Source organism: Pezoporus occidentalis, unplaced genomic scaffold (assembly GCF_034315485.1).
Source record: "Pezoporus occidentalis ecotype Australia unplaced genomic scaffold, CSIRO_AGI_Poc_V1 ctg4, whole genome shotgun sequence".
NCBI lineage: Eukaryota > Metazoa > Chordata > Aves > Psittaciformes > Psittacidae > Pezoporus > Pezoporus occidentalis.
This window is the reverse complement of record NW_026915724.1, coordinates 3,549,187-3,837,544: the sequence shown is the minus strand read 5'-3', so window position 1 is coordinate 3,837,544 and position 288,358 is coordinate 3,549,187. Positions and strand designations below refer to the sequence as shown.

The following is a 288,358-nucleotide window of genomic DNA, read 5'->3' as shown; positions in this document are numbered from 1 at the left end:
GACGCAGTGCTTTGCATTTGTCCTTGTTTTAGAAAATGGAACATGCATAAGTGCATTCCTCTCCATCATGCTTTAAAACTCAGTTTGTAGTCATTGAATATTACTTGAGTAATGCAATCCAAATACTACTGTAGTCTTCAAGTACTTATAGCTGTGACTTGCCTCAGCCACAAAGTATTGCAGGGAAAAACAACAAAAACAGGCTCTAGAGAGTTGAGCTTTCTGCAATTAATGTTGTGCATGTAGGATGAAAAATGTATCCCCTAGGATAATGTTTTTACAGTGGAGCATTCATTTTAGCACCCAAAAGCTATAAATATTAAATGCGCATCCACATTTATTGCAAATGTTACTGTGCATGTATTTGGACAGCTATATACTTCGCTATGCCTGAATGAGATATAAAATACCTTATTTGCCTGAGTAAGCACCACTAAAATTCCTGCCACATATTCAGGCACTGGATCTTAGTGAATGCTTCCAAGTCATGGTCAGCAGCTTCAGAGCTTAGATCCCTTTGCAGACTCAGCATTCAAAGAAACAGAAAGGAGAGAGTCTTTGCCAGATAAGAGGAGAACCATTTTGTTATTACTCTGCACAGATGGGAAATTTTGTAACTTACTTTGTATAAAACCACAATCTGAATAAGCCTGTGTAAGGTTCGGCAGGTGGATACATCAAACCAGCCTTTGAGATGTGTCCTTACAAAAGTGATTGATGACTTGCAGCCAGCTGAAGTGGTTGTGATGGTTTTCCTGCCACCTCTCCAGTGTACCATAAGGTGTTAAACACTGCAGAACATAAATTCTATTAAAAATCATTTGCTTTTTTTCATTCTTGGTTAGCTTTTACCTTTCCTTTAAGGCAGTATGTAGAATAAAATCTTAGCAGGATTGAAATCAAGTAGGCATTTTCACTGTGCATTTTCACTACAAGAATGTAGCTGAAGCACTTTAAAACTGACTTGTCTTTTCCAAGATAGCCATCTGGACTCTTCTGTTCTCAGTAGTGGGAACAGAGGTACTTAAGCTGCAGGGTATTCCAGTAGGTAAGATATCTATCTTGGAGACCTACTCTGCTTGTTTCAGTTTTCCGTTTTGGAGACAAATTCTGCGGCTACATATAGACTTCTAAAAGTCCTTTATTCACACTTAACATAATTTTATGGACTTTAACCTTGAAATATATATGTGAGAGTAAGGTACTAATTTTTTAAATAGGATAACTTTTAAACAGATATGAAATGTGATTTTTCAATCTACAATAAAATCATAGTTGTTCAATAGGGAGGCAAGTGAAGGTCTACTAACTACTATTTATTTTACTTCTTAATCTCATTGCTCAGTTTCAGCCATCAGAAAGATCAGGAAAAGAACTACTAAAATAGGGGATGGGGTATGTGTGTGTTAGAATTTTGTTTGGATCAGATATTGCTCTGAATCTGAGGAGGTTGCTTTACCAGCTAGTGGAAAGGATTAGTATTGGGCACACAAAACTGTTAACAATGGCTAAAAATTGACTGTAAAAAGTTGAAATATCATCAGTTTTGCATGCACAAATTGAACTCGTAAAAAAACAAATATTTTTTTACCTCCTTCTGTATTTGAAGTTGTTCACACAGCTGTTTTATTATACAAAATAATTTTCTGTGAAGTTGGAAACTTCTTGCGCTTCTCCCATTTTGTTTTTTAAACTCATAATTCTTATGATAGTGGAGATCCAAGGCAAGTACAAGCAGGGATCAGGCCCAGAACTTTTTCTCTAGAATCATCAGAACTTTACAAAATTTATTCTGTTGGGACTTCTCAACAACAGCAGCAACAATAATAAGTACTAGTACTAATAACAGTGATTTGGTTAATTTTTGTTAACCTTTATTTTTTTTTAGCATGAACTCAGAAACACAGTCTGCATAACTCTGCAGCTCTGCCTCTTGATTATCAGCAGAAAGTAGACTTCATAGAGAACCAAAGCCCTAAAAATCCTGGGAACTCAGCAGGAGGTAGGTTTGTACTTCGTTTCAGTGGCTACTTTTGATCTCATAATGTGACTGTGGTGAGTGTTTAAAGATTAGAAAAAGAGAATTTAAAAATGTTAAGCAGGATGCTTGACTGTATTTCACAATGCAAACTTCTTCAGGCACTGGAGAACTCCAGCTGACTTACTGTAGCTGGAAGGCCATGGAAAGCTTTAAAATGGCTGTGCAACAACCATGGTGATCTGTGTAGAACAGAGCAAAATATGTGACCATATATCACATAAGTACTCTGCTAGAGTCACAAAACTTTTGCAGGACTAGATGTATGAAACAGCTAGTGACTAAAGCAATCAAGTAAACCTGTTTTATTCAGTCTGGGCATAAAAGACAGTAATTCCAAGCCATTGGCTTTCATATTTAATGTTTTCAGAACTGAAAACTCATGAGGGAAATAAACTGTGGGAAATCAAAAGAAGAAAATAAGTTTGCATATTTCAAACACCTTTGCCCCATCCTTCCCCATGACTGTCTTGGCTTGCTCAGCACTGAGCCATCCCAGTGCTGTTCAAGCACTGGTACATCACATCCTTAGCCTGGCTGACAGCATGTGATGGTGCTGGACAACAATGCAAAGTGCCTGTGTGATTAGGGCCTGCCAGGGTGCTGAGGGCAGACCTGTGATGTATGCACCAATTCAAGGCGCAGGATTCCCAGATGGGAGTGCAGCAGTGAAGCAGTGCTCCACAGATGGGATAAGTACCTTCATTATTCACACTCTGGACAGCATAAGTGCCTCTATTATTCATGTGTGGGTCTATTCTATATTGAGGAAAATACGTATCTTTATTGTTTACTCAGTCACAGTGCAGCACTTTATCAAGTTTAATGTTACTGAATTAAGTATGCAAGCACATGGCCTTTTTAACCTTATTTAAGTTGCTCCTATAAGGCTGGTAGGTGATCTCAGGACTGAAAATAGAGTGACCTGTTATAACACCAAGGCACATGCTATGCTAGTGAAGGATTTATTTCATTTAGTAGGGGATGAATTAGATATAATCAGACATAATTACTCTTGATCATAACAAAATGACAATACTATCCCATACATTTGATACTTTTCTAAAGATGTTACCAGCAGGCCAAAATGGAAGAACTACAAATTAAACTAACACCATTTGAATTTAAAATATAGTACAAAAGCAAGATACAAAGATTTTGAAATATTGCAAGAGATGAGGGGTGTTGATTTTGTTAAATAATATTGTGTCATGGGTGTTGCACAATCTGTGTATTTTACTGTTATAAGGCACTGATGAAAGATTTTATAACAGCCCAAGTATATCACCTTTACTTTGATACATGTCAAAAGAAAGTAATCTGTATTAAAACTCTGAAATACACCACTGAAGCTGTTTATATCATTTTTCATGTACAACTCAAATTCTGAGAAGATAGAAGCTAAATAAAAAGTCCCTTTGCAGCTGTCCACATCGTGTTTCATACCAGTGGGGACACCAAGATTAAGTAGCACTCACAACACAGCTTGGTTAGACATAGCCTTCAAAAAGTTACAATTATCATTCACCAAGCCAGAAAAAAGTGAGGTGAAGAAAAGCAGGAGATTAGCAAAGCAATTGAGGGTCTGGTCTCCTGCAGAATAGCACACAAATCAAGCTGTTCACAGACAAATTAGCCAGCTGGCACTGGGGAGATGTTAACTCATATACAAGAGATGGCACTTTTAAATAAATACTACCAAATTTCTGGGGGCACAGAGATATGTCTTCCTTTTATTACATTTAACCCAAAATTTCTAGGAGCCTTTTTGAAAGCCCTTAAAGTTGAAAAGCTTCTTGAGGAATTACTTCACAGTGCAACTCTTATCTATTTTGGCATGGGCAAATCCCACTCATTGCTGCTACCCTGATGATGGTCAAGAGCTGTGGAAATGACTGGCTATCTTCTCCTTTTACTTTGAAAATGGAGCAGGAAATCTACCTGAAACGGCTGATGTATCTGCTAGAATGATAGAGTGGTAGCAGCTTAAACAGCTCCTTTTCTGCTATGAACAGCTTTGTTCGGACTGGTTGTGTGCAGAAAAGATGCATATCATATTTTTCAATTCTAGCTTCAGTCGGTGGAAAGAGTCATAGCTGGGTGGTATGTGGAATTCCTCTAAATTTATCACAGGCAGCATATATTGACTGAATACATGGACAGCCTCTGGAGAGGAGGAAATGAGGAGGCTTAGAGTTCAGTGGATTTATTATTGTCAGAGCAATCCCAGGCACAGCTACAGGTTGTGCAGAGAAGAGATTCAGAGCAGCCCTGCGGAGAAGGACTTGGGGGTGTTGGTTGATGAGAAAATGAGCCAGCTTCAGTGTGCACTTGTAGCCCAGAAAGCCAACTGTATCCTGGGCTGCATCAAAAGGAGCATGACCAGCAGGTCGAAGGAGGTGATCCTGCCCCTCTACTCTGCTCTTGCGAGACCTCACCTGGAGTATTGTGTGCAGTTCTGGTGTCCTCGACATAAAAAGGACATGGAACTGTTGCAACAAGTCCAGAGGAGGGCCACGAGGATGATCAGGGCACTGGAGCACCTCCTCTATGAAGACAGGCTGAGAAAGTTGGGGCTGTTCAGCCTGGAGAAGAGAAGGCTGTGTGGAGACCTCATAGCAACCTTGCAGTATCTGAAGGGGGCCTATAGGGATGCTGGGGAGGGACTCTTCATTAGGGACTGTAGTGACAGGACAAGGGGTAACGGGTTAAAACTTAAACAGGGAAAGTTTAGATTGGATATAAGGAAGAATTTCTTTGCTATAAGGGTGGTGAGGCACTGGAATAGGTTGCCCAGTGAGGTTGTGAATGCTCCATCCCTGGTGGTGTTCAAGGCCAGGTTGGACTAAGCCTTGGGTGATATGGTTTAGTGTGAGGTGTCCCTGCCCATGGCAGGGGGCTTGGAACTAGATGATCTTAAGGTCCTTTCCAACCCAAACTATTCTATGATTCTATTTTGCAGCAAACAAACAACTGTTTAGGCCAATACTTAAGAGGCAAAGCAGAAAAGTTATGATCTGAGCCTCTGGTGTTCTGTATAGCCTATGTCCCTATTTTGCTGTCTTGAGACTTTGCCTCAGTACCCTGCCTCCACAATGTGATAATACTCCCTATCCTTCTCTTAAGCCCTCTTAAACACTCTGATACCTTTAGATGGAAAAGAGGCAATGTGGGAGCGCTTTCCTATAATACGAATGCCAATTTCTTGCTAACTTAACATTTGTCTCAGATACCCCTGGACTTTTAAACCTGTCAAAGTCCCCTAGACCAGGCAAAGATTTATGGGAAAGTCTAACAGGCCATGTGAGAACGTTCCCATTGCTGAATTTCAATTTAATAAGTCAACTTCATTGCTTATCCTGTTATTTGTGTACACTGTCAGGCACAATGCATAAATCAGACCTTGATATCACTGTGTTAGGAACAATTTTTAACACAGAGGTGCTGGAATTACCCACAGACCTGAAAAAAAAATCTTTCCTAAGCTCCCCCTTTAGTCTGTATTAGGGTTACATTTGGTGCTGTTCCTGCCAGCAGACAAGCCTGGGTGATCTTGCTGCTGGTCCTTCTGCTGATTGGTATTGATTACTTCTCTCACCTAAACATGAAGAAAAGTCTGCATTTCCTTATTGAAATCACAGGGCCAGATGCTGAGAATACAAGCATCTTCTGCTACCCCTGCAGTAGTAATAAACATTCAAAATAAGCTATAGCACCGACCTGTTTCAACACATTTAAAGAGATGACCAGATAACCACCCATGACACATTTAAGGGAATGTTCAAACTGGTGGCAAATGGAGAATTACTATCTGCAGAGAGCAGGCAGTGCCAGCACTCATCTGGAAAAGCGCTGCAGCTCTACTCAGGAATATAAAGCAGAAGTGCTGAAAGGCAGCTTGACTTTGTCTAGAAATCTGTCATGCAGTAAATTAGTAACTGACCTGACCAAAACATGTCCTCTGGTGATATTTTGGATCACTTAGTTTACAGGCAGAATTTTTCTTTTTACCCACCCCTAACGATGTCTTGCATAGAGAGATGCAAATTAAGGGATCCTAATAAAATAGAGTATGCATTTCCTGCAGTGTTTCATCCTCTGGGAGGAAAGGAAACTAAGAATTAAGTGAATTGCTAGCTAACTGAAAATGCTAGTTATATTTCAACAATAAAACAGTTATATGGAAAGCTATAAAATTTAGGTATTGAATTCACCCTATACTTTTACAGTTGGAAGCGTATAAATTTCTTCTACTGGGAAATATTCATTATGGCTGATCTTCCTCAGCAAAGCTGAAAGAGGGTAATAAATGCAAGGGAAGAGAAAAATGAAGCCTAAAATTTGAGCTTGCTCAAGTCACTTGTTTTGTACTGCTTTTCAACAACCAAGTTAACTTAATTTTCAAGCTTGTAGCTTGCATCTTAACTTCACCTTAGGAACAGCTGAGGCCGACGTCTATGTTGCTGCTGTAGGTATTAGGAATTTTGCTACCTTGTTTTGCCACTCTGAGCAGTTAATTGGAGCCATTTCTTCTTCATGCACATTTCTAAGCAGAATCTCACAGTGTTCCAAAGTCGACCTTCCTTGTGTTGCCTGCATTGTTAACTACCCTGGCGGGACCTTACTGTTTCTTTTCACAGTTATGGCAGCTCCCTCTTCTTTCATCTGCGCACACATAAGTTGATCTCATTTTATACAACTTCCCTGGACATTTTAGCTTCCTCAAATCCTTGTCTTCAGTCATCCCCATAGGCAGATAGCTCAATTGAAAATTTTAACTGTCTTGTTTTCACAGCTTTTGCCTTCCTAATTACCTGAATGAATCACATCCTTCATTTTTAATGCAGCCTTCAACCTTTCTTTTCTTCTTTTTTTTTTCACAAGCTTCAAAGCCTCACCATATCTTTGCCAACTAGCTTTCTTTGTATAGATCACCTCTCTAACTTGTGACCTGATACCTTCAAGAAAGCAAGGTTTTGTGTCTAGTGTCATGGTTTAAGCCCTGAACCCAGTTAGTCTGGGCAGTATGGCTTTGGACAATGTTGAATTTATTATATACATGTGTGCTAACACAGGCTTATTACTGCTAGTCTTCTCTATGCTCCCTGCTTTCCCTACTTTCATTATGTTTATTTGTTACATCTTCATTGAAATAGTTGTACGGTATCAGTAGCTGGGGGTATCTGTGCTGTGGCAGTACTAACAGCAGGTAGCAAAATTATTCTGGATCCTGACTGGGGTATGTAGTTGCAGTGCAATAGAGATAAGAAAGTTCTAACTATTTTTCAGTGCTTGAACACTGAGAAAGATTAGGTTCAGCTCATTAAGGATGGCTACCTTCCCAAGTTACATGTTGACATGTTACTTTCCAAATCCAGGCACAGTATTTGCTTTTCACCTCCTTTTCAGCAGAACATTTCTACCTCTACTCATACATATATGATCATTTGTGGTGTAGTACCTAGCCTAATTTGACACATGGATAGATAGGCAACTGGATAAACACGTGGGAGAGAAAGTTTCGTCATAAATACCATGACTTATATTTTGAGAGCACATTTAAATAGAAGATCAATTACTTATATACTATTGTCCCTTTGTAAGCTAGTATCATTGGCACAGGCGTCTCTCAACTGGTTTGATGTGAATCTAAAATTCATTCCTTGATTCTAGCTCATCATTATCCTTGAGTTTCAAGGAGTTTTTTATCTTGCTACTCACTTGTTACATTTTACACATAGCTGCTCTGTGGACTTGGAATTTTTTGTTATGTTCCAGCAAAGTAGAAACTTTTAATTCAGGCCAGGTTATGGTTTGACTGATAGCTGATCATTGCAGCAACCAGAGCAACTAAATGCAAATATCCTAAAATTCAAGGAAGTGGCCTTGCAGTACTGTTGTCCTCTGAATAACATGTCAGTACAGTGAGGTATATCTAATGTATCTATAACCAACAGTTCCATCAAAGGGGCCTGATTTTGGCTCATAACATGAATTTTCCATTTTAAATTCTGGGTGAAATTCTGACTCTTCTTGCCAGAAGCATAATTTTGAACACCTTTACTTATTGTTAAATGCCCACAGGGAGATCTGTCAAAACAAAGTAGCCAGAATGGTATGTTAGTTGGCTGGTGCCAGCCTCTCTTTCCAGCGATCTCTTTTAACCCTAATAAAGATCAAAATTGTACCTGCTGGGTTAATGTATGTGTGCTTATAAAATTTACTTTTAACACAAGGACAATGAAATTGGAAGTGAGCCCATTAATAATTGCTATATAATAAGTTTGCACCAGCTGGTCTAAGTAGAAATGAGGCTTTTTGTAGAATTAGTAATGATGAGCAGCAGCTAGATATGCTTGTAAGGAAGCAGAACTTGGAGCGTGAGCAGAGAGGTGTCTCTAAACTGTTTCAACAGAATGGGACTAGAAATGGATATTGGATAAGGAAGTCAGAAGGATACCCTACTTATACAGTTTACCAGATGTGCTGGTTTTGGCTGGGGTAGAGTTAATTTTCTTCATAGTAGCTGGTCTGGGGCTAGGTTTTGGATCTGTGCTGAAACCAGTGTTGATAACACAGGGATATTTTAGTTACTGCTGAGTAGTGCTTACACGAAGCGAAGGCCTTTTCTGCTCCTCACACCATACCACCAGCAGGTAGGCTGGTGATGCACAAGGAGCTGAGAGTGGACGTGGCTGGGACAGCTGAACCTAACTGACCAAAGGAATATTCCATACTATATGGTGTCATGCTCAGCATGTAAAATTTATTTTACTGATTAAACTGCTGGAAAAAATTCTCCAGAATTTTAATTTTTAGGAGTGGAGGTACCAGTTCGCATTGGCAGGCAGCTGGGAGAAGTTGGCAGCATTTGATGTTTTACTTTTAACTAGTGCTGTAAAATAAAACTGTATAATTCTGTATTTCTTCCAACTCAATTTATGGCTATATTAGTCCCTTTGTTATTTCTTTTGTTAATTCTTTGTTCTTTCTAGCAAATAATGTCTTGACTGTAAAATAACGCACTTCACACTGGAAAACTACCGCTAGAAGGGACTGATTTTCTACTGAATGTGTATATTGTGCCACATTTCTAAATAAAGAAGAGACACTACTTGAGTATAAAAGTCAGAAGGAGATGTTTCTGGGGTTTGTGTCTTGCAATGAAAATGAAGGCATCAGTCTTTTCCCCATTTTACTTGCTAGCACTATATATGGGGCAGAAAGGATGCAGTAAGCAGCATTCTTATTCACTCCACAGGTTGTCAGTCGGAAGAATTCCACTGGGTATTAAAAACTTGAATGTGAATATACAGGGTTGTGCAACTATAAATTGAGGTGATTTTGATGTGTCAATAAAATAATAATGGCAAACACTAAAATCCTTTGGCTGTGAGTCAAGTGTGATGTCAGAGTTTCAAGGAATGACACAGTCTATTTTTCTTGCCTATTTATTGCATAAACCCCTGAGGCTGCAGTTACCAGCTGTTACTGATGTCTGAGGTACTCAGACAGTAACAGATAGACGTAAAAAATATCAGTATTTCTGCCTTTCACTTGTGAACTTTTTATTCAGGAGTTAGTGCTGCGCTAAAAAACGTGCATGTTTATGAGGCCCATTAGTACCATGAAAAGTTGATAAAAAAGTTTTGCTAAATTTCACATAGTCCAAAACAACACTTTAAGTAAACGCATGTAAAAGAGCCCCATGATTAGAGCTTTCTTATTTTTTTCTCTCTTATTTTATCAAAGAAATTATGACTTCAGACAGTTATTGCAAAGTTTACAAAATTTTTTTCTTGGGGGAGGTGTCATTTGCTTTTTTAATACAGTAATTTCTTAAAGCCCTTTAAACAGCCTTACTCTTTGTGCTAACCCATAGTTTGTGAAATGATCTGGATTGAGGCACTAAACTTTCAGTGTGTCATTTCTGTATCTAGATCCTCAATCCCTCCATCTTAATCTAATTCCAACAAACTAAGAAGTTTTAGTTCTTCTCAACAGCCAATTTGTTCTTCAGTTTTCAAAGGTGCAAATCTTCCCATTAGAGTAATGTCTAACGGAGACACTCTAGCAGAGTGTAGGTCTGCTTGAAGAGGGTGAGAGGTTAAGCACCAAGTTAATGTGATGACATGCAAGCAACAAATAACTGAAGTGTGGGTTGTTACAAGTCTGTTGACCTGCAAGGTGTTTTGAGAGTTGCATTTCTTCCTGATGACAGGTAGCAATGGTTCCAATGAGCTGGAGGCCTGCATGCTGTTAAATTAATAGCTCACACCAATTAGATATATCTGTAGACAACATGAACAATAAGAGGTTATTAAAGATAAGTGTGGCTGACAAACAAGTCTGCACCAGAAATTGTTTACGTGAGTGGTCAGGTCATCAGATCTGCTCACCACACCTTTCTTCTGTCAACAGCTTTACCAATTGCTGTGGCATTGATTCTTCTATTCTGCATGATCCTCTGCTCAGAGACTATAACAATTAAACTGTTATAGCCTTCTCAGAAGTTATTTTAAATTAGATGGATCTTAAGATCTAGGGCATTTTATTTGGTATTATCCATAGGTTCTACATGACCTTAATGAAGCTTTAAGGGAATAAACAATCTGAATTCACACATCTGAATAAAGTCCTTTAGTGCCAGTTCACTTATCAGGACTTGTCCAGCAGTCAAGTGTCTTACCCTAGCATTAATTTAGAAAGTGGTTAATTAGGAGGTCTAAATGGAACGTGAATTGGTGTACTAAGTTTTGTCAATTTATTTTGCAATATCTATAAAAAGGTAGTTGGAATACTGCATGCCTGTCTCTCTCAGACAAAGCTCAGTAGAAATGTTGAAGAGGTGTTATTAGATATTATTCCATGTACTTATCTTCACTGCTTTGTTCAGCATTGGAGTCCCTTGTGTTCCAATTGGTTGAGTCTTGGTTTTGGTTTCTCACAGCCATATAATTGACTTTTTGAATTCCAAAATAAAACTTTTATTTGTATGTTGTCTTTCAAAGTCAGAAGAATGGCTGCATACAGATGTGCAAGCGCCATGAGCAATACAGGCCCATCAGTTTTGCTCCCTTTACTGTTAACAGATAGGATTTACTGCTTTCTTTAGGGAGAGACCTTGCTTTTCTCACTTTCTAGGATTTGGTTGGGATGGATTTTAACGTGTTGCCTATTCACAGAAAGGCAAATGAATGTGACATATCTTTTTTTATAGTCCTGAGTAATCAGAAGATTACACTGCTAAGTAACAGCACTTCAAGTCATTACGAAATCTTTGGCTAACCAGGTAGCCTTCTTCAACTCCTACCTTCTCCTTCCACCCCAGCTCCTTCAAGCTGCCTTTGCTGTCATCTCTTGCTCAGACCATGGGCAGGGACAAGCAGTTCTTCTTGCCAGGTGGCAACAGGAACAGCCTGCTTCCATCTGGAAAGCTGGGAATACTGTGGGTTTAGCATTTAATCATACCCGAACCCTCCTGAAGAGTGCATCTGCCTCCAACCTGAAACAGGGAAAGGCAGCCTTTCTAAGTGCATCATTATCTTGGAAAGGTAAGTGCATCATCATCTTGGAAAGGCCACTCAAATGGAGGAGAAAGTGGAGAGACACAAACATTCCATGTTACTGGGTGTCACTGCTACCTCGCTCGTTCGCTGGCTTGCTTCTTGACGACCAGCTGATTGCTGCTGATTGATAGCCAGCTGAACGTGAGCCACCAGTGTGCCCAGGCAGCCAAGAAGGCCAATGGCACCCTGGCCTGTGTCAGAGACAGTGTGGCCAGCAGGGCCAGGGAAGTGATTGTCCCCCTGTACTTGGCCTTGGTGAGGCCACACCTTGAACCTCAAATACTGTGTTCAGCTTTGGGCCATTCACTACAACAGAGACATGGAGGTGCTGGAGGGGGTCCAGAAAAGGGCAAAAATGCTGGTGAAGGGTGTGGAGAACAAGTCTTATGAGGAGTAGCTGAGGGAGCTGGGGTTGTTTAGTCTGAAGAAGAGGAGACTAAGGGGGGACTTTATTTCCCTTTACAGCTATCTGAAAGGAGGTAGTAAAGTGAGGTTTGTTTCTTATCCCAGGTAACAAGTGATAGGACAGTTGTTACATTGACCTGAAGCTGCACCAGTGGAGGTTTAGATAGATATTAAAGAAAATTTCTTCATCTAGAGGGTGATCAGGCATTGGAACAGGCTGCTCAGGGAAGTGGTGGTATCACCATCCCTGGAAGTGTTCAAAAAGCCCTTAGTGACATGGTTTAATGGTAGACTTGGCAGTCCTGATGTAACAATTGGTCTTTTCCAACCTAGTTGATTTTATGATTCCTTTGTTCCTTCTTTCTTTTCTTTCTTTTCTCTTTTTAATTCTCTTCTTCTTTTCCTTCTTTACTCCTTTCTGCCTGCCTTTATTTTTTTCTCTCTCTCTTTTGAAAACGACATCTGCAGATTGAAACATTCCTAGCTTGAAAAATGCTAATGAAAAATTGACCAATTATCAAACCTGGAAAATGTTTGCTTTTCTTTTAGATCTTTTTAAAATAGAATTTAATTTTTTTTGGCACCTCTAAAATGTGCTATTTATTCTATAATTCTATGGCACATGGTTTATTGCAATTTATATGGTTATATTGAAATTACATGAACTGGGGCACCTAAGGGGATGTTTATATTTCAGGAAAAAAATGGGCTGGATTGAAATGCAGTATGAATCATAAGAGAAGTTTAGAAGCACATGAAGATAAATGCATCCCTAGTGACTCAACAGAAAACATCTGGTAGGTAAGATGCTGTATAAATAAATACCTGAAAGGACCTTAGTTTTAACAAATATCAGTAAAGCATGAAAATGTACTCTAGAAAAATGGAGAAATGTATATTATTTTATTAATTTAGAATGGATAGAATGTATTAGGTATTTGTCTGATCATGCTGGGAGATTCATGGAGCTGACAGAACAGCTAACTGAGATGAAGTCACTCCAGAAACTCAAGGTCAACTCTGTAGAGAGAAATACTGGTGCAGTGCAGCTGCATGGTACACATCAAAAGTTTAGGTACATGGTGTGGCAGCCACACCAACAACTGGAATCCTTCTCTGGGAATCTCCTCTCAGGGTACAGTTTCAGAGTAGGCATAGAAGTAGTTGAAGGCAAAGAGGCTGTTCTGAAAGTGTGGTGGAACCTTCCCTTCCCACCTTGGGTCTACCTGATTCCTGGCCTCCACTCTTTGGTCCTGTCAGCTCTAGTTTCCAATTGGCAGATGGAAGCACTCAGGGCCATGCTGGAAGGGGGCACTTGCTCAACTCCCTGGATCCTTTCTAAGCCTGTTTATTTGAAGAAAGGTCAACTCCTGAGCTAGCAGATTTTAACCTGATAACAGTTTGCAAGATTGTTCACTGAAAACCAGTTGCAGACAATAAATTCAAACCCATATTTCCTTATAAAATATCTTATCTCCTTAGTTGGGGGTTATTTTCTTTATCTTTCGCTATACAGAAAGAAACATAAGATTCACATAGCCTGAAAAGAGAGAAAATTTTGATTTTTGATTTGGCACTTGACTGATGGTGTGAAGACTTTAGTTCTGATCCCCACCTCAGGGATTTCTTAATATTTATTTTGCAACAAACAACCATTGAATAAAATGCACAAACATTTCATGGAGCAGAAATAAGAGCCACAAGCAGCATCTATTCTAGGAAATTAGATGTGACCAGAGCCATTCGCTGTCACAGAGGCCAAATGGCACAATAATGGCCCATATTCATACTACTAAATGGTTGTACCCTCCAAAACAGGGTAGCCACATCCAAACTGCCTTGTGGGAATTGTTCCTGGCTCACATAACTCCCAAACCATGTCCAGCATCTGTTTGGAGGGGAGCAAATAGCAAATTGGCTGGTGCTAAAACCATCCCAGGGAGTGCTCTGACAGTGCAACAGTTTAGACACTCCAGCACTAGTGCCTGGGAATGCTCCTTGGTACAGGTCAGTTTACTTGCACATGCAGAACTGAAAATTCTTGCACAGGAGGGTTTCACTAGGACAAGAATGCTGTGGTCCTCTGGGACTTGTTTTCAACTCACAAAGAGAAAATGGCTTCCACACCGCACACCCACCGTGGCAGTCTCCAGCCAAATGTACTCTCTTGAATGAGACCTGTACATCTGAACTACTTTGTGCTGAGGAAGCCACACTTCCACTGGTGCCATTGCCTACTCTTATGACTGGTTTTACTTTTATGGTTTTTTTTTTTAATGCACATGAACCTTATCTTGATAATTGCACAATGAAAACCCTGCTCTCTACTTTTACCTGCACTTTCTTAGCAGCACAGACTGCTTTAATCTGCTGATGCTGTGGTTTCAACCTCCTTGGCATCCTACTCTGAGTCCCACTGGGAGATGCATGCTGCCCCTCCTTTCATGCCTGAACTGGTCCTCATATAAGTGACTATGTGATCTCAATCTGGAAATCGATCCAGCCAAATCTTAAAGACTGTTCAAGTTTTCAGCCAGATAATTTTGCAGAACCGGCTTGCTGCTAGTGTTCATGCGAACGAAGAGGTAGGAATAAACACTTGTAGGCAGCTGTTAATTATACAAGACGTAAACTCTAATGGAACAGTTGCATTAGGTAGGCAAGAGGAAGAACACCATATCAAGATTTCAAGGGAGAAAGAAACCCAGCTGCTTTGCCCTCCAGGATGAAAATTGCTGAAGCACACACTGAAGCAAAAGCAGAGGCAGTTAAGAATCTTTATGTCAAAACCTCTTCTTCCTACAGCCTTTAGGCACACCAGAGGTTATTAATTAATTTCAGCATAATTTCAGTATGATACTTTAGGCATATAACTGTTGCCTGCTACCAGTTTCAGGTGTCTGCCTTTTTTGAATTTGGGCCTAAATTCTTCATAAGGAAGTCCAGTTCCAAAGCATCCCTTCAAGAAAGTTCTTCCCACACCAGCTATTGCAAATTATGTAGTATATTTTATAGTAAGTTATATAAGCATTGCTTTTCGGTATAAGCAAAACATGATATTTTAGTTGATATGAAGTCTTAATTTCTTTTATTCTTCTTGTAAATGTACCTGATGTGCAGTTGGACTTAAGCTCTGTGTTTGGTCATCAGGAAAAAGAGAAAAAGACATGGTCTATTGTGTGATTTACTGAGTTGAATACATAAGCAGCAGGTTTCTTATGCAAATATTAAAAGAGAAATAAAGCATATAATACTTGCAGATTTAAGGAATTGAAGCCTGTGTTTGGTGTGTCCTAGGTTTACTAGCCATCTAGTTTATTTGTATAGCATGTTCAGGTTTAGTAATCTGAAAAGATATTCCAAATCTTTTTACCTACAGAGTCAGAAAGACTTCTGTTTATTGCACAAAATGAAAAAAAAAAATCCTCCATTTTTTTGATCTTTATCAAAATAAGCTCTATAATTCACAATGTTGGTACATAAACATTTTTCAAGCAGGGAGGGAGGGAACACACACATGAGTATTCTGCACAAACATACTGTGAGTATGCTTTTCTGTCAACATTAATCCTCTAATCACATGAAACTCTCCTTCATGTGAATCCAAAAGAACTATACCTGAGCAGATATTACCATTTTCTTTTCCATGAATAGCTGAGCTATTATTTAAAAAAAAAAAAAAGAAAAGAAAAAATTCTGGCTGTATTCATGGCTGCTCTGTATTTTCTTTGTGTCAAAATTCAGACAAATGCTCTTTATTGTCCAGCAAGTTGGCAGAAACACTGAATATTGGAGGAAAATACCATGTGACCTACAATTCCAAAGCGAATACTACCACTCAATCAGGGCCAATCCAAAGCCTATTTGAAGTCAGTGGGAGATTTTCCATCAACTTCAATAGGTTTTGGATGAAGTCCATACTGCATACTGGCAACAAACAGCTCATTCACAAACTACAGACCACTGCTTGTTTGCTGAAATTTTGCAATGAATAATTTTGAATAATGAAGAAAAAAATCCTCAGGATTGTAAGCAGCTCATGAGCAATTTGAGCACATGAAGGGGCAGAGAATTCTCTGAAAACAGTTGCTGTGTATTAGTAAGCTTCCTTTGATATAACAGAAGTACAGCAGTGAACTACTTGATGGTTGATATTTAAATTCAATGAGTATCTGTCAGGTGATATGAAACATTGGGGTTTATGTTTTGGTTCACTTATTTTTCAGTGCTACCTTACATGTATTTCAAATGGAGCTTTAGAACAAGATTGGGAAAATTTCTAAACTCTTACAACTAGCAACTATTTAGTGCCAGTTTTTCCTAGCACCACCATCACCAGCACAACTCACTAAACCACTTCTGGTCTTTTGCATCTTCCTTCTGTTTCTGTTTCATTAAATTGTTCTGACCCTGCAATCTTGTAAGTACATTGTTTAGTCATTACATAATTGCATCAGACTGACTGAAATCAGTAGAATGTCATAGATTCCTGGTATATAAAAGGCTGGAAGAGCACCTCTTAAGTCTTCTGACCAAACCATCAGCTCTAAACAGTGATAGCTTATTCCAGTTTGCTGACAGTCATGTCTGGTTCAGCCTTCAATATCTCCAAGGCTGGAAATTCCACCATCTCTCTGGGCATCTTGGGAACCCTGTTGTAATCATGGGGTACTCTCATGGTTTAAATTTTCTTTCCCTGATACTGATTCAGGATTTTTATTGCAGCATCTTGTGCCTGTGACCTTTTGTCCTATCACTGGGTATCTAGAGGAAGTGTACGGCTCTGTTTTTTTCTACAAATGCCTATTAGGTTACTGAAGACCCGGAAGACCTTAGCCTTCTCTTTTTAAGACTCTCCCTGTATGCTGTATTCTGCAGGTGCCTAACTATCTGGTGGCCTTCCACTGGACACGCTCCAGTCTTGTGTCAAGAGCTCAGAACTGGACACAGCACTGCAAATGTAGTCTCTCAGCTGCTGAACGGAGAAGGAAAACAATCTTCTGGTAATGCTTATACTGTTATGGAACCTCAGGAGGTTCCTGTCAGGCTGTCAAGATTCTTCATATCTCTCCACCTAAAACAAGGCATCAAAATGCAGCCAAGTAAAGCAAATGGCATATTTTCTGCTGATGAAGACCATATGGGATCCATTTATTGCTGGTTACATGGTTAGAGTCTGCCAGAAAATTATACCTGTTTTCTGTCTAGATTTTTGTTTTTGATTGCCAGGTTACCAGGTCTTCACCAGTAAAAATTTGGCAATAATATAGCAATGAAGTCCTGTAATGTCTAGAGAAGCTTAGTGAATACTGATGTATCTACTGACACAGTGTGCCAAGAGTAATTGCATCTCCAAATAACCTTCTTGTTACCTGTAAGGCCAGCTCAGAAATCTTTGCCTGACTTTGACCACGTAGGTATTTTCTGTCCATTCCACAACTGAAGATTACAAAGCCAAAAGGTGACATTTTCTTCTGAGCTGACTATTTCTCCACAATATCCAAAGCGCTGTGATTGGAAACCTAGACTTTTCTCTAAAGTGTATATTATATAGCAATTAAGAAGATGGAGGTTCTTCTGTGCGGAAAAATATAATTTGAGGTACTCTTGAGGTGGCAAATCTCGGTTCCCACTTGTAATAACATTGTTTACTTCAGAGTTGATGAAAAAGAGAATTATTCTGCTTGCTTTAGGTAGACACAACTGTTACCTAGTGGTGATTGTAGTAAATTTTGATCACACTCATGAAAAATGTAAAGAAACTGGGGGCTACAATTCACAGAGAATGAAAGTTTGTATTTTGTCTGAACAGCTTTTTGCCACTTGCTTTCTGCATACATTATTTCTTGGACAAATGGTTTTCTTAAAAATGTAGTGCCTTTCCTCTTCATTTAAAGCCAGAGGTTATACCTAGTGTTTCTCCCTACATAAAGTTATTTATCTAAAAGTTTGTTATGTATCTCATAATTCTACCTAATTCCCATAAGGTCTTCTGTACCACAGTGAGCTGAATAGTGCACAAGAATTGTTATTGTGGACAGTTTTAATGCCTGATTTCATAGGAGATCTCATATATGTATATATATGTTTCATATTCCATCACTTTTCCTTGGGATGGGCTAGGCAATCACGACTAAACAGAGGTGAGCACATTTAAGCCCATCAGTGGTGAATGTCTCACTTGCTATTTCATTTGCGTTCTGTTCATTGCTGCCTTTTGGATATGGCTTGGCTTTTATTTGGACAAGATCTGAACAAATTGTGGTGGTATCTCAAACATAATAATAGCAACAACAAAAGAAGTGCGACAGGTCCCAGTGAAGTAGTTCAGAGAGTTTGTGTTAGGTTCCTAAACAGCATGCATCTTCTCAAGGAAAAATGAATTATCTTCAAAGAACAATTCACAACACTGGAAAGGATTTGATTACTCATTAACAAGCTACCTCAAGCGAGCTTGCATGAAGTGCCTTTATGAACATGTGAACACAGTTAAACTCCTTTGTCATTAAATCTTGCAAATCATACGATTCCATCGAGTCACTGTCTGGGACAGAGCCCCACTCTTGGTAGGCTGGCATTTGGTTAAGTCTCCAAAACACAGTTGAGAGAGGTGGTGAAAAAAACAGGCTTTTGCACACGGTTTGTCTAATAGCTTAAGTGGTGGGAGCATTTAAAAGGAAAACATGAAAGGTATACTTGTCTCAGTACCTGGAAGTTGAGGAATGTGGATGAGATTCCCCCAGGAATGAAGCTGCCTCTTTGGATTACAGGGGACCTCAGCTGGGAAAGAGGCACATTCTTGTTCAATATAGTAAAAAGAAACAACAAACCACACGCTGCTCTTGTTGATCTTGAATTCGAAAATTTAAACCAGGAGACCTTTCTGGAAGTGTTCAATGCCACGTTGGATGGGGCTTTGAGCAACCTGGTGTACTGAAATGCGTCCCTGCCTATGGTCGGGGGGTTGGAAATCTCCAAGGTCCCTTCCAACCCAAACCATTCTATGGTTGTATGATTCTATGACAAAAGCAAAGTGTTTACTGACATTTTTTCTTATTGGGGTTACTTTTTCCAGATATTTTTTTTGTGACACTGTAGCCTACATCCCGCCTAAGTGACCATGTAGCTTCTGAGGATAGCACTTTGCCTTTGCATGAGTATAGAAGATAGAAAGATTACTGTTTTTCTTTTTTGTTTTGGGTATTTTTTATATCTTCATGTGTTAAGAATATGATTCTAACTTCTCCACAGTATGATGTTTGTGATTTGGCTCTCCATCTTGGTGTCTGTCATCATATATAAGCAGGGATTATGTGGCTATAAAGTGGCATTTGATCCTAGATCTTCAGAATAGAAGATCTTCATGCCAAATCTCTCCTCAGTTCTTGCCCTATTATTCAAAGAGCTTTGCTACTCCATTGCCAACTTGTCTTTTACTATAATGAGATGTGATTGAAGCGAGTTATTATTCCTTTTCTCTTATTTTCTACTACACTGTCAAGTACTACCAATGAAAGAGAGAATGTCAGGAGATGCTGACTACCCAAGCTAAATTCAGACCTTTTAGCAATAATAAGGCTGTTACATGAAATATTAGATCACTTCCTGTTACACTAGGCAGCAGCTTTTTCCAGAAAAAAAAAACATTTATATTCCCAGCATAAAGAAGTGCTCACAACATTTTCACTGAGTCTCACAGTATTGCAAATACAGCACTAGACTGACAGATGAGTCTGCGAAATAGCACCTGGCCACCTACCTTAACTCATAAACTAGCAAACTGCAAGCATTAAAAATGCCATCGCCTTGCTCTCCTGGCTTGGGCTGTGAAAACTCTAATTATGTGGGAGCCAGACCAGGTTGGATGATGATGTCATTTTGTAGAAAAGGGGACCGTAGTAGGATACTTCTTCCAGTTCTCTTTACAGCCATTCTAGTGCAGATTTACATGTAAAATGAGTGCTCCATAATTAATAGAGTACTGTAGGTCAGGCTATCTTGGACCATAAGGGAATATGGTGTATTAGGCATGTAGACATGCCAAAGCTGTCTTTCAATCTGCTTAAAGAAGAAAACCTGAAAATCTTATGACATATGAGACCAGCTGAATAGGAGATTGCAGTCATTTGTTTATGTTATACTTATGTCTCTTCTAGAATAAAAGTCTGTTTTTTATCAAGGCAAAGGAGTTGCTTCAGTGAAAGCACCGGGAAAGAATGCACTTTGTTTAGTATAGTTGTGCTGCTGTTTTATCTCTTTCACACTTTTCTGTATTGTGACATCTGCTTTTTAGGTATCTCCTCTACAGTACATAATACAGCCACCTACTGCAATGCCTTCTAAGGTAATTCTGAGGTAATTTCAGCATCTTTTTGAGAGTTATGGGAAGTTCTGAGATATATTAGTATCCATAGTTTCTGGAAAACTTTTTTAATTTCCTTGAGAACGTGCATAATTTTCCTTCATGGAAAAAAAAATCCTATTCTTTTTTCCAAAGTGAATGCCAGCTGGAGACACTGCTCTCATTTCTTCCACTACTACATGGGCTTTGCTAAAACTTGAAAACCACTGTTTAATATTTGGGGATCTATACAGTAAAAAAAATCACTGGCAAAAGTTATCATGACCAGCTGCTTTCTTGTGCAGATAAAATCTAAACAAAGGTAGTGTTAACTGAAAGAATGTTTGACTTGTTGAACTACTAATATCTTTCATTTTGCCTGAGAGAAGGGAACCATAGAGCTGTAAGACCCCTGTCAGGTGTTTTTTTTTAATTATGTGCACATGCAGAACCCTGGTAGGTTACAAAATTCTCTCATTTTTGTGCCCAGGTTCTCTTAATACAGGAGGACTTCATGTCTCAGCTATAAACAGCTTTTTAACTCAGAGCTCATGGAAGCACATGAAATGAGCAAGATCTGTCCATGGTCCTCACAGTTTGCTCTTTCTGAGGAAGGTTTAACTTGCAACGCCAACATGCTCTTGAAAAGCATTCTCTGGTTTTAGCTCTGAAATCAAATGTTCTCTATCAGATGATAAGAAGTAATACCATTACTTACATTCCAGTGAGGTCTACAAAGGGAATTTCTGCAATACTTTCACATCAATGAGGAGATGAATGTAAAACAGTATACCATCCACTGGAAATGAGTGCAGTAACGCTGAGATGGTGTATGTATGGCTTTCATCAGGATAGTCCTACTATCATACCTTCAGCATGAAAGCTTGCTGAAGAGCTTCCATCCTCACTGTAGTGCTGTGGTTGACTAAGAAATGTTATGGAAGGAAAGAAAGGAATTCTTATTTTGGGGACAAATGGCAGAATATAAAAGACACCAATATATAAAACATGGCTATTATGTGGCTACAGGAAATGTAATCCTTGTTCTGCCATGATTCTAAGCAAGTGAAAATGAGTGAACAATGAAAATGGGTGAAAATGAGTGGACAATGCCTAGTGCTAACGCTACAATGAAAATTATGTTTGCTTTAAAGTTATTAATGCAATTCAGTTTTGATTGTATCACAAGGTCTGTGGTGGCTGTTAGAGACTAGCCAAAATTTCCACAGACATGATTTTTAAGAATTTACTTGAGTTAGAAATGAATATATAGCTAGACAAAGAGGGTAAAGTTACCCACTATGTGCTGCTGGAAGATATACCAGGCTTGATACAGAATATACAATGAAGACCCAAAACTATGGGTTGAACTGAATATATATGAAATCTTATGTGTTATGGTATAACTCAGCCGCTAGTTAGGAGGATTTAGGAAAAATAATTCTTATAGGCAAGTTACTTCATAACTTAGTTGCAGAAATTAAGTAGATATGCATGTAGACCTTCACTAATCTCCCCAGGCTTGTTCATTCTATTTAGCCACCTTCAAGTTTCTTCAGGAAATCCTTGTATTAGAGGGACTATCATCATAATATAGTTCTATGTATTTGAAAACGGATATTTAAAATTATTCCTTTTAGTGGAAAGATACATCAGATTTGGCCTTTTTGTTATGTAGCTTCATATGTCTTTATTTGATTTTATCTTCAAAGACATCAGTGTGGATGTTTTCTGAAATAAATAAATATATTGTGCACTTCTATTTTGTACTTAAGATATATGAAGAATATAGAGGAAATATAAGTACATATAGAACATACAAGGATGGATACTGCAGAATAGTCCAGTGCTTCCATAATTCTTTCTCCAATCCAAATGCCTGTTGCTCTCTGTCCCTGTTTCTGACCTGTGTATGATTGTCAGTAATCTGAATTGTTCTGTTCCACCAATTTCTGTCAGTGCTTCTCCACAAAGTTATGAAGTGTCATAACTTTGTTTATAACTTGTTGGTTTGCATTTAATGGCCCTCCAGAAAATTTACTTATATAAGTACTACTTTAGGCTACCTTAGATTTTGGCTGGGCATGCTTGGATGATGACTGGCTTAAACAAAAAAAAAACCCTCAAACAATTAATTAGACATTCTTTCAGTGTTCCGAAGACACAGGCAAGGAAAGAATAAGAAACTATTAAAAAAGGAAGAATCAAGCCTTTATTTATAGGCATCATTTTTTTTAGGCATTTGGTGCCACACCACCCCAGCCAACAGTTCCAGTGCTGACAATGCATCTCCTGACTGTTTACGCTCTTCTGAAGTGTTTTTGAAAACTGCCTCTGAAGTATGTCATTTACTAACTTTACTAATTTGTTTTTATGGTACAGCTGCTTGCTGAGTTTACTCCTGCACCAGTAAGTGAGAACAATGCTGTAGTCTGATACATTCTGTGCAGAAAGGAAAAAATTATATTGACAATCTTGTTGAATTGAACTGGAACAAAAAACTATTGACATTCCCAAGTGATCCAAAGGATTAGCTAGTGGGAAAACAGTTCACAGAAATTATAAATAAGACAAAGGCTTTAGTTCAGCTTATAGGCTATAATACTTTTATTTCCACTTCTAAAAGAAGCTTCTATAAGGAATTAACCTTTGTATTGACATTTTTCAGTCCACAAATAGGTTTTAGATTACACTTAAACGAGGCTTCCATGCTGACTCTGGAAGTTAACTAGTGAATGAGCAATTCAGCAGAAATTCATAAACATGAATGTTAGTAGTTCCTGGTATCATTTTCTTGGTAGAAAAGCCTCAACGCTTACAGTTTCTCCAGGAGATTTTTTCTATAATTGACCTTTAAAGTCATGACAGGGGAACAAAGCATTGGCTGACATTTAAGGTGAAATAGGAGGATTTCCTCATATTTTATTACTAAGTTTGTTTTTCCTCTATTGCAGACTATGGGAGGAATAATTTATGTCTGTTTTTAATCAGCCAGTATCACATGGAAAATTACTAAGGGTGCCATCTCACTGGATATGGAAACTGTTTCTTTTTGAAAAGAAAAAACCCATAATACTTCATACTTTTCATACAGGCACTCAGAGCATGGTATGAGAGCAGTGACCAACTCTTTTTTTTTCCGTAGCCTGTTTGAGAATGAAAGAAGAATTTGTGGCTCAGTTTGGTGCCTTCCAGTTGTATTTGCTCATTTTCTTTTGGGAAATGGTCTGCTTTAGAATTATGGAAGGATTCCCAGATTAGGCAGTCTTGTCCAAAGGAGGAAGGAAAAGCTGGAAGTAAAAATTGTTGTGACAAGTGTGGCAGACAGTATGAACATGTAGTTCCGAGACTCAGATCACAGGTAAAACTACTCCTTTGTGTAGCAGCATTAACAGTATGTCCTATCAAAATTTCATTTATAGGACTCTCAGTCATAAGACCAACTCATGAATTATTTCCTATAAATCCAGTTCTCAGTGTCCCAGCTGTCAGTGAACATAGGCTGGAAACAAATCACCTAAACAGTCCTTGTGGAATGAATTGATGAATAAAAGCATGCGACAATAAAAATGGTAGTCTAAACATCTCAGCAAAAGAGCAAGATTTAAGAGTACAGTTAGTTGATGGTTGCTTACACAAAAAGCAATAAATCAGAGACTATAAATAACAGAACAGTTACTGGCTTTGTAATAACGTCCTGTAGCACAATTTCAGAGGGAGTGGTTTACTATTATTACCTCTAATGACCAGAGTCTGTATAAAGAACAAAAACTGAAAAGCACACTATACCTGTAAATTTAATGAAGCACATTCGTCTACAAGCACACACACACACAAATGTAAATAGCCATTTTAAGTATAGTAAAACAAGGAAGTCCCAAGACAGAAGAGTGAATCCAAAGCTGAAGTCAGACAAACTCAAGTAAATTACAACTCCCTTTTGTGCTTTTCTCACAGATAACATATGCTGCCATGTGAACTTAGAGCTAACTCTAATTCACACACAGAAGCTCATTTATTTCTTTCTGGAGGTTACCATTTAGATTTCATCCCTGGAGTTGGCCTCTATGTGTGCATGCATGTGTAGTAAGGTTTCGCCTTTTCTGGTCCTCAGAGGAAGTTGGATATTGCAGATCCTATTGCAGATTCTTCACACTTAGCCTCAAGCTGTAAGAGCTAATATTCTCCTCTCCAGAAGCTTCTGCTTTGTAATGTCCAGAAATGACCACAGCTTTACCAGCAGGTTTGATGTCACTTCCAAAATCAAGATTTTCTTTTTGCAAAGAATTTAGTATCTGCCTGGATCTGTGGCCAAGAAAATGAGTCATATTATACCTTCGAGTTGGTTTCAGTTCAGAAGTTCACCTAATGGCTTGTAAGATGTCTCAATTTCTTTTTTTATTGAACATACAAGGCCCCCAGTATTTGTTTATGTGTTAAAGTGATACTGCCTACTGATGACCCTGTGACTGAAATGCTCCCATGTCTTGTACACCAGGACAGTTGTCCAAGTAGGGCTTGCTTAGCATTAAAACAGAATCCTATCAAACAAGGAAATAGGTGGTGTAAAATATAGTTTTGTGCCTTGCCCTCTGTATTTAAGGCACGACATAAACAGATAGTTAAATACACCTTATGTGGCAACTCTGAATATATTTACCAGTGTGCTTTATTGAGAGAATGCATGTTTATACTGTGTGCATGTGATCCCCGGAATGGCAAAGTTGTTTCCTCTTTACAGAAATCAGATCTCTGACAACTTACCAGAGACACCCACCTCTCCTTTCTCTGTGCACACACGTTCTATAATATGGTACAATTCAATGGTACAAACATTTCTGTTTGTTTTATAGAACCAGTGGCAGAACAGAATCTGAATTGTTTTCCTTCTGAAATTAGAAAATGAAAAAGAAATTTGTTTTGTTACTTTAAGCTGCTCCTTAAGTGCCAAGAAGGTTACAACAGATGCCTGAACATTTATAAGAAGGTGCTGCATTATAAGTAGGTACATTCCTGACTTAGAGCAGATTAACATAAACACCAGCAGCTTATCACTGCATTATTCTATTGTCTAATAATTTTTAATTATTTTCAACTGACAAACAGTATAGGGAGAATGAGAGACAGATGGCAACATTTCAGTTTAGTTAAGAGAAGATTTCCCATAACCATTAATTTAAATATTTCATTTAATGTAAGGAAATTATTAATTGTTCTCTAAGTAATGAGCTTTGACATTAATCACTTCTTAAAATCTGTCTTTGATTTTCCAAGAAATTATGTTAATGCTTTGGGTAACATAAAACAATAATTATTTTTTCCTTTATTTCCATCATACAGAATCATGATTCAGGCATTTATGATCTTTTTATTTTTAACTTGATTTTAAAGCTGTCACACTATGTAACTTGTACAAAGAAATAACTAATGTTGCAGAACTTCACAGAAAGCTGACATATTTTGTTACAATTTAATCTTTTTGATAAGACAATTGTTCCATTAACTTTGAAGGCATCTTGAAATGGTGCCTGCATAGTACCTGCTGCTAAATTTGGTTGTGAATAATAGGAACCCTGTAAGTGTTCTACTTCCAGGACCAGAATATTTCTTCTGTTTCTTTTCCAGGCTGGGGGTAGCTTTTCCTCTTCCCTACCTTCAGGAACCTCAACACTTCTTGAGAAGAGGCTGTATGAAGTGAGAGTAATGAGGAAAGAGGGGGGAAAGGGAAGGTTTTGCCTGCTCTTGCACCTTCCCTCCTGCCCTGAATATATTACACTTTCGCACATGCTGCATCCCTTTCTGAGACTAAGACTCATCTATATTTTAATTTTAAAATACAGATAGTTGGGAAGCTACATCACAAGGCTGAGGGGGCACCCTCACGTTCTTGAGATCAGCGAGAATTTTATGGCTTTGAGCAAGACTGGCTAGTTTTCAGAGTGAGTTTCTGCTTTCCTAGAAGCCCAGGTTTTGACAAGGGCAAATCTTTAAACACTTTTAGCAACAAAAAGAAATCTGCAGATTTAGATGCGAATGTAACTTTAAACCAATTTGTCAGTGTTTGAGACAATGTGTAGCTCTGAGAGGTCAGTTTGCAGAAAAGCCATGAGAAGAAATCGGACAACCTTGCTGTCTTACCCCCTCCCTGATCCAGCACCCAGGAAATTCTTACAGACTGTGAGATCCTAACTATATATTCTTATCCTTGCTGGAGAACATACTCAGAAGTTGAGTGGAGAGGAATCATTACTGGTTATTTCTTTTTGGGAGTATCTGTACTAGTCAGGACCAAGAAATTAACATCTGATGGTATTTTGTTACTTTCTTTTGGTGGGATATGTGTCTGTGTGTGAAGTACCCCTTGTGCATTTTCACTTAAGCACCATGCTTCAAGAGCATTCTCCACCTTAAAACTCATCCTAGTGTTTGATTTATTTTAAGAACAAAACCACTCTATGACAATGTGGGTGGTTGGGTGTCATAATCCTGTCATGCACTTGGGTGCCCAGACTGCAAAGAATCTATTAATTTTCAAGCAGGCAGGAGAATTTCTTTACCTGAATGGAAAGCAGGCTCCCTACTTGGCTCTGGAAGATGCCACCCAAGTAGGCTGAGAGGAAAAGGCCAGTAAGCGTTTCCTTTTAACTCAAAATTGCCTCTTGACAAAACATTTGATTTTCAGTTGTATTGTATTGTTGTGGTGTTTCTGTTCCAGAATATGGAATACTGTGCTGTTATTAAAAACATGTTAGCAGAACCCAGCAGTTGATGGCACAGAGGAAGCATTAAGTGGAGCGGCTATTGAAATGTAATCTGAAAGTCAAAATGTGCTACAGAAAGTAGGCGTGTTTGAGTATGTGATCCTAGGCAGTCTGCTGGGCTGCTAGACAGTTTGGGGAACAAGAAATGCTGGGTAAGTTGATGTGAGACAGGCTTTGACTGCTACTAAATGAGTTGATCCAGATGAGTGAAAATCCATTTTGCTGATAAGATTTAACATGTGTGACAACAGTATGGCGAACTTGCTGGAAAAAAGCCAGCAAGGATATCTTACAGTATCAGCGTACAAAGTCTTTTTCTTCAAAGCCAAGAAAAAGTTGCCTACATATTCCACCAGGACTATATCTTGTCTGGGCTTTGACTGTGAGAAATCCAAGTGATTGAAGTTGAAAAAGTATTTTTTAGCATTTCCCCTTCAATAGAAAAGGAAAGCCAAAAGCTGTGTAGGTGAACAGATCTCTGCTGGGTGGATAGGGGGGCTGGTATTCCTTATGGTCTTGAAGGAAACATTGCTAAGTGTCAATTATCATTTAGATATTCCTTTTCCTTTTTCTTTTTTTTTACTCCCTTAATTCTGAGGAGCAAGAGTAGCTCCCAAAAGTCATAGGCCAGGTAGTTTTTACAGGTTGTGGTCTTCTCTTTTGATGGTCAATTCAAGTCAGATAGAGTGAGCGGTTTTCCCAGCTTTCTAGCGGATACAAATCTCAAAGGTTTACTGTTTGTATTTTATTTACAAAGAAAGATTAGAGCTGTTTAAACTGACTGGCACTTCAGTGAGAAATGGATGCAACGAATTAACTGACCTGGTTACACAGATTTATCCAAATTGAAGGAGTTTTAACAATACACTTGAATTCTGTAGCATGACAGTGAGTTATACACTCATTGTAAATGAGCAGTTACTTGCAGCTTCAGCACCGTGCTTCTTTGTGTCCATTGGCATTGCTACTTTTCCTGACTGAAGACAGACAGATCCTGCAGTAAATATCTGTCATAGCTGATTCTTTTCTATTCCTTTCTTATTATGCCCCAAAAATACTTTTGCAAAGATCGGTGCCTATTTCACAGAGCAGTGACTTTACTATGAGTGGGGACACCTATAGTCTACAATCTAGGATCATAGTACTTAAGTTTAATTAGTTCTGTAATAAATATTCCCTGTTAACAAAATAATATTTCTCTAAATTTCTAAACAGTCATACAACTTTTCTTGTATTTTGCCGTTTGTTTGAAGCTAAAATGATATCCCTTGTGTCATTTTAAGAAGCATTTGGAATTCTTAAATATTCTCAAACAAATCCAAGATGGAGCATGATGGAATGTTATTAAAAAGTAAGTTTTCATTCCCCTGCTGAGGCAAGCCTATTCACTTCTGAATACTCCTCATGGACGTGGAGCAGCATGGAATGCGACAGGCAAACCTGAAGCAACACCAAACACAGCCTTCATGATAAATGTGGAATTGCAAACCACTGGAATATAGTGCCAAACTGTGGTTTATGTTGCATTGTGACAGAACACTGTGAGGCAGGCTAATATTGCCAAGCATTAGCAACAGTCAATTCCTATGTGAGGAATTAAAAGTTACGTTGAGAAATTGTTCACATCTGCTCAACATTCTCTATATTAATATGCCATTTTGTCTTTCAGATATAGTATAGCAGTATTTTTACTTAAAAGTTCATCTAATTTTTCAACAAATGAATTGTGTGTTGTCTCCTGTGTTATTAGACATGGACAGATAAAATTTAAAATGGCCATTCATTTTGACCAATCTTACAACATTTTTACCTTTTTTGACTGCTAATGCATAATTTAAATGCCAAGAAATTAGTGGATGCTAGCTATTTTTTAATGAGTGGGAACAAGTATTAGAAGTAGAGGTGATTCTTCACTTACATGATCATGAAAGGCAGAAGCAACAAACCTACAGTTTTTATAGATGATTGCAACTTGACCACTCAATTTTAAATTAAATATGTCTTATCAGTTCAGAGAATAAAGTATGAAAATATACTAACTGAATAACTGAAATAGTTACAATTAAGGTAATTGTAAGATGGGAAGAATGATTCCTGAGAAAAGTAACTCTGAAGTAGGTTAGGTATTACCATGAGTGTAGCCAGTTATACGGCACAGTGGTAAGGAAAATTTAGAGGAACCTTGGAGTTAAAGTTTGCAAAGATCTCTTTCCATTTAGGAATGCCTAATGAGTAAAGGGGAAGGGGAAGAAGACAGACAGGGGATAGGCCTCAAAAGCTGCAAAGGATCAAGGGAGATAGGGAGAAAGAAAGGAAGCAAGCAGACAAAAAATCTTTGAGAGACATTTGAGAAAACGCATTAGAGGGTAGATGAGTGGGGCACAACAGTAAACATCTGGGTACAATGCTGCATTGCAGACAACTGACAACATGGAATTAAGCATAGTGCAGAGAGTGACTTGAAAAGTAGCAGCAAATGTGAAACTTCAATAAATTAAGAGGGGATAATCTATGATTCTCATCCTGAAGGAGTCTATTGCAGTACGGCAAATAGTTCTGAGGGTCATGAAAGGAGATAGGCTAAAAAATCAGCCTGAAACACCCATAGAGAATAAAGAGATAAAGCCAAGTAAATTATAGGAAGCCATTTCCGACATTTACTTTGCTTAACAAAAGATACTTCTGTTAACGTACTGAATGCATTTCCTACACTAAACAGTAATATGAGTCTCCTGAGTCCTGTGGCTGTTTTGACAGGCTAAAATGTTTGTTTTAAAATTACTATTATTTACTTTAAATGGCAGCGTATTCTGGCTTTTTCTTTAGATGGCTTGAACATCTTCAGTCTGAGGTATGTACAATCTTCATCATCATGTTTAGTGTCTACTGGTTTTGCAGATGGATCTTTTTGAGTTGTTTCATGAATCCCTGCAGCAGTGATTATAAGGAAGATCATATCTCCAATAAAATGACCTTTATTACATAAAAAAGTTTAACATTTAAAATTCTCTATTGCAAGAAACACTATGTGGTGGAATGTATTTCTAAGTGGTGAAATATTATTCACAGTTGCAGCTTATATATCCCAAATTGCACTAGCTTAATTTTTAATTCCTGTAGTTAATGTTACTAAAGCGGTTAAAAAGACAACGGTTGTGGCACTCCTAATTAGTATCACTAATATTGTTTTTGCTGTAGAATAAACACTTTAGAAAAAAATATGCTTTTGTGCAAACAGGTCCCATTCCGCTGTTCTCTTTATTATAAAATTACTTTATGTTTGCTTAGACCAGAGCTTCATTTGGTCCATTGATATAAATGTTTTTCAAAGTGAAATGCACAGGAACCAGAAAAACTAAACAAGGATGCCACAAGTATGGCAACCCCCACTGGGTGTGTTCGTATCCCGAATGATATCATGGTAGTGAGTAAATAATAAGCACCTAGTTAACTGATACAAACTAACTGACACAGCATGAGAGCAGCATATTATATAGCATGAAGCCAATTGAATGATGTAATAAAGGATCAAGTTTGCATAAAGAATACTGACTCTGCTATTGAGATATTTGCAACATTGCCAAACTCTAATGCTCAGAATGACTGTTTTGAATTTGACTTAATCATAATCTCTTTTTTAAGAAACACACACTGTATTTCTAAAAATATTTTTGTTTTTAAGGTTGGGGATTTTTTTGAGGTTTTGTGTTTAGTTAGAACAAGCCTCACTTTGAAGTTTTTCTGTGTAATCATTACAGACTGAAAACTTCATTAAAAATAAAAAGTTTTTTCTAGAACCTGAAGACTATCAGAAAAAGGACTTCAGTTAACAGTGAGACATTAATGAAATGCGCCACAAAAACTTGAAAACTTGCAGCACAGCTTGTGTGAGACGTTGTTTTCCATATAAGCATTCTACTTTTTAATGTTTGGCAATACCAGCATCAAGGCTGGTGGTATAAGCCCTGCAAGCAAGGATGTGTTGTGTCAAAAGAAAATGATTAAGCTCTGAATACATCTGAGAGTAAAATTAGTCTGGGCAACGGAAGTCAATGGAATCTTATTCATGGTTCACAGCTTGATTGGACAATCAAGATAGTAATGCAGTATGATACACTGTTACACCTGGGATTAGCTATATTTTCCTTTTATTTTACTGTCTGTTCAAATTAAACCTCTGCAACCTAACTTTTTCATGTCACTTACTCGAGTCAAGCCCAGACAGAAAGAACTTAGTCTAACTGACATGTATGCTTTTAGCACATACTGAAATAAAAACTAGACAGTCAGCATGTATATTACTGATTTACAAGCTCTTCTGCTCTGACCCATACTAGATCGCATGCAAAACTCTGTTAAATTAGTCTGGGTAATGAAATATTTAGAAATCACATTACAGAAGTTGCCAAGAGGGTGGGATGTACACAACATTTAGTTGTCGTTTTCAGTAAATTTCCATTTTGTCATAGTGCCCACAATTCTACTAGGGCTCTGAGTGTAATGTAACCACAAGAAAACCCACAGAGGCATGAAGTGAGTTTTTTGTTTAGTTTTGGTTTGTTTGTTTGTTTGTTGTTTTGTGTGTGTGTGTGTGTGTTCAGGTCTTTTTTTATGTGAATATTTGAAAAGCATGCTGAGTTCATTATATGTTTCAGTAAACATGTTTCAGACTAAGAAGGAAAACCTGAAAATACCTGACCATTTTATTGTTAAATAGCATAACCTGAGAGGGCACTGGCAGCAATGAACAAGAGGTTTTGACAATGGAGCAGAACAAGGAAAGCCCAAGAATAATGCATGCTTTTATCATCAGCTCTATTACCCACTCGCCACAAGGTCCAAAAGCATCAGTGACTGCGTACTTGACCACCTTTCGCTTCAGTAGGGAGTTACTGCCAGGCAGAATCTACCTCATCCAGCTAAAAGCCAGAGAAGTGCGAACTTGCATGATTTCTCTAGGATTCCTTCATTCTAAGGCGTTTCAAGCAGCTCTTCAGGTTGCGAGTACCGAATTGCAGGCTTTTACTACTGTAAGGAAGAGGGTCATTTAATTGTCAATACAGTTATAAGTTCTTCTGTGTCATGGCTTCTAGAAAGATGAACAACAAAGGGTAATGATCTACTGCAGTTTCATATTATTCACATGTAAACAAGGAAAAAAAGAAGATGGAGTTCAATCAGAGGTGGTTTTTTTAGTGGAACACAGAGGCAACTCTTCCTTCTCTCTTCTCTAGATGACAAGTGCTACAAGGGCAGGATGCCTGAAGGCACACTTCTGGAGGGTATATGTCTTCATCTAGTGAGGAAAGATGCTAGCCACTGAAACTGTGATCAAGGGAGAAGATTCTGAGATAGCAACATTTTAATACTGTATCAGTGATTTTAACTGAAGAAGTCTTTAGGGCAGGCTATTCAAGAGGAGCCAGAAAATTCAGTCCTGTAACAGCTTAATAGACTGGTAACAACTTCAGAAAACTTTTTATTTATTTCCTTGTCCTTGGTGGTCTTGAGAGTAGAAGCACACTGAGAAATGGTATCTCCAATGCTGTTGTAACTGGTTGAAGGAGAAATAACACATTTTACAGGACAGCCAGTGCGGCTCACAAGAGTACATTTGTGTTTAAAAATATCGCCAGCCAGAGAATGCTGCTTGCACTGGTAAGAAAACACTGAAAAACAGAATACAACCTGGATTTCAATTCTGAATGTTGGGGTTTATTTTTTTAAGGAAAAGAAAGGATTCTTTCTGCTTCATCATCTGCATAGTCAAAATCTGGGATTTATTAAGGCATTAAATATGAACTGGGTTTTTTTTTGTTCCATGCTTTTTTTCCTACTATTTCCATTACTCTTCAGAATAAAAGGCATCCTAATGTTTCTCAAAAATTAAAAATTATAAATTATAGAGTGTCTTTATGGAATAAGGAGATTAATATTTAGCATAGGGAGGGAAAGCAGCTAATATAGTACTTATTAACTGCATGTGTATCTATAAAAAACAACAAAAGTACTCTAAATAAACTACAAAAATATTTAATTGGCCTGTTTGCTAAAGTTCTATGTTTAAGAACCACACATTAAGAGCCAGATTTTATTTCTGCAAGAGCTGGTCCAGTTCTTTTGATTAGTTGCTGAGATATTTTAGAAACTATCAGATATATTTATCCTCATTTGCTTGGCTGACTCTCAAGGAGAGGATCAAGAAAGGAAATGGAGAACACCAGTGATAAACTATTCCCAGGAACATTCTGAAGCTGGCAAACTCTCAAAATCACATTTTACTGAGATTCAGATGAACTGCATATTATGTACAATCTTTAGAAAATGAGCTAGATTAATGCACTCTGTACTGCGGTCCCTGAGTTTAAGATGAAATGTGCATGGAATCTGCTAGGCTTTCTGTTTTTTTATTTGCTGGTACGCAGTCATAACTTAAGATGGCTCCACACAAATTTGTGAAATTATAAGCTGTACTTCTTCTGGAAGTATGAAGAGCAAACTGAATCACCTGAGCGTGCTTGGCTTGTTGAAATGGGTTGTCTCGATGTCTACCTGCACAATTCTGCTTTTTCTATTTATTGGTAACTTGTACTATTATGAAAGAGCTATTATCACTTTTATTGCACCTATATATGTAAATTTTCTTTCAAGAATGTCTTACTAAAGTTGTTTTAGTAAATTGCTTGCAGCTGAGTATCCTGAAAGTTTTTCTCTATACACCCAAAAGCAAGTCCCCTATTTCAGAAAAATTCCCTTTTCACCTTACCTCCAAAGAAATGTTCTTAGGTGTGCTTAATTCATAGCTTGCTGCCAGATGCCTACGAAGTGGGTAGAAATGTAAGGCTAGGGTGAAATTCTTGTTACATAACAGATACTATAGTTTCAACTACAGCTATAATTAGTGACAACAGAATTTCATCTACAAGAAAATAATAGGAAAAAAGTTTGTATAAGTAGAAAAGCGTCTGGTTTATCTACATCACAACAAAGTTATTTTAATCACTAAGAAAATCTGCAGTATACTCTCTAACACAGTCAACGTGAAAAGAGAGAGATACAAAACAACTATGTTGTGGAAATAACAGGCACTGTTGTTGAACTGGCCAATATTTGCTTCAAGTGTGGCTCCACCACTGTCAAAATCCTAAGAAAAAGGGAGGATCACGAAGTTTGAAACTAGTGTCATCCAAATGCTGTATTTCAATATGAGATCCTCTTAAAGGATCTGGTATGCTAGATGATATGTTGCAATTAATTTTCAATTAAGTATAGTTCGTATATAAATGATCTTTTTAGTTGATACAGCAAGTTATTTAATGCAAGCTAAAATTATAAAACAGAAAAGCCGCAAATTACCATGAACTGGTAATTCAAACTTTCTATGCTACTATTCAGCAAAGAGAGGGCTTTAAATAAAATACTTTATTAAGACAGGCACATTTCATTGCTGTGCTGTTGGAATGGAAATGATTACGTTTGACAAAATAATCGCCCTCACCGGTTTTACTTTTCTGAAAATTTCATACTGCTCTTGAAAAGTACACAGAAGCTAAAGCAGAGGCATTACAATAAGTTGTTACTGTAATGCTATGTTCTTTAGGAGGTTACAGGTGTGAATATATGAGAGAACAACTGCAGAATAGATGAGCATGATATATACAGGCAGAGGAGCACAATATATACAGGCGGATAGAAAGGAGATATATTTTTTCCAAACTAGCTCTCCACATAAAGAAAGACCAGAAGACTGGTCACTCATGAGGGAGATAACAGTGCATTCAGGTTTGTGAGATTCCTGTTGATTTTGTTTATGAAAAACCAAACCAAACCAAACCAGGACAAACCCCAGATCAAACTAAAACCAAACCAAACTAAAACCAAACCAAACCACCCACCCCCACCCCCCACCCCCAAAACAACAACAAAAAAACGTGCAAACTGTTGAATTTTTAAGTGGATTAGAATAATAAAAAGCCATGAAATGCCTCTTTTTTGGTGTGTGGAAACTGAGTTTCTATGTTTCTCTACTGTGGGATCCTCACGAAGACTCAAAATAGTCTGTGCATGTCTGGCTTCAGGTTTTTGCCAGCATGCACCGTGTCTCCAACCCCTCTTAAACCTATCAGAAGCTTGAATGCTTATCTCATACTGGGCTCTCTGAAGTCAAACTATGTCTCTGTTTCCATCTGGGATTTCACCAGGAAGTGCTTGAAGTACCAAGCTGTAGGGTAATACTCATGAGACTTGCAGACCTGAGAAATTCAGATAAGCTTGTACAAGCTTTGAATCTCCAAAGCTTTTGAAGTTTGCTTGTCACAAAGTGTAACTCCACTGCTGTCTGCCGACAACACTGAAACATGAATGGAAACAGATCTCTGTTTTGAAAAGTTCCTGTGGGTGGCTTAAGGACAAATGAATAAATACAACTATATATGGAATAACAATGTTTTTCAGAGAAGCACTCTGTCTCTTTGCAAACTTGAGTATTTCCTTGCATCCATGACGACAACAAAAGCTCGTAAAATGAGCTTATTTCCTGCTCACCCCTGTATTTTCACTGTGGTTAATCTGATGCTGTGCTCTGTTCTTTAAACATTCATTTCTCTATTTACACAGGCAAGCTGTTGTTGTTTATCATTTTCCCATTAAGCTGGTCAAGGGTGTATATTTAAGGGAAAATCCAACAGCAGACGGAAGTTGCTGCAGTAGAAAGAAGAATGAATAACTGAAAGACACTGACAAAGGCTCAGTGTGGAGCAGAGAATGCACCCAGCTCGTAAGCTTACTCCAACTTTTCTGAAGTCTATCAGCTCTGCCTCCATAGAGCACCGCAGGACCTGCTGTCCAGAGTTAGACTACCACCCTGTTTGGTGTAAGCAATACTTAGCAACAACTAAAAACATCATTGTGTTATCAGCATCATTCTCAGGCTAAAGTTGAAAACACAGCCCTGCACCAGCTATTAAAAAGGAGAAAAATGGCTGCTACAGCTGAACCCAGGACAAATTGACAGGTAGCAGATAATGTGGGAAAGTATACAAGGACCAGGAAAGCTTAGGATGGTACTTCCTTCAAAACTTCCTAGATTCTAAGAGTTGTTGAAAAAAATCCTAGATGTTACAGAGACATGCTTAAAGCTCCTATAGACTTTCTTCTCAAATTGTGGGTTCAAAAATCAGTTTCTAGGAGATCAAATCATATGGCAATTTATTCTGCAAAGTCTGAATTGTCTACAATTATACATCATCTACAGCTACATATTTTCTAGGGGAAAAATAGTTGTCAATCTTCTCTTTAGAAGTTTTTTTATTTAAAAATTTTGTTTTCTTCCATTTGTGTTATGAGAAACACTGAGCAATCACGATCTGTTTTCATGAATGTCACCCTTTTACTGACAGAAACTGAAGAAAAGGCTTTGGTTAGGTCTAAATAACAACCTTCCAATACCTAAGAGAAGGTCGGCAAGAAGAAGGAGCCAGGCTTTTTAAAAAGGAAGGGCAAAAGACAGTGGACATATGCTGAAACAAGAAATTGTCAAATGGGATTTAAAGAAAAGCTTTTATACCATCAGGACAGTGAAAGGCTGACCAGAGAGGCTGTGCAGCTTCCATCTCTGGAGGTTTTTCAAGATCCAGCTGGATGAACCTCAGATGTCACCCTATTTGAATAGGTGGTTGGACTAAAGATGTACTGAGGTCTACTCCAAACTGAATTTTCCTATGATCTTATACCATACCCCCTGCTAGTTTTTTACTTTTACAAACTGAAACTTGTACAGAAACCATTAGCTAACTTTGATCATTTTAGTTGCACTTCTACATTTTACTGTGTCCCTGTCGATGCAGGCAACCAAAACTGCACATGCCTTTCAGGAGAGTGTGACTGAACATTAATGAAGTGCATGGAGATGTTTACTGCTATGTTCCTCAGTCATTCTCTAGTATTTTTGTTCTAGTCTGTTTGTCTTTTTGACTGGACCTCACTACGGAGTAGATATTTTCAGGGGATTATATACAATAACTGATAGCTTTGGTTAGATGAAGATGAGTCAAGGGATCACAGCGAATTCAGAACCCATAATTATGTACATATGATTCAATTTGTTTTTTCTCATGTGCATTTCTTTGTATGTATTGACCCTGGTTTTCACCTATCATTTAATATCTAATATTGTTAACTTGTCTTGCAGTACTCTCAGTCAGGACAGTTTTGAACTCATCTGCATTTTTTGCATCATATAAAAGCTTCATTACAGAATGAACAATGCAAGTTATATATTCATTTCATATTACATATTTTTCTTTTTTCAAGGTGCCTTAAAATCTATTAGAAAATGAAAACTCACCAGCTAGCATGAGGATCAAAAGAGAATGAAGATACAAACTTCTGTTACTAGTGTCCATCCTTCTTTTAAATGCTTTTTTAGTTGTTATGGTTGTAGACGTAAATTGCTAGACCTAGGGCAAATTTCTTTTTATTCTAGTTGCACATGGCTTCCATTTCTGTTGGATGACTGTTGTACTAGCTTCCTTTGCTCTAGTGTTTAACCTTGATACTGGTTTTTTGTTCATTTCAAGGTTATTTAGCTTGATAGAATGTTTCTTCAAAGCCTCTATTGTCATATGTCCCCATACCTTTTGGCTCTTCCTAATAAATTTCCACAAATAAAGTTTTTAATGTAGTTGAATAATTGCATATTACATATATATCAGGATGAACTCAAGAACTGCTTCTCCTTTTGTGTATTCTCTAATTAGTCGTTCATAGAAGAAATCATTTATAGCATATAAAATCATGCCTTTTGTGTGAGGTTTTGATGACATCTCCTTAACTCACCCAGCAGACTGAATTCTTCCTTTAGCTCTCACAGTCTCTCCACTTCTTTGGCTATGTGGATGTATATGTAATTGTACATAATTATTACAGAACCTGTGATGGGTTGTGAAGGGAAGGGTTGCAAGATTTAAGCTACTGGGGAAAACTGTCTGCTTTTCTAATGGAAGATTTGATCTTGTCAGGAACGCTTGCATTATTTTTATTCCTCATGCTCCCATCCTGATGCCCTATTAATGTGGCATTTCTTCATTAAAGGCTTATGTTTAAGACTAGTAATGTAATACAGCAAACAATCTGTAAACACTTTATTTCTGCATTATCATTGCTTTTATTGTTTTAACAAGCGTGGGTTGACATTTGGGTTTGTTTTTGTCCTGACTGAAGCTCTGAAACCATTCAGCTCTTTCAGAGCCCAGAATGTTGACACCAGAATGTAAGCCCCAAAGCTAGAAGGCTTCAAGAGAAAAACACTAATCAGTAGGGAAAGGGAAAATGACTTCTTAAGTTTCATTTACATAAATTACAGCTTTGCTCAGAGAAGTTTTTTCCAGTGTTTTTAGTTATGTTTTTTGGAATGTGTTTGTATTCTGGCTGTGGAAACACAATGTCATTACTGAGAAGGCAGGTACAGATGTTCATGGAAAGGGAAAAAAAATTGCAAGAGAGATCCTCAGGCACTTTTGCATTCATAGTACTAAAATGTGAAAAGTAACTACCACATTGTCTTGGCCTGTGAAAGCTGTCCAGATGAGAAGATGAAAAGAATGACCATAGCCAGATGGAGCTAAATGTCTTTCATTCCAAACCACAAAAAAAAATATCCACCTACCAAGGAAAGTTTCTTCAAGCTGAGGCCTTGAATGAGTCTTGCAAAATGACGTGAATTTTGTGAGATCGAGTCTGCAAAGCTGTGGAGTGCTGCAGTAGCCTGCACCTATGGACTTGGTATTACATGTTTGATTGCTTTTATAAATTGTCTTTCCAAGCATTTTTATGGAGACCTTGCTGAAAAAGAATAATCCAGTAAGAGACTAGTGAAAGGGGAAGGCCATCTGGTTCCTGTTAGTGACTGAGGCCACCTCTGTGCTGAACTCTGAAGGGGTTAAGGCAATAGAAGAAACTCAAGACTTTCAGATTTTGGTATACACTGTTACCAAAACCAAAGGAAAGCAGCTAGTGAAACTTGCAACAGTTGGCTGCACTGGACATTAATTCAGTACCGGACAAGCATTTTCATATTGTTTGGAAAGAGACTTAATGGACATTTTTGTCTGTGTGACAAAAGGGACTTTGCCTAGGAGTGATTTTTACCCCAACATTTGGCCCTGGGCTGGGATGGAAGTGGTTTAGGGTACTGACTGAAAGGGTTAGAGAGGGAAGATTACCGTTGTAGATGGCAACAGAGGAAAATAACTGGGAAGTAAGCAAGTAATAGAAAATGAAAAATATTTTATATTTAAAGAACAGAAAACATGAAAATATTAAAATATTCCTATGCTAGAAATGAAAAAGATGTATTTTGTTTTGAAAGGGAGAAGACCCTTGTCAGAACCACCTGCATGAGTTTAGCTGATTCTGAAAGAGAAACTGTCTGTTTTCTATACTGCCAGCTACCTTTTCAAAATAAACTTATCGTTAATAACAGTTTGAAAGGCAGAGATGGAAGGTTACCATGAAACAGCTATTGCACATCTGGTAACCACAGGTCATGAGGTAACACCAGTCATCCAAGTGTGCTGGCACTGATGCTATAAAGACTGTCAGCAGTACTCTCTACATTTACCTCTATGCTCTTCTGTTAGGGTCTGTCTTGCCCACACTGTACTCTTCTGAACTAGATTCACTTGCTGCATGTGTTGTGTAAGGGCATGTGCGTGCCTAACAATTGCAGTCTAACACCTGGGGTTTTATTAGATTTGACTTTTTCATTTATATAGAAAGGTAATTATAACAGGATAAATTTTATTGCTATTTTCATTTTCATGTCTTTTCCTTCTCCAAATCTAGTGAGGTTGTATAGGTGGTTCTGTGAGCCTGTCAATGACCATATCAGTGTAAGCATTTTGATTAAGTCTAGTCCATTTTACCCAAGTCTCTCTATCAGACACTTCTGTCTTCTGTGCTCTTTTGGGAAGTCAAACAATTGGTATAGTTCCTACAATAAACATCTGGGACTAGATCTCACTTTGAAGTTAATGGCATGATGCCCATTGTTTGCTGAGAGCAAACTTAAGCAAGCTTACTTTATGCAGAATAACACAATTTAATATTTTTAGTTTTGCACTGGCAGATGTTTTGATTGCTAACATTCCATGTTCTTCATAACAGATAACATTCTAATTACAGGACAATTAAAAAGTATCTGGATAAATTTCAGTAATGTTGGAATATGGGGGATAGTGGGTTAGACAGCTAATTTGTCAGCTGCAGTGTATTCAGCAGTTTATAATAGGTCTGCTTACAGACACTTGACCTCATGTGCAGAGTAAACATCAGGCTACATTTAATGTAGGAGTCAGGCAGAAAGAAATCCAGCATGCTGGAAGTGTATAACGTAGATATCTAAGGCTAACCATATTTGACTAGGATCTTGTGCTTTTATATGCTTCCATGCTGTAAAGAAGTGCTTGTAGACAGTATCTGCTGCTGAATTGTTCTCTTAAATGTAACTATAACTGCTTTACAAAAAGATCAAGCTCTGCTAAAAGATATGTGGAGTATCTTTCTTTTTGCCACATAAAGCTCTAACCTGGCTCTAACCTGGTACACACAGTTCTCTCCATGATGTGTGAGACCTTGGCTGTCCCCTAGTAAGTCCCTGAGCCAACAGCAGTTGCTGCTGATGCTGGACACCCAGACCTGCTCCCTGTCACCCTCTCTTTCTAACATGATGAATGTAGAACTGATGCCTGCATAATGGCTTATCTTCAAAGTGGGGATGTCTCTCCTCCCACACCACCCTAGTGCATTGTTTATAGCCTGATTGTTTATAGTCTTGTGGTTAAAGCGTTTCCTGGGAGATGAGGGTTTTCTTGCCTGCATGACAGAAGAATATTGCACTCAGCTTCCTAATTGCCACTCCTTTATTGTGTGAAAAAGGGAGGGGGAGAAGAAATCCCCACGGAATCTTTGAGAAATACAGGCACAACTACAGAGGTCCTGAGTGTTCTTCCTGGACAGCTTTCAGGGGACCATGGCAGAGGCACTGGGGGAACACACTTCCGCAGCTGAGTCCTTTATGATACCATAGTGGTGTCTCTCGCACTAAACTTTTCAAGTCACAGTGTGGTGTTTATGAAGTTGATTGATCGGTAGATGAGGTAGTACTTGATTAAATAGGTTTAAGATGTAGTTTTCACTCTTGATACTCAATTCCCAGTATTTCAGATGCTTTTTTTCTTTTCTTTTCTTTTTCTTTTTTTTTAAAATCTAGCTCCTAGTACTAATTGTCATCTGTAGCAGGGAATGTTTGAAAGGGAAATGAATGTGTTGAAATGAGGACTGGTTTGGATGTTTCAGCTTCTTTGTGTTTTGCTTGTATACTCCTGAGATTCTATTAGAATTACTTTTCCCAAGAGAGAAAGATTTTGGGCCTCTTGCTGAGCTGATGTTGCAATAAACCATTTTCTTCTGTCCTGGTAACCAACATGTAATGGCAGGTCGAGGAGACTGGTAGAGCTGAACAGTTTTACATTCCACCCTCTTTTTCTGAAGCTGGAAACTGCTGGTGTAGAGCTTTGTTCATCATCTAATTTGGAGAACTGCAAAAAGGCAAATTCCACACAGACCCAGGCTTTCCAGACCTCCTTTATAATATGTGATTTCTTCTATTGTGCTTTAAAACCCTACGTCCTGTATAAAAAGCACACAAGAGATAATTTTTTCCATATTTTACTTTTTTGGATCCTATCTTTTTTTTTCCCAGGCTGCAGCTGTGAGAACGTAAGCATTCACAATGCCACAGCAGGAGAGAGACAGATCACTCCAGCATTCCTATTTTAATATTTAAAATGTATCATCCCTATACATCCACCTTACAATTTTTACCCCATCAGTATATTAGAATTCAACTGTGCTAGGAGACATGAAATAAAGAGGGCTTCTGTAATTAATAATAATTTCAATATGCCTTTCAGGCCTCCCACAACTTCAGTGAACAGTTTCTTAATAGTGATTATTCACTGTTGTTCTTGGGTTTTAAATCTCTTTTGATATAAACACTTTTCTGAAAGACAGAAAATCCCATGTATATTCTTTCTTTGAGACATTGCATTGAAGTAGAACCTCAGTGCTCTTCTGGCATCAAGATTTTTGGTCCTAGAGAGAAGTACATGTCAGGAAGTATTGGTCCATGGTATTTTAATGCTTATTATCGTTTGCTTATTTAAGAAGCTAAGATAATTGAGTGTATGAAATAAACTGGGACTGGGTGGAGTAAGCAGGAACATCTGCATGTCTCATTTTATGACTCCCCTAGCAGTCATCTACAGTGCTGTATAGTTCCAGAAAGTCTCTCAAGCATATAGATGGTGGCGTTCCAACAAACTGGAACCTCTGGCTACAGCTGATGTTTCAGCAGGTCATTTTATGTGCAGCTGCCTTCATCTGTTGCTGGCTTTAGGGAAGAATATCAAGTGTCTGTAGATTTTGTATGCTGGAGGAGGGACAGAATCCCTACTGCTAAAAAAACTGAAGCCAAAAAATAACAAAAGAAAAAAAAAAAAGAATAAAAATACAGAAAGCAAAAAATAAGAGAGGAGGAATACCAAGAGAAGATGGGTACTGTGCAGATGCGAAGAAGTTTTAGAAAAGGTTATCAGTGATGCCTTTTAAGTACATGGTAGGATTCATTGCTTGGAATTTGATTGACATTAGCAGGATGATCTTCTAGAACTCAGTCACTGTGATACAATGTACTACCGTTAAGGATGGATTTAAATGATTATACAATCCCAGTAAATATTGCGAATTCTTACAGATAAATCCATAGTGATATTGTTGATAAGCAAAACAGAAAGAAGTATTTAAAACAAAATTGTGCTGTCACCTCTCCTCAGAATTATGAACATTTATTGTAATAGTTAACTTCACCTCGATTTCTTCTTTGTGTGTGTAATTTCAGTTTATATGCTATGAAAATACATTACCTCATAAGAAGGAACAGCTTGCAAGTTCCAGCAGCCACAATAGCAGTTGTCAATTTGCTAACTTTATGGTTATTTTTTTGATAGCTGTGTCTGATCAGATAGCAAGTCTCTGACTGCACAATCCTATTTTATTTGTAAAACACAACATGATATTAAAGGTGTTAGAGGGTTTGCGATTTAAGCTGTATATCAGTATCGTCTAGCTGCATTTCCTCTACTGCTGTTCTCACCCTGCTCCTTTTGCCACCTTGGCTCAGTCCAGTGAATGGTACTTCCCCTGTCCATTGTCACTCTGTTTCATTATTCTCTCAGATCCAAATTAAGTGAATAATATTAAATTCTGAACAAAATTTTTTAGAAGTACTATTGCTAATTCATAAATGAAGGCTGAACTAGTTGATTTTAAATGAAGACCTTTGGAGTTTCACCAATAAAAAAGAACATACGGCTTTAACTGATTTGTTGGGCAAGATGATATGTATGTTCCATTGCATCTTTACTGGCAATCAATCAGCTTAATTCCTCCATTCAGCATTTTGAGCATAAAAGGAGAGAAAAGAGAACATTCGTATTTTTACTTACAGTCAGGCTGACACACAGCTGTGAAGCTGCATGGGCCATTCAAGCAAAACACCTTTTACTCAGAAACGTTGAATGCTGATAAGCATCAGAAATTCTTCGAAGAAAAAGGAATCCCTACAGCAACAAGCCCTAAAGCCAGACTTAAGACTTGCAAAGAGATGTAGATTTAGAAACTGATATAATTGTGTGTTTTAGGGGTGGGGATGGTCATGAGGTAAATCTTTCTTTTTCCTATTCCCAGTAGCACTCCTAAGCAGTAGACTGAGATTTCTCCTCACTGTTAAAAGCATCATCACAATTAGAAATCATGCTGTATTAGTAAAGTCACCACAACTGTGAAGATCTGAGGAAATAAATCTGCTTGACCCACTCTTTTAGTTGTGAGGCAAGTTTTTCTAAGATGGAATATTGCATGTTAGCCTAGCTGGGAAAAAACAAACAAACAAACAAAAAACCTAAAAAAAAAAAAAGTAAAAAAGAGGTTTACTTACTCCACATAAATTTTGCTTTATAATTATTATCATCTTCTGCAAGTGGAACTTCCTTGCTAGAAAGAATAAGGTTTCTTAACTTGCTAGAGAAAAAGGAATTTATAATGGCCAAGATTCACTCAAGGTGTTGGTCTTATTGCTCATAATAAACATCTCTGAATTCAGAATATGAATTTGAAGTTCATAATTCATAAGGAAAAAGCATGAACTTCTGCATAGCACAGAGGTACTCTCCTAGTTTGTCCCTGAGGTACCAGGGTTTGTCACCCATGTTTCTTTCTGTTTTCAACGGTACTACAGTGTGTACCTGGACATTAGTTCCAGAGGCTGCTTCTTACTTTCTGTTTATGTTACTTTCCAGCAAAACTGATTGGGGAATAAGATGCTTGAATTGTTCTAAAAATCTGAACCTAAGCTGAAGGCACTAGCTGCAACCTCAGATCTAAATCAGATCACTTTGTCTCAATGGGTGACAGCTGTATCCATTAACTTTATGAAAGGTTTCCTAGAGACAACATGAAGCTACAACATAAATCATGCATTTGCTCTGCAATGCTATGGTTCAAAGTGCAAACGAATAGCTTGGAGTGTGGATTTTTTGCAGTTTGTAGCAACCTTTTTAATCACTACCTCTTGCTTTGGACTAGGCAAGCTGCCTTAGAAGGCTCAGTTATTGGTCTCTTTCATTTCACAGTTAATTTCACACTGATACCACTTGATAGCTACAAAGAGCTATTCCAGCAGCTGGGTAGAGCTAGAATACTGTGGTAGTTCAGCCAGACTTTAGAAAGGGGAAATTCACAGCAAGCGATTTAAACTAAATCTGCCCCATGCACTCACCTACACTTATGAAACTTTTTAGGTCTGAGAAAGCACACATCACTTTCCCAAAATTAGGTACTCGGTTCCTAGACGTAGTTGAAAAAGATCTTGCATCATCATCTTACTATCAATAAATCTTATTACTGGCCACAATAACTCCAACCTTTAAGCAAGTTCAGTTTTCAGTTGCCCCATGACACCCACTTCCTTAGGAAGCAATGTTCTTCTCAGGGTTATCTCCCTCTCCTTCACCAGGTCCTCCTCTATAGAACTATTCTGATTCTATGATTCTTATCTGACAACTGAGAGGAAAAGCTAGAGAAACTACTACATAGAGTACTATTTTAAGCATGTAATACTGAACCAAGGAGAGCATGGAACAATGTTGTCCTTTTCTTCATTCAAACAATAGACAAAGACTGAAGCAATGGGTTTGTATTTGTAGCTCATGGTCCTTCAGCCTGTACTGTGAGTACATCTATGTATGTGCAACTTTTGAAATGCAGTTGAGACTAAGGCATCTTTAACAACTACTACAGTGGCTGCTGTGCTTTCTCTCCAGACTCCTTGTGTTCCGACAATAGATGAAAAGTGCGCTCCATATCTGTATATTTATCACTAAGAGATATTAGTAGGCATTTGTACACCTGGCCCATGTCAAACAGAGGAGTACCTCAAGAAACTGATTTTTCTGTAAGTTGTCTTCAGGACATTAGTGTTTGTTCCAGTTACATTCTTCTCAGCGGGAAAGTAAAGCACTTTAAAAAACATACTGACCAAATTAGTCACACATAAAAGGACTTTGGAAAAAGAAGAAAGGCACTTATAATTATGAATCAAAGGGGTCCACCAACTTCAGAGCAAAGCAAAACTGGAGAAAAAGCCAAGATAAGAAGGGCTCCGTGTTGTGGAGAAATTGAACCCAGCAAAAGGACACAAAGGATCCTAACCCATGTATTGCTCAAAAGTGGTCAGGAAAGGATAACGAGATAAGGATGCAAGTGTTTCTTATTTTGCCTATGCTGGTTAATATCTTACTATGCTTGAAGAATATTTTACTGGTTTGAAGAAAATTCTGCCTGCTTATCATGCTAGAAAGTGTAAAAATCTATCTGTATGCCCTGACTACATGCCTCTTGAAAAGTGAACTTTAAATTAAAGTACCAACAAGATAAGAGCTACGAAAAGAATAAGCTTAAATTGGTGGGCAGCTTCAACACAGAATTCTAGAATAAAAATCTTCACTCCAAAAAAAAATCTATGTCCAGGAGCAGTCCCAGGATTACCAGAAAAAAAAAAAAAGTGATATAATGCAGTTTCTGATATTTAAAAAAAGCCTGTCAAATGACTACCCAAAGGATCTTAACTAATCTGCGGTACACAGGAATCACAATGATATTATAGATTTTGTTGATTAGTTGTGTGCCTGTGTCCTGGGCTCAGCAGCTGCAGTCTTTTTTTCTCATTCTTGGTAGCTGGTGCAGTATTGTGTTTTGACTTTCGGCCTGGGAACAGCGCTGATAACAATGATGTTTTGGTTTGGCCAAGGACTTTGTGAGCCTCATGCTCTGCCAGGGAGGAGGGGAAGCCGGGAGGAAGCAGAGACAGGACACCTGACCCAAACTGACCAAAGAGGTATTCCATACCACAGCACGTCATGCCCAGGATGTAACTGGGAGTGAGCCGGAAGGGCTGCGAGACTGCAGGGTTGGAGGAGGTATGGGTCAGAGCTTGGTTGGGCTGGGGGGGGTGAGTTATCAGTTGGCTGGTGCTGAGGTGTTGTATTCTCTTCCCTTGTTATTTCCTTTATCATTATTATTATTGGTGGTAGCAGTAGTGATCTGTGTTATACCTTAGTTACTAAACTGTTCTTATCTCAACCTGTGGGAGTTGCATTCTTTTGATTCTCCTCTCCGTCCCTCCGGGAGCAGGGAGAGGGAAAGAAGGGGGAGAGTGAGAGAACAAGTTGCCTGGCTGGGTTTAAACCACGACAGCATGGTGACTGATTTTCACTATCCTGTGAAAATTCTGAAATGCATAGTGATTGGTGGACTTCCAGAAAGATATATATAAAATAATAAAAAGCTTGAAGTGTCATAGTACAAGGAATTGTTTTGCTGTTCTTTGTTTTATTTTGGTGCCTATTATTTTGTCTTTGCCCTTCTTCCTCAGTGACAAGCTTTTAATTAGTTAATTGATCTTCCTTAGCTATTTGCCTGAAAAACTTTCCAGTGGATGACATCCTGGAAAAAACTCTGAAGGTCCCTGAACTACGTTTAGTTCTGTTCTAGTTATTTTTCTCATATGCATCTTTCTTTGTGTGTCTTTCACTTTGCACTGCAACTATTCCAACTCAGATTAACAGAGCAAAGCTCTACTTACCACATACATAATAAAGGCACATTTGTAACCTTTCAGTTTTTTTCCAGAAAGCTGATGCCACTTGATGTTGGTTGAATGTAATAGTATCTGCCTCTGGGCAGATTTAACATCAAAATGTGTGAAGTAGTGTGAACATCTGATTAACATATGGAAATATTTTTTAAATAAGGCTTTCTTTTCAAGTGCTGAAAGTTGTCAGTCTTTAATACTGGTTTATGGTGCTGCGGTAGCCATTCCGTGGTTATAGCTATAATCTGCTTTCAAATTAGATCGTGAAAACCCAAACCCTTCTGTATCTCAGTTTTGAGAAACAAACGTATTGAGTATGACATTTTTTGTGTGTGGTCTTCAACGAGACACAGAATGTACTTGTGGGAAATTATCAGATGAGATAGAGATAAATGTGGAAGTTTGCATAACCAGCCATTTCTTCTTTTGAAAAAGCTTCCAAATCTATCAGAACGAACACAGACCACTATATAGGTATGTATAGAACACTGGATCACATAGCAAGATCATACTTTAACATACACAGTGAAGTTTTATGATTATACTTACCAAAAACAAAGAATGTACAGAAAAATCCATCTTTAGTTCTTAGAATTTTGAAAAAAAACGCTTGTTTTCAGACAGGAATTGTTGCTTCATGTGAGCAGAATGGGTTGTAAAACTTTGTTTGCTATCCGTCAGCTGAGTTCAAAGCTGAGGCAGGACCAAGCTATTTTGGGCTATTCTCCTTCAAATGGTAAATTATATCTGAACATGGATGGATCTGAAATATTTTCGGCAGCTCACTCACTGAATTGTGATGTCTAGTTGCAAAAATGAACACACAGAGAAAAAAAAAGTATTAAATACAGGACAGAAAAAAAGTGTGAAAAGGAATCAAGTATAGAAAGGAAAAGCGCCATGAAATAAAATGCTGTGTAGGAAGGAACTGAAATATGTCTCTAATAAGTCCTCTTTTGTGACAGCCAGTTATTCTGTTTCTTATGATGCTGTTAAGTAACCCTTCAGTTTTCCTGTGTTTCTTTCCCACAGCAGAACTTCTGGAACCAGAAATCAGCTACAAATTTAGTGGAGTAATAACAATATTTCTTTTATTGGCTGCCTAACTGGTGGAATTGAGAAAGTCATGAAAATTCACCAATTTTGTATATTGCTTACTGTCTGAAATATCTCTGGCACTGGTTCCATAGCAAACTTGTATGTGCAGGAGAAGTTTGAGCATCCCCTGTGTGCAGTCAGCGGTGCTTTTATCTGTTACATGAATAAACCCTAACACTTCGTGCCTGACATCTTTCCGGTAAGCTACAGAAGTGTTGTGTTTGCCCTTGAGAATACATATGCCCAGAGGTCAATGTTGATATCATTACCTACTAGGAAATCTGAGATTTTTGTGAAATGTGTGTTTGTGGAAATGGGTCTCATACTCAAGAAAATCTTCCTTAGTCCACTCCTTCACTGAACATAACATCAAACAAAAATAAGTATGTTATCATTTTGTGATGATGTCAAGAGGAATGTTAAGAACATGTGCTCTTCTTTCATCTGCACTACAAATCATTCTCCCGGCGCCATATAAACTGTTAAGAAACTTTCAGGCAATTTTTTTACTGCATTGGTGGTAAAAAAATAAGAAAGGTGTAAAGGACAGTATTTTTGACTTTTTGAAAGCTACTTGAAAAGAAAGACTTTTCAGATGGATATTTTTAAATAGTGTTCCATATTCAATATTAAATAAATGTCCTAAATAAGTATATTATATTGTAATTCACAAAATGGAAGAGCACACGAAGCAGTTCCACAGGCCATAAGGACATCTCCCCCATTCTAGACAGAGAACCCATGAACGCAATTTACACAAGCTTGCGCAAAGTGCTTCTAATAAGCTACAGCTTCTGGTGGGGCTTGGAAATTCCAGAGAGGCAATATAAAACAAATTAGCCGAGATGATATTCATGGAATGTTTGTTTCACACACAGCTGCTGGGTCCGCATGCATCCACAGAAATCCACATTTAAAAAAAAAACCAAAAGTCCCAGAAACAGTAATTATGCACCTTTTGTACTCTACAAAAATAAGACTGAGTTACAGGGCTCTGGGTGCATGTCACCTAGGGCTGTTACAGGAAAAAAGTACTGTCAGGGCGTTTGGAATCAAAACCACAGGGATTCACACAACTTCAATGAATGTTTCAAATAACTTTGGGTTAGTCACCTACTACACCACAAAAACCTTCCATTTGAGATAATACAAAAATTAGAAGCAAAAGCAACAAAGAAAGCACATTAATGGAGACACAAGCTGTGAAAAATGTTTTTGTTATTACAGGCCTGGAGGTAGATTTGGATAACAGCTTCCTGTGTGGCCGCTTGTGCTGTCAGCTAGCTATCTGATTATTAGAGTAGAATAGAGGAATTGGTATACTGGGGTTGAGCTTCATGCGAAAATACCTAGGAAGACATAGGGTCAGGCTGTTAAACAGAATGAAGCATAACTTACCAAGATTAAAAACACTACAGCAGTAAATTAAATATCTGGTTGAAAACAGCCATTCAAATCTCTCTTTTGGATAAACTGAAATGTGCATTTGTAGAACAAAATATTACTATGTGGTTTATATACAATTACTCTAGTTCCAAACTACAAGCATTTCATAAGAGCTTTATAGGTAATTGTCCTGGTAATTAGTGTCTGTTTTTTTGTTTGTTTGCCTGTCTTGTTTTCTACTTTTGTAAAAAAAGATTAAGCTGTTAAATACCAGGAATGGTTCTATGAGATTTTTTAAGCATGAAGGGGTATTTTGTGTTTAGACTTCCTCTGTACACAATGATGTGCTGCTTATTTTAGAGATCTTACTTAGGATGGAATGAATTGCCCTCTGGAAGCACCTATGCCTCTTCAGATTGACTGAGAGGCCCATATTACTCTATAGGACTATAGAAATAAATTTTAGAGACCTAAAATGCATTTAATCCTTGATAAATCAATACTTGTTCTGTTCAAAGGTAAGCGACGTAATCTCCAGCTCTATAGTGAACTCAATGGAGGTGGAACACATGCCATACTATGTCCATTCAGGATATGGTTGTGAGTCTAATGGCGTATTAGGATTGGGTGATCTTTAGTTAAACTGAGGGATCTGTTCTGACTTTCCTCATTTTCCCTTTATTGTCTGTTACTGAAATGTTATAGCAATAGGTAGGATTTACCAGTGTGTGTTTTATAGTCCAACAAGGGTGAGAAGACATGGTACCAGACTTTTGCTGATGTTTGACACAACAAGGTAACTGCTCTTTCAGATTACATATGAAAGGATAAAAGATGTAACCATGTTGTTATCTTGTGTCATCAAGCAGCCAAAGTATTAGAAGTCATTAGGGCTTATTTACATTATAGTAGGTGGTTAAGGAACTATTTTCACACTATGTGACTACACTAAACAGGATAATCTCTGAACTAGTAGGTTTTCATATCTTTGTGGTATGCTCAAGGTGGTTGGTGAAAGATTCATGTGGCACAAAAACTAATGATGGGCCTAAGTTCTGTTTCAGGAACAAGACTAAACTAAACTTTGTGCTATTTGAAAATTGCTACGAAGACAATATTCTTTTGTCTTTTGTAGGTTTCATAAAGTTCTCAAAGAAACTTTCCCTGATTAGTTTGAGGGCTCTAGGGTAATTTGAAATATCATTGGAATACCATTATTTTTTTTTTTATATGTGATCATTTTACACACACAAAAGGAAAACCAAAATCAAATACTGGCCTGTTAAACTGAGATATGTTACTTGAATAAGCAACAGCCTTTACATCCCTGCTTGCTTGTTCACACACTTCAAAATTTATAAGTATTTACCTTAATTTTGCCATAAGACTGCATAAGAATTATTTAAGTGAATAAGTGAATTTAAATGAAATTTTAGTTACTGGTGTGTATCAAGAAGCTAACATACATTTACTGTCCAGGGTAATTAGAATTTAAAAAAATTTCCAGAGCAAATTGTCTGCATTGTTGTACTACAAGAGCAACTGTATATCAGATACTTTGTGTCTCTGTAGCAAGGTAAAACTAAGTACTTGCTTTAAACTAAACATTTAATTTCTGGGAGGACTTTTATGATTAATGGAAGAATCATCCCTCATGCAGAACTCTAATTGCCCTACTTACTAGAGACAAAAGAAACTGTTAACATTGACATTTGTTTTTTCGTGCTGGAACCCTGTGTTGAATCTAACTTCAGCAGCTTTGCAGGCAGTTTCTGGACCGTCTCATTTGTTACGGAGTTATCTGTTGATTAGTTGAAAGGTGCCTATTTATTTTGGGGGTGCAACAGTTATTGATTCACAGGGAAAAGAAACTTTTTAGAATTATTTCAATAGCATTCTGCTCAGTTATGTTGTCTTGAGTGAACTGAAGAGCTTTTGTCTTTTGACAAAAAAAAAAAGCATCAGCTTGGACACTGAGTAACTTAGGTCACACTGCAAGTTCAGGTTCCTGAAGACACACTTTTATTCTCTATCACTAGCATTGCAGGTACCTACATGGTATCACATTCCTTATACTTTAAACTGAAAATGAGTTTTCTTCCCTCAAAAATACTTTCCTTCTGATAATACATTTAGTCTTCTGCCTCTTGGAATAAGTAATAACAATTAGACACAACCAGACGGAAAATTTTCAAGTTAAGAGAGATTTTCAAGTTCAAATCTTTCAAATTTCAAGGCTATTGCTTAGTGGAGTAACATATCTCAGTGTAATACTGTAATATGTTGATTTTGGTTTTCCTTTTATGTGTGTGAAAGGATCACATATTTTAAAAGTATTTCAGTGGTATTCCAAAGATATTTCAAATTACTCCAAAGTCCTCAAACTGATTAGACTCCTATTTTTTGAAAAAAATTTCTTTGAGAACTTTCCAAAATCTTTCACGTTAAACATTTTCAGATTAAGAGAGTTTGTACATCTCAAATTCAGCAATTTATGAGTTCACTCATTTCTAATCCCCAACATTTCAGGGCAGAGGTATCCTATCTGGGTCTAACTTCACTACCACAGGATGTGCGATGCAGAAACATTTAAACTGGCTTTTCAGTTTCTCTTTTCCAGAAAGAGCAGGTAACCTAAATGAAGTATTTCTTCGGAGTGTCTGGGGGACTAAGATGTGAAGCTGATCAGTGAGAGACAAAAATCTACCAAACACTCCTTACCTGCTCTCAGTTTGCTGTACTTTCCCATGGCACACACATGCCGGGCAATCACAAATATGATGGAAAATGAAGAATCAGCAATGTATGTTTACCTTCAGATGTAGATTGGATCTGATTACTCACAGAAAAAAAGGATGATCATCACTTGAAAGAATGTCCATTCAAAGAGCTGTGATTCTTCTATACCAGGGCACTAAAAGTGGTTATGGTTCTAGAATAATTTCCCCAAAACCCCTAAATTCATGTCAAAAGTGTCCCCAGTGAAGCACATCTCATGGCCTTAAAGGTCTAGACAGGAAGTCAGGTTTTTCCTAGAGATGAACTTCTTTCCTCATAGGAAACAAAGAGTTGGCTAATCAGAGTGATAGTTTCAGGACATGAAGCAATTTAAATATAGTCTGAAAGCCTTAGACAAGGAACCAAAAACTATCTGAACAAAGCCTAGAGTTTAAAACAGATTGGATGATTTCCAGACCTGGCTGGCATGGAAGTATGAAGTAATCATTCAGTTGTTTATTTAAGTGAAACTAAGAAGACTCTCAAATCTGCAACATTTCTCATGGCCATACTGATATTCCTAGTTCTGGGCCTACATGCAGTAGTTTTCAGCCATCAGTCAGACATTCTTTGAGTGTATAGGAAAGATTAGCAGGGTCACAGTAGATGGCCTTGGTCATTTAGATCAAACAGAGCTCATTTTTTCAGGATTCTATTTGTGCCTCCAATGGTACATCTACCAAATGATCCTCCCTTCTCCTCTGGTCAACATTTATTAGAAATTATAATGGAAAAGTCATTGTGGACTAAAATATCAACAATATCCTGATACGAATCCCTGAAAAGGAGTGCTGAAATTCCCGGATACTTTACAATCTTCATTCTCCCCATATATAAAATGTTAATAATGTGATTTTCGAGAATTTTTGTAATCCACTGTGCATCAAAATAAACATAGCTAGTTTATTTTCATGCTTTTTATTCCATGTATTCTGAAATGCCTAAATCATATTTTTTAAATAATAATTCTTATCTGCTGATTAGGAATGATTTAGCACCATAATGAAATAATTATAAAGGGATCCATAAGGACCACATATGGGAATTTACATCAAACAGTGTAATATGGAATTCATAATAGCATATAAAAATATATATATTAGATCAAATAAACTCTTTTCTATGAAGTTTTTACGCTACCACTTACAGTGAATAGATAATATTGAAAGGATCATTAAATGCCTGATCTTTGAGCATCAGAAAGAGCATTTTAACCCGAAGATAAAGGCATTGCACATTCCCACAGCACAGTGGTACAAAATCATTCTTCATAGAAAATGTGTAATAGTCATCAAACATAGGAATGCACTAGAAGAAGGGTCTATTTGTAGTAATATCTGCTGTGGGTTTTTTTAATACAATGGCTTCTGCTTCAATTTCAGCAAAGGAAGATTACATGTAGTGTTAGCTTGTTGCACCCATTCAGTAGTGATGCAGTCTGCATGCCTGGTTGGCCTCTACTTAGAGTGCCTTAAAACCATCATAACACAGCATAACGCTGCTGCTTGTGATCACACGTGGTTCATCCAACATCTCAGGAAAGTATTTTCTTAAGTCCTTCTTTACTTTTCCTTTTCTTTATTTTTTTTTTCTTGCCATTTTCAGCTATTTATGCCATTGAAATTCTCGAGAAGTAATGGATGTCTTTATTGCAGTTTTGACAACTCAATGATTGTGTGGTTGGAATAATTTTCATGACTGAAAGGGAGTATTTCCTGCTTTGGAATACTGCAAAATTATCTGCAAGTAAGATGTGATAATCCTAGTGCTCATAAAAAAAGACACCCCCCGTGTCCATCTGTCCCCTCCGTGTCCTGTCCTGTCCCGCCCCCCCCCCCCCCCCAGACAAATTTTAGGTGAAAAAGCTCATACACAATGTTTCCTTGACAAAGATGTACAGTACCTAGGTTGGATAACCCATGCCATAATTTCTGTCAATCCCATTTCCAGGAACAAAAATATTCACTAAAAGCATTCTTTAGCTGTGAGAAGGTGACTGAAATGCAATTTTTCTAGGATGGTTAAATATTTAGGATCTTAAGCTAGGGCTTAAAATACCTTCATGTAATTTTTTTGTTCTGCCACTGTCTTTCAGTGCAATCTTGGGTGGGTGACTGAACCTACATCTGTGATTACCTGCTGTTTTCCCAGTGGTACACACTGGTGCCCTAACAGAACATGCTGCGGCTGCTCTCTGCACCAGCCCTGACTCCTTTCTCGGGAACCCAATGTGTTCCAAGTATGCACTGCTCTTCCCCAGTGCAAAACTGGGATACAGCTGGAACATGCTTCAGACTGGAGAGTTCAGAAGCACCCTCAAATTCTTAAGTCTGGCCATTGCCTAAAAGTATTATTACATGTTGAAGTTTAGTAACAGCATGTGCTAGCACTCATGCTAACTCCCAAACTCTAGTGCTTAGCTCAGGCTACCATGCTTTTTCTCTGTACACTTAATGAGGCTGAATGGAGGATTTGATTCTGCTGCTTCTGCTGGCCAAACTACAATATTGAAAGCTAGGAGTGCTAGCAAATTTACACAGTAATGTAGTGTTTTCTTCTGCTTGGACTCCTTGAAATGTCAAGAGAATGATGGATTCACTGTTTCTCACTTCCTCCTGCTTTTTAGAAAAGATGTCTCCGTACTCAGGTTGCTACCACTTACCAATCTTCTAATTCCAAACTTTCTTTTCAAATCTGCACCAAGGCAGAGATCCTAAGGAAGAAATATTTTTTGCAGCACAACCTAACATAGTCATTGCAAAACTTCATACTGTTCACTGAATAAAGTAGAAGTCTGTAAAATTAAATACAAAAAAATGTGTGTTTATATAGGTGGTATATATAGTACCTATACAGTAAGATAAGCCTAATTAAGAATGCAGGGGATAATAATTCTTTTAACTCTGAGTTCTTAGTTTTGCAACTCAGTGTTTTTGCTGGAGCTGATATTCCTTTGTAGTGTGGCAGTAACCTGAGTTGTCAGGAACTGGCTTTACTGTGCCTTATATAAACTCAAACATAGACTAAGGTGGCCAGAGTCCCGGAGGACTGACAATCAACGTACCTAAGAAACAACACACTAAGATGACATTTGTTGCAAGACCATTTTAAAATAAGAAGGGAGAGGCACATCATGTTAATCATCAAAAAATTTTGTAGGACTCGTGGCACTGGTTAACATTAAAGAGAGATTTCATACTGGGAGTTCATCCTACTCAGAAGATGTGGCATGCATCAAAGGGCAAATGTTGAAAGGATCTTTTATCTGATAATTAGCAAAAGCTAGATCATAAGAAGAAAAGAATCTAAACAGTTAAAATGACAAATTAAAAAAAATAATTAAAAAAAAAGAAGTAGCTATGGCAGAGACAAATGGTTTGTTATTAACATATGACAACATGAGATCTCCTGGGTCACCAGCGCAGTATCTGTGTCACATGCCTGTCATATAATGCAGGGACAATACTTATAAATAAGACTAGAGGATGGGTACCTGGATTTAATTTTCTTTTGTTCCCTCTTTACTCTGTTTCATAACCTGATTTCTCTGTGTGCAATGTATATTTGGTTCTGCCACCAATTAAATGATCAGTTCCTAACATAGCAAAGTTAGCTTCAGCCAATAATTATTGCCACAGTAATGAAACTGGTAATGACCTGGGGGTGACTGAGGTGCTGCTGACTGCTTCTAATGTTCTGAGAAACTTTTCAAACTTTGTATAAACATAGGTTGTTAAATATTGAACAAAGCAAAATAAGCCAGGCTCCTCCTGCTCAGGAGGTTCTATGTTCAGGGTTCATAGAATCATAGAATCATAGAACGGTTAGGGCTGGAAAGGACCTTAAGATCATCTAGTTCCAAGCCCCCTGCCATGGGCAGGGACACCTCACACTAAACCATCTCACCCAAGACTTAGTCCAACCTGGTCTTGAACACTGCCAGCGATGAAGCATTCACAACCTCCCTGGGCAACCCATTCCAGTGCCTCACCACCCTTACAGGAAAGAATTTCCTTCTTATATCCAATCTAAACTTCCCCTGTTTAAGTTTTAACCCATTACCCCTTGTCCTATCACTACAGTCCCTAATAAAGAGTCCCTCCCCAGCATGCTTATAGGCCCCCTTTGGATACTGGAAGGCTGCTATGAGGTCTCCATGCAGCCTTCTCTTCTCCAGGCTGAATAGCCCCAACTTTCTCAGCCTGTCTTCATACAGGAGGTGCTCCAGTCCCCTGATCATCCTCGTGGCCCTTCTCTGGACTTGTTCCAACAGTTCCATGTCCTTTTTATATTGAGGACACCAGAACTGCACACAATACTCCAAGTGAGGTCTCACAAGAGCAGAGTAGAGGGGCAGGATCACCTCCTTCGACCTGCTGGTCACGCTCCTTTTGATGCAGCCCAGGATATGGTTGGCTTTCTGGGCTGCGAGCACACTTTTCTCATCAACCAGCACCCCCAAGTCCTTCTCTGCAGGGCTGCTCTGAATCTCTTCTCTGCCCAGCCTGTAGCTGTGCCTGGGATTGCTCCCACCCAGGTGTAGGACCTTGCACTTGTCATGGTTATACTTCATGAGGTTGGCATCAGCCCACCTCACGAGCTTGTCAAGGTCCCTCTGGATGGCATTCCTTCCCCCAGGGTATCAACCGAAGCACTCAGCTTGGTGTCATCAGCAAACTTGCTGAGGGCGCACTCAATCCCACTGTCCATGTCAGTGATGAAGATGTTGAACAAGACCAGTCCCAACACCGATCCCTGAGGGACACCACTCGTTACTGGTCTCCAGCTGGACATTGAGCCACTGACCACAACACTTTGTGTGCAGCCATCCAGCCAGTTCTTTATCCACTGAGTTGTCCATCCATGAAATTGATGTCTCTCCAATTTTGAGACAAGGATGTCGTGTGGGACAGTGTCAAACGCTTTACACAAGTCCAGGTAGATGACATCAACTGCTCTACCCCTGTCCATCAGTTCTGTAGCCCCATCATAGAAGGCCACCAAATTGGTCAGGCAGGATTTCCCCTTAGTGAAGCCATGCTGGCTGTCACCAAGCACCTCGTTGATTTTCCTGTGCCTTAGCATGCCTTCCAGGAGAATCTGCTCCAAGATTTTGCCAGGCACAGAGGTGAGACTGACTGCTCTTAATTCCCTGGGTCATCCATTTTCCCCTTCTTGAAAATGGGGGTTATATTTCCCTTTTTCCAGTCGTCGGGAACTTCACCTGACTGCCATGATTTTTCAAATATGATGGCCAGCAGCTTAGCAACTTCATTTGCCAGCTCCTTCAGGACCCCTGGATGGATTTCATCAGGTCCCATGGACTTGTGCACATTCAGATTTTTAAGATGGTCTCAAACCAGCTCCTCTCCTACAGTGGGCCCAAGGTCTTCATTCTCACAGTCCCTGCATCTGCCTTCCAAGACTTGGGTGGTGTGGTCAGAGCCTTTGCCAGTGAAGACCAAGGCAAAGAAGTCATTCAGAACCTCAGCCTTCTCCAAATCCTGTGTAGCCAGTTCTCCCGAGAGCTTCCTGAGGGGTCCTATGTTGTCCCTAATCTGTTTTTTATTTGCTACATACCTGTAGAATCCCTTCCTATTATCCTTAACATCCCTAATTTTAATTCTAACTGGGCCTTGGCTTTCCTAACCTGGTCGCTAGCTTCCCAGACAACATCCCTGTACCCTTCCCAGGCCACCTGTCCTTGCTTCCATGTTATATAAGCCTCCTTTTTCATTTGCATTTTCCTCAGTAGCTCCCCAAATCTTTTCAGAAATTCTTCTGAGAATTAATTTGCTGGGGTGCAGGTGATCAGCATTACTTCCTTCTGCATTGTATACTGACACTATACCTACTTTGCCATTAACACCTTTATGAATATCCATCAATGAATAGCTGTCAATAGTGTTACCAGGAATACATATATTCTACTGTATCTGGAATTGCATTTGTTGCACCAGAAAGACAGCTCATGTTCATGCTAATGAAATAGCATGTTTAGGTCTTTTTTATTCTTTCTCTGGATGCTTCCCACTGATAGATTTCAAGTGGGTATTCCTCATTGTTAGAACAAGGCTCTGCAGGGTTTCTGTAAATCTAACAAAGTGCAATGGCTGGTGGAAGGGAAAGGTCACATGCTTTCTCAGGTTGGTCTTATGCTGTGCCATGTATAGCTTCTCTGCAAAGCACATATAAGCTAAATATAAATCAAAAGGATCTTGTACAATTGATGCTTCTCATGTTATTGCACTTATAAAAACATTCCACTATATTGAAAAAAACTTGTAAGCAAGGCAACAGTTGAGAACATGGTAACCAAGATGTACTGTAAAAAACAAGACATTGAAGCACAATATTGGAAAGAATAAAACGGTATTCTCCCTTGTGATTTTCAACTATCCAAATACAAGGACTTGGGGGTGACAAGTGGTCATGTATGGGCCTGCCAAAGTAGAGCTAGAAAAGGAGCAGATGATTGAGGAAAACAGCTGTGGAGAGTTCTAGTCATTCTCTGTCAAAACAGAAGCAAGAAAGATGCAGTTTTAACGCTCTTTAAAGCATGCCTGAAAGGAGATTACAGTCTTGTTAGCTAGCCGCAGAGATTACTGGAGAAAGTGTATCTGCTGCTGAGGGTTCTTACTGTCAAGCATAACCTTAAGAATGTGTTTTCTTTAATGATACTATCCTAAAATCCATCTACAGTTCCAATAAATGTATCATTTTACCTTTAAATTCATGGCTCTGACGTGCTCGACTTCCCATTCACTTGGTCATGGAGGATCCGTGATTCAGGGATGGACAAGCCAAACTGCACTCCACCACTGAGCTCTGAGTTCCTAAGAATTCCTTGATCACTGGGCACCAAAGGCCCACTTGGAGAATTGTGAACAGATTATTCTTTCAGCATAAACCTTAGTCTTTTCTCTCTTTTTGTTCCTTAAGAAACAAAATAGGAGAAGAGAACCCAAGACTTTGGCGTCTCCATTAAATCCTTTCTTAGATTCCTGTGTGATCCTGGGGTTTTTGTACTACTCTGTTACATCTTCAAGCAGATTTCATGTTTCTCTATGATCTCCAGAGCTTTTTAATCCCTATCTCTTCTGTAAAATGCACCTCTTTCTGTAATACTTGCTGTCCTCTGTCATTAGCATATGACAGATGTTATTCTTTTGTCTTGTTTATTTGTTGAGTCCAGTCTCAGCTTTGAGATTGGGCTTGGAGCAGGAAATTACCTATCAGTATATCACTTCTATGTATCCAAACATCTTTTAGATCATTTGTTTCAATCAAAGTTGAATCATAAGTTTCCTTAACTACCTGCATCCTTAAAAGTAACGTTTAATTTTGAATTAAAATTTTAAAGGAACGGAATTTGTGCCATGGCAGCTGAGCCACTTCACTTTCATTGTTATCTGCTCATTCAGGTGGGTATGCCGATAAGGTTATATTTTGGTTTTGGGTTGTTTTTTCTTCTGCTCTTTTACAAGCATCAATAATTCACTACTTTTGATAAATACCAAGTGATTTTTTTTTTTATATAGCATTCATCACTGCAGTTCTGGAAACACAATATCCTAGATGATGAAAGACAGAAAAATTATTACAGAGAAGCATCATTCACTGTGCTTCTTATTATAAATATAACTGAAGTCCTTTTAAATATGGAAACATGTTTACAGGAGTGTATTACTAGTCTCTGTCTCCCTAGACAAAATACCACTTTTTGAATGGCACATTGCTTTTGTTGCTGAGTTCTAAACCCATTACTCTGGGAGCAAGAAGCATTTTTCTGAATAAAGCTGCTATCTCATCTTTTAGTCTCTAAACATAGGAACCCCTTTGTATGAAAAAAATACCCAGCTTCTGCGTAAACTGTCAGTGAAATCATGTTGACCTTTGTGTTTTCCACTTGTCTATATTAACCAAGATAGTCTTTATTATTAAAGATTTGTTAACTTTATTTAAATTATTTATTTAATCTGCTTATTTATAAAGGCCAGGTTGGATGGGGATTTGAGCAACCTGGTCTAGTGTAAAGTGTCTTTGCCTATGGGGGGGGATGGAACTAGATGATCTTCTAGGTCCTTTCCAACTCTAACTATTCTGTAATTCTGATTTGTTCTTCCAATTCAAGTGATAGTACTCAAAAATTGGAAGGATTAATCCTTATACCCTATCCTTCTGGGGCCATTTCATTAGAATGAGCCAGATGAGGTACCAAGCACATTCTTCAATTCAACAGCTAATCTATATTAGGAAATTAAATTCTGTCATGGTTGTTTTTCTCAGCCTGGGCCATGGCATATTCTGGTCACAATCACACTGCACAATACTATGCTGGTAGTTGAAGGAGTGGGCAGCTGCCAGTTGAAAATACTTCTAGGATTGAGCTTATTCCCAAACACTGTTTGGGAAATATTTGTGTTGGTAAAAGCTGTTCCAAGCAAAAAGTTGAGTTAATGGAATAAAACAAGGATGAGAACCTAAAGGCACCAGTGTATAAGATTTGGAGATCTAATTTTGGGCTAGTGCTAGTCTGGTCATGTGAATTGAGTGGCCATTCATGGCTGGAGCAAATTAAAGGTACTTCTGGTCTTTCAGCTTAGGTTCATCCAAAGGAATTCAATTTGTGCACTCCAAGATAACTCAGCAGTGACCACTGGGGACAATTGGAACATCAATTTCAAAGTGCACTCTGATTCAAACTAAAATGCGCCTGTGAGTTCATCATCTGGGTCAGGAAAAGGTCTGAAGATATCAGAAAAAAAAAAATAGTATATGAATGTTTGGCAAAGATTGTCAAGAGATACATGTAGACAGCACTAAAGATAAGCAAAAGGTTATAATATTTACCTGAGTGGCACAAGAGAACAACTCCTGCACTGAAATTCCACTGCAAAGTAGAAGACAAGATGCTAAAATGGAAGAGTCTAGGAAAAAAAAAAAAAACAAATGCTAGACATTAATTAGAAAAAAAGCAAAACGTTAAAGAAAGAACACAGAACTTAAGGCCAGGAACTGACTCTTGGAAGCAGTCAACTAGTCTATGTTAAATTATGGTTCTGAAACAGTTTCAAGCAATTTTTCATAAAGAAAATGTTTCTTAGGAGACACTAATTTAGATTTGTACTTTACTGTCTTAGTGTATATATATATATATAGCACAGTAGATTATAAATAGCACACACATAAAAATAGTTCTTAGCATCTGTGTCTTCCTTGATCCACTTAATTAGGAAACATCTGTGGTGTAGTCAGTGTTCTTTTCCATAATTGCTTAATATGGGAGAGGATGATATAAAGCTAAAATATGTCTTTGAGAGATTTTAGCTCGCCAATTTATTATGTATATCCTTTAAATGTTTTAAAAAGGTGCATTTTCATCATAGAAAGAAATCATGGAAAGCCACCAAGATATAAGATTTCAACTGCTTTTAGCTTTAAAAAGCAAACTTTTTCTTGATCACTGGTGGATTTTTTAATATTTTTGTTAAGTGAAAGTAAAGTTAAAGGATGGTTTACAGAGGGATGGTTTATATAGACAAAATTGGGAATTTATTAAAATGAATGAGTGGACTTTCTTCGTCAGGAAGGTTTAGTACCTAGGTCTTGTGACACATGAAATTTTTAAATCTCCTAAATTGGAAAAGGCCTTTGAGGTATTAAATTCTAAGAATGCAGATTAGGAAGGCTTAAAATTACATCTGAATTTCATGTGGGTTTTTTTCTGTTGAAGCATGTACACTATGTATTTTTAAATATACTTTTCTACCATGTATTTGTTACAGTTAGGAAAAGAAAATCTACGTACTGCTACTTAGTAATGTCCACTGGCAGAAAAAATAAAAATAATAAAAAAAAAATAGTGCATTTTTCTCCCACTTATAAAAAAGCAAAAGAGAATAAAAGCAAAATGAAAAGAAAACTTGTTTATGAATACAGAAATATAGGGAACGGATTCATCTGTGAGGGTCCGGGCTTGGCTGAAAAAAGACCATGTCAGACACAAATCTCTTATTTCTGGTTTATTGCTGGTTTTATTTCTTCCCTAAAATAATTGTTTCATGACATCCCTAACAAAACCTGTTGTTTCATTTGCACTTTTATGTCCTTTAAAAGTCTTTTTACATAAATTAACTCTTTACCCATGACCTAAGATCCCTGTAAAGCATGGCAGGTCAACTTTATGACTTACTAACCTGTAAGTATTTGGACTTATAAGTTTGGTTAGCAGATAATGTCTTTGGGTTTGGACTTGTTTTCATTTAAAAAAAAATAAGTAGGTTAAGGGAGAGTGTTAACATTTTGGAAGGGAGGGACTGTGAAAATGAGCTTTTATTGCTCTTATCTTCCTCTTGTTTTCTAATGGGATAGTCTCAAATATTACTTCCTATCCTCAGTTTTTGATCTGTGGGTAAAATAATTCTTTTTAAAAAAAAGGTTGTTTGACCTCTCATTTATCTGTATTCACATGATTCTGTCACTGGACTGTTGAAAAGCCACCAGAGGAGGGTAGGTAGGATGGTGGTGAGGAGGGGAGAAAGGGAGGCAGTGGGAAGAGTGGAGGAGTCAGGGAAGGAAGGTAAGGAGTCAGTCAACAAAGTCTGTTAATTCTGAGATAGCTGTCTGGTTTTGTTTTGTGAGTATAGACTTTCTCACTGTTAAATGACCAAATTACTTTTCTTTTTGTCCACCTTGGACTGTGGAATGATGAAGGCCCCCAGACGAGTAAATTACAGTTTGATGGCTGTGGTAACAGAGAGGCTGAAAAGTCAACTAAGTTGTTAAAATTAGCCTTTCCTCCCATACATTGCCATACGTGCCAGCGCCAAGTGTTCCTGACAGGAGTGAGAAAATAAGTGAGATAAAATTCCAATTAGATCAGCTTAATTCAGTGATGAAGGTGATGTTCTAAACACCAAGAAAAAGGGGTGAGAGCAAATACCAAAGCTGCTGTAAGACAAACTCCTAGTATAATATATGGATAATGGCATTAAAAATAAACCTTCTGTTTTCTTACTTTCCTCCTAGTTCACAAGGAGCTATTTTTCTGTCATGTTTTCCATTCACAGTCCCCTCACATTTTAACAATGTATTCAGCTTGTGTCAAAATTAATTCTAAGAGAGTGACAGCTTCTGGTACGTACAATCAAACATCACTATATGACCAGTAACATGTTGTGAAGGTATAGTAGAGTCAGAGGAATATGGAAAAACATACGTGTAAATAACAACAACAAAAATCACTGGATATTTAAACTGAAATTGTCTTAAATCATCCCTCGATTAAAAAGCATGCCAACCTACAAAAAAAAGGGTGACAAAGTTGACCATATGAAATATGAGTATTACTGAATCCTTTAGCAGCATCTTAGAACTATTATCTCCCTTCCTCCAGCTACACCCAGTTTACATTACTAAGAACTAAAAGAGACATGAACAGTTACCTAATGCAGTCTTCATGCTGTCTCTGCAGAAGAAAACAGGTGTCCCATAGTCAGGGTTCTAAAACTTTTCAAAGACCAAGGGCTTATCTGAGGTAAATTTGGACAGTGTGAATATTTTATGACAGTATTCTGCTGGTAGAAAGTTACATTAGAATGTAATTAGGAGAGTTTTCAGGCTTCTCGTAATTAGACCTGAGACTTCAGTGTATAAATAAAGAAAAAACAAGATGGGATCACATGGGCTTTGTTGTACATTGTGCCTAGGACAGAGGTTTAAAGTCTCCTTAAAAAGAAAAGGAAAGATAATTTCTCTAATGATCATGTTTACTGCCTTTTATTTACATTTCTTATTAATCCAAGACTTCAGAATTTTTCCTGGTCTGCAGCGGGAACTCAAAGATGTTATACTTTTGCTTTGTAAGGGAGAAAGAACAAATGGAAGAATCAGCAACTAATGACCTTTTTCTATAGAATCAGAAACGTGCCATACTTCAGGCATGTTGCATGGGGCAAGATCATTCCTCAGTAACAATAATAAAATCTCCTAGAGTTCAGTGGCTCAACCAAAACTGCATTCTTTCCCACTGCAGGGTCTTCTGACCTTGTCAATGTTTTTTCCCCATGGCATATTACGGTTTTGGAATATTTTTCCTATTCTGTACTACAAGTCTTAAGTTATCAGACGCTGGGAAGCAGTATTTGGCACAGATATCCTATGGACTTTTCTTTTTGCTTGTGATTATTAGAGTCTGGACTGGAAATCCCCAAAGGACATAGCATAGGTCACTAGATATGTTTCTAAAAGCTTTTGATCAATTTTCAATATGCATGGTGATAGTGAAGATGGAACAGAGGCATGATAGCTCTGGGAATCTGGAAAATGAAATTACAACAGCTGAAGTGGAAATCAAGAATCAAACAACTTAATGTACCAAATTTGGGGGAACTAGATAGTCTCCTTGAAATACTGCCTGAACTCACACGTTAAGCTACAGATCCAGCAGCAGAGCTTTTTTATAAATAAGTTACATCAGGGAAAATATAACTGGAAAGCAGTCAACACACGATATACATTTACAAAATAGAAAATAAAGACTGGTCTACAAAACTAAATGGCACACAGGCTATGAGCACAGCTTTAGAACACTTCAAGAACACTTCGAATATGTAGAGGTAAATGAAAACAGAATGCAGCATGGATTTATTCATCTTGCATTTTACCAAAACAATATAATGTTTTTTTTCAGATGTCTGAAAGACAAGGAGATCAAACTCAGTCAAATTTCTTAGAACTCCAATAAAGAATTTTATATGACTTCATGTAAAGAATCCTGTTAGTTAAGATAGAGACAATTAAATTCACTTAATAATTGTCAGACCTTACTGAAGCTTTTCAGTCAAAGTATCTTTATTCAAAAATTCATTGAGTGGTTCCATTAGTGGTTTTGAAACAAAAAGTATGAGTATGTAAGTATTTTTATTAACAAATTTGTAATATGTTGTTAGTACAGAGGAGGACAGAAATACCTTATGAAGTACTGAATAATCCTGAGTACGCAAAAATGCCTATATAATGCACATAAACAGTATCATAATGAAATACTGAGCAATGATGAACTAAGAGGAATTTCTGCTTCAAAATTATCTGACTGAAAGAAATGAGAAGGTGAGTAATCTTGGAGTACTAATTGATCACAAGATGAAGGTGTGCCTGTGTCATGAAGTACCCTGAAGCTAGAAAATTTAAGAAACCAGATGTAATGTTAGGTGGCATCATGTGAAATATTTCAGTAGATCTGACATAGTAATGCCATTGTCAGAGAGCATTTTGAGTGAGGAAAATTTCAGAATAGGCTCCCAGTCTGGCATAGCTGTGCAATATTCTGCTTATCTATCTTTAGATTAATTCAAGCTGGAATGGGAGCAGAGGAAAGCAACAACTGGCAGATCAGAGTCAAGAAAAAAAGTTTGGCTTCTTTTTTTTTATTTTACTGCAAGGAAATGGCTGATGGGAAAGTGTGTTTTTCTCTCACAATAAAGAGAGAAGAGCAACCCAACCATATCCTGGGCTGCATCAAAAGGAGCGTGACCAGCAGGTCAAAGGAGGTGATTCCGCTCCTCTACTCCAATCTCATGAGACCTCACTTGGAGTATTGTGTACAGTTCTGATGTCCTCAACATAAAAAAGACATGGAACTGCTGGAACAAGTCCAGAGGAGGGCCACGAGGATGATCAGGGCACTGGAGCACCTCCTGTATGAAGATAGACTGAGAAAGTTGGGGCTGTTCAGCCTGGAGAAGAAAAGGCTGCTTAGAGACCTCATAGCAGCCTTCCAGTATCTAAAGGGGGCCTATAAGGATTCTGGGGAGGGACTCTTCATTAGGGACTGTAGTGATAGGACAAGTAGTAATAGGTTAAAACAGGTTAAAAACAGGGGAGGTTTAGATTGGATATAAGGAGGAAATTCTTTACTGTGAGGATGGTGAGACACTGGAATAGGTTGCCCAGGGAGGTTGTGAATGCTTCATCGCTGGCAGTGTTCAAGACCAGGTTGGACGAAGTCTTGGGTGAGATGGTTTAGTGTGAGGTGTCCCTGCCCATGGCAGGGGGGTTGGCACTAGATGTTCTTAATGACTTTTCCAACCGTAACTATTCTATGATTCTATGTAAACTGAAGGATGAAGCTGGAATCAAAAAACTTTGGTGTAATGTGGCTAGTAATTTAAGTCAGACGGAAGATTCTTAATCATCAGAAGATTTCTAGCTTGGAGTTCCAAATCAGCGTTAAAAAAGACACCTCTGTGTTTTTAAGATGGAACTTGATAAATGCAGTAATAATATGTGCTTATATATGCATTATGTCTGCTGTACTGCCTGGAAAATGGAATGCACTATTCATCCCTCAGTCCTGTATTTCCTCAAGAACTGGTTAATTCATAAGCCTTTTAACTTAATAAAAAAATGTAACAACTTCTACTTTTCATTTTGCCTTCCATATGTATTTTGTTCTTAGAAATGTCTTCTGAATTTTGAGGGCTGCAATCCTACTTTATTTTCTGTTAAAATTCTAATCTCTTAACAGTGCCCCAGGGTCTAAGAATTACAAATCCGACTTACAATAGCACCACAAGGCCCAGCCAATTCTATGTGGTCAGAAGATTCAAGAGGCTTCAGTCAGGCAGTTCTCCTATGAGACCTTCTGATGACAAGGAATAGGCAACTTACAAAGAGCTTTTCTATGCCTCCTCACAAATCCGCAGTGTGAAAACATTTTGAACATTTGGGTGAATCCTGTTTCTCCCTCCCCCATGTCAAGAATGATAACATAGCAACAAGTAAATATTTGGGAAAGGATGCTCATGGTTTTGGAAAGTTTGGCTGGATACATCCACTCAAGATGCAGTGAGGTAAGATGGTAAGAGATGTCTAAGGAAGGATATCATAGATATGTATGAAATATAGAAAAGGTAGAGTATGGAACAATTACTTACTGCTTCTTCCAGTAAAAAAGAAAATAAAAAAATATGTTAAATGAAGATAGAACATGACAGGTTCTACACAAAAATGAGGGAGACTGGTTTACCAGTAGTCTGTAGTCAAACTGCGTAACTCCTTGCCTCACTGTGCTGCCAGGCCTGGCTCAGAAAGTCTCTGAGCTGTCTTCTGTTGGAGATGAGCCAAGTGTCCTGGAGAAGCATTGTTAAAGCTTGACCTGATCTTACACTTTTCCAGTCTTCACTACTGCCAGCATCAGCTGGGTGAGGTGGAGTTTCATTTTGACTTGGTATTTCTCTCTTCTTACATTAACTCTGGTAAAAGCTGGAAATGGCAGTTCAGCTTTGGAGCTTGCCAGGAAATACTCTTTTCTATATTAACTCCAGTAGAAGCTGGAAAGGTTGGAGCTTGCAGAGGAAATGCACTCTTGTCTGATCCACAGCAAGTCTGTGTACTGATGTGACCATAGGTCTTCTGCAATCTATGCAACAAGAAAAACAAGGATGATTTTCTTTCTGATTGCCTCACAAGCAACCAACTGAACCTGCCTGAAGGTGCAGCACAAATCCAGCAACAGTCTGTTGTCAAAATCCTTTTGATAAATTGAAAAATTGGTCCAGGTAATACTGCTGGGCATTTCGACAGATTTTGGAGCAATGACCAACCATAATTTCTGCTTCTATCCAGTATGCTGCCATTCTTTGTGAAAATGGCATTCTTTACAAATGTGTTCACCAGCATACTGTCACAGCTGCTTCCTTCCCTGGCAGAATCAGTTCTAATTCTTGCTTTTCGTGCCCCTCAAGCCCCACAAAACCATGTTAGGAGGGAGTTGCACTGCAGCTAATTGGAAGGAAATGAAGGAGATTTAATTCGTCCTCCTATTACATTGCAAATACGATTGTTCCAAGTCAGCTTCTCACATGCAATGCTGGTGAATCCGTGTGACAGAGCAGGTTGAGACTTTAACTGGTGATTATTCAAAAGAAACAGAAGACTTGGCTTGTGTTTCAGAGAGCAGGCTGTGCTTCCAGGGCTTTGTAGGAAGAGAAAAAAAATGAACTGTTTACTTGCAAGCTGAACATACTTTATGGGGAAGTTATTGGGAGATAATCAGTGTGAAATCCCATGCCATGGTTCTCAAAATAAAATCACAATTTAAATTAATTAGGAGAAAGCTGACTGTGCCTTTGCCTTATCCCCTTTAACAACAATACTTTTACTGTTTTCTCAGTATTTTTAATCTATAGGATTTATGATGCATTCAGGTGCTGATTGTGGTTTTGGGGTTTTTTGGCATTACGGGAGTAGGAAGAGTTTCATCTCCTTTATCTCCTTTTTCTTTTCATGTTTTCTGCATATCAAGCAATATCAAATGGTGATTTAGTGGAAAGATGTTTACTAATGACATGTCTTCCTATAGGTCCAATAAATGTAGTTTCAATAGTATTCGACAGTTTTGACTTTGAAGATGGCCAATATCTCCAAGAAGTGGAGACAGGACACTTTGATAAGTGCCTTTGAGAAACTTCTAAAGAAGGTGCAAGCTTGACATCCTTAATTTAGCATTTAAATGCCAGACACAGATTGCCATCCATTTACTTAAAACCATAGCTGACAATTTATGCAGAAAGGTCCCCCTTTTTTTGTCATACCATTTGTAGTTGCCAAGATGTACACCTGTTAGTTTGCTTGATCTTTGGAGCATAGAAGTTAATTTCCCATGCATGTTTAAAAAAGTTATCAGCTTAAAGACCAAAACCAATCAGCAACTCTTTTGGTTCCAGTGCACCAAGCCTTCATTGTTATCTGTTATGCAACTGTTTTTAACTGGAACATTTATCCACCATAGAGATTGGGAGCTACTGTAAAACTATCTAGCAATGTTTGAAATATGTGACTTGGCCTCCTGCTGTTCAAACATTGCAAATTGTCAAATTGTATGTGACAGACTGATTGTTTTTTGTCTTTTTCATGACAGGAAAAAGTGCTTTTCCACACCCTGGGGAAAAAAAAGCATTTAACTACATTGAGAGATTGTTCTAATCCCATTTAGCTGTTATTTTGTAAAATGTTAGTTTGTTTGCTATAAATTTCTCCCAAGATAGTATTCTATAATTAATGTAGGTCTTTTTCATATTAAAAGTGTTGTATAAATTTTATAAAAATCTGCGATTGCAGAGCCTACCTGATGACTTTTATTAATGAATGTTTTTATCTATTAAGCTACAGGAAAATTAAAATCTATTTTATAGTTATTGCCTGTACTGGTGTACTACAAAGAGAAAGCCATTCACTGAGAGCTACACAATGCCTCACTTCACCTATGAAGGAATAGCTGTGGTTGTCCGTGGTGGAAAATACTTGTGGTGTGAATGCTGGATGAAGTATGGTCGTGCATTCCAGTGTGAATGGACTGAACACTGGGGATAGCTGTGCTGGAGGCATATATGCAGCACAGTCATTGCTTCTTAGGCATGATTATTCATCACATAGTGACTGTGTTATATCTGTTAGAAAATATTCTCCTCTCTTATCACAGTATAGGACAGACAACATCTGTTCAAAGATCCTAAAATAGAGCTGGTGTGAGATGTAAGACGCTTCTAAAAAAAAAGATAAAAGAAACAAAGAAACTGCAATTTTTCAGACAAATACAAGGGTCATCATTTTCTGTACTGGTTAGTCAGTGTTCCAATAAAAGAAAAATAGCCAGCTCTAAACTTCATTGCCCACTGTTACTGGCACGTAGCACAAAAGTATTACGTAGTATGGAAAATAGGATTAAAAATAGATCCTTCTAATATTTTTAAAAAATACATGTTCAGGGTCATATTTTAAACTCACTTATTGAATTAGCTAAGCATATTATTTGTTGATATTTCAATTAGATAATTATATGTTAATTATTCACTGTCCATAACGCACAGCTGCCCGTAGCTGAAACTTGGCAGTCGTGGCTAATTGTGTATTCTGTAATGAATCTCGGGTGAGAGACAACAGCACTCTGCTTCAAACTGACCAGAGTAAGAGTAATTTGCAACATGAAGAGTATTTAATATTCTTGATTCTAAAAATTCTTCAACATGCTTGTCATTTCTGAGAACACTGGGATAGTGTAGAGGTTTAAACCCAGTCAGGCAATTCGTTCACTCACTTCCCCCCACTTCTTTCCCTCCCCCTGCTCCCGGAGGGGCGGAAAGGAGAGTCAAAAAGAATGCAACTCCCACGGGTTGAGATAAGAACAGTTTAGTAACTAAGGTATAACACAAATCACTACTGCTACCACCAATGGTAATAATGATAAAGGAAATAACAAGGGAAGAGAATACAACACCTCACCACCAGCCAACAGATAACTCACCCCCCAGCCCGACCAAGCACTGACCGATACCTCCTCCAACCCTGCAGTCTCCCAGCCCTTCCGGGTAACTCCCAGTTACATCCTGGGCATGACGGGCTGTGGTATGGAATACCTCTTTGGTCAGTTTGGGTCAGGTGTCCTGTCTCTGCTTCCTCCCGGCTTCTCCTCCTCCCTGGCAGAGCATGAGGCTCACAAAGTCCTTGGCCAAACCAAAACATCCTTGTTATCAGCTCTGTTCCCAGGCCGAAAGTCAAAACACAATACTGCACCAGCTACCAAGAAGGAGAAACATGACTGCTACTGCTGAACCCAGGACAGATAGGCTCCTTAGATCTGTTTTACAGGTTGCCCCCCATTTAGATTAAACTATATTTTTTCTATATCTATAGAAATTGATTACCTTATGTGTGAGAAATAAGGCAAAAAAAGGAAAAGGGAAAAAATTAGAATTAAAATGTCCTGAAATTTTGACAGCAGTAATAGTCATATCGTAAACATGCTGTTCAGCATGAAACTGATGTAGTTTAGGATGACATGTTTGCTAATATAGAATAGAATCATAGAATCCTAGAATAGTTAGGAAAGGAAAGGACCTTAAAGTCATCTAGTTCCAGCTCCCCTGCCATGGGCAGGGACACCTCACACTTAACCATGTCACCCAAGGATCTGTCCAACATGGCCTTGAACACTGCCAGGGATGGAGCATTCACAACTTCCTTAGGCAACCCATTGCAGTGCCTCACCACGCTTACAATAACGAACTTCTTCCTTATATCCAATCTAAACCTCCCCGGTCTTTAACCTGTTTTAACCCGTTACCCCTTGTCCTATCACTACAGTCCATAATGAAGAGACCCTCCCCAGCATCCTTGTAGGCTCCCTTTAGATACTGGAAAGCTGCTATGAGGTCTCCACACAGCCTTCTCTTCTCCAGGTTGAAAATATATCTCCTTTTACATACCTTTAACAAGTATTTATATAATGATCATACTATAAATATAGTATACTATACTATGATGAATATGCTTAATATTTTGAGAATTCAAATCTAGTATTGGCTCTACTTGGCTTACTCTAGGCATAGCTGTCTATTGCCTGGTCATTTTTAGCTACTTTCATCAATTTTCCATTTCTGTGACTTTTTTTGAAACTCTGATTGTATCATCAAAATCTGACCTTTGACCTACTTCTTTTTGCCATCATCATCAGAGTACTGTAACTTCCAGTGCTCTGGCTTCATGAGAGCCAAATACACCATCACATGGGTTTATGTGGAAAGAGGAAACCCCCCCTCCAGAGTGATTCTCAAACTGCCATGCAGTGTTACACCCATAAAACAGAGAGGTGTTTGTAAACTTTGCTGTTATTTCCTAGCCTTGCTATTTGGTCAGTTGCTTGGAGAGGGGATTTGATGAGACAATGCAGAGACAGTTACAGAAAACCCAACCAGCCCACTGGGGAAGCACTCTGAGGTGCTGATGTGTTTCTGACACCTGCATCTGTGAGTAATCAGTGGAGGAATACTTCACTTGACTGGGCTCAGCCTGACCACACGCAACCAGAAGTCAGAGCAGCTTTTGGCTGCTATCATTTGGAACACTGCTTGTTAAGCTCTTATCAAAGGGCAGTGTTGAAAAATAATAGAACTGTTGCTAGAAACATAGCATGTTCTACATAGAAAATTCATTTGGTCAAGTCTGAAGTGAAAGCAATTTTAAATTATAATGCATATGACCTTTAATAGTTTCTGTACCACAGCAGTTGCAACTGATTTATTGTGTAAAAGTAGCTAACTGCACTTATTCACATCCTCTTCCCAGTACTTGCTCTTCTTGTCGAGAGTGCATAATGCAGCTCTAATCAGACAGTCCAGGTCCTTGCCTGCTGTGAAAGACTTATCAGGTGGAGAGTGAATTTTACATTAACCAGACTGTTCTCTTTTGGAAAAAATCTCAGCTACCTGATTGAGATTTTTCTAAGTGTCCTTCAGGCCTACAGATGGCCATTATTGCTTAAAGTGTAGTTTAATTTAGAGAAAAAGTAATGACAAAAGTCTATAAATTTATAAACATATTTCACATAAACTCTCCAATGTCAGAACTTCTCAGGTGATAGAAAAGAATTCCCTTCAAATGGAAAATGTTGTTTGTTCATTTTCAGGGCAGGTGATAGAGGATGCTCTTGAGGAGATAAAAATGGCTTTTATTTCCTTTCCCTATGCAAAAGATCAAAAGAAAAGTAGGCAACAGCCAGACTTAATGAGCAATGCTGAAAGGCTGCATCCTGACTGAATTAATGCATCATTTATAAAGTACTTCATAGGAAAATGATTTAGTGAATCACATATCACTTTGATGTCTTGTAACACTCCTGCACATTAATATTTATGCAATGAATTCAGCAGTTACAAATGACAAAATCATGTATTCTAGTGGCTGGGAGAACACATTGTGGGATCACTAGTTTGGAATGGTTACAAATAGAAGCATCGGGAAGAATTAGTGCATGCCACAGGTTTTGAGACCTGAGTATGAGTCCTTGAGTTAGACCCAAATAAATGTCACCCAGTGCACTGGAGAGATGGAGGTGGCCCCTGGCAGGCTGTACACTGCTTTTGAATGATGCTGCTTTGCTCATTCCCGCTGGGGCTAAAAGGCTCTGAGCAGAGACCTACCAAGCCTGCTCTTGCCAGAAGTGCAGGGCCCTGCAATACAGATCTGCCATAGAAGGAAACAAAGAACTAAATTATGTCTTTGCAGTAGACCTCTGTAAAGAGGAATGAGTACTCCCAAATCACCCACACAGATATAGCTGCACAGGTCCTGTTTCTAAAGCCACCACTGTCTTCAGTTCCTGTTTCTTGCACCTCCTACTACATTGTAGGAAGATGGAAAAAGGCTGAAACAGGATGTATGATGAGGGAATAAACACAGATACACGTTAGAGGATCCTGATGTACTGATGGTAAGTATTTCCTCAGCAAAGACAGAGAATACTTCCTTCTCTCAGTAAAAATCAAAGCTGATGGGCTACCAGCTTGATTAGTAAGGATCCTTGCACCCTTTTTCAGTAGAGTTGTCAGTGTTCTGCAAGCATACCAAATTCCTTAGTCCCATGCACCAGTGGGGGTGGGCTCATTCTAGTGCAAGGTCTTAGGTAGGTTACTAAACGGAGCAGTAGTTTTCAGTCTTTTTTCTTGAGGCACATAACTCCAGAGTGTTCAGACCTGGGCTTCAGGTTTCTCAAGTCTTGCAATGGCTCAGCCATTTTCCTCTCATTTCCACCCAATTCTAGGAACTGTGGCCTCTGGCTTAACATCTTCAAACATTAATTTAGCAAGAAAGCAAAATATATAACATTAGCCAAATAATTTCTTAACTATAGTCACTTTGCTCTTAAAAAGGCACAGATGAGGCAGAGGGCTCTGGAAAAACACACAAGCCCTAAGGCTTGACCTATTCCCCATCTTTCTGTTGCTAGCATTTCAGGCTTGACAAAGTTCTTCCTTTGTCTCCCCCTGCAAATTCTTATTAAGCAATGGCATACTTAAAGTAGCCCCTTCTAATTGCTGTCTCACTCCTCTGTCTCCTTTTTCCATATATCCAGGCTGAAGACCTGCAGGTATACAAGTTATACTGTTTGATTCAGCAATCAAATGCAAATTCCCAATCCCTCTGTATGGCTTTGCCATTCACTGTAGCTCTAAAGCATTTTTCCTGGGCAGAAAAACTTCCTGAAGTAGTTCACAGCACCCTGCTCTGTCTTCAAATGGACAGGAGTCCAGGACATAGCAGAAAAAACTGGAATTCCTACTTGGAGCCAGAAATATCCCAGCCTAACACAGAGGAAACATAGCACTGGATTTTGCCTACATTCATGGTGCATCCCTGACATTTCTTCTTGAATCTATGACTCTTCATTGATACACTCAGTTTTGTGTAAAATTTAGCTAGAACCAAATGTACTGACAATCCTGGTGTGACAAGTTGCCAACCTCAGTTTTGGTAGCACAGCATTGTTTCACTGCATCAGGAATAGCTGAAGAACGACTCTTCTCTCACTGTTCTTGTACTCTGCCTGAGGATAGAAAGTATTACCTTTCTCCTCCCTCAGTGAATATGGGCTTGTATATTTTGCTTGGAAGCACCTAGCTGCTGTTGGAGACAGTTTAATGAACATTTTTTTCATTTCCTGTGGTCTGTACTACATTCAAGTAGGAAAAAGGGGAAAGTCCCATATGAAAAACTCTAGGTTGTTTGGTACAAAAACACAGGGAGATGATTCTTCTGTCCCCCTCTGGCAGCCCACTATTTACTGTTTCTGTCATTTTCTATACTTCTGAAAAACTTGTTCTTTCAATAAGTTAAAAGCTCACTTGGTTTGCCTGCATGCTCTAATGGAAGGATAAATATGTCTTCTCTTTTTCCTTAACTCTTAGCATAAAAATAGACAGGATCGTTGAGATTTATGTGGCCAAATGTGGCTGGTTTCTAGTACTGGATTGTAAAATGCAATTTGGGGTCACTAAGAACAAATATATATTTAAAAAATCTGATTAAGTATTTTTTTATGAAGGTCAAACATAAGAACAGATTATTAAAACTATTTTTTCCTTTCTTTTTTTTACTCACAGCATTTGCTATTTCAGAGGAAGCAGTTACTCTGCAGATGCAAATTTGTCTCATCATGAAATTACAAGAACAGGAAAACACTAAGATCTAAAAATTCTGTGCTGTGATAAATTTTCTTTTGAAATACTTCTGTAGATTACGAGGAACTAAGGATCCAAGTGATTTTGGAGCATAATATTAGACTAGAATTTTTGATGAGCTAATTTGTTTTTGTGCATGCTTTTAGTGGCTTAAATGGGACCTGGATTTCATGGAAAGCATAGAGGGAAAGAACAGTGAATGCCCCAACATAAAACCAAAATGTGCATCTAAAGATCTAGAAATCTAGGAAATGCTGTGAATTTCTGACTGCGGACTCAAAACCAGTCCAAACCTAAAGAGTGATGGGAAAGCTCCTCCATTCTCTACTGTTAGATGGGATACTGCCCAGAAATTCTTTTGTCTGACTATTGTCTGATTAGGAATTCAGTTCAGAAATGATAAATGCAGAGACTTCAGCAAGGCTAAATAATGCCGAATGACTGAAGCACTGTTTGGTAGGCCTTTATTATTCCCACATAGAATGCCTGGATAACCCAGATGGCACAAAATGAATGTATTTCACTATTCCTGAAAAGAGGAAACAAGGCATGAATTGCTATTTTCTGAGTCACATTACAGATACTTGAGAGATACTTTAGACACAACATCCTCCACAGAGATTAATGATGAAATGTACGAAGGGCTTTTTAACTCAGTGCACATGAATATGACTGGGGTGCATGAATTAGGTCTGCAATTTGGATCTCAGCAACTCAGCTGAAGTTTGCTATTTTTCTGGGAGATTGACAAGAATACTGATCTAACATTCAGTGGGCTATTGATATTACTGGAGAGCACAAAGACTGCTTTGACAGGCATAGCTGCAAATCTGTGATCAATAATGGAAGATATATCTCAATTGATGACAATTTCTTTTATTTCCCTGATACACATCTTATTCTGTTGCAGCCAGGGAAATAGCAACTCTATTTTGGCAGATGGCAGGGAAGGAAAACTATTTCTAGAGTACACAATTTAATGGGTTTTAAAGACAAATAACTTTAGCTATTTAGATGTGAAGTTTCCATAACTTAATTTTCATAAAATCAGAATGAAGAGAGTTTACTCAGAATGTCTCCATCATGTAATATTTCCCAGAAGAGTCAGTAAAGAAATAAATCTTACAATGTAATACAAAAGTTTAACCTGCTATGATATTACTAAATGAAGAAGGATTTACTGAACTTAGTTTCAAGAACTGGTTGTTTAACGCATTTATTAAAAGCTCTTCACAGTTCAGTAAACTTTATGTGTTGTGGCTTTCATTCATTTGCTCCTTGACAAGTCAAATGCGAATATGCAATGCAGCTATTGGATATTTATCTTTACTCCTTTTTTTTTTTTTTCTTTAAACAAAATAAGCATTATTGGCTTTTATTAAGATGTATAAGTGAGAAAAAAATCTGATAGCACAATACAGGCAGCAGAGGAATATATCATGTATCTCTGCATTCATTTGGAGATTAGGTACTTAAAACTGAAAGCTATTTAAATATCTGTTTTCTCTTATCAATCGTATTTACAGACAACAGTCATTACAATTACTACATCAAACATGTTACCTCTTAGCACAACTGTTCTTCATTCACAGAAATGCATCATGGCACTACATTTCTCAAAACTAAATTGTTCTTTTGCTAAAAATGCTCCAGCTAAAAACAAAGTTTTGTTAAAAAATCTTTAAATGCTTCATAGGTTCACACTGGAAAAAAAGAGGTAAGTAAAAAAAATACATAGCTGAGGAGCACATAACTTTTGCACTCTATGAAACTAAATTATTTTTTTCCATTTCCCTATAATTGCATATTTATTTTGACTTCTGAGCAGAGTGGTTTTTTCATAAAAAATTTTACTGATCATTTTTAGAGAGCTTGTTTCATTTTACTGAATAATGGTAGTCTTTACAAACCTACTCGGTAAATAATGCATGTAATTGAACTCTGTGCTGGGCTGTTTACAGGAGCTCATGAAGACAGATATTTCTGTGGAAAACACAGGATGTGAGATGTGGTTTGTTTAGGTTTCTCCTAACAGACAATGGGACACACCTATTTCTCTGCCAACTTCGTTGAGATGTATGCAGAACAGGCATGATCACATAAAGATTTACCCAGACGTTCATGAGAAATAAATAAGAAATTGAACCTTACTCGCACCTTTTCTCAGCTCCTACTTCTCAGATACTCTCCTGTACTTGTCAACAGCAAGAAAAAGCTATTGTTTTGTAGGAAGTCAGTGGAAATCATCCAAAGCGAGATTCCTAGATTATCTTCACAAGTTTATTTTGGATTTTAACACTGTTTTGCTAAGGGCAAAATGGAACCTTTCCAATATTTATTTAAGTTGTTTTATTTAATTAACCAAGTGTGTTACCTGACACCAAGAAATGGATCAGTCCCTGTGGTAAATTGTTTCCCAGAATGGAGTAGATACTGTGGAGATTAAACGTAAAATAGGCATCACATCTGGGACCAGATTCAGAGACAGTGTCAGCTGGTGTAGACCACACTTTGTTAAATTCATATATAATGTCTCATGTTGATAAAATCTTAACCACAAAAAGAAGGATTAAGACCATAGGAGGAAGATAAGTTAAAGGGTGCAGGTCTCATCTTCACTTACTCTTAAACCTTCTTAAATCACGCTGGCAAGAAAATGAGGCCTGAAGGCATATGGAAGTATAACTCCATTGTTCTCCCTTATTCTCTCTCATTCAGGGCAACTGCAGGAGCTCCACCAGACAGGCACTGGACATAGAAACATAGAATGGTTAGGGTTGGAAAGGACCTTTAGATCATCTAGTTCCACGTCCCACTACACCAGGTTGCTCAAAGCCCCATCCAGCCTGGTTTTGAACACTGCCAGGGATGGGGCATTCACAGCTTCTCTGGGCAACCTGTTCCAGTGCCTCACCACTCTGAGAGTAAAGAATTTCTTCCTGAAATCCAACCAAAATCTTCCCTGTTTAAGTTTGAACATATTATCCCTTGTCCTATCACTACAGTCCCTGATAAAGAGTCCCTTGTGTAGTTTTTGTTTTCATTTTGCCTACATTAGAATAAATCTTAACACTTGGTATATTATAATGCCACCAAACAGAACCTTCAAGAACACCATGGTTTTTCTAGAACCACCTTTCTTGGTGTGTTACACCCCTTGATGATATGAAAAGTGTACCCTTCCCTATCCCATTAATAACATATTCATAGCAGAAGATAATTAAGAAAACGAAACACTTTCTTTACAAAATGTCACTCTTTCATAACTACATCAAAAGCTGAAAGTCTTCCAAAGCTGAAGAAAAAAATAATTGTTTTCTTAAAGCTGAAGTATTACCAATTCTTCTTAGTAACTCAGATCTTTAAAAAAAAAGTTCAGGGAACTTTAACCACTACCAAATTTTTGAAACTTCAGCAAGTTATTTTAAACATGTCTCTTAGTTTCCTCCACTTTGCTGAGTATTGAGATATTTGAATCATTTAGTTTCTTTAAGTGAATTATTTTGCACACCACAATCCAGATTTTGTAGTATCAACAGCTCATCATGAAACAGAGCCAATGCAGCTCCGGGAAATAGCTAAGCAAGAGAAGAAACAGATTTGTTTAGTTTTACACATATATTCTTTAGAAATCAGTGACAAGGGTAAAGAAAATCCAGAACACTTAAAAAGCTTTCCTAAAAAATATTTGGATAACATTAATTTCATATTTGTGAAGTTTTCCGAAGACTTTTGAAGGCTTAGAAGTAACTGTTGCCAAAACCTTAATTTCAGTCAGTTTTACTGCACTTGACTTACTCCTAAAAGTATTTATCAAAGAACAGATTTTAAAGATATTCAACAGTCAGGCTTTGAAGCAGGCATCATTAAAAAACAGCATCTTTTAAAAGTGCTATCAGAGATGGTGATTCATTCTCTTTAGAAATACAATTAACATTGTGTTTAAGTTATTAATGATGAATACTGGGTGTACATGTGTATATGTGGTGTACACGTGTATATAAGTCTACAAAAGCAAATAACTTTGCATGCACAGTGCCTTCTGCCATGTATATAGGAACAAAATACAATCCAGAGTTTCCACACTGCATAGGATGTCATCATTTCATAACTCTATACAGTTGTACACTCTTGAAGGCATACATGGGTAAGAGAGGATCTATCCATGGATAAGAAAAAATACTACAAGAGACACAAAAAAGATAACATAGGTAATAAATATGTGAAATGCCTTTCACTCATTTTAGCACTTAGAGTATCTAATTGCTTAATCTGAAAAAAAAAAAAAAAAAGATTTTACATAAGATTTCTGATGATCAGACTCTTTTCTTTCTGTTTGGAAAATTCAAAATGCACAATTTTCTCACAGCTAGAGGGTCCTTCTCGCAGCTGTGGAATGGAAATGTCATCTTTGCATGATTTCTCTCAGCTTCCTGGAATCTGTTTATTTTGTGTTTATCATACGTGTAGTACATGTCCTTTTCTGTCACTCAAACTTCCCTAGAATACCACATGGCTAGCACTGAATTAAAAGAAGCTTTCTTCAGTTTAAAGTGAAGTAAAACTGGAGAGAGATGTGCTCTGGAGTAATAAGGAAAACATGGAGATTGAAAAGTACTTAACATTACCATTACTTACTGTCATGTTTGCAAATGTCAAAGACAACTTGCAGATGGACATTTTTTTTCTGTGTTTAAAGACTTTATTGTCCACAAGAAAGACATGAAATATTTCCATGAAGATGTCAAGGCATAGCAGGATGGTCATTAACACCAGTGTATCAAGTGGGAAGTAAAAAAGCCAGAGTCAGGAATGCTTGTATAATGCTGCAATGCAAACATGACCTGGAGTGCAGAGCCCAGCAACAACAGGGAATACTGTAGAAACTGGGTGAACAAGTTAACTCCTTTTCTGACACCTGGGTCTTTTTAAGTACCCTTTACCTCTGTCCAGATGGGGGAGGCCAGAATGTCAACAGTGAACACAGGGTCTCAAATGTCACAACTGACCTGTACATGCCATGTGATGGCACTCAATGTGATCTCTTCCATCATACCCACACTGTACTTGTTGTCACCTTTTCTTACAAAACAGAAAGCAGCAAGACTTGATCATTTCAAGCTCTGAGAACTCTGTTTATAAGGCATTGGGAATCAGCAGCTTTGGTGTCTAGTAGCTCTTATTATGAGACAGGCATTTCTTGTCTAGACCTTCGTATATGGGCTACAACTGTGCTTTCACTAGCACGGTTTCTCAGTGCCTGTCAGTAATACTCCAGGAGATATCAGTGGCATCTGCCACATGAGGTTTATTCCTTCTTAGTGTTTCCCCAAAGTCAAAATTGTTCATGAAGTAAAAATTGTCTCATAGATTTTACTTCATCATATGTACATGCTGCAATGTTCTTATGTTAAATAGAGCAAGGTCAAAGAAATGATGGCTCCTAGCTCCTGTGGGAGTCCATTTAATGTCTGGAACCAGAACTGAAAATGTCTTGTCCCCTGCAAAGACTTACCCTTGGGGTGAGAAGTTGTATTGCAATTGACAGTCTGCCAGCAATTTAAATAGGAATATACCTGTTTAGTAAGACCCAGAAGTTTTTAATTTACTGATTTAATTCATTCCTTTTTGTCAATTAATGATAATTCTTTTTTTCAATAGAAGACATACTATGACATTCTATCAGGATTTTCTGCTTTTGATCAAAGCATCTGAATGACTGGATACACAGTGATGTGGTGAGATTTTACAACTATTCAGGGCTGTCCTGCAGAGCTACTGCTTTGACAGCTCACAGTACTTTGTCATTGTTTTATAACTTGACATTCATTTTGGTTTTCTCTCTACTCTTTTGCAGGAGAAAAATATACCTCTTAAACTGAGAAAGCTGAAAGGACTAGGGAAGGAAATAGTTTCAAGGTTCTAAAAAGATAAAGCTGAATATAGGATGGAAAATATAACTGAATAAATATAGTCATATTAGTCCTGCTATTCACATTGCTTATTACCCTGATCATTAGTTTACTTACATGGTTTTATGTATGGTCCAATGTGAATCAAGTAAAAGACTCACTATCAGCATGAAGTCTTACTGCTATTAAGACAATTGTATAGTTATATTGAAGAATTAATGAATCACTAAAATTCCAAGCGCAACAAGAGTGCAGATATTGTTATTAAAACCAAAGTACTCCAAGTGTGGAGAAATACTGGGATAGAAAGACGTTAGACTCACCTTCAGCTAATGAAAGCTGAGCAATTTCCTAACAAAAAAAGGAAAGAAGTGCTAATGAGAAAATATAAGTTAAGATACTTGCAGTTCACGGCAAAGTATCAAAATAGAAGCAGACAGTGCACACCTAATTAGGGGCTTGTTGTTCTAAGTTTACCAAATTCGAGCTTCCTGAATGTAGACAGCACACAGGTAGAGAGTATTTAGCTAAATGAAGGCATGTTGCTGTACCAACTCTGCTTCCTTCCATACTTTTTAACTTGCAGTCAGGTTGAGTAAGAAGGCTAAACACTGTGCTGTCTTCAGTGTGAGCCCTGTTTAGAAAGGAATTCCACAGTCAAAACACAGGTGGATCACATCCAGTATATTATACACTTATACCTCAGTCTGAAAATGAAGCCTCTCAGTCTATAAATGAAAAACAGGGCAGGAAGCATCAGAGTTCCTTAGCATGGGCAGAGAACATGAGACTGTGTGATATGCCTTAATATGAATGCCATACAGAATCACTCCATCATCATAACACGTTTCTAATCAAAACTGTTAATCACCAAGATCCACTCTTTTCTCACTTGAAGAAAAAGTTCTTGCTTCTATACTAAAGAAAGGAACTACGTATTTCATTTTTCTACATCTCTGAAAATACGCCTTTGAAGAGTGAAACAGAAATATACCACAGTCACATATAAAATTGTTTTAAAAGTCTTTTTTTCTTCCAGATATAGCAGTAATTTATGGATTTAGACTAGCCATAATCTGTTTAGACTTTGGGATATGCAATTTTGGATAAATACCAATATTCTACTACCACTGCCTGCTAACAGTTTTGATATAGGTCACTTTAATGTAAGATCTAGGGAAAAATGAAGTAACAAAGACTTCATTTTTCTAGGACTTTAGACTAAAGACATGTTATTCATATATGCATACATAAAACTGTAGTCATAGTATTGCTGCAGCTGAAGTCAGACCAAGATCAGACAGTTACACTCATTTCAGTTATACGTAAGAAGTGATACTCCTGTCAAAATACTCCTGTCAGTTTATAGCCAAGAAATACAGGCATATTGGGAGTCTGCCCAGGAGGGAAAAGTAGTTCGGCAGAGGCTTTTATGGGCGATGTTCTGAGTATGTTAGAGGGGAGGATGACAAGAATAACAGACATGAAAGAAATGAGAGAAAAAAAATCCCAAACCACAGTAGGTATTTAACATTTTGTTTTGAGAGATGTCCAGATAGTGAACATGGAAACATGGCTCCAGGTCTTGCTTCCGTAACAAAATGAGACACCATCTCTTAAGCAGTTAGTGGTTCAGTATACTGTTGACATGCTATTAACTGAGCACTAGGCAGTTTGGATGCTCTCAGGCACACCTGCATACCATAACTGTAGGCTGCCTGCAAGCCCTTCTGCAGTCATACCTGCTGCCTAGGAGTTTCTGTGTAAACTGGAGGCAAGCAGAGCTGGAAATATTCCATGCTTCTGGCTGCTTGGAGACTCCTCATTAAGACTGATATTGACAAAGTCAAAGACTCTGGTAACATGATCCTGAAATAAAAACCCCTCCTAACCCCTCCAGAGAAAGCATTTGTGTTTGGTGCTGATTGCCAGAGATTCAGTTTAAATTACAAGGGATTTTTAAAAGTAAAAGTAGGTGGACAAAATAACCTGAAATGAAAGAAAATTTTCTTTTAAGAGAAATTATTTGTAGGCCAAGGGGAGGGGGTAAGGGGAGAGGAGAGGAGGAAGGTGTGTAAGTATGTAAGTGTGGCAGATATTTTGAGACACATTTAACACTTCTTTCTGCTATCTCTAAAAAGCAATAAGCAGCAATAATGTTTAACTGTCATAAATAAATATATATAATAAATATATATGTCTTATAATATTGAGATAGTGCAAATCTGGACACAACTGTGCAAGAAAGCCATGCAGCTTTAGAGCTGCGCAGGACCTATAACCAGGCACACAAGATGTATCTTGCCTTTCTTGAGCTCTGCTCCTGCTTGTGGGTTAGCAAAAAACAAAAGGATAGCATTTTCTGTCTTGTGATTTTAAGGCATGTAATTAACCTGCTTCTATTTACTGGATACACAAGTGCTCCCGTGAGAGTGAGCTGTGCTCCTTTGAGGAAAGTAACAAATAAACAAAATGGATCTGCTGTTTAATCAAGTAATTACCCTAAGGATGCCCTCCCAGGCACAAACATTGGTGGGTTTGAGAGAGAGCTTGAATGTTGTTGACTTTTGGTCATGTTACAAAGGCCATTTATTTACTCAGATTTCTTCTCGGAGAAGAGCTGAGTGGACAGTTATTTCCTGTGATCATGGAGGAGAGTTTTTGACATTCAGAATAATTCAATTATATTTTACTACTCTGTAAGTTTTCTTTTCTTAGTTTATTTTAAAAAGATGTATCTTTTAAGGTATCTCCCAACTCACTAATAAAATAAAATAATTTTAAGACAAATGTACTTTTTTTCTGGCTTTAATGATTTAGTCCTATAAGCAAAATTCCAAAGAAAAGTTAAATACTAATTCAATGAATTGCCTAATTTCAGATCATATGGTGTATGGAGGGCCATATTTACAGGAAATTCACTGATACAACATAAACCTGTGGCCAACTGTATTCAAAAGGAGAATTGAAATGAGAAAAAAATGAAAAAGATAAAAAAATATTACTTGCTAAAAAAATACATATTTAACTATTAAATTAGTTTTATACTATCTTAAATAAAAAAGCTTTCCGAGCTTCGGTCATCCTTGACAATTTTTTAAACAGCTATAATCATAAAGTACCCAGTCCTCGGCAATTACCCATCAATGGCACTGTCCCAGCAGAAATGTAAACCCAGAGAAATTAAATCCTCAGACTGGCAGAACAAACAACACACTCCTATATTACCCTTCCTTCAAGTCTGACGAATGAAGAGAAAGCTTAACCAGATAGCCACTAAATTTTGCCACCACAGAAGTGACTACTGCATGCACTGCTCAGTGCATGTCCTGCAATAGGTTGCTGTTGCAATGTCTACAACTAGAAGGTACAGCATCACATTGTGCAAAGCTTATTAAGCCCCTAACGCTGCTAGTATATTTCTAGTACACCTCTGACTCCCCTTGCTTTCTGTAGCTCCAATAAATGGCTCATAATCATCTAGTAATGAATAAGCATACACACTGATCTTACTCCAGCTCACAAAAAAAACAAAAAAACAAAAAAACCTTTAGATAAGAACAGTGAGATGAACAACAATGTTATCTCAAAACCTGCTTCTTCTCAGCTAGTCATTGTCCTTTTTCCCTTCTTTGGCTGGAGTATGCTCTGTGCACTCCTCCTCTATCACGCTTTAAAGCAGCTGATCTTAAACAAACTGTTCACATGTTTGAAGTGGGCAGCTGTTGATTATCTGGGAGAAGCAGGCTCTGTGTCAGTAAGACCAGGACCTACAGTACTACCAGCTACTTGTCACATTTTAATCATTTAATTTCTAAGTGCTGGAATGCAGTACTGATTTGTTACCCTGTCATCAGTCTTACTCCATTAGGACTTGGTCCATGTTCGCTTTTAATTGGTACTGTACTGTTTCCCAATGTGTAACAGATTGTCTCTCATCTAACAGACTATTGCTTATGATTTAGGACTGCATGATAAATCTGCCTTCCTGGTAAATGGCTTAGCTAGTGCTTCTTCCAACCAGGCAAACACAGATGCAGCTAGCAGGGCAGAGCCAGGAAAATGTGGTGGGGTTTTTTTATAATGTGGTAATTTATTAATGACCACTGCTCACATTCAGGACTTACATAACTCATGATGGAATCCTAAAGTACTATTCACAAGTGCATTTGAAGTGGGATATAAATACATATTGTCCTTAAATCCAGAGTGAGCATAACTCACAGTTGAGTACCCAAAAACTTGATCTCATCCACAATTTTGTCAGATAATGAGATGCAAATAAAACAAGATAAACCAGCTGCTTTCTATGCTTTGCAAACGGTTTAAAGCAAATAAAAAAAAAAAAACAGTGAATGAAAATTTACCATAGCTTCTGTAAGTGGAGATTTTTCCTGTGTATATTTACACAGTGTAGTGGTCTGAATTAGAGGTTCTGTCATTGGCATAAGGATTGAAGTTATGGTGTCTTCTGCTTATCTTTGATGGCCTTCCAGCAAAGAATAGGCTGGGAATTTGTACCGCACATTTGCTAAAAGCTTATGGATGAAGGCCAGTGCCTTTCTAGACATTCCCTCTTTTTGTAAAGCAAACTGTAATGGCCAAGGTTATGTGTAAGCTGTTAATGAGGCCATATAATAGCTAGTCTGTTACAGTCAGGTTCATCTGTTGCTTTTGTAATGCATCTCGTGATAGTTTAACGGTGAAGGCGCTATGTCTGACCAAATTTCATGCAGGCATGGGAGACTTTTAAAAAAATATAAACATAATTTGTAGTAGAAAAACTACAGTACAGTATCTGTTCCTTCTTTCAAGGAGACCTCGTCTCTAAATGATATATTTCATCATCCCTAGTATTCCTAATCTGTTTAGTTTAGCACTTGCTGATTGTTCTATTCCAGCAGCAACTGTCAAATGAAAATATTGAATATAAATACCACATGAAAGTCTTCACGTAGGATAACACTTATGTTTGCATTGCTTGGGTGCTAAAAGAAGTGGATTATTATTGTTGCTTATAATGGCCCCCATTCCAGAGGATAGAGGAGGTAAATTTTTTTTTGTTTTCCTTTTTTTTTTTCCAGAAGGGAGATTGCTAACCACTTCAACAAGCCTACTGCCTTGTCCAACAGCTTGGCATAAACTTCAAGGGGCTATTGCAGCTGCATCTGATTGGTCCTTACCGAGAAGAGTCGAGATGAAATAGACTTTCTGGCATTGTTTGTGTCTGTCTCCTTTCAGCCTTTCACACTAGCTAGTTTTCAAGCAAGAAAAGACAAGGTGTACATTAATCTATGGGTGAAATGCATTTTATTGGATCTCTGTATATAAGCAGAACACAAATATCTAGCCAGGAAAATAAGCAAAGTATTTTCTTAAGTTATTGTGACAAGAGAATTTAGTGTACCCAAAAGAAGCTTTGTTTACTTCCTTTTACAAACACATTCCTTTGAAGTCAGCAGAACTGGAGGGTTTTGATTTTTTGTCTGATATTCCCAGGATAATATGTCCAGTTACAGTAATTTTTTTTTACATTGTTTCTTTTAAGATGAGCTAATGAGTCATATTCGTTACTCTCATTTATGTTTTATCATACTTTTCAGAAGACATGTTGTACAGAGTTACATGCTTAGGCTCACAACTGTGCGGAGCCAGTGCAAGTGGGCACCACAATTATGTCTGCTAGGAAAAAGCACGTTTGTATAGCATATGTACTGTCAACAAAGCAATATAATGAGTCCACCCAGTTGGGTAAGATACTCAAAAAATACCTTTACATAATGAAAGGGAAACTGTGTCAGGTAGAAGTTTGTTTGCATAGGGGATAAGGTTAAGAAATGCATTATTGTCCTAATTAAATCCATTTGCAGGACTGGAGGCTCAGGATGTCCTCAAGGCATATGCAGAAATTCAACTTTATTCTGTCAGCCTCCAAGGTCAACACTGAAGCACGGGTTAGAGAGAAGGGTGGCTGGGGATGTCTGTATATTTTAGACACAAGTCTTCTCCACTGTCTTTAGTTCAATAACTGCTCAGCTGCCTCTACCCACATATCACCACCCTTTTCTCACAATAGTCTTAGTTTTCCCTTATGGGTCCATGTGTTCAATGTATTCTTGTCTTCCCTTTGTAAGATACCCACTGTGTCTCTCATGATCTATTAGGCCTGCATTTTTGTATCTCCTAAGATTAGTTTAAATATGTTGGCAGCATTATGAATGGTACAATGTCAAACTGGCCTTTTTTTCCCCATTGATTTCAATTACTCAGACTCATAGCTTAAGAAGCAGTGAGAAGAGATATGGGGATTTAATTCGCAATAAAGAGTATAAGAAATGAAGGCAAGCACTAGACAAGATAAATATTTTGTTAGTACTGTTTATTACTAGATTTGAGGATCCAATCTAAACCTAGCATAACTAAGAGGGAGTTCATTCATTAAGTTCAGTGGCTTAGGATCAGACTCTAAAAACATCATCTTATTTTTCAGTCTACTAGCTTATTGAATTGAAACAATTCAGAAAACAAATCAACAATGAATGTAAATGAGGCATTGGATGAGGGATGTGAGAAACGAATCTAAGAAAATCTAAACATCTTGTTAGCAAAAGTATCATGTTTACCTTTAGAGCATGGCCAACATTCTTAAATATTGTGATTTCTGATATGGCAAAGTGTTATGCAGGTCCAATAACTTGTGAGGTGCTACAGATATCAGTAAAAGATCTAACGTGTTCTTTCTGCTAACTTATTGCTTTATAAAACTAGAGTAGACTACTTACAACAAATCTGAAGGTAGTTACTGTACTAGTACTATACTATTTACTGTAGAAGAAAAGATAATTACAGTTAATTCTCTATGACTAAGGTTACTTCATGACAGCAAAATCCTACTACTAAAGACAGCACTATGAATTTCCTTTTCATCAAGTTCCCAAACAAATATAATTTATCCAATGGGCATATTCCAGATGCAGTAGTTTGTTTCAGATGTTTTCTATGACCCTGGGGTAAGAACCGATTTCCAGAAGGAGCCCTACATTGTTCAGGAAGACAGTCTGAACAATCAAGTTGTGTCCTAAGAGCTGGGAGACTGCCTTTGATGTACTGCTAATGTGAAGAAATCCCAGTGTTTATGGACCAACACCAAAAATTAGAAGTTTCTGAATCACTGAGTTATAGCTGCTCACACCAGACTCACTGACAATTACAGGAAATAATTACATCTAGATTAACTGGAAAAGATGATCATTCTTGTTTTGATAGTGATAGTTTTGGTTGTGGTTGTGTAGTTGCTATTTATGTAATGTAATTTTTGTGTTTCCATTCCGGTTAAGCATATCTTATCCCTGACAAAACCAGAATGTTTTGTTTCAAAGTTTTGCATTAAAATTAAAATGTGAAACTGAAGGAAATTCTAAAAAAAAATTAATTTATACATGAAAAACTAAAAAAAAAAAAACATTAAGAAATGACAACAAAACCCCATGAAATCAGACTCAACAATGACACTGATATCCCTTCACTGAAGGAAAAACAATGTACTGGGACAACTTCACAAAACATTTCAGGCTGAGCTAATCTTTGTTTCTTGAAAATAATATAATAACAAAAGAATTTTGACATAAGTTTTTACCCAGTTCTACCTGGAATCATCTTCTGAATCTGCACAAATTAAGCCCTCAAGATGAGAAACTCATTATCCCAAATGATCATAGTTCGAGGGAAAAAGTTATTCTTTGCAAGTGGGACCCAGATAACTTAAACTTATAAAAGAATACTCCAGTTGTGCCTATTCATCAGATGAAAGACAATATGGATCAGCTGTTGTGGGGTTTTTGTTCTATTTGACTTAACAGTAGAAGGCATACTGATCTCAGAAAGGAGCATCTTGCTTAGTGCAAGATGCCAGAGTGAAATTTGCAAGAAACACTGGAATTTACAAGAAACAGCATGAATCAAGGGGGCTGAATACAAGGAGTCACTAACACTGTGGAAATTCTTCATAATTGCAAATAAATATCCTCACCAAAGGACTGGGTATATTGCTCTTTGACAAACTCCTAAAATTTTTAAGGTGTTTTTAGGGCAAACTTGCTTAAAAGAGACATGCTAAGTTCTACAAGTGCATGGAGGTGGTCTGTCTATCCTGCTAGACAGCCACTTTCGCAAACATAAAATCAGTATCTAAAAAGATTGGGTGATCTTTATGACTAACTTTTACTGGATACATTTCAGAAGTTTCTTTGGAGAGATGGGTCTTGATAAATGATACTTTCTATTTCTTGTTTGCGCTTCTTTGTGGGTGTTTCTTGTCTTTTATTGCTTTATAATACTTAACAATCTTATGTGCTTTAACCTTGGATTTATACCTCTGGATAATGTTTTAAATTTTCTTTTTCTTCCCGATCACAACCAACAGCCAAAGCCAGGAAAAAAAAAAAAAACAAGAAGAAGAAAAGAGAAGGAAACGGTAATTCATTTCTATGTAAACAGTAGATATGTTAATTAACATTTCCTCCTAAGGGAACGACATGTTTTCATAATCATTCAAACATAGTTCTGTGGCCAGCTCACAATTCCAGAGTTCAGTAGATCCAGCTTCCACTTCCATGGGATAATGCAGAAGCTGTTTCAGAAAATCTTACAATGGGCTTTTATAAATCCTTTACTATTCATATTTTGCTGATTATGTATGCTTCCTACAAGTTAACATGAACAGAAAAAAGAATACATCTCTATGAGAATAACTTATTGTCTGAATAGTATACTGTTGAACTTTCTGTACTTTTTGTAAGTCCATCAGAAAGTTTTTCTCTTGCAAAAGGTGGATTGCTCATACGCTTTTATTGCTGTCTTACTGATATCAAACAGAATGGAGTTATACAAAATGATGTTATGCAGTGAGAGACAAGGATTTATTAAGTGACTATGTATGAGAAACAGGAAATGATATAACTTCATAAATATCTGAGATTTTGTTCCCTGACTGGAAAATTTTCTGAATCTCACTTTTGGCTCTACTCACTATTACATCCAGGGATCAGCTGAAAGAAACCTTGATGGATATTACTGCAAAACACTTATTATCTCAATATTTTCCATTCCGGCTGAAAATATTTTTTCCATATTTTATGTTCAAACTTTACAAAAAAATTTCCTAATGTTCAGATTTACAGACTGATTTTCAGATTGTAAACATAATTCTTGATGTTCATGAAGCTAAAAAGAAGTCATTATTATTGCGCAATTAGTCATAAAAATTACAATTAAGAATTCAAAGTCTGCATTTCATTTGAAGTTTTAAGCAGTTTCTTTTGGGTAATTTTATCTATCTGTTATTAGCTTGTGCTTCTGTGACTCTGCAGTTGTGTACACACACAAAACTCCCCGTACATATTATGGACCTGCTCCTCTTTTTTATCTCCCTCTGTTATTTCTTGCCTGCAGAAGAAATTTTAGGAATAGCACTTTCTTTTCATCCTGGGAGTTTGTTGATATCCCAAGATAGTTTTAATGTCTTCTTCGGACTTTAGCAAAAAACAATAGTTAAAAGCACCCTTACATCCCCAACCTGTTAGTGGAACATTTAATTTGTTTTATTTGGCCATCGGTTGACAGACTGAGTTTGCATGAAAAGTTGCTCACTGCAGCTGAGTGAGTGAGCGAGTAAAAGAGCAGGAAATTTTTTAAAGTATGGGATGAAATACAGATCAAACAATGTTTAGTACAATATTAATCCTTTAGACTGAGGCATGCCAGAAATGGTTCTTTGAGCTGTGGTTATAAAGGAGGATGAATCCAAAAGCAATCAGCTAAGAGCAAAGAAGTTACCTGGGAGCAACAGAAAGACTGTCAGAAGGCAGGCACATTGAAAAGCTAGCAGATTTATTGGGATGAAATAACAGCCAGCTAGAATAGCCATCAGGAAAACTCTTTCCATATCACATAACTGTCCATCCTTTTCCCAGCACAGAGCAAAGATGGAATGACTAGCTTCCAGGGGAAAAAAAAAAAAAAGAGTAAGAAATAGGAATTAGAAGTCTTTTCTGAATTGCAAAACTTAATTCATCACTCTGGGAGGCACAACACCAGCAGTGTTATGCAGTGGTCCATTGAGCAAGACCTTTGTTTCTAACTGCAGCTAGTGTCAAACTCTGTCTTGTAACAAAGGAACTTGTGGTAGATACATAGCTACCAAATAACACAGCTTTAGGAGACATTTCTTCCTGTAGACATTAGGCTAAATTTCAGAGTCTGTTTTCAAGCAGAATTTTTATTTCCTAGTGGGCAGGGTTGCTTTTTTTCCCATTCTTTTGCATTTAATTCAGGAAGTCTTTCATCCGTACGCCTCTTTTGAATTCTCCCAAGTTTTTTACCTTAATGGTAACTTGCAATGACAAGCTCTAGTGTCTGACAATTTGACTTGTAGAAATGACTTGTAGAAACTTGTAGGGGGGTTTACGGGTTTTGAGTTTTCTTTTATTCACTTTCTACAGATGCCCTCTTCTTCCATGGAACTGGAAACTCTCTTGGTTCTATCTGCCTCTATTTGAATCTCTCCAACTGAGCCTCTCCTATTTCTCTCCCTTTTTAAACAAAGAAATCCCAGGCCATTTCAATCACTCCTCATATGGAAGTTTTCCTGCACCTCTGACAACTCTTATCACACACGTCTATTAATAGAGAACTGGGGAATTGGAAATTTAAACTAGAAATAAACTTTTTGCCTGGGTTCTTGCTTGCAAAATGAGTCAAAAATAATCCCAACTTACTCAAATATTTACTTACAAATCTGTGTGTGGTTTTTATTGTTTGTTCACGCTTTTATTTTCTATTTTGCCATTTTATTTCTGTACTCAACATCTTCTTTTGTCTCCTTCCCTGTACACAGTCCACCTTTGGGCAGAAGCTACTGAGATAAAACTAATGTCAGATGATGAATTTTCTCTTCCCTTTTCTATTTTATAACTGCCATAGCATCATCAGGTTTTGATAAGTGACATCAGTGTTTGGTTACTCTCCACCCTGAGGATTACCTGAGAGGTCTGTACAATAACTGCTGCTTCTCTCCAATTCCTACCAGCTCTGGGCTTAGCAGGGGATGTATTCAGTAGATAACTGCTGGAGCGTGGCATTTCCAAGTGGAAGGTGTATGGTCTGCTATCCATGTGAGGTTCCCTCATCCTACCCTATTTCAGTTTTCTTTCACCTTGTTCCTGGCATTAGGGTTGCTCATGAACACATTAAAAGAAATGCTGTTATGATCAGGCTTTAACAGGTCACTGTTTATTTTATCAAGATCATACTAGATCAACAGAACAAATTCAGTCACAGAAGTTAGACATAACCTCAGTACACAATCCAAAATGGAAGTCCTAAACCTCAAGTCAGTTTACAGGACAAAACAGAGGTTACAATTTAAAATGTTTATAATCCACACTGTTGCAGTGAACAATGGGCTTCCTCAGTTCCTTGAGGATTGAGTCTAAAAGTTTTTCTAAACTATTAAGCAGATTTTCCATTGACCCCATGCCTCATGGATCCAGTCAGCAATGTTAATTGAATATCACCCAGAAAATCTCAGCACAGCAACTTTTATGAAGTACAGTGATAGCAATTTTCTTCAGCACAAGTGACAGGGACTGCGTTTTTGTGGCAGAGGTGGACATGTTTCACAGCATAGCCAAGATTTTATTTTTTCCCCAATGTCTGCCAAATCATTCAAAACAAAAGGAGGCAGCTGGCAAGACTTCAAAAGGAGTTTTATGGATGAAGTAATTCAAGCTGCACTATTTTACCTGGCTGAGCTCTTGGAGACCGACAAAGATAAAACATAACTTCTGGGTCAGCCAGGAACCTCTTTGCAAAAACTGCAGACGGAAAGTTGCCTGGTCACTCTAGTGTAACAAGGTATTCAGATAAACCAGTACATTGTCCTTTAATTCTGGATATGCATTTCTTGAAGAGATACATCAAAAGTATGTTTCAGATGTAAGAAGAAATATCTTAGCAAAAGGGAAAGAATACAAACTTTACATGGATATGTACTTGGTATAGAGGCTTGTTATCAATTTCTTGTGCATTTTATTCAGCCTACAGTTATTCTTAAGTATTGAAACTGATAGCTTAAAAAGGCAAGTATGTACATAATCAAGAGCGGAACTGGCCAATTTCTTTTCCTCAATGCAAAATTTTAACATTTGATTGTATTTCAAGTTGAACCAAAAGGCATCGCTGACTGCTTTGAGGCAAAGCTTACGTAGTCACTAAATTATTAAATATGCTTCCAGGGAGGTATGGTGGTTAAATACCAATTGGATCTGGTGGCATTTAACCATATTCTATAGCTATGTAAAAGGAGAAAAAACATTAAGACTAAAATAAAAAAGGTGAATTCTTAATGCTTATGGTAAATTGTTGACGTGGCTTTTTTTTCTAGCAGTGTCTCAGGACAAGCAGTGACTTAGAGGAAGGAGCCTAAAGAGGGTAGCATTCCAGCTTCAGCAGTGACATAGGGTAGGGCGTGTTAACAGTTATTGACAGAAGGAACAGGTTCAGACACCATAGAACAAAAATTCCCAAGCACTCCTAAGGGCCACCATCAAGAAGACTGCTGAAATCAAGAAGAAACATTTAATTGACAGGTAGAGAGAATTAATTGAAGAAATCAAAAGAAAATGTTTCAGAGCAGCAAGCAGCTGGCAAAGCAATAGTTACTGTTAACTTCTGGCTACAAGAGCTGAAGGAAATTTCCAAGGCCAGAGAAGTTACAGCAGTAATGTACAGATGCCTACATATGCACGCATACATAATGCAGCATACGTGCGCACATATATGTGCACACACATTGGGTTTTTTCCTTATTGTCACCTGTTATCATTTCTATAACATTGCAGGCCTAATAATGAAAAGTCTCCTGCTAAAAAGTCTGGAAATACAGACATCTGTAGTTGATTTCTACGAGATTATATGTCTGTGGAAGAATGACAAGGTGAAGCTACAAAATCAGTTAATCTTACTTATAAATTCTGCTATGTCATATCTGTAATCTGCAAAATCGACCCAGAAGAGCACTATAATAAAGTAACATAACATTTTCCCACAGTAAATTAGTGCAAACTCACCCAGCACCAAAAATATTTCAACCTTTGTTTCATTCTTATGAAGAGCTGTGTCTTTCATTACATTATAGCTGTCTACCCTAAACGCACTTGGAAAAAACAGTCAGCATTTCTACCAGCCTTTTTTTGCTGTCAAATAGTCCATAATTACAGGTAAAAGTTAGAACTAACTAAAACTCTTTTTAGTCCCCTGAAGCTATTTTATGGCAGGTAGGTAGGTAGGAAAAGCAAGCTGAAGGGCAGCCTCTTGATCAGCAGGCTGGGGAGGCTTTCATATATTTCCCATGTCTCTCAGGAATGGAATAAGCAGAGATCATAAACTGCTGTCTTAAACTTGCGTCCACAGACAGTGTGCTCTGTCATATTCAGCAGAATGCCCACAGCATATAAATAGAATCTCTAGATTTAGTAATAATTTTTTTAATAACTCTCCTGGGAAAAAAAAAAAAAAAAAGAAAGGCATGCTGAAAAAATCCCAAGTAGTGCTTTTTATTTGATAATCTTGCTTATAGGCTCTTTTAGCACCACATTAATCCTGCAATTGCATAGAATTATTTGTCAATGCAAGTGTGAGAAGATGGCCGGGCTGGTACTGAAAAATAAGGTCTTAAGAAAGGCTTTATAAGATTTATGGGAGGAAAGGCAGCCACTGACACAGAACTCTATGTGTCCTTTGACTAGTAGGAGAGGACAAAGTGTGCCAAGATATTTTACATCTTTCCCACCAGCCTTCGAAGAAAACCAGCGGGTCTGTTTCATCCAGTCATTCCTCCCTGTGCCCAGCCCTACAGTCTCCAACGGCATAACTGAAATCCAAGAAGAGTCAACTGCTGCGGACATTGACCTGGGGGTATCTTACACTCCCTTAAATAGAGATTGAATGCATGGACTCAAGAGTTGATTGAAATGAAAATGGAAAACTCTGCAGCTCCTAACATTTCTTTCAAGCACATATTTTTCCAGGGCTGGGAGGAGTGAGGGGGCTATAAAAGCAATGTGGCTTTCTGCCAATGGCAGAGATGTGTCTCAGGGGCAAGCTGGTGTGACTGGGAAGTATTTGGTGAAGCTCACAGGAGTGTACTACAGCAGGTGCTGTGGTTGGGAGGCAGGCATGACAGACGAGAGGCTTTGCATATGTAAGACAAATCAGAATTGGGGATTTACTATTATACAGCAGCAGCCTGTCAATGTTAAGGTGGAAAAAGAAAAAAGTCATACAAACTTTTCACCCAACAATGTATGATGTCCTCTGGAGTGCTTTTTGGAACAGGTCAGAATTCATATAAAACTGTCACAATTATCTGATTAACTTCTACCCAAAAAGTCCCACATAAAAAATTAAAGATGAAACTATATATGTCTTCAGAAGGGAAGACTTTCACAGACCAAGGGCAGATTCTTTGCACATGTGGATGATACTTTATTATGCTTTAGTCAGCACTATCTTATGTTTCTTAGAAAAATAACATAACTATGTCTGAAAGGCTTTCAAAAGATATTTGTCCTTCTGCTTTATAAAGTGTGGAAGGTTTAGAACTATTTTGATGAAGCAGGAAAGATTAGAAAGTCCAAGGATGGCTTGTATCCTTTCAAATGGGTCTCTTTCTAACCATGCTGAACTTTTTGCAAAGCACTGCTGTGATCACACATTCACAATGGGAATGATGGTTCATACTGAATATAACCTAAACACCTCTAGCCTTTTCCTGTATGCTCTCATTAAGGGGTCCACCAAAGAAGAGCAGCATTAGACTTACAGACTGATACAGGTGGAAAATCAAGCTCCTAGCCATATCAGGGTGACACTGACAGTCAAGGCAATGTCATGCATAAATACTGTGCTAATGACTACGTGTGAGTTGTATATGTGAATATGCCTTCTCCAGAAAGGATTAGCCTATTGAGGGACAACGATCCCTCCAAAGTCCTACAAGTCAGGAAACAGCTGTAGCTCAGCTTCCCTGCCAGGGCACCAGAGGAAAACTATGTCTGTAGAAGCTGGGGAAAAAGTATTTCTTTGTTTTACAGCCAGTGTTTGCTGAAGTATATTGGTCCCCAGTATGGGGAAATTGTTCTTATTTTTGGACAGCATTGATTTATTTTGCTGTTACAAAAGTCCAAACTTCTTGAAAAAGATATGGCTCAGGGCTTAAGTAACAACTCTACAGTAAGCCTGATACAGGCAAAAGTTTTCAGTGTAACTTTATTGTAACTTTATTGTAACTTTGATCTCCACTGAAGGTTCTAAAAGCAAACTCTTCAGGTTTCAGATTTACTGGCAGACTGGCACATCACTGCCATGAATCCTAGGACAAAGAGAAAAGATTTTTTTTATATGCCTGCATATAGAAAGATATTAATTAAAAATAATGAGCTGAGACTGCCTGCAGAGCAGCTGTGCTTCTTTTAATGTATATTGTCTTCCAATGGCTGAAATAAAATGTCCAGACTGGTGGAGATCTGCAATTGGAAAAGCTATATAAACTATTTATAAAAGCAAATCAACTGTAAAAACTTACTTGCTAAAAGTTTCTGGCTCCTATAGCATAGCTGTACACTGAATTTCTTAGTATAACATCTATCCTCATCACTGGTATACCTCCCAGAAGCAATGTATATGCAATTTACTTGGTAAAGATTAGAGCTCTCTCTTCTGAAGCTAGAGAATTTTCTATAAAGGTAAGTCCACCAATATCAACCATGCTCACATTTTTCAAGAGGGCTGGTAGAGAATTATGTGATTTTAGGCAAGTTATCGTATCTGCAAAATTTCAGCAAGATCTACCATGGCACCTTAGAAATAAAAGAGCAAATATTAGCAGCCTTCCAGTACTTAAAGATGGGCTTCAAGATATCTGGCAAGGGACTTTTTATATAGCTTGTAGTGACAGGACAAGGGGAATGGATTTAAACTGACAGAGGGCAGATTCAGATTAGATGTTAGGAAGAAATTCTTTACTACGAGGGCGTTTAGACACTGGCACAGGTTGCCTTGACAAGTTCTGGATGCCGCATCCCTGGCAGTGTTCAAGGTCACATTGGATGGGGCTTTGAGCAACCTGCTCTAGTAGAAGGTGTCCCTGCCCATGGCAGGGGGTTGGAACTGGATGATCATTAAGGTCCCTTCCAACCCAAACCATACTATAATTCTATGACTATTACAGCAGGACTGCCCCATGCTGCAGGTGTGCAGGTGGTGGGCAGCACTTGGATGGGGAACGCTGCTTTGGGCAGGTTCTCAGGGGAGAGCACGGCCCCCTGAAGCCTTTCCACAACCTGTCGGGGTTGCCCAGAGCCCTCCCCAGCCTGGGTTTGCTTCTCTTCTCCTTGCCCTATGTCTCCCGGGCAGGCCCGGCCGCCGCCTAACCCGCGCGCCTTCCTTCCTCGCCTCTGCTCCGGGGGGTGCCGCGGTGCTCGTTCTCGCAGCCCCGCTCTGCCTCCCGCCGGGGCCGCGGGCAGCCCGAGGCGTGGAGAGGGCACGGCTCGCTGAGAGGGCCGCGGGCGGAGGGGCGCGAAGTCCCGTGGAGCGCGAGAGGCGCCCCGTCAGAAGTTTGCCTTCTCGGAACTTCGCTGTCGGCACCGCACCTCTGCTCTGCAGCCGGCCCCGCCGCGACCGTTCCCCGCTCCCCCCGCCCCCCCCCCCCCCCCCGCCCGGCTCCCGCTGCCCTTCTCGGCTCCGTGTCCCGCACGCCGGCACCGAGGTGAGTCCCCCCCTTCCTTCCTCATCCTCCCCGAGGAGCGCGTCCCGCCGCCGCAGCAGCCGTGGGGACGTCGTGTGGTTGCAGACCGAACCGGGCCTGTTCCAGAGAGCAGCTGTATGTTTCTTAAGGAATCTCCCAGGGGAAACACACAAACAACAACAAAAAGCCACGGTGTTAGCTTGTCGTTATTAATTGCCCAGCTGAAAACAAGCTCAAAATAACACATTGTGAGGATAACAGAGGGGATGGGAATGAGAAGGAGCACTGGCAGAGTTGTAAAGAATTGGAGGAATTCATCTTCATTGTGGAGGAAATTAAATATTTCTGGGTTGGTTTTGGCTTTTTCCTTTTTTGTTTGTTTATTTGTTCTTTTCCCAGCAAGTCACTAACTGATACTTTATAAAGTTACCCACAGCTCAACACCCTCCTGTTGGAAACTTTTGTCTTTGTTTTGGAGTGGATAAAACATTAGGAGTGCAGTAAACATTTTAAACTTAGAACTGCAACAGATATCATAAATCACATGTTGTTTGCGTGTTGGAGCAGGAATCCCTGGAGCTGAGGCAAGTTCAATCCCCTCATCAAGTTCAGCTTGGGACACTTCCACCGAGTGTCTTTGGCTTTTTCAAAACACTTGTTATGGTTCACTGTATTTTCCCTAGGACACATAGGTTGCAGTAGTGGCTGGTAAGTAGAGCTGGGCAGATTTTATGCACCTGATCTGTGCCAGATGCAAGAGGTAGATAAAGGTAAGGTGCACGGCTCAGTTCCTCAATGGAAACGTCAGACAAATCCAAGTGATGCTCTTTCCCTTCACATCTAGTTCTGGAGGTTGCTGACTGTCTCTGATGGTTAGACAGGGAACCTGCACCCTAACGCAGTTTGATTTCCCCGCTCAGGTGACATCTAGTCTGACTTTCATGACTCAATGTCCTAGTCAGCACTTACTGCTGTGGCACTGGGTGCCTCCTGGTCCGACAGCTGTCAGGCAGAGGACACCAGTCAGCCAGTGAGAGCTGTAGCTGTTTCATTTCCAGATGCTAAATAGAATTAAGAGAAGTTGAAAATTCCCATTCATTTCTGTTTATGTTGGGTTGGGGTTGTTTTTGTTTTTTGGGTTTTTTTGTTGTGTTTTTTTTTTTTGGGGGGGGGGTGTTACTTCTCAGCTGTGTTCATAAACTCAGTTACTGTAGCTATTACAGAAATATTATCTGGTTACTGGTGGGATGGGACATGGCCCACAGACTGTACAGGAGGGATGTGGTCTCCTCTAAGATGTAGTTCACAAAATGGAAAAGTTTGTGTAAAGGGAGTTGTCTCTGTTCTGTTCTTTTTTGAACAGGTGCCCACATTGCAAACACCACCACAACTGGCAGTATTAGCAGAGAGGTTAGCAAATTGGCTGATCCCACCTATTCTTTCCAAATACCTTTGTACTCTGAAATGTCGCAGTCCTGCTCAGTGCGAATAGCTCAGTAAGATGGTGGCCTGCCTGCAAGGTCACATCTTCTACGTGTAAAAGAGTTTTGCTATTTGCTTCATTTTCTCCATTAGAAGTCTTTATTCAGGTTAAAAGATTTTTTCTTCCTTAAACTCCTTTCATATCCTTTTGCATTTTGGCTTATTAAGGCATAGAGGGGAATCTCATCACCAAGTTTTTTGTGACGTTTTCAAGTTTGCCCATAAACTAAGATTGTGTCGAATCAGGGTGATGAGGGAAGAGGGAACAGTTTTGTGACAAAGCCAATTTAATACAGCTATATCTGTGCAAAGCAGAGCCTGGCAGGAGTAAATGACTCAGAGTCTAAGCTGGTTAATTAATTAAGTTATTAGCAAACTTTCAAAGAAAGCTGTACACTCAGGAAATGAAATGGCTGTGAAAGAATAGCAGGAAAGTGATTTTGTTCCCTTCCACAATTCAAAGAAATTACAGGCTCTTTTCACTGCTGTTCACACACAGTGGAGCTGGAAGTTTCCTCCCAGTTTGCTTTCAGGGTGGTTTTTTTCCTGCTTTAATTCTAACCTAGAACAAGTCTTTTCATTAATTTGAGCATAATATTTGTATAATTTATTTTGAAATTAGCTTCTACTTAAATATATATAAACATATGGGATTAAGAGTGCTGTTCAGTAGATCCCTGAGTTGTTACAGACTGGAAAAAAAGTCTTATCTAACTTTTCTGGATAGCTGGTCACAAATACCATAGTATTTTCTGTTCATTCTGAGTGCATCCACTGCTAGTGGAACATCTTTACGCATGCTAATAGCTAGAGCTAAGACCATGTGTATCTAATGTAGTAGTGCTTTTCTTGCTTGCTTGCCAGACAGACATGTCAGAACTGTGAAGGCCGTTTATCTTCACATTTTCGTTGCTCCAGTTAAATTCTGTTCTACTTGTTCTAATTCCTGTTGGCACACATGTTGCTGAGACACAAAGAATTCAGTGATACTTTGGGATTCTGATGTCCTCCTTAATGTTTTTTTACAACACATACAGCCAGTGGTGTTACACAGATGATACTGCAGCTAGAAGGAGGTAAGTAGGGGGAATGGAAAAGCTGCTGGCTCAAAACTACTGGTATGATTTTATTTTAAAAGGAATGAACTGTCAGGAATTTGCCAGGTGCCAGTTGTAGCTCCTATTGTAGGTATCAGCTTTCCTGCTCTTAAGGTGATGTCCAGATTTGTGTTGGACTTTCAGTAGTAATCGACACAATGATAGATGCCTGTCCTGTTCTCCCAAAGGCCAGGCACCACTGCCACTTTCTACATGAAGATGTATTTGTCTTCAAGTTAAGTTATTGCAACTCATTCTGTCACAGTTGTGAAAGGTAGAGCTAAATCAACTAATTATGGAAGATACAGCTAGTATAAATGGGGTGAACACTCTCATGGCACTACTTCGAAGGCTCTCCTTTCTATCGCTTCCTTAAGCAGTACTTCTAATGCTTTTATTGTATGGAAAATATCTCATGGACTTTACTGAATTTTAGTTTGCAATTTTTAGGACAATTCAAATGAAATTTAAAAGCAAAACCAAACACCACATTTAAGAATATTTTATCTTAGATTTTCTTCTTATAAAGCACAACATATTTATTTCATAAATGTTATCAAGTGAACATGATATTACAGTCTGTCATAAATGGAGACAGGATATCAGACATAAACATGGAGGTCACGCAGCACCGGAAAGAACTGCCAGACACGTCTCTAGCCAGAGGAAGGAACCAGCTGATACTGAAAACAACTGCTGAAATCAGTATCTATCTATATACATTTCAGGCACGAGTAGCATTCAGAGTCATGTGAAAGTAGTTGATGTGATATCTTGGAGAAAAGGGCATCAAGGACAAATTAAAGACACTTCAGAGAATTTACTGTAACTTTTTTCTTTTTTCTTTTTTTTTTTTAAATAAAAATACTTGTCAGTTAAACTTAGATCACAATAAATCTAAAAATATCTTTGACAGAGTCAGAAGAGATTGGATGAGCTATGTACTTCCAAAATCCAGGCCTGGATGCTAGCAGATGCCAAGCAGGGAAACAAGAAAACTTAAAATTATATGACTGCAGCAAAGGTGCCAACACACCTAGGGAGGTCATAATTTAGCTGTTTGATTTCCAAGAATACACATTTGAGTAGCACATGGTTTCTTGTTTCAAGACAGGCATCAAAGTAGCAGTTCTGATATATTAGCAGACGTGCAGACTGAGGATGTCAATAAATGCAGCAGTCTTTCATGAGATGCATTTCTCAAATGTGGCATGTTGATTAATACGCTAATTAAAAGTGAATGTATGGAGCAACAGTGATTGTGATCTTGTCTACCCCACAGCTCCACCATCGCTGTAGCTGGCGGAGCACCCCGCAGTACGTACTGTTCAAACTGACAGAAGTTTTTCTGGCATAGCAACACCACCTCCCTAAGTGATGTAAGTTGAGCCAATATAAGCTCTCCCCTTTTGGCAAAGCTGCATCTGCACCAGGAGTTCTGCAAACATAGCAATATCTGCTGGGGATGTGAATTTTTCACACCGGGAACTGACATAGCTATGTTGGCAAAACATTATAATTTAGAACAGGCCTAGAAAAAAAGGGATTTACCACCCCATCCTCAGCCATTTGTAAAGCATTAAAAGAGTCCTAAAGATTTAACTTTCAGATAGCGGTTATGCTTTGTGGACAGAAATTCTGATTTCAGTGAGAGGGATAGTGTGTTCTGTTTGTTAAAAATGCACTGATTCCTAATTCTCAGCTATTTCTATCACTAAGATGACTAGCAGCTTTGCTGAAAGCATCTAGAGTATTTATAAAGTATATAAATAACCAAATAAAGTTTGACTGCTCTGCAGAAGCATAGCACTACAAGTGACTAACTGCATCTTCTCTTGGGCTGGAATCCCTCTTTTTGATCCTCAGGCTGGAAGGACAGCACATGCAACTGTGGTTTCTGGAACCACATAACCTAACTGTGTGAGTCCTCCTTTTCAGAGATCCGGTCAGCATCTGTAGAGAACCAAAAATGGATTTTTTTTTAAAAAAAGAAACTATTTGCACTTTAAGTAATCTTATCAAGCAAGCAAAGTAGTAAGTTGTTTTTGTAACAAACCACAGTGTTGGCTTGGCTTAATTGGGCACCTTCAGTCTGGTAAAAGTTTAGCCTGTCTCTTTGCAGTCTGTAGGTATCTCTTGTCACAGTTGTTCCCAGTTTACACAGAGCATCAGGAGCAGGGAGGCAAATGTGACTCTTTTGCATTTCTCCTTCTGCTTCATCAAAGGTCACCACCAACTTGCTGGGGGATACTCTTTCTTCTGTCAGCTAGATGAGATGTAGCTAGGAGGGTTGTCTAGCCTGTGTCAGCCAGAAAGAGATGGGTAAGCAATAATTCACTGTTTAAACAGACTTTAACTAAGCTGGCTTACTTTAAGCAGCAATTCTAGCAATAGCTCAGCCAGAAAATCAGGAGTGGGAGGGTGTGCATAACCTCTAGGAAGAGGGTGGTGACAAGTAGCTGGCTGAGGACTCTGTATGGAAACCACTTCTAGTGGCACAGCAGCAGCTAGAGAAAAAAGTATGGCTATACTGATGGTTCATACTTCTGGCAGATCACTGCCGGCTTTATCTGGATGGAAATCCTCTAGATCCCTCACTTGGAAACTGTAAGGTTTCCAAGTGAAGGATCAGCTAACGACAGGGCAGGAGGTGGAATTTCTAATATTCATGGCGTACCTCATATCTTTCACATGAAAAAGAGAAGGCAAGAAACCTGCTTAATAAAAAGGAATAAAGTGAGGGCAAATGTAGGAAGCAGATCAAAAAACGTCTCTGCCAGTGAAATCCATTAGCCTTGAAGTTCCTAAGGGAACTGAGGACATTACCATCGCTTGGGATGTTTTAGACTAGGTTAGACAAAACACTAGGAAGTGTACAATGGGGGACAATCCAGAATCAGCAGGGAAAGGGATTAAATAGTTTTAATAAGCCTTTAACACAGATTCTGTGATTTCAGTGCCAAGAATTCACATGTCCCCCTGCTCTCTCTTCTCCCTGCAGCTGCCATAATGGGAGATTACGAAATCACTGTAAATGCAGGCAATTAACTATTCTAATAGAATTTGATGAATTTGAATTTGAATTGTGGTACATTATTCTTCCTCTTGGTCTCAACTAAGACCTCTCTACAGTGGATTTAAGTTGACTTTTAGTAGAACAATTAGAGTCTTGTGGCACAGAGTCTTAATATGATTACTTTGTTTCTAATTGGCATGTTTTTCAGGCAATGATTTTCTTTTTAGTTTAATCTGCCTTTCCCCCCCCACTCCCTAAATTTCAAAATTCCTAACTTCCATCTTTTATTCTTTGTTTAATCACTTGTCATTATTATCCCACATCCTTCTAAATCTGTAGTCTTTTGAGAACATAGAAGAGCCAAAGAGTTCATCTTAGTAAGATCAATAGGTAAAAGATGTACTTTGTGGCATAGAGATGAGTTATTGTTTATATCTCTGTTCTGTAAATGTTAGGTCACTGGCGAAGTATTCAGATCAACAATGCATTGTTTATAAACATCGTCTAAGAAGAATTTATTGTTTCACAAATACTACTGCTTGTTGTGACCTCTGATAATTTTTCATATTTTCCTGCTGTGCTGATTTGATAGTGTGTCCTTAGGTCCAGACGACTGCTTGAATCATGCTCACAAAGGAACAGAGGGTACTTTGGTTAGTTTCATGGGGGAAAAGCCAGTTCGCTGTGGTTTAGAGAGGTCCAACCAGTGGAGATAGCTCAGTGAAATCATGCTTCATGTAAAGTAAAAGTGATTTACAATGACTTGCAATTGACACAAGCTCTGAACTCCTTTCAGTTTATACTTTGATGGAATTCCTATGAAGAATTGCTTTCTATGTACTTCTCCAAAAACTGAAGTGACATTGCAAAAGAATGAGGTTTAAATTACATGTTTAATTCTGTGGTTTCTTTGTGTAATTTTGTGTGATAAATATTGTGTCTGTAAATCAGTGCTAGTCAGTTTTGGTCTTTAGAATATATAACAAATTCTTTAAGTAACACATGACATTCAACTTGGGTGTAAAACTATCTTCAGATAGCTGGAATTCATAGACAGAAGAATCTTGTACAAAAAAAAATTATAGTTTCTAAATGGCTTTCTAACAGAGAGGTTTTTACCATTCTGTGGAATTAGAGCTGGTAATGTGAATGATAGATGTAGCAGTGGGAAAGCAATATAATGACTGGAAAGTGAAGTGGGCTCTATTTTCTTTTTCACACCAAGTTGTGCTTACAGAGACAGATTCTACTCTGTACCACTGTTTTCTGTGGGACTGAGGCAATGGTTACCTGCAAAGCCTTGAAATGGTACACACATAAATCTGGAAGAAGCCCTTGCTATAGTTTCATGATCCAGATTGAATTTTCAGTATGTAACACTGTTAGAAAGAAAGCTCTGTGCTTGGTAATTGATTTTTTTAATGTCCTGACAATTAATTTTCACCAGGAAAGTTTATGGTAACATTTTTACGAATGAAGTAAACAACTATGTTATACTGTGGGAGCTGGATCCTGACATACCTATCTATCTTAAGAGAACTCATTCTTCTCAAACCTCATCAATTTTAAACCTACTTTTTGGTGACAAAGCATTTCTCAAAGGTTGTGAGAAATTTATTTTATATTACTTGCCAATATTTTACTGTTATTGATCTGAGATACAAATAAAGGTGAGTGAATTTAGAACCAAGATGAATTTATCCTTTAAACTTCATCTGTAGCAATATGATCAACCAGCTTATTTTTCCCTTTCACCTTAAAACTTGGTATAATTTGATATATTGGCAAGTATAGTTGTTTTTAACTTTCTGCATCCTATTCTCTTGACAAAGAAAAAAGAGAGCACATGGCTTGTGCTAGTAAATTTAAAAGTGCCAGTGACTACTCTCTGGCATTGGAGAGGCTGGCATGGAGCATCCCACGTCCAGCAGATTGCATTGTTTTCTGAGCAGTGACCACCTGCACACTGCCTGTCTCCACGCTGTGCCAGTTCCCAGACTCTGCCCAGTAACTGCTGGGAGAATTCAAGCTGGCCCAGGCTGAAAGCACTGCAGGGGCTATTCCTACAGCTGAGCTGTATACATTTGTGCATACCACTGTAAATCATTTTTAAGGTGCTCAAAATTAGCTGTGAGCTACCACCACATCTTTAGGATTTGCTTTGACACATTGGAAAAGGATCACAGACGCATTTAAAGGTGTGTAGGGTTTGTTGTTTCATTTTGTTTTTTTTTTCTCTTGGTATTTAAAAAAAAACCTCCAAAAATAAAAAAATAAGCCAAAACACACAGGTGCTCCTTGGCAACACGTTTGTTGCGTAAAAACAATTACAAAGAGGTATACAACTCATAACCTCTGCCCTATTCTTGTTCAGGTAAGTGATAGCACTGTTCAGATAAGTGATAGATAATATTTTTTTTTATGTAAACAGGCTGTTCTTGTTCTGCTTAGGTTCTCAGGCATAGAGGCAGAGGATTTTTTACTTGTCTTAGTAAAAATGGAAGCTGTCTTTACCCAGATAAAGGAATTCCTAATGAATACACATCAATACTCAACCCCAGTTGGAGTTACTGAAATTCTCTCCTTGAATTCAGTGAATTTAATAAATACTGACACTTGAGAAATTTTTTATGTCTCAGTGGTATTTGCTTGGCCTAAAACCCATTGTCACCCTTGGTACAATTGAGGTGAGTCAAGGACAAGAAGATTTTGCAGCATCCAGGAATCCCTCCTCACTAGGGGAGACACTCCTGCCCATAGCCCTTTCCCAAACCTACAGCACAAAGCTCTGGAAACAGCCTTCACTAATGACTACTGTCATGACATTGCAATGGTGTAGTAATTTACTTAGAAAATAGATGCTTTTGTGGTGCAGGTCAGTATAAGACCTTCAGAAGACATCTCTTCTTGTTTAAAAGTAGTGATGTGAACTTTAATGGATCTCCAAGTAGCTTGTTGATACTTATTTTATATAAAAAAATAGTTTAGCACTTAACAATTTGATATCGTTTTTGTAAATGTGATAATAAAATATTTCTAACTTAAAATAGTGCTGTCTGGCCTAGAATTTTCCCTGAGTTTTAATAAAAATTAAAAAAAAAAGAAAAGAGCAGACACAGCTTTCTTCTGGAGAAGAACCCTAACATTGGCACAGTTGTATGAATCCTTGGGAACTGCCATAAGTTCAGGTGGCTCGAGGGTATGATGAAGAACCTGTCCAGGCACACATTTATTTCAGTTGGACGGTTTTGCTTACAAAGCTGGGATCCCAAAACACCCATCTGGGAAGCATACTGAAAGCTTAGGGAAGCATAAACAGTGTTCCTGATGATTCTGGGAGAAACTGTCTAAGGAAACTTGATAATGCGCCAACTCACATTTGTATTTTTTTAACCCCTTTTGTTTAAAATTCTGGCTGGTTGACTAAGCCAGAAACAAAATCAGCTGGAGTATCCTACCAGATTTCCTAGATGTTTAATCCAGGTCACTCAATCACATAACAAACCAATGAACTCAGACAATGAAATAAGATAATAATAAAAGTAGATTAAGTAACAAGGTTAAGAAATTGGATTTTAATCATAAAAAGTTCACTCAACTTATGAAGTGCATGGAGAGTAACTGAGTGGATCATAGATATATTTGTGCATGAAAGATCTTCTAATTGTATGCGCAGTTAGAAGTGAGGTGATATGCAAGCAAGGTGATCAAAAATCACCTTCCATTGCAGGGAAGCTTCATCTTGAAGAAGTCGCCTGCAGTGCCCAAATGAGTAAGGCTACTTTGGGCATCTCCTCTTTCCTGTTAATATTGCAGCCAGCTGCTCCTGTATGAGGATTTTAGTATGATGGGACAGTTTAGGTTTGCCTTGATGGGGTTGTACAAAGAACAGACCCAAACCGAGGGACTAGAAGGGTGCACTAGGCTTCTCATACACTTGTGTCCCTGACTGACCTCTGGTACATGGCTGTTCCACTTAAACACGAAGGATATTTTGCCCTGACAGCCCTGAAAGCCTTGTCTGGGAGCTAAGAATCAACCCACTACATCTCATGCTCCATATTCTTGTAAGTGATCATTCTGCAGCCCACACTATAATCATACTTTATTTTCACATTGTCATTCTCTGCCACACTTGGACAACACGGTTATCCTCAATTGGAGTTATATGGAAATTTCTTAAAAATGTGGCCTTCAGGTAGAGTCTTCCTCCAATGTTAGAGATGTGAGAATGTGATAAACCTTGTTTTCTTGTAGCTGTGCTGACTATAGAGCATGTAATGGAAAGGTTAAGAATATTTTTCCCCCCTACTAAAAATACACAAATTTGAATACCTTAAGAACAGAATGAACTCTGTGCATACAAGGTAATTGAAGATGTAATAGTAGGCTTTCTATAGCTTCTAAAAAAAAATGTTTTTTAAAAAAATAATACAAAAAGAGTCTGATTATGTAATCCATTTACTGAAATAATACTTCTTTCAATACAGGTAATAAAAAGCTTTATTTCACTGAAATCAGCAGGAAAATTTCTATGACTTTTAAACTGAGCTGTGGCTTAGATCCTTTTTCTGCTTTGAATGTTTTTTTCACATTGCACTACTAGGATTTACGTTTAAGAAGGCTCCTAATGTTTTCCAGTTGAGCATATGTACATATATTTATACACATGTGTGTCTGGCAAGAAACAGGCTTGAAGAGAATTATCTGTTTGCTTTTTCAGAGACAGCCATTAAAATGTCAGTGTTTGCCAGTGTACGTCACAGTTACCTCTGATTTCAGCAACTGGAGACAGCTGTAGCATCGTTATACCACAACCTGAGTAACTCCTGTTAAACAAATGCTAGCTTGGCAAGGAATGCTCCCAGTTTATGTACAATGCTATATTGCTAAATTATCTAACAATCCATTTGTGCCACTTGGGAAAAGGCTTCAGGTGCAAGGATGAGGTTCTTCATTAGCATCACACCGGTTTGCCTCCACACTCACTGAAGCTGGTGGGAGCGTTACCCCTGGCTTCAGAAAAGCAGGGCTTAGCAATGTTGCTCTCGGAAGTCACATCCCACCATTCTCTCCTTCTACATATTCCAAAAGGAAAAAATGTCTTGACCTATGCATAACTTCCTTGTGCTTAATTTGCCAGCTGGTGAGTGTCACATGTTTAATTTGGGCAATATAAATAACAGTCTCTTTACTAGTTAACATTTTCACTGACAACACAGTTGCTGAGCTTAGACAGCTGATCACTGCTGCCGTAGAGCTAAGTCCTTAAATATTATCAAACTAATACCCTTTTATGGTCACAGTGGATACAGATTAGTGAAAGCCATAATCCTATTTAATTTAACACAGTCCCAGGGATTTTCCTCTACAAAGAATTTGGTCACATGCATACTGCATAATATTTTGCATAGTTCTTAAGTATATGGCCCCTCTCTAGGAGCAGGGCTGTCTGCCAGTTTTAATGGCACTTATTAAATCTCATTGTACTCCACACCACAGTCCAGATGCAGGTATCTGCTAGAAAAAGCTCCATGGTTAGTAAGAATTTGTTGTGGCTCTGAGCTATGCCACAGTTCATTCTCTCAAGTCAGCTGTTTCACCCTCCAAGTTGGAGGTTATCCCTCAGCAAAGTTAAGATGATGAAGGACTACAATTAATTTTACCCACAGTGCAGCCCAGCCAAGTCCCTGTCGTCTAAGAACTCAGACATATAAAAACTGACTGTGCTTGAACTGTCACAGATTCTGGGGTCTGTGGTTGAGCAACTCACTTCTGAGTCATAGGAAAAGCCTGATTTTTATGTGCTGAGCACAGTTAAGCCCATTTGCCTTCAACATTGTGTGATACCTTTGACACAGCAGCAGATTAGACTCATAGAATTAGGGCTACCCCATGTACAATTTTTACTTCTTGTTTTTTTTTTTTTCCCCTGTATAGAAATATTGCCCAAATGGAAAAAGGAGACCTTGGCCCTCTGTCAAGGTCTCAGCTAACACCACTCCTTATCATAGACCAGATGTAGATTACAAGGACCACATGCCTGGCATGTCACATTGCAGACCCTGGAAGGCCACATGTGGGTACAGCTCTGTTGGGTGGCCCTGGGCAGGGCCCAGGAGTCTAGAGGAAAGGAGGTGTGCTGAACACAGTAAGCTACATGGTCAGCTGTGTGTTCAGACAACAATTATCAAATCCCAAGATGCTGAAGACACAGGATCCTCTGTCACATAGTTAGAAGCTTGATTTCCAAGCACAGTGTTGGTTCAGCTAACCTTGCAGGGCTCTCAGTTCAAGTTTATTCCTGTTACACAATGTTTGGGCATTTTATAGGCTTTCAGTATTTATTGCAGAGAAATGATGGTGAAATTTTGATCAACAGATTGCTGGGTGTGCTCCAGACAAGGAGGAATCCTCTAACTTCATTTTCCTTACAATTTCCAGGCATAATGGAAAAAGTATGTGGCCTGGCTGATTTGAGAGTGGCCTTGCTCTCCTCAAGAGTGCTTGGCAAACAGAAGCAGCTCAGGTACAGAGACTTATCTTTCTCTAGAACCATGCTGAAAGTAGAAGCCTTCCCCTCCAGGAAGCAGAGAGAGTGGTTCAAGATGACTAGGTTTCCAGGTGTTTTTCAATAACTTAGGCACCACCTGAATGGCTGTTGGCTTAATACACGGAATAATTATTAGTATTATTACTACTATTATTATTAATAATAAAATAGCGCTTCTTCCAAAAGTGCCTAAGGAGCAAGCTGAGGTAAACTTCATCTTGCTAGGTGCTCTGCAACTTTGGGCTGTCATTCAAGAACACAGTAAATCCTGCTTCAGGGCTCCCACTGCTGGATCAAAAGCACCAAAGCCACATGAGCCAAAATGCTGACACTGTATGAACTAATTCTGCAAATTCAACTGTATATTTAAATGTTGGTAATTTGGCTTTATATTGGTTGGTTTTATGCCAGCTTCAGTATCATCTTCCCCCAGCCATCCAACCTTGTACAGAACCAACTGCAGCCTACTTTCTCAGCACTGATGCAGAGTCAGCATAAATCCCAGATCAGGTGCTCCTGAAGTGCAGTTGTGTGCCCTCTTCTGGGTCAGACCTTTGCTGCTCACAGATCTGGTGTTAGTTTTTACAGCGACATGGTTTCAGAAGATTCAGTGGTTTCCTCCTGAGGTGCTTGCTAGCTCTACAGACAAGAGAGCTGTCAGGGAGGAGGTTTAATGGCAAAGTGAAGGGGACAGAAAGATGACAGTAAAACTTGGTCATTTTTGGAAGGGCAGTGAAGAACAACTGAAAGATTGTAAGGAGAATACACACATGGAAAGGTGGGTGAGGGCAGAGAAACACAAGGAGAAATGAGAAAAAGGAGGTGAATGGGGAAGCTGTTAAAAGAGCTGGCTGAGAGAGTGAAAGAAAGAGACAATCAGAAGGGAACTGGAAAGCCTGGCTTAACTGGAAAGTTGATGCTGTACAGTGAGTATCCCTTTGCTTGGGCTGCTTCTGCTCCTTTCCATGTTTGGCTGCAGCTTTCTGTCTTCTGCTCTCTGGGTTCCCTGATACATTCCTGGAAGAGGACCCAGAAGGATTTCTTCTTGCTCAGGGGTAGCAGGAATACCTCCTCTGCCACGTCCAGAGCTGTAGTCCTTCTTTTCATCTACTCTCCTTGATTGTCTTTGCTGATTCTGACAAGCCCTCCTCTAGTCTGGGGTAGATGAGGGAAGCGTAAATGACAGCAACTACCTGAACGGTTTGCTCATCACAAAAGGCTGAGCTGCTCTGTCTTCTAAAACCAACACCTTAGCAGAAATGCAGAACTTGATGACATGTAGCTCTTGTTACAAATATTTACATGTATAGTAAAGATGTGTCAAGTTTACTGCACTCAGTCATGCACAGCAGAGTTTGGCTTATTTGCATTATGTTTTCACATGTCATACAACTTAATCAGACTGGAGTATGGACTGGGTTTTTTTTCCACTGATGGTTCCTGCATGTAGATTAGAAGATTATTATTGCTTTGACTTATCTAGTGTCACACCATAAGGAAATTATTGGCAGTAGTTATTATTATTACGCCCTCCAGCTCTTTCAGTCTGATTGTAAGTTTGGATTAGTGACGTGTTTTGGCGGCTGTGTCAAGATCCAGCATTAGTCTTTCCCCCCCCCCCCCCCCGAGTTTCATGTGAAAACTAGAAGGGAGCGATGTGTATGCATCTGCATACTGAAATCGATTGTGAATAAGGTGATTGTAAGTGGGTATGGTATCACCTGATGCCAAGATTATTAGACACTATCATATACCTCTGACATCTGCAATACCCATCTTCTGCCTTTTTGGGCTTCTTTTCCCTTGCCTTCTACTACTTCCTGCCCCTAGCTGGGGGCCGTGCTGCCCCACAGGAGCAGCTCTCCAGAAAGAGCGGAGAGCAGGTCTGGAAATGGACCACACTCTTCCCCCAGCTTTCCCCTGGGTGCATTGTAGCACACTAGAGCTGCTGCAAATACGAGCCATGTGGATTGCAAAGGCAATGCCTGAAGATTACAGTGACACTTTGTTTTCTTTAAAGGAAACTCTGTGCTGTTCCCAAAGGTGTTGTGATGTAACTATGAATATCTGTGGTGGCAAAGATTCAAATGCTACAATCTGTATCTATTAGAGGCCACATGTTAGGCCCGCTATCCCTGTTTCAGAAGAAACTTCCAGGGGTGACTCAGTATTTTCAGTTGGCATCTTTTAGTTTGTAAAATGTGTATAACCACAAAATGCTGAGGTGATGTGCATTGTAAAAAGGCGAGACATGACTCCTGAATAGTCCTGTCAAGCAAACTGAGGAATTGGCTGTGAGGAGGAGGAAGGAAGGCACAATAGATGTGGCAAACAAATCACTGTATGTCTACCACAGTTGAAATATCCCTGATTTACTAAAATGAAGAGAAAGGTAGCAATCTAATTTAGAAAGGCTTCAAAATCTTTTTGAATAACTCTAAAAATCTGAGGGAAGTTGATCCAAAAAGAAAAATCTTTTAATAAGTCAATACTAAGTGATTTATTAAGCATGTTACAAATTGCACAGAATATTGCACTGTAAATAATATCTTCTGAACCTGTGAACTAGTTGAAAGATCACTAGTCAAATTCTTTATTCTTTTTCTACTGCTAAAAATGGTTCAGTATATAAATGGTTCTTTACATTAACAAGGTGATCTGTTTTACTAAGAACAGTAATGAAGTATTAATTGCTCCTGGTGTAAGCTGAATGCTAATTTTGTTTTTTCTGTACACTGAAGTAAATTGTGAAATTATATTCCTTTAAAAATATATATGGATTATTTTGCATTACCTAAGCACTTATTTTACAACCCTGCTTCTATCAGAAATAGATATCAGAAACTGCAAAAGATAAAAACCAAAGGAGATCAGCAAGTTAAGAGTAATCTCAGATGAAATCACTGTGATCAGGTTATCTGTCATTGTGAGATATGTGTATATTGAGATATATATATACACATATTCTCAATTTTGAGGAGCTTGTTTTATGTGATGGCCCTTTACCTTCCCTGAACTCTGGTGAGAGTTTTCAGAACGGTGGACCAAAGCTTGCAGTTCTGTGGGCTTCCTCCTCTCACCTCCCTCCTTCCCCCAGGACTTCCACATTTTCTTCTAGAAAGCCTATTTTATTAAGTAAATCTTTCTCAAATTCAAATGTGTATCAGAACGTGCTTACAAAGTTGGGAGTGCTAATAAAGGAGCCTGCTGGTGTGTGGGGCAGTGAGGGTGCTCTCCAGGGGGGAGGACAGGTAACCGGTCAGCCTCACGTTCCGCTGCTGTAATGATGCTGCTGCTGGAGAGTGTGGGGGAAGGAAGGGAAAAGCCTCCTTCAACCTCTCCAGCTCATGATACAAAGCCTGTAAAAACATCTGTCTTTACAGATTTGAAAGGAAAAAATTTTCTTTTACATAAGAATATAAATTGGGAAACATATTTCTTTACAAACCCTTGGAAATGAGTGTCACCCACCACATACATTATGTCCCTGAACTGAACTAAATCGAAACCAGACATATATTTTTCTTTGATGACTCCATTGAGGTATATTAATTCTTCTTCCCAGTCCTTTAGTCTCTCAAAAGATACATGTGTAGATAAGGGAACAGCCTCAAACCCATGCAATGCAACAGCAGCCCAACGAGTGGCTTTAAAGAGAAAAGTCCAGCTTTGTAGCTCTCTCTTCCTGCAAACAATTTCCTTTTCCAGTTATAAATTTCACCTTCTAATTTAAAAAATCCCTGAAAGAGGAAGAGGGGACAGGGAGATAAAGAGAGTTTGAGTAACTGTATGCATTCTGAAAGTTGAGAAATCTAACTCAAATTTTCTAAGCATCTCTCAGGTGTCCAAATAATTATGTGAAACACCTCTGATTTGCCTGCTTGCATGTCCTAGTCAGGGCACATACACATGCGTGTCAAAGATCCAGTGGTGTTCAACAAGCTTGTTCTATAGAGAGTTTGGGTAGCGTACAGTTGTTTGATAGCATCGTTACTGTTAATGACATCACTATTACTTGATAAATGCTTCTTATTCTTTATTACCTCTTACTGTCAAAACCAGCCTAATAGCTTATCAGTATTTGGCATATACTGTCAGGTCTAAGAACCAAAAACTGTTGTGAATTATACTTTGAAATGTTGGACCGGGTGAAAAGGTACCAGGTACCCTCACTCGACGCCAATTTTAACCCTGCTTTTTTGCAACTGCTTCCCAAAGATGTCATCATGTCTTCAGAGAGAGATAAATAATGGCCCCTTATAAGATCAGGAAGACTGGATGAATTGTAAGAAAATGCACTTCCTCACCAATTCCCATCTCCATAGAAACTCCATGCTTCTGCTCTGTCTTCTGCCTATACAGATTAGGCAGCCCAGTTTTCCAATGACAGACAGTGAAGTCTGACACCTGCATTGTCTCACAGAGGGGTATCTTGAAGAGCAGAATTTAAGTATAAAAAGAGAACTTTGCCAAGTGCTTAGCATTGCTTCCCCCAACTTTCAGATTCTTCCTATTGATTTTCAGCTTCCCAAGAAAATTTCTCATGAGAATCATCAGTATTTGCTGCCAGGGTATCCACAACTCTGATGATGCTTTTGTCAACTATTTTTGCTTCAAAGGATTCAATGTCATTGAAAGAGTAGTACACACTACCCAGTATCACAATTCATGTCACTTATGGGGAAGACGGAATCATCAGGAGCAGACTATGGCATGCTGATTTAAACATAAAGCTTTATTTTCAAATTCATTGGATAGTTTATGCATGAGCGTATGTGCTTTTTCAGCACTTCAGATAAGCAGATAAAGATAGTATTTTTTTTTTCTTCAGTGAAATGAAATATATTAGAAAACATTCATTGATTATTGTTAGGAAAAGAAGAAGTTATTAAACTGCAGTAGCTAAACATCAGCATGTAAAGTTCTTTTGTTAATAAGAATAAATTAATAGATTTATTGATTTTAAGTTCTGGCAAGATCATTTGATTGTCTTACGAGACCTGTAAATCAAAGCCATTAAATCTCACAGTATTACCTCTGAGCTGAATAGAGCTAGACAAAACATGTTGATAAAGCAATACATGAAACAAAAGATGCGGTTCAACTTGATGCAAGCTTTATAGCTTTGGGTCAAATCTACCTTCCTTAAGATTCAACACAGAGAGAACAACTAAAATTGAAGTGCCATTTTCCCCAGTTTTTAAGCTTTGGCTAAATGTACTGTATTGGGGTTTATCTGTGAAAATGGCATGTCTGTTTTCTTTGTTCTAGACTTAGTCCATAAGACACATATGGCAAAATCATACCCCTCAGAAAAACACAGTTTTGACATGAGGATTTCAAACAACAAGAGTTTCTAAAGCTTCTCTTGTTTCAGGGGTTGATCTCCTATTCTATATGAAAACACAAACTAATTTCTACATATATATGCCCAGCTTCAGCATTCGACCTCTATCATACTTTCTTGACTTCTAAAAGGCCTCTATTTTCTTCTCATAAATGTGCTTATGCACTGTAGTCAAGTGACTCAATTTTCTTTTTAATGGAACTAAATCTGTTGAAGTATTTAAGTCTCTCCTAGTAGGGTACTTTCTGTGGCTCTTGAACAAGTGTGTGATTCTGCTTTTAAAAGCTCTTTTTTTTTCCAGTATATCTACCTTTCTATAGGTAGATATATTCTATCAGTATATAAATGCTGTCAGATATATGTATTCTATAGAATATATATATATTCTATCTACCTTGGCTATAAAAATCACTTTGCAGTATTTGTTCTTTGTTTGCAGTCTGGTGTTCTGCACAAATTTTATCTGGAATACTTTGTATTTGCAAATTATTAATTGGAATAGTAATTGGATTTAGGCTTCATGCTAATATGACCAGAAACATGCCATTTCAGTGAAGATTTGTTATCATCAAGTATTTGAGATTTCCACCTTAGAAACAAGAAAGTTATGTACTTTGATTTCTTTCCACATGTATATTTAATCCCAATACAAGTGCTGCTGCTTCTGCATCCTTTTCCCCAGGCCAACTTGTCCTTCCCTGACATGTTTTCCCTATCCTGTGCTCCCTGATTCACTGGTCATGGTTATCCTCAGGTTCTTGTCTCCTCCTCAAACTCTTCATCTCAGCTCCATTTTTAACAAAAGTTCTCTTACTTTTTCCTCTTGATGACTTTTGAGATACCTTCCCTGACCTATAGCTGAAAGTACAATGTAGAAACAGTATTGCTTGGGTGAAGGATGAAAAGTCGTGCACTGATCTCACGCTTCACCTATAAAGACTTTCCCTTCAGCCTGCAGCCCCAGCCTTGCGCAATTTATGAGGTATTGATTCCAAAGAGGAAGAATTAGTATCTGACATCTATACCATATTCTTTATTAGCAGCCAAAGAAGACCTGGGATTTACCTAATGAGGCTTAAATATCTCCTTTTGCAGCTGCTGGAAGAAGCAGTCACTTTTGAGGTGCAATTAGTATCAGGGCTATGTCCTCTTGTCAGACTTAAACACCTGAAGCATGCTGTCCCTGGAGAATCTGGGCCCTTTCTCAAACACCATGTGGGCAGAGTCATAATGATTTCTCTGTCTCTGCTCTGTCATTTATTTCAGTATAATAGAAATATGGAGAGAGATGGGAATTTTACAGTTTAGAAGAAATTAATTGTTCCTTTCATCTTTGCATACACAATTTTTTTTCAAATGGTTCCTGTAATACTGAAATAACTAGGTAGCTATGCAGGTATGTTACATGTATGAGGCACAAAACAAAGTTTCCCGAGGTGTCCTAGCACTGACTCTTGCTATGTCCAGAGTATTCCTAATATAAACTAGAAGGTGTATATAGTTGTTTCCAGCAGCAGGCATTGGGCTATCCTCTGCCCTTACACATCTGAGAAGAGTTTCTCTCTGAGAGATAGGACAAGGTGACAAAATCTCTTTCTTTGTGATTCATAAACAGCCCATGATACAAAGTATTACAAGGGTAATATGAATTATTATAACAGTCTGCTTGGCCCCCTTCTTCCTCCTCTTGACTACTTAGCCTTTTAACATCACAAAATGGCTCTGACATGAACTATCAGAAAGCAGTGCACAAAAATCACTCTTGCACGTAAGGCTGTCTGCATGCATTAATAAGGAATTTGCCACTACTGTTAGAAATCCTTGTTCTCTTATTTTTTTCTGCTTTGGGAGCTCTGGGGTCACTAGATGTTACCAGTTAAATCCACTCATTCTTTGCACCTTCCTTCTTCATGCTCAGGAAAGTTATGTGAACACCAGCTTTGTTATTTCTCTTGCACAGCCGTGGCACCCCTTGCAACCAGGAAAAAACACGAGATTCATCACTTCTATATAAAAGTACTCGGCTAGATACATAATTGTGAGCCAGCATTTGAAAGCAGTATTTTTTGAATCAGTCTCATCATAAACTGCATCTTGATGCTTGCTTTCGTATTCCACTTTTCCTCTTCATTCCCTGTTTTGTTCCATCAAGAAATATTGAATTTCTTTTTTATGAAATACTCAACGTAATCTTGGTCCCTTCAACCCTATCATGAGCCTACATAGGTATCATGTCAGATTATCCCTTAAATCACTGTTTTTCAAACAGCAGGGAACAAAACAAAGCTCAATAAAGAGCTGGAAGGAGCCATCCTCCTCACAGAGCTGGAACACATTTCTTCCTGGAAATATCGGAAAAATAGGAGGGTTTGGAGGAGGATATGGGCGTGTGAGGGAACCCTTCTGACTCAGAGTGGTTGGGCAAAATGGACATGTAACCTGAAATAGCTATTCAAGTGTTAGTTTTAATTAGTTAGTTAGACATTTTTTTTTCTCTGGGAAAACATTTGGATCTTCCATTGTGATCAATATTGATAGATTAAATAATTTGCACCCAAAATGTCCTGATTTTAAAGAATTTTATTGTGAACTGTAGCACAGCTCTGTAACAGTTGCACTCTTCTTTTTTTTCAGCAACATGTTCTTTTTCTCCACTTTGATAGTGAAAATTTAGGCTGTCTTATTTCCCATTTAAGATGTCATCAAATGGTTTTTAGCCTCTAGAGAAAGCTCAGACAACAACCGTATATTGGTCTTTCTTCAGCTGATGCCTATCACTGCTCTTTCCCCATACTGCTACTCCTGTGCCCTCCATGCCAGCTTTTTAATTTGTATCTAGAGCAGGCAGTTACCAGAAGAGTTTCTCTCGGGGAACCTCATCTACAGTAGTTCAGCTTCTTTGCTAAGAAGGGTTTTCTCAGGTACCCTTCAAGATACTTAGAAGAAAGTTTCATTTTGAAATTGCGTTTTCTGTAACTTTCAGCTTGTTTCAATTCCTGCTTTAGAGAAAATAGTCATTAAGAGCTCATAGATACGTATATGATTCTTATTCTTCCGAGAAAACATTTAGCACTGAGGCAATTATGTCTTTTTAAATATTTATCTTGAAAATGGTTGCAATGCACAACCAGAACTTGCTCTGAATACATTACAAAAAGAGTTTCTTTTCTTTCCATGAACAACTGAAATGGAAATCCTTCTATTGACTGGTCAGGCATTTATACAATTTGTTAACGATTTTCTTAGGGGACACATCGGTGGTATTGATTTACAGCTGTGGAGAGGAAAAGGTTCATTACTCTGTTTAAACATGAGTGCCAAAACGATGACTGTTAATGGTACCAGAGGTTGGCTAAACACGGCCTCTTCATGACAAGCTTTCTCGAATGTTACCTCTCCCAGAAAGCTAAACTAAATGCTATATGCACTATTTCCCATGTGTTTTCATTCACCATGACAACTAGTTAACTGTGACCTTTACTTGTAAAACCATGTGTTGTCATCTGTAGTAAAGATGAAAACTCCTTCACATTTTTTCTCCCAAAGGAAAGGTAGGAGTATTATGTGATTTCCTCTCCTTTGGACAATGTGGTAGGAAAAGTCTACTTAATTAAAAATAAGACAGTAACAAAAGAGATGCATTTGTGCTTGGGGCATGAAAAATCAAAGTCAATATTAAGCCATAATTTACCAGGGTTGTATTAGGATTGTTCAAACATTTTCAATAATACTGTTTTTCGATGGAAAACAGTTTTTTTAACTTTTTTTTTGTGTGTGCCTGATGTATTTCTTTTTATAAAATTCTATCCACTCCTCTTTAAGGTTCTCAAGTATTGAGTTAGAATCCATTTTCCTAATTAGGTTAACTGGAACTGCTGTTCAAGTTTCTTGTGTCCCATATTAACCACGTTTGCAGCCAGGTGTCACCTCCTGTCAGCAGTCATAGGGATCCCCAAGATTCAAGTTGCCTGGGAAGAGCGGAGAAAAAAGGGAAGGAAACCTTTGGGGTTTGGATGGAAGATAACCTCAAAATGCCGTGTTTTTTTTGTTTGTTTTTTTTTTGCATTGAATTAGGGAAAACTCTCAAGAAAATGAAAGCAAATGAAATGGAATTTTAAGTAAGTTAAAGGTTGGTGACTTCCCATCTTTTACCAGAGACATTACCAGTTAGGTCTTTCTTCCAGAACTGGAAAGCGGGGACCAATTTTCTGATCCTCCTGATATTTACATAACATGTCCCATTTTCTAGAGCAGTGCCCCACCCAGCCATCAAACAGTAGAGGTAGGATCTTCTTCAGCTAAGAGTTTTCTACCTTGCTAAAAGAATTATGGTTCTCATATAGAATCATAGGATCATAGAATAGTTAGGGTTGGAAAGGACCTTAAGATCACCTAGTTCCAACCCCCCTGCCATGGGCAGGGACACCTCACACTAAACCATGAAACCCAATGCTCTGTCCAGCCTGGCCTTGAACACTGCTAGGGATGGAGCATTCACAACTTCCCTGGGCAACCCATTCCAGTGCCTCACCAACCTTACAATAAAGAACTTCTTCCTTATATCTAACCTGAACTTCTCCTGTTTAAGTCTTAACCCGTTACCCCTTGTCCTATCACTACAGTCCCTAATGAAGAGTCCCTCTCCAGCATCCCTAGAGCGCCCCTTCAGATACTGGAATGCTGCTATGAGGTCTCCACGCAGCCTTCTCTTCTCCAGGCTGAACAGCCCCAATTTTCTCAGCCTGTCTTCATACAGGAGGTGCTCCAGTGCCCTGATCATCCTCGTGGCCCTCCTCTGGACTTGTTCCAACAGTTCCATGTCCTTCTTATGTTGAGGACACCAGAACTGCACACAATACTCCCAAGTGAGGTCTCACGAGAGCAGAGTAGAGGTGCGGGATCACCTCCTTCAACCTGCTGGTCATATAGAGTATTCTGAGGCAAGCACTCCTCAGTTGTCCGTATGAAATGATCCCATCCTGTATAATATAAAAACGTGCATTTCTGACACACAATGGGAGTTGCTCAGGCTAGGCTTGTGTCAGAAAAGGGCTGGGCTATTCTGTTACCAAACTCTGGCCAATTTTTAAGACTTTTTAAATTGTAGGTTGAACACTCTCAGTTGAAACTCCATAAGCAACTTGGTTTCCAAAGAAAATTTTTACATATGAGTTGGATGTGTAATTGAAAAAGACCAGTTTGGGCTGTCCAAGCTTTCAAATCCATTTAACCATGTCCTTAAGGATTTCCTGCCGGGTCCTGGCAACATGGAAAAAAAGTGGTGGTGTGCTTGAATGAAGAGCAAAGCTTGGATGGCTGAGAAACAACAGGAAAACTAGAAAGAGATGGTAATAGGAATTAAAGATGGAGATAGATTGGTTGGAAAATAATACTGAAGAAAGAATTGGGGTGGGAAGAGGATTTGGACCTAAGGTAGTTGGGCCTGACTGCTGTGCAGGGTAAATGAGGCAGTGGGGAATAGACAGAGGTCTGTGCATGCCCCAGCACGCCTTTCTCTAGAGGACAAGAATAGATCACAGTGCTTCTGAGTATTACTGGTCTGCAGACAGGATACAGCTCTTACACCTCCACAGCACAGCTGCCCATACCGGATATGCTCCAGCTTGTGCAGAGCCTATAGCAGCAAGAAGTTCTCCATACCCACAAGTATCAGAAGTTAATGTGATGGCACTAAACCTTCCAGCTCTGGGGTGTCCAGCACAGGTTTTGTTATGACAACAGAAGGGAAACCTTCTGTTTTCCACCAAGAGTTTTGTGAGCAAATTCTAAGATATTTTCCTCTTTAAATACCAGCTTGGAAGTGTATAACGTTACAAAGCTAAACAAAGAAAGATGGAAAATGACAGAAGGTATTTTGCCTGCAAAACATCTTTCTCTCATGTGCCACACCCTGGCACCTTCCCTATACAATCCCATCCTCCAATTCAGTGAGCTCATAGGGGCATCCAAGAGGAAGCACACTGAATGACACTAGCCACCCACCCCACTGAGGTGGTCAGAATTGCTCTTTGGAGGCACTTACCTCTCTTTGACTACACATGAGCTTGGTTGCTAACTATAGGGTAGATGCTTGAGTGTAAAGGCATCAGATGATCTTGACTCTGCTTTTATCCCAAAGGACATCTTCCTCACTATACAGAAAAGCTACACCTTTTCTGAGAAATAATCAAAGCCGTTTAACAAAGACACTGCAGTTTGTGGGACTCTGCTGTTTGCTAAGGGCAAACAGGGTAGGAACGGCAAGAAGTGAAAAATGAACCTTGTCCTTAAATTTTGGGCTTCTCTGTGATTTGTGGCCATTCAATGAAGCCAAAATTTTTCAAATGGTCACTTGTATTTGGCATGTTTTTCTGGATGGATGTGGGTACATTTGTAGAGGGAAAAAAAAATACACTTATGTAGGAAGTAAACAAAGTTATTTGTGTTTTGAATAGATGAAGCTCTTCTTAATGTGAAGTACTCTAAAAAATATCAGGTCCTTGTGCTTTAAATTACATGCCCCAAATAGTTTTGGCCTTTTGACCTTAAGTTCCCCCTGCATGAAACAGTGGTAGCACTTGCCTCTTGCAGTGTGTCCCTGTCCCCAGAAACATGCTTTAAAAATAAATTCATTTTGTTCACAAAGCCCTTAGACACAATACCATGTGTAGAGCCATGAAAAAGTTCATGGGGAATTTAATAACTTTGTCTTCAGAGCAGGATATGAATCGTGTATAGTAAATAAGGCCTGCGGGCACAAATATTGCAGTTACTCATTATTTGAACTCTGCCCATCCTGTGCGTTGAAGAGAGGAATGGAGAGAAAAAAAGCTGATTTTGCTTTTTATGCTTGCTTTTGCCTAGACAGTTTTGCTTTTGATTCTTCTCAGCTTCTGAAAGCTTGCCTTGCCAGCTCTTGTGGACTTTTAAGATATATTTAACATGCAATTAAAAAAGCGTTCTTCAAGTCAGCAGGAGGTTTGCTTTGCATGCAGCTCCCAAATTGCTCCTGGCTATATCCATGTTTTGATTCAGCTCAGATTCTAGGCAGCTGAAAAAGGTCCATAAATATATCTGTTCCTCAGAGCGGGCCTTTTCGCTGCTCCCCCGTCTTGATGTCAGGGAATCTCAGCTGCTGTCAGTAAGAAAACCTGTGCTGATAAGAAAGCCTTATTGTATTTTTTGGCGCTGAAAGCAGATACAATTTCTCATAGAACTGACTGCTTAAATTAACACAAGATAGTTTTTTTTTTATTCCTCACCTTTGCTTATTTTAGTATTTAAAATTATCTTGTTCACTCCAAAGTCTAACTTAAAGTTTTTTGCTTGGTCTTGTCTCTGAGTTATACTGACCGTTGTCCTGAAAACAGTACTGTTGATGGTGCATCCTGTTATCCAGAATAGAGGACCTATCATTCCTAAAGCATAGAAAAGAAGTATCTAGAATGAATTATTCCAAAACATGAATATAACAAGGTGAGACTTTATTTCATGTCATTCTTTCCTACATTCTATTTAGATAGAAATCTTTTAGCTATATTTATTTATTTATATTTATATGTTTAGGTAGAAATCTCTGTATAACTATAAGGTAGATGATACGGGTAAATGAGCTTGAGTACAGTTTTCTTTCATTGATCTTGCTTATTTTCCATCCTTTTTTTTTAAGTAATAGTCAGAGATATACTTCTCTTTGGTCCCTGAAAAGGCAGGGAAAAACCCACTGAAGAAATAACTAGCTGATATGATGAGGTGAATTGCCTGCCTGCTACTAGGGTAGATAGAATGGCTGGGGGTGAGCCTTGCTTGGGTTGGTGCAGAACCATAAAAAAGTCAGGTTTTACCTGTTCAGATTTGAAAAGACAGCCTCTAATACAGGTTTGTATCTGGGGTATTGAAGTCAATAATTGCAGTCTGGTTTTCTTGAAACAGCTGCATCATGTCATGCATCATCACACATGCACCTCTCTACTGAAGGCAAAGGAATTTCTGTCAAACCTAAATCCCTGCCTATTATATACCAAGCCTACTAAAGCTAAATGATATCTTCCTCCTGAAATCCTTTTTTCCTAGTTAGCCATTTCAAACATCTTCAGAAATAACCATCTGTGGTACAGATGCTACAAGTTAAAGATCAAGTGGTAGACTTAATGCTGAATTTAACTTTTATGTTTAGACTTGTATGACCAGGTCTCATTCTCTAGTGAATTTATATGATTCTATTTTCCTCTTTAAAGTATATGAGATAAATTTTCAGATGCTTAAATGCAGCATTATGAGTACACCACTGTAATCAGTGTCCTGGTCTACTCCCTCTTTTTTTATTTTCAGTGTACAAATCCTGTGGAGTTTGCTGATTGATTCAATTGCAAAGTTAGATTCCCACTGTGATGGCAGTTTTCAAACCACTGGGCCTTTCTGCCTGTCCTGCCAAACAAGGAACAATGGGTGCTAATTAAAACCCTGCTTAAAAGGTTCCCCTTTACTTCAGCATTGAGGCTTTCAGGGGGCAGACAGGGGAAGGATGCCTTGTTCTGTTTATGCATATGCAAGCACTTAGTGAGCTGGGCAGCTGACTGTGGGTCAGAAAACACTACAAAAGCCTGCTGCTTATAGGAAAGGGCTGGATTTCAACCTGATGAGGTTAGTTAACAGACTGGACTGAAGATGGCCCAGCTCTATTTTCTTTCCAAAATTTGAGGGATATTTCAAAATATGGCTTGCTTTTTTTTGCCATTTGCTTCTACTGAAATGCTCAGGTCTCTGTTTTCTTATATTAAAGTGAGCATTTTTCTTAAAGTGCAAGGATAAGAAGTAACAGTTTCCTTTATTTTGACTAGTAAGATTAATATTTTAAACAACTGGATTTGCTGATTAACTGGACTGCCTGTGTCAAAATGTACGTAGGGAATAGGATTACTTTTCTATGTCAACGTTTTGTTTCTTGAGCAACAATCTTTTTTTTAATGGAAAAGATCCCATCAGACATTTCTGTTGCTCAGTGCTCTAAGTATTTCTAAGTATTCAGACTTCTATTTCTAAGAATTCTAAGTATTCAGACTTCTGCTGATTTTGAGGAGGAAAAATGAGAAATTAACTACACCATAGAGCTTTATTTGTAAAATGTATATGAAATTGCTCAGTGCCAGAATATGGCAGATAAAGAATCAGCTTCATTATGGCAAGCAAATTCAATATGCTTTGGTTTTCAGCAATAGCAAAGAGCAGAAAATGCAGCATTGCAAATAAACTCATCAATAAGCCACACAGTTTTTTGTTTGATGTCATTTGTAACTGACAACTTGATCCATCTTACATTGAATAGTCACTTAGAAATAATAAGAGTTATAGGAGCAGAATCTGTCTCATGTCTTTGTTGAATAGCAGTTCGCTTGGTGGCATTCACAAACCTTTCCTGGCCTTCTTCAGCTGCTTTTCTTGTATAAAACTATCTCACCCATTGAGATAGCAGAAAATATTTCATGGGACAAATTGCGTGTCATTGATAGTGAATGGTCAAAGTGAACAATTCACAGATAACCTCATAGTTTGATAGGTATTATTCTAAAGTTAGGGGGTTTTTCAATCTCTATGAGGAATGAGTGCTCGTGCAGAGATCAGGAGTGCCTTGCAAATAACTCACCCACCAAAAAATACTATTAATTTATCTTTTCTCCCTGTCTACAAACATTGCCTAGGAGGTTAGCTGTATAGCTATTTTAATTAAAGGACTTATAATAGAGTTCTCATTTTCATCTTTACAGCCATATGCTGTAATAATTAATGCTGCTTAATAGAGCTACTTGCATGCTGAAGACTGCTTAAAAGGCTAAAGACTTCAAGGATCAGGGCATATGGCCTTTGTTGTGAGCCAATGCACCCAGGAATAAAGGCAATGAAGCCCAACCTCCTACTCTTACTCTGTCACTCAGTAGCTGTTCACACTGTGACTCCTGCTGCAGGGAGTCACAGTGTCCTTTTTTTTATTTTTTTTTTTAATTGTTTAATTGTTTTAGTTTTTCCATAGAACTGAAGAGAGAAGTGAGACTGTTTGGGAGAAATCTGCCTTTACCCATTTTTCTTTCCCATTTAACCAGCTGGTCAGGCAGAAAGTCCTTTCAGAAAATGGGACAGGGTCCATTGTGTCCCCCCCAGCCACCCTTCTCATGGGCAGAGCTAAATGCCTATGAATGCAAAAGCAAGGTGCTTCTGACAAAACAGCAGTCAGTCCCAAGCCCAGATGCAAATGTTGGTTCATGAACTGGAAGGAGCTTTACTGGTGCAACACTCAACGCAGCTATTTAGCTCTGAAGGAGCATGGCCGTTGTGCAGCCTCCAAGGTCTGATCCTCTATCCACACATACCACTCTGCCTTGCCATAATGAAGAGGCGGGAACCACATAAGGAGGCTCTCTGTATAACAAACACCTACAGTGGGTGCTAAAGACCAGTTCTGCAGTGGTCTTTGAAGGTCTCTTGACCAGCTACTTCAGAAAGTGAAGATGATTTTGGGAACACCTTAACTAGGCTGTTACTTCCTTATTCACTGGAGCTGTTTCAGGGAGGCTCAACAGTAGGAGCTGAAATAATCAAATCATAAAGGCTGTTCCCAGACCTCTATTAACAAAGCGTGAACAGCATCTTGCCTGGTCACAGGAGAAAGCAGTGATTTGTCAGTTGCTGTGGCTACAAGCGAGAATCCAAAAAAGATTAACAAACCCCCTGTGAGCGGATAATCCCTGGAAAGGTATTCTAACAGAAGACTTCTCCCTCTTCTGTCAGCATCACCCAGTCTTACCTAGCTTCCTGTTTTGATAGCTAAACCTTCAGAAGGTGCTAATTTCAGCTGGGCAGCTGGCCAGCATTATACAAGTTTGCTGTAAAGGAGATGTACATCTCTGCACCAAGTGCCTTTTGATCTCGTCTCACCTACTCATCTTCACACCTGCTGGTGCCACTGCCACCTCAGGAAAATGTGATGCCAGCTCAGGGCTTTACTTCTCATCAGATAAATAGATTTGAATGGTCTAATTTGCCTCAGCCCATCTATCTCCATTTTCCTAAAGGATCATACCATCTGTTCTTCAGCTTGATGCTAGCTAGCCAGCAGCAGGTAAGATTTTCTCTGGAACATGCTATTGATTGCTCCTGAGAAACTAAGACAGAGATTCCTGGGAGACTGACAAACTGTGCTCCACTGCGGTAATGTAAAAATGAATACTGCATCTCATCTGTCCTGTGATCTTCACAAAGATCCTGTGTGAGATGGTAGCGAGAAAAAGATTTTCACCATTTCACAGCTATTTCATGCAGAAGTTGGGCTGTCTCATCTTGTGTGTCCCAGTCACCTTTTGTGCTCTGAAGCCAAATTAACTCTATTACCTACACTCCTTCCCTGCTCTCTGCCATGTATAGACAGGTCCAGTGTAAACCTGAGTTTCTGGAACAAACTTTCAGTCAAAGTAAGATGGGGAAGGAGAGAGAGGGGAAAAAATAAACCTAATTTTAGGGACTTCATGTACTTGAACGAATTTCATCATCTGAGAGCGGATGACTAAGTTGATGACCCAGGAAGTTGCTTCCACACAGCTGTAGTGCATGGATTTGTTTGGTGGAGGAAAACAGGACAGCAGTTAACCTTGGGTAAATACAGTCTGACCTAAAGAGGATGCTTGAACTTTGCTGCATGATTGGCAGAATATTTTATTAAGATGCTGCACATGGGTTTTAAAGTATTGAATTCTCACCTTTTTATGACATTTTCCGACAAATGATAGTATGTCTCTGATAAGTAAATCCCTATTTGCTTAAGGATGGTATATTCAAGGTTAGTCACCAAATTCTTTCCTTTTCAAACACCTCATTTATACAGCTGCTGAGCTTCAATCTTGAATGAAGTGCACTGGTACCATGATTAACATAGTTATATGCCAATCAGTTTCTTCTTATTCTCTGTTCTATCACTATGATTAAACTTTAGTACCACCTGTGAGACTAGCAGGAAGGGGGGTCATGTCTGCTCTTGCAAAGCAGAACTTGGGCTCTGCAGAGCTGAGGTGGCCAGGGATTCTGTGGGACCTTTCTCTCATCCCAGTTACTTCTGGCTCTGCAAATCAGTGTGACTACTTATATTGCTCGACTGCAGAAAGGTCAAGAATTTACAGAGCCTTCTGGGAGTCAAGGCAGCCCTGCAACATTTCGTAGGCCAGCTCTGACAATCCACATGCGTTACTGTGTGCTCATGCATAAACCTTGCCCTAGACTCTAATGAACTAAAAGCTGGTGATTACTGTAGTGCGTGTTTTAACCTAGATCTGTATAATTCAAGCAGGTGGTTAGATAACCTACCATTTAACCCAGCCTTTGCCCTCTGATAGAGTCTAGCCAGGAGCTAGGTATACTGGACGTTACTTGAAGCTGGCTTGGAAATGTCCTTAGTTTAATCAAAGGCAATCTTATCCACCTTATTCTGGTAAGACAGACGAGCTTCCTCTGGTGTTCCCATTCCCTCTGTTCTCAGGGAAGGATCTGAAAAAAATTCTTAAGGGTCCATATACCAATGTGAAGGTATTTATCATCATTTCACAGTTAATTTTTACCCGTTGCCATGGAGGTATTCGTAATTGTCAGCAACCAATGTTTTGGTGGGTGATGGTGATGTGCTGTGATGTGTGTTTATGTTTCTGATAGCCTTTGGAAGCCTATGCCTGAGCATTTTTAAGAGCCCAAGAGCAGTTTGTATTTATTCCACAATATGCTCCAGTAGTACAGAAGAAAACAGCTTTTGCACTGGGGAAAAGGTGACACCATTTTGTGGTTTTGAATGTGTTTCTCAAAGTATATGTGGATGAAACTTCCAGCTATGAGTGACAGTAAGAGGGTGGATGTTGACCAAATAGGTGAATAATTGTAATAAATTTACACTTACCAATATAAACTATAAGCATCCTTTCAGTATGTTGCAAAAAAATATTTTCTGAGACTGTGCCACTTAATTTAAATGTGATTTGAATACAGTTAAGTAGATTCTACTGGGTTTGGTAACAAGATGCAGGTGATGTGCACAAAATAGATGTAGTGAAATTGTACAGCTTGCTGACAGTGGAGATCCAACATACTCATGCTTTATCCTGAATGTTATTGTTTCCTGCTCTGGGAAGCCTCAGAATATGTATCAGACAGTATTTTTGTAATCCAGCTGCATTTATATATGACGGTGAGACAAATGCCCATGCCTATAATGTCTGCAGTTTTGCATAGTGGAAGTTTCTTCAAAAGTGGCATCAGTGTAAATTTTTACTGAAATATCAAAAACTGCTGCCTAAAGCTGGTAGCAAATGCTCAGCCTGAAAAAAAGTCTAACAAAAACAATAACAAAAAGTTGCTTTCTGTTCCCTATTAGTGCTGAGGACCTTAGCACTGTGCACATAGTATATAAATAAACCACTGTGATCAACACCTGAGAGCTTATAAATGTTTGAAACGTGTGGTGACAATTTGCAGAACCTTTGCATTGCTCCCTCATGCCCACTTACCGACTATTTGAATAATCCAATATACCATATACCATATGCAATAGAATATACTGTTTTTTGGTGGTCTCCTCCATGCTTACACAGCACAATAATGAACACTGCAAGGAATGCTTCAGTTTACATAAGGCAGCAGTAGAGACATGCAGCTTTCCTTCAATCTTTGCAATGCAAGTGTGCCCAATAAAATGAGTCACAACTGAGGTTCCTTAGCCACCTGGTAAAAACCATGCCTGCTTTCAGCTACCAGTATTACATCTTAATATTTTGGTTTTCACCCAGATTTGCAGTATTCTTCTTTTCATGTGTCTGAGTGTTTGTGTTACTGTAGTTTTATCACTTGGGGTCTGTTTGCTGTGGGAAACTAGGTGTAGAAAACTGTAATGCTGGCTCAGTTCTCCTTGACTATAACTCTATGGATTCAAGAGTACTTGGCGGCCAAATGCCCCTGCAGCTGTTTGAGGCAAGCAGATGGAAATTCCGCAGAGGTCTCTGGACCTCATTCAGAACTGACCTGAATGATTGTTACTCATCAGGTGTAACTGATCATTAAAAGGCTTTTAAGTGTTTCCAAGCTGTTCCCCAATTTATCGCACAGTTTGGATGCAGGAGAGAAAAAAAAAAAAAAAATCAAGTTCCAGTTGAAGGAAAGGAACAGTAAAAAGAACAGAGAAGGTCCTGTTCACCTTCTACCCTCCTCTTTCCTTGCTTCTTTCCTGCTCTTTTCCCCTTCTGTGCTGTTCCCCATCCATACGCCCTTCACATATCCTTCCCATCACTAATTCCTACACTGTCTAAAATGCTTTTGAGTCCTATTTCAGTTCTGGTGTTCAATAGATGTAAGTCCCATTGATTTATGCCAGGGCTGAATTTTGTCCCCATAGCATACCAAATTGCTTCTGCACACACATGGAATGCCAAATCAGTGTACAGGCATACTACTTTGTAACTACTTTATTACTCATTTACACTTGGAATGAAATTTATACCCTTATTTATGTCACCGCAGAGTCTGGACTGTTATATAAATTTGATCCTGTACAAAGCTGGCTGGTTTAGAGGACTGGCAGTGAGTACAACACCTATCCCTTGTAAATTATAGGCTCAAATTCTAATCAAATCATTAAATCAAACCAACCAAAACTTCTTTCTGTGTGACGCTGTTGTAAAAATAAGGTTGGTCTCCTCCTGGTTCCCAATACACGTGCGTCAACACCACAGTTGACTCTAATTAGCACCCTTGCTGGCTATGAAAGCTCCCAAGCCAAGGATCTAAGCAGGCAAGGAGACTGAACTCTTTGTCCTGGCCTCAGGTCATGGCAGGTTGATAAACAAGCACGTCCTACTTTTGCCTCAGCTATAGCTGCCTTCGATTTCTGGGACTAGCAGCCTGGCACCTTCCACAAGCATGTTGTTTTCATGAAAAACATTTAACGCTAGTCTCATTGTATAGCATAGGTCTTTTCTCCCTTTTTTAGGGTAGTTTTAGAGTTAATAGTATTTTGGTCTGAGTAAGGATTACAGGATTTTGACCCCTCTGGGATCTTTGTCCTAGATTTCAGCCCTGGCAGGTGGAACATTCTGTAACCAGTTGACATTTTAGTGGCTAGTTTGTGAGTCAAGTATTTTGGTTTATGTTTTCCTTTTTGGTTTGGATGAGTTTATATGGGTTTCTGAAGTATTTGGGAAAGTTGCATGAGCTTTGTGGTGCCACTGCACCTTCCTTGAGCCAAAGAAGTTGCTTTCCTCATTGAGAAATCGCACTTCAAAAGAAGTTGGGATGTTTTTTAAATTAATGTTTCAGATGGCTTTAATTTCCAAATGTCTGCATCACTCAGAAAATCTGAGTTTATCCTGGTTTGTGGTATTTCTGATTTATTTTTCCTATTTAGAGGGATTTTTTTTTTTCTACATGTGTCCACTTTCTTCGCACACAAAAACACACACAAAAAAGAATTTGGAGTGACCTCTGGTCTTATTTCAGTTTGAGGAAAGAAAGAAGAATGTAAAAAGATTCTGGATCTCAGCCATTACAATGAAAAACATCTGTTGAAGCCTTTGCAAGCATAAATTTATCTCTACCATGGGCATGATTATTGATTAAAATTCAGATCCTTTTTTTTTCTAATAAGTTGTTTCAGCTTCATAATCTGAAAAAGGAAAGATAGAAACCTGTTGCATGTTGTTGTCACTGTAAAGCACCAATGATCAAATTTTATTTTAGGCACTACCTGATGGTGGTCCAGAAAGCTGCATGATTACACAATGCTGGCTCCTTTGCTTTCTTTCTCACTGTTAAATTACATAAAATAGTTTCCTACTGTTGTGTTTCCATGTAAGCAACCAAACAAAGTAGTGTTGAGGTATGGTGGAGTCCCAGATCAGAGGAGTGGCTTCTATGACTGTAAATGCGAAAGGCAGTTTGAGGCAAATCTGTAAAACTACTATTCATATTTCAACAAATCTGTCATATCTGAGGAAATCAATGTCTCCAGAGTTGCAAAGACATCACATTCCTATGGCCAAAGTTACCTATGGCAGTCTGGATATGAATGTGTATTACACAGTCTTGCTGGGATACCAATCTGTTTTGGGATCTGTGTCGGAGCCAGGACTTGCCCTCACCTGAGTCATAACAATGCATATGAAGAGTCAAAAGCAGCCAGACCTGGAAGGGTGTCAGCCCCATCCTGGGCTGGGCTGGGAGCCTGCAGGAAACACTTGCCAAAGAGGTCTCCATGTTCTCCCACCCCAAAGAAATTTTGGTGAGGAAACAGGAAAACACTCTCTCAACAGACCCCATCACACAGCTTTCTTCAGTGTGGAATTCTTCTATAATTGCACTGATGAAACTCCTCATGATTTATTTTACGGGACTTCTGCAGGGTTAACAAGGCAAGTGAACTATGATGAAGGTATGCTCCGTGCAGTTCTGTTCAAACTAAAAATGTATCTTCCATAGAAAATCCTCTTTTCATGCCCCTATGTTGGTTTTTTTTTGTTGTTGTTTTGTTTTAATCCTCCAAACCCATACCTAATCTAAAGATATAAATCACTTTCCAAGATACAGTAAATTCAATGGGTGTGTTATACTGCCTCAAACAGTTAGCTAACGAGTCTGGCTGTGGACTTACTTAGCAATGTTTGATAGAAATTGCAAATGATTCTTGTTTTCATTGGAGTGAAGTAACATTTAAGCGTAGGCAATAGAGATGATAAACTTGCAATGCTAGCAAACCGAAAAACACATGGGACACGTATGTGTGCCAATTCAAATACAGCTTTATTAAACGCACCTGATTTTAAGCTACCTTTTAGTATCCCGTTTAGTAGTTTAATGAGAACCAGTTATAATATAGTTGGGGTGTTTTCTGTGTTCAGAATTCAGCAAGCTACACAGCTGACAGGCATATCCATTCATTTAAGCAGACAGCATCAGAAAGATACAATGAAAGGCTTTACTGTAAGTAAATACAGGACAACTAGGCGATCTTCTAAACCAGCACATCATTTATGCAGTCTGCTGAGAACATCTGAAGCAGAAGCTATCAGTGTTTTCTTGAGACCTTTTAGCATAAAGACTGTATCATGAATTAAAGAGCTCAAGCTGTTGACTACAAGGACTCCAGCATTACTAGAGAATGGTATCTAGCAGTGTCCATTCTTACATTAACATCTGCAGCCATTGAAATGGCCACTTGCTCCTGAAGGCAAGGGAGCAGTCTATTATGGACATGTTACAGAGTCCTCTTTCAGCTGCTGTTTCGCTGAAGTGCCAGGTGCAAAAGATGTGCTCAGAAAGAGACTATAGAAGAGGGTAATGGTCACATCGATTACAAACTGATAATTGCTCACTCACTATTTCCTTGGTATTCAGCTGACTAGCTGTTTCAGCAATTATTTTCCTGTTCTTTATTTCTATTAATGGTGTGCCCAATATTGGGGGCTGTTTCCCTCCTTTATATCTCTAACCTGCTATTGAAATCCTGGAAGTGTAATGTATAGCATTAGCTCTACTGTGTATGATTAATATAATCACAAGTTTAGCTCTGGAAGAAATCCACCCTGTACTTTATATTAGCTGTTAGATGACCTAAAATTCTCCCTGCTCTCCCTGTCCCTGCGCAAAGAACTAGCTACATATTTTTCTTTTTGTTTATTCTTATGAATTTCTCAAGTCTGGTGAAAAATCTGACTGCCTGCCATTTTCCACATTCACAGTAACCTTGTAGTTTTGAGTTCTGTTTTCAGACACACAGGGATGGTGAGGGTCACAGAGCACCACAAGTCTTTGTTAGCTTAACTCCTGCATTTGTGGCTGCTGTTTTATATAGGTTAGAATGCAACCGTTCAAAAGCTATTCACAAAAGCCTACAAGCATCTCTTTTTTTTTTTTTTTTTTTTTCTTTGTTTTGGGATTGTTTTGGGTTGGTTTTTTTGTTTGTTTGTTTGGTTGTTTTTTTTATTGACAATTCTTCATCTTTTTTCTTTTTTTTCCAGCTGAGATATTATGAGGAGTGACACCCTGTGTGTGAAGTTATCAAATCATTGTTTTTTAAAGGTAGATAGGCAAATTACTACCACACAAGTTCTTTAGCTATCATTTCTTTTCTCAAGACAGAAATCTTGGCAGAAATCACATGCAAGCTGACTATATTTTATTTAAGCTCCAGAAATGTAAATTCTTTGGGGTTTTGTAAGTTGACTATATTTTATTTAGGCTCCAGAAATGTAGATTCTTTGGGGTTTTGTTTAGTTTGGGGCTTTTTGTTGTTTTATTCTTGAGGGTTTTTTAAGTTATAGGGAATTAAATTCCATGGCAGCATATACCAGTTACTAAAAGAGGCTAAAAGAAACAAAACCTGAAATTTCCTGTTCTTGAGGAAGAAGAAAGTGGACTATTTGAAGAGGCCAATTATGGAAGCTGGGATCAATATAGCATTAAAAATCAGTTAGGATAAAATGCCAGACGATGACAGATTATCATATGAATTAGATCTTTGCTAGAAGGAACAATTATCACAGCACCTGTTAGAAGCTCTCTGTTGTTATTTCAGTACAGCAAATCTCCTCTTATCATTGAACAAAAAACCTCAATAATATTGACTAAAAAGAAAAAAATACTGGCAGATTCCCTACTGTGGTAAAGAAGTCAAGGAACAGTATAACAGATAAAGTGCCACTAAAATGTGGCAGGTTGCAGGTGGAGAGCTGGAGATGAAAGTGATCAAATTATTTTTAACAGTTTTCTCCAGAGTATCAGGCTCCTCACAGTTTTCCGCAAAGCTGGTGATATTCATGAGCCCAGAACAGTTTTCATGATAGCTGCAAGAAGGCTTTAAAAGTCAGTAGCTACATACTACCATGTAAAGCTTTGAGATAAGGATTTGATTCAGTCAGTGAACTGAGATACTAGAAAAATCCCCCCATCAACTGGAATAAAAAATTATTCCCTCCCACTCAGGTTAAGCGGAAATAAAGGGCAGGGTCTCCAGGGTTATTGTTAGTGCTTTTGGAAGTGGGAATGTTGAAGCTCAGGAATACACAGTGTATAGTCTGGCCTCCCTCACTGCCAATATATGCTGATTGTTTTATTTCTAACGTCAGAAACTCAAGGCTAGCAAATCTGGGGCAAGATAATTGTTGAATCCTGTGTTTCAATGTCATTCAGCCACAAACAAAATTTGCTGCGAGAATCACTTGGCATTTTTTATGAGCATTATCAAATCTACTCTGTCCTTATCAGAAAAAAGGCTGAGTCTACCCCAAACAAAGTAAAAGCAGATCCGTTTTCCAGTGCAAACAGTCTCAAATACCTGCTGGCTCTAGAGGCAGGCATCTCCCTGCCTCCCCAGGGCAATCTGCTTGCTGTTGGCTGAGAGGATGTTACTTGCCCCTTCCATTTTGTAGTGCTGCTTTCTGGTGGCAGCTCACAAGCCTGGAAGAAACCAGCAGTCCTTCGTCATCATTTCAATATGGTGCTGTACAGAAACCCCGGTATGCACTTCCCTGTGAGGACGACAGTGCATACAGAAAATAAGTATAAATTTTCTGGTGGTTATTTCACCCAAATATAGGTCAGGGAGCACAATCCTTACCTTGGAGCTGCTGTGCCGGGGCTGTAGGAGGGAGCCTGTGCCGAGGAGCTGGGCTGCATGGCAATGGCACGGCCTGGCTGCAGCATTGTGTGAGTGCCCTAATTGGGAATGCCAGATCTCATCCATCCAGCAAAGTGTGCTGAAAGCACAGTCGCCTGCCCAGGCTCGGCACTGTCCTACCCCCTTCCTGGCTGAGAAATGAACTGTAATCACAGCCAGACAGTATAGGAGACTACTTGTGGTGAGTACTGTATACGGCAATACGTGGGAAGCGTTTTTAAGCCCCTTGTTGCAGTTGTAGCTGGTGCATTGGATGTTGTTCTGTGTTCTCTGTCTTTCCTGAACTTTTAACCTCATCCTACCTCTAGCCATGCTCAAAATGACAGCGATCGAAAAGGTGGGGGTGGGGGAATGCTTTCCATTCCTTTCTCTGTCTAAATATGCAAATATACAAATATGCTTAAGCTGGCCATAGGGCTTGGTACTGCTTTCTCTCCTGCTGAGTGACTCCATCCTCCTAGCCAGCGTAGTGGTCCCCATGAGTAAACAGGAGATTGTATTGAGGTAAAGTACTTTATTGTAGCACAGATGCCAGAAGCAAGCAGGAAAGCACTTAGGCAGTTTTAATGGACAATGGTTTTACTGATGCTCTCAACTTTGAGTTAACATATGGGGTATTATGAGCTGTCGTCCTATTGTATGTACTCACATTTCCCAAAAAGAAAATACTTTAAGAACTATAACCTCTTAATGTTACTGGAGAAGGCTATTCACTTTCCAGTTCATTTTTTGCTGATGTGTGGATATTAAAAATGAAAAGCCAAAAATAGTTTTTAACTTTGCCAGCGATATCCACATGAATGCATATCTGTCAGTGCTACCCACTTAGTCTGTGGCTCCCCTGTGTAACTTGACAGAGGGTCAGAGCCATTCTGACAGCTCCACAATGGGAGTAAGATGTGGTGACAGGCAGTGCTGAAGAGACGAAGATGTCAACAGGATCTCCAAATATCCAACAGCCTTGAAAACCAGAACTCTGAGCTGCAGAAAGGTAGTAAGTTTGTCTAACATAGGAAAGGCAATCTTCTATTAAATGGGTCCTTTAGGCAGAATCAGAGGATTCCTGGAGATACTGGGGTGCCTAAGCATTTATGCGACCTATTTATGAGCTGCCAGGCTGCCCAAAAACCACTGAAGTCACTTTGCAGCTGACTATAAAAGTTTAACTGATCGTTTTTTTACAAGTGGCAATCTTTTTATGCTTCTCTAACAAATCCCATTAGAAAAGAATTCCAATGATTTTTTCTCAATTTGTGATTTTCGGGTAGTAATTACCGATAGCACTATATGGTTCAAGTGGAATAAAATTATTTCATTTAGTTCACTACTTTCTTTTGCGAAGTATCTCATAGCTTGCAAGGAAGACAGCAAAGAGGATAATCATTCTTGTTTTATATTTTGAAAGAGCGGGGGTAACTGTGGCTTAGGGTTAGGTTTGGAGTTTATGAATATATATTCCTTGTAATCTGATATCTATACTTATGCCATCTTCACTTGTGCAGTTAAATGTATAATTAGGATTTTAGGTGATACAAGCTTAGATTTCCACAGACTTGGTTAATCACTTAAGTTAACTGTGCACTGGCTTCCCAAATGATGTTCAGCAATGATGGATGTTCAACAGTGTGGATGCCCCATCCCCAGAAGTGTTCAAGGATACGGCTGGATGGGGCTTTGAGCAACCTGGTCTAGTGGAATGTGTCCCTGCCCATAGCATGGGGTTGGAACTAGATGATCTTTAAGGTGCCTTCCAACCTAAACCATTCTGTGATTCTACTCTGGGGGTAATTTTGAATTTCCAGACTTAAAGATGGGAGGTAATGACAAATTCATCAGATGCCATGTGATGCTTCTGAATCTGTTAGCTGCCTGTGATACTGGCAACTGGCAACTAACAGAAAAGCAGCTAGAAAGTCTTGGCATGTTGAGGAAACTTAGAAAGGAAGGTTGACATAATTGCTCTCAGGTGCACACTTAAAAATCTACGATCTTTTGTCTAGATACTGTTATTACTCCAAGGAGCCACTGTGAAATACCTAATAACTCTAGAGGGAACACTCTGGAGAAAAAAAAAAAAAACAAAACAAAACAAAAGAGAAATTTTGTTCCTTCCTGGGCACTCAGATGGTAGCTGTGGTTAACAGCTCCTTGTTGAAACTGAGATCTTGTCTTGGTCAATGAACTGGAGCATAAGATTTGTGAAATCCAGAGGGGACATGATCCTGTTGTGGTTGCTGCGTCTGACAGAGATAGACCTGAAGGCATGGAGTAAGATGCAAAATTTCGCAGTACTACCGAGGTCCTGCTCCCCCTTTGCAAATCTCGCTCCTTCCCCACTTTCTGCTATGTTGTCCCACAGCTTCATTTTGGCACCACCCTCCATGAGCCAGCTCAACTCCCCAGGCTGACAGGAAAGGCAGCAAAAGCATGGGCAATTCTCTTCTGGTTTTGGTGAGTTAAATCTCTCAGCTAATGGACTCTGCCACAAGGCAAGTGTGGAAGGAAGGCATGAGATGAAGAAGAGGCAGAGGGACAGGCAGTGGAAGGTACAGGGTGAAGGAAAGCAAGCAGGAGGTGGTGCCAGCTTAACACATGAAACCACAGCGAGAGCATATGCTGAAGGCAGAGAAATACCACCACAAAATGCTCTGCCCAGCTTCATTTACCTAAGAAAGTGGTATCTTAGAGAATCTGCCATGGTGTTGGAAACACATATACTTTAATAATAACATCTCTTTTAAAAAAAAAAGAAAAAGAATATATGGTTAATTTGGATCTGGGACAAAGAAAAAGAAAATTTTGGTTGGTTTTGCACATAGGATGTGTGTGTTTGAGTGAGAGATACTTCTTTTTTTAAAGAATTGTATGCTATGTTTCTTCTTGCTTTGCTATGGACTAAGGCAGCAATTCCTAACTCTTTTGAAGAGTGACTTAAAATGGTCCCTGGAAGAGGCTGCAGGGGAAAACTTTTGAACCATATACAGAGAATTATAAATGTCCAGCTGACACTCTACAAGTGTCATGCAGATGTTTCACATCATATTTACATTCCATGAACATGTATTGGATGAGCAGTGCAAAGTCCTGGATAGAAGGATTATACTGACATCCTTATGGCCTAGTCACCAAACCTTAAAAATGTATACTGGTATTTCAGTCATTATTAAAAATGCTTTGCTTATGTTCTTATGCAGAAAGTAATTGTGCGGTTGTTCTCGCCAAGCCCTGGTTTCTAGCTATAAGCAAGACTTACATGCAGAGGTATTGTGGGATTGTAAGGGTTAAATTTGTCAATTTCTAGTATATTAGGGTAAAGATCCTTCTCCTAGATCTAGTGAGTGGAAAATCTGAGTAGCTTCTACCATAATGTCACCAAAGAAAACTTGCTGGTTCCCTTTTGCTACAGAGATATTCAGGTCCCACCATTTACTTCCTGTCCATGTTGCAATCAGAGGTATGTATGCATGTTAAAGCTACAGTTGATCTCAGGTCCTGATAACTGGAGTATGGCTGGCAGCAACCACATAGGCAAAGTCCTGGTGTCTCATTGATGCAGCACCATCCCCCTCTCAGCAGCGCATTTAAACCCATTTGGTATTGTGCAGCTGAACCTCCAGCTGTAGTGCAGATGTAGCCTCTCATGGGCCTGTTTAAAGTCCTGTTCTCACTGTCCTAGTAGCTTTCCCTCAGGGTAGTTTGTACTGCAGTGGTATCCTAAGCAAGGAATCATCTTCAGCTTTTGCCTAGATTTGCCTTTTTTGGATGGCATGCTGTTGGGAGACCCGGGTGACACTTCAGAGTCTCTGTAACACCTCAGCACTAAAAATGGGTGAGGAGGAGGCGCAGAGTTAGCCGTCAGAAGTCACGTACTGCTCTCTGCAGTGGGAAGCAGAAAGGGTACCCTGCACCTTTTCCCATTCCCCTGAATTTGCCTGTCTGGGTTAGCTGAAGAAAACAACCTACATGCAGAAGGAGAGAGGAAACTGAGTAGCTGTTTCTGAGACCATTGTAGCTTGCTGATTTAGTGAAGAAAAGAAGAAGATATATTTGTTTAAATTAATAGTGGGACTGTAACATAAGTTATATCATCAGTATGTGAAAAAAAAAGCCCACAGCATAGACACAGTTCTTGGGGGTGACAGCCATGAGTAGCTTCTACAACAGTGCTCCAGTGGTGTTAGGGTATAGCAGTGGGAGATAGCCCTAGCTATGCTTTCCCATTATTCAACATCCTCACCCCAGTCATCTGCCCTGCCCCGCCCTCAGCAGGGTCTGGCACAGCTGTTTGCCCTCTCCTCACGCCACACATTGACCTGTAAAGCAGAAGCTGCTTTGTGGAGGTCTCCAGGGTCAAAAATTTTGGCCAATAGGGTAGGCATAACTAAGTCCCTTGTACAACTTTAGAAATCTATACAAGTTCTGTACTTGCTAAGGCAGAAAAATTCAGCTGCAAGACAGGATTAAACTGCAGATCATCACAGACATCTACGGCTCCAGGCCTCATTTGGAAGTGTGATGGGCTCCGGTGCTCTGTTCAAGCACATGTCCATCAGACAGACTGCCAGAGGAAGGGAAAAACAGCATTTGCAAAAAATATTACTATCTGATTTTTCTGGGATGTATAGGATATGGATTCATATGCTCTGTGAGTTTTAAAGTAGTTGGAATGTCCAGCTACCTCCTTCCTTTCACGAGAAATGTTTTCTGACAAGAGCGTTGCTGGCCCATCCATCTACAGCTAGGAACGCTTTGACTGGGTACTGTTCTTGATGTATAGAATAGCTAATGACTCTTCTGCGTGCAGTGATCTTTTAATGAGCAGCAAGGTCTTGGGAAGAATAAAATAATTCCTCCAAACCAAGAACTTAACTCACTCTGAAACTAAATCAGAAACCTCAAATGAATGTACTGACTAATCTCTGAATGTTCTGCCTAGGATGGATGACCAGTTGGTCTAAGCATACTTCATTAACTGTATGACAGCAAAACCTACTATAGATAGAGTACTTAAAATTTAAAGGGTTCAATATTTCCCAGACATTTTATTTTTTTCCTCTAACCCATGTCCTTAGTAATTAAGAAAGTCCAGCTTTATAGGTGGAGCAATACCAAAAAAGCACCAATAAAATTTTTAAAGCACTCTAAAACATTTTAATGCCTTATTTCATGTGGCATATACAGAGGTATGATGGTTTGTAAGGTATAAAGTTTTTTATTAGTGCTCCATGGGGAAGGCAGCATAATTCAGTCATTGCTTTGCAACTCATTTAACACACATCACCGCAGCATTTGACTAGCATACTTATCAAAAATTGAAGTCAGTAAAATGCTTGACTCCACATTCCATTACACGCTTACACAAAGAGAGAGTTAACTACAAACTAATTTAAGGAATGAGTGGTCATTTACAAAACACGGCATAAACACACCAACTTTTCTCCAGATTATTCTGTATTACTCCCAAAAGCTTCAAGGTCTCACAGTGTTTTCCCCAAAGAATATGTGGCACAAAAACTGTAAAATCAAATGACTTGTGCTGTAACATCTTTCTGTAGAACAAATGGTAAAAGTGATATGGGAGGTATAACATTCATTTTCTCCCTCTCACTTCACCTTCTTCCTCCCTTCCACATTTAGAGACTTTCACTTCAAGTTAAGTGGGACTAGCAGGTTCCCCTTACAAATGCCCATTTCTTTCCATGCTTGACATCATCTTGCAAACCCAGAGGTTGTAAGAGCTCAGTCAGCCCGTCCCCAAAGTGCACAGTGATGGTAACACCGCACATAGTGTAGTCATTTCTCAGGTGATCATTGTTCTTGATTTCCCTCTTACACAGAGGCTAAATTCAGAGGGGCGACTAACAAAACATTCTAGATGGCATCTTTATGTGTCCAAAAGAGAAGAGAGGCTGGTCATCAGAAGAGCATTCAGAGACTAATCATGATTTCAGCTGAGAATTTCCTTTGAATTACAAAAGTATTGGTTAAAAACCTCCTCTTGTTTATCATGGAACAAACACAGAGGGCTGTAGTATAGTGTTTTGTTGGCTTATGATATAGCATACTGATCTTCTCTAATGAACTTGATGTGTGCAGCAATGGAAAAAAGAAAAAGAAAAATAAATGATTAGGAGGAGCAGATTAAAGCCCTAGATATGTGATTGTGAAACAAGGATTTTAATTCAGATCTTCAGACATTTAAGAAGACTGTTTCTTCTAGAATGATTATAAGAATTATTTCAAACTATTCCTGCTAATATTAGTCTATACTTGTTGTGTTTGTAGAAGGCACACTCTTCAAGGCTACATGTGGCCAAGAAATGAAAATTCGCTTGGTTGGCTTTAGAACAAACAAAGGCTTTCCTGGAATTATTTTCAGTGATATGTGAGAAAAGGCTGCTGGTTACATCATTTACCTGAAATCTAGAACACCAGATTAAAGATTGCTGTGCTGTCCAATTTCAAGCGGGGATATGAGCAATAGACCAGAGAAATGCAACAACCATTGGGGCTATGAAACCAGTCTTGCTTTGGCTTGGATGTTTTATTATTTATACAAAATAGAATATTCCCAGTAAGAGACTAAAAACTTGGCAACAGAGAATAAAAATGTATTATTCCCTGACATCCTTTTGAAAATCTAACGACAACTGGCTGAAGTATATATGTGAAAATGACAGAGTTGCAAAAAATTCCAGTGCACTAAACATGCTCCATCCTCATACAGTTCTGACATGTCAGCTGGGTTGATCATGTACCTTCCGAGCTGCAAGAGAGGGGCAGGTCTCCCCTGACATTACTTGATATTTACTAGACTGGAAAAAAGATTGTGTATGAATTTCACATATTGGCATAAGCGCCATAAAACAGCAGAAGGAGGAAGAAACAACCTAATTAAAATAGAAAGCTGCAGTTTAAAAAGAGGCAGCAATAAACATGCAAAATGAACACATAGATGAACGGGAGTCAAAGAACACTGGGTTAGCTTAGAAATAGAAGAGTGATTTTAAAAATGGAATAGCTATGAACATTCCAACCCTGACTAGGAAATAACCATCAGAAATAACCATTACTCTTCTCTGTCCCTTAGTAGCTGGTCTACAAAGGGCATGATATCCTACTTTCTTTTATTCAAGAACCTGGAAACCCAAATCTGCTAAAGACTTCTGCTGGGTAGCATTGAGGTAACATCAGGTTTTCAATTTTCCTTTTTTTTTTTAAAGTGGTCAAACTCCCTCATGTAGAATTTACCAAAACAGTTGAAACCTCATAAAATTTGAGGACAATAACTTCAGACAGAATTATGATGATCTAAGAAACTGCAGGATTCTCTTTTACATCCCCAATTATAATCTTAAATTGTATATGACCCATACCTTATAAATGACACCTTAATTTGAGAAATTCTAAGTGCTTTGCATACTCGATCTTTTAATCTAAATGTTCTTTTAACTTCTTTTAAATTCCTTCAAAAAAAAAAAAAAACAGAGTACAAAACTTTTTTCAAAGAGCTAGTCCTTTGTCAGCAGTTAATAGCTCAGTTCTGCTGTGCACACACAGGCAAAATACTCACTGAAGTCGGTGTCTAAGCCCAGTGACTTCCTTTTCACTGGATTGCTTCAAAGTATGGAATTGCTGTCCCAGAAGTTATATGGCTTAAATTAAATTGCTACAGTTCAGGGGCCTGGGGGACTGGTAGGATTTTTAACATCAAAGCTGTATGGTCTACTACGCTTAAGAAAGCCAGGATAGATGTGGAAGAAAACTGGCAGCAAGGAAGGAAACTTGTGTGCCACTGTGGTGAAGCAGAGGCAATGCAAAGATGGCCCTGGACTTAGATTTCCAGAGAACTTCACATTGCGCACAAACAGCTATACGTACTATATATACACTCTGTGCTGGGCTGAAGCTATATTGAAATGCTCATTGAAAGATTACTGCAATTCCAGCAAGGCAAGTGTTTGCATTTGCTTAGCAAACAACAATAAGGGACTGCATCCTCCAGCCAGTTTTTAGCCCTGGAGACTGACAGGTTATCACCCCTCTAACTGAGGGTTACCAAGAGGTGCCTGAAAAGGCGAGATGTGCATCACGTTCTCCCCTGCTGTACTACACCATCATGAATGTCTTGCAGAGAAGCTGGATATAGCTAGAATTTGTAATGCCTTCAGCAGGAAGGATTTAGCTGTAATCTGCTGAAATGCTAGGATTGCTTGTAGCTGCCTACTCTCTATGTCTGCTGGAAATAGCCTCTTTAACATATTAACCCAAGAACACAATGAAACTGAGCTTTCCCTTGTACATGGGACTGTGAGCTGGGCAGACGAAGCATGGACCAACCGCAGTTTCTCCCTGCAGGCTGCTGCCCAAGGCAGCTGTCTGTGCTGCCAGTTCTCTGCCTTCATCCTGGAAATTCCTGATGTAGGAGGCAGTTCCATCTCTCCTTCAGGGCTGTAAATCCTGGGTAGATTCCCTTGCAGGTCTTTGCTTAGTAACTCTGGATTTCAAGTGCATTTCATTCAGCTTACAATATCAGTACATACATTCACCTCCATGGTAAGCAATTGCCATTTTACACACAGAAAGCAATTTATAAAGACAATAAATTCAACTATCAGATAAATAAAACAGGTGATATCATCTAAATGACATCTAAACATTATAATTGTCATTAACCTCATCTTCCTTCTGTAGATTATGACATTTTTCTGGAAAGAAATATTTTACGTGTACTAGAATGTGACACTAATGCAAACGTCCACATTCTTTTTCATATATCATATGTAATACATGTCTTTATTTCTGAAAACTTGTGCTTATTGCATAACTCTTCATAACTGACTCCCTTTGAAAGCACTGCTTTCATAAAGACCATATCCTAGTTTAAGTTCTTCTTTAATGTTCAAATTAAAGGACAATTTAGGGAAGACAGTAGACACAGTCAACTAGATTAACCAGGATCTTAACTGTAAATCACCTTTGGAGTTAGCAATATTTTCTGCTTGACAGCAGAAAACTTTGAGGAAGCTTTTCCACAGTAGCAGCAAAATCGGCTGTAAATTACTACAACAGGTACTTTTGAAGTCATATTATTTTGTGATCGTCTTTTTGGATATTGTTTGAGGGTTGTTTGTTTGCTCATTTGAACTGATCATGATGATGCTTTTGTTAAAGTTAACTATGGACTGAGGCTTGTGCTGCGCAATAGGGAATTACTCTATCACTCTGAGAAAACATATGACCCCTATCCCACTTCATTAATGGTTTCCTGAGTTTGAGCACAAGTTTTTCAGGCATGGAAATGGCTGTCATTCCCTTGTTAAGATATTGACATGAATATCCCTGGAGGAGCAAGGAAAAGCTTAAACATCAAAATGAGGCTTGGGGCTGAAAGTTCTTGTCTTGTTCATTTATTTGCTTGTGGTGTGGTACAAGGAAGATTTAGTGGATACTGCAAGTCAGGGACTACATATGAATCTAAGTAGTCACATACAGAGAAATGTAGTATGAGCTTGCTGTTGGATCAGAGGTTAAAGATGAACATTATTCATTGGTGGCAAAAGATATCTACCTCTACTTAAGGAAACGTATGCATGTACTATCTTACTTGATAGGTCAAAGAACTGAATTCTCTGCGTAGATCCCTAGTTATTTTTGTGCCTGCCATAATGCTTCTGGGTGTCCTCTTATACTCTACCACAGGCCCTGTTCTGTTCTCAACCCTCACTGCTCACATTGCCCTAAAACTGTTACAGGAAAACTCTTTTCACCTTTCAAAGATCTCTGGTTAAAAAAAAATATATATATATATAAGGTAAAAAAAAGAAATTTCCAAGACCTTTCTAGATTTATACAATCCAAAGCGAACTAACAGTCCTGTGTATCACATTATTCCCAGCTTCCTCTGATCTGAATGCAGTAAAAAGTACAAGAATATAGCAGAATCTAAGACTGGCTAAAGCAAGACTCACAAAAGGGGCTACTTGTGTTCTTTGTGGTAAGAGGAGATGGCATTTTCTTAGTAGTGAGTTCCAGTGGAGCATCACTTCAACGGAGAAAACTCTACCATTTCACCTACAGCTCTACTCCCAGTTCTGCTGGGGAACTGAGGAGCTTTCTTCCTGGTGGATTCCTGACACAAAATTTGCCACTCCTTTCTTAATCTTCTGTGGTAACGAGCTAAGCATATAGAGTTTTTTCTGCCCCCTAATTTACTTGTTCAAACTTTTCTGTATGTAAATGTCCTTTCTAAAAATGTCACCTCCCAGACACTTACCTGATTTTTACTATAATTAGTAATAATTGCTGGTGAGTGTTTTAAATTTGGTGGTTTTGAGTGTTTCTTGCTCTGGGTGATCAGCTTGAAAGGCTAGAAAGGGTCTGGAGTTTATGGAAACACATTTCTCCTTTTGAAAGGTCTAAAACTTATTTACATACAGCATCACCAAAACAGTTACCTCCAGTACTGACAACGGCAAAGAAAAATTCACATAATGAAAGACTAGGGAAGAAGCCAAATTTTTTGGAGAGATATATATATGAGGGTAAGTAATACTTCCTATTAAAAGATCCCATGGTACTTTTCATATTCACTGAGACAAGACTTTTTTTTAAGCCTGCATGTGAATGACCCAAACACAGTAATCATGGATGCGTGTAATTTTTTCCCCTCCTCCTGCTTGATCCCAAATTTAAATCATAATGCTGAATTCATGACGTCACTCTCAATCATTTCCACATGGCTTCACTTGTAGGATCAAAAAGAAGGTGAAGCTCTCTTGTGTCAGCAGAAAGCTGATTTGGGGGATGGCAAGATAATTCAATGAAATTCCTATTAATGACAGAAATACTTCAAAGAAGCCTGCAGGTAAAGTACTACTCTTTTTCAGTAAACATTTGTTCTGCCTCAAATTTACCATATTGGTAGAGGTTCAGTTTTAAAGGGGGCTGTGCTTGTGAGGAGATCCCAAGTCTTTAGATGCTCCCAGTTCCTTTGGAAAATCTTTCCTGAATTTAAAACCCACAGGTGAAGTCCAGAAAATAAACCTCAGTGGCAAACAGGCTAAGATAACAGCACGTTGGGTTGCCAGCTTCATATTTCCATTTTCTCTGGTACGTTAGTTTTCTAAAGGTGGCATTTTGGCTCCGATCGAATGGAAGGGCAAAGGTTACTGAATGCGAGGCTGTGGCTGCTGGAAAAGAGAACAACCGCTACAATGGTGGGGAAAGGCAGGCCACCAGCACTAAGCAGGGAGAGATTGGGAAATTGGCAAGTAGGAAGAGGATGTCATTTTCTGAGAAACCAGGAAATGAGTTCTGTGTTCAAGCATGTCTATTTATGGTGTAAGAATTGCAAATATCACAAGAGATATTTGATACTGAAATGAGGAAAAATGTGCCAGGCCTTTCAGTTTTAAACCTTTGTCTTTGCATGGGTTGCTTTTGTTCAAAGAAACAACAATGGAAAAGAAGGGACTTGGAAAAAAAAAAAAAAGAAAAAGAAAAAATATGCTTTTGCTACAACACCATAGCATTTCCTAAACTATTTTTCCCGTGCCCCTCTCCCAAGTGAACTCTACTATTTGTGACCCTTGTCTCTCCCCCCTTTCCTCCCCAACTCATCCAACATCCAGCAGTCAAGATTATAGCAGCTCATCTCAGCTTTCAGCCCTGCCAGTATCTCTGGTACCCTCCCTTCTTTCCCAGAGGGTGAGTTCTAGTTTAGGAACTGCTGTTTCCACTGGGTTTCAGTTCCTGGCAACCTATCTGTAAAATACTTTGACCAAAAGGGAGCTGTTCCCCAGAGACTGTGATACTAATTCTGCTGTGTGGTGCTGGTGTGAATTCAGAGTAAATCTCCTGGCCGCACACTACCGTTGTCCTGCTGGGCTTGTCCCTATATGTGTAAAGTGACAAAACCTCTACAATGCATTTTTTAAATGTAACACCTCACTCTTCTACCCCTGAGGTTAGCTGCACTCTTTGGTTAGCAGAATGTTTCTGTGTTCATTTCTGTTCTGTTGCAGCCCAAACACAGTCTCCCTCTTCTGCTAGGAGCCTTTATTAATTCATATACTTTTCCTTTAAGTTTCATTAGTTCTGTGTTTTAAAAAAGAAATCAAGCATTACTGGAGCAGGAGGGTGTGAGTGGGAGCACAGTTTTCATTGCTCTTTCTGGTAATGCACAGGCACAGACTGTGTAACTCTTCTACTTCTATGCCAGGGTCTTTCTCAGAGCTAGTTCTCATCCCCGCTTTCCATTTACACTGATGGCTTATCAGAGCCACTGACTCACTCAGCTGAGTGAGTGGCTACACATCTCCTGGGAGCCATTTGCTCATCCCTTACAAGGTGGAGGCAACAGCAACGCTCAGCACTATTTGTTTATCTATGCAAATATAGATTTTAAAGGCTCACTATAGTAATTTGATTTCAAAACATCTTGGCTCCAGAATACCAGGTAATTAAAATAAATTTCATGGAATTTCTGCTCTTTTGTTCAAAGGTTTCTGAGTTACTCAATCATCTCCTCTCTAAACCAGTGTATCCTTCTCCCAGTGTCTGTTTATTATTTCAAGACTACAGCATATACATCTAAACCAAGGAAAACAGTAGTAAGATGCTTTTGAGAGAGTATGGAAGTGAAGGGAAATGATTAGAAGTTGTGATCTCAGTGGTAACAGTGGACATAAGGCACTTGCCTGGCCCACGCTTATTGATCCTGAGGGGAGACACCAGCATGACAGGCACCCCGTCCCTCACACCACCCAATGTCTGAGATCTTTTTATTTTCCCTGCTGTGCACTTAAGGTGCATGCTAGGTGTCATTGTGGCCCTTGTTATCTAGGGCACCTCGCACGCTTGCCCTCTGTGACACGAGGTGAATTAGAATTATACATTTTTTTTCCCGAAACCCAAGACTTGATGCCAGTCACCAGGGATAAGTCTCTCATGAACAAAATATATTGTGGTTCCAGCTCTGCACACATGAGAGGTTTTTGTGCCTCTGTCTCCCACAGTAACATTTGCTGTGAGAGGTGGCCCATGCTGGCTGTGTGCAGGCTGCTGCCGTGTGCCAGAGCCACCGGATCATCCCGGCAGAGGATGAGAAGCGGCTCTGCAGGGTCCGTGGAGAAGATGTCCATCACAGGTCCTGTCAGGCCAGCACTTGAACTTGTGTGAGGTGTAGGGGATTGCTAAACTTGTTTCTGAGACTGCTTGCCATATGAAAAAAGACAGTGACAGAACTGCATGGAAATGCGATCTGATGTAAAACCACAGCGGTTTTCTACTTTTCAGAAAGGTTTTGTAATGTGTTTGAATTGGCCACCTGATTATCTTTGGCTGTGATTGCTAATCCTTCAATGTCCTTAGCTGGTGTCCTTGATACTCTAACGAATTTTTTTAGAATATTTTAATTTTTATTTTCAATTATGCAATGGATATATCACCGGATACTTTAAATGTCAGTATGATTAAAATGCCTCATCTCCTCACAGAAATTTAAATGATTTAAACCACTGTTTGAATTCAGCTTTGAGAATTAGAAGAGTAAAAAGCCAGGTAAACTTAGGAGGCAGCAATTTTTCCAAAAGGCTTTTTCAGTTGCCTGAAACATTGAGATGGGTTTTTTTTGCAGAGGCAAGCGCTGTGCAGATATGAGGGAATGTCTTCTGTATTCATAAAACTGGGGTGCCCCAGGGGTGGGGTTTGGGAACAGCAGAGAGTTTCTAACTAGCTGAAGGGAGTATGACAGCAAAGCAGTGGTAAGCCCTCACCTGACACTGGATACAATTGAGAGACCACATGGGTGTGTTTAGGAAGAGTCCAGATGATCCAGATCTTACCCTGAGGTTAAATTCAGGATGGGAAGCGCTCTCAGCAGTGGCTGCTGCTTTGGGAAAATGATTAGATTCAAATTCCAGTGAAACAGTCTTGAGGAAACATGCTATATGAAGGGCCTTAGGTCTATAATGTGTTTCAACTTGTGGAAACAGCTACCTCAGGAAATACAATCTTTGTGTAAAAAAGATGAAATGACCTAACCAATACATATGTTCATAAAGGAGTTCTTTCTCTCAACCCTTATATCCATTTTCTCCACATTTTTCAATATATTCCTGACATTTCACCAATCAGTGTGTAGTGGAACTTATATGTTGATCAAATAACTATTGAGCTATATTAATTAAACATTTTTAATTTGCCTGGGTGAGGTTCAAATTTAGGCCTGGGTTTCTCAAAAGTATTATTGATGTTGTTTACCTTTAACATGCACTGTATTGTACAATCTGCATCAGAACACTTTCAGGGAATTTCTGTGGTCTAAACAAACGTCTTTGTGGCTATTAATATTCAAAATATAAAAAGATGCTCTATTCTATTTGCATTATTTGTTTTATTCTTTTGAGAAAGATATTGAAATTTCAGAGTCACAAAGGGCTTTCAAGTATATAGGAGACATTTCTCCTTGGAAATGTGCAGATAGTTATTTTCAAATCCAGCTGGCCTGTGAAGAGTGTCTGGGTTATTATAATGAATTGCTAAGTTATACATCCAGCAGCTAAGAGTTATTGCATCAAAACATAAGTGCAGGAAATGAGATCACCCAAAGGTACCCCTGGTACTGCAATGCTAAGAACTGGATACTGCAACCATATTTATTTCCTGGTTTCCAATCTCTCCCTGTTAAAACTGCTCATTAACTATTCTGTTGAATGCTGTGAAGGAGACCAGGCTGGGGTGGAGGGATACAATGAATTCGGACTGAGTTTTCAATTAAACCCCACAATCTGTTCAGTTTCTGATAATCTCTAAATTCTTTTGAAGAAATGATCATTATAACTGTGTTTAATCTGTTTTCAAAACAGACTGTGAAATAGCCATTGTGTATGCACCTTCTGTTTTTATAACTTCTGCGCTTTGATATTGTAATTGATGCAAGTGGGTGCAATTAAATCTTTATTTGGAAACTTGCAGCAAGGCAAGTCATTCAGAAAAAAAGCCACCAATGTGCTTTGACTCTAGATTCTCACACATATTTGCGCTTACAATCAGAGCTTTTGTTCTGTTAAACTAACAAGGGCTATTTAGCATAAGAAAGAGTTAACACAAGCTGCCTTAGGTTGTGCTAATTTCAGGGATAACACTGGAATGAGAAAAAATCCTCAGGAAACTATGCTGGACCAATAAAAATTACTAACTTCTATTTTATTAAGTAACTCATCACAAGTGGAAAGCTTTCTCGTTAAAAATATGCCAATGATTACTCTCTGGATTTTCTTAAGTAAAAGAAAGATAACAGGAGAGCAGATCAGATCTTTAGCTGATACTATGGCTAAAATAGTCAACAAACTTCACTACTTTCACTTGTTGGGCCTTTACATCAGCATATGAGACAGGCAGGGATCAATATCTGCAATCAGCTCTAATGCATGGTTTGTTAGCATGTCTTTATTATTACCGCTGTGACACAGCTATTGATCAGGTGTCACATTACTATGTGTGATTCAGGTACTGCTGTCTTAAAACTTAGCTGTGGATTTGTGTGAAAAGGTATTTTGTAGAAGGGTAAGTATTATTTATTTCAGTGAGATTATCAATCTGCTTGGTCCCCTAGCAGGGCAAGGCTGTAAAACCACAAAGTTTGGTACAGGCTGTCAGCTGCTTCTGGAAAAACTACAGGTCAAAAGCTTTTTTCTTCTGCTGGGGCTCTCAACTAAAAGGGAAAATCTTAAATGCAGTAAAATCTGGTGCGTGTATGTGTGTATATATATACATATATTTACATATATATATGTAAAAAATTTCTTTTTCTTCTCAGAAAGTTCATGTAGACCACCTATGAAGTAAAGTGTAATGTGATAGCACATAATAGTCAGGTTTAAAAACCCTTATAGCAGGTTTATGAAACTGTATTCATTTATCTGGATAATACATCCAGGCCTTCTTGAGACCCAAGAAGATTACTTCAAAAGGGCACTCTTTGGCAGAATGTATATCCAGCACAAGCCAAGGCTATTTATGGAGTTCCCATGTCAAGCTATCTTCCTGACAGGAAAGGTCAGCCTCTTCATGTCTCTCAAAAAAATGTGGCAGAGGCACAAACCTCAGTCTAACACTATTAGTATGAGCAAATCAAACTCTGCTCCACTGAAAACTTCTTTATTGTGGATGAAAGTGGTTCAAATAGCACCTGAGCTAGTCCCTTTAAAAAGTGCTTGTTTCTGATGATTGCCTCTTGAGGTAATTCAGCATTTCAGTGACAGATCTCACCTCCTGTAGTGGGACAATTGCCCATTAGTAGAGCGCTTTCTATCCCTCATGCCATCCTTCAGCAAACGACACTTGTAGAGCTTCTCCAGTCTGACTTACCTGGGGTTTGTTTGAGTTCCAAAAGTTGATTTTAAGGTCAGCTTAACACCATTTAAGATGAGACTGGCTTTGAAAAGAAATGTATTTTCTTCCATCTCTCCCTTTGCTGTACATTTCTGTGCCTTTTCTTGTGTCAGCACTAGCATTTTTACAGCTTTATGGTCTGATTCAATGTGACTGAAATTTAGGCATTAAAAGCAAACAAAAAAAGTGGTTAGCTAATGTTTATGTAAAGGAGTCAGCAGGAACAAGAACCTGGAGGAGAAGAGCAAGGATAAAAGATGGATTGTTGCTTCCAGTGTGTTTTGTGGGATGTGAACCTGCCCTCTAAAGCTGCATCATCTGCAGCTGAAAAGCAGCTCCTAGCTGCCTTGGTGGAGCTGGGTCTGGGACAACAGACCTTACTACAATTCTTTTGCAAATTCTGATTTTTCATTGTAAAAATGACTCTCTGATAGCATTCAATTTGAAGAAAGTGTTAGAAAGGCCTTGGGTTTATTAAAGTTTGGAATGAAAAAAAATTTCAAAACTAGTTGCAAAATGGCATTTCTGTCTTTCTAGAACAGTCTGTACAGCCTTGGGAGGAGAATGAGCCAACTATAAAAAATACTTAGAATTTCCTAGGACCATACAGAAGTAAAAAATGGCTCTGCCTCCTATATGAGTATAAGTAACGAGGTTCCACCTTCCCACTCATCGATACCATAATGAAGGAAGAGGAAAATATTTCTCTCTCCCTTCAACCAAATGTGGAATTAAAATAAAAACAAAATAAACCAGCAAGGCAAATGTTACAACTTCCTGCTTCTTTTTTTTTTTTTAAACTCAACTTCAGTGACACAAGCTTGGAAAAGATTCAGTGCCCTAAGTTACCACTGAGAGTAAATAGTAATTATATTTGCCATGAGATGAGGTTTCGGGTAAGTGTCAACCTAAGGACAGCAGATGAGACTGTGCTGGGACTTTCCCTTTGCTGCTGTAGTAGATTTTGCTTGGATGGAGAGGAGAGGGAGAGCTAAAGGGCTGATCAGGCCCACAGTAACACCAGGAGCAGCAAATGCTTTTCCAGCCAGACTTCCATTTTGCCCCTCTCAGTCCTGCCCCTTTCCTCTCTCCTGTGTCCCACCCCCTTTATAGTGGTCACAGCCTGGGAAGTGCCAAAGGACTACCTAGAGACAGGGAACATGACTGCTGTGTTAAATGGCAATGGGGGAGAGCTGGGGGTACTGATAGAGAATGGGGGAAGCCATGAAAATAAGGAACAAGACCCTCCTGTGCCACAGAGTTGAAGAGAAAGTACAGAGAGGGCAGACTGTCAGAAGGGTCAAGAATCTCTTTTCTTACCCACAGCTTTTCAGAAATGCCACAGACAGCAGGCTCTGCAGCCCAGTGTCTGTTTTTCCAGACTATCTTTTGTGAAAACTTCCCTGAAATGCTTCAAACACCCCTGTTAACACCCCTTTCCTGCAACTATTCCCTAAAACTTTTCCCTAAGCCCTGCAAACGCTTACCCTTTCTTTGAAAACCCTCCAGCTCCTTGCTGCCCAGCTTGAATACCTTCAGCCTCTTTTGATTTCCTGAAATTTTACTCATACTTTCTTGTTCTCCAAAGTACTGTGTTTTTTTTTTTTCTATCCTTTATATTTTTCTATCTTTCTGCCACTACTACAATGTTGAATTTCACCTATCCTTTCTTCACCCTTGGGACCACAGGGTTACATCCAGTCAATACAGCCAAAAAGTCTGCTGCTCAGTAGGCCCCTCAGATGGCATCACTCACATTCCTTAAGCTACCTCTGCTTGGAAAAAAATGATGTTTTCTTCATCACTCAAGACCCCCACCAACATCGATACAGGACCTGCACCTGTTCTTGGGACTTTTGTACATTCAGAGCGACTGTTCTGACCTCCAAACTAATCATGATGTCTTCCAGTAGCTCTCCACCCCATGTTAACAGCTCTCCCTTGACCCTTTTCAATATCACATTTCAGTTTTTACTCCGTCCTCACATTTTGAGTTTTCTCTCAGATTTTTTTTTTACTGACACAAGATGTGAACCATAGTTGTTTTCAGGAGGTGTACTAGAGGTTTCAGCAGTAGAATGAGAGCATTCTGGGCTTTTGTCACCTAGAAAGGGAATGACAAGTGGTTTGGGTCAGTGGGATAAGCATATTAACTTTATTTCTTTTTTTTTCTTCAAGTAGCTGGCTACATTTGAATTGTTATCTAAAGGTCATGTTTATAAACATACTTTTTAATGCTGTTTGCGTTCGGTTTGCAATCTATGATATCTGTACTTTAGGCCCAGCAACAAGAACTTAGATGTAGAATTGTATATATATAATCCTATGCATACATGTATTTTTATATGCATATATACTTGATTCTGCATGCAAACATTGTCTAGACATGTCTACACATACTTTTCTTGGGATGGCTATTGGCATTTAAGTCATTCCTATGTGTAGAAGGTACTAGTGGCACCCGAGACAATGTTAGGAAGACTTGGTTCCAGCAAATGCATTCTCCTATGCTGTGAATAGTGGCTTATCATTCCTTTGGTGACTTAGGACTGTTGTATGACATTAGCATGTGCTTACCTTAGGTGTTATGACTAGGTCAAGATTTATAATCCAAAGAGTCTTGAGTGAGTCTACCAGCTATTACAGCTGCATTAGCCTACCTGTTTATTTGTAGGTGCTTAAGTTAGGTGCCAATTTCCTTGAGGTTAATTGTCTTAGCAGGTGCAACTGTGAAGTTAATTATATACAAGAGGTAACCTAATCATATTGGCTTGTTTTCCAAGTCAAAACAGAAGTGAGACTGAAAGGACCTTGCCACCATATAAAAAATTGCTGTATAGAGGTATAGCTGCTCCTGCAATGTGTCTGGTCTTTCTGCTCCTGAATATTCTCATCATTATGTCTGAGATGAGATCACAAAGGGGTTAAATGAAATATTTTCCTCAAGTGTTATGGGATTTGTTGATGCTTTTTTATTATAAAAATAAAAGGGTTACAGGGGCTGTTGCTTCCTTGACTCTAGGAAAAAAATGAATCTGTTATACTATGTGTATTCCCACGCTCTTCCCAGAACAACATCAAGAACATAGTTGTTTTTTTTAGGCAAGTGATACCTTGATTATATGCAATATTGGAGTCATACTCAAGAGGGGAAATGTAAGATTGAACCTTTATAATGATAGTTTTACTGATCTTGGTGAGTTTAACCTAGGAGTAATTCAAGTCCTTTGTTCTTTGTCATTGCAGTTTTTTCAGGCTGAAAGTTTTGAGTAAAGGCAAAGATGAGAATTATGTAAAAGGGAAGGACTTAAAGGTGACTATTGGTCATCAGTTCGTTCACAAGAGCTATGAGACATTCTGGCTTCTAAATTGTTGGTATTTTTTCAATTTTTGTTAAGTATTGGATGGTTTACCTCAATTTTTTTTCCAGTAATGAAATTGAACTCTGTCCAAAATTGTGAAGTCAGCAGAAGTTCTGAGAGCACATTGCTCACTGAGTTCTCACACTTTAAAGCCTTACAGACTCCATATGTACTCTCCCCTTAGCACTTTCCCTGCTGCTGAGCATGGGATCACCTACCTTGTGCTGACTGCTTAAGTCTGTTGATTTTCCTGCCTTTATTTGCCCCTGTTTTCCAACTGTTGAGCTCTTCCCAGACTCACTGATCACTTGTTTACTGTGCTGGAGTTGGAACTCTTGGCCGGCTGGCAGCTCAGAAGTGAAGAACCACAGCTTCTCAGTGCATTAAATTGTCATAGTAGGGTCTAGCTTGGAAAAACTTTTTTTGGCTTTGTTTTTTAATTTTCCCTAAGCATGACATGACAAATACGAAGGGTTTCATTTGTTGGGATTTTTTCCTCTTCTTTTTTATTTTTGGATACTTAAAAAAAGAGTTTAGCAATGACAAATCTAATATCTCTTCTGATGATTGAGAAGTAAGTGAAAAACTTGTAAGACAAATAAGAAACTTGTCTTTTTTTCACAGTGGCCTTGCTTGCTAGTGAATTTCTATGCAACCACGAATAAGGGGGCTATCTTAGGAGAAACAGTAACTGAAGAGAATCAGTATTTTGGGAGGGAATGGAAGGGAAGCAACACAAATTTGGGACTGAGGATCATTGCAACCATTAATCTTCTCCTGGGCACAAGTGATGGAGATGATAACAATATGACAAATTGTAAAGTCCTGTGATGAACTGAGTCAATTATAAACTCTTGTCTGTCTCTCCTGCACTCTGTCCTCTGCTCTGGTTATCCCTCAGGGGAACCATTTTTAGCACTGCAGATGTGAGTTAAATTGTAGTTGGGGATAACTTCCATACCATCCAGTTCCACTGCCAGGAAGATGGAGAAGAGCAGGAGAGCTTCCTTTAAAAACTAAAGAAGGTTAGACTCTGCCATCCCACAATAGCTATGCGCAGGAAGGTAATTGTGAGTCTGGAACTGTACTCTTAACGCATTTTTAAAGTAGTCCTTTTGTACCTAGCATATGTATGGATTCATACAGAGAGAGTATGTGTATATGCTGATATACATACCCAGAAAATATGGAAATTGCTCTGGGACACCTGAACTAGCATCCATGCTTCTAGGATACAGAATCCTGCATTTTCCAGTACTTGCACTGTATATAGCTCACTGAATCTTGCAGTGGTTTTTGCACATTAGCCTTGTATTTTTATACAGAATAATCATTGTTGGAATATTATGTTCAAATGAATAGGTTCAACAAACACAGTAGTAGCATGTTCTACTCCATTTGGTTGCATGTCCTATAAATATTTTGTTTCTTCTTCCTCTGCCCAGATTTTAGAAGAAAGGGTTGACCTTTAACTATGCTACTCAAAGCTCTCCAAGTTTGGAAGGTGCACCCTGGGAGCCCAATGAAGCAATTCAGAAGACTGAAGTGAAGGAACTCTTGACTCCTGAATCTTGCTTGGCCTTGAGCAAGAGCTTTCAACGTGGGTGAATGAACAGAATTCACAGAATGGTTGAATCTCTTTTAAAAGCAAAGGGAATGCTTTTTAAAGACTCTGTGTCTGTGGAATTCAGGTGATTCAAGGTTAGGAAACAGAGCAGAGTTTCACACAGAATATAGTTTGGGATTTAGCACACAAATTTTACAGGAGCCCATGTCTGACTTTGCAATGCTTACATATGGAGAAAAATAAAATTACCTTTTGGCTTCACTAGCAGCTACTGTATACTCAATACTTTTGATCAGATCATTCTTACTTGGGTTCCTGAACACAGATTTATGAGCCAACCTTTAAAAGACTTGGCTGAAGTTCTCAAAAGGAATCAATTTCTCTTATACTTCCCATGATGTGGCCCAAAAACTACCAATAGCTAAATTCTTTAAGAAAGAAAGAACAGCTGTACCACGCTAAATCATGGGTACACTAGGCTTGGCAATCTTCAATAGTGGAAAATAGTAGATGCTTGGGGTAAAGTGTAAGAATAGAAGCACAGAATTATAGCTGTCCAGGCAGTTCAGGGATTCCCTGGACCAGAAGTTCTGTGTTTGTATTCAACTGCTGTCAGTGGACTTTTTTTTTTCATTAATTTGCCAAAACACTTGAATACATGTAATTTTTTTTCCCCAATGCATTCTCCAGCAAGGAGCTCCAGGTCTTCGCCATGCTCCATATGAGGAAGTATATTTTTCTGTGCTTCTCTGAACCTGCTATTTGCTGGGATCTTTAAAAAGAAACATTTGTTAGTAATTCCTTATTTGACTCTTTTTTTTCCAACTCAGGATTTTAGAGGCCTTTTGATTATATCTCGTCAGTATATCACCCAAGCCCAACATAAGCCTATACATTTTAGGCTAGAATTTGACCATGGACTTGTCTGTGGATTTATAGTTTTGTTCTAGAATCTCTCCTTTTCCTATATAAACTCTTCTAAACTAATTAAATCCAGGGCAGATTTATAATGATTCAAGGAAATAAAAAAGCAAATTCTCTTCATATTGGCAGTGGAGATAGACTGAGGTTGCTGCAGGAACCATGAAAAATCCCTTTCAATTACTTCTGAGAGCTGAAAATGCTGGAGCTGAGAATTACATGAGGTTCTTGAACAGTAGTGCTCATGTGGGGATGTGTACGTATGTCTGCAAAGACACACAAAACTGCCATCTGTGCTGGAGGGAAGGTGATGAGTTTAGTCTAAGCAACACTGAGTGAAGCTCAGAGCCCTGGCTTAAAGATGCTGCTGGCTACCATGGAAACTAATTGGACCTAATAAGTGAGGGACATGTTAATTGTGGAAAAAAAAAACAAAACAAGACTATTTCTCAATATCACAGTTGCCTACAATTAATCTTGCATATTAGGAATGACTTGTTTTACTTGGGTAAAGCATTGTTCACTTTGTTACAAGTCTTACCTGAGTGGGGTCAGTCTGACCTTAGCAGGAGTTCTCAGGTTCAATAGTCAACTTGAGAACCTTTTTTATGGTGCATTATTTTTTCCAGGATCCAGGTACAGCTCTTCCATTGCAGCTTCATTTCAGCCTTTAAAACCTAAACTCTTTGCAGATGGCAGTCTGGGTAGAGGAGAAGCAACAGAAAAGTCTTTTATAAACTGTCACAGCAAACTAAATCTGGCTGTAGTCATGAGTAGCGGTTAAATTATCCCACAACATCAGCAGTAGCTTTTATGTGAAAACATGATCGTGCACAAAGTTTGAGGGTTATTGCTTACGTTGGTTTTGGAGATGAAATTTTATATTTCAAGTAACTGAAGAGTCTTTGAAGATAAATGTTGGCATGCATGTGTCTCTGTGTACAAAATGCGCAGTTAGGGGTCCTTTTAACCGTGTCAATTTTACACTCTTGTGACTTGACAGGCATCAGCAGAAGCATCCCTGACTTACACAGGCATAAAAAATAACAGAACTGGGCCTGGACATTTTGTGAATGTTCAGTATCTTATGTATATTTACACACAGATATAATATACAACATTGTGTAAGCATACATGCAACACAGCATAAAATAATTGTACTGCACATAACTGTCATTCATGGTGGTTAGAAGTAGCTAGAGGTTGAACCCTGTTGAGTCTGCATCTAATCTGACCAATATCAAATGGAGCAGTCATGAGCAGAGCTGCATTTTAGACAATGAGTCAGTACAGAGGATGATGCAGCACAATTTGGTTTTTTTTTAATACTCCGCATTTCTTTTCACTATACATTTTTAATGCAGAGTTACTAATACAACACGGGTAAGAAGTACAGCTAAAGAAAATGCAAAAGAGTTTAATAAAGTCTCCAGGGTTTTCCGAGTGTGTAACTTTATACAGCCTGTTTACAGACCACATTCTGCTAGCATAAAAAAAAATCAAACCAAACCCTTGCCCTGAAGACATAACTGGCAACATTATAAAGCTTACGATACCCCAGGGACAGTAGTTGCATCCTACTTCACTACATATTGTTGTCAAAAATACTGGTTAGTTGTTTATTTATCTGGAAGTAGCAGATTAAGGAGTAGTGTTTCAGTGAATACCCAATATCTGTGAAAGCAGACACTGTATCATCACTTTGGGGATTAATTTGAGCAAATGCAGTTGTGACTACAGTTTCTTCTTTTTCCCTTCTCCAGGTCTGCTCTGATAACAGCTAACTAGGCACAAACCACAGCTTTTTAATCTCACTTTTTATTAAGTATTCACTTTGCCACTAGTGATTTCAGAAATAGCTTTATATAAGGTATTAAAGAACAAGTAAGCCAAATCAACGTTTGAAGACTCTCATATGGCTTTCATATAGCTGGGTAGAGTGTCTTTTCACAATTGCAAACCTTTCTTCAAGTTGGGTGTTAACACTTTTGGAGTAACTTTTAACGCCAAAACGATGCTCCTCCTTCTCAGTTCAAAGAAAACACAACATCTGTCATAATGTGAAATGTAGATTTAATGCAAGTGTCAAGTCAGGCACTTGGTAATGAGGTAAAAACCCTTGAGATTTTAAGTCTCTCTTCCGTGCTATCATATTACAGGGAGGGGAAAGGAAAGAACTGTTTCTTTGGCATTTAGCAGCTTTTCTATGTCCCTTATCTGTCGTTCCCGGACATCTTCTGTAAATTAGTATATTTTTCCTGGCAGCGTCTCTGGGAGAACGGAAGCTGTGATAATGCTGGCTTTGTGGCCGAGGGAAACTGAGGTACAGACTAGATACAGTCCAGACCTGACTAGGCACTGCCCAGAGCCCCCAGCCCCAACTAGGGGTGGGTGGTGTATCCCGAGGGGAAGGGCAGCCAGCCTCAAACTCTCGGGCTGCACCCCGCAAGGGAAAGTCCGAGGGGGCGCGGCGTTGGCGGAAGCGGTTGGGCTGGGGGAAAGCAACAGGCTGCTGGGACCGTTTCCCGGAGCGGGGTGAAGGGGGCGCGGAGACCCGGCCACCCGGCCCCCAGCTGGGTGCGGGGAGCCCGGTGCGGGGAGTCCGGCGCAGGGAGCCCAGCGCAGGGAGCCCGCTGCCGAGCCCGGTGCGGGTAGGACGGTGTGGGAAGCCCGATGCCGAGCCGCGTGCGGAGAGCTCGGTGCGGGAAGCCGGCTGCAGAGCCCGCTGCAGGGAGCCCGGCGCGGGCGGACCGGCGCGGAGCCGGGGCTGTGACAGCCATGCCGCGGTGGTTTGGCGGCGGCTGCGCGCGTGCTGTGGACACGCCGAGGAGCCCGGGAGTTTACACCAGGTGCGGGGAACCGAGGGCTCGTGGGGAAGACTTGCAGGTATCTGGGCAGAGGTAACAATATTTGCCCTTCGGATTTGCCCCCTTCTCCCCGCCTCGCCCCTACCCCCTGGTTTTCCTGCAGGCTCCCTCCGCCGTTCCCCGGAAAGGTTGGAGGCGGCCACGGGGTAATCGCGAAACGAGTTGGGATTTCGGGATGCAAATGTCATGTTGCGGTGCAAACGACTTCCAGATTAGCACTTTATCAGGATTTCCAACCTCATCTTTTATCTCTTTTAGGAAAGCGTCTCTCGGAGGAGATTGCCCTCAGTAGACCCGCCATAAAAAAAAAAAAGAGATTTTAGTGTTGCTCTTGTGCTTCTGTACATCCCACTGTGAGGGGGTCCCAGTGGTCCCTTGGGAATACAAGGAGTTGTGAGAAGTAACACAACTGGCCACCAGACTAACCCACTCCCTCTACCTTCCCGCTAGTACCTCCCCCTTCTGCTCTTTTTTTCAATAGCAGCCCTTTCTCAAAATCTCAGGTTACTTTGCTAAAGAGTTCTCAGCCCTATAGTTTCTGCCCTTGTCTCTGCCTCCAGCTCCTTAAGAGCCACCCAGCCCCAGCGATTGGATTGGGCAGCCCGCCTTGACACACCACTGTGCCGAGTGCTTGAGGACGTGTTTCAACAGATGGTTGGGGTTAGTGTGTGTCATCACACTCGAGTGGGGATTAGGGGAGAGAGGCAGCCTTGCTGGAGCTGTGTGGTCTTCCCCAAGTGTGAGCTGCGAGCGAAAGAAGAAATACCTAGCTTTGGGGAGAAGAGGGAGCAATCATTTTCAGCAGCTCAGAAGGAAAAGTAAAACCCCACACTTTGTTCAGGTAAAGTAAAAGGCACCTCATGCCTCCTTTTTTTTTTTTTTCCTCCCCCCCCCCCTTTTTTTTTTTTTCCTTTTTTGTTTTTTTTCCCCTTTTTCCTTCACGGATTTCAGAGGAATGCTAGCACAGCACACTTGTCAAAGCCAGTTGCTGTTGCCTTATCAATGCTGCTATTGTACGGCTGACAGATAACAGCGAGCACAGCCTGATGCTTGGCTGTCTTCATAGAGCTAACACTCTTAACGCGGCTAAGGTCACGCTTTTGAAGGTGTAGATTGGAAAATCTCCTCTGGAGAGGAGTATCCCAGCTCTGCGGGTGCCACCTCTGCCCCCCCCCCCCCCCCCCCCTTTCTCCGGCTGGCGCTGCTCCGCTTCCCGTACACACGGGCCACGCCGGGACCGCCGGCAACCGGGCAGGGGGGGCTGCAGCGGGGGGCTACTGGCTGCTGTCTCGGCGGGTATAAAATACCCCCCGTGTTTCGGTAAATCCGTGGAAACTGGTGGCCGGCGCGGAAGGGATCGGAGCAGAGTATTTCCTAGGGTTGGAGGAGGATGCTTGAGCAGTGTGCAGCCTGTCTGGAGCTCAGCTGGGAGGCAACCCGGCGTGGTTTTGAAAGTGCGTTTGAGATGTCTGTAAAGTTTGAAGACTCCTTTATAGAGACCTGGCTGGACTTCTGATGATCGGCATCGAGATGGTTTGGCTTACACATGGTCTTAAAGAGAAAACCAGTAAAGTAGGAAAAGGCAGGGTACAATGTAGTGCTGCTCTTACAGCTGCGGCAGAGCAGATGGATGTAATTCATTTGCAGATCTGTTTGTGAAAGTTTTACAAGTCATTGAAAACTAAGTAGCATCACTATAATGGATCATTAAAGTCTCGCTATATTTGTAGATGCTAAACTAGCGATCTAGTGATAATTAATTAAGCAAAAATTTATGTTTAGGAAGGGTGTCAGAAATGTAATTAGGAATTAGTTATGGAAGTGTTCTATTATCTTTTTCAGTTAATTCTGCTATTAAGTTCATTGATGTCTGGACCGTGGGAAGCCCAGCAAATTAACTATGAAGTCAGAAATGTTATCACTAATTACAGTATGTTAGCCTATCAGAGAATTAAGATGTTCTGATTGTTTTACTCTAAATGATTTAGATGGAGAAACTAGAGGATGGGTTATTCCCCGCACCCTTTTTTTTTTTAATAGAAGATTTATTGTATATATATATTGTCTTCCTGTGCAGAGTAACAGAATGATTTGTTTCTTTCTCACTATAACAGATCTTCACACTCTCAGATACCTGTGGTGCTTATGAATTATTGGCCTCTTACTTGTGAAAGAAATCTAACACTGTCCTCACCATTTACAGGTGAGGTATTCTATAAATAATACTGTCTATAATGTGTTCTGAAATAAGATTTGTCTAGTAGGCTGAGCAAGGGGATTTGTAGCTGGTGTTTTGTGATTTTGGCATTCAACTGTGTAACAATGCCTATAAACTCATGTTTCAGGTTGCACATATATTTTTTGCCTCAAACCAACTTTTTTTTACTTTTTTACTTTTTTTTTTACTTTTTTTACTTTTTTTTTTTTTTGAGCAGGCTATTTGGTCCTTTTACAGGTTGTTCTCAGCCTGTATTTTCAAACACACTAGTCAGTAGGAATGTGTCCTCAGAAGGGACCCACAGCAATTTGAAACAGAGAAATAGCTAAATCCCTACTATAACTGCATGATCAGACCAGAAGTATGTGAGTACATTTGACTGTTTTGATTTTTCTCTTAGTTAACTCTTTCTCATTGTAAAAAGTGGTGGAAAGTTTACAAGCTTGAAATGTAAAACAAAACTAAAGGAAACCCTCATTATGACTCTGTGTTAAAGCCTTGTATATTGGATTTCTCCTTTTCACTCTTCCCTGTGTCCTGTGAGAAGCCCAATCAGTTTCCTTGCACAGGGAAGCAAATCAAAGGTGCAGCACTATGAGCTGCACAGCCTGCTGTTGTCACAGACTAACTGAGATGCATCCCTCTTGGTGGGTATTGTCAGATCACACGTCAGCTGATCTATAAGAAAACGTATTTTTCAAGAAAGTGCATAGCTAACTACACGCGCTCAGCTTGTTACTGTTTTACTAGGAAAAAACCGAGTTTCTCCAGCACTGCCAGAAAATCCTGATGAGAAACTAGGAACAGCAAATCATGTTTTCCCTTCCTTTATAATGATGGGGCTGTTTAAAAGACAATGCCCACGGGGCAGTCCAGCTTCTTGTCAAAATGTAATCTACTGTTCCAGATGGTAAACATTCAAAGACATATTTATGGTGACTTCTACATACCTTCCTTTGACACTGGCTTTTTTTCCCTGAGAGCACTTGTACTGGGTACACACATGAAGTTCCCATTAGCATCCTAGCAGCTGTAAAAGTGTTCAGAACTCTCAAAGATGTTCCTCACAGTGAGATAAAAATAATCTGAGACAAAGATCTGAGACCAGTACAACCTCAGTAGATCTGCTCAAGGTAAAAAATTCCAGAGGTACTAAAAAGATCCATAAACTGCTGCATGAAAGCTGCAACACATTTTTGTTGCGGCTAATTCATCTTTGCTTGATATGGAATGCTGAACATACCAGGCATGTCTGTACTATCAACTGTGTTTGTGATGGGAGGGGATCTGCACTGCACAAAAGCTGGTGGGTTTCTTTTTCCCCCAGCTAGTGAAGACTAGGTGGGATACTGATTGTATCCATAGAGTTGTTTTCAAAGTGTCGCCTCTTTTATTCCCCTCCTGCTTTGAGCAGTGAGGTAGAGCCCAAGACAATGTTTCCCAGCCAGAATGTGTTCTGCCCTGAATTGACTTAATTATGTGTCAGTTTATTGCTTGTCAGGGGCTTCCTCTTCTTAGCACTTTATAATCGAGGTGGGTGAGCTTGTTCCGTCATAATATGCAACTTCAATTTCTGCTGCTTGGCATGTCTCCTCGGCCTTTCATTGATTTTTGTCTCTGTTTCAGAGGGGAAAAAAAAGAATTATGATTGGTGTAATTTTGCCTGAAAAAAACCTCCCTTGGTGAATTTCCAAACGACGTGTAAATACATCTTCAAAAAGTAGGCTAAATGAGAGGTCGTTAGGGAAAAAAAGAAAGCACGTAGGAATCCAGAAGTATCCTAGAGATGGCAAGTATCAGTGTGAAAATTATTGTAACAGCTCTCGTTCCAATCAGAAACTGATAAAAATAGTATTAAAAATGTTGTGATGCTGGGGACAGGATTTCAAAATGTGGAAGCCATTATAAAACCCACACTCAGTGGAAGTTACGCGGCTATGGAAAAAAATATTTTGAAAGATCTGCAAATTCTGTTCTGACTAGACCACTTCATTGCAGGCTATTTTGACAGTTTGCAGTTTATTATCTAGCTTTGTTTAACTCACATACTGCACTTAATGTTATATGCTTGTTCATGCAGGATCAGGAGTTTGAGCCTTGTGTAACAGGAGGACTTGGGGGAGGCTGGACACTTGTCACAGATGTCATGGGAGTCATGGTTTCCGTGATTCCCTTAGCTTTAGAAAGTGCTTTGGGGGATTTGTGTTTGAGTGGGATGGCAGACTGATGCGATAACAATTGAGAAAGCTCCTTTCTGAGTGCCTTGAGAGCTGCAGTGTTCAACAGAGAAGGAGAGTCCCGTGACAACTCTGCAGTGACACTGAAAGAATCCAATTAGAGGCCACTCACGCTGTTGATACTAGATCTAGCCTAAAACATTTCCACCGTTACCACCCTCATTGTAATCCCATCCACAACACTGATAATGGGATCAAGAGTGTGTTTTCAGAACCCCGGTTTAAATTTTAACTGCTGTCTTCAGAGATTTTGAGGATATTAAATTAGAAGGCACTGAATAGCACATCTCACAAGAGAGCTACGTGACACACATGTCACCCAGTGGTTGTCTTTCTCATATTAGAGTTTCCTTCACCTCCACCACAGGTAGAGCTGCTCTAAGGAGGCTACAGATGAAGAAGGGGGGATGTATGTGCATAGTCAATAGTCCATTGAGTTATGGCTGTCCTTGCACTACAGTTACCTGTAGACCTTGTCCCTCTGCAGCGCCACAAGCGCAAAGCAGCGGGAGAAGGGAGTGGGAGGGGATATGATCCTCTTGCTGTGCCCCAGTAGTGGCAGCAAGTCTGCCTGCCTTTCCCTGCAACAAATCCTGAATCATCTCTCTGCCTTCCGAGCTGGACCAGCAACATAATATTCCCCACCACCGCCCTCTTTTTTTTTTTTTGGTCTTCCACTTTTCTTGCTCCAACACTGATTCACCATTTCCTTATGATCAGAGTGCAATAACTACTGTTCTTACCAAGTAGGGCACATTCAACATTGTTGTGTGCTTGCAGAGGACACTAAGTAGAAAGACTCAAAGCCTCAAAATGCAACACAGTAATATATGAATTGCCAAGGCAGACACATTTTAGCTGAATTAGCATATCTCAGTTATGTCAGCAGACTCCTTCTGAGAGCCCCTGCAAGGTCTTTGCTTTAGTATTGCTTGCTCATGCTCAAAAGTTGTTAACTGGTAAGAGTAATTCTATTTTAATTATTGGAGTCTTAAGACTTTCATTTTCTGAGAAAACCAATACTTGTTTCATCTTCTGGTTTATGCATTGCACATAGCAGATCTCTTATCAGTGGTTTCCCAGAACTTTAATTCCCACTTTCAGAGCCTGCTTAAAAGGTTTGGTAAGCCTTTGTTACTGTGTGTGCTCTAGCAATCATGGAGCTCTGAGCCTTCCCAGCCTTAACCGTCACTGGCGATTTGGTTACAGAGAAACATTTCTGTACTAGTTGACCTTGTCACCCAAGATTTTATCATGACTTTCTTAAAATTTTGTTTCAATTTATTTTATAGCAAAAATTAACTTACAATTGACTGCAATTCTACACTGTAATTTTTATAGCTCCCTGCAAAGTCAGTAATATTGTTGGAACACCAAACAAAAATATTCCTATTCACCAATTTTATCACAGACTAGTGTGATGATGCCACCATTATGCTCTTGAAGATTTCTAGATGTGGTACCATGCTATGGAAATCTAGACTGTTTTGTAGATCAGTGCTAGTTTATCTACAGAATATTTCATGGAGTTTCCAAATGGAAGCAAAATACTGAAAGTCAATAATTTTGTCGTATAAAAAAATCTCTCCTGATGCTGTCTGAATGTAATTATGACACTGCATGTTGCCATTTCTCAGTGGTGTAACTCTAACCCATCTTAGTAAGGAGACGAGCTGCTCCACAGCAGCTGTATTTTTGTGGTGCTTCACAGGAGGTGAATGCTGTTTGGAAAGCCCACAGAGAAGATGGGGAAGCTTTTGGCACTAGAATTCTGGAGAATAAATGTAACAGGGAGCTGAACATAGGGATTGTTTTTCTCAAAAGCATCCATAAAAACAGAACAGTGATCTGTTCCAGTATTGTAATTGCAGTGTGCCAAGATGTTCATTATTCTAGCATGTGCACTGTTTTGTCTGTTTTCACTTAAAAACAGAAAAATGTGTTACCAAGCCCATAAATGTCTGTAGAACTGCCAACTCTCCTGACTTTTATCAGTAGTCTCATGATATCTAGCCTCCTTTGTAAAGCTCCAAGTGTTAGAGTCAAGATATAATGTGAGAAGTTCAGATCTCTCCTTTCTGTGTTGGGTTTTTCTTCTTAAATCTAATCCTTCTGGTTGCTGAGGAAGCTTCACTTACATGCAGCTCCAGAAATGTGAAGGCAACTAACGGAAATCCCAAATCTCACTATGTAAACGCATGCAGACTTTGTGAATAAGGTGGATTTGTTTATGCCATCCTGGCAGTTGGGAAAAAAAACCAAAACAACCCTTTTTTTTCCTAAACAAGTTTTGCCATAATGAGCTCCTTCCAAAACTCCTGATAACTCCCATTTTGTTAAAAAGGTCTTACTGCAACAGAGGGTGAGGGTCCTTGACTCCTCTCAGCCAGTGGAATGGCGTGCTGCCCTGGAGAAACCCATTCTTGAGCCTCCAACCCTCTGCCTCCAGCAGTGTATTCCCATCTCCTCGTGCCAGGTGTGGCTCTTGGCTGACCTGGCAGGCTGAATGAGCCCACCACAGCAGCAGGAAGCTGCACTGGCTGTCTGCTGAGCGAGGCGGTTCAGCTCATCAAGTGGACAGAGGGTCCACATGGTACCAGGGAAACAGTTGGAGCTGGTGGCTTGGGGCGAGGGGTAGAAACGTGACAACCCTTTTAGGGGAGTGTGAGCTGCAAGATCACTCAGCTACAAGGTGACACCTCACGCTGTGAACCGGGGCACTGTGTGCATCTACAGGAGGTGTGATAATAGATATGCAATAACGTGCCAGTGTCACCATGAGCAGAAGGCTAAATGTGTGCTCAATGAAAGCCTATCTGTTGCTTATGGAGAGGATGGCTGCAGTGTCATTCAGAATATGGAAGGGCCCTGCGTATTGTTTCTGACTTTTTAAATCAACAAATAGGCTTTGGAGAGAAGTGTGGGGAGAAAGGAAGAAACACAAGTGCCCGCTGAGCTGCTGCCTTAAAGGTAAATGAGATTCTGAGAATGGGGTTTAGTCTGGAGAGCCAAGGCACTTGAGGTGTCCCTGGGTCTTAAATACTTATAGAGCAGCTTCCTAAAGGCATGTTCTCTCTCTGATCAATGAAAGGAGTGCCTCTGAACACCTCCAGGCATTGCAGTTGGGGAGGCAGGATTTCCAAGAGGAAATCTTCAAAGGCACCTGCATCTTTCAGTTGCACATGTAGAGATGGAGCTTATCCACTTGCTTTAAAAGGATTGCTAAGGAGCTTAAGCTGGAGGGACTTGATATCATCTTAAGTTTGTTGCTTGGCCCACAGATCAACAACGCAATGATAAACACTGTCTATTTGAACAGCTGTGAGGTAATTCCTACACAGCTCTTTAAGGTGTCTCCTATGCTTTCCATAGGAGAAAGCATGAAGCGGGTCTTTCATTTGAACAGCAGAAGCTGCAATTCACTTGAATAGACTAGGATGCTCCTCTTAGATTAAATGTAATTGTGGTACTGACTGTGGAAATGGAGCACTGCACTCCAAAGTGTCATGTTACAGTGCTGGGTTATGCCATCAAGAAAAATGCATAGCCTTTTCTTATTAACTTACATAATTTTCTTAACTTATATAATTTAAGTTACAGGAAAGTGTTTTAAAACTCACCCACTATTGTCACTAGAAGGAATATCTCAAAGGCCTGTGGGTCAAATAAAGCTTAGGGTGATCAAAGATGTTGGTGCCTGCAAGCATTAAAGGTGTAGTGTGGAATAATGGATGACCTTACAGGGGTATGATATTGAAAGAATGGAAGACAGAATTGCAAAAGATTCTGCAGCAATATTACTGGATTTAGCCATGCTAAATCTTTCAACGATTATCTCCCATTGACTTGACTGCCTCAGGGCACGCCAGTCACAAATTAGAGAACAGTAATGCAAAAGTAAACTGAATATGCTGTAAATAGTCAGCACAGCGAAACCTTTTAGCTATCCCTTTTTCCAAGGACTGAAGAAATGCCAACAGTGGGAGATTTTAGAATACTTGGGCTTTGGTAGCTTAGCATCAATAAAGAAAGAAGTATGCATTCAGCCAGCCTTTGTAGTAATTTTTAGCAAAGTTTCTCTTAGTGTCATTCTCTACTATTCTATTGAAGAGAATAGCTGTAATACCTGAATTCCTGAATGTATCCCTAGTAAAGCACACATGAATTTACCTTGTTATCTAGTCTGCATCTAAAGCCAATTTATGAACTGAGACTGCAACACTATCTGCTTGGCCAACATTGTGTCAGATTTAGTTAGCATTACCATAGTTAGACCAATAAAAATGTTCTGAAGATAACACAAGTTTATCTGCCTGGCATTCCAGTAGTTTCTTTTATCTCTATATCAGTAGCGGGTTGGCATTTCTTATCTCACTGTAAACTTCAGTCCATTGCTGGTATATAGGCCTACAGAGGGAGATTTCCTGTGCTCTACTGCTCTGCAACTCCATTCCTAAGTGCGAAAGGCCAATGAGTTAGGTTTTTTTGTTTCCTTACACTTGGTATGGAGAATTCCTCTAAGGCTTGGATTTTCTGAAGTGCATAAGGGTAAAATGAAGAGACTTTGAGGTATGCATAGTCAGGGATCACCAGGCTTCTCAAGTAACAAATAGTTCAACATAAGAAGATGTGCAGCCACAAAAAAGACATTGAAACAGGTCTATCCCTTTTTTAGGGCTTTTCCATTCTATGCGGCTAATATCCAATTTTCCTTTTCAATAAATTGCTCTACAAACTTCTTCTCTTCACAAATTATGCAACTTTTTGCACCTCAGAAACTTGTGAAGGGTTTGAGATGTAGTATAACCATATCTCAAGAAATAGATCTGTGTTACAGATACTTGTTTTGGGTCTTGAGTACCATGGCTAACTTTAACATAAAAAAGAATTCTGTCAAATCCTGTGAATCCTTTAGAGTGGAGAATACTTGTCATCATGGTCTGCAAAAGCCACGTAAAAGAAAGGCACGGATAGATAAAACTGAAGACCATGCTGTCTTGGACAGTGACATTGTGAGACATATCTTTACATTGTCCATTTTGAGGAACCCTGTCTACCTTGTATTTATGCCTGGAGAATTCACTGCTCCTCCTGGCAGCTGTACAGCATGGGTAGTGTGAGAATATCGTGTCTTTTGTGTGTTCCTCATTTTGTCTGCCATGTAAGAATCCTTAATTGTTGTCAGAAACCCACAGGATTATTGGAGAGAATCATGTGCCAAGAAGCTTGAACATATTCCTGTGCTGAGTGAGTTCTGCAGTCATACACAGGAGTACACCTACCAAGCTGCTGACTTTCTGTAGGTTCTACCTTTGGGTACTGGTTCAAAATTGCTTTGAATAAAGCTGTTTTTTACATACAATGGACTGTTCACTGAGGTCATTGAAACAAGCATCAGCAACTCCAACTGGGAGGAGTGATGCTGCTGCTCTGACCTGCCTTCTTCACTCCTCTCCTGGAGATTACTAATGGAGTGCATGCGCACACCTCAAGAGCTCTAGTGCAAAGTCCATTGCAGAGCAAATTTTAATTTGCCACAGTAATACTTGCCCTTCTATCACAGGCGGTTCAGATAATGAGCAACAGCAATTCAGCCATTCTACATTTGCTGCACTAATACAGCCCAATAGTGAACCTGAACTGTGTGTGACGCTACTGCTATCACAACAGTGGAAAAGAAATACAGACATGTGGAGCACCAGAGTGTTGAATTTGGTAGCTATTTGAACTATTCACTGGTTTTTTAGTCTCCAGCCACCTACAGCTGCCAGAACTGCCACTCTTCCCTGCTTGCGGTTGAAGAATATACTGGATTCAGTTTGGAATCAATCTCAATATGCATGTAATTATGGGCCCAGAGTTTTTCAAGTCATACCTTACTGCCAAACTACTCATCTTTAGAAAAAATGTTTAAGTGAGAGCCTAACACAGGGCAGAGCAGATCTCCCAGAATGCCTCAACCTTCTCTTCCAGACACCTTGTTGAGTCACACCTGGTATGAAATGAGGAGCCCATGTCTCAGCCCTTATCTTCAAAGCTCTGTGTGGGCCATTCTCATTGTTTGAAGAAGCTCGTTGTCTCACTTCATCATGAATCATTGACATCCACGCTTAATAGAAACAATGTGATTGAACAATGGAAGATGAAAATTCAGGTGGGCAATAAACTGCCATGCTGATGCTACTGATACAGGCATCGCAAATGAGTCTGAGTGGCAACTTCTAATAGGCAACTTCTAAAACAGTAGGAGTCTGAATCACGGCTGATATATCTCCCAAAGGAATGTAGACCAGATTCGGCAAGCGGAGGATGAAAAGAAGATGCGCTTTCTCCCTGTCTCAGTGGCATTTCAGTGTGCTTCTTACACATGTCTATCAATCCATCCACATAGTAGTGTGCTCAAATGTATACTTTTCTTCCAGGAGAAATTCTGAGTGTGGTATTGCATCATCAGACATTTCTAAGATACCTCTAGTTGCTGTAATGGACATGGGAAAGCGGTAGTGTCAAAGAGGAGCTAATCTGTTTCCTCAGTAGTATGGAAATGACATACCTGAAGACCTTAATTTTCAGCTTACTTTTTTGGATGAAGTTTTTTTCGTCCTTAGAAGCCTCATGTAAAACAAAAATCTTCTACTTCGGTAAAACCATATATGCCCTGGTAACTGTTCAGTTTAAGTACATGTACATAGAAGTACACTGGATAGGAGATTACTTTAGGTACCGCATACTACATAATTTGCAAAGGCTAAAGGTATTATTTCTCTTTTGCTGTTTCTTATGCATCCTTCATGTTTTTCCCTATTTTGTATACAGTACGCAAACTGTTTTCCATTTACACCTTTATCTTTTGATTTTCCTACTTTAAGATCTTGTGTTCAATGCTGTCAGGAAACTTCTTTAAATAAGTGTGGAGTAATGTGGAATAGTTTTAATGAAAGCTGAAAGAATGCAAACTTAATCTTTTTCATAGGAAGTTTTGTTCTGTTCTGTCCTGTGCCCTGCTTAAACACATTAGCCTTTTTTGACCTTTTCCTTGATGAAGGTTAAGTGGGAAGTATCTTGGCTGCAGCCTTTCCAGCTTAACCAGAAAGACTTTCCATGTTTCATGTTTACTTTCCCTGCTAAGGGCATTCATTTTTCCTGAATCAAAACTGTTAAACTGGGTTTTCATAGAGAAATTAATACCTTGTGGCAATGATGATGAAGTGTAAAGCCATCCTTTCTCATGTCTCCAGCTCTATTTTGCTAGTAATGATTTTGCCAGTCCTCTTGCTGAAGATTAACAAATCTCAGGAGCAAATATGTTTGGGTAATGGGTTCCTCCCAAGCATCTTCTGTATTGGCAGTAAGATCAAATGTAGAGAATTGCTGCATCTGCAATTTATGAATACTGAGTGCATTGATTCTGCAAAAACCTAGAAACGTTACCATGTTTTCCATCTCTATCTGGGCATCTTTTGTGTCTCTGTAACATACACAGAGTGAGACTAGCTCTTGGCTAGTGAGGGGTCTGCTCTCGGTTCTTGGTGTGCTCGCTCCAAAATGGTTTGGCAGTCTCCCTGTAAAAGTTTCAGAGACAACAGGATCTATGCCCTCAGGACACTGCTGCTTTTAATGGAAAAGCTGTTGTGTTCTTCAGTTACCACACTTGAGAGGAGAAGAGGTAGGTCTGAACTTCTCTCTTGCCCCCAGTCCCAGTTGTAACCATTACAGAATTTTGCAGTTTGGGATGTTTCCATTTGTTGTGCCACAGCAAATTGTGCTCCATGGAGCATTGTTATGAGGGACGCCACAATGTGCAGAGATAGTGTGAGAGCTGACTGTGTCATGCAGGGCAAAAACCAGCCATTCTTTAGCCTCATATTTAATTTTGGTTTAGTTCCCAATTTAATTGAGCCACTTCTAGCTCCCACAAAACACAATCATATGATTAACATTGTGTTCTTCCATAAATAATCTGAATTCAAGTAAATTCTTTATTCCTCTGTCAAGAATAAGGAAAGTCACCCTTTCTTGTAAAGAAAGAAACGTTCAACCAGGGTTCTCACAAGCGTATTAAACAGTTCATATACTCACAAAATGATCACTGTAAAATTCATGTTGGAAGGGAACTCGGGATGTCGTAGGTCCTACTCAAACTAGGTTCAGCTGTGAGAGAAGATCCAGTCCCTCAGGGCTTTGCCCAGTTGGATCTTGAAAACCCCAGAAGAGGGAGAGTGCACAATGTCTTGGGCAATGTGTTCTGCTATTTGAGATGGTCATGGGGAGATGTAGGACAACTATTTCTCAAAAACATGTTCCCTTGGGATAGTCCTCTTGTGGGTTTGACTAGGTCACAAAAGATCCCCTTCAAAGAATCTCTTTCAAATTCAATGTGTTTCTGTGCAGCCCAACTAAACAGAGTGTTGAAAAGTACTACTTATACAGGCTAAAACCGTGTGAGATTTTTATTTTGAGTTTAGACTTTTATGTCGGTTATGAATTTTTATAAGAAGTTTGAGAGGACTTTAATGGAACTTTGTGAGTCCTGAAATAAATAGATCAATTTCAGACTGCAGCCCACAGTCTAGAGCCCTGAAAACAACCTTTACAGTTTTGCATCTCTCATCACTGAACATTCAATTCATTCAATGCCAAGCATTTAATTGGAGCACATTACATATACCAAATTCTGGTAGTATTCTAGGAAATATAATTTTAGTTTCACCTGTCATAATTTGGGGTAAAAAGTACCTAAATTGCTTTTTTTAGTGAAAATGTTGTTCGGCATGTAAGAGACATCAACTACCAATTCATACATTATGCAAGTGATGTGACCACCTGTACCATTCAGCTAGTTTGTGAATACTGAGAGTGGAATACATATTTCCCTAAGCTCTGTTCACATCTGAGGTATCTTTGTCAGAGTTTCACTTTGAGGAAATACAGAGAAAGGAACTTTCATGGATTTTTCAAGGGTTGCAGTAAAGGGGAAAACTTGTTTCTGATACTTGTTTGTAAGGGTTAGCATTGAAAATAACCTAAACTTCAGTAACATTTATTTCATAAAATAAATTTCATAAACCAAAAATCTGGTTACTGTCTTGCTATTTTTGATGTTTTCACTGAATTGAGTTCCTAGCAAGCATGTCCTGATTCATATTTTACCCATGCTTCTTCACATCCATCAGGAGTAACTACTCATAGGTAACCAATATGTGATAGCTGTCATCATCACAAACATGTAAATATCTCTGAAACTAATGGCTTGTCTACAATGACTTTTTAAATCAGTGCAGACCTGCTTGTATAAATGTACTGAAACATGGTCAGCATTTCTCAAACAAAAGGAATATTGGACCCACACCAGCTTTGCATCTGTGTGGTAAATATACTCCCATAGAACAGACATGTGTGACCACTCTAATCTGGAGGATATTTCTAATTTCTTTGGTAGTCCTCTTTCAACCCAAGAGCTTTGACCATGTAATGGTTGAGGAGCTCCAAGAACCTCCTCAAGAAAATGAGTTGTCTGCTCCTGCGCATAGAAAGTTAAGACACCCAGACCCTGAGAAGGCAGAACTTTCCTTCTTGCTAGCTACTTAGGTCTCATCTTTGCATAACAGGGCAATAGGTCTGAAATGTAGTCTTGGAATCCTCACTTGCAGCTTGGAGCCTCAACGCAGAATCACAGAATCCTAAGGGTTGGAAGGGACCTCAAAAGATCATCTAGTCCAACCCTCCTGCAAGAGCAGGGTAACCTAGAGTACATCACACAGGAACTTGTCCAGGCGGGCCTTGAATATCTCCAACGTAGGAGACTCCACAACCCCCCTGGGCAACCTGTTCCAGTGATCTGTCACTCTCACAGTAAAGAAATTTTTCCTGATGTTCACATGGAACCTCCTATGCTCCAGTTTACACCCATTACCCCTTGTCCTATCACTGGACATCCCTGAAAAAAACCCAGCTCCATCATCCTGACACTCACCCTTTACATATTTGTAAACATAAGCCACAAATCTTTATTCTGCACTGATTCATGATCTCTGATGCCTTGGAGAGATTTCAGAATCACTCCTCCCAGCTGTTGCACTGTTAATCGGGAGATGATTGTAAATAAAGCTGAGTGTGCTCCACAGCATCTCCTTAACTACTCTGCATCTTGATGTAAATTGAAGTAGCCGTTTTTCAATGGTAGTTAGTATGCGGGTTATAAACAATAAGTACTGTTGATGGGGAGCTCTCCCATCAAGACAGATCTCCCATGCTGATGTCTATGTTAGAGGATCAATTACCTTGGCCAGAGATGGGGGTATAGAAAATGGGACAGCTGGATGAACTAACTTCTTAATTTAACAGAGTATGAATTTCCAGAATTGTGCACGAGGATCTTGAGTTTTACTGGTGTTTTCATATTGTGTTATCCTTTATACCGTGATATTAAGGCAAGACTGCTGATATCAATTATCCAGCTTCTATATTTCAGGAATGTAGAATAAGAATGTACAATACAAAATCTGAATGAAAGAGTGTAGGCCCAAGATTTTAAGACCTAAAATTGCTTTTATAACAGAGATTTCATGGTCCTTCATATTGCTAAAGAAACTCAAAAGATGTATGTTTAAAAAAACCTTCTTGAAAAGGAGACTTAATGTAGCTGAAGCTTGACTCTAATCTAATTTAGATTTTGTGAGCAGGACATGGAAAAAAAATTGTCTTTGTAAGAACTAGCTCTACCATCATGTTTTAATAAGGGAAGTGAATGTTCTGTGTGTGCCTGTACACAACAGAATTCTCTGTATACATAACTAGAATATTTCATTGTTTTTCACTTTGCTGGACATATTTCACTTCAGGAGTTGCCTGTTTTTCAGTTTATTATGAGGATATCGATGAGTATGTAGGAGCAGTGCAAACTATAACTCCCAGCCAATCCACAAGTTCTTTTGTCTCCCTCTTTAATCCAGCTATGCCAGTATGGTAAGATAAAATTTCAATGAAGGAGGATTTTTCCTTGGGGAACAAAATTTACTATCATTATGTATTATGTAATGTACTGAGGCTGCAAAATATCTACGGGCGGACTGACAAGTCACCTTTTTGACTGATAAAAATATCTTCCAACTGATTACTAAAGCCATGTTTCTTAAGGATAATGGTGTAATAGATACAAATTCATCCCACAATAACTTTAACCTCAGTAAATATATTGCAAATGTTTAGTGTCTATTGTGGTAACATAAAGCAGAAGTCATAATTAGCCTAAACAAAACAAATACATAGGAGAGTTTTTAAGTGTGTTTCCAATTTAAAAAAAAAATTCTCATAGATTTGCCTTTTTTTTTTTATTTCACATCTTGAATCAGACATGAGCAAATCTGTTTGTGTGTGTGTGTTTTCCCCAAGGCACTGAGAAGCATGTAGTGTGAGAATTCTCTTCTACAGTCACAGTCATGCTGCTATTTGATCACATGGAAAAAAAAGAAAGAAGGTAGGGGGGAATTGAAAGCTCAACAGAACTGCTTAAATGGGTTCAAACTTCAATGGTGCTGCAACCCTTAACAGAAGGCAGAGCCCAGTTGTGTTTGTGGAATGGTTCCATATTGCTAAAAAAAAACCACCACCAAGCCAAGCAAAAGAAAACAATCCAAAAAAAAAACCAAACAAAAAAAAAATCTTAAAAGCATTGACATTAACAACACAACATAAAAGATTTATGACTTATAATTCTTTTTCTTTCTGTCTTTTTCAGTATCATGTGCATTCTCCAAATCAAAGAGACAAAGTTTCCAGCAAGTAGCCTTCCTTCCCTCCTTCCTTTCCTTCCCATTTTTCACTTTCTAAATTCCTCCTTAAATATTTAAATTAAGGTTGTCTTGCTTTTTGATTCATTGATTGTAGTGACATTGTTCTCTATGTTAAGAAGGCAAGGAGTAACCAGGTTTCAAGTCACAGTGACTTTGTTATTTTAAGTACTGAAATATAGGAAAAGCCTGCTTTACAAAAGCCCTGAGTTATTTTTCTGTCTGAAGCAACCTTGTCTGTTGTTTGTGTTTCTTGCTAAAAAAAAAAAAAAAAGGCTATATTTGGTTGTATAAAAAAAGTCTGCCATAACAGTATGGCAAAGGGAGATGCTGTATTATATCAACTAAGAAAGCACACGCATAACTGGGGGCTTATTACCTCAAATCAAGTCACATCTAGAGAAATTTCTTGCTCCACCTCCTCCTTCATGTATTTTGAGTACCAGTTAACATTTTAAGTGTATTTTGTGGCTGCCAAAGTCTCCCACATACCTAAACTAAGATAGATATTCTTTTAAATGTAAATTATATGTTTTATTCTCCTACAATTGGTAGCAGAAACACAGGAATACCTCATGTCCTGAGACGTTATAAAAGTTTGCATAGAAGTTAGTTTTGAGGAATAAGTGCCTCTCAGGTTCAGTCTCTTACAAGAAGATTCTGCCACCTTTCTGGTCTTTCCAAAATCAGTCATATTAGTTTCCATTTCTCTCAGTGATTAATTCCATTGGAATAATGATAATAGAAATATCCCTGAAGCCTATACTTCCATTCAATTGGCATTCATTGGCACGTTTACCAAATCAAACTAATCCTACGATCATAGAATGGTTTGTGTTGAAAAAGCCATTATGGATCATCTAGTTCTAACCTCCATACCATTGGCAGGAATACCTTTCACTAGACCATGTTGCTCAAAGCCCTGTCCGACCCGACTTTAAACAATTCCAGGAATGGGGCATCCACAACTTCTCTGGGCAACCTGTGCCAGCACCTCACTACCTTCAAAGTAAACAATTCCCTCCTTATATCTAACTGAAATCTACCCTTCTTCAGGGCAGACCCTGATCCTATCACTACATGCCCTTGTAAAAAGTCCCTCTCCAGATTTCTCATAGGCCACCTTTAGGTACTGGAAAGCTGCTATAAGGTCCCCCTGGAGCCTTCTCCTCTCCAGGCTCAACAAGCCTAACCCTCTCAGCCTGTGTTCATATGGGAGGTGCTCCATAGAATCATAGAATAGTTAGGGTTGGAAAGGACTTTAAGATCATCTAGTTCCAACCCCCCTGCCATGGGCAGGGACACCTTATGCTAAATCATATCACCCAAGGCCTCGTCCAACCTGGTCTTGAACACTGCCAGGGATGGAGCATTCACAGCCTCCCTGGGCAACCCATTCCAGTACCTCACCACCCTAACAGGAAAGAATTTCCTTCTTATATCCAACCTAAACTTCCCCTGTTTTAAGTTTTAATCCATTACCCCTTGTCCTATCACTACAGTCTCTAATGAAGAGTCCCTCCCCAGTATCCCTATAGGCCCCCTCCATCCCCCTGATCATCTTCATGACTCTACTCCGGACATCCTCCAACAGGTCCACCTCTTTCTTATGTTGGGGATCCCATAGCTGGACACAGTCCCACAGGTGAGGTTTCACGGGATCACCTCCCTTAACCTGCTGGTCACACTCCTTTTGATGCAGCCCAGGATACGGTTGGCTTTCTGGGCTTGCAAGCACACACTGCCAGCTTATATTGAGCTTTTCATCAACCAGCATCCCCAAGTCTTTCTCCTCTGGGCTGCTCTTGAATCTATTCTCCACCCAGCCTGTATTTCTTCTTGGGATTGTGTGGACTTACGCACAGGACCTTGAACTTGGCCTTGTTGAACTTCATGAGGTTCTCAGGGGCCCACCTCTCAAGCATGTCAAGGTCCCTCTGGATGGAGTCCCTTCCCTCCAGCATATCAACTGAACCATGCAGCTTGGTGTCATTGGCAAACTTGCTGAGGGTGTACTCAATCCCACTGTGCATGTCACTGACAAAGATGCTGAACAGCACTGATTCCAGCACTGACCCCTGAGGAACACCACTCATCACTGGTCTCCACTTGGACACTGAGCCATTGACAGCAGCTCTTTGAGTGCAACCATCTAGCCAATTCCTTCTCTGTTGAGTGGTACATCCATCAAATCCATGTCTGTCCAATTCGGACACAAGGATATCTTCCAATTCAGAGACAAGAATTGTCAAACGCTTTGCAGAAATCCAGATAGATGATATCAGTTGGCCTTCCCTTATCCACCAATGCTGTAACCCTTTTGGTTAAATAAAAGTTGGAAAAATTGCAAGTGAAAGTGCCTTGTTGTGTCAGAGCTGATCTGAATCTTTTTTATAAATTTAGATTGTTTGTTATATTTGTACTGTCTACTACTTTGGCTTTATGATTTTTTTACTTCACTTAATGGTCAAATTTTTAATTTGGCTTCTTTAAATTTAGAAATTTTCCCTTTGTTCGTTTGAAGTGTAAGAGTTATGCCCAGTTTTGTGACTAGATAGCTGCCTAAGCACTTGGAAACAGACCTAAATCCTATAGCAAACATATTTTTACTACGTAGCAAATCAGACTCCTGTATCGGGCTAACACATTTTTCCAAATGGAGAATTAAATACTATGGTAAGTTTTAGTCATATCCACCAAAATCATGGCAAAAAAATAAATGAGCAGAATCTGTTGTCTCAGAAAAAAAAAAAAAAATTAGTATAATTTAATTTTATTTAATTTAAGGGGTTTTCTCATGACTGTTAAAAGCAATATTGCACACTTCAAAAAGTTGACACCAAGAAGTTTTCTTCTTCACTGTTTCACCCAGAAATTGGGGGCAGGGGTCATTTTGTGATTGGTGCAGAATTGCCCCTAGCATGTCCAGTATATTGACAATGGAAGTTCTCTTAGCAAGAAATCTTTAGCAGTGAGTAATAGAAGCCCTTTAGAAATTGAGAAACTGAGATAATCCTGCTGAGTTGTGAATATCTAGAAGCATATGAGACCACTTTTAAACATTACTGGTTTGCAAATAGAAATAGAGGTTGTATTGATCTGCATAGGCTCATCTACTTTTTTTAAACAATAGATGTTTTGATTGTTATGGCAATAGTGCTGAATGAGTGGTTAAGTCAGTAATGTTTGCAAGTTTCTGGCATTTGGTGCCTTTTACTGCTCTGACTTCTGAATCTATTATGAGCAAGGCTAGATGATGGCATGATAACAGTGCCAGGCAGCAGGAGAGCTCTGTGTATGCTGGAGCTCCCTTATGTGTCAGTAATGGAGCTTCAGTTCTGAGAAATATTATGATATCTCCTTATTCAGAAATACTTTTTACAGTGCCTACTAAAAGCAATGAGAAATACAAGGTCAGAGGAGAATGAAACACTCAGATAAATTGCAGTTCTTCAGACTAGTCTGCAGTCATTCTGAGTAAATGGTCCAGCAAAAAAGTATTGGATAATTGGAACTGGATTCTCTTGTCCATTTATTGGCATTTGTGAAGTTATTCACCTAGGTGTTTTCCAGGTAATTCTGTTTTCAGTGACTTACAACTGCAATCATCTTGCACTTGTAACTTGTGTTTATAATGTTTAAACCCCGGAAACACAAAAGCACTTTATGCACACATTTCTGAGTTCTCCCCTGGAATAAAGTTGTTTCTGAGTGAAATGGGAAGCTGCTGCATAAGGACATTCTTTATACAGTGTTGGTCTGAGTAAGTAATGGACATGTCTCTGGCTGAGTCTGTAGAAAAATGTGGGTCTAGTATTTTCCTATTTTCTGAAAGAACTCCCTTCTGCCATGAAATTGAGAATGTAAATTCAGGACTGACTCAGAAATGGAGTGAATCACATGCAACACTCCCCACAGTCTCTCGGGTCTTCCTTGGAGGCTTTGTGACTGTGTTTCTTTTGTGAATTTAAATCAGATGATTGCAGCCCCAGGGCATGGTAACAGTCATGTATTACTGCTTCTGGAAGGATTTGGAAAACTCTTTGTCACTAGTATGTCCCAGGTATGGAAAAAAGCTCTGCACATCCTAAACCCTCCTATTTTATTGGTTATCTGTGTTATGTAGGAAGGATTTCTGTCACTGTCACATGTACACCTACACTCCATAAAATTCCCAAATGATACACCATCCAGCAGCATCCAAACACCTGCTGTTCAAAGGCAGAGCAGTAAATACTAATCTTGCGTTACAGCATGCTGTAAGCCTTCCTCATTGTGGGATGCTGTTAAGTATCCATCTGTATTACAAGATAGAAACATGTTGTGGCAAGGTTCCTGACTAAGGCTGTATTCAGAATTTAGGCAGTAAACGGTGCACAGAAACCTGAAGAAGAAAAATGAAATAAAGAAAAAAATTAAAACACTTCTTTAAATACAGCAACATTTAAAGGAAGTAATGTTTTTTTTCCATAGGGTAAATTTATGGCATAACATCCTCCTTAATGTTATAGGATCATAGAATAGCTAGGGTTCGAAAGGACCTTAGGATCATCTAGTTCCAACCCCCCTGCCATGGGCAAGGGCATCTCACCCCAGACCATGTCACCCAAGGCTCTGTCCAACCTGGCCTTGAACACTGCCAAGGACTGAGCATTTACCATTTCTTTGGACAACCCATTCCAGTGCCTCACTACCCTCACAGTAAAGAACTTCTTCCTTATATCTAACCTGAACTTCTTCTGTTTAAGTTTAAACCCATTACCCCTTGTCCTGTTGCTGTAGTCCCTGATGAAAAGTCCCTTCCCAGCATCCTTCAGATATTGGAAGGCTGCTATGAGGTCTCTAAGCAGCTTCTTTTCTCCAGGCTGAGCAGCCCCAACTTTCTCACCCTGTCTTCATATGGGAGGTGCTTCAGTCCCCTGATCATCCTCGTGGCCCTCCTCTGGACTTGTTCAAACAGTTCCGTGTCCTTCGTATGTTGAGGACACCAGAACTGCACACAGTATTCCAAGTGAGGTCTCAAGAGAGCAGATTGGAGGGGAAGGATCACCTCCTTCAGCCTGCTGGTCATGCTCCTTTTGATGCAGCACAGGACATGGTTGGCTTTCTGGCTTTCATGGTTGGCTTTTGTGCGAGTGCACACTTCTGTCTCATGTTCATTTTCTCATCAACCAATGCCCCCAGTTCCTTCTCAGCAGGGCTGCTCTGAATCTCTTCTGTGCCCAAGCTGTGGCTGTGCCTGGGATTGCTCCTACCCAGGTGTAGGACCTTGCACTTGGCCTTGTTGAACTTCATGAGGTTCTCAGGGGCCCACCTCTCAAGCGTGTCAAGGTCCCTCTGGATGGAATCCCTTCCTTCCAGCGTATCAACCGAGCCACACAGCTTGGTGTCATCGGCAAACTTGCTGAGGGCGCACTCAATCCCACTGTCCATGTCACTGACAAAGATGTTGAACAGGATCAGTCCCAACACCAGCCCCTAAGGGACACCACTGGTTAACTAGTCTCCATTTGGACATTGAGCTGTTGACCACAGCTCTTTGCATGCAGCCATCCAGCCAAAAATATAAAGTCGTAATGAACTTGTTTGTGCACTTACTGGAAAGCATTGTATTTTCATATACTCATGAAGGCGAAAAACAGGGATCTGGGCATTTTGACAATGATAGCTGCCATCTCTATGTGTATTTTTCTGCTCTGTATGGACTAGTTCAATGCTCAGTAAAGTAAGTAGAATGATTCCTTGGATTCATTCTTCTGTATATCATTTAATGGCTTATTTCATCATCACTCTGATTCATCATCTAATGTTTTTACTCTTTTATATGTGTAGATAGAGGCTTCAAAAGCTAATGTTTAACACCAGCTGGTGCTATTAGGTGATTCTTGATTTTGTCTTATCACATGTACTTGAAACTAGCATCTTAAATGCAGTGGTGAGCAAGAAAACAAAAAGATTTAAAAAATCATGGCTCTCACAATGAAAGAAAGTATCCTAAAAAAGGGGGGGATAGCTCACATGCAGTCAGCTTGTTGACTGTGAACAGGAATGATGTGAGGATTGGTTTTTAGGTGTCTTCCCTCTGCTTAATTTGCTGTTCTGACAACTGTTTTCTTCATTATCTTATTTTCATCTCAGTAATTTGTTTCCTTTATTTTCTTCACTCTTACATTCTTGGCCATTAGAAAATACTTTCCTTCCAAAAGCTCTTTGCCCAATTTGTTTCCCATAACAACAACAATCATAGGAGAAAAACACTACTTTTTATAGTAATTTAAGGGCCAAAATTCATCCTTTGTTACTTACATGCAGTCATCCTTTCAGTGGGATTTGCACTCGTTACTGAGGATAAAAATCTGGCCTGTGTATCACAGCCTACCCTTCCATGTAACTATAACACGTAACTGTAATAAACCAGCAAGACTTCATTTATTTACTTCAAAATGGAGGGAATAATATGATTAATTATCTTCTAGTGTTCGCATACCTATCCCTCCTTCACATCCTCTCGTGCTGTAGCTGATAGCTAATCTTTCATTGCATCATGTGCTTGAGCCTTGGTCTAGCTAATACAGTAAGTGGAAAAAATGTCAGCTGTGGCTTCATGGCCTTTCTATTCATCACAGATTTTGCTGAGGGAGGGAAATTGCTGTAACACTACTGTGCATTCAGCCAGCTCCCGTGGGAAGGGGCCTTGGTGCACTCACCCATCCCTAGCACTGTTCACCTAGGAGTTATTGCACTCAGAAGGTCAGCAGGGCATTGCTGGCTTCTTTCATGTGGTCAAAGGAGGGTTTATGTGGCCATCGGGACAGATAAGTTGTGTTGAGTGTGATTGACTATGAGAGTGCTTTTTTTAATTCCTAGGCTCTTGTCCCAAGCAATACACATGCCCAAGAGTGGTGAGGGTATCCAGAGAGAAAGGCAAATTTTCATTAATTGCCCATAACTTTATGTGATGCTAATGATAAGCAAAAGGGTTCAACAGTAGCTAGTGAGAATGACAAAGAAACCCTTCAGTCTGATTATCCTAGCTATTACAGCACTGCTAAAAAGTTGGAAACCAATCAACAAAAAAAATACATTATTAAAAGCTGGAGAGACCAAAGAAAGAGAGCAAACATCACATATTAGATAATATAATAATAACATTTTTCATGTCTCTAATTATTTCATGTCTGTGCAATTTTTTTTTTTACCTTAAGAGTCTTAAATCTAGATTTGGGCTTAAATTTTCAAGGTGAAGTCCCAGAAGACCTACTGGTTTTCAAAACCACTACCAGCTTGAAAACGTGACAGCACATTGGTTTGGCTTTTTGATTTATTAGGAAGCAGGCTTAACTGAACTTACTGGCCAGAATCTAAATAAGTCTTGCTGGATTTCTGCTTTGCACCTGCAGAAGCAGCTTTATAGAGCTACTTCCCTCTCTAGATATTGTACACTATCAATATAACCTCCACAGAAGAATAAAAGAAGGAAGAGAATTGTTGATAAATGAAGAAAATTGCAGTAACAATGTACTTTGCTGTAACCCTTCTGTGCTGAAATTAGAGGCAATGGTCCCAGTGAGGCTTATGGGACAGCTCAAAAAACCACTATTCTCTGAAATATCTTTCTTCTTGTGCTGGGATATATTCCTAGAAATAGTGTATAGATGAATGCAAGTGATTTGTTGTTTTGTTGGTTTTTGGGGGTTTTGTTTTCTTTAAAAGTATCATTGAATTTATTGCTTAGAAACTGTTGTAACTTTCTATTGGTTCAATTATTACAGGGAGAAAAAAAGACTGAACTGAGGAAGAGTGGGAAAATAAAGACAGTATTTCTTTCTTGTGTAAGAAACAGGTAAGACTCAGAAGACCGTAATATTGCAAGTACTTATTTACAGCATAATAACAACTGTGAGGTTTTTGGTTAAGTTCACAAATACTGGCATTTTTTTATTTAAACTTATTCAGACCTTCACAGTCTTGACTACCTAAAAGACAGTGATTTAAAATTCACAGTCCTTTCTGATTAACTGACGCAATGAGTACACTGCCATGTACTGTATGTGCCACTATATTGACCTGTTCTGCATTGGATAAGCAAAAGATTACATTTGATTTTGTACCAGCACACTAGGAGTGTATGTGTTTCAGGTTCCTTGATTTACATTTTGGGTTTGTTGAAGGGGAAGGGAGGATTCTTTTCTTTTCCTGCCATTCCATTCCCTGAAAGCTATAAATGCCCCAATTTTTCCTGGTATTTCTTTTTTTTTGTCCCAGGTACCCAGCTGTGCATGAAATAATGCTCCCCATATGTGTTCAGCATTCCCATTACTGGTGTCTGTGCAAGTCACCAGAGTTTTCCTAATAAGGCCAGGTTTGATCTTTCATAAGTTCTCAAATGAAGAATCTAACCGTACTTGTTATCCTGAAGACAGATAGACTTCCCTGCCACTTCCCTTGTAAAACAGCTGTAAGAAACAGTAAAGCATGCTTGGTCCAAAACCAAAGTCCAGCCCCAGAGCTATTCAAGAGTGCGTAAGCATGAGGCAGCCAGGCTTTGGCGGGCCCTTCGCAGAAGGGTGGTGCACCAGGTGGAGAGTGACCCTGAAGAAGGGAAGCAGACAGACTGACAGAGACTTCACAACAGAGGAAACTAAAACCCAGAAAGAGGCTTTTTTGACTGACAGGCTGGTTTAGGGAGGAAGGCCTTGTCCAAGGCAAGGGTTTCTTGATGTATATGCTGACTGCTGGGGTGATGGCCCCAATTTCTCCTCCTTCCTTGTGACAGCACTGGCAGTGGTGTGACAAGACAGGGAGCCAGATGACAGAGCTGACACATCAGAAAACTAACCTGCTTGCTGTCATGCTGGTGTGTTTGTGGCTGGCAGGATGAATACTTGGTCATATTAGTTTTTTCACCTGGTTCCCCTCAACCCCAGGAGCGTGTGTGCTAACATATATTGGAAACAAGCACAGCCAGGTGGAAGATGGTGATATCTTCTTTGTCAGAAGCTTGTGACTAGTCAAGGCTAAGGGAATGTGAAGCTATAGCCCATGTCAACAGAACATTTCCTGTGTTCATGAAAATACATGAAACAGAGCTCTTTTCTGTCAGTGAAAGTTTCTTCTGACCGGAATCACCTGTGAGATTTTGCATCTTAATAGTAGCTCTGGTCAGAAAAGGAGAAAGTAGATTTGAATCTCTTCTTGTCAAAGGAAGATAAGCGAAGAATTTAGATCAATATAGTAGATACTGGTAGTTACCTTTCAGTTACCTAAAGACAAAATCATGCTAATTTATGAATGATTTCAATATTACCTCATTTTAGAAAAGAATGAATAAATTAATGAACATTATGAAAACCAAGACAAGGATCTCCAAACCTGAAAATTCTATTAAAATATTACAGATAGTCTCAGAAAATATCCTGACAAGTGACAGAATTTAATGATGGACATGTAGCTATTTGAGCCATCCATTAAAATCTGAGGCTGGAGATATAAAAATTTTGTTTGCCAAACAGTAAGATAACTCTTAACTTGAAAATACACACATGTTAAATTTGGTAGAGCTTTCTCACAAGGAAAACAAAAGGAAAGAACTTCCACTTGATTTTGACAGCTAAATAAAATATAGCTTATAATTTCTGTGAAGTTCTTTCACAATACAATTAATTTAATTTTTTCTCATGTAGAAGTATACCTGCCATAAGTTTTCTCAGCTTATAAGAACATAAGTTTTCAGTGTATTAAGGAACTGAAAAATCAGGTACACATTGCTTGGTGCTTTAATAACGAACAAAACACAAGGAAGTCTGGATCTTAAAAAATTAATGTATGCTCTCTAATGTTTCGATCATTTTAACTGGTGCATCTTACTATTTTAAGGAAAGTAGTTAGACATGGATAAACTTGGTTCTGAAGGGTGATTTAGCAAAGTAAATAGGAATGAATAAGTTCAGTTTTGCAAACAAATTTTAAATCTAGTATGAACAGAGCTTGTGTTACAGCTAAAACGTATGACTCCTAGGAGCTATTACTATTAACGTGTTTTCCCCTTTTTGCAGGTTTTGCCTATAATAAATTCACTGAACAACACATACAGACTTCTGTCCAATGCTATGAGAATTAACCAAGGTACATTAACCACAGGAAATCTTCAAAGGTACAAAAATATAATGCTTATTCAGTAATTAATTAAACCAAACAAGCCATCAGCATGTGCTACATAGCCTGAGTATTATGTCAGGTCAATAATTAAACTGCAGTAAATCTTCTGGAGGTTCTATCCTGCCAAACTTTAAAGGCTCAAGACTAACCCAAGGACCCTTAACATTTTAGTGAGCCAGTAAATGATTACACAGATAGCTTTTCAATCTAAAGTTTGCTACTATTAACTTTCTATTTTTTAAGACATCCAGAAATTGTATGTTTTGTGGTTGTTGAATAATATCCTGTGAACAAAATGTATGCCGTTCTTGAGTTTATGAAAAAGAATACTTTATGGGCTTGAGTTATGTCAAGATAAAAGTGTGCTTTTACTGCAGGGAAATATATACATGAAACAAAAAGTAATGGTTTGGAATTTTCCCTTGTTTATGTGAACATGACGATTATGAAAACTTGAAGCTAATCTCACTGTATGCAGCTGGTCATGGTAAAGAAAAGCATTATGCAAGCTGTCTTATGTGACTGCCAAAGCAATTCCAAAAGGTCTGCAGTAGTTACGTGCTTTCAAGGCCTGGCTGGCTTTTAGGTAGGATTAGGAGGTCACAGCAAGTTGTGTGGTGACCTTGTGATGTGGGAATTATGGCACTAGGCTGTGTATCAAATCATATGTCTCAACTTAACAAATAAAAATATAAAGCCACAAGACAGAGCACAGAGGAGGAAGCTTGAAATGCTCGGAGATTCATTTTTTCCCTCATCTGTATTATGTTCTGTCACCTCATTTACATAAAGTATATCTGGTTAAACAATTTGCAAAAGCATGTGATTTAATAGCAAGTATACGTGTGGCAGAGGTAAATTTGGATTTAAAATTAAGACATTACCAGCAATGCAAGACAGCTGGTATACATCAAGTTTATTTCATGTGTGAGTCTTTGGAATTTTGTTTGGATCCCGTTATTATTTGATATGTTAGCTCATAGTTTATTTTAATTACAGAGTATTTAAGTTGCCAGGTCTTCAGATAAGGTTTCATAACAATTAGAATGAATATAAGATTATTCAATCTTATTCATTCTGCTTTCTTTTCCCTCCAGATGTATGGCTATATATTGGTCCCATATAAAGTGCATATTGTGTGCTTGCATACAACGTATTATGGCTGTCCTATGCCATCAATCTAATCATTATCTCCAGTTCCATCTTTGTTTTCTCTCAGCTTTATCTAAATTTTTACTAGATTTATCTATAGGTATATCTATATTTTTCCCAGGTTGCTTTGAAAGAGGTCAACTAGAGTAGGGCCAAGAATTTGGCCTTAGATTTTTGTAGAAGTGGAAGTTATGAAATAATATGATTTGCATGAGTGATTTTGCTTTTGTTGAAGAGAATGAATTGCATCAGTATTATGTCCAAATGCAGGAAGCACAAATAATCTTATGAAGGATTTTTTGTTTATTTATATTTATATCTATGAGGATTTTGAAGCAATTTTTTCAGATACAAAGATTAATATCAAAAGAATAATAAAAAAAAGCTTGGGTATTATTTATCTAACCTGAAACTTTAGAGGTTCACTTTTCATTGAGTACATCTTCTGCTGTTGTAGAGAGATTTCACAAGAAAAATTTATAAACATACTTTTTCTCTACAGATTTAAGGTCATGATATCTCATACAGTGAAACTATAACTGTGAAATAGACATAAATGTAGTTCATATTTGTCAGTATTAGGAATTTAGAACATTTATTATGAAATAAAGTGTTATCATTTGCACTATGGATAAAATAGTTGGAAAGTTCCAAGAAAAATAAAAAGGTGGCTTTTTGACCTGAAGCTTAAAAATCATGTCTCTTATGTATATAATATATTAATGACACTCTCAGTGCAAAGACTTTCCTGGCACATTATCCATTGACATTCCAAAAGCCAACTTCAGTTAATTACATTGAATACAACTTAACCCTTGGGGTCAGTTTTTTTAGAAATGTGGTTTCATTACTCTATACACACATATCCTAGTCCCAGTTCCAAACAGGCTTTTGGATCCCAGTTTATTTTGGGGAAGTATAAGGGCTTGAAAAATCCCTTTCACTTCATCTGAAATGAGCAGGATCTTGAAACAAGAACTGGAGAGGCTTGCATTATGGCATTTCACTCCAGGTTACACGGCTTAGGACAGTGAATCTGTGTGAGAGATCTGTATATAAGTCAAGAGTACTGGGCTGACCATTGGTGTGTCCAAGCAAGAAACCTGGCTAGATGGTCAGATGGGTCTCACAGAATAACTTGGAAAATTCCCAATGGGCAGTAAACTATTAGGAGAGGCTGGGAAGCTGAGAAAAAGAGACATACAGCAAGTGCAAGTATAATTTTTTACAGTTCACCACATTACCCTTTACGCACATGGAGGGAACATCCACTGGTCTATCAGCAGAAGGTATTGCTGAGTGTCCTGCTAAAAGGTGTATAACAGAACCATGATCTTTTTGTAGGGTTCCTCTTTCTGCGCTGTGATATTTCGTTGTCATCAGTTGTCTGCACAGGGTGCAGCCAGGTCATGCTGAATTTGTAATTAGGCAGCCTTTCTCTAGCCATGATCTTGTAAAGCATCTTCATCTCCTTTTCTAGAGGCTTTTTCTTTGTCTCCTGCTGAAAGTTCACAAGGAAATACCTTCCAAAAACAGGGTAATCCCTTGGGAAAAATCCTCTGTCACTGAGGTACATCTCTGTGTTACATGCATATACATGTTGAGACATGCACCCACACAAAGATTATCTACTAAAAAAGCATGAATTAAACTATTTGCTTCTGCATACCTCCCAGGTGACCTTTGTCATCAGTGACCTTAATTCTATCTCATTAGTATATTCCACTTTTGGAAACAAAACTGATTCATTCTCAACTATTTTTTCTTCTCATGCTGTCAAGTTTTTCAGTTTGGAAAATAGGATTATGCAGAAGGGGACTATTAGCTGAAAGATAAGGGTGTTTCCACCTAAATGCATTAGGGTAAATAGCTTTTAACTATTTGTCTCTCCAAGGAGACACAAATTTGCCCCTTCAGTTTCTCTTTATTTTGTGACTTGCCCACAGCGCATTTCTGATCTGACCTGGTAAACACATGCTCTTTCCATTTGGTTTCCTTTTCCATCACCCTCTCACACACAGACATTTTATGTTTCTCTATATACACCATCAATTAAGAAGCAGAGGGAGTTTTTTTTTACAGCCTGTCAATAAAGTAGAAACTCTGTGATCTAGGACTTTTCACTTTAGAAGCTGTGAAAATGAAGATTCTGGGATTCACTTTTAGTATATCCATAACCTACCACATGTCACTTACCCAAAGCAGCAGGCACTTATTTGCCTTTGTGGCTGCTCATCCGTATTAAATTAGTTCACACCGGTAGAGGTACAAAGAGGAAGTACAAGGTTTTTCTCCTCTGTTTCCTCCTGCACCTTAGTGAAGGGGTTCTCAGCTGCTGTTTAGGTTGCTTCATTGACTTTTTTAGAAGAAAGTTTCTTTGCACCGCATGCCTTAATAAGGGGATGGTAGTCAGCAGTTTGGTGGGCAGTATGCTGAGAATATGCTCAGGAAAAGAGATGGGCAAGAGAAAAATAGATCCATAAACTTCCTTCCCTACCTTGCACCAAACTGAAGGCAGAAACTTTTGTGTAACTGTACTCTTAACATTTAAAGATTAAGTTTTTTAAATGCCAGTCTCTGAAAGTATTTGTGAACCTTTTCCCACATTTAGGTGGTGTTTTTTTCCTGTAAGAGCCGAGTCACTTGCTTCCTATCCAGTATCAGTTTCATTAACATGCCTTAGTGGAAAGTTGGCCCTATGGAAGAGCATCGAAATAAGACACATAGTCTGATAAAAAATAATTCTAACATTTCATGCAGTCATTTTTTAAAGTGTTTTTTGTAAAATAATTGTGTGTCACTATTTCCTCTACTCCTTCCAAAAATTTCCATTCTGCTGCATGTTTAAAAAGAATGGAGAACTTTTCAGCCACACATTTCTACTGCCAGTAGCTTGATCCGGAGGCATCCCAGTTTTTCTTTCAAAAATGCATGTCTGTATTAGGAAGTAGGCCTATAACATCATTAAGATTATAATGATCATAGAATCATAGAATCACAGGAATGTTTGGGTTGAAGGGGACCTTAAAGATCATCTTGGTACAGCAGGGACATCTCCCACTAGACCAGGTTGCTCAAAGCCCCATCCAGCCTGGCCTTGTTCAGTGCCAGGAATGGGGCAGCCACAACTTCTCTGAGCAACCAGTGCCTGTGCCTCATCACCCTCACAGTAAACAATTCCTTCGGTATATCTAACTGAAATCTACCCTCTTTCACTTTAAAGCCCTCCTTGTCCTGTCACTACATGCCCTTGTAAAAAGTCCCTCTCCAGGTATCTTGTAGGACTCTTTAAGCACTGGAAGCTGCTCTAAGTTCTCCCGGAGCCTTCTCATCTCCAGGCTGGACAAGCCTGGGTCTTTCAGCCTATCTCCATAGCAGAGGTGCCCCAGCCCTCCCATCACCTTCATGGCCCTCCTCTGGACTTGCTGCAACAGATCCACATCCTTCTTTTGCTGGGGGTCCCAGAGCACAGTAGTGCAGGTGGGGTCTCACAAGAGCAGAATAGAGCGGGACAGTCACCTCTCTTGATCTGGTGGCCAAGCTTCTTTTGATGCAGCAGCCCAACTTACAGTTGGCTTTCTGGGCTGTGAGCGCACACTGAATCTGGATCATATTTATTTTCTCATCAACCAACAATCCCATATCCTTCTCGTCAAGGCTGCTCTCAAACCATTCTCTGCCCAGCCTGTATTTCTCCTTGGGATAGTTTGGACCCATGGGCAGGACGTTGCACTTGACGTTGTTGAACATCATGAGGTTCACACAGGAACTATATTGCATGATATAGTCAGGGAATAGAAAGAAAGAATACTAGAAAGAGAACTTTTTTATGGCTCTATGTTTTAAAACCAGAATGACTAAAGAAAACAGCTAGAGAAAAAACATACAGACAGAACTGCCTAATGTGCCATCAGTGGTGAGATACAGTAACATTAAAACTGTAAATGTTTTTTGAGTGAAGTGTATGGATAAGATTAACATTTCTTCACAGAGGACTTTTTTGGTCATCTAAAAAAAAGATATATCTGCAACTGCTTAAATCTAGTTGCAGTGGGAAAAGCACTTGGACGTGTTTATGTATGTATATGTGCTATTGACATAGCAATGAAGCAGCTTACTGACTCAGGGCCAAGAAACCCTAATGGCAAAACTTTCCAGCATTTGTTGTTGTCTTGCGTATTTACAGAACTAAGACAACATTTCTTTGCTCATTGTTGCCTCAAGTTGCAGTCATTTTCCCTACCACCTCCTCAGTCCGTTCCCAGATGGAAGAAGGAAATGGCCTATTATCTGTGTCATACGAAGGCCTGGTAGGTTCTGTTCTTTACAAGCAACCAAATTATGTGTTAGTGAAGCACAGGCTCTCACCTAAAGAAATGTTGAATGTGAGGGTTTTACTTCTGAGGAAGAATTCAACCATGTTTTGCACTTTATTCCTCATGTGGAAGAAAAACGCATGGGTTTCCAACCAGTTTTGCATTTCCTAATATATAGGAGTGTGTACAGACAAGAGATGAGGTGTACACAAGCGATTCTCTAAGAAGTAATCATCCTTTTCTCAGCTCCTTTGCTGCTACACTGCAGTGAGAAAGCTAATTAATTGATTAGCCTGGTATTTAGAAGAACTTAGTCTCACCTTCTTGCTCCAGTCTAGACTTCCTGTATGATAGTACTACAGTTACTGCCACAGGGAAAACAGTGCTTCAGCATCTCATAGGGAACCTGCAAAAAAAATAAATACATTTAAGGTTACGAGGTGCTTGGATAATGCAGTAATGGGATGCTCATAAATGCCACAGAGTAATCACAGGCTTCATGACTCAACAGTTGAGTATCACACAGTGGGCAGGTTTACCTCTAGGAATGTGTCCAAGCTGGTTCCAACTGACAGAGTTCTCAGACCCCTTGCTTATTAGGTCCAGAGCTTCTATGGGATTTTGAAATCATGAAAGATGTAAATTAGGAAGACTAAGACAATAAAATATAATTACTGATTAACAAAGCAGGTCTTTATAAACATTAATGCTATATTTCTAAGTAGCTGGAGACATGACTGAGTGACAATGTTCAACCATGCAACTAATTGAAAGCAAATAAAGATATGATGAAAAGGGAATTGTAATTGAAATTAAAACAATCTTCACATGCATTTTTAGATTTTTATACACACATTAACTTTTTCTTTTAGATAGGAGGCCTCCCCCACAATTTTTCATAGTTGAAATAGTACCAAATTAAACCATCATGTACATTGTGTTTTCCTGAATATTTAAAACTATGCATATATACTGAAATCATCCAGATTACCACAAAACAACAAAATAATACAGTTTTTCTATGGAAACCTGGACTTTGAATTTAGGTTGTGATTTAGATAAATTTGTAAATATCCCAACTAGTGGCCATGATGCCATAGAACTGGTGTTTGCAGTGTCTCATGCTTAGGTTACACTAAATATTATAGAAGGATTATATTCTGTGATGCTCAGAATGAACATAGTGAATAGCCTTTACACGTCAAGTTACTCAGCTGGATCATGGTGAATTTTTTGCCTTATGAAAGAAGATAAATATTTTGAGAATATTTGGGGTTATTTTGGTAAATTTTATCTTTTTCTCCTGATTTCCATTCTAGTCACTACCAAGTGCTATCATATCAGCTTCTGAATGCATGGTCTGATTCTCAGGTACACTGAGATTTTCTTCTGGGTCTCTGCTGAGAGATTTTCTCCCAGTCTGAATATTGTGTGGATAACATACATGGCACAGGCTGGGATAAAAATAAAGAGAAGTGATACAGAGATGAAGCTGAAGCATGATGCTGAAATACAACAGCAGCAAAGATCTGACTATGAGCTCAAAGGATATTAACTAGAATAGATGGCACAGGGATGGTTAGAGGTGTTTGCTTGAAAACAAGGTGATGAGACAGAGCTAAGTGGATCTGTCATATTCCAGTAACGTTTCAAAGGTAGAGTTGTTTATTCAGGTTCTCAGACTCCTGAAAAATTTGTGGTGATTTTTATTAATGTGCAACTCTGTCATAAGACCAATATCATGAGGTTCCCATGTGATTCATAATGGGTTAGACATAAAAGTTATACAGCTTCCACTGTCTAACAAGCAATTTTACAAACATAACTTGTAACTTATAAATCACTAGTCCTAAGGTTATATAGGATACATTGACATATTCCTTTAAAAAAGATTTGCTGGGTAAAATCTTTAGAGGCCCTGTATAAGATTAATTATTAGAGTATCGCCATTATAATATCTGAACAAGCCATTTACTGCTGGGGCACTTGCCCCACTGTATCTGACATGTATGCAATTAACTATTGAGTTAATACACATGATGATATACTTTGGGTGACATGGTTTAGTGTGAGGTGTCCCTGCCCATGGCAGGGGGGTTGGAACTAAATGATCTTAAGGTCCTTTCCAACTCTAACTATTCTATGATTCTAAAAGCCCATTTGCTTTTATAACATTATTGGCCAGAAAGAGATAAAAGGAGGGGGGAAAGAAACAAGAAGACTAAACTTTTCGTTTTTTTGCCATTGGATTAGTCATGAAGTTTGTTATTCACTAAGCAAATGCGGCTAAATAAGAAGGAGTCACTTTCAGTGCAAGATGAATTTTCAGTGCAGGACAACAGTTTATGTACCTTCTTGATTAGTGCATTGAATAGCAACAAAATCTGTCCATAGATCAGAGTTTTAAAATACAAACTTGAAATGTGTGCACCTTCTATCTAAGTAACAAGGGAAGAGATCTCTGGCTCTTATGTTTCACTGGCATTTTTAATTTTCTGTTTGCAGACTTATGTCTTTCCTATAAGTATAAAGAAATACATTTTCATGTAGCGCTGTTACTTCACTATATGAAGGAAATAAGAAGGACTTTTTCCCCTGTCATTGAAATGCAGCCATTTCAGAGATGTGTAATTTTATTGGTGCTAGCAAACTGAACAAGAGTTTAGTAAGGAGTAGAATAATGTGTGCTGTTAAAACTGCAGAGAAAAAGTAAGCAGGGTAGAATACAGCTACTTAATTAAAATATCTTGTATATGTCTTAGAGATGTTGATTTTAAATAATGGGTATTTTCTTTAGCTGTGTGAACTCAAACGCTGATTCTATAAAGGGAGATGTTTGACCTGCTTTAAGTTATAAAAGAAGATTTGTGATTCTCCTAAGTCCACATGCCCTAGATTAATGTTAGTGTCAAACTGATTCTACATTAAGCTCATTTAATGTGCCTCTGAGCTATAAGATGTTACTTTGCCAGCAGCAAAGGTCACATGTTTTCAGGTATTGACAGTGCAAGTAATGACAAGTTGTTTCTGTGTTTGAGTGGGTCAGGGTCTTTTTAGTATTCATTCAATGAGTTTGGCAAACCGTAGCCTCTGCCCAAGACAGCTCTGTGCCTTTGAGCATACAGCAGAGGAAATTATTAAACCTCCAGCTCTCAAATCTATAGCTTCATTTAGTCAGACCTCCCAAAGGAATTCTTATGCCTTTAGCTGAATAACAAACAATTTTGAAGCTGACTTTACCTAGGTAGAAAATTTTTTCTTGATCAGAAGAAGAAATGAAAAGAATCATTTATATATTTACTGTTTCCTAAGCACATTTTTTGTTAAAATATATTTTATGTATGGTAGGTCAAATTAGCCTTACAACTGCAGTTCTAAAAAAAGACCAGCTTCTATGAAATTTTGTAAACATTTGTCTTAAGCAAGGAAGCCTGATCAGACATCTGAAACTCAGCAGTGCTGCTTTCCTGCCTCCTTCCCAGGTTGTTGAGTGATGAAGAAAGTCATGTAACAATACCAAGATTTACACAGTGTTGTGAGTCATCTTTAACAGGTAATCAGAAAATGCATTAAGCCACTCAGATGGGATCCTGACATTTCCCAAACAGTTATAGACTACACATGGCTACTTCTGTACATTTTAGTGGTGAAGAATGCTCAGAGAAATGTTTTATTCTCTAAGGCAAAAGCCAACAAAGAGAATTAAGGTTATGACACTCTGGGAATAGAATTTGCTAAGTATTATCAGACACCTACAATCTGTGTGGTAGATTTTTTCTCCCAGATTGGGATCTGAGAAAGGCAAAATGGAAACTGTTTTTAGTGGATGGCAAAGGGACAGATACCCTAGATACCTATCTGTCTCTTGCATAAACGCAGAAACCTACGTCAGGGCTATAGTCAGGCTTCTCTGGGAGGCAGATACTTGGAGCCTGAAGTCATGTCCTCGGTCTCAGTGCTTGCTCCTAGGCTTTTTATACATTATCCCCAAATTGTCATTGGATAAAGAGCAGAAAGGTCTCGAGAATGCCAGCACTCTGTCCCCACATCAAGTGATCTAACCTGTAGAACCAAGCCCCCCTCTTCTTTCTCCCTAGCATATGGATCTTGCCTTGGAGCAGCTTTCTCAGGAGAGGTTAACTGAACCTTTTGTCTCCATTGCCTGGTGAGTGAGGCACTCTCCTGGCACTGGAGCTAGAGCTGCAGACATCATCACGAACAGGAGAGTTTGAATCTTGGACTTCCGGTTTTCTGGTGGATCCCCAACATCCCACGAATTTCTGTGGCCAATGTGTGCCTCATAAATTGGTCTTCTTTGGAGACTTATGCCTGTTTTGCATCTCCCAAGCAGCTGTAGCTAAAAGGCAGGATCTTAGGCAGTTAGTACAACAAAGACAAGGTGACAACTGAGCAGACCCAGAAGCCTAGCATTAGGTCTCCAAGGAACTTTAGGTATCTTAAGCTGTGCAGCACGATAGGTATGGTTTGATTTAATTGCTCTTCTGAAGTTAAGCTGCTAAATTTCTCTGAAAGGGCACTGATGTGATTTGTTGCATGCTTGCTGAAGAGCACATCGGTTCATGCTGTAATGACCCAAGTACTGTTAGAGATTTTTCATTTGTTCACATATGTATCACAGTTCCCAGAAGTGTCAATGCAGAGGTTTAACTGAACCTGATTAGCTTAATCAGCACAGATTTCTGCATGGACATGCCTTTCTCACATCTGTCTCCCTTCTCTCTTTCCTGTTGTCACATTTCTTCTTATCAAAGTTTCCGTAACTTTAAACACATCCCTGAATCTTTTCCTTTTTATGGTCTTCCCAGTTGCCTTTTTATCTTTGTAGAAAGCTGTGGAAGATGTAAAAATGGCAGATGGAAGATGAAACTAAATATGGTCTGAAAATGCAATATAGTTTGCCCCCAAGCTCTTCACAGCAAAATTTGGGATATTGACAGCTTCCTTAGCTTGCTTGGCACAGCTGAGCAGAGGAAGGGCACTGTCCATGGCATAATAGGCTTCAGGAGAAACTAGAAAAAACACATCAGAGGGCAAAATTGTGCTAAGCTTTCTCTCACAGTAGCACTGGGTACTCAGGCACAGCTTTCTTAAAGCATAAGGAAAAGCAGTAAGAGAATATTTTTAGTGTTGCAAGTGAAGTCTTATGTCAGTGTCAAAAGCAATGGTATTACATTGCCTTATATCGTTAAAATACAGGATTACACTTGATGCTTCTGAACACAAGCCTATGTTTTTCCTCCCAGATGCAGATTATAGGACACTAATATGTTTTCTCTACCCTTACAAGGAAATAAGTTACTGACTTTTAAATACATGTATAAGAAAGGAAAATAATGCATATGTAAATGTTTGTGTGGGCCTGTAGGTAGATGTAGATAAAAACATAAGATATGGTCTCTAGGGGTTTTTTGTGGTAGTGATCATTGACTCCCGAGACACAAGTTAGGAAACCATAAAAATTTAAGAAACTCTGCCTAGGGTGACTCTTTCATCCTCTTCCTCTTTCTCTGTACCTTTTGTAGTTGTACAATAGTTGTACCTTTAAGCACAACTTGAAGGAGCATCTCCAGGGAGATTTTAGTCTGTGTATGTACAGTAGGTTGATTATATCCTAAAACTCTTTCAAGTTTGTGGGGTTTTCATATATTTTCAGTAGAAGGGAGTAGGCAATAACTCAGAAATGACACAAATTACCTCATCTACTGTGTGGGATTCAGAGACCTAGATGTAGGTGTTAGTGTGTGAAGATCTGGTCTCCCATTACAGGAAATAACTTTTGGGTCGATATAGCCAGTGAGGTTTGGAGAGCTGCACCTGGACAGTCAAATAGTTTCCAGGTTCCCCTAACTGAACAGACTAGATTCTCTTCTGACTGTTATGGAGGTTAGACACTTACTGCACGTAGTGACACAGACATTTTGAGAATTAAATCTAGGTGTCTACAATGTGGATGCGAATCTCACCTAGTATAATTATTTAAGTAGATACAGATGTATGTGTGAGGTAAAGATGGTGATTGGATTAAATTTGTTGCTGTGATTTTAACGTGAATAAAATCCAACCTATTCAACTTGTTATGTGTCCCTCAGGGGTAATTAAAATCCAGTGTATGGCTAACTTACTTTTATATGCATTTGCCTATCATAAGAGGGATATATATGCCTGTATTCATAAGGCAAGTAACTCTAGAGTATCCTTCTCATGTTTAAGTAATAAAATTCCTTCCTTTAAATAATAAGATTCAGCCTTGTTTTTCTGTGCAAAACAAGTTGTTGATACCCTCAAAATAAAGAAGGTTTTGAACTTCTTTTAGGCTCAGATCTCTTAAGTTCTGTCTCAGTACTGCCTCACTAGATATGTTGGTTGTGCACCCATTCAGTAGCAGGGTATAGTCAGTGCTTGATTATCCATGTGTTGCAGATTATTCATGCCACAGATATTAACTGAAGCTCAGAGCCACATGAATGTGGCTACACTGCTTCCAGGAGCATCTCAACTCCACAATCAGTACAGCTGCTTTTGCATTACGCAGAACTGGAGTTAAGAACCCCATATGAATCTTAGCTGGCTCCATGTTAAGCCAGTTCCCTGGGAAACACAGAGGCTTTTGATGGTGTCAACCTGTATCCAGCTGGGCTTTATTAATTTGTGCTCCATACTTCTCCGCCAAGCCTATAATGGAGCTGGCATGGGTGGCCACCCTGAGCCTGGCAGGTGACAAAAGGTGGGGGGAGTGAAGCAATTGCTTCTATAGCATGGTCTATTTATCTAGAGGAAGAGTGGAAGCACAGTGCCACAAGATTTCAGACAGTTTGTTAATTCTTTTTTTTTATTATTTATATTTTTAATTTTAACTAACATGTCTTTCTGAAGTGCCAGGAATAACTGTTGGACCTGTGTTCAGTCAGAGTGATCCACGTGTTCCAGAATTCACTCTGGCTACCTGTAGGTTACAGGGAGCTCAGTGCTTATTTAGGTTAAGTATTTTAGATGTTTTTAAGTTGTTAATAAGAGATTGATTTTAAGGATGTGTATTCATGTCTAAACTGTACTTCACATCAGGATTCTCTAATGCATCAATCCTAGACTGACACTGACACCATGGCCTGTGCAGCTCTTGAAAGCCCATGGCAAGAAGTAGTGCTCTAGCATGGATTATTTCAGTTTCTCCAAACTTTTAATATTCATACACATTTCTTCATATGACAGTGAGACATTTATGTTCTAGAGTAATCTTGAAAGCCTAACCTCAGATTTGTTAAAATCTTAGTAGTTTATGATGGCTGTGAAAGTTCCTGCAGTTGAAACATGCTGTTTCTATACCTCATAGAGGTACTTCCAAATGAAGTTGTTCTTTGCTGCTTTGGCAGAGAATTCTGGACAATAAACTTTTGGGATATTCCTCCAGGTTTTTTATGATTGTATATTGATGTCTTTAATTTTCTTTTCAAAAGTCCTATTTCAAGTAGTGGAGGTTCTGAGACTATAATGTTAGCTTGTGTATAAATGAAACCCAGAAACTTGAAACATTCTGTTAGAATGGAAAACTAACATCCATGGACAAGATAAACATAACTAGAGAAAATGTAACAAGAAAAACACCTTAGACATGCTGAAGCAAAGGTTCCTATGGACTGCAATTATTTTTAATTTCTATAACAACCTATAATCAAGAACTTTCTAAAACATTAATTGAGCTTCACAATTTGAAAGGTGATTAACAATTTTATTGGGATAGTCCTGTTTATTACTATAGCAGTCTGATGCATTTGTGATTGATATTTGACAGCATATAGACCTGTTGATCCAGATAGTAACAATCACATACAGCAAGTATTTCTAGATTATAACTGTAGACAATATTCTGACCCAAACTTTCTAGACATTTAATGTAAACAGTGGCAAAATTAAGACGCTGCCTAAACTGAGAAGAAAACTACTGTCAGTACTGTCTGTTAAATGCACTGGAAACTCCCACTAATACAGGTAGTTCCAACCACGTCTTGCTATGTGTCCGGGCAAGTCCCTTAATCTTTTCTTAACAAAACAAGGACCAAAGAAAGACATGCCATGTGAAACAGATTCTGAAAGCTCTGTGGAGCCAGAAAAATCTGTTGCCTGTGACCCCAGAGAAAACTTTATTAAGGACATTTGGTAAGACTTCAGTTTTCTTGTACTTCCTTGACCCTTTCTGCTAAGAGTGTTTAATTATTTGAACTATGACAATAATTGCCTAAGTTTGTCTATATGAGCTAAGTCATTTAAGAAATTACTTATGATGAAAGTAGTGAATCTGATGAGAGCAGTAAATTAAGCTAATTAATCATCAGTTAGTCATGGCCTTATATTTAGACAAGCAACTGTCTTGCAGTATGCAGTGCCTGCAGGCAGTAAGTAAGAAACCCATATCTCACATAAAGCGTTGGGGACATTTCTTTTTTTATTTCACTGTGATTGAGCTAGCCTATAGACTTACTATAAATTCATTAAAATTCAAAACCCAATGTATTGTACAACCTGTGCTCTTCCAGTGGTGTAATCCAGACACTGTATTCTTCAACTGAATTTCCTCAGCATGTTGGAAAAAGAAAGTGCAGGTTGCAAAAGTCCCTGTGCCATAAACTTGCATCTTCCTCTAAAGCTTCAGAAACTTTAAGTGTATACAGCAGGTAAACTAACTTATCTTCAGGGTGTAGCTGTTGCAGAACTGAGAAGAGATGATCTGTTTGGTGCAATGCTTAGGTCCATTCCTTTGTAGATGAAAATCAGTGCTTATCACACCATCCAGAAACAGTTAACCAGAGCAGGTCTTTACATCATTTCTGTCCTGTAACTCCCCAACTCAAATGTTCTGTAGAAGCTTCAGAGCCTTGGTGTGTTTCTAACAAGTCACAAACACTCATGATGTAGTACTGTAACTGTGTTGATGGGACAAAGGTTTTGATATTGATAATGGGTTTTTCACCTAGAGGAATAGTGTCTCCATTTTTATAACAGAAAGCTTCAGAAAAGCCTTGGTGGTTTCTGCTGTTATTTTCACCTTTAAGGATCTAACTTAAGGGCAGTTCAGCATACTTAGCTTTCACATGGCAGACCTGTGATGTGTCCCTCGTCTGCAGTGAATGCTTCCCTACCTGGGAGTTCCTTTCAGCTATGTGAATGGACTTTCAGTGCACCCAAATGAAACTCTTTCAGCTGATTCTGTGGCTGCCTTCTTCTGTGCTTCTCAAATCTATCTATCTGAATTGTACCAAAATTAACAGAGCTAAAAACAGAGCAGTAACTAGAAATTATGAAGATTACAGTATCAGTGTCACCAAATGTACTAATCATAAAACAGTAAAATTTCACTGCTCAAATGGCAGCTTGTTCGTTATACTGTACTGGTTTCTGTATTTTACATTATCAGTTGAAGATCGAAGAGTCTGTTTTTCAGGGGATGATTCAGTTCATTCATACCATAGCCATAGGCAAAATTCCTCAGTGAGCTGTGTTTTGCCATGAGAATATTCATGCTCTCAAGTCAAGCGCAAATGTTCAGTCATTTTAGCTATTTGAACAACCTAATTGTTTAACATTTCAAGTCACTTTTTAACAAAGTCCATTTCTATATAGTAATGCTCCTAGTTAATTCTTGAGTTTACTTTGCTAGGCCAACAACACTGAACTCTTGAACACCCAAGGAGTAGGTGCAGTAATATGAAAGTACAGTAAAAACAAATTATTATATTTACCTTAAGTAAATTAACTGTATAGGAGGCCCTGCATTAGCAGGCAGTCCAAGGAACTTAAGGCAATTATGTGATGCAGAGCTGTAGTAGCAATACCAATGTTCCCAACCTTGTCAGCATCCAAGAAGAAGATAGCAGGTTTTTCTGTGGTCCGGGAAAAGAAACAGCTCTTCTGCCTGTCTCTCTCTTCTCACCTTCTGCCCTATCATGATGAGTAGAAGAACAGTATCCTCACCAAATACACTACATGATACAATGCCTGATGAGGGAAGTTTCTCATGCATGAGGGACATACCACCTCATGTCTTGGTAAGGAGGCCTGCAGAGCTGGGAAAGGCTGAAATTTCAGCTTCATATGGTTCTGTGGTTTCTTAGATGGGTCCTCACCCTCACAGATGTGAGATTATTTCATTGTAAAGAACAGAAACAGGGAATTACAAACTTGTAATTCTATCAAAAGAAAAACATGCTTCAGAAACATATAGCTGGCTCGCCTCAGTACATGAGTGTGTTCCCTCCTACTCTCTATTTTTAAAGGAAGCAGGGGTTAACATGGATTAAATTATTAAATCAAATCAATTAACTAATAATATTAAAGCAGTAAGTTGGATAAAATTATTTGCTTTACAATATTTCAGATGCTAATTCCCTGCACAGCTTCACACATAAAGTAGGAAAGACTCTTATTTAATGGGATTTGGCCACAGGAGTTATGCAGAGGATCAGAGCCAGAAATAGCAGTCAGAAAGAAATGATACTTCAAACAAAGTGGAGCAGTATCCCCTGACAGTTCTGCCAAATTTGTTGATTTATTTTAATAATTTCTTTTTTTTTAAGCACTGAATGATGCTTTGTTTTAGTGAAGGTCACCTGCCCAAGCTAGCAGGCTACATGACACTGAAGTCATGTTTTGATCAGCATCAAGATTCCTACATGCCTAAATCAATTTATTGTGCAAAGGTACAAGAGCCAAAAAGGTAATACTCAGAATTAATGATGTTTGGTCATCCATTCTCTGGTGAGACTGGAAATACGGATGAATGTGGTGCCCTTCCCATTGTGTGTCATCAGAACTCTCTTTCCCTCAGCCCTGAAGAAAACACCTTTTTAGCCTTGCCAACTCTCTCTGCTTTATCACACACCTCATTTTTGGCACGGTGATCCTAGGAAAACTTATCTTTCCTTTGAAAGACAAAATAAATGTTCCTTAGGATTTAGAATTGCCAAAAAACTTTCAAAATGCACAACTATAGGGGCAATAAAGCCAAAAGATAAGCAACATGAACACAACATTTCTTATTTTTTAAATTATCATTATTTTTAAAACAACTTCTTGATTTATCTTGGGGTTTGACACATACCTTTTTATTTAATGTTTGCTGTTGGCAGGAGTAGAGTCTGTTAATTTTTCAGTTCTGATTTCTGCTGTTCAGTAAAAGTTGAACATTTCTGTTTCCATTTTCATCTGCATGGAGCACCTTCTTTCTTTAATGCTACCATTACTATTGAAGTAAGAGAGTGTTGCCAATAACTTCAGAGTGGAGCTTAACAAAAATATATTTTGGTAAATTTAAGCGGAGTCTTTCATATTGTTTCATACTGGACCTTTTGTGCAGCATGGTTAAATCATTGTTATTCTTTTATTCCCTCTATATAAATACAACAGTGGTATAAAAATCTTTTTGATGTCTAGGATAGCGTATGGCATCACAGGAAAACTAAGGAGGTCTTCTAAGCTGATTAAATAAAACCAACAAGAGTCACAGGAGGGAAGGCAGGAGGGAAAACACTTGCTCGCCTGATCTGAGATGTTTGCAAAAGCTAAAGCAATTCTCCACCAGTTAAGGATTGAAGTTTCCCTGGTGGACTGATGACCTTTGATGTGATAATTGCTGGTTTTCCTGAAACTCCAAAAGAGATCATGTATAGTATGGTTAGAAGAAAAAGGGATAAATATTAATGAAGCATTGCATATTCATTCAAAACCAGCAGGAGCCCAGCAGTTAAACACTCCTTTTCATCCCCTGAGGCAGGATAGAAACTAAGATCCCTATAATATTTGCCACATAACTTACGTACCTTAATCTTGGAGCAGTTTTACAGAGTGTTGTGTATCTCTGTGACTAAGAGCTTATCCTATTATTGAGAAGAATATTCTTTCTGTTAGGTTTTCCTTCTTTTGAAATTGTCATTTAAATTTTAATTTTAAATGTTATTTTAAGTATTAAGCTTTTACCTCTTATGTGATACATACACATATGTACAAGAGTATTAATTTTCCATCATGGTGGCCTCAGAACTGAATCCAGGTGGATCCTAAGTTACAACTTTTCAGCATCCTCTTCCACACAGTTCACTACCATCTGCTTGATCTTAGAAAATAACAGCTAAATGTGCTATAGTTAACATACAGTTCACTTGCTTTCTCATAAGCAGGGAGAAAAGAGAAATGTTTGCAGAGCAAAGCAGGGGCAACATATCCTATTGATTACTGCAAATACTTTATTTTTGTTATAATAAAGATGCAAGTGTATTATTTACCTCATGAAGTTACTTTGTTCTGGTGTTAGTTGTTGCTTTAGTTCATAGAATCATAGAATGGTTATCATAATCACAGTTAGTAGGTGAAAAGATACTTAGAGTTTGCCAAAAGGCTTATCATCCCAGTCAGATGTTAATTTACATGTCTGTCATGGCTTGGAAAAGATTAAGTATTAGCCTTTCTTCTACCATGTCAGCCGTATTGTGCTGTTATCTTGAAGTATTTTAAACCCAAATAAAATTGAGATTTTCAGACTGATTAGCTGGTGTGACTGCAAAGGCATTTTTGTATTCAAGAAATGTCTTTGTTATAGCAGCCATCATATCTGACCTGCTCCCTAGGTCAATAAAGATGAAGGGCTCTTGGTCTGTTGCAGAAGCAACTCTTTGTGGACTACAACTGGGCCTGCTTTCATATGCAGACACTTACTGCCAGCCTAGCAACATACATGTTCTCTTCAAATGATTAATTTAGCATCAAATGAGACATACTGTTTCTCTGGAAAACATCCTTGTAAAGCTGACTAAAATGGGAGGTTAAATATCAAAGGGCTAACACAAAGAAGGGGAATGATCAAACAACTAGGCTATTTTGTGATTTACATGGTTTATTTTGCTCATGATTAAGTAAAGAAAAACCTGCTGGGATGAAGAGTAAGCAATTACACATTGAGGAAACTCTCATACTTATTGCCTTATTAGTAGTATTCATAGACTGAGAGACCCTCCACAGGGTGATCACTTGTTAATTCCTTATAGCCAACAGCTTTGATGTGTTTACGCTATGAGATTTTCTTGGAGGAAGGGAAAAGGAAGGAAATAGTCACTGAATGCATAACCACTGACCATCAAAGAAGAATTGTGGAGTGCAGAAAAGATCTGTAAATAAAGAAGGCTTCATGCCATATTGATGGCTGTATCCCGTCTTCAACTGTCAATATCTTTTTCTAGAAGGCCAGTTAATAAGAATAGTATGTTAATCATAACCACTGGTTATTGTGAGATACAGAATAATTGCCAAAAGTGGGAGGGAGATACTTCATTGTCAGCACAGGTGACAACAGCAGTAATAGTTAGATATGGAAGTAGAGAAAACTTTGATTACAAGACCATAAAAAGTTTCTTTTTACTGAAGTTCCAGTGTATTACACTGAAGACTTGGGAAAATATTTTCACTACGCTAGTAATTTCTGGTTCCTCCCATGTGCAATATGGTTTCCTTTCTGGTAAGGAGCCTTGACTTTATGCTGACAGTTATTTTAAGCTCCTTTCCTGCTGCAAGGACAGGGGAAAGATGCTGAGCAAAAATTAGGTTCAAATGTGAGTTGATATTGTTAGATAGATTCAAAAACAATTCTAGTAATGGTGGATAGAAAAGAACATCTTACCTGTGTCTGTGCCAGTAATGAACCAAAACATCAACAACAGATGGTGACTCCTCCTTGAATGCCAGCAAGTGCTGTTCCTTGAGGCACAAGCATGTTGTGAGGACTTTTTTCTGTGGGCACCTGTAGTCTAGGGACCTAGGAACAAAGTAGGAGATAATAACAATAGCCTGATTGTAGGATCAGCAAGTTCATCCACTGGCACAACTGTGCTAACTTACAGTTCAAGATGTGCTCCACTTGCTGCAATGGATGACATGCCTAGTTAACAAATGATACATCTGCCATGATAGTCCACAACAGCAGCAAGCGATATGTCATAGTTTAGTTCCCACTGGCATTGTCATTACTGAAGTCTGAATGCCCTGTAGATTATGCAATTTAAATGCCCTCTGTCTTCAAAGATAGAAAAGGCAAGGGTGTTGAGGAGCATTTAAATATTGAATGTTCCATATTTACATATGGCAGAGAACCATAACACAGATGAAGACTGTAGTATGAACCAGTCTGAATTTTGTTTAATTAAATAGCTAAACATCAGTAAATCTTTCCCAGTTCCCTTATTTGGCTCCTAAGGTTACAAGCACTATACAGTTCTGAAAAAATAGTGTCATGGCTTAACCCCAGCCAACAACTAAGCACCACCCAGCTGCTTGCTCACACCCCACGCACCCCAGGATCATAATCAAGAAACGAGAAACAGAAGCATAAAAGTAAGAAAACTCATGGGCTGAGGTAAAGACAGTTTACTGGGACAGAAAAGGAAGAAAGGAAAAAAAGAGGAAAAATAATACCAATAATAAAATATTGGTATATATGAAATAAGTGATGTACAATGCAATTGCTCACCTCTTGTCAACTGGTGCCCAGCCAGTTCCTGAGCAGTGGTCCCTGGTCAGCTTTCTTCCATCCTGTTTATATACTGGTCATGACATCATACGATACGAAATATCCCTGTGGTCAGTAGGGGTCAGCTGTTCCACCTGTGTCTTCTCCCAGCTCCTTGTGCCCCTCCACCCTTCTCACTGTCAGGGTATGAGAAGCTGAAAAGTCCTTGAATTAGCATAAACACTGCTTAGCATAAACACTGCTTAGCAACAGCTAAATACATTGATGTGTTATCAACATTATTCTCATAATAAATCCAAAACACAGCACTGCACCAGCTGCTAGGAAGAAATTAACTCCATCCCAGCCAAAACCATGATATACACTCTGTCTGATATTCCTGCATTATGGAGCAGTAAGTGAAACCATGGTAATACTTTGAACACTGATCCAAATGCAGCATTCTGAGCTTATCATTCTTTTAAATAATTTCTGAATAGTGTGTGATAAGTTTACAGGTAAAGAGATGAACTAAGTGTAAGACAGTCTTAGCTCAAATGTAAGATTGATGAATGGAAACAAGTCAGGAATACATCTTCAAGGAGGCTTAGCTGGGTGATTATTAAGGATCAAAGCTCTTTGTCCAGTCTAGCTTGACAAGTCACCATCCATAATAAATTACAGAATGGTGCTGGATTTGGAAAGCCCTTCTGGTATAACATCCTTAGCAGTAATATTATCAGGTTTTAAGGGAGGTCTTGTACTTCTGACTGTTGTCATTTAATATCATAGGGATGTATGATCTGAACTATGTCTTTCATTAAAAGTAGAGCTGGACAGAGGATGACAGTTTAGCTTTCAAGAATTCAGATTTTTTGATTTCACGCTGCAATGAAAACAAAAGCCTTCTAGTGGGTTTTTGTTTGTTTGTTTTTCTTTCCACCACATAAAATTATACTGAAATTTATTTTCAGGTTGAACAGTTAAGGATTTTCTTCTGAGCCTCAAGTCTTGGAGTAAGTAAAAAGCTTAACCTGGACTCAGAGTAGTTGAGCTGATCCTTCTATGTTTTAGTTTCAATGTTATTTTATTGATACCAGTGATAATCAATTAGCTAATTCTTTGCACAGTGAATCAAGAAACTTACATAAAGACATTGTGTAAGAAAGCAGTAAAAAATGCTGAAGGTTTTATATCCAACATAAAGTTTGCAAACAGAGAATGACACATAAACATTTGTTCAAAAGTCCTGTTCAACAGGATATTTCCATAACATATGGCAGAAGGCGTAGTTTTTCAGCCATAAGCCTTAGGCAGGTATTAGATGCTAACTTATGACATTCATTGCACTGTCTAGGAGATGCATATGATTCACACTAGTCAATCAGCTGCCTTGGTTTTAAGCAATTTCACGCTAAAAGAAAATGTATTAGCAAAAGCTCTTTCTTATTTGGTTACGGTTATGTGCTTCCTAAAATTGCCTTCCCACTGTGTCCTCACCTGTAAGCTAAAATCTGTATCATTTGACTGTTAACAGTTGATTTGTATTTTGTATAGAGTGCTGAACTCAATGTTAAACCATAGAAGATAGGATAATTTATAATAAGTAGATCCCTTCTTATCATACTGGTAAAGGTGATGATTTGTGAAATGTTCCATTCTACTGTATCACAATTTTTGTTTGTTGCTGTTTACAACCTTCACCACAAAACTGTGGATTTATCCTTAATGGTTGCCTTGTGAAAGGTGCTTGTCCATTGCAGCTTTGAGGGCAACCTTTCTCCAGTTATAGATAATGGGTTTTGATTCTCATTCAGCTGTGTAGATACTTTTTCATTCATTTACAACTGATTCTATTTTTGCCTGTGCATGTCATGACCATGAGGACTTCTGGCCCTGCCTGCTTCTGCCCACCTCCTGGGTCTTATGACTCAGGACCCCATTCCAACCCCCTGGGGCTCCTCCATCACCTACCCATGTCACAGTGATAGAGGAGCCCCATTTCATCTCCCTGAAATCCCACTGGCTCTGCTAAGCCATCATCCATGGGGCCATATCCCTGCCCAGCTGCTCCTGGCCATGGTCCACAGGGCCCATGCTTTGCCCTGAAAATGTGGCTATAGGTGTTACTCGAAACGCATGAGGATTTAATTTGCAGGTACATTAAAATTACGTTAGCAAACATAGAAACACATTCCAATGCTCAAGCATTTTGCTGACTCTTTGCATTTCTATTCCATGAAAAGCTGAATATGTAACTCAATATTGTAATAAAGGCCTAGTTTGGAGGGAGAAAATCATGCAGGAGTTTTACAAATAGTTGCAATGTTAAGATAAATGCCTCTGACCAAGAGTTTTAAATGCAGGAGACAATGGAAATATAATCCAGTGCCATATGATACGTTAGCGTAATGCGTTTTGCATTTCAGATCCTTTCTCTCTATACCCTGAAATCTTTGGCATATTTTTTGCCGGAGTTTTAACATATCTATAATCTAAACATATTTTACCATCTAAGGAATGGGTAAGTTTCTAGGAGCTTCTAGTAAAATGGAAAAACCAAGAAGGTGGGGTAACCCGCGCAGGTGACCAAGCAGTGGGTTATGCTATGTGCTGTATGGGTGCTGTCATCCTGCATCACTCAGCCCAGGGGAAGGAATTTAGGGTACATCGTCTGCTTGAAACCACTCTGCTTTTAAAGGAGATGCTAAGGAAAGCTAGGAATTTCTGCATCTGCTGTCCAAGAGGCACTATTTGCTCTTCACTGTAAGCCATGGAAAGCACCTCTAATTTGGGGGGAGAAATTATCTGGAAGCTATCTTAGTCTAAGAAACCTGTGACCCTCCGTCTCTATTAATAAAAGCTTATGATCAGAGTTGCTTTTCTGTGGACACAAATGCATGTTAATAGCTTCATTCCTAGTGCAAAAAACCTCTGGGAAATACATTAATAGATCATAATAATATCTTCAAGAATAATATGGGGGTTTGATAGATTTTAAGATATTAAGAAATAAAAAGGATTTGTAAAATTTAATGCATGAAGGACTAGTTATGATTTCCCTGTTTTCCACTAGACTTTTCCTATAAAACTGCTTTATTGTGGTTATAAACTTGCCATCAAAATTTCTTAATTAAAATCTAGAAATAAACACATTCTGTAAATGCAGTGCCATTGTAAATAGAAGCTTTGGAAAATTATCATTATTCACTGTCTGCAGCCCGTGTTTAGAGTTTTTCAGTCTTCTAAGAAACTCATAAGCAGCTTGAATGATACTTTCAGGAACAATTGGAACTTGTTGACAGCACTAAAATTTTGAAATTCCATATTTTAAAGCAGTAACTGTTTCACATAGTGAGACAGAGGTTGTAGCTTAAAAGCTGCCTGCATTTAGACTTTAAAATCAGCCATATGGGACAGAAAGTGTCCCTCTGCAAAAATATTCATTTAACTCTTGATAAATTACTCATTTTTGCTTGTTTATTTTAAAGGACAACATACACAGGTATGTATTCATGGCAGATGAATTAGCTCCTATATTATGAGTATGCAGTGTGGTTAGTGTGAAACATTTACACCACCCAGCTCATCAGAAACCAGTCAGATCATTTGTTTCATTCCAGCTGTGCTCTTTACATTTACATGGGGCCTGGGACAGATGGGATTTCAAATCTCTCTTCCCTCATAAATAGAGTTGCACTTCTTTTCCAAATCCTGACTGCTTTAATCACTCTGCTTGATTAACAAAACAAAACACACACACAAGAAAAAGAATGTTTAAATAAGCTTTCATTTCTGTTGAAGCAATGACCCACTGGAATAATTGGAAGACTTCTGCCCAGTTCAAGGGGCTTTGGATAGGCCTGAAATTCTGTCTAATTCCTGTGACTGGGGAACAGAATTTGGCCTTTAACATTTAAGACTTTTCAATGGGAGGGACAGATGTCAGACATCTCTTATAAACTGTGTATAGTGACGAAATAAGTAGAACAAGAAGACAGTAGGAAGAGTGCTAGACTTGTGGGCAATGAGAGACACGGATGTTACTCTGTGATACTACTATACACTGAATTCCAGGACTTGCTTTGGTGCCAGTGTCCTTAAGAAAACAGCCTACTTGTGTGCTGCTGCCTTCTGTATTTTGGTCAGCCTGTAACTGTAAAAAAACTTGTGGGGATTTTTTGGCAGTATTCTTTTCTGGTCCTGAGAAAAACACAAAATGTTCAGAAATAACCAGAAATAGAAAAATCATGTTTTCAGTCAATCCAGCTCTTTGAAAATCTTTATTGATTCATTCGCTTTGAAAGAAAAGGCTCTGTGAAAGTTTTGTTTCACTTTGTTCATCTCACTTTTCCCTAATAGCAGTACCACTTTAAACAAATATTAAAACAGTATTTGACTCAACACTTGCTAAACAGCATCTAAAATACCATGTCCACTTCTAGGTCCCCGATATGGGAAAGACATAAGCACATGGACATCAAGATGGTTGGGGGTTGGAGCCCTTGTCCTGGGTGATGAGTACAGGGAGCAGAGTTGCTCGGCCTGGAGCAGAGACAGCTTTGGGATGTCTAACAACAGTCCCTCAGTGCCTACAGAGAGGTTATTGAGAAGATGGAGCCTCTTTCTTGACAGTCATGCACGGCAGGAGAACAAGAGGCAGTTGACATAAATGTGGACAAAAAAGTCTCAGACTGAATGTAAGGAAAATCAAATTTCACCCTCAACTCAGTCAAGCAGTAGAACAGGGCCCCAGTGCATTTGGGCTGTGTCCATCCTTGGAGTTTTCAAACCTTGGTAAAGTCCTCAGCAGCCTGGTCTGACCTCACAGCTGAGCCTGCTAAGGACAAAGAGGTGGATTCTGTATATGTTGGTCTAAGCATTCCTGAATTGGGTCATTGATGCAGTTTATGAGACACCTTTCACATAAGAACATCTCATCTACATTTACAAAAAAAAAAAAAAAACACCAAACCATCCAGTAAAGCAATCATTGATGGTTTCCCCACAATAATCACTGTAAACTGAGATGCCTCCGAGATTCCTTCCTACACAAAATGAAGAAAAGCACTACAGTTCTGTACTTTGCCTTTCTATCTCCTCTCCAATAGGTGGGAATGATTTCAGATACATCCTGCTCCTTCCTGCTCCTGATCTGTGCTGTATTATTCAGATGCTTCTACCTAATGATTACCAGTTTCCATTCCTGTCTTCCCTCTCTGTGCATAATGCACAGTCAGGCACTGGGACATAAGGTGGACTGCCTGTTCCATCACTGATAGAGAAAATATTTCAGTAAGTGTTGTGTCAGGCATCTTAGTAGAAGCTTGGCTCATGAACAGGCTTACCATTAATTATCTATAAAGCATTTATATGTGCTAGCCTTTCAAAATGTTTTCTGACATAATTATTCACAGAATAATTTCAACAAGTCCTTCTGGAGTCTCTTAGATCTCAGGCTGAAGATTATTTTCAAACAGCTCTTTGAGAACAGATTACCAGAATTCAGGCTGAGAAAATTGATATTCCTCAGACAGATAAACTGTACATGGTATATTCTGCCCTTGAACAGGCAAGGGTGACTCTGATTTTGGGCTTTTTTGAAATGAATACTAATTTTCAGATGAAACTCATTATCCAGATGATTGTATGGCCGTTCTCATGTGTTTAGCTTTTCTTGGAAGTATTTAGCAAAGATCTTAAAGCAGCTTTGCACCAGGGGTATATCAAAGAGCCTGCAAGAGGTTGTTTTAAGGAGCTGACCAGTCCTGCTGAATCCAGCAGGCATATTTATTTTACATAGCAGAACATATGTATTGGGGTCTAAGTAAGGACCTGGGACACCTGATTCGGCAGTAAATCCATCACTTGTGTTCCTTGCTCATATTTGCTGCTATTCCTGTGCAAAACCTTTTTCACCAGGTAGGACATGGCCATGTGGAGCTGACTTTCTGAGTTTCCCCACAGTGTGTCAGTTGCAGGTCACTGGGAATACCCCCAAGCATATGCAGATGTGTGCTTGAGTGGGGGCTGTGGGACAGCAAGGTGACAGGACAGGAAGGATTGCTGTGATAAACACAAGTCCCCTGTGTTTGTGGGCTGGGGCTGTACCTTGTGCCTGCCCAGGTGAAGCAGTCTGGGGAACACTGGGCCTTCCGGTTATAAATGCAATTGAAAGTAAGATTGATAGCAAGAGTGATGTGTTTCTCGGCAGTGCCTCAAGTCAGTGCTAACTGGTCTTTATGGAAAAGGATATGAAGCATCTGCTTTTTATAACAGATTGTTTCATTTGGTCTGACTGTGTTTACTATTATTAGTAAGCTGGTTTCTCTATAGCATAGGTTTGTCAGGGAATAACTTATTTAAAAACAGATTTCTTTATCTGTCAAGGAGCTTTTACATGTATATCAGTGAAAGTAAAATTTATACTGTGCCAGGACTGGAAAAGCTGCTTGACAAAAAGAAGTACACTAGTGAGGAAAATCTTGCTTTAAAATCAGTACTCAGGACCTGATCTGTTGGGTCTATCTTAGAATTCCTACTAAAGTTAGTTTGAACTTACCGAGAGTAAAACTCATTTGAATACACTGCACTACAGCTTAAAGTACATCTGAGATCCTCTCCTAGGAGTACAGGTGCTGCTATCTGTTTATGTACAGACACCTATATAGATTCATAGTGTCAGTTCCTCATGCTTCAGACCTAACATAGGCTCTTCTGGTCCCCATGAGCTCCTGATGCTTCCCCCTGTGCTGTCAGCAAGGAGAGTGGCCAGAGCAGCCATGCATTAGACTCTGCTCCCACCCAACGATCACCCACCCACATGATGGCACAACCTACCTTAACCTCTCCCTGTGATAATGGAGATGTGTACATTGCCATGAGGAAATGAACAGTTCCCTGCCTTCTCCTATATACGTAGATCCATAGATACGCTGTGCTAAAGATGCTGTATTCGTATTCAAGTTGGTCATGTCCATTTATTTAGGAAAACAAACTATTTACCAAATAAAAAATAAAAATTCCCTCTTTCAAAGACAATTGCAGAACTTTGAGGGGAGGTAAACATATCTAGGAAGGAAGCTTTTTAAATTGAAAGAGTTCTTTACCTAAAGGAGATGTGAAAATCTGTGCTCTTGAGCCGTTTCTAAAGCTGGTGGACTTAAATGGAAACATAAAGAAATGTGCAAACTGTGTCGCTGTTGTTCACCTCTGTTATATGATCTCCCAACCAAGACTACTTACTGGATTACTGAATCGGCACTGTGTTATTGTAAGGTATGTTTTCATAATGCCCCACACTGCTGAAGTGAGCAGGGATATAGCAAAGATATGTGGGTTTAAAATGGAATTTTAAAATTACCTGAAATTCTTTCATACACAGAATTTACTCTTTATGTTTGAAAAATAGGTGGAGTCTCTTAGTAATAATATTACCTGGTAAATGGAAAGCCACTTTCTTTAAAGATAAAAAAAATCTGGTATCAGAAGCCTGTTTGGACCCTAATGCACATCTAATTATCTTTCTCAGTCTTAATTATTTAACAAGTGCTAATAAAGTGCATGTATCATGACACTCGTGTTTAATAAGCATATAAATTTAATTGATTATTTTCCTCTCTTTGAAGACTAACAGACACGGAATTCAATCACAAGGCAATGGCATTATAACTTCCAATATAACATCAGGTTTTAATAAGCCTCCTGTTTGCTACACACATGTGCTTAAGACTGCCTGGAAACCAAATCAGTAGAGAAAAGGGATTACTTTAGATTACTTTGAAATGTGCATTGTTTGAAATGGCCTCTGGTGACCAGCTTTCATGAATGGCTGATTTTACTTGTGGGGCACGTCATCTGGCTCAATTATAACAGGCTCTTTTGTATGACAAGTGCTCTTCTTGGCTGTGTTGAAATATGAAATTCTAAAACAAAGTAAATCAGATGGTGAGAAATAAATTGAAGTAACTGCATATTATTAGCAGTTTGTAACTTAGCAGCATGCTGAAAAATATGCAGGAATTTTCTTTTAAAACTATCGCAGATTTGAAGCTAATACAAAAAGCATTATTTTTATTTTTCTCTAATGTTTTATTCAACTATAATAACAGCATTAAAATCAAAGACACATTTTCCTTTTCTCAAATACAGAGAATTTCTTCTGCAGTTACATATTTTTAAAACACGTTTGGAGTTTGTTGTTTTACTCTTGACATATGAAGTGTTGGAAACTTTTACCTAGAAGAATATTCCTTAACCTGTGCAAAGCTATAAAAGTGGGTTAGCAAGTGTGCATTATACTTTCAAGTCACTGCAGGCTTTTTCCTTTCCTGTCTGTAACTGTTTGTGAAATTACAATGTAAAAACGTAATATAAGGTTATGATTCTCTCTGCCTTCAATTGCTTTAAATTACAGTTGCTTTAAATTAATCTAGCCTGAGGCATTGACGATACATCATTACAATACACATATTATGTTTGGAAGCAGAGCAGATAACTGATTGGTTAGTAAAGTGTGCCAATAGATAATTATTAGATTAGACTCTGATAGGAACTACATTCTTTGTGTTCACTGCAAATCCTCTACTTTACAACTAAGATTAGGGGATTAACCTTTAAGAAGAGATGGTAGGTCTTACTTTTTTCCTGACTTCTGCTGTACTGTAAATGCGTTTCCCATGGCTGCAGGCTTGCTATTCCCACAGGAAACTGACCTGCAGATTTACGCGGTCATGCCTGGTAGTCTGGGATTGCAGTGTTTGCCTTTTAAATACAAGATAGAAGTGTAAGATGTGAGAAGAGCATTAACATTACTAAACTTTAAACAGTCCTCTCTCGACAGTTTTTCCACTTAAGTGCTTCACTGTATTACAGAAATTGAGACTTGTTGTTGTTGTAGGGTGTTACAACCCTCTAGTTGTCAAGGCAGTATGGTTTAAGGAAAGATTTAAGACTTCTGAACCACTAGGTTGCTCTGGACAGATGAATATCTCACCTCCCTGACCTTACGTAATTTCAATCTATCTGCACGATCTTCATGCAGTTACTAATCTCATGAAGTTGCTAATTTTATTGGGTCTCTAACCACACACCTGTTATGATTCATTTAGCATAGACTATGTGAGGGTTTAAGAAGTCCATCCACCCTTTGACACAAACATCAAAGGCTCACAGAAGCCATATGTGTGTGGCTGAGAAAACATCTTTCATTCCCTTTCACTTTGGAGTTTCCACATATGCAGAATGTTCCAGAGTACAAGGCATTGCTAGGTGGACACAGCTCACTTCAAATCAAGGAACTGAAAATGGTAGGCATAAACCATGGAATGTGACCTTTGCAGGGGTATGGATGTGTGAAGCCACCTCCAGTTAAGTTGATGACAGTGACAGCGATTTCTGGCACTACAGGCAGACTGGCAGGTGTTTGGGATGGTGCTGACAAGGTGCTCACCAATGTGACCAACCCTCAAGATCATACTGGAAATTACAAAACTCTGTCAACAGCAGAATCTCTACTCTGCTGTTTATGAACTGTAAGAATTCTTCTTGTTGTCCTTTGCCTTTCTACTTTTCTTATGGAGAGTCTGATTTTAAGGAAATGGAGAACACTGGGGTCATATTTCTGTAAAAAAATGTTCATTAAAGCTAAAACTGTCAGCAGTTGATAGGCAAAATGCATAGGAAGATAATGCTTTTCTTTGGGGTGAGGAAGGAAAACTCATTTTCTTGTGGTGATTGATATCTGAGGTCTTGTTTGTTTAAGAGGTTTTATCCATTTATTTATCAGAGAAACCTGTAAGAAGAAATTATCTGAGATGATCTTTTGCATTAAAGGAAATGAGGAAACATATCACTTGCAATGACAAGGCCACCTGCTTCTTTTCTGTGTTTTTGCTATATTTTTGTGCAACTTCCTAGCACTTGTCAGCAAATCTTAGAAATATCCTAAGTAGCAAAACATTCATTTTTGGACTATATCTTAATAATATACACCTATGTAAATTTTTGGAAGCAGGGAAATCTACATACAGAGAAATAATCAGTAGGATACTGCATAGTAATGAGGAACAAAACACTTAACCACAAAATTGCTACTGCATTAGGAGTTCCTTGATTTAGGATCCTTGTGGTACCTCACATTCTCAATTCACTGGGCACAAGTATTGCTAATATAAGCGGAACAGAATCGAGAATTCTGGTGCTCAAGCTCCAAATCACAGTCCACATTATTACTAGTACTATTATTGTTTATTATTACTGCAGCTTCCTTTATTGTCCATAGTTGATCTGTACTTATTTCTAAGGAAAGGCCACTAGAATAATGGGCCTTAACCTATGACTTTGGATAATGTGTTGTCCTCAATATCATGATCAAAAGAAAACACCAGCTCTGCAGTGCAGAGAAGACAAAGTAGTCTCACTTGGCCATGAATGTGGGGCATTGCATAGCCACTGTACTTATTAATTATGCCCACATTTGATTTCAGATTTACAAGCAAGAAAGAAATCTGTTCATATAAGCCAGGTGCCCTGTGTAAGGTTATGTGGAAGCCACATTTGTAGAATGTTAAATATAGAGAAGTTCGTACGCCTTTAAAGCTCATAACCGAGTATTCTTGTTGATACTCAGTGCCCTGTTTCAAAAGCAAAGTGTATGATTCTGGACAGATTTTTATTGGCCAAACACAAAATGGCACTTTTAGTGATCATAGTAAAAAATGTGGACATGAAAACAAAGTGGATTTTCAAAGGGAAAATTATCTTTTTTGAAAACTATCCGTCTTTTACTGTGATCCAAATTAAGCACTTTCAGTCAATGCACTGAAAAATCTTGGCCAAAATGGGTATAAAATCTATGAATTGTTTAAAAAAATACTATGCTACCTTTTGCTTTTCTTCCTAGTCACTGAACATCCTCTTAAGAGACCTAGAAATAAAGTCCTCCTAGTTTTTATGCTAAATCACATGAAGTGGTACTGTAGCCCTTCTTTGATGTGCCCTGCCAAAGTAATTCAAGTTTCACAGGTAATTAATTCTCCACACCAATGAGTCCGTGAACTGCCTTTTATAATAATAGCAGCATAGAACCAACCAAAAATCCAAGTTTTTCAGATTTTATCCCATGAATGGTGAGTACAAACTGTGAATTTGTGCTCCTGGGGGATAAAAAAAAAAAGGAATCACTGAATGAAAAATTGCATCCAGATGAGGAAAAACAGTTTCTTTGGAATTTTCTGGTTTCATTTATTTACTGATTACATTTCAGTTGTCCTATGTACATTCTACAGGGAAAATACCACTTAAATTTCCCAAATAGCATATATAGAAGTTATGATCATCACTTGTTTACTTGGCTAAAGAAAAGCATTTTATAGGTTTTTACTGCCTCGATTTCTGAACACTGCACAAAAAAATTATTTCTGCATGTAGATTTGAAAAGCTTCCTTTTAGAATTTCTCCTATTTTCATCTATTTCTCGAGACAGTTACAGTGTCCATAGGGGCACTTACAGATTGCCAGCCAGTATCCCACACAAACATTGCAGCCTTGACTTCCCTATCAAGCCTATATTTTGACAGTTTTCTTTACTTCCTTTCCTTCTAGGGCTGGGAAACAGACTTTAAAAGGGCAAGTTATCAAAGATCACCTTTTAATAAAGATTTATCCTATGCAAAACTGAAATGAGCAAGAAAAGGTGGCATTACTATGCTTTTGTGCAAGAAACATTCAATGAATCTTGGGTAATTAATTTTATATGTGTAGATCAGTCCTGATATCTTCCTTTGTCTTGCAAATGCCAAAAATAAGAGCTGGTGAAGAAACCCTTCACACTTTTTCCTAGAAAAGGCTTGTTTAACGTGGCCCTAACATGCTTAAGCAAAAGGAAGATTTAAAACTAACTAATAAAGCCCAAAAAGGGTGAAATGAAGAATACTTGTTAATATTCATTTAGGTTAGTGTAAATTTTATTAGCACTGAGGTGTAATTGTCAGGAACTTGCAGCTTCGTCCTTGGGGGTTTATTCAAACACATTGGTGCCTATGTTTGCTCAGTGCAGTCAGGATGACTGTGCTTTCTGGGTCAACATTGTCTGAAAAAGTTTGCTGTACGGTACAACTGAGGTAAGAAACTAAACAGTGAGTCTCACTTCACACAGCCTTTCATGCTTTGTGAGATGAGTCAAAGGTTTGCTATTTAAAGATCAGACATTTAGCAAAATTGTATTTCTGCTGTTGCACCAAGAGCATGTAGTGTCTGGTGTCTGTCAGAAGAAGGCTGACTTCTCCGGTAACCCTGGTCTTGGGGGCTTTTGCTGGCTTTTATGTGACTTAGAACAAATACACGGAAATTGAACTATTTTTAAAAGTCAGTCCAGACTAATTACAGACTTCCAGTGTACTTATCTGAATGTTGTGTAATCACTGAAATGGTATTTAACTTTAAAATGCCAATCCCCTGTATTGGCTTTGCAGTGCTCTAGTGTGAAGTGGGAGGCTGGACTGTTTGTTGGTGTAGAGACAATGAAAGACAAGACTTCTTTGCCACAGACGCTTGGATATTCCTTTTAAAGATGTTCACACTCTTCTGGTGTAATTGCAGGCTGCCAGAGTGAGGAGCATGAAACTGTTTAGCTTGTGAATCTTAAAATAAAAGGTGTATGTGAAAACAAGAACATGATCCTTTTTCTAGCAGTCCGACACCAAGTCCCATCCCCTGCCTCTCCTCTGGCTTCTTCCCCTGAAATTTAGAGCACCTTCCTATTAATGCATTTTTAGGTGAGTGATAAGGCCTTTTTTGTCTTCCCTGTTGCTCTCATTAAAGTATTTCTACTTATTAATCTGTTTGTAGCGCATGTTGAATGTCTGAATGAGAAGTCTCAGGTGTGGGTGCACGCAGACCTCCTGGTGAATTATGCTCCAGTCTAATTATATACTGTGCATCCCAGGTCCCATGCAGGCTTCCCCTTGGGCAGACCTCTTGAATGTTCTTGGTCTTGGGTGGGATTGTGGTTTGGGTTTCTTTATTGACAGATATCACTGTGCTTTATCCATAGCTCCAGAATAAAACCAGAAGAAGGAATGAATGTGGCAGGTCAATACCCTGGAGGAAGTAGGCATGACTCTGAGGTTTCTTTCCCAACCCCTTCCTTTTTGCCCTCAGAAATTCCCTTCCTTCCCTTGTGTAACAGGATGATTTTGCAAAGCTTCATTCAGTAATGCCAAAAGTGTTAAAGTGTAAGTAAGTGGCTACCCACTCCTCTCTGCACAAATCAGTCATTTTCAGTCACAGGCTTAAATCTGCTACAGCAAAGACAAGCCTCTGTGCTTGCATCAGGTCTTACAAAAGCAAGGCTGTTTGACTGACAGGTACAGAGAGGAGGTTCTGATAATGTACTAAGCTGAGTCTGGAAGCGGAGTATTGAGGATAAGGCTGTACCAGGGGTACTGTGCATTATGGATGAGGCACTCAGGTCTGTTGTTGATTGGGACAGTTACGCTCTTTCACAATGCTGGGTAAGATCAGCTGGACTGTCACTTAGTATGGGCTTTCTTGTCAGTGAGAAGATGACTTTTCACATAGTGATCAAATGCAGATTGCAAAAGGCAGCCATGCTCTCCCCTCTGCTTTGTAAGGGTTTAGTTGCTCATGCAGGTGATTTAACCTAAAATAGCTTTATCGCTCTACCACGTGCCATATGATGGAAGTAACTCTTATTCTTGGAATCTTATGCTGGCTATAAATATTGGAAAAGTACCTGTGTTTGATGACGTGAGATACACGTCCTTCATCTCTAGCAGTTAAGGTGCCATCTAACAACTGTGTAGGTATGGTATTAAATTAAGTAGGGAAGCTGGGGGGAATGCAAATTTTCTCTACATTTTTTTTTTCAGGGCAGAGAAAGAAGCTGTAGTGAGCAGTTCTGGAGACTTTGAAGCACAGCCACAGTACTGAGGTCTTTGACTGACAAGCCTTCTGCTTTCTGCTTCTTACAGGGCTCCTCCTACAGATGTTCTGAACACTGCATCCCAGCAATTTTTTACTGCTCCCAGGTACTGAGTATAAGGAACAAGCTGCGTAAAAAGAAGTGTGGGGTGTAGGAGAAACAGCACTGTGAGGATTATACTAGAAGTCATGCCTATACAAAATATAGGCAGTGGCATGACTTCAAGCAAAAATTATTTGAGAAGGCATAGTTGTGGAACGACCGAATTTATTCTTAGAGAATGACAGAAGAGAGCTCTTATTCAACAATATGGCTTATAATCTTGTTAAATGGTATGTTTCGAGCTTGACTTCACTAAGTGTCATCCTTTCACTGTGTGACTGAAAGTTTATTTATTGCTTGAACAGAATCTCTTTTCTTCCCTGCAGGTCTTGAAAAGTAGAACTCAGGCACTTCTGGACCAGTCTTTTCATTGAAATACTGGAACTACTATGAAGTCTTCCTGGTTTGCACTCATCTTGGCAGTGCTCAGTACTGAACTGCTAAGAAGTCACTGTTCCACTGTCAAATCCCCAAGGTTTAGAGGACGTGTGCTGCAGGAGAGGAAAAATATCAGACCAAATATCATCCTCGTACTCACAGATGATCAAGATGTGGAGCTAGGTGAGAAATAATTGTTATTTGCTCCTTCATTCCTGATGTCTTTCAGTAATTTCTGCCAAGCAGAAAGTACTTTAAATTCAGAGAAGGTACTAGTACTGCAACAATATCAGAATGTGGGACAAGTTTGGAAAATGAGTTAACTAATTTAATTTAATAACATTCATCACATTTAATTAAAGACTTTAGGAAATGTATGCTTATCAAAATCCACCAAGGAAGGCTTTAATCACCATAATAAAAGGATTTAATAATACATGCAAGGATATACAGTTAAAAAACTTGCATCAAAACCTCTTTCACTTTGTGGCTTTCTGTAGCAACCTCAAAATTTGAACTTTACAAGGTTTTAACCCTTCCCTCAGAGCTGTATAGGTGAGTATTTGTATTCTCTACATATCTGTCACATGCGTGTATGTCTTCTGACATGTTTATGCACATAGACAAACTGGTCTGGTTTCAGGAGAGATGCTTATGTTTTCCATAAATTATTAAACCATTTAAAATCCATCTGCTTTTAAACTATGCTATATGTATAAAAATAGGATAGTTTTGCTTTCACAAGTATACTAACTATCTGAGCACAACCTGAACGTACCAGCCAGAAGTGATTTTTATATATTTTTCTTAGGGTGGAAAAAGTTCCAGGAGGCCTTTGAATGTTTTCCATTAAGTTAGAAAGATATTAATGGTAGTTATCATATAACTGATTTTTTGGTTCACTGCCCAAAGTGAAAAATCAAGGAGAACAAGAGGATAATTTTAGGTTACCCCCAAGCAAATATTTTAGTTTTGGGGGTGGAAGGTAGGATCAAAAAGGTGAAAAATTGGCAAATGAATTGAAAGTGAAACCTTGCATTCTTAGTGTTTTTTAATGCCAGACATGTTTTTAATAAAACTATAGTGAATTTTTAAACAAAATGCCATATCACATTGAAAAATAAAAACACTTCATTCCAGACAACTTATAACAAAATAGTTCATTTTTTTCCTAAAATCACATACTTTCAGACAGAATGTTGTAGACAAAAAGTGGTGTAGATCTAAAAGCAATTCATTAGTTGCTAGCATGCTTGTATTGTCATGATGCAATAATAATTTACAGAGTCCTTCAGGATTGTGAGAACACAATTAATGAACTCTATTTTATGACTGAGAGTTAGTGCTTTTATGTATCAGGGATCCAAGACCAGGTCTTTAGATCTGAGCACATCTTACCTTTTTTATTTCTCACTCTTTCAAACGTCTGCTCTGTTTAGCCATGCTGCATAATGAATGGCTGTTCCCAGCTCTATTTCTGGCCTAAAATACAGCTATTACAATAGGAATGCATTTCTTCTTGATAGAGTTGTTCTGAAATCTTCGTTAAAAGGGTCAAGTCATGTCTTCCTTTTTGTGGTCTAAAAAAAGCTTATTTTCTCCAAGACACTGGGGGAGGTAGGTCAGCAGACACGTCTCTGAGCAGTGTTACTGACTTGCTGTCTTCAGTCTTGTGAGAGGGTTTGCAAGTGGTGAAAGAGGAGGAAGGATGTGGCAAGCCACTTTGTTCATATTGTGGAGCTCCTCTCTTTGAAAGCTGCTCTGGATGTTTGCAGGGCACTCTGTCTCCTATTAGCAGACAGTTGAGCAGTAGCCTGGATGTGTATGCATTCCCACTGCACTGAATGAAGACACAGGTTTCCCTTTTTCATAGATCATTTCACAGGAAACAGGATTCAGCCCCAAGACTTACTGTACTGCATTATTTGAGCTTCTGCTAATAAATCATTCTGTTTATTTGAAAAGTAAAGCCATACTGTTTTCCATGTGTGAATTATCCCCTCACCCTTCAGTGATTCCTGAGAAAAAAACTTTAGTTTCCCAAAGGTCAGTGCAAAGTAACGCTTTCTGCCACAAACAGAATAAAACTTGGGCATTGGTATCCAAAAATCATAAGACTGAAAGTCTCTTGATATGGATTCTTTGCTATTGTATTCCCTCCACGAACATTTCTAAAAGCTGTTCTAAATGAATGTTTTAACATAAAAGCATAAAAATACGTTATAGACTTCAATCAGAAAGAATTTGTCTCCAGAGCACGTATAGGAATTGAACCAAAATATTCAGCTGCCTAAGTGCAGATGATATACCCAGGAGATATCCAAAGCAAAAGGCAGAGAGCATACATTTAGCTAGTGCTCGAAGCATGAGTATGCACATCTTCCTATCGATCTGCACCATCCCCTAGAGTTTTGCTTTCTGAATACAAACAAGTTTAGCAGAGCTACTGTCTCATTCAACTTATCAGATAAAACACACAAATTGCTCCACAACTCCAGTCAGTTCCTATTTATGCTGGGAGGAATGTGTCACAGAGGATATTACAGATCAGCTGGTGGATGGTAACTTACGTGGTGTGAAGCAGCCTGGCCCACAGCTCTTGAAGAAACTCAGCAAACACCTGGGCCCAGAAGCTGGGAAATGTCTGGTTAAATTATGCCTCTGCACTTTCTCTCCCCTGCCAAGATCCTGAGGGTAGAGAAATAGCTGCCCAGCACTGAGACAGATGGGCATCTTGCTCAAGGCAAAGCACCAGCTCCTAGGAACCAGAACTGCCCAGAAGTATTGCCCCCCTCGAGAAAACAAATTGCTGCTCTCCAGGGCAGTGGCCCCAACTCCCTCCGGGGTCAGGTCTGTACTCTATTCAGGCCTGAGGGCAGGTATTTCCAACCTTTTCCTCACTCTTTAGTCTCTTCCCCTTCTCTCCAGATTCTCTATCACTTGACATATCAGTACTCAAACCATGATCCCAAAACCACTTTTACAATCCTCACTGTAAATAACTTCTCGTCAGAAAGGAGTCAAAATTAATGAATACATTGGTAGTTTCAGTTTTTCCAACCTAGAGGCTTTTGAGATGGCAGGGAAGTGGGAAAAGGTAAAAAAAAAAAAAAAAAAAAAAAGGAGGGAGAAGTCCGTTTGAGACAACTACTTTTTTCTGTACCCTTGTTCACAGCCCAGTGCACCACCCGGTGAAATCCATATAAACCACCCACTGAGTACAGCACTGGCTGAAGAGATCACAGCATCATCTGGATACGTCAGATGAGGCATAATTTGCTCGGTTTGCTTTCCATCTTCACTAGAACTAAAGCACTAGAAAACATAAAGTGGCAAAATGGGGATATGTGCTGTGACATGAGAAAGTCCATCACCTTTCTGGGGCCTTGCATACAACCCATGTAAAGACAAGGTGTCTCTAATTGTCTCTTTGTAGAGATGCCCACCTGTGATGCACCTGGATAAAAATCCATAGCTACTTTAAGACTTGCTGTGAAACCTTGGTTACTAAACACATGTCTTGATATATGAGAATCCCCTGAGAAGTGACACTGAATTTCTTGCTTGACAAAATTTGCTAACTTCTGTGTCCAAAGTGGCCATTCCAGTTACTTGGTTCCCCTCAGGTGCTCCCCAATTGGTCAGGGAGAGCGCAAGTGTCCTGCTGTCAGGCAGTGCCTGGGTACATGCCCTGAAGACTGTGGACCAGATGGTAAAGAGCACAAGCTGTGACGAGAGCTGCAGACAGCAAAGGGCTATAACTTATATCAGCAAGTTTTATCTCCTAGCTGTGTTTTATTTTCCAAATGAGGAAGTCTCACCTGCTTTGAAGTGCTTATTCTGGAATTTCCAGAGGGCCTAAATCTATTATCAGTGTCAGTGGGTGCATACCTGGAAGAAAAACTTACATGTAAACAGCAGGTTTGCAAGAGCAGAGGGCTGACCAAGCAGAGGAATGAGGAAGCACTCTAACAGCTAGTCATTTATAATGCATAGAGGCATGAAAGTGCATATCAGCTCTTCTGCTGTTACTGTGCATTACTGTACCTGAACAGTGCACTTTGCATCTGAGGACCTCAGAGCACTTCACAGCTAAGTTCTCAGCAATAAACTGTGACATTTAAAAAACAGGAGAGCTATGGCAAAAACAGAACAAGACAAGACAAAACAAAACAAAAACTAAAAAAGCCAGCTTGTCATCCAAGATAAGACAGGTAGAATGAGGATGATCTCTCATTCGACTTTTACTCAACAACTCATTGAAATGCTCCCACTCATACAAATGAATATTTGTGTTCAGCGACCGCTCATTTACTCCTCTACTTCTCTATATTTTTAAACACATGGCTTTTGTATGTATTAAGTTCAGGAAAGCATGAATGCGGTTGCTCTGTATTTGGAAAAGAAGGCCTGTGAAAGAGGAAGAGTCCAAAATGATGGTGACTTACATGCAGGGTATTAAATGTATCCTTAAAGACACAGACATTGGCACTGCAAAGGAAATGCTGAAGAGCTGTCTCTTCCTCTTTTTAACCAAATAATTTTGATGCAAAAGATTTTGTATTCAGCACTGACTCCTTAGTCCAAAGGCAAAACAAGGCATGCTTAACTTTAACTACTAAGATAAATTCTAACTTTTTTAAAAATTTTATTTTCAAATTAACCAAACAAAACTATCAAGAAAAACTCTCACTCTATCAGTGGTATCAATGGACTTAAACTTAAACCTGCAATTGTTAACTGTGCAAAATTAATTGTAAAACTAAGGAGAAAAAAGTAAAGTTCCAGAAACCTCTTTTTACCACCAAAATTTTGCAAGTATTACAATTCACAGTGTCAGTACCTTTCCTGGGCACAAACTGACATATCTGTGGTTCACCCTCACCTTTCAATCTCTGCTCTGTTGGATAACAGAAATCAAAGTTTGACAGCTGTCAGCAAATACTGACAGGCCCTAGCAGGACCTGCTCAGTGTATCTGCAATCAAAGTCTGCAAGCCCTGCTTGTCTCACCTTGTTGTTCATTAAAATGTTTTGAAGGATGCAAAAAAGGTCTTTGTACTTTAAACTGGATAAGTGTAATTTCTTGAGAAAGGTGATGAATTTTACCAACATTTTTGTACACAGATTTATCCCCAGAAGCTGATTTTGAGCACAGTGCTTTGGCATTGGAGCCAAACATGCTGGTCCTGCTTCCATGTAAACTTTCCTCTAGAAAATTGTTGCTGAATTCTGTGTCTCTCCTCCCATCAACTTTCACTCCTTTTACCTCCTTCCTCTCTCTCTCTCATATTATCTGATAAAATGGAAAGAATTGTAGCAGATTCATTGGTAATCACAACATTTTACATATTTTACTGGTGCATTAACTAATGACACAGTCTCTGTAACACACTGTTTTCCTACAGCCATGTTTGAAGAACTGTGCACCTATAAATCTGATGCATCTTTAAAGTTTAACATTCTGTTTCTACGTTAGTGTTTTGAAGCCTGAGATAAAAGAACTCTGTACTTCTGGAATCGTGAAAAATATTTTCGGTGATATGATAAAACCCTTCTCTTCTAAAATTACCTAAGCTACAGAATAGAACAGACTGATGTCCAAAGGCAAGCTAATCACTGAAACTTTACTTTTAGTAACATAATAGCAGCCAATATATTCTTACTATTTTTTTTTTGCAGCACAGTGATGATCAGTACCTCTTATTGCAGGGTCTTTGCAAGTGATGAATAAAACCAGGAGGATTATGGAGAATGGAGGGGCCACTTTTATCAATGCATTTGTAACCACCCCAATGTGCTGCCCATCGCGCTCTTCCATGCTGACTGGGAAGTATGTGCACAACCACAACATATACACCAACAATGAAAACTGCTCTTCTCCCTCATGGCAGGCTACTCATGAGCCACGTACCTTCGCTGTGTATCTCAATAACACTGGGTATAGAACAGGTAAGAAACAAAACAACAGTAGTTCTTTGTTTAAAGTGAAGATGACAGATATTCAGCAATGGGTCTCAAATCACTGCCCAAAATGAAGCAACTGTTGTCCCAAACTGAGTTTACAGAGCATAGATTTAGTGTTATGGAGAGGGAGGGTAGTGCTGCCTGCTGGTTCAGATCCGTAACTAAGAGCCATGTAAAGAAACTCACTTGTAATGAGCAGCATATTTTCACATTTGGATGTCCCAGGTGGGAAATTAGCTGTTGAGCAGTTAAACCCAGTGTGAAAGAGGTGCTTTTTAGTGGCATTGTGGGTCTGAACTGGCAGTTCCAGCCATGATTATGGTCAGTATTATGGTCTGCTTGTGGACAGCTGCTAACTGTTACAGAAGAAGATGTTGGGGCCAGGCTGGAGACTGGTGCCAAAGACCTCACAGGAGCAAAGTGCCTGTCATGGAAGTGAAACAAGGTGAATGGTATAATTTAAATTTTGCCATGGGGTGATATTTCATTTACGTTTTCTGCAAAGGAATAGAAACGTCTTTAAAAAGGATTGTCTACTGTGCACCAATAAGATTCGATAGTTTTCTTGTGAATTCCTGGTGGTTTTCCGTAGTTAGGAGATCCCTTTCCTGTCTACAAAGAACTCTTCTTATTCCTCTCATCTGTGCTTCAGCTTGATGTAAAACCTGATTCATTTCTGCATCACCTATCCCCTAAGATTCAATCCATAGACATGTTAGGCTCCAGCCTGACTTCCCCTTCGTAAGGTACAGGAGTTGTGCGAGGTCATCAGAGTGCAATTTGTCCAGAAGCACCGTTTGACTACAAAGACTCCCCTTTACAGGACCAACGAGGCACAGATCTTGGTGCCAACTGTGTTTTTTACAATGTAATTGGCAGCAAAGAAATTTGTCTCTATCAGTGACTTAGGCACAAGAACGGATCCCTTTCAAAACACAGAGCAGGCGAATGTCTCCATGCTGTCTGCATGTCCTAATTCTCTTAATGCTGCTATATCCCAAACCTCAAATTTATCTGCCTGTTTGCCATTTTCACTACACAGACAGTTCACTCTTCTTAATTCTGTCTCTCTGCATCTGTAGTTCTGAAGAGCTTTTGCTCTGTGTAAAAAGCAAAAACAGACAAATACTTGACTTCTTTGAACCTGGTGCTGGACATGTGCTGAATAGTATTTCAGTCTCTATTAAGCTGGTTTTAATAAAGTTTCCATCTGAGTACAGCACTGCTAAACCCGAGTAAGGGTCAGCATCAAGGTTTTGGAGAACAATAGTGAGAGAATTGGCAATCACTGCTAAAAAAGGTGCTGAATTCACCCTAAAATATAAGCACTGTCTCATGACTTATGTCTCAGAAATCCTTTCTGTTTGATCTGCTTCATGTGGGAGTCTTTCTTTAAAAATTTATTATCTTATTGATCTGTAATCTAATACTTGCACAACTAAATGCTTGACGCATTAACTGGATAGCTCTGTCACTAGCCCTCTCTGCACTTCTCGGGGGAAACACTCTGCTTTGGGCGTATCTTCTGCACTGCCTTGTATTATGAAGCCATGTGTAGATGTCTGCTAAATACAGACTTGGCCCTATTAAATGGAAAAGAAAAAAAGGATCAAAAGAAAAGGAAAAGGGAAAAAATCCCTTTCCAAAAGCAGGCAGAGAGAACATCAATCCTAAAATTGTCAGGGTAGGTGAGTTTTAACAAGGGGCAGGAAGGAGAAAAAAGAAATGGAAACAAATGAAAATACTTGTGTGAACCTCCAATTGTGACCAAGTACATTGTTCAACTCTATAATAACATGGTCCCAAAGAATTTAACCATTTACTCCTTGCAAGATGAGCCTACCTTCTAATTACCCCACAATTATTTTTTGAAGTGATGGCTTAATTATCAGCAGATCTTATAATACATTTTTCAAGGACAGTGTTGCCTCATTAAGAAACCATCAAAAGTTCACCAACCAACTAATAACCCACATTTCAGAGCTCTAAAGTTTGGTAAAATTGTAATGACTCAAGAATACTGGGGGGGGTGAAGAATAACTGGGAATGAAAAAGAGGGAACTGGGGAGAGAGAGTAGCTACGTGCCAGAGAGAGTAGCTACGTGCCACATAGGCTACTGGTGACTCTGTGATGATATTCCAGATGTTATGGGTATTTATCCTGTGCATTTCTGTGTGTTTTAAGAGGAAATCATCATCCACCTCAATTGGAAACTGAGGAGGAGAAAAAGAAGTGGGTGACCCAAGGCCACTCAGTTTGGTGACAGTCCTAAATAAGGCACTGGTCCAGAGAGCTCCAGTGCGGAAGAGGCAATGTGCGATAGCTCCAACCTGGTTCAGCGTCTGAAATGTTGAGAATTTAGCTCTCACTTTTTACATAGGATGAAATTATTATATAAGATGATGGAAGTAAAGGAGTGGGAGAGTGTTTATATAATATCCTACTTCTGTTCACTCCAAATAGTTTCCAACATCTAAAAGCATCTGCTGTTTAAACCTGCCACAGCCTTAACTAAACCCTCTCTATTGCAATTGATCATATGTGGGCAGACTGCTTGTGAGGGGAGTCCTGCTGAAGCCACGAGGACTCCGAACAAGCACAGCAAGCCATTTAAAGAGAGGTCTGAAATGTGTTCTAATAAACTGCAGTCGTAATCAGAGCCCACTGGCAAAACCTCACAAAGAGCAGAATGGGTTTTTCTTCCCCGTTTCTGTTTTACTCTTCTACTTCTGTTCTACTCTGATGTGACTTAATGGAGATGTTGCATTTCATGGAAAATATTCCATTTTGAAGATGATATGTCATTGCTAAATCATAAACAGGGACTGTCAGGTACTGTCAGGGCATACAATATTCAGAAACAACACTGACAAAACAAAATCACTTTTACTTCTAATTATCATTTAAAAAAATATCCCAAAACAGTTAAGGATGTTTCAATGTTTATGGTTTCCCTTACTCACAAGATGTGTGAGTAAGCAATGAGTCAACTGCACAGCTTTCTGATTGTTGGAAGTTCACAAAATTGGTAACATGAAACTGGAATTCATAAAAAATAAAAGGGAAGACACAGTAAATAAGTAGAAAGAGAAAACAAAGCAATTCTGGAGAGCTTCAGAGAGAGGAGATATTTGTTTCAGTTACATAGGCTCTAGCTGCTCATACTGGGGTGGAAAAAGAGTCATTCTGTAATCACTTTCAAATTTTGTGGAAACTGAGAAAAGCTTGTGAAGTTTTCTTTCACCTTGTAGTTGTTAATGTCAATACACATCCCCTCAGCTATTTAGGTTCAGAAATTTTATTCATAAGATTGTTAGATGCAGGATTTAGGGAGTTTGCTTTGCACTTTTCAAAGTATTGGCTGGTTGGTTGCTGTTCTTCCAGTCCGCCCTGCACTTCTGTTAAAATCCCTTACTTTCTTTACCTTCTACTGTTCTGTGCCAGCCCTACAGCACATAGCTTTGCCTCCCAGATGTTCCCTTTAGTGCTGCCAATTCACACTGCCATTCACCTACACAAACACAAAGGAAAGCTTCAGGAGTGCACTACCTTAACCTTGGCTTCCTCCATCTTAATCACCAAGCAGTAGCTAAGCATTATCTTAGTATTTTAGAAGATGAAGATATGACAGCAACATAGCCAATATTCAGGAGACATAAATATGACAATCATGTTGTTGTTAAACAGTATGTCACACTTTGTATACTGCAGGATTTTTACTAGCTGAAGTTTCATCCCTTTGCAGATACTAAGAGAAATGCAAGTTTAAAAATCTCACCTTGACTGAACATGTTTATGCATTCAGAGCCCTCTCTGCTTAGTGTTACTTTGTAGAATTACTACCTTCTAATCCTCGCTCCTCTTAGCCCTTCACAGCGAGCATAGCTGTGCAGGAGAGGAGTCTGCCCAGGCTCAGCAGCTGCTGACAGCCTCACAGCAGCATGCCAAACTCAAGACCAGGCTCTCCCTTATGGAATCTCTCTTGAAAGAGCTGAGATCACCAAAGCAAGCAATTATTTGCTTACCAATTTTTTAGAATTGCCTTTGGGAAGATTTATTTCCCAATATTTTATTTCTTGCTCAGAAATACCAACCAAGCAGAACAACATTCACGACTCACGCATGAAGATGTCCTGATGGTATTCTCAGCCTTCTGTGGGACAAAAATTGAGCAACTCAAAAATTTCTAACTAATTGCTTTTGTAAAACTCAAAACTCAGGAAGTGACTGGACAGCAGGATGTCACTGTCTGGCACATTTGGACATTGTTCATAGGCTTCTGTATAGTGATGAACAGAAATGGTCACTTGATTGACATCTAGTTAATGTGTTCAACAGTATATGTCAGCTTCTGATGCGTGTCAGTTGACATCTGTCACTTATGGGTACATTTCTTAGTGTAGTGACCAAAGAACTAATAAAATGCCATGATGACAGGAACCTGAATGCTAAGGAGTATTTAAACTGTGAACCATTCCCTTCTGACACACAGGGGAAAGTTAATCTTTCACAGAGGGAGCAAAAACTATGCCTGCTGAAGGTGTGGGCAGACAATATGTTTCCTCTGGAGGCAAAGCCAGTGTGTTTCCTGTTCACAGCCTTACAGTATAATTCAGTGCCAGCGCATGCTATTTTTAGTCTGCATCGTTTCAGTGACCTAATTTGTATCCTGCCTCATGCACCCTTTCCAAACAAAGTGACAAAATATGGTACAGGAGTGGGGATGAGTGAGCAGCGGATGAGTCCTGGTTTTCAGAATATTCCTGAAGTGAAAACAAAGGAAGAGAGAGAGAGAAAACTCTGAGCTTTCAGGTTCTTTCTTAATTGGTATAAAAGAGTCTGGGAAGCATCAAATACAATTTAACTTGTAAATATTTTAAATTATTAAATATAGGCCTCACTTTACAGAATAAAATTGCTCTTTCAGTCAAACTAAGAAATCTATCAATAAAAATGAAATATGCTGAACATATTCAGATAGTCTACAAAAAGTGAAATATAGAAGAAAAAGGCACCTCAGCCTGTGCTCTGATTCTTGTCCCTATGCTTGTATGTCCTCAAGATGTTCCCATCCACCATCCTCTCCTGGGTCCAGTCAGTCCTTGACAGACATGTCCTGTTTCCACTGCTTACCATTAGCGATGTCCTTTGGCAGCCTGATCAGCAAATCTTCCTCTCCCACCCCCCTTGCCTTGTCAGTCAGCATCTTTCTCCTTTCTGCACTCACTGTCCAGTTGCTTGTGGTTGACATCACCAGTCCTGGGCCCCCAAGCCTCCACTACCCCTTCTGCTTGCCCTACCCAGCTCCTTTGCTGGGTCTCCTGCCATTCCCCAAACTGCTTGTCCTTTTCTGGTTATCTCATGCCCTCTGCATTTCAATCAACTTTTTCCCCAGTGCTGACACCACTCACAGGTGGACAAGAAATAAAGCCCTGAGGTGCCCAGATCTCCAGCAGATGCAAATGCAGGGCTTTTTTGAAAACAGAAAACTTTGGACTGTTCTCACCAATATGATAAGAGATATCTCCTTGACAGAGAGTCCATCATGTCTTTGACAGGGTTCGCGCTCTCAGGGCAGAGCATGGAAGTGCTATCAAATGAAAGCTCACTTAATATTTTTCAGATGTTAAACATAATTCATTTTCCATTACTGCAGTTCTCAAAGATGGCTACTGTTTGGGCTAAGAAGTTTCAAAAAAAAAATCAGCCTGAGGCAGACATCCAGTGTGGAAAATTTCAGTCCAAGTATGAGAAAGTTATAAGCAACTGAAAACAGGGTCTTATAATGAGAAGTGTCAGACAACATCAGTGCTGGAAAGTGCTACCAGCTTGGCCCATAATACAGGCTTTGTTAAAGACATCACCCAGTATAACGAGTGCTATATCAAGTTATAGGCTAATGCCTTTTGCAACTGCCGAGTTATAAAATCTTTAATGCTCTTTTTGGTTATAATGGTAAACCTGGCAGCAACTGGGAAAGACTTACAAAGCTGGAGAAGTAGAAAACCTGAGTAGAAGTAGAAAACCTGAGGTTTTCTACTGCGGTTAAGTTACAAGACTGGGAACTGCAAAATCTGAATAATATTCTTGGCAACGCCACAAGCTTCCAGCATGACTTAGGTCTAGCTGAAGGTTAACCTCTTGGTGCCTCAGTTTCCTCACCACATTTCTGGGACAGTGCTTATTCCATTTGCTAGGCAGTGCTGGCATCCTGAACTGGCTTTCTGCACTTTAATGACGTGATACCCTAATCCTCTGTAATTTCTCACAAAACGGAAAAATCAAACTTCTCGGCTTTGAATCTATCACTTGCATAATGGGAAGAAAGCAAGGAGGAATTTACTGGAATAATCCGGAAGTTGCAGTTTTGCTGGGCTCTGTCCCCAGAAGCACGGAATCACTGTGTGTCAGCCCTGAAATGTCATATAAACAGCTCTTCGCAGCTCCTGTAAATGGTTTCCTGACTTTGTTAAAGGAAGTGGGCTGTCTACTTACAGCTCTTGTCTGGGTCACGGTGACTAAACCTTACTGCAGCATGCCTTTTTAAAGGCTTGGGTTTGTTTTAAATTGGAAACATTCCCGTAAGCCTCAACAAATAGCAAGGGCGGAGAACATAATATATGTCCTTTGATCCATGGGAGTGCAGAGATGTCTCACCAAGTAGATGTAGCCCAGTTCACCGGTACTCTAATCCACTAATACCAGCAGGAGTTATGGGACTAATTCTATTGCGTAACACTGTAAACATTAGTCATAAATGCTTGTGGAAGATACTGGGGAAAAAAGTAGTGGGAATCTGGAAATTATGAAAATTTGAAATACATTCGTCTATAAATACCCTGACTTCAAACTCCAGAGATCCTCTGGGTCAAATTCTCCTTTTCTTCCATCCACTGGAGCCCCTATATCTCTCAGACCAGTTCAGGAATCATTATCTGATGGCTAAAGAAAAAACAAAACCTGTGTTAAGGTGTCTATTCATGTTAGGTACCAAACATGTATATTCTGCAACCAGTCCTGAGACGTATAGATGTCTGCATAACTGTTCACCATGTTGTTGTTTGCATAAACTTAATTGAACATACTCATGCAGAATACAATTATTCTGATATACTAAGCTACTCTACATGTGATTAAAAACTAACAATGTGTCCTGGGAACAGTTAGCAAAACTGCCAGAATGCAGATAAAAACTGCCCTATTAAAATGCAAAAATCGGTATTTATCTTTCTTGTTATCCCTGTGGGGGCCATTACATGCAATAATGAAAAGATGTCCCTTGAAATGGCATTACTTTTTAATGAGGCTTTTACTCATTGAGCCATAATCTCCATTTTATTAATTACAAGCAGAAATGGTTCCCTAAACCCTGTACTGCTGAGTTCAAGTGGCTTCTAAAGCTGAGCATTCCCAGTCAGACTTGGACAATTCAGCAGGTGTTGGGTAAATTAAAGATGTGGGTTGTCTTTATGAGCCAAGCGTATGAAGATCCAGCAAGGACGTTTACACATCATGATGCTGGCTTCTAGGCAGTTCTGCAACGTATTCTGTAGCACTTGAATTTTTTGCAATCCTCTGGTTAACAAAAAACAACCAGGACACCCACCGCGATTGCATGCTATTATTATTTGTCCCCATGGGCACTACTGTGCTTTCCGTTTACTGTGGCACTTGTCTTCATTCAGAGCGTGAACAGTCAGACACTAACTGCTGGCACAGGGCTCCAGCTCTGACTCATTTGCCCTATTCTATACTCAGTGGTACTTAGAAAACCCCACCATGAAGGGACTCAAACCTTGTGTTTCAGTAAAAGCCTGTTTTTTCCCTTCATCTGTCAAAAGCTCATATCTTCCTGAGCTTTTGACCAACAAATTACTCTTGGTTAAAGCAGTGTGGTAAATGTGATGATCCATAATCATGGCTACCACTGCTCCTATTAGTATTCAGGGCTTTACTATACATTTGACATGGGAACTGCTTTATTCTGCAACAGAGGGAAACATCTAATTCTGCAAACCGTCACTCCAGAGGCTGCTTAAAACTTGACAGTTCTGAGATTATTTTTATGATAAAATAGTAAATTGTTGCCAACACAAAGGTGAATTGTTCAGGCTGTCAGTCCAGAGTCTCATAACATGGACGAAAATCTGGAGTTCAGGGGCCACGGGGGAGCTAACAAAACATTATTAAAGTTAGAAAATTAAGTAATCTAAAGCAAGGAAATTCCAAGATGAATTGACCCTCACCAGCTACAAGCCTCCCTTTTCTTTTCTAAATTCAGTTTATCTTTTCTCGTCCTTATGCCCCAGGTCATTTCATCTCTGCATTTTATGGTGGTGGCTTTCTCTCAGGTAATGTCTGAATATCAAAAAGAGAGAGAAAAGAAGGAGAGAAAAAATCTGCCAATACTGAAAGTGTGGGGGCTTTTTCAGGTCCATAAAGGAACAACCTATAGTGACATTAAACTGAGAAGCTGTAGTAAGTCTTTCCTAATCATCTGCGCTACAGTTTTTCAGAGCTTGGCCATTTTCATAGAATCTTAGAATCACAGAATAGTTAGGGTTGGAAAGGACCTTAAGATCATCTAGTTCCAACCCCCCTGCCATCGGCTGGGACACCTCACACTAAATCATATCACCCAAGGCTCTGTCCAACCTGCCCTTGAACACTGCCAGGGATGGAGCATTCACAGCTTCCCTGGGCAACCTATTCCAGTGCCTCACCACCCTAACAGGAAAGAATTTCCTCCTTATATCCAACCTAAACTTCCCCTGTTTAAGTTTTAACCCGTTACCCCTTGTCCTATCACTACAGTCCCGAATGAAGAGTCCCTCCCCAGCATCCCTACAGGCCCCCTTCAGATACTAGAAGGTTTCTATGAGGTCTCCATGCAGCCTTCTCTTCTCCAGGCTGAACAGCCCCAACTTTCTCAGCCTGTCTTCATACGAGAGGTGCTCCAGCCCACTGATCATCCTCGTGGCCTTTCTCTGGACTTGTTCCAACAGTTCCATGTCCTTTTTATGCTGAGGACACCAGAACTGCACACAATACTCCAGGTGAGGTCTCACAAGAGCAGAGTAAAGGGGCAGGATCACCTCCTTCAACCTGCTGGTCACGCTCCTTTTGATGCAGCCCAGGATACGGTTGGCTTTCTGAGCTGTGAGCTCACACTGCCAGCTCATGCTCATTTTCTCATCGACCAGCACCCCCAAGTCCTTCACCACAGGGCTGCTCTGAATCTCTTCTCTGCCCAACCTGTAGCTGTGCCTGGCATTGCTCCGGCTCAGGTGTAGGACCTTGCACTTGTCATGGTTAAACTTCATGAGGTTGGCATCAGCCCCCCTCACGAGCGTGTCAAGGTCCCTCTGGATGGCATTCCTTCCCTCCAGCGTATTTTGAGACAGATGTTCATAGCCAGCCCTGTTATTTACAAAGGCACTACATCAAAACCTGCAGATACTAACATTGCTTAAAGAAAAGCTTGCCAATGATTTTTAAATGGGCAAATTAATTTATTTTTCCCTAGCCTTTTTCTTGGAAGTTGCTGAACTGTTCAGCTAAAACGTTCCACAGAGCAAAATATAGTCTGAGTCAGATAGCATGGAAACTATCATCACTAATGATTGAAGTGTGGCAAGACTGTAAATAGGAGAGTTCAGGTCTCTGGATTAGTCAATATTAATTATAGGTGGGGCTATCAAACCATTCTACATGATAAATTGCCATAACTTCCATTTCACAGCCTGAAAACCTCTGATCTTTGTGGGAGGTTGGTTGGCAGTACAGTCCCTTAGAGAGGAGTACAGCATGCGGAGGTTCCCCAAGGTCACGTAGTAGCTGCTGGTGGATCTGGGATGGCATTCAGGAGGGCTGACCTCAGATCTCTTCTATAACCACAGACTGTCCTTGATCTTGTTTGGCTTGGTAATGCTTCCTCTGTCTTGGTCACATCACTTTCCCATACTTTTCTTCACTGCTGTCTCTGTCTTCTTTTTCTACAATTTCCTTGGCTTCCCATCTCACAGTGTTTCAGCATTTACCCTTACACTTTCCCTGGACATCTGACTCCCTGAGAGTTTAACCCAGTTTGGCTGCCTTCAAGGAGAGTTATGGTTTCCATTCTGGCAGGCAGCAGAGCTGGGTACATATTCTCTCCCCACATTCACCCTCTTCACCTCAAGCTTCTTGACTTCTGTTCGGCCTCCAGAGAAAAAAGGAGATGGGCTGGCTTGCTTTCTTGGTAGCTGTGGGAGGAAGAGCTGGAAGCCTGGTCTAGTATCTTTAGGACTTGTTTATATGTCACATTCCACGTGGTATAGGAAAGTAACATTATATATGACCGTAACCTCTGGTTAGTGACATTTGGCAGTTATATGGTTTGATTGCACCATATTTATCTTGCCTCAGGCAAGTCTTAATTATGAACGTTCTGATTTTTCCACCAGTCTTCCCAGGAAGTTCACCATGCCCACATCAATCAGATCTGTTTTATTTAAGCCCTTCCAAAGATGTGCTTTTTTGGTTAGATTGAATGTGTCTAGGTTGAATGCGAGGTTTTCCAAAGTGACTTCATTTCCTAGTACGAAAGAAGTGGAGGGGCTCGATGTGTGTCCCAGTGCCCAGTCAGGCCTGGCTGGCTGAGCCGGGGCTGGCAGTGAGGACTGGGGCTGTCCACCATGAGAGGTGCAGAGAGGTGAGCAGCTATCACCCAGAGGATCTCTGTCCCTGGAAAGGGAGAGGTCTCTGTCATTCCCTCCTATCCAGGGGTGTCTCATTTTGTGCGTACCTTTGTGCTGACTGCTGGGGCATGCACAGCAGAACTGCTGTCACAGGTGACCTTCCAGGTTCTTGTAAACCACAAGAACATAAAGAACGCAAACAGTGAAGTTACTCAGACACCCCATTAACTTGCTGGGACAGAGATGGAGCTAATAAATCCCTAAAAACACAAGTTGAAGGCCCTGTCAGGTGTTTTGTCACCACACTTCCCAGGCACTGGAAAACCAGGGCAGAGCCATCCAAACTGACTTTTTATCCAGGCCAAAGACTATACACAAGCAGCTAAAGAGCTTTCATACCCATCTGTCCCTAGAAGCAATGCAGCTGTAGTTGCCAGGGTGCCATGCCAACATTAATCTTCCCTCCCAAAGCCAGTTGGCTGGCTTTTGGTGTCTGTGTATCTTTGGCATAAGCAATTCACAACTCCCAGATAGCTGGGAGCCCACTGCACCATGATATTGTTTTTCTTTTTACTTCCTTCTAGAGGAATTGGCAGGATCACCTGCAAACCCTCCTGGGCCCAACAGCAAAAGCTGAAAGGTTTGGTCTGAGTGGGTTCTGATTTGTCCCCTGGAGCTAATGGAAAAAAATACACTTAATTTGGCAGGCCAGGTAGAGGTGCTTGACCTCCAAGTCTTTGCCTCTTCATTAGTTTTGCTTTACAGAAGCTGCAGCAGCAAAGCAGGGTGGGCAGTCCCTCTTGCTCTACCCAGACGTGGCCCAGTGCAATGCAGATCTGGACTTCCCAGGCCTTTTATCAAACCAGCAAATGCAGCCAGGCTGCCAAGCCCAAACTTTCAAAAGTCAGAAACAGCTCCAGACCATCACAGAAGTTGTTTAAAACCACAAGGTGTTTCTCAGATGTTTCCTCTGGGCACTGCGTTTTTATTCCATTTTCAAGTACAAACCAAGAGAAACATACTTATTCTAAAAAAAAAGAAACCCTGAAAATATTTCGTGTGAGCACTAGATTCCAAAAGATTAAGAGTCACGAAGGCTTTCAACTCTCATAAAAACTCTGGAAATAACTTAATTTTAATTTCAAAACCCTCTGAGGTATAAAAGGAACATTTTTGATAAAGCAATTCTGACTCATTCTGACACATTTTATCTTCATTCATGCATGCTTTTGATGCAGACTGTGTCTTGGATTGCAAAGCCTCATGTGTGTGTGTGTTTTGTTTCTTTTACCTTCACAGCTTTTTTTGGAAAATACCTCAATGAATACAATGGCAGCTACATCCCTCCTGGGTGGAGAGAGTGGGTTGGATTAGTGAAGAATTCTCGCTTCTATAATTACACCATTTCTCGCAATGGTAACAAAGAGAAGCATGGATTTGATTATGCAAAGGTACTTTCCAGACACATAAATGCCACATCATTAATCCATATTAAGATAACTTTCAGATAATTTATTAACCAGATAATTAATTAATTAACCAATTACAACCACAAAATTGAGATGTCATTTTCTCTCCATGTCACCGCAGATTGATTTCCACGTAAGAATATTAATCACACAGTGGATTAATCACAAGGGCTCTTCAATAGAGCCTGGTGATTCATCCCTTCCTTTCTCCCTTCCTCCTCCCTCTGCTAGAAAGTGATGGATTGATGGCAGAAGCAAATAATAAATAAAGACCTTTCCCCAAAATAATTGTGTCCCTTGCGCTACTGAAATCTGAATGGAGCTGAGTGCTGTCAGTTACTACCCACATAAGAGACCTTGGTTAATGTTGTTTTGCATTATACAGTGGACACCAAAAAAAAGGCTGTGAGCCTTTGGTGTCAGACTCTGGGTGTGACTATGAGAAAAGATAAGCAGGAGAATACAGCCATTGGAAAACTTCAGAGCTTGTTTATGCTTTTGACAAAGTTTGGAAAGTATGCCAAGGTAACCTTCCCACTGCTGTGAAGTTTCTCAGAAAGGCTTAGGAGTGCAGATCGCAGACTTTCCAGCCTGGAGAAAGCAATCTGGAATTTCCTCAGACTGTAGCTTACGGAAGATGATACAGATGTTGCAGCTGTGGTTTCTGACCCATGTAATGAGATTTTATTGGAAGCTTGCAATGCCTGTTTCTGATTTCCCCACATGTAGAAATTACATGATTATATATTTATATATATATAAAAAAAAAAGAAATAAAGAATATTGGTTAGTTATACATTCCTTACACACCCTGAGTATGTAGCTAGAATAAATAGGGAAATAGGAGGAGAGTAAATGCTTTTGGAGAACGGTCATACAGGCGTTTTACTTGAACAGGCCGCAAACCCAGAAATTATCACAACCCTGCTGCCTCACATTCATTGAAAACCAAAGTGGAAACCAAAAGGTGACTCACTGTCTCTTCCATATCCTTGCAGAGATTGTAGCAGCCAGGTTTACCGGGTGTGCTCTGAGCATGCTACAGGAGAGGGGAAGGGGCAGGGGGGACAGGGAACGGGTGAGCATGGAGGTCACAGCTGGTTGGCTTGTCCTAGTACTGACATGAGACACAGATCTTGTCCCTCAGGCTCTGCTTTTGCAGCTGTTCGGGGCCTCGAATCCACAACATAAGATTAGTCATGCCTGGAAGTGCTTGAAATTACAAACATTGTCTCAGCACTTTCTCAATGAAGCTCGCGCTAGACCTCCAGGCCAACAGTGAATACTCCAAGGTGACAGGTGGTTTAATTTAAGTTTTCATCTTTTTTTTCTTAGTTCCATTTCCTCCCTTCCCCTTGTAGGCTTCCATTTGCCACCTTGGCTGTGGGTTAAGCCAGTTTATTAGCAAGTCACAACCTTAATCTCAGCAGCTGCACTTCTTAAAGTTGCACAATCAAATTAACAGAGCCTGCAGGAATTCAACTGCTCCCTGCATTGGCTTTTGCAGTTTCTTCGGTAAAGATTTTTGCAATCTGCTACCTGTTGTAGCTTTCTTCCACTTTGTACATATGTAAAAGTACACTCTGAACAAAATGTAGGCAAAAATTGTTTATGTAAACAGAAAACTAATGCAAGTGTCAATGATTTCTTGCAGTTAGGAGTCATTACCTTGTGAAAGTGTTTTCTCAGTGAAATTCAAGAAGCATATCTTTGTCAGTATAGTCTGTTATTTTTAAATGTTACCTAGCATTATATTACAAAATCTGATAATCATATTTACTTAATGCCTTCTGTTGTACCTGATTTGCAAAATACTGTCTCATTTTGTGTGGCATCTCCTGCTTAAGAAAGCAATTCCTGCTCAGTCTCCCCTATGCTCCCTTGAATCATACATCTCTTTGATGGCATGTTTTTACTTCCTGATCAAGCTTCAATGAGGGCTTGAAAATAGCGTAATAACATGATAGTATGTGATCTAATTAATCTTGCACTTTGTAACTTTTGCTTTGTGTTAATCATATGTTCCAGGACTACTTCACAGACCTAATCACTAATGAAAGCATTAATTACTTCAGAATGTCTAAGAGGATATATCCCCATAGGCCCATAATGATGGTCATCAGCCACGCTGCGCCCCATGGCCCCGAGGATTCGGCACCACAGTTCTCAGAGCTCTACCCCAATGCTTCACAGCATATGTAAGTCAAATTCACATGCTGCCAGACCCACTCCTTGTAGCTGCTTCTTTTGAGATACTTGTTTATGGAGACGTTGCAGGAACAGAAAATTCAAATGTAGGAAACTCATAGTAAGCAGCGAATGTTTGCTTGTTTCTTTTGCCGTGCTTGCTCCTCTCGGGGAGAAGAGTGACAGCTCTAGCCATTATTAAAGCAGAGAGAAGCTCTTTTCCTCCTGGGAAGTTGTGGGAGATTAAAAGGTCAGTATTTGGCTTTGTAAGGGCAGCTTCTTACAATACCCTGAAAATATGTAGACACAGGTCAGGATCTGTTGGAAAGATATTACTTCCTTAGTCTTCCTCTAGGATATGTGCTTCCTGGGCAATAACTAAGTGAATACACTGAGAGTAAAAACACCCTTTCGTAGCTTTCGAGTGCAGCAGATTTGCTTATAGACTAGATGCCCGCAGATTCCCAAAATAGCCTTTTAAAGACTGCATTTTTAAATTAAATATGCTTAATCTTTTCTGGTCACTACAATAATAATTTTTGAAGAATTCTTCACTTTGTTTCTAGAACTGGAACCAACTCCAGGTAAAAATCTGTGGATAGTCCTGGATTCCACATCTTGCTTAATACCTTCTTAAGCATCTTCTGGGTCCTTTTCCTCATAGTGAGGTGTTATGGAAGCTTTCCACTGCCTTTCTGTGTACCATGGGCATGTAGACCACTTTTTCCATTTGTGCTTAAACGATGTCTTTGCACCTGTTTCCACACAGGAAAAAAGTCTAATAAAATACTTTACCTGGACTGTATATTGATTTGACCTCTGAGGTTGAGGAGGAATCACCTTCATCACACAGTGAAAAACCTCTTTGATCTACAAATTGCATTTTGGACATTCTAGCTCACACTAGGGGATGTTTTTCATAGTTATATTAACTACTTTAAAATTGCAAAGAGTAGTAATTGCTGCATAAACTGCATGCATAAACTCATCACTAGTTATGGCAAGAAAGACACTGTTCATGGCACATGGTTGAATATTTGTTAGTTTGTACTTTTTTGTCCTCTTATTGGCTGCTACTTTCTAGATATGCCACTTTCCCTTACATACTTAACTGTATTTTTCTTTTCCTATATTCTCAATGATCCCACATTCCTGAGTCTAGACTTTGCAAGTAAAGCAAACCAGCCAGCAGTGATTCGTAGCTATTTAGATGTTCAGGATAATTTCTACCTGTGTAGAGAAGTGATGAGATTCAAGTTTGTATATATTCACTTTAAACTGGTTCTCAGGTAATCATGCTGAAGAATTATTATCACCTTTTTATATCCAAAAAGTAAAATAAGATAGACACGAACGCATAAAACCTGCCATATTGGGTTGTATGAAAGAACTTTCTAACTCAGTATCCTGACTTATGTGATTCAGCAGAAAGCAGCAGGGATTGTTTGAGGGGGGGGGGAGGGACAACACTCAGATAGAGAAAACCTCACCAACAAACTGGGAGAGGTTCATTTTCCCTGTTTTTCCAGCTTCTGAAAATTACCAGTTCAGGCAAAGCATCAGGCCACTGTGCCCCGTTCCCTCTGTATCAGTCTGATCACTACTTGAACTGCTGTGTCAGCCCCACATCTTGTGGCAACAAGTTCCACAGTGTCAGCCCATGCACTGGGGACAAAGGACTGCCTTTTCTTTCCTTCTAACCTGGAGCTTGCCCATGCAGGGTGTCCCCTGCTTCCCATCTTGTGAAGAATAATGAAAGTCACTACATCAAATTTAATGGACCTCTCCCATGTCTTCTTTCAGTAACCCCTTTTCATAGGAAGACAGTTATATCTATTTGTTGTCGCTCTGTTCAACAGATTGCTTCCCATTTAGTGGCACAGATTGCCTGGCCTCAGGCAAGCCATCCTGTCTGCTGGGGGACTATCCATCATTCAAGAGTAGAATTGAAACGTTTCCGCTTAGCTGTGGGGACTGTGTCTGGAAGAAAAGCACTGAATCTTTGTATCTCACCCTACCTCAGGCCAAAGCAACTCATTTTAGGCTCCATGCTCAGTGTCTTCTGATAAAAGAGTGCTTGTAGGAGCTTGCATTGGTTTATCATGCTCCTGGCACTTTCTACTGCTTTGTGTTTTCAGCCTACTTGTTTTCTAGCTTGTGCTGCTAGAACCAAGGGTTTAGCTAATGTCCAAAATTATAATGCCCTCTCCACCTTACAGATTGGATGATACCTGCAAATACCAAGTAAAGATCCTGGTTATCTGTTTGCAGGCTCAGTTTCATTTCAGTACTTAATTTAATTTTTATTTGCATGGACTACTGGGGTCTGAATACCTTGCTCTGCTAGGCTGCTTGTGAGATAGCCCAGAATACGAGACTCAGCTGTGCTGCTTCTTGTCTTCTGGTGGGGTTGATTTTTTGGCAACCTTCTTGCAAAGAGGTTTTTTTTCTATTATGACCTTAAGAGGTCCTTGTTGGGTTGTTTTGTGTTTCTTATTTCATTGACTGACTGCATGTGTCTGCAGACTAAGAAATGAGACAAACTGAGGATAAACTGCCAATCTGGGTGGCTGAGGCCTCCAAATAACTGATTTCCTAGCAAAAAAAAATATTAGCGACATACTCTAAAAGATATAGGAAGTTTAGTTCTCATGGAAATATTCTGTGTTCCCTGTGAAAACAGCACAAGAACAATAAGATCGCTCCTGCCAAGGTTTGTGTAATTTGAACGTTTAACCCTTAGGTTCTCTTCCTTGGTGGTCAAGCAACATTTGTATCCCTTTCTTTCTGACCTCGGGTGGCAGCCATCTGACCTTGGATTTTGTTTTTAAAAATGTACTTGCTATATCGTGTTACTGTAACGCCTACCTCCAACAAAGAAGGGAAACCAGGTCAAAAGCTGCTTGCTGGCTTTACAAACTGGAATGGAAGGTTATGCCTACAAACCAAGGATTAAGATAGCCTGTCAACCACTTGTGACGGGAAGTTTTGCTTAAAAGGACAGTAGCTGAAGCAGACCCTTAAATTACGTGATGTTTCTTTTCTAGTAAAGTACCTGTCATGTGATTGAAATATTACCTTTATAAATTAAAAAAAAAAAAAAGCAAACCCAAGCACAAATAAAATATTTGTTTAGAAGAAGTTTTCCACTTGCACATATGAAGAGGGGAGTGGCCGCAGCAGGAAATGCTCCAGTTCAGGGAGAGTATTTCTGCCCACAAAAGTGGGCGTCTGTTGGTCTCATTTCCGCACTTAACAATGTGGAAAGAAGAAAATCAAATGAAAGCAGCAGCAAAGTCCGTAAGATTTATGAAAAATCATCAAAAATGAAAAGAAAAGGAAGAATTACAAACCAGTGTTAACCTTACAGTCCTGCAGTCCTGTCCTCCTCAGCAAAACCAGCCTTCTTGAGCGGCATGAAGAGTCTTGCAAGGACAAGAAAGGTAATGATGTATACACTGCTTAATCATTAATTTTAAGTGGTTCCTGCTAATTCTCATTAGCTGCAGTTTAACATGAAACGCAGGCTATATCATCCTGGAAGCAGCAGACACTCTACTGTTTTTAAGCATCCGTTCTCTCTCTCACTCTCCCACCTTAAATATGTCCTATTTGTGACACCTAAAAATATTTCTGAAAATTTATCCTGGCTACTATCACCATAATGAGTGATATATTTTCTGAAAAGAAATCATACTAATGCGTCTACTCTAGCTATGGCTCTAGAAGTCATTTTTGTGGAAGAAAATAGGATTTGAGAAGATGTACTAGATGAAAGCAATACTTAGATTTTTGCTGTGGTAAAGAACATCATCTGTGGGGGAATAGGGTTGGTAGACCTTTAGAAATATTGCTAAATATGAAGTTATGACACAAGAGATGGCTCTCTAGGTGTCCCTGGCAGCTGTTACAGGGCAATCTTGTTCCATCAGACAGCTGAGCGGAAAAGCACTGACCCAAAAAGATGGTCTAATGAAAACCTGAATTCCCAGTTATGTTCAGGGTCTCTGGCACTTTACTTCCCTTTACCTTCCAGTGTGAGCCAGTCTTGGGGGAACTGTGAATCATACCTAAGCTGTTTATAAGCTGTGAAGTAAACAAACATTAGAAGCAAAAATCTGCGGGAGGCAGGTTTACTGAAGAATGTAAAAAATGGAAATCTGAAACATTGATGTCTGTGCTGAGTTAAAGATCCTTGGGCTGGCAGGGGGACTGACAGCCAGATTAGATAGACTGGAAGCTATACTGTTGCCAAGCTGAAAATCTAAGGGGGAGCAGCTACAAGTGGTATCTTGGAAGAGACTGGAAAGTTTCCCAAGATAATGTGAGAAAATGTAGGTAATTCAGGAGGCAAAGCTTTATGTTTAAAGATACTGTGAAGGGTGCTGATTGACCATGTCTGGCTGTAGCCGTGTGTTTGCAGTAGCGAAGCATGCAGAACAGTTCTGTTGCACTTCTGCATCCCCATTCAGCCTTAACTGTGAATCTGGGGTGTGAGATGGCTGTATTCAGGGTGCCTTCTAATTGCTGAGTCTGAGTCACCAGTTATGATGGTACTTCTTGTACTGTGGGCACTTACCCATTAGAGTGGGATTGTACATTTGAATCAATAATAAATCTTCACATGTTAGTCTGTTCTGTCACTGCTGGGCTGAGGTCTACTTGGAGTCCCAACTTAGAGATTAATGATCAAAATCATTGCTCACATCATTGCCAGTGTACAGGACTAGAAGAAATAGTGTGATACAGAAATGCAGTAAGATTCTAGTTACACAATTAACTTCTATATCAGCAAGAAATATTTTTTCCTAAAATGAAAAGGTGTCATATTTAACGGGTAGCAACTTTTTTTTCTTCTTTATTCTGAAATATAGCAGTTGTTTACACTTCAGGAGTGAAACTTTCATACCTCACATCCCCAAATATATAAATATCCCTGGGTTTCAAAGATTCTCCATTTAAAAGGCAGAAAAAATAGACCAAGAATGATGAAATTCAACTTCACATTAATACTGACCATGCCACTGATCATGTTTTTTTGACTTTTAATTCTGCCCAGAACCAAGGCTTCCTGCTTTCCAAGAACATTGCCTAAGCCTGGAAGTCTGCTTTCCCTGGAAACAAAGGACTTGCTTCCTTTGTTTATTTCCACTTTTTCCAGAGAAACATGATCACTGATGCAGTGTTTGTTAATCATATCTCAAGGAATAATATAGGTGTTAATTTTGAACAAAGCTGATTAATTTAAACAATGAGTTTTAGCATGGGTATTATTTTAAAGATTTGTTGACTTCTATTTTCATGAAATGAAAATTTTCCTGGGGTGTACAAGTACTGTGTTATTTTCACTAACTGGAGGACTCCCAATCCAAACAGAAGATTAGCCAAACACTTTTGGGATAAAACCCCCTGAGAGCTCTATGGAATTAATCAAAACCAACATTTTTAGGCAGTATTTTTGTGAGTAGAATTTTCTTTTGTTGAATAGGAACAGGAGGGGATTAGGAGATTGCAAATAAGAGTCAAATACAGATTTCTAGTGTGAGCAATTGATCAAATGTTTGTAAACATCCTTGTTTCTTTCCACATTAACTCATCTATAAGAGACGTATATATTTAGATCAAATTTTCAGAAAACAAATGTTAATTTAAAGTTGCACTGAATTCTGAGAGCTTTTGAAACATGCTGTACTCTTTATTTCTTTTCCACACAGATACCACAACTGTGTAAACAGAATTAGCCAAGCCGAATCTCCCATTCTTTTCTTAGCTTGTAAAATACCTTTTTCGTAATAATGATTTGCAGAAGGATTGTATTCCATTTGATTCATGCAATATCACACAAAAAGCAGTTCAGTTCTAGTGGAAGATAGTGTAAATCATTTCTGACTGATTTGCTATTTGAGGACCCCATTTCAATAGGTCCTCAAGTACAAACATCCGTTCTTTTGTGTTGTTGAGGGTTTTTTGTGTCTTTTCAAACTTGAAGTTATTGTGATACCTTAGAAGCCAAATAAGATGCCTTCTCTATTTGAAGTTAAAATTTAAATACAAATATGCTGTCAGAGTAATTAAAATGTGTGATATGAAATGCTGACTGTTCGTGTATCTAACGGGCATTAAGGCCGTTTGGATTCAGACCACAAATCTGAGTGCTAATATAATTACTTTCCTCTTGTTATAACTTTAATTATCTGTTTGAACCGATGCTTACAGATAAACAAATGATAGATCTTATGGTGAATTTTTCTTTAAAGAGAAAAGTGCACTAGTACTTACAGGTATTTACTCCTTCTATAACCTACAGAACACCAAATTTCACCACTGGGGGCTTTCCTGTTGCAGTTTAACAGGTGGTAAATAGACAGGAAGTGCAATTTCCACAGTGTAGCATGAACAAAAATAATACATGTTGATACAGGGACATTAAGTGCTAACAGAACCCAAACCACAAGTTATTACTTTCCTGAGGAGACTGTAATCTAAGGCCTAGAGAAGGCTAATACTAATTTGCTTTTTTGGTTTTTTTGCAAATGTACACATGAAATGGGATGATTTCTCTGTAAATTTATTCACATAGGTGAATGGTTATGAAATCTCGGGATTTATTTGTTATCATACTGAGCATGTGTTTATGGGAAAGTGCCTGACTGGGTTCAGCAGTTGTTATTGTTAAGCATCTGGAATTTTTTTTGTTAGTTGAACTAAGGGCAGCAATTTTAAATTTTATGAGCCTGGATGTTCTAGTGTCCTGCCCAGTCATGGAGTTTCAAGAAGTCTCTGTGTAGTACGTTCCGCACAGCATGTGTTGGACAAATGTAAGTGAGCAACTGAGCGATCTAGATTTGTCCAAGCTAGTATAGCCTGTATGAATGCTAAATACTGTACCTTTTTAGTAAACTAATCATTTGCTCTCTCAGTCCTTAACCTCTCTACAAATTTAATATTTGTGTAGTATGCTTTTAGAACAGAGTTACATGAGGTGGAGCACTTTTTCGTGTATCTATTTTTGTAACATGTAAAATGAACTCTCAGACAGTCTCCGGGCACACATTCAGAATTTTAAGTGCTTTACTATTTGCTGATCAACTAGCAAGAATGACCTTGAAATCAGAAGCTGCACTCTGGGGCAGCATCTGAGAGCTATTCAGAGCAGCCAGCAAAGATCAAAAGGCAGGTGAGCAGTAGCTCCTTGCCAGACTTACAGGCCATGGATAACCTGAAGACAATGGGGTATCTGGCGTTGTCTGCTGATCATGGATCAACAAAATGCGCTCAAGACAAGATAGGCTCCATTACGGAGAAGAGGCAATAGTGAGAAGAGGCAATAGAAGACACAAGACATATCTGCAATCTCATATTCCCAGTGCAAATAGGAATCAAGGAAATGTAGATGTCGATGCTACTTTACAGCAGTACTTGTCAATACACAGTAAAGTTGTTCCCAAAAATGGAAGAATAGAAACAGTGACAGACTGTGCCATGATGTCTTTCAAGGTCTTATAACAGTTGAATATTTAGTTGATATCTCCTACTGCTTCAAGAAAAAATGTTGTGATAAACAGTTATCACTGACAGGGAAGATGTTTGTCCGCTTGGAAAGGTTTTCAAAAATCAGCAATATTCTCCCCAGAATTCACCTCTGTTGGGTTTGTTTGTTTGTTTTACACACAAAAAGGTAGACAAATCTGAAGGCAATGTCAGATCTTGTGCCTGGCCAGTAGTGCTGTTCTGGTGGATTTCTGCAAGGCACAACAAAAGGGGTGTGCAGGGAATATAGATGATCTGGATTCCTTTCTGTCTCTTCTTTAGTACTCTTTCTCCTCTACTTTGGACCCCTGTGTCACATTTCTCCATCAGCCATTGGCACTGGCTATTTCTCAGGAGGTCCTGTTCCTTGAAGTGTCTGGGAGGAAAATTCTGCTCACTCTTTGCCTACTGCATTTCTCACCCAGAAAATTCACAATGCATTTGGAAAGTGTCTGTGAAAGGTTTTAACTGCCCTGCTAAACCCTTGAGTGCTGTTTTTAGAGACTATCCATTATGTGGAGGAGGCTTCTCACAATGGCCTGGGAACATGAGACCTGAGCTTGCTTCAGCAGCTGGCTCTCCTTCCTGGCACAGCGGCAGGCTGTCACAGTGCTGCTGGCTGAGTGCAGCTCACAGCCACCTCATCTCTCTGTGGCAGGCGCACTCAGGAGTCCACTAAAAAAACCCCAGGCTTTTGCTGGAAAACAGTGGTTAATCAAAACTGAGCTCTTTCATGAGAAAGTATCTTGTTTGACAAAATTACACAGAAACACAGGAAAGTTTGCACTGTCAGTGCGCCTAATACCTCAAAACTCGGAAGACTTGCTTCTTCTTCAAGGTCTAGGGCTCCATAAGTCCATCTGCTAGGGCTGCTGGCTAGCCAGCAACCTAGAGGGCTGTGCTCCTGGGCTCAATTTCATTAATTTTGTGGTAGTAGAAACACCCCTTTTAAAAATCATATTTTAACCATGGAAAATGTAAAAAATTTTGATTTTTCAACCTGAAATAAAAGACTTTCCAGCAGAAGAGTAGTTGTAGTTTATGTTTTGTCTTCGCTAAGTAGGAATCTAACCTTTCCATGTTTCTTAATATGAAGCAAAAGTTCACATATCCTGTGATACCACTGTCTCACTTCTGTTTTGCCCTGGGCTAATGGTTAAATAGGTTAGTCAAAACTAGCTGTATGTACTGGACATATATTTCTCACATTCGACCTAGATTCTCAAAACTGGTCTCCAATTAAAGTATGGACTCCACTAAATTATTGCAGTTGACTATCAGTCTATTATGTTGTCCATTGAGCTGACTTTTATCCTCAGAATATATAGTTATAGGTTATGCATATGATAGCTGATAAAGTAAAATCAGCTGCTTCACTAAAATAAATTGCTTCCACCATACTGTGGTCGTATACCACCATGACAAGAAAAATGAAAGCTAAATGAAGGACTGGTCAAAGGTGTGACTTTAAGTTATCAATATACAATGTTCTGATAGTGTTCCATGCTACCTCTTATGAAAAGACAACTACACATAAACATTTACGTGGGGTAATGCACGTATCTAAACAGTAAATCCATATTGAATTGAATTTGTGTTATAAACTGAAAAGAGAACTGCAGAAATCAAATTAGTTCACACAACAGCATTTTTTCATTTTCTGTTTATGTTTATTTTTCAAAGGTAAGGCTGCAATGCCTATATCATATACTGCAGTGTATTGGAAATCAAAACAGCAAAGCCTAGATTCGGCAACTTTTAGAGAAAGACAATGCTCATCCACAGATGAAACTGTTACAGGACAGGGTTTTTTGGTTTCTTTTCATCTTTAAGTTATCACATATGCTAGGTATAAAAGCAGGATTAATTGAGAGCTTTTTTAATGTGCAAATCTATACAGCAAAATTAGTTGGCATATTTTTTGCAGTACCTTTTCTTCAGAGATGATGTATCGGTGAATGGATTCTTGTTTCTTACATGATGTCCTTCAAAAATTCACTGGCTGTGGATAGAACACCTCTCTTATATCTTCCTTTGATGTTTGTGCAAACTCCTAAAGCATCATTCTTTGCTTCAGTAGGACTCTGTGACATACTTCTTAGTACTATACTATCACTACCGGTATTAGTTCAACATTGTTACCACAGTTCGTGTTATGCTGGTAAAGCACTGTGCTTTGCATTCACGTTGTAAAAATAACACTTCAACAGTATTCAATGTATAAATAAATGTTATTTTGGTATGACTGGAATTTGCACATCTTTGGGTGTCACTGGGACATAGCTCAGGTGAGGGCCAAGGGAAAGTCTTGGAGACTGAACGTGAGTCTGGGGTCAATGTCACTGGCTGCAGCACTTTCTCAGCTCTCTGATAACACGAATGTTGCTGTTCTTTAGAACTGACTCCTGAATTTCTTTATCTGTCAAAAAAAAAATTATCTTCCTTAGACTTTTGTCTAACCTGTGCTAATATAAAGGTAATTCCCCGTTGGAAGATCAGGGCAGTTTACCTTAGTACTAAGGGGAAGTAGTCATCTTTGATCTCTGACTTTCCTTCATTTTTCTGCTTGTTATGGGATGCACTATTCAGATAAGCATTTTTACTGTTTACACATTCCTTTGAGAAATACATTTGGGCATATCTTAAATATTAATACAGATCTGGTAGTGGTCTTTGAGCCTGAAAGAAAGCTGAGAAAGCAAGTGGTTAAAAATTTTGAGGAAGGGATCTATGGTATGAACCAGTGAAGCTTGGAAGCCACTGAAGTGATGTTTGCTGTTATTTCACATTGGAAATACCAGATACAACATAGAATCTGTGGTTTAACTGTTTGTTGGCTATTCCTGTATTAGGGAAGTTGCCACCTTGCTCTGATGCCTGTGATCCTTTCTTTTCTTCCCAGCACTCCCAGCTATAACTATGCACCAAACATGGATAAGCACTGGATCATGCAGTATACAGGGCCCATGCTGCCTATCCACATGGAGTTTACAAATGTCTTGCAGCGCAAAAGGCTTCAGACCTTGATGTCTGTTGACGACTCTATGGAAAGAGTGAGTTCAAGAAACTGCTGTGAATACAAACTTATTAGTTGGTAACAAAATTAAACTATTTCCTTCTTTACCTTCACCAACCACAGCCTGGGAAAAGACCTTGAGCTACAAAGAATTACTCCGTGTATCCCCAGTAGGAATGAATTCTGGTTCTCTGCAACATAGTGCCAAGCTCCTTGCCTGTTTCTTTTAACTGCCGAGTAGATAAATGATGATTTTTTTTTTCAAAGGAAGAGTCACTGGGCCTAATATAAAGCCTGGTATTAACAGAAGATGCATTACCTGCGTGTACATGTGGATAGACACAGGTGCGCATATGACAACTTCTATTCATTTCGCACATTCCCTTCACAGTTTGTCCTTTAGCTGAAATCTGGGAATTGGCAAATCACAGCAACTCAGGTGTCAGTCTGCTAGTGTTTGCAGAAGTTAGGCAATGCAGCATACAGCTAATTATAGGTAACCTGATACGCAAACTGTTAGGTGTACTTTGCATGACTTTTTGTTCCAAAATCAAGCACCATGACCAAAGATCTTCCCCCAGAGAGACTTTTTTAAACTTTAATAAAAATTTACAGCCTTTTCCCAAGCCCACAACTAAGGAATGAGAAAGTTGTAGACTAACACAGTAAATCAAATCTAAGTACCATTTGCCCTAAAGCTGTAGCAGTCTTTTTTCCCAAGCTGTTTGAGTGTGTTTGGGCTGCTTGAGTACACAATCACTTTTGGACATACTAATGCAACTTCACCAGTATTACCATATTTTGCTACTCTAATTTTCCAGACCTGTTTAATTTTCCCATCTGACAAATGTGAAATTAAACTTGTAAGTTGATATTTTTGGCAGCACAGTAAAGACAAGAAGTAAAAGTGTCCATCCTGAGATGACCACTTCAACAACTTCATCAAGGCCATGTTTGGTTCAGTAAATTTAAGGGAGTAAAATGGTGGTTATACCTGATTATGCACAAAACTTGTTTTGCTACATTTAATTGAGAATTTTTCCTGTGCTCTGTTGCAGTTATACCAAATGCTTGCAGAGATGGGAGAACTGGAGAATACCTACATTATTTACACTGCTGATCATGGTTACCATATCGGACAGTTTGGACTGGTCAAGGGGAAGTCAATGCCATATGACTTTGATATTCGAGTTCCTTTCTTTATTCGTGGTCCAAGTGTAGAGCCAGGATCAGTGTACGTTCTCTTATGTCTCTAGCACAGCTGTTGAGCCTAATGTAAGATGTTTTTAAGAGCCTGTAATTATTGCTTTGCTCAGTTTCATTTCATAAAGGATGTCATATTTTTGCAGACCAGCGAGTCTAATAAAGAGGAATGTCTTTCATTTTGCATATTATTAAGTTACAATGCAGAAGAGAAAATTGTATGATGTGTGGTCCTGTAGGATTAGGCTTTGGGTTTTGCTTTTAAAAAGTAGGTGCTCATCTTTATTGCTCACCTTCTGGTTTATCAAAATGGATGGCATCATGCTGTCATTATCAGTGAGATAAGAGTAGTGTGGCTACTGCTCCTCCATGTTTTATTTGGCTTAGCCTTTTCTTTGTGGTAGCACTCTGCAGTGCTGGCCGGTCGTTCTGAGTTGCACACTTCAAAGCGGATTTTCTAAATTTAGCACTTCTGTAGAGCTTTACCTCTTCAAAGCCCTGATAAACATTAATTACCATTCTGTTTGAAGGGAATGTGAAGACATACATATTGAACATATGACAACTATGACCTTTTCTGTTGATTTGCAGAGTGCCTCAGATAGTTTTGAATATTGATCTTGCTCCAACAATTCTGGATATAGCAGGACTTGACACGCCTCCAGATATGGATGGCAAATCTGTCCTAAAGCTTCTGGACTTGGAGAGACCAGGGAACAGGTGGGTCCCAGCATTGTATCTTTTTAACCAGTTCAAAAGCAAACACCTAAGTAAATCAACTGAATGGAAAAAGAGACTCTGTGAAAATGAGTTGTGTCATGGCAATGACCACAGCTTTTGCATTTGAAGAGTCTCTTAAATAACACATCTATAAAATTGCTGGTGTATATACAAGTGGAGAGGTGGGGTTTTTTTCAAAAATAAATTGTTAACACTGGCAGTGCTATACATAGGTGGCAGCAATAAATATTATTATTTTGCTTTCAGATTTCGAACAAAGAAGACCAAAATTTGGCGTGACACATTTCTGGTGGAAAGAGGGTAATTATTAGGGGTGAGAGAGTTTTGGGACAGCCTGCCTGCTGGGAACATTCTCCTGTGCATGTTTCCTTTCTGCTCCCTCCTCTTCCTTTTTATGGTCAGCAAAGTAGTAAATTTTGCAAGCAAACTTACAGGCCTGACTTGTTTCCTATTTTCCCACCACTGGCTTTGCAAGTTGCTGTGCTCCCAAATTCCTGTCTCTGAATAAATTTGAAAGCATGCTTTTCTGGTGACTTTCTTAGCTTGTACCTCCTCTTTCTTTAACATTGTACTTATGCCCGTTTATGTCTCAGTATCTGACTCATTTTCTTACAAAATCTCTGTTTCAAATCCAGCAGAATCCTTTTATCAAGTAGTTTTGTATTTCCTATCACATATCCAAAGCATTCTTCGTTTTTGTTCTAGCTAAGAAAAGGTTTATGTGTAAATGAGATCTGTAACTGCTCCTCATTTCACTGATACCTCTTTACACTCTTTACTTTCATCTTGCCAATTACTGCTGTGAAAACTTTCTCTTGGTAAAAATTTTACAGCAATTTCCTCATGGCACTTTATGGCTTTACAGACTATGGAAATTTGGGGTGATGTAGTACAAAATAGTGCATATAATGCACATTGTAATGTATAAAATATAGCCAGGCTAAAGCTGAATGAGTGTGGGAGCCCTGCAGTGTCTTCAGCTGGGCTTTTCAGCCAGGCAAGTACTGATTCAATGTTTTGCTTTGTGAAAGAGCATCCATTTATATATGAATGGTGCTGACCTGTATCACTTACACATATTTCAGCAGCCCTTATTTCTCTTTGGGAAATTCCCAGCAAATCACCTGAGACTTTTTTTTTCAATGTATGACCTACCTTTAAGGTCAGTAACAGAAATGTGTTGGCCTTCTTTCCCTGAGAAGATGTAAAATCTTCAAGTAGCTTTGCTTTTCCAGTTAAATTCATTATCTCCAGAGTTTAGAAGAATGTATCTAAAATATTCAACTTTATTTTTTTTTAAAGCAAATTTCTACGCAAGAAGGAGGAACCCAACAAAAACACTCAGCAGTCTAATCAGCTACCAAAATATGAGAGAGTAAAAGAATTATGCCAGCAAGCAAAATACCAGACAGCCTGTGAGCAACCAGGGCAGGTAAGCCACAAGCAACTGCAGTCTTCTTGGTGCCACAGAGAAATACATATTTTCTCTATGGGTCAAAAGAATTCAAAGAATATGCATTTGGAGGAGAGCTAAAAGGCTATTCTTCTCAATACCTTCAGAGCAAAGAAAACCAGACACAAGTTCTTCTAAGAAATGGTCCGATTTAAGATGTTGGAGGGCTGGTCCATAGTTTGTTGTCTCAGTACAGGGCTTATGGTAAAACTCCCATATAACATAACTAATTTTAATTTAATTCAGTGTATAGCTCAAAATGCAAGATAATTCAATGCTAATTATAAAAAAGGTAGATAACCTTTTTGAACAGTGGAAGCTTGTACTCACTGGGATAATTCAAAATTACTGAAGCAAACTGGCTAGTCCTATGGTTACACATGATTTCATTTGCTGCGATAAAGTGGACAGCACACTTGGTAATCATCATACTTTATTACTTATTGAAACACCTTTAATAGAAGGGCCCCTTGCTCAGATACACTTGCCGTTTAAGGTCACATTAAGGATTCAGACAGTGATACCCATGCCGAAGCCTCGCTTTTCCCTCTTGTAGACTTAATGATTTCAGTATAACTCCTGACTCTGATACAAAGGTCTGGTTGCCTGCTCATAAAACCTGAAGTTACTGCACCACTGACTGTTCTGCTTACACCTGCAGCTCTACAGTGTGTATACAGGGAGGGAGCTAAATTAAGAAAAAGTGAGTCTGTCTCCAGTTCTTTTCAATCCATTCTGAATTAATGTTATACCTATGGTAACATATGAAGATGAATTTACTGGGGAGGTGTGTAATGTAGCTGTATGCCTTCCCACTGACACCACCTACAACCAGGCACATGCTAGGGGGCCCAGGCAGCGGCTCGTGCCTGCCCTGCCATCCTCCCCCTCCATCCCCATCCCCACACACCTCCCCACTGGAGTGTAAGCTGATTTGTCCCAGGCAGGCGCTTGCGCCTTTCCCGCAGATGTTTGCTCAGACCACTGCAGCCAGCTGTAAACCTGGCACTGAAATATTGGTAAACTATTTTGAACGGGGGCATAAAGCATTCACTGTGCTCTGCTTCCATCTGCAGCCACCCATGGTGCTTCACTCGTGGCAGGTAGAGCTCTTCACAGCAAACCTGAGGGTGCTGGGAAGAGCTTGCTCACTTCTTAGAGAAATGCTCTGTCCCTTCCTTTACCCTTCTCGTTCATTCGAGTGTAGTGTTACAGTGAATCTCAGTTAATCCCAGATTGGACTGGAATATGTTTTGGCTGGCATATCCTTGGTCAGGTCCTCTGCCACAGCTCTCACCTCACACATGCTCCTTAAACGCAGCCACTTTTGAAGGGATATACACAATATCACAGTCTCACCCAAGGGCAAAGTTTTCAGCAGTTTAAACACTGCCATTGTAAACAGAGATTAAATTTGAAAAACTGCGTATTTTTATAAAAACTAGAGGAGATCAATGGAGTCATTTAGACTGTTAGACTCTAAAACGTTTAGTTTTAAATACCAAAATATTTTCTTTGCAGTTATTTCTTATATTTATTACCTCTCATGCCAAAACACAGGTTTTGGACAACTTTACTTTTCAACATGTGAATAGAAGAGTTTAAGTGCCCTGACCAGATATCACACCTGAAGCAGCAGGAAACACTTCTCACAGCCCTGTTCCCAGCCTACTGTGTCTTTCCATCACATATTGGTGAATCCTGTTTGATCAAAGGAAGGAGAAGGCCTTGAGCCAGCAAGGAGCTTATGAGAGCCATGCTATTTGGTATTGGCTCATGCATCTACAAACTCCCATTGAGGTCCTTTAAGTGCAGAAGATGCACTTAGAGGCCAGCAGCCATCTCTCACAGCTGAATGAAGGACAGGGCTGAACTGATCTCTTTCAGACGAATTTTCAGACCCAGCCATTGGTATTCATAAATTATTTTTTTAAAGCAAAATGATCAAAGTTGCCCCTGATACTTCTAATATTCTGAATTCCTGCAGGGATACTGGAATTAAATGTGTCTACAGAAACCTTCTGTCAGACAGAGCATCATGGGGAGTGAAAATGCATCCTCTGGATTTGTTCAACCCATGGTGAATGCAGCCACTTCTCCTGCCCTATTTCCTCCTGCACCAGCCCTGAGAAGCAAGGGCAGTTTCTTTTTCGGGGATGGACTACATGAGGTACTCACAGGGAAGTCAAAGTAGAATAGGCCAGGTTGAATGGAACTTTGAGCAACTTGGTCTAGTGGAAGGTGTCACTGCCCATGGCAGCGGGTTGGAACTAGATGATCTTGACGGTCCTTTCCAACCCAAACCATTCTGTGATTCTATGATTCTATGAATAGGAAGGGTGAGAATTTAAAGAGCAACACTGGAATAACATGAACTTCAGTGAGGCATTGCAGTGTGAAATAAGTCTCCACAACATTTTTTCCATGTAAAAAAGTTCTTTAAAAAAAGTATAATTTAATAATCCAAATAATTTTACTTTAGCCCAGATAATTTCCAGTGTGTAATATGAGGCATCATAGTTTACTATGATGTTCCTCCAGCACATTTCTCCTAGTCATTTCGCACTTCTTGGAAAAGAGAAAGAGGAAGCACTATTATGTGGGTCTTAACTTAGTTTTATCTTATGAGATTAGTTTCTTTAATTTCAATTACATAGATGAATATATAGAAAAGAAATCTTCATTTTAATTATGATGGTTTATAATACTTCCTACATCTACTCTAACCAGTTGCAGTTAACATCACTTAAATTAAAACTACCTTCACAGAATGAGTGATTGCTGACAGATTTTTAAATAGTTGAATTACTGGTCTGTGGGAAGCAGCTGCTAAATATATGGAACTAAGAATAAGCATTTGGGGAATTAATACACCAATGTACTGCCTAGTACATTTAGAGCTTGATCTGCAATTTAATTTACTTTGGTCAATGTCTAGTGTATTTGAAATGGAGAACACAAATGGAAGTTGAAAAGGAAGAAAATTTGGTTTTCCTGATTAAAATGAGATGTAATCCTGAGACCTATGAGTTTTAAAACCTCCAAGGATGTGGTACTCATAGTTGCTTTAACTTATTTTCTATTTCATAAGTAACTTCTAAATAAATTAAAAAAAAAAAAAAAAAAAGAGAGAGAGAAGAAAACCCTGCTGGCATAGTAAATACATTTTTTAAATTAAAGGTTTTGAAATTTATTTTTTTTTTTATGTTCAATGGCTATCTGAATATAGGTAAGCATAAAAAAGTGGGAAAAAAGGGGAAATCTTAAACCTCTGTATAATTGCTATCATTGTTCCATAATTTTGTAAGTTCTAAATAGCTGCTTGCCAAAAATATATAGGAAATTTAGATTATGGATTGCAATTAGCTGCAAATCAGCAAGGCTTTGAATGATCACAATAACTAAATAAATAGAGTTTTGTTTCATTAAGAAAAAGTAGGTATAAAATGCATATGTAAAGCTGAGTTAAACTATTTTCGCTGTGATTTTTTTTAAAATGTACATTTTTTAGCATTATTGACAGATTTCATCACTTCCATTGCAGAGCATTCTCCCCTAGCTATTTTTCCATAATCCCCAGTTTCCCAATGTTCACTCCCCTCCATGAGAACATATCAGAAATGAGATATGCACAACTTCATGGAAATGTTCACTTTTGAGTTATGTTTAAGCAGTCATTAACTTGGGCCAGCAGTGAGTCCTCATGGAGGGGAGGACCATGCCTGCTGAGCTGCATTAGCAAGTGAACAGCTAACAGGTCATGGGAAGTGAGTACTTGCCTATCCTTGGTGCTTGTGGGCTGCAGCTGGAGTGCTACATTCAGGTTGGGACCTCCATTAGCAGTGGTACTTTGGTAAGTCCAGCGGAGGACCTCAGAGGTGGTAAGGAAGTACTGAGGAGAGGCAGAGATTTGTTTAGCCAGCAGAACAGAAGGCAAAAGGGGAATCTAATTGCTTCCTTCAACTAATGACTAATTAGAGGGAAGACAGAGCCAAGCGCTTCTTGAAAGTGCACAGCAAAACAGGTATCAGCAACAAAGTAGCAGCAAGGGAAAGTCTGACTAGGTGTGTGGAAAAAGAAATGTTACCAGAAGAGTGATTAGGCACTGGAGCCCAAAGAGGCTGTGGAATGTCCATCCAGGGATATTTGCAAACCTAATAAAGTTGTTCCTACTTTGAGGAGGAGTTGGTCTAAATGACCTCCAGATGTTCCTTCCAGCAATTGCACATGCTCTTAATTTTTGCTTGCTTAATAGCCGAGCTTGAGGATTTCACGTTTTCTTCTTTCCCTTCTACTTCATAACTTGGGAAGTGCTATTAGTTTTGTCCATCTTGTGAGTTATGGGTCACCTGCCCATGTTGTATTTGCTTACAGCCTAGATTTCAGCTCCTGCCCTGACCCAGCTGTTGACCTGCACTCACTCACAGCACAGCCAGTCCCATCACACCCAGGCCAGGTTCACTCCCCCTGCAAAGGGAGCAGCAGTGGGGTGGACTCTCTGCTCAGCTCTGGGCCTTGGGGCAGGGTAGAAATTTCCTTTGCAGTCCTTCCTTCACATTGCAGAGAGCGCTCTAGAAATTATGATGGGAACAGGAGTTTTCCTTCATAATATATATGCCAAGTTTGTCACCAGTTTATGTAGTGTAACTTACTGAGGTCACCTGATTGAGCCCTGTTGGTTTAGTAGTGACTGTTGATGGGGTTTAACATTTAAATTGTTTGCAGGTTTTTTTTTATATTTCAGTGGTACATTTTTCCCCTCTAAGCTTTATGTAATAAGCTACACAGTACAGAAATATCTACTCATCTGTAACATTGCTTCCTTCCCTGTCATTTTAAAATGGGAAACGATGCAAAGTTTTAACTAAAACTTCTTTAATTTGCCAGTAGAGCAGAAATAATAGCATGTGAACAAGTGTCTCTCTGGATTAATGCAACCTTATCATGACACAAATCTCCTCTCAGATTTCCACTGAAATAACCTAAGACGAGAATATGTGTTAGTTCAGGAGGTTCAGAGGCAAGCTGCTCTTAAATCTTCTGGAAATTATTTTTGTTGAACTCACTCCATCTTCTCACCCATGAAATTTTTCTGGATACTTAGCAAATATAAAACAAAAACATGTTAACTGTGTTTTCATTTATACTTCTTATTTCTCTCTTTGCTTACCTAAACATGTAATTAATGAGTTAATTCCTAAGTATCTATTCTTTTTCTCCCTGCCAGTCTGAGTCATAAAAGTTTTTCCCGAGGCATAACTTTGACTTCCTGGACTTAACTCTGTTTCCCAGATAGCAGTTACCTTTGAGCTCTTGTGACCGATAGGCTGGGTGTCTCCAGTGTACTGTTCAATCCGTAGCCAAACATGCGTTTTTATCCTCTTACAAAAACTACACAACCCACAACTTTATTCTAAAATTTTCCCAACAGGGAAAAAAAAAACCAACCCACCCAAAATGAGGACTGTAAAGCTTTGTGTTTAACATTTCAGCTCTTAGGCTGGATGACTCAGAAACCAAACCCAGACGCAGGTCTGTTTATTTTACGGGCATACATCTCCTGCCATCTGCTCAGCACTACCTGCCAGTTTCTGAACAGCAAAGGTCTGAAACTTGTAAAGATCTGTGGTCTGCTGCCAGCTCCAACGAGCACTGACAGTGGGCAGAATGGAAAAATGTGTCATGCTGCCTCTGTTTGTATAACATGCATACCCATGAACACAAACTGAACGGGACAGGTATAATGCCAAAGCTGCTAACCTTCCTCGTGCTCTTTTTTTACGCATCTCAGCTGTAGAGGTGCAGAATATTGTGTTTCCTCCTGAGGAAGTGTATCCCCAAACCTCCCTAAAGAAATAATGTTCTGTTTAGAGAATACACCTGAAAATGGTACAGTGAGATTTTAGTGAATTAAGTCTCAATGTATTTCACAGTGATTTAAGGCTTTACAGGTAGCCACTGGAGATATGTTGCTGAATCCACGCATCAGCTCTGTGGTAAATGTGCAAGATTTTTCTGGCTGTGATCCAAAGAGCAGGTTATGTCATCTGTACATACCTCTTTTTTTCTCACATATCCTTCATCATTTAAAAATCTAGTGTAAAGATGTAAATTTATTGTTCATGTTTATATTTATCGCATTATCATATCAGCATTCAGTTGAAAGCATGTCTATTTGTAATGCTGAAACAACACTTGCCATCAATCAGCTTACAGATAATATCATAAAGGAAATTAAAATGGGGCTTATTAGGTGTAGTCTGGTTTGGCTCAAGTATCTATGTTCTCATAAAATAAATATCACAGACCATACATTTGTAAAGGTCAGCTTTATGACCAGCTGTGGAGTATGAATAAAAACACATAAGCTGGTAATAGCTGGCCAGAAGTGTGAGATGGCTGGCCAGCCAGTGACAGCCAGACCCCAAGCACCCACTAAAACCTAACTAAAATTATGATATAGCATATAAACATCACTCATAGATCCTCCCAGTTTCAGAACAACCCCCTGATGCTTGCAGGATTCAAAAGGCACTGGTGATCAACCAGTTTTACCAGAACATTGATTCAAAGCTGGCTCTTCTTTGCCATCTGCCCACTGATACCACCTATTCTTAGACATCATTTAGCAGACCATCTATACAGAGGCTTGACTGGAAGCATATGTGTTTGGGACCAGTCGTGCTTAAAACTAAGTACATATTTCAGTGCTTTCACTAACAGAACTCTTGCAGCTATTGCTCACTTTAGGCACTGCAGAGTCATCCCTCATAGTTGACAGAAACATGCCTGCAACTTAGTTGCTCAAGAATTCATAGGAATTGCCAGAATTATGATATCCCTTGTTAAAATACCACTCTGTTTATTACTTAAAACCAAATATGAAGATACAGTCCTTTATCTCTAAAAATAATACTTCAGAACACGGCATTTCATATTTCAGCCTAAATATTTCATATTTCAGCCTAAATATTTAAATTTCCTATTAAACGAAGGCAGCTCTTTCCAGATTTGTCAATTCTTCAAATTTAAGCAATTCTTAATCTGAAGTATCAGCTCCATTCTGGATAAAATCCAGAAATATTCCAGTCTGGGAAATTCACTGGTTTCATTGGATGCACAACTGTGTTCACATTTTTACCATTATCTTATCAACGTTCTCTAAGAGAAATGGTAGAATGGTACCTTTAAAAACAATTCTATGTACCAAAAATGTTTAGACAGAAAACATAGGTTACACAAGAATAATTTTTAGCACTATCTGTAGTACTCCTTTCTCTTCTTACATGGTTTCTATTTTAAAGTATCCAGTGAAATATGATATAAAGTAAGTCCTCTGCAAATTAAATATATATAACCAAATAGTAATGGATTATTATTGGTATTGCTATTCATAACTGAAAGGCTAAATTTATCCTTTGCATTGGCTCCTATTTGTTTGCACCTGAGAATGGGCATTTATTGGATGATAACTAAAGTCTGTTGATGTTGAGTTGTAACTTCAGACAAGCTAGCAGATTTGGTGGAGAATGCTATGGAAGTGAAATATTTGATGCCTTGACTTAAGTGCCTACACTTTTAGATCTGACAATGCAGCCTATGCATTTTTTTATAGCTATAGAACTGCTATAACTGTGACACTTAAAATAAATCTTGTCTATGCATCAAGAATGAAAAAACTGTGTAGTCTTCCTAGGCTATTTTCTCTTTCTTCTGTTTCTTAAACACTGTAGCTCAAAATCGGCGATTTTCATGGTTATTTCTGTTATACAGTGATTAATTTCTTCATTCTTTTTTTCCCTCTAGTTCTGTAATTTAACTGTGCATTTAACTGAATGTATTTTAAAGACTGTGATACTTTTCCCCTTACATTACATCAGTTCTTACAGGAAAAATTTCTTCCTTATCTATCTGTTGAGCCACCCACCATTGCACTTTTCGGGAACACTTTCTCAGGGGGTAAGGCTGTATATAAATAGCCATCTTTGAATATATCCATGTCAGTAGACTCTGGAGCTGTGCATGATTCAATAGAACATGGTCCAGTTATGAGGGAGTGGTTCAAAAATTGGGATCTGCCCTTATGGGCAGCGTCAACACAGTTCTAAAATGAAGGATGAGATTTTTGTTCCACAAAAGTGCAGCAATTCCAAATCCACTGAGCTAACCTGGCACACCAGCCCTGCTAAACAGCTGCACTCTCATGCAGTGTTCAAATACTGCTGAGTTGTAACAACACAAATTAATATTTCCAGGAGCATTTAGGAGCCTCAGTCAGGATCAGGGTTCATGACTGCTCTGTGGGAGTGCATAGAGGACATGGCCTTAGCCTGTAAACATTTCTCAGTATTCAGGTCAGCAGAAATAAACTGTGCTATTTACCATAGCCAAATAATTATAGGGCACTTTTGAATGTGCTGTGTGACATGGCCTCTTTGAATGGCACAGAGAAAGCAAAAACAGGACTGTTCTTATTGCAGTAACACAGCCCTAAACCAGACTCCCTAAACCAGTATTATCTCATCAGGTCCCCTGACACTCCCCCAGATCTGGTTACTGCTAATAGAGGAAAATGGTACAAACATACACAACCCACAATGGTATTTTCATCTAAACTGTTTTGCAATTTAGATCATACCTTTCAAAACAGGAAAAAAGGGAAATGAGATCTTGAGGACATGTTTAAATTCATGAAGTCTTCCTTTTCATATCTTAACATTCCCTGGGCTGAGCAATAATACTCAAAGTCAGTCATACATTACAAAAATGAAAAAGCACCTGTAAAAATATTGTGGCTGTGTTATATTTCCGGTTGCATGTTTTTCAGGGTTTCATAGCTTCGTGATAAAATCTGACAAGATGTTTAACACTGAAGTGTCTACTGCAAATACCCAGTAATTACATTTCATAGAAACCCTTAGCTTGCCTACTGTTAAGACACCTTTCATGAACTAATTAACTCCCCCCCTGTATAAGGGAGCAGCAACTCTCTCAAAGCTTTCACAACCTATTAACTAAACAAAGTTGATTTAAAATCCTGCTTAAGTAGATATTTACAGTGCAGCACATCACAATGATTCATGCCAAATGCATATTTTATGTCTTAATTATATTCAGTAATGAAATAGACTTACTAAATTTTAAGGCTGTGCACAAACTGATTAATACCAGAAAACTGAGACCCAAGGTAGTTATGAAGTCATTTGCTGTTGTCTTGCTCATGTAGCGGTAAGTTGCAACTGGAAGCATGCCACTAGCAACACAATGCAAAGCAACCAAGTACAAACAATACCATTTTAACGAGCTCCCCTTTGCCTTTGAAATGACTTTATAAGGGCAAATTTCTATCCACAGAAGAAAATGCATCATGAGGATGACATCATCCAAGGAAAAGCTCCTGCTGCAGTCCTGCTGCAGTCTGATGCTTACCTCCCCATGGAGGGGCAGGTGTGTGTATGTATGTGTTTGCTTCAGGCTTGACAGATTAAAGCATCCTGAGCTTCTGAATGACAGGAGAGGAGAGGAGAGGAAAGGAGGAGGAGAGGAGATGAAAGGAGAAGAGAGGAGAGGAGAGGAGAGGAGAGGAGAGGAGAGGAGAGGAGAGGAGAGGAGAGGAGAGGAGAGGAGAGGAGAGGAGAGGAGAGGAGAGGAGAGGAGAGGAGAGGAGAGGAGAGGAGAGGAGAGGAGAGGAGAGGAGAGGGAGAGGAGAGGAGAGGAGAGGAGAGGAGAGGAGAGGAGAGGAGAGGAGAGGAGAGGAGAGGAGAGGAGAGGAGAGGAGCAGAAATAATAGTTCAGCTGGAAGGGACATACAACAGTCATCTAGTCCAACTGCCTGACCGCTTCAGGGCTGACCAGCAATTAAAGTCTGTTATTAAGGGCACTGTCCAAATGACTCTTAAACACTGATAGGCTTGGGGTATGTGGCATTGACAACCTCTGTGGGAAGCCTGTTCCAGCGTTTGACCACTGTCTTAATAAAGAAATGCTTCCTAATGTCCAGTCTAAACCTCCCTTAGCGCAGCTTTGAACCATTCCCTTGTCCTATCACTGGCTCCCAGGGAGAAGAGATCTGCACCTCCCTCTCCACTTCCCCTCCTTAGGGTGCTGTAGAGAGCAATGAGGTTGCCCCTTAGGCTCTTTTTTTCAAACCCGAAGTCTTTGTCCACTCCTCAGAGACGCTTAGTCCTTTTACACACTAACATCTCCTGAGCTGCCTCTGCAGTTTTCTGCCAGGGGGCAGGGGGAAGAGGGGTATTTTCTTCTATGTTTTCCTTGCCCTCTGAAGTTAAATTGAGGCAGAAGGAAAAATGAAGGTGGGGAACTGAGGTGAGAGGGAAATAGTTGCTGGAGGGTAGGTGATGAAATAAAATGAAAGAAGGACATGATGAGTCAATGACAGGGAAAAGGCTGACACAGGTCAAGTTTCACAACATGACTGAAACAATATAGCAGCTTTTTGCAGCCAAATGGCAGGGTCCTGCTTTTTCTCCACTGTTTGTTTTTTTAACTTGAGTTAGTTCCCTTTTCTCTTACTGAGGAGAGAATAAATCAGTGCAGTCAACATGCAGCCAGAAGCAAGAGCTATCCCATATTCCTATGGCAACAGTGAATTGTTAGAGTAGGTATTTTGTGAAACATCACCGTCAGAAGGAAAATAAGAAAGCATATACAAATTAAAATTTAATGAAGACATATTTAGTTGTGTATGCACCAATGTTGTTTTTTTTTTTAATTTATGGAGAAATGGGGACCCAAAAATCAACCCTAATAGTCCTGGACATTAAACAATATTTTGGTATTCATAGCAGGAAGGAAGGTAGAAAACAGAGGAGGGGAAGGGGCACTGCATCAGCCAGAACCTTCTTTTATGTGCATTAATGCATTTTATAGATTTAAGGATGAGCAGAAAGACCATTATGACTTACTGCATAATGCATGCTCAATGCCCGATTACACTGGCATGGGCAAAGATTCAGGAAAGTTAGTCTAAAAATTCCATCTTAGAACTCTGAAGCATCTTTATAATGACATCTTTTAAAGTAAAATAAAAAAAAAAAAAAAGAAAAAAGAGTAACTGAATCACTGAATTGCATTTAATCCCTGTTTTAAATAGAGAACTATTATTGGCTTGTACTAAACACAGAGAGTCTTGTTTCAATGTTAGTCATAATACTGTTGAAAATGATCTAAATGGCTACTGAAGCCACTCCTGGAACCTCTTGCTATAATTAATGTTAGACAAAGAGAATACTTATTTTACTTTAAAATGGTGCTTTTGAGACTCATTAAAAATTAGTGCCATATGTTTATAAATGTAACATGTACCTAATAAACACAGGAAATATAGTGGCGCAGTCAGTTCTTACCCTGTGATAATCTTCTCTTGCTATGGTAGGAAGAGTGCACATGCTGTTGCAGAATAAAATCCTGCAAAGTGTTATAGCTCTCAGGCACCTTTACTTGTAGAAAGTCACCCTGTCACTTGTAGGTATACGTTTACACTGAAAGTCCAGGCACGAGTGTGATTTCTCAGGCAGCCATTGACTTGTGCCAGTCTATGGCCTTTTACACATGATTTACTGTTCAGGAATCAATCATGCCAATCCACAGGCAGCACTGGATCTGTCTTTTAACTCAGCCCACATGTTAGGACAGAAAGTGCTCTCACAGTGCTGCTGTTCAGGGCCACATCAGCTCACTACTTGGGTTATCAGGTCAGCAAATATACCTGCAGCTTATTTTTTTTCTTCCTTCCTCAGGCAGCTAGACAGCACCCCAGAAACAGTCCAGAACAGCCCTTAGTTAACGGAAGAGACTTACTGAAGTGTGTATGCGCCGATATTAGCATCCATTTCAAAGATTAAGTTGGGGACTCCATTAGGGCCAGCGTCTAGCTGTCTGGCTATTATTAATGAGGCACAAGAAAGCTACGCTATTCAGTCATGGGAACCAAAAAATGACACATTATAAGGAAAGAGCTGAAACTGCAACTAGAAACTTCCAGTTATCAGTAACATTACTGAGTTTTTTTCTGCATGCTATCTAGCCAAATTTATGTGCTTTGTATGCAGACTCTGGTCATTTGGGCTAAAGATGTGAACAAAAGTGAACAAAACTGGGTAATAGTCATCTATAGTTGTACTAAAATTGTAAATAAGCATAGCTATTTCTAGTTCTCTGTTTCATTATCCAGGCTACAACTGACTTAAAAATTTCACAGGCTGCTTAGCTTGTGTAGGGTGTTACGAGTGCTGTATATGGCAAGCTCTGGGCACAGGCAAAGGAGCTCTGGTCTGTCAGCACCTAGCCATGTTTTTAAAAAAATTATATTGAGCTTCTTTAAGGCAGTTCAGTACGGAAAGAAAATGAAAGTCCCAGTTGCTTTTTAATTTGAAATGTGAAGACAGTGGGATCCGCTGGAAAAACCCACCTGGAATCTTCCATCTGATTCAGTGGTGTTGATAATCAAGTCAGACAGATACTGTGCAGACAAGCTGAAAAAGCTCTGTTTCATCTCATTCTTCCACAGTTGCTCTGATATGCAGCATGTGTCCAATGCCTTTTACAGGTACTCCTTCCAGACTGCACCTTTTCCTCCCAAGTCTGATACAAATCTCAAGACTTTGGTATCCAAAGGATTTTATTCAAGCTAATTTATTTGTTCACCATCCCCAAGGTTTTCACCTCACTTGCACCTGCTGGGCATAGGGAGGCTGGCTGAGGGTATCGTGCTCTCAGGCTTTTCCCTTCTCATGTGAAATATAAAGAGCCAGCAATGTTTGCAAGTGTGAGTGTCATGGTTTGCAGGGGCATGTCTTAGGGTGCAGGTCCTAATTCTGGCCACTGGAAAGGTAATAAATTACATGCTATTAGTGGTTTATGTATTTTTCTATAAATCACACCCACAATTTGTTCTTCTTTTTCCAAGGAACTCTACAATTAAACCAGTTTTTCTTCATCTGTGGAGATTTCTAATTTTCTCCTCAACCGTGTTAGAAATTCCAAGTCACAGAACAAAGAAAAAGTTTGTTTTTTCAAAGAAATAAAAGAGTTGGTGAAAACAGCCCTGACAGCTGTACTCCCTGGCTCAGTAAATTAAGACTTTTTACTTGCTCCTTTCAGGGATGTGTTTAGTCTAGATACTCTTGATTTATATATCTTTTTTGGCTCAGTTGTATTTTCTTATGCAGATTTGCAGTGATTTCATTCAAGCTTATGTTTGCCCAGCATGAGAGAGATGTTGAGAAGAATGTGAGTGAATTTAGTCCTTAAAATTTAGCTTCTCTTCTCAGTTTGTTATTTAAGGGACTGCTTAATTTTTAAAGAAATTTGCCTGTCTTGTTTTATAATGCACCTGAAAGTAGCAGGGGTTTGGAAGGCTACTGGGAAATCATCTTTGTTTCTTTCTGTCACAGAAGTGGCAGTGCACAGAGGATGCTTCCGGCAAACTTCGAATTCACAAGTGTAAGGTATCTAGCGACATACTTGCCATCAGGAAAAGGGCCCGCAGCATTCACTCCCGGGGATACAGCAGTAAAGACAAAGACTGCAACTGTGGAGACACTGATTACCGGAACAGCAGGACCCAAAGAAAAAATCAAAGACAGTTCTTGAGAAACCCTAATGCACAAAGTAAGTGTTAATCTGATCTCTTGGACTTTGAGGCAAAGAGCAGGGGGAAATGGCTTATTGGTACACCCTTGCTTTCACCTTTGTGTCTAATGAATACATCTGTAATTAGCAGGTTTTACATAATTGCCTTGGTAATAACAATAATAATGGTAGTAGTAATAATAAGAATATTTGTCCTTTGGATCACAGCGAGGAATAGTGTTTAGGCTAGTGGTGGCGGTTGCGGTGGTGGTAGTAGTAATGATGATGGAGGTGGTGATGGCAGTAATGGTGGTGGTGGTAGTGATGGTGGTGGCAGTGGCGCTGGTGGTGGTGCTAATGCTGCCAGTAGTGGTGGTGGTGGTGGTAGTGATGGCTGTGGTGATAGCAGCGATGGTGGTGATGACAACCCGGTGGCACCTGCAGATGAATCGGTACCATTACATGTCAAGATGTCCAGTGCAAGGGGTTTCTTACATCGCTAACACAGAACTCACAAGCTGCTCGGTGATACTTCAAAGACATCTTTTACATGAGACACCGCAATGCTGCGGCTGCTTTCGCGCTGAAATACTGCTCAGCTGCGACTCTCCGGCGGGGACACGAGTGAGGTAGCAGTGTCCTCTAGTGGAGCATGAGCTGAATGGAATTTACACGCAGGATTTGTTTCTGCTATTTCTACAAAATAAGCCTATTTTTAAAAGCCATTATTTTAAATGGAACAAGTATTTTCTTCTGTCTGCCCAGTGATGAAGTTCTGCATCTACAGCAATGCAATCAGACCCGGATTTCAGACTTTGTTCGAAAGCAGGCTGTATTCTCCTGCTTTCTATGTAGAATACTAGATTGGGGAACGAAATAAAAGCTGGTCTTTAAAACAGGAAGGGAGTGAAGTGGTATGAGAAACACAAAATTTAAAAGATGCTTCACAGATGTCTGTGAAATAAGAAAATAATGTCAATATAATTCCAAATATTTCCTGATTTAAAGCTTCCCCTCCTCTGGATGTGAACAGGAATCCCTGGTATTCTTTGTACATTCAACCACAATATTGTCTGCCTTGAGTTGTCTCATTGTTCCGACTAAATGCTGCCTTGATATAATTTTTTCCATTTGTTCAGTATGATCTAAGGAACCTCACAGTGCGTACAGGCAGACCTCTGCTGAAAAGTTTGCATGTCACAGACTGACAGGGTGATTGTCACCCTGTGGAATGTTACCCCAAGTGATATTTTCAAAGTACTTGTCGTGTACCTTGAAAAGAGGTCTTGGAAAGAGGTGTTCCCAGGGCACCAGCAAGGGGTGAATGAGAATTGCAACCAGGGAAAGCTACTTGGGGGGAGAAGGTAGAGAAAGGATAGAAAATAACTGAAGGAGGCATCAAAAAAAGTCCATTTGTCATACTTTTCTCCTTTACAGCATTCTTACACCTCTTCCCTCCTCCTTCTCCAAATCTACCTTAGCACTCCTCTGAATAGAGAAGGGAAAGACTCATGATGATGAGACATTGTTAAGGGAATGATGAGTTCAGGCCTCAGTTTTTAGATTATACTTACGTAAGTTGCTTATATTTTCTACTCTTTCTCTTGATTCATAAGTACTATCATCAGAGGCTGTTGAAATGCCCGAAATTGTCCCATCTGGTCCTATGAATCTTTCTACATTATTTTATTAAAGATGTTAGATGAGAATGATGCTTTGAAATGAGGGGCTTTCTCTTTAGGAAGATGAATGTCTTGACTGGGAAGCCTTTTTTTAACCTAACAGCAGGCAACCACTGAAACAGTTTAGGACAGGGTGGTTTGAATGAAGAGTTGGGTGAGGGTCGCTATTTGCACTTCTAAAAGATTCCTGCAGGAAAGTCTCCGTGTGAGTCTCTCAAAGACACTAACATAAAAACTGCACTAAAACTGGCACTACTGGCCAAAGGCAATACTTTCTTACAGTTTCCATTTTATTCTGCTGCATGAATACTTACTCTTGGGTGACAAAGGTGTAGTCAGCATAGATGTAACAATGGAAATGCCCTACAACTGATTTTTACAAGCATTTATGAATTTCTAGGGCTCTGAGCTAGTGTGTTTGCTAGACAGAGCATGATTTGGTGTGGTATCAACTGTGGAGTTTACCTGCTTGATTTGCAACAAGTACATTTAGCAAAAGAAGTAAAACGTGTAAGGTCTTCCAGACTGAGCCCAGACACAGGTATTATTGTATATAAGATCAAAAACCCTGAGAGTTACATGCATAGTAACTAAAAGAGCTGTAACCCTACTAAGCTCAGAGCTTTCAATGGGTAAAAGTGACCTAATAAATCCCACTGTAGCTCTATAGTGCAGCAAGTTTTTGGTGGTCTGTGACTTGTGCACATAAATATGGATGATGTGCCTTTCAAAGTATATGTGTGTATATATATATATATATACATTGATATATGATGGATTCTTGACCTTCTAGTGCCTATATTTAAAAAGAAAAAAGTGTTATCCTTTAAAAAACTCATTTTTATTCTAAAGCAAAAGTCAAACATGTCATATGCCAATTTACAGGTGGTGAGTTTGTTTCACAGTACTGAATGGTTTCATTTTCTAAAGTGGTTTCTAATCCTGTGGCCTCTGATTTTCTGAGTCTCTTTCTAGACATCTGATTTCTGAGATACTGATTGTATTTGGAGATACAGATGCTTACTGTGGCATAAGGTCAAACTAGCTTGAAACGCAAACCTTGAAGCAATCAAAATTTCGTGCTACTCATGAAAGCGTGGGCTCTGATGTGTTGAAAAATCATTAAATAAGTTTCTGTAAAGACACAAACCCACCTCACTGCCACTGCTTTTACTGCAAAACATTCGTGCTGTTTGGAATATGTTTTGTGTTCATGGCATAGGTCATGTAGATATATATATATGCAACATATGGGAATGTTTCTTTCTTCTGCTTCAGAATACAAACCCCGATTTGTTCACACTCGCCAAACCCGATCCTTGTCTGTGGAATTTGAAGGCGAAATCTATGACATAAATCTGGAAGAAGAAGAACTGCAGGTGTTAAAGACCAAAAGTATCACCAAGCGTCACAATGCTGAAAATGAGGGAGAAGCAGAGGAAACTGATGGTGCTGCTGGTGACTCAATGATCGCTGATGGTGCTGATGCTATAGGTCAACCCAGCTCTGTCAGAGTGACGCACAAGTATGGTTGCTTTTCTGTGTTTTTATTTTTCTTAAAATGAAAAAAAAAAGAAAATCTATTTGTTTTCTCTCAATTTTTAATGATTTTATAGTTACAATGTTTAGGAACTTAAAAACATCATTGTAGATTTTAGATAAACCTGGGTTGTATTTGTTAGTAGGTGGAATCGTTTAACTTTAGCATGTGTATTTTAAAGGGAGGCATTTAGTTTGGGTTTAATTTCTGAGGAGGAGTAGGCATCTCCAGAGGGAGATTCATCCTCCATATCAAAATATGCATCTTATGATGGATTAATCACTCTGTGAGGCTGACACTCCTGCTGTTCTTTATAAAGAAACCTAGGCTACCAGCTTAGCAGAGAGGCCTAAATTTGACATGACTGAAATCCCACTCTAGATGAGGGAAGCTTAGATCAGTTACATCATTTTTCTTAATGCTTAGTTGTTTGCAGCCACTAACATACAATAGACCTGTTTATCCCTGAAAAGACCCACAATGATTTTAGTTTTCTGGGGAAGTTACTATTTCTCCATAAACTTTTGACTTTTACTGAATACAGTATTGCTTTCAGAATACTTTGAGTGAAGAAAAACACATAATGGGATAATATGCAGAGAGATAAGCACCTACATCTTCCTTTTCGTTCTTCTCAAAAATTGCAAGAAGGGTTCTGATGAAGCAGGACCCAAGAAAGGTTGTGTCTATAAAATTGGAATATTTCTACAATTAAGGAATTTCTGTTTGTCAGCATGATAAGTTTGGAACCCCAGCCTGCAGTCTGTTTGATTTGCCATCTCAGTCCATCTCCTTGGTCTTGCATGTGTGCGCTTTTCTCTTGGTAGAGCTGTTGTTTCTGAATTCTATGAATGTTTCTGAACACTTTTTAACTTGAGTGTTCTGCTGGTATTTTTTAAGCCATTTGTTTGAACTCTTTGCTCTAACTTTGATTTTTATTAATCTTTATTGATTATATTGATCTTCAGTCCACTGACTGTACTTTTTTTCTTGACTATTTTGCGTAGCTGGAAGATGGGTCACATTCATGTGGCAGGAGAAGTATATTTCTCAGAAGCTGGTGATTAAATAAGCAATGCCACATTTGGTTAACAAGAGGCTTTAACTTCTGAACAGGTTTTTATGTCAGTTTCAATTTAATTTCTAATTGGATTAAGAATCTCCAAGATGGCATTGCCATTGCATTTTTGCTTAGCAGGCACAGAGCATCTGTCATGGTTGAGGATTTTTTTTAATTATTAATTTGCAGAGAAAACAGATAGAAGCAATTATTAATATTGTTAAGTCAACAGGAGAAGAGTTTATTTATTTCTTAACATAATATCACAAAGAATTGGTTAGGAATGTTGGAAGAAAAAAGAAATGGGTAGGCAACTGGGAAAGCACTGACCTTCTTTTTCCTATTTGTTAAACTCATGGCTGCAGATGTTTTATTCTTCCAAATGACACTATTCACTGTGAGAGGGAGCTGTACCAATCCGCCAGAGCCTGGAAGGACCACAAGGCTTACATTGATAAGGAGGTAAGAGGTATTTTAAAATCTGAGTGAAGTCTTTGCAGTGCTACCTGTCCAAAGAATAAGTCTGACTCAGAAATATTCTCTTCAGATTGAAGCTCTCCAAGACAAAATTAAGAATTTGAGGGAAGTCAGAGGACACCTAAAAAGAAGAAAACCAGACGAATGTGATTGTAGTAAACAGAGGTAAGAGAGACGGCTTTCAACACTGAAAGCTATGCTTATTGTTAAGGCTTACACATTTTCTAAGTTTTTTGACATGGAAAAGAAAGAACATAAGCTTTATCGATATTTATAACCACTGTAGGTACTAATTTTAGTTAGATCCCTTGAAGAGTAGAAGTTACTGTGAATTAAAAGCAATGTTAACATTTTCAGATTAAATATGGTTGCATTCTACTGACATATTTGAATCCAGCTGTAGTTTTGCTATAATTTAGAATACAATCACTCACACATTCTTTAAATGAAGTGAAAATCATTCTGTGTATTTCCTAAAGAAAATGTTATAGACGGAATGTTTCTGGTTTGGTTTTATGTTGAAAATGGCTTCATGACTTGATAATTCCTAATAATTTTCCCTATAGTTATTACAACAAAGAGAAAGGAGTAAAGGCCCAAGAGAAACTCAAGAGCCATCTTCATCCCTTCAAGTAAGCTTGTTATTAACCTCTCATCCTCTCAGATGGCTTTTTGGTAACCAGAGAAATACATCTCGGAGAGTGTTGGGTTGTTTTTTTTTTGTGGATAGGGGAAGGGAAGAGAGGGGGGAAATAAAAGGTTACATATAGCAAGCACTCACAAGAAGCCCTCATTAGTTTTGGACAGACTTGTGAAAGTTTATGGATAATATTTATGCATTTTTCTCATGCTTACTGAAAAGAATGCCTTATCATAACAGCTAGGGTGGAAGCTGAGCTAGAAGAAGGGCATATTCTCATCAGTCCATCTTTAAAAAAGCCGGAAAGATTTAAAAACTGCTAGTGCTGTTGTTAGCCAAAGAGAGACTGTTCTCTGTCAGCATGCCCAACTTTCTCTATAAACAGAGAAGCAGCACAGGAAGTGGATGGCAAACTGCAGCTGTTCAAAGAGAACCGGAGAAGGAAGAAGGAAAGGAAGGGGAAAAGGCGCCAGAAGAAAGGAGATGAGTGTAGCCTCCCTGGACTGACGTGTTTTACCCATGACAACAACCACTGGCAAACAGCACCATTCTGGAACTGTAAGTCTCATGTCCACATGCAGATGTGGTATAGGTTATCCTCTGCTATGTAACATGTTTCTGCTTCATGTAATCAGAGCATTTTTCACTGAAAATTAATAATATGTTTCTTTAACTTATAGTGGGCTCTTTCTGTGCTTGCACAAGCTCGAATAACAACACTTACTGGTGTCTGCGAACAGTTAATGACACCCACAACTTCCTATTTTGTGAGTTTGCAACTGGCTTCTTGGAGTATTTTGATATGAACACCGATCCATATCAGGTAAACTCCTTTCCCTGTTACAAAACATTGCTTCACCAGACTCCTCTATGGGTTGGTGTTTTTTTTTTCTGTTAACAAGTATTTTTTATTTCCATTTCTCTATCTCTCAGCTGACAAATACAGTACACACAGTGGAAAGAGGCATTTTGAATCAACTACACATACAGCTAATGGAACTGCGAAGTTGTCAAGGTTATAAGCAGTGCAATCCAAGGCCAAAGGGACTTGAAACAGGTACAAGAAAAAAATAAGTGTTTATTTCTATTTTATTCAGATATTTATTTTTGTCTGCTTAAGTACCAACGAAATCCATGAAGTGTCACTCTCCTGAGTGCTGCTTTGAATAGTTCAGGGTGATCCACATACAACATCCTGCACAGCTGCATAACTAGGAAGCTCCTTTGCAAGTTGGCACAGGTTACTCTACAACATTTGACAGAAACATCTGCAGAAAGTTGATCATGTTATTTTAGCTTATTGATAACAAGCATATGCAGGTCTTCACAATCATAACTTTTCTCTCTTGCAGGGTTTATTTGGTTAGGTTTTGCCTCCCAGTAGCAGGTGAGGTACAAATCCTGTGTTTATCCCAATTTCTGTCTGCCTATATGAACAGCTTCAGGAAGCTCTGCGCCACTATTGAGACTTAACATGGCAAACTTCTCAACAGCAGTAGTCTCCTCCATTTTTGAGGAAAGCAGTATTTCTTTACAAGAGACTGAGTATGAAAATAGCTGGTGGTATACTTCATGACTCTGGAATTCACTGCACTTGAATTTGCGTAATTGAATATTGTGATTTTTCTTTTTTTACAGGACTCTTCCCTTCTACATCATTTGTGGTGTTGCATCTTTGTATCTCTTTCTTCAGCTACAAATGTTTCTCTTTTTTACAATAACTAATTTTTGGGGGGATTTATTATTTTTGAAAAACTGTGGTTTTTCAGTTCTTTTATAAAAAACTTCCAGGAAATCTTTGTTGGACTACAGCTCTGTCTTTATTTAACACAGTACATTTCTTTTTAGGAATTAGATGCTGTGCATGGAAAACTACATTGTGAATGGTTTTACAAGTTCTAAACACTAACAAAAGTTACTCTTGTATTTTCCTATATCAGGAAATAAAGATGGAGGAAGCTATGATCCACACAGGTATCCACACTTTTTTATTCTCCTCAGCAGCTTCTTTCCAAATAATTGCATGACTCCAGTTCATTTCAACTAATGTCTGTACCCTGCCATGTTGCGCACAGCATAGCTTTTGATGCATGCATTTTCTAACTACTTTACACTGAACCTGGCCATTTATTTTTTAGCCATACCATTCTGCATTTAACGTAGCTCATTGTCATAGCAAGACTTCATACAGCCCAAACTTCATGCCTGTATTTCTTAGATGTTTACCTGGGGGAAATTACACAAAAAGTATCACCTCTTTTGGGTTGCTTTCCTGCTATTGGGTTGGGATTTTTTTCTACTTTTATTTAGGAAGTCTGTACAGCTGCTTTTTAAACATAAACCAAATGTGCTTAAAAAACTTTCTGAGGTTTATGTATCCAAAAAGCCCAATGAGACCTATGGAAATGAAGTAAAATATTCCAACCGGCTTTAGGATGCTGTTTTAAACAAAAGCAATGCTCAATATGAGCAGCATATGCTTAGAAACCAGCAGGAGACCGTACAATATAAGTGCAGCAGAAAGAAGAGGTACCTTTTGGCTGGGGGTGTTACTTGAGGGTGTTACTTGAGGTGTGACCAGAACACACAAACATGAAACAAAATTTCTTTTAAAGGTTGTAGTATTTGAACTGAGGAAGGGTACCACTTGGGGGTTTTTTTATGCCTAATGCTTGAACCTGAGGAATACATGGAAGACTGCTGTTTGCAAGTATATTTCTCTCTTTGGAGCTATATCGTACCTACATGTTTATCATGCAGAGCCCAGTTTCTCCTGGTGGAGGAACCAGTCAATCATAAGGCAAAAGCCTGAGGAGACTCAAAAAACTCAGGTTTTAACAGGATTGTGCTTGCTGTTCATTGAGCAATGTGAGCTCAATTGAGCAAAATTTCACCTGTGTTCATGGTGAAAAACAGTTTGTGGTGCCATATTTAGACTTGATACCTTTTCACAGTATATCAAGTTTATACATTTTCATCTCTATTCATTTTGGTGGAGTAGCTCCTGATATACACTGTTTACCTGAGAAGTAAACTGATTCCAGGGAGTATACAAGTCTGCATAAACCTTTTTTTTCACAGGGTCTACTGAATAGAACCTTGTCATTAACTCTCAGCAGCCAGTGAACAGTTAAGATAACGTATTTCAATGTTTTATAGATCTCCAATTTAAGCAGCTAATTTTTCCTTGCAGCCAATTTTGTATTTTCTCACTTGAGTAGTTTTAGGATCTAGGAAAATGATGGTTTAGTTTGGATACATCCCAGTTGTTTGCATTGCTTGTTTCAGCTTGGTGGGGACTGGTTACTACAATGATAGAAAGTAATCCCTGTAATTATGATTTTAAGTCTTTCATTAGAAGATGTCTTTGTAAACATTCCTCATTTTAACTACGGATCTAATAGAAATGGCATTTTTGAATTGTAGAATTTCATTAAACAGTAGAACACACGGGATTAATCCTTAAATTATATGTTGTTACAATGCTTAGCAGTGGAAACATTTTAACTTCTGATACCAAGTCAATAAATACTGTGCTACTGGGATAATTAGCAGGTGTAACAGAAGTGATACTGCTCTGTGCTGTTGCAATATACACCCAGTTTCTCAATATATACAGGTTCCTAGGTTCAGCATTTTGGTTCAAGCACCATCTTTGTAGAAATTGGTTTTCTTTTCTAAAACAAACAAAAGAAAATTAAATGAACAAACACAATTTATCAGGAATCATCAAAATGATCTCTTCTTGATGCCTGCAGAGAAACCAGTGGAATAAGAAAGAAAAAACCCTGTGCTGCTAAGTCATTGAACTACCCTCAGGCTTCCTTCAGATCATGTGGTTTCTCCACTCAGACCTGTTCCCATTCAAAATGCTCTGCATTAGTACAGCAATAACTGTATTGCAAGTACACTGCGGGGACAAGAGGCCTGTATGGAAACAGCCAGTATAGTGCTTTTGGTTTAACACATAGGCAGACAGCTTCAGCAGGGAAGAGCTGATGTCATCCATGCCCTTTAATGGACAGGTGTCTCTCCAGACATGGCTGGCAACAGGATGTGGGAATTGCACACTCCTCCCTCCTCTCCTGCTAGTCCGAGGTTTTTCAAAACCACCAAGGAGATGATTGTACCTGCTTGTCTTTAGTCTCAGTGGAGATATATCCAAATCTCTTACTAGTTTTGAGACAACACAGACATGGATGGCATCATGGGACTCCAGAGTATGATAACTGGAGAGTGAAGCTTAGCTACTGCTTGATTTTTAAAGAATCTGAGGAAGTTTTGCTGTGAACAGATAGCAACAACTTCTCTTTTTTGGGGCTAGCTAAGGAATTCCAAAATACTAATCGAGGAAGCCATTGCCATGCTGTCACTCACAGGCACTCATCTTCACTTTCCTGTTTCACATCTATTTTTAATGAGATTTCTTACAGGGGAAAACCTTTTTTTTCCTCTCTCCTTCCCCCTGTATACTTCAGTTTCAGTGGGAAACTTTTCATGCTTACTGCTAAGCTGTGGAATTAAGCTGTGAGGCAACTTGCTGACCCAACCAACTTACAGTCAGGCCTAGGATCTTAAGATTTTGTTTTCCTATTTGTTTAACATGTATGAATACAAGTTACCTCTGTCCCATGTGTTTAAACACGTTCTTCTGCTTGACATGAAGATCACAGAAACAATTTCCAGTGCCTTCCCAGCTGTGAAGACCCCTGAGAGTGCAGAAACAATGCCAGAATTAGAGAGTAAAACATAGATCCAACATGAAGGACCATGTAGCTCAGACTCGGTCTTTGAGCTATTTTGTAGGAATTCAACTAACTCCTTGCTGATCTTATTTCTCTGTAGCACAGCCCCATTGCCCCTCTGCTGAGGCTGCTGAGAAACCCTAATCTTTGCTGCTCCCCAGACTTCCCTGTTGCCCACCCTGCCACTCCAGCTTGCTCAGCTCAACCCTCTGTCTCACTGCCTGGGACAGGCAGAAAAGGTTCCTCTGGGCCCAAAGGCATCTTTCTAACTCCTGCTTTGCCCCCCACTGCCCTGGTCCATCCCCAAACCTGTTTCTGGTCAAATGGCAGCATTCCTCTTTCAGTTTCTGCCGTCACATGCTAAACCATTTTGGCCACTGACTGTTGCTACAGCAGTTTGCATTCCTATGCAGGATCTGATCTGGCAAAGAAAAAAACTATGAAACCATCAGTACAAATAATAACAGAGCAGAATTTAAACACTGTCGCATTTGCAGTGTGGTTAATATCTTACAGGGTTTGGTGACTCAGTTCCTGAAAAATGCATCCCTTCCCATGATGTTTTCTAGGGCCCTTTATGCCTCTAAGTGCTGGAATAGTAAAACTTCTTTCTTGAAAGCTCTGCACAATTTAATTATTTTTTATTTCAGGAAACAAATTATCTATAAGTCAACTTAAAAGATGGCTCTCATGTGGCCATGCCATGATTTTGTTTCTCTTGTCTACCTCAGGAAAAGAAAGAAGGAAGATGCTCTGTCGTAGCTGTCCTACTGAATCCAAAAAGCATGCATTGCTTCCTGTAACAGGAAGATTGCCAAGTGTTTGCAAAAAAAAAAAATATATATATGTTTATAGAACTTGCTTTAAAAAATTAAGATATTTAAATTTTATGTTTTAAAGTATTTACAGCTGTTGTATTAAGTGAAAAAATATCAGCTAAGAGCAGAGATTCGGGTGTTTCCAAGTAAGAACAGTGATCTCCCTTTGGTGGGAGAAAATCTGAAGTTTTTTTCTGATCGTAATGGTATTTTTCTGACTTTCCATATGATGGACTAATAATTGAGAAATTCTTTCTACCCTGAAATCCCAAGCAAATAAGGAAGCAAAGAATATAAGCTGTAATAGGAAACATTATATCTTCTGTTTTACTTGAATAATGAGAAAGAGCAAGTTAAAATACAAACAAATTAATAGAGATGCCCCTGTAGAAATTAAGAACTCAATATAGATAAATGCTTGTGCTCAGTTCAGTCTGTTTGACTATAGGCACTTCAGCTTCCAAGGTAATTGCTATCAACCTAGCTGCCTATACAATTTCCAGAAAGAATGCAAGTCATTTCAGTGGACTGATTAATAAGTACTGCCTACAACATCTTTTGTAAGGACAAGCTGGCCACTTCCCCTGACAGGCTTTTGCATTACCCGATTAGTTTTTCCTTGTAGTCCACTTTGTTGATAAAATCTTTGGACTGAACACAGTCTGCACAGTGATTTAAATGAAATAGTGGTATTCAGTGTTACTTGTCAAGATAAAATGGGCTTCACACTACAGCTGATAAGCTGAGCCACTGTAGTCACTCTAGTGACTTCAAAAATCTTTTGGAAAAGAATTTCCTTCATGTCTCTGCTTTTTCTGGCTGTGATCACTATAAAATGCAGATACTTATAGGCTTATATCTGTGCCCTTCAGTCAGACTTATTATTTGATAAAGCTGTTAGATGTTTTCTTTGAAAGCTTTTTTATAAAAAAAAACACAGCCAACCAAGCAAACAAAACCTGTATATTTTAACACTATTTTACAGAGTTGTGCAGTGCTAAAAATTAATTCACACCACATTTTTACAGCTTTTATTTCTCCTAATTGCTCAATGTAAATTAAAATGAATGTTTACAAAGTAAATAAAAGCCTGCCTTCAGCTATCATTTATTAAATAAAATGTGGCTGGTTGTTTTGTAGACATACGTTTCAAGCTACCCAGAAACCAGATTCCTGTGGGTATTGTTGAAGTTCACGTTACTAGTGGCTTTCAGAATTAGTTCCATTTTTCATACGTAACCCTAATTCAGTTATTGCACGTTTTGGGAGTATTTAGGAAAGGTGAATGGACTATTCAAGTATTGAAGCAACTTTCCTGCCTTGAAATATCAGAGCACTTGTCTCTGAACATCATCACAAAGGTCCATTAGACCAGGTTTTGTTCTTTTTTACTCAGTCCAAAGATGCAGCAGAAGACAGGGAGTCTCTTGCTGCGCGTTTAGCAGGAGCTGCAAACACACCTGAGGCCAGAACCATTAATCTGATGGCAGAAGACATGGAGCATCCTATATTTTGAGCTAGTTACAGTATGATTAGTGGTACTTTTGAGAAAATTGGAGTAGAAAAACATGTGGAAGTTTCCCTTGCACTTTTAAGCTGGTGTTCACAATTAGGCTTTATTCCTTCTTTCAACAGAGGACAATTATGGGATGGATGGGAAGGCTAACCTGCCCAGTTTCACTGGCGACATCTACTGGCAAGGACTGGAAGACTTGTACAGTGTGAATGAAAGTGTGTATGGACACAGATACAACTATAGACTTAGTCTTGCTGACTGGACTAATTACTTGAAGGATGTAGATAGAATGTTTGCACTGCTGAACAGTTACTACCAGCAAAATAAAACAGACAGGGCTAACACTGCTCGAACCAATGAGGATGGGGATGAATCATCCACTCCATCTACCTCGGTGGAAATGACTTCTGCTGAAGAATCGAGCGGCCTGCCTGCAGAAGAGTTGCAGCTTATTGTGCCAACAGACTTTGCAGCCTTCACTTTGAGCACAGTGGATATAAGTCAGGAGAGGAAACTTGAATTAAACAATGATATTCCTGAGAAAAGTCGTTTGAATGACGCACACTGGAGAAGTAATCATCAAGCTGAAAAATGGATGGAGGATAAACAATCAGACCATTTTGACATGGATTTCAGTGGAAATGGTTTAATAGAGTTGGAGTCCCGGCATAGCTTCATTCTACAATCCATCAGCATTCCTCAAAAAGACACTCATCAGGACAGTGATGCTGTGGAGGAGATATTTGAAGATCAAATATATCTCCCCATAAGGTCCGATGAACCCCTCGTTCATCAGGCTGTAAATGCATCCATTAGGGATTCATCTGTCGGTACCCAGAAAATGAGAACTTCCTTAAAAAAAACAGAACAGAGTCTTGCAGGGGAAACTTCACAAATCCTAAATGTAGAAGGCAGTGCCTCAGCTCCACTCTCCTTGGATTAGATCAAGTTGTAAACCATTAAATAAGTTCTCCCTTTTCTTATTAGCAAACTAATAAAGGTAATCATGACAACTGACATTCCAGGTTTATTGTAGATACATTTTGCAGCTAAATTGAGCCCACTTCAGTATTTGTCTGTGTGCATTTATTTTTATTCAACACAGTCACAGTAATTCTCCCCACTGGGAAGCAAGATTTCCAGTGTTTATTAAAAGAAACAGTGTTAACGTTCAAAGGCAATAGAGCATTCTCCAAAAGCTAAAAGTTACTTCTATGAAGAGGATGTTCAAGATACTTTATTTCCAAATGATCCCACCATGAATGAGTGTTTCAGTCCATGCAATCTCTCTGCATAATGTCTTTTTCCTAAGTTATTTTAACCACTGGAAATTCCTAATGTCATGCTTTTAAGTAAAATGCACTTTTAAAATCTGTATGCCATACCATTTATGAATCTAATACCTTATGTGTTAGTTTGCTAATTCTTTCATGTCATTGGGAAACCAATAAATAGGTTGACAAGAAGAAGGTAAACAGCATGGATTGAAGAAAAAGATGCTTTGAATATTATTTTAGCAAAAGTATTGCATGTTTTTGTTACTTTAATTAAATTTACTCTCAGAAAGGTATGGCTAATGATTGTTTAACTGTAGAAGGATTTGTTTAAATTGGATTGTTTCCCTATATGTTGATATTGTCAGTATTAAAAATCTGTGAGGTTTTTTGACTTTTTTCTTCTGATGCTGGTAAAAAGGTTTACATCGATACATATATGATTTTGTCACCACATTTGATTTTTATTATCCTGAAGAATATCTTGAAAGCATTACTATAATTTTTGAGGCTTAAATTCTTTTTCTTTTCAACAGGTATTAAAGGGAATGATAAAATCATGTTAGATTTACATTACTTTAGATAAAAAAAGGCACATGAGAAAATAGTAGTTTAGATAATTTTTGTTGTTATATTCTAAATTTTTCTTCAACTTTACCAAACATTAAATTTTATAAAGTATAATACAAAAATGACTGAAAATCTGTATTACTCAGAACTTAGTATCTTCCCTTGCTTCTTCATGAGTTTCTAAATAATTAGCACAACAACAACAAAAGAGAATTACCTCAAACAGATGTAATTCCATAGTGTCAAATTCATGGGCGTATTTCCTATCTGTTACATGTTATTTAGTGTAGTGAGTCTTTTTTGGCTGTTGCAAGCACTCCAGATTAAACTTCAGTTCATCACATTGTATTTTAAGTTGAAACTTTTTAAAAAGGAGATTCTTTTAGTAGGATTTTAATAATTTTAAGAAACAGTCTTTTTGATGGACTCTGTAAATATGTTAAAATTACTAGATCTTTGTCTGATGTATGTGTCACAGGCAGATTGATAGAAAACGTATTTATGGTCATGAATGATGCTATTTGTACATAGATTTTAAGTTACTAGGATACAGCCTGTGTTTTTAAATCTTGTATAATATTTCTGTGATACTTTTATAGTACAATTCTGGCTTCGGGAAAGTCTAGAAGCAATATTTCTTGAAATAAAAAGTGTTTTACTTTACCTGCTTCGGAGCAGTCCAGGTGATCCAGTTTTCCTCCTAATTGAGATTTATTTTAAAAATATGTTGTGTTTCAGTTTTAAGAATCCATCCACATTTAAAGCAATGGGTAACAAAATAACACACTACATTCTGTTACTTATAAATTATTCCTGAGGATGTGAATAATGCATACTTTTTGTGTAAGACATGCTGTGATTTTTTTTTTTTAATCCCCAGTTCACCGAGTCCTTTCTTCCTTGAAGTCAATGCACTGAGCTGCACAAACTGCAGTTCCCAGAAGTAAAGTTACCTGTGCCACCTTTCCCTTGTCCCTGCAGTGCTCTCCCTGTGACAGCAAAGCACAGCAGACCAGACTCACGGGGTTTAACAAGGGTGGACCACAGATCTCTAGTCAGGAGGAGTGTCTCCTTGTGCAAGAGTCATAACAAAAGGAAACTTAGGTTTCAAGGTAAACTGTCTCTTACTTGCACTCTGTATTTGCTCCATGGCCTATGAATAAGATTAGCTTAATAGCTAAAATCAGCCTCTGAAGCTATACTTCGTAAACTCTTCTTTCTTCTACCCAGTGCCTGGATGCTGGTGCTGCTGCAGACATGAAGTTACAGGTGATGTTTGTGGGAATCAGGAAAGTGGATCAACTTAAGTATTAAAAAACAGTTGTTGCAATGCCAGATAGATCCCTGAGAGATGTCTACCTCTGGAAAGCACACTGGCAAACACAGAATGCATTTCAAAGCAGTATCTAGAGCAGGCTGAGCCAGCAAGTTTGGGAGGACTTCAAGAACAAAGGCAAGTTGAAGCAAGCATACAGTTACCTCTCATACCTGTGCAGGGAGTTATCCAGCACCAACCATGTGTCCTCCATTATTTAAAAGTGTACTTTGAAAGCAAGATGCTTTCTTCTCTTTAAATGCTTGGTTAGAGATAAAGAAGGGAATTGTGCAAGTGTGGTCCGCCCATTCATCCTACTTGTCCTTCCTCCTTACACGAGAGCTTAAAGTACTCGCTCAGGAAATGGAAGAAATCACATCTTCCTCAGGTTGAAAATAGTCAACCTTCCTTCTTCCAGGACAGTGCCCAGTCTTCTAGACTATCAGAAGCTTAGTGTCCTATCTATCTTCTAAATCACGTGGGAGCCTTTTTTTAAGCTCACTTACGGAAATATAGAGGGGGAAAAAATATAAGAGAGACTTATTCTGCAGCTAAGTGGTACAGCGACCGATGAGCTCTGCACTTTGCTCTCTGGAAATATGCACCAAATATAAAACCAGACCAAATGAAAGAAGCCAGAAGTTGTCTTAAGTAAGTGTTCTAAGCAGTGAGTTGCTATCCTAATACATTTTGGTTTTCTTTCTGTGCAGTACTTGTATTGTAGCTAAGGCATTTGAGTCCATGTACAGCACATGCTGATTGTCAGCCTCTTCCAGGCATTAGGCAGTTGCAGGCTCAGGAAGAAAACAAATGCCTAAATCTGACTTTATAGGCAAATGCTCCTCACAGGAAGCACACAGAGAGCAGGGAGCAAGAATAGTAGCAGGTGTGTCTATTTTGAAAAGCAGTACACGGTTACATTCTAAAGAGGGCCTGGAGCTGGAATGGAGTAACTTTAAGGCTTACACATCTTTGGGTGGTGCCATTGTTATGTAAAATGCTTCTTCTGGGGTTTAAAAGAAAGCAGCAAGTACTGTCCTTACACCCTTGGACTGTGTGAGACATTCTCTGAGACCTACCAACCGAAAGCCCCCAAGAAAAGCCCTCAAAGATAGGCAATGTTTAATTTCCAGAACTTCAAACATGACTTAGTGGTCTTACGGGTAGGTAAATCCTGTTGTTCCTGAGGTGTTAATGTACACAAACAGAAACCAAAACAAAAAACCTCACACATTTGGATCAGAGCATCAGTCTGGAGTTCAGCCACCTTAGGTTTATGTGGCAGTCAATTGAAGGGTTTTTTCAGAGTGCAGCTCTGAGCATAGACTACCTCCACTGTCTCCACCAAAATCCCTTTAGATGCCTGCAGCTGTCTACATTGGAAGTCATGCAAGCAGCACAGGAGAGCATCTGTGTGCAAAACAGTGACAGCTGAGAAGGCAATAGCTGCAACAGCCCTGTTCAGGGAGGATCTGCTCAGGAATAGTCTTGAGGTCTGAGCACCCATGGGTGGCTGGTGCCCAATGGGCGTTATGCTGTAATAAAACATCCCTTTTTGGTTTCAGCAAAATCCAATACAGTTTGTGTGCTTTGACACCATTTTTCAATGAGAACCAATGTGCAGTAAGTGGGGTACAAGCCACGGCGTCACTTCAAAAACATAACGTCCCACCCGAAGGGACACAATCACAGCCTGAGCCCCCTTGGAGCTGCCCTGGGTAATTTTACTCCTGCTCAGGCAGCAGATGTCAGTACAAAGCAATACAACGGTGCCTCTCCTTGACCTCTGTACTACCCTGCTGTGCTTCCAGACCCTGCCAAGGTAGCTCATTTACTCAGTTTTCAACTAGCAATGATACCTGTGATGTGCTAGAACTATACTGATGATAATTTCATCCACAGCACATCCCTTGGTTTAACAGTTCTAGTCTTAGACACAAGTGACATTCAAGGGGATCTGCAAGATACTTTTTTGTGTGCTTATATGTATTGGAAATTAAAACTGTTAAGACTTTGAACTTAGAAGTCTGAGAGGATCTGAACCCCATGGATTTCTCTATCATTCATGAAAACAGTAGTTCCTCCCTCGTCACATACATTGGCTGAAGCTGCACTGCTGGCTGAGGGCCTGATTCTGATAGGTGCTGTGCACCACCACAGTTTTTGCCTATATTCTAAAACCAAAAGCACTTAGATACTTCCAAAAGGCAAGCCATGTTCTGAATCAATGCGGATTCAGCTTCCATGTGGCAGCAAAGTTTTGTTTGGTCATTGCAGGGGTGTGGGGGCTCATAATATTCACAGTACACCAAGAAGTGAGAAAATTTCATAGAAACAAGCTACAGCTCATCCAGCCATGATGAGCACAGCAGGTCAAAACACTTTGCTATAAAGGCTCAGTAATGAAACATGTCTAGAAAGACACTTTCAACTTCAACCTGCTGTTCTTTTAATCTTGAAAGACATGGCTGCCTTGGGACAGAATTTCCATCCATGGATACACCTATACTTTTAAGTTAAAGTGAGTCCAGAGAGTAGGAAACAGGTATAACACTTACCCACAAACCACATGGAGGTAGTTGGTTGGTGTGGTCCATATCAAGAGCCCACGAGTGAACTAAGCACTTAGCAGTGTGGACATCCAGAGTCCACTCCTTGGATTCATGTCCTGTTCCCCTTATATTGAGTAGCATAGTTGCACATGGACTTGTACCTTATGTGTTTTTTCTAACACTCAATATCTATTTGAAACAAATCTGTATTTTTCAGCATATAACTAGTATCAATCAAATTTAGTGCTAGAGGAAAGAGGAAATGGTGGAATTTTACAGTTTATATCTGCATGACCAGTACTTAGCTGGGATTCAGTGGTCACTGAATTCAGTGGTAAGATTTGGTTTGTCTGATGACTCATTAAAAGACCAAATACTTCATCACCTGATCCAGAATGATTGCACTGCTTCCAAAGTACCTTTTTTGCCTCTTGCTTTTTTTTGGTCAGAAATAAAACACAGATGATACGCTATTTTTTATTTCCAAATATCAAGTATTCAAGAGTTTGTTTTGTAAACACATGTTTACAACAGCTGTTGACAACAGATTTCATTAAATGATGTGTTACACAGCTTTAAAATTATTCTAAGCTCTGCCGAGAAATAAATACCAATTAAAAAATCTCATACAGGAGCCTAAAGTATGCAAAAGAAACCGCATAAACCAATTAGTGTCTTTTTACCACAGCACAGCACCCACACACTCATACGGTCAGACATACTCTACAAATTTCCTTAATATTCTACACGTTTGCTTAATAATGAGTTTTTAAAAAAACTAAACAGTTACAGGCAGTGTGCCCACTCCATGCTCCTAACATACTACCCAGACCTTTGCTGTTCTGCTTAAA

At 39.1% G+C, this 288,358-nt stretch overlaps 1 protein-coding gene and 1 long non-coding RNA gene across 6 annotated transcripts; both read left to right on the top strand.

Annotated features, from left to right (window-relative positions):
- The first annotated feature begins 161,166 nt into the window (after positions 1–161,166).
- SULF1 (sulfatase 1) lies at positions 161,167–284,303 on the top strand. 5 transcript variants are annotated; one of them, XM_062633223.1, is made up of 23 exons: positions 161,388–161,520; positions 184,696–184,766; positions 186,979–187,076; positions 221,050–221,106; positions 221,429–221,663; positions 227,192–227,431; positions 239,426–239,577; positions 241,624–241,793; positions 252,215–252,365; positions 253,387–253,562; positions 254,123–254,251; positions 254,519–254,572; positions 255,575–255,704; positions 269,141–269,357; positions 272,279–272,525; positions 273,966–274,062; positions 274,148–274,242; positions 274,644–274,709; positions 275,103–275,275; positions 275,398–275,540; positions 275,651–275,774; positions 276,658–276,691; positions 281,916–282,088. In XM_062633223.1, the coding sequence occupies exons 5-23, from the start codon at positions 221,492–221,494 to the stop codon at positions 281,944–281,946; spliced, it is 2,601 nt and encodes an 866-aa protein (XP_062489207.1). In that variant the 5' UTR covers positions 161,388–161,520; positions 184,696–184,766; positions 186,979–187,076; positions 221,050–221,106; positions 221,429–221,491; the 3' UTR covers positions 281,947–282,088. The 5 variants fall into 5 exon arrangements, with proteins under 5 accessions (XP_062489205.1, XP_062489207.1, XP_062489203.1 ...); XM_062633219.1 differs by lacking the exon at positions 276,658–276,691 and having other exon boundaries at positions 281,916–284,303; XM_062633220.1 differs by lacking the exon at positions 276,658–276,691 and having other exon boundaries at positions 161,405–161,525; positions 184,700–184,766; positions 281,916–284,303.
- Positions 162,694–163,263, top strand: LOC134171130 (uncharacterized). The gene is made up of 2 exons (XR_009967495.1): positions 162,694–162,882; positions 163,115–163,263. It is a non-coding gene; the product is annotated as an uncharacterized LOC134171130 (long non-coding RNA).
- Positions 284,304–288,358: the final 4,055 nt, after the last annotated feature.

Excerpts from the sequence above, each read along its gene's own strand:
- SULF1 (XM_062633221.1), top strand. The coding sequence starts at position 221,492 with ATGAAGTCTTCCTGGTTTGCACTCATCTTGGCAGTGCTCAGTACTGAA. Across the intron at positions 254,573-255,574 it reads ACATTTCTGGTGGAAAGAGG|CAAATTTCTACGCAAGAAGG; the intron begins GTAATTATTAGG and ends TTTTTTTTAAAG. Across the intron at positions 274,243-274,643 it reads TGTGATTGTAGTAAACAGAG|TTATTACAACAAAGAGAAAG; the intron begins GTAAGAGAGACG and ends TTTTCCCTATAG.